The 247,503-nt window shown below is 41.1% G+C and overlaps 1 protein-coding gene and 1 long non-coding RNA gene across 3 annotated transcripts; one reads left to right on the top strand and one right to left on the bottom strand.

Moving 5' to 3' along the window:
* The first annotated feature begins 670 nt into the window (after positions 1 to 670).
* Positions 671 to 243,223, top strand: AK5 (adenylate kinase 5). 2 transcript variants are annotated; one of them, XM_059137808.1, is made up of 14 exons: positions 671 to 1,258; positions 5,912 to 6,098; positions 10,888 to 10,983; positions 18,002 to 18,171; positions 18,280 to 18,393; positions 60,255 to 60,446; positions 132,995 to 133,085; positions 141,604 to 141,680; positions 181,562 to 181,604; positions 186,883 to 186,927; positions 211,809 to 211,972; positions 213,040 to 213,156; positions 224,902 to 225,090; positions 242,439 to 243,223. In XM_059137808.1, exons 1-14 carry the CDS (start codon positions 1,199 to 1,201, stop codon positions 242,505 to 242,507), a joined length of 1,614 nt encoding a protein of 537 aa, XP_058993791.1. In that variant the 5' UTR covers positions 671 to 1,198; the 3' UTR covers positions 242,508 to 243,223. The 2 variants fall into 2 exon arrangements, with proteins under 2 accessions (XP_058993791.1, XP_058993790.1); XM_059137807.1 differs by having other exon boundaries at positions 672 to 1,258; positions 10,816 to 10,983.
* Positions 152,772 to 189,866, bottom strand: LOC131810170 (uncharacterized). Its single transcript, XR_009345459.1, has 3 exons — positions 189,655 to 189,866; positions 180,358 to 180,424; positions 152,772 to 154,260 (listed from the first exon to the last, which is right to left on the bottom strand). It is a non-coding gene; the product is annotated as an uncharacterized LOC131810170 (long non-coding RNA).
* Positions 243,224 to 247,503: the final 4,280 nt, after the last annotated feature.

Below are 247,503 nucleotides of genomic sequence, written 5' to 3' on the forward strand. Positions count from 1 at the left end.
AATGGCGTGTTTAACAGGAAGATTCTTTACATTCATGGCTGCCTTAGTGCACCATCCAGTCCCTGGGTTCCCTGACAGCCCACGGCCCACTGACTGCACACCCTTCCGATCCAATTAATGATCGCGCCCACGCCTCCTACCAAGCACATATCCAATTTAAGCGGTCTCCAGCTCTCCACCACCACCACCACCCACTTCTCTCCTCCCCCTTCCCATTCCTGTGGGGGTTAGTTAACTACTTGCCTACTTACTAATCCTTCTATTAACAAGATTTCAGCCTCCCTCCAAGGCCTTACACTGAAATCTATGAGGATTTGTGACTGACAGGGAAAAAATTAGAAAGCAGCTAGCAAAACTTTCCTGAAGGATAGACATACCCAAGATCTAAAAAATTATCTTAAAAGGACGGATTCCACCCTATGAATCCCCACTTCTTACCTCCAGCTCCCTTTGATGAAAGATCGGTAACCTTAGCCATGAATGACAAATTCTGTAAAAATTGGGTTTCTTCCCGGGAGCTCCATGGGGATGCAGGAGTAACTCTGTGGCTGGGGGAGGGGGCGGGTGCGGAGAGGAGGCTTGGGGGGCAGGTTCCTAGAGCCCTCGATTCTTCGTTTGGCCACCTGGTCCCAGGTTGCCGCGTCCCCCCAGCGGCGCGCGCAGGTCAGCGCCGCGCCCGGGCGGTGGTGTGACTCGAAGGGGTGTGCCTGCGAGCCCCCCGCGCGCGCCCGTCCCCACCCCCGCACCCTGTGCCCGCCCGCGCAGCGTGACTGGCCGCCGCCGCAGACCCGGCTCCAGGAGGCGCAGAGCGCGGCGCGCTGAGTGGGAGAGGCGAGCGGACTGCTGCCGAGCGGACTGCTGCCTGGCGGCCGCCGCGCTACCCTCCCTCCTCCGCTCCCTCCGCCCTTCTCTGGCGGCCGCGCTGCCTGGGAGCCCGGGAAGCCGCCGCTGCTCCGAGCCCGCAGCTCCGGCGCGGGGACCAGCGGCGAGGCGGGGGCGGCGGGAGCGCGGAGACCACAGGCCCCGGGGACAGGCGGAGGGGGTCACTGGCCTGGGCTGGCAGAGCTGAGCGTGGGAGTGTTTGCGCGTGAGATCTAGGGCTGCTCCGGTGCTCCGTGCGGACCCCGCCAGCCCCAGCCCAGGTCGCCGCAGCGCAGAAACCTCCCGGCCCGTGCCCCAAGGCACGCGCGGCACAGCCATGAACACCAACGATGCCAAGGAGTATCTGGCCCGGAGGGAAATCCCTCAGCTTTTCGAGGTAGGGGGCTAGGGCTGGTAGACGGCCGGGGGGATCTGGGGAAAGCATCTCCGGGTCTGGGGAGGCGGAGGCGGCGCCCCGTCTGCACCTTGCAGACACGGGGCACGGAAGTGAAGGGGCTTGCAGAAGCTCGCTTTCCCGCTTGCTCCGGGTAGTCGCCTTTCCAGCGGGTGGCCGGGGTCCTTGTCCGATGGCTGGGCTCAGGAGCCCGCACCTCGCAGATCAAGTTTCAGTCTTCCAGCAGGGCTCTGGAAGCAGGTTGCCCCCAGCGTACCCCTCGGATGTGCAGGGTGGGCTGCCGGAGGCGCTCGGCCCCGCTTTTTAGGGGCAAGGGCCAGGCCAGGTGGGTACGCTGGCGCTCAGGAGCGAGCAGGGACTCGAAACCGAGGGGTAGAGATCCCTAGCCCCTCCGTGCGCGGAGGGTCAGGACCCTGCAGAGAAGGGGAAGTGTGGACGGAAGTAGCGTTCTGCGGAGATAGCTTGGAGGAGAGGGATGAAGATGCAAAAACCAAATCCAAACCCGTCGAGTGCAGCACTATCTCCCGGGTGGCAGGCACCCAGCGCTGCTATGCGCTTTCGGTGAATGAACTCCTGAGCACGTTTTCCGTTGCCTGGGAAGGGATCGTTCTCCTTCCTCGCCTCCCGGACTGTAGCTTTCGCCTGCCTTCTCCATCCCACCTAGAGAATGCAAGTCAGAGAGAGAGCCGCGAGGCTGGCCTGACTCCTGTTGCTGTCTTCGGACCACATCACAGCCTCATCTCTACTAGATGTCCCAGGGGATAAGGAACACTTGGGAATGTGGGAGAGGAGGCTTGAGGGATGAACTAAAAGAACCTTGTTAGTTCTAAACCGCAGCCTACGTCTCGGAGCCTTTTGCTTCCTTGCCTTCTCTCTATATTTGAATTTTGGAAAATTCCTGAGTTCTTTGTGTTTTCGGTTAAAAACAAAAACAAAAAATGGAAGCGAGCCAAGCTTCATAGATGGAGCCCTGACAGATGAATTCCATTCACTGCAACACCCCACCCCCATTTCTAAAAGATGATAGATAGACTGTAGACTGAGCCAGTAAACCAAGGGTCATGAGTTGTTGGAGGTTTGGTCTGCTAAAAGGAATTTTAAAACACCATTTGGGAAAAGAATCTGTTGCCTGTTTTTCCAAGTTGCCTTTAATATGGGCCACCATAATTGCAGATCTTCATTTTTTTCTCACCTCTGTAAGCCACTGGTTTCAGGTTGGTCTGAAGCCAAGATTTCCAGGTAAACCACACACTGAGCACAAGCCTGGTTTGTGAAACCCAAATCTAGCAAGTGTGTTACTCGCGTTTGAAAAGAATGGGGAGGTGTTGCATAAGGACAGGTCTCGGGGGTGGGTAGGATTTTTCAAGAGTTTTCCTTTTTCTTTTTAATTTTCAAAAAATAAATATGGAGCAGAAGAGTTAAAAACACTAGGAAGGTTTTGTCGTAAATATTAATTCTGAGATAAATTTCATTTCTATACTTCTAAAAGAATAATTAGAAACATCCACAGGAATGCCACCTGATTGCAAATTGCTGTCTATATTCTTTGTAAATGTGGTACTGTTTTTCCTTCTTTGTAACCACAGAGATTTTTGACAGTTTGTTCATTAAAATCTACACTGTGTATGCAGATAGGTGATAGCTGGCATTTTTGTTCAGGTATTATGTTTTGTTTTTCTGCATATGAATGGGACATTTAAAAATAGTGTACACCCAGAAAGGGAAGTCTACTCCCTTAGGTGAAATGCAGTAATACAATGTATTTAAATGCAATCCTAGACAACTGGAAGATGGAAAAGACTTCTGGTGACCTCCAAAGACTGCATCCCACCAGTAAGAATCTATGCTTTATCCAGCACAAGACAGAAGTAAAACCTACCAGTTCTCCATGTAATAAACATAGACAGCAAAACCAAATGCTTTGTTTCCAAACTGGATTTTCTCCAGTAATAATGGTATGTGAAGTTTCTAACTATCCAGTTTATCAATTAGGTATCTATCAAACCAGAAACATTGCCTCAGCTGTAGACTTTAGACACCATTATAGACGAAGCAATTGATTATTAAATCTATATACTGTCAGACAACTAGATGTATTTAATTGACCTTTTCAGATTTTCTCCTGACTTGAAACATAACATGCACTAAATAGGATATCTATGGTAGGTTCAAGTTTGAAATGTGCTTCCATTTTTAGAGTAAATGTTTAAAATAAAAAACACTTTCCCCTGATACTGTCATGATTTTTAACTTTAGGGAACCTTAGGGTGTATGTATTGATCTTATATTACTGTACCTTAGAACAGAGATTTAGCAATTAATTTGAATTCTAGTAAAAGCAAAATTAGATTATTCAGGTTCTTAAAGGATTAACTCAGAATAATAATGTCTCTTGGTTTTCTTGGATCCCTGAGGGTGGCTGATTATTAGAGGGAAGGGTTAAAATTATCCATGAAGAAGTGGAACTGTTTCCCTCTAAAATCAGTACCCTTTGGGGAATCAGATTTCTTTAGGGAGGCTGGAGATGTATATTTTCCAGTTAAAAAAAAAATTCATTAAGTATGTTCACTCACTTCTGGCAAGAATAGGGATTTTTTAAAAAGAGAGAGACCATGAGTGCTTCATATTGTTGGATTATGTATGGGGCACAGATAATCTGGCATTTTCTTTTTACCCCATATCATATTTTTGCAAGACATAGAGAGTGGAATATGTAGGTTTTGGAATCAGAAACACTGAATTGGAATCTTTGGCTTACAAGTTTCCAGCTGGATAACCTTGATCAACTCATTAGCATCTCTGAGCCATGGTTTCCTAATCTATAAAATGGGGATAATAATATCACATAGGGCTAAGAGTGCATTGGGTGAGCTAAGGCATACAAAGAAACAGAGGAAGCACAGTTAACTATATTAACATAGAAATGTGAGGAGTTAAACACAATGTGTGTGTCCGTGTGTGTGTCAGCATGTGTCTGTGTATATATAACACAGGTCTTGACACACAAATGGAATGTGGATGCTCAGATTAGTTTTTTCCTCTCCCTCTGCAATTGAACTCCTCCCAGCACTCTGACAATTTGGTATTTGAGAGAACAAATGTACCTGGAAAGAGCTACATACCACCTTTGAGCAAATTGCACAAGAATAATTTGAAAATAAAATACTTTATTTAGCAAAGATGTCAGTCTTTCAAAGGATGTGTGTGTGTTGTACATTAATAACGTATATTGGTGATAATATTCCTCTATGCTTTTTCCATGAAATACTGTAAAGGAAAATATTTTGCACATCAGTCCAGTTTCCAGGAGTCATTATTTCCAAATTTGGCATTTTTAGAAACCACTACATGTGACATATTGGATACCAGGTTTTCCTCTGTAACCTCAGTGCATATTGTGGTGATCTATTATATATCAAATAGCATTTTTTTAAGTGTCAGACTATGTTTTGAATAAATTTTTGTTCCCAATTAGAAAGCAGACCAATGTGCCCCTACCACGTGCCAGGGACAATGTCAGGGGCTAGAGTCTGAAAAATAAAAAAGACCTACTCCATGTTGTTGAAGAGTTTATAGTTTAGAACATGAGACCAACACACAAATTGATGGTTTCAGTATAAATGACAGGTAAAACTTTTTTTTCTGGGTAATATGGAATGCCAGGAAGACGTCCACAAGCCAACCTGGGTGCTCAGAGGAGGCTTCCTGATCATAATAATATTAAAACCACCAACATCTATTGAGTATTTACTATGCTCCAGGCCCTCAATATGCCCTTTACAAATATTATATTTTTAATCCTTAAAAATTCTTGGAAGTAGGTAGAACTCCATTTCACCAATGAAGAAACTGAGGCTTGGAAGCTTTAAGAATGGGTAGGAATAAGACAAGTAATGACTGGAGCATTTTTACACACTGCACTTTATCTCACTGTGATAGGGTGCCTCCATTTTAAACAATGTTGTTGTCTGAATTGTGTAAAAGGCAGAGAATGCTGAGCTGAACATTAATGGTCAAGAATTTAGGGGTTATCTTGGGGCGCCTGGGTGGTTCAGTGGGTTCAGCCTCTGCCTTCCGCTCAGGTCATGGTCCCAGAGTCCTAGGATCGAACCCTACATTGGGCTCTCTGCTCAGTGGGGGGAGCCTGCTTCCCTCTCTCCCTCTGCCTGCTTCTCTGCCTACTTGTGATCTCTCTCTCTCTATCAAATAAATAAACAAGTAAATAATATCTTTTTTTTTTTTAAGATTTATTTATTTATTTATTTGACAGAGAGAAATCACAAGTAGATGGAGAGGCAGGCAGAGAGAGAGGAGGAAGCAGGCTCCCTGCCGAGCAGAGAGCCCGATGCGGGACTCGATCCCAGGACCCTGAGATCATGACCTGAGCCGAAGGCAGCAGCTTAACCCACTGAGCCACCCAGGCGCCCCAACAAGTAAATAATATCTTAACAAAAAAAGAATTTAGGGGTTATCTTAATTACTCAGCAGATCATGATTCCACCTCTAATTGTGTATTTTAAAAAAATAAATGCAAAGAACAAAAGCAACCCAGAGTTCAAAGATGAGTCATAGACCTATTTTAGCAAAGGTGGTTTCAACACCTATTTCATATGGGCGTATTTTGTTGTATTCCAGAGCCTTCTGAATGGACTGATGTGTTCTAAGCCAGAAGACCCCATAGAGTACTTGGAAAGTTGTTTACAGAAAGTCAAGGAGTTAGGCGGCTGTGACAAAGTGAAGTGGGATACGTTTGTCAGCCAGGAGAAGAAGACCTTACCTCCTCTCAACGGAGGACAATCACGGAGATCCTTTCTAAGAAATGGTAATGTATATGTAGAATAATGCATTATTATTATTATTATTATTATTACCGCAGTTCTTTTTATAAAACACACCATATAGACTGTAGAGGGTCATTTATTTTAATAGGTTTTTAAAAGCCTAGAGAGATATTTGGCTCTGGAACATGATTAATCTCTCTGCTCCAAATTCTGATCACCCTTGTGATGAGACAAAAGACCATGCCACTGTCCAACATTACCCGAAAGGCTTAATGAAGTTTTGTATTTCTGACTTCATTATTTTGCAAAATGAATAACATTAGCAAACTATGAATTTTTCTTAAAATTGCAGAGTTTCCCAAATAAATGGATAGACAAAATAGTTATTATGTAACAATTCAACATTTCTTAATTAGCTGGGAAGAGCTTGGCATAATATGTTTCCAAACTCAGAGTTCGTATTAATGCATCTGCCTAAGTGCATATTAAGTTTATACTAATTAATCCAACAAGTATTTATTAAGCAACTACTGAATGCATCATAATAGATGAGGCATTTGGATGCTATAAAAGAAGTAGAAGACATGAACTTGTCTAGCAATTTTAAGAATAGCTTGGAACTAAGAACTGGAGTTCACCCGAGGAAATTCGGGGTATATTCTGAGAACTTTCTGAAGTACATGCTTATCAAAATTAATGGTTCAACATCAGCCAACTCCCTTTTAGCCTCTGGTTGAAATTGAGAAGTATAATTGTCTGTGCAGAACAGAATCAGAGGAAACCAGGTTTATTCTTTCCCAGTGGCCAAGATCATTATATTTTCAAAATTTACACCACTTTCAAAAATTATATCATGAAATGTTTGCAGTATTTGTAATACAAGTATTACAAGCATTTGTAACAAATACAAGAGGGAAATAAACTCCAGTTTATTTATTTAGTCATGACCTGCTTAGATTTTATATGAATCAGTGTGTGTGGGCGGGGGGGGGGTAGTTATAGTGTGTTAATATTTAAGTGTGTGTGGGCGGGGGGGGTAGTTATAGTGTGTTAATTTTTAAGAAGCACAAACAGAAAGGGTAGGCAGAAACAACATTTTCTCAGAAGCATCTCCAGAGAGCAGGATACTTCCCTATCCGTGTCATAATCATCACTAGTTGGTAGAGGCCCGAAGGTGCAAGTGACCATTGTCTCTTGGGCATATCACTCAGTAAATTTCTGCTTTGGTGAACAAATGATGTTTTCATGGCCTTGAAAGTTTCACGTACCTTCCCAAAACAGCTAACTTACTTCCCTTGGTATTGTTATACTGTTAGAATCTGGCCCTTGTTTAATTCAGTGAGATAAGTATGGGGAACCATTTCTAAACCTTAAAGTACTAATAAACCTCAGGTATTACTGGATTTAGTCTAAAATATTTTTACATTTTTAAAATTTAAATTTAAGAGGTATGTCATCCCTTAGTCCAAAAGCTGCTCTTAGACTGGGTATCAAAAAAAGTGACTGTTTTGCAACAAAATAAAATCCGAATGCTTCTATTTCATACCGTTACTTGGCTTGATTATACATAGAAGCCAGGTAGGCCAAGTGTGTAATAGAAAACAGTGGAGACTGTGGTCAAGTAAGTGAGAACAGTCATTTCTAAAGACAGTCCTGCACAAATTTTGGAAAAATGTTGACTGAACAAAACACACCTATGGGGCTGTGTTAGGCCCACAAATCACCAGTTTGGAAGTCCTGTGTGAGCAGGATAAGCTAAAACAGGAATGGAGAATATAGGTTTAACTTTCATTAGAATTATAATTAGTATTAATTTTAAAATCTCCATATCTAATAATACCATACCAGAATTCTTTCTCTGAGATCTTTTAATCATCACATAGAACCTTTCAATGTACTATGATGACAAGAATGCCTTATTACATCCCTGTATCTAAGACACATGCTGAAAGACAGAAAATGGTTTCTAAATGGAATTTTCTGTAATAATAACATTTTATTTTATGAAATGCTTTGCATACTTGTGCTTTGTAAGTTTTAGCTATAATTTATGGAATATATTATTAAGTTAAAGGAAACTGATAACTTCTTCATAACTTAAAGCATCATTATTTCTAGAAATAAAGTGATTCATGCGTATTTTGCTGAAATATTGATATAGCTATGTTAATATATAATTATCATAAAAAATATCCTATGAATTAAAACATTTTAATCATTTAGGCAAATTGCTTTCATACATAAAGGTATGATAAAAAGCAAAGATAAATTATTGACTGAAGGGATTTTCTCAATGTAAGATAAGCATCCATTTTTTTCTTCCACCATATGTACACAATTGAATAAATAATTAGTTGTGAATAAGAGTTCTAATTCTGTAGCTCCAAATGACCAAAGAGCTTCTGTTGTGGAATGTCTCATTATCGTCTTATACTGAACATGTTTAGAAGCAAGCATAGCATATTTGCTTCAAAACCAGCACTTCCTTCTTTTCTTATTTCAATGAAGTCAGTCAGTGAGTCAGTTGAGCATTAAAATAACCATTTATTAGCACTACTATTGTCAGACATTCTTTTAAGACTGAGGATGTAGCCCCTGAGAAAGAACAAACATGGTACCTGCCCTCATGGAGTGACCCAGCGGGTATTATGTTAAGTGAAATAAGTCAGTTAGTGAAAGACAAATACTACAGGATTTCCTCACATGTGGAATTTTTGTTTGTTTTTTCACTCACGTGTGGAATTTAAAACAAAACAAACAAACAAAACCAGAATCTTAAATACAGAGAATAAACTGTTGGTTGCCAGAAGGGAGGTAGTTGGAGATACAGGTGAAATAATGGGGATTAAGAGGATACTTCTCTTGATGAGCACTGAGAAATGTATAGAATTGTTGAGTCATTGCATTGTAAACCGAAACTAATAAAACACTATGTTAATTATGCTTCAATTTTAAAAATAAAAAATAAAATAATAAAGTAAATTAAAAAGAAATGTTTTGTAAATACTATAGGAGTATAGATAGTGAACACTCTATACAGGTATGATGTATGTGTATTATATACATATATGGTATACTTACACACTATGTATATATATCATATGTATACAAATAATATACATACATGCATATATATATATGTAATATGTATATATATAAGTCCTATACATATGTATATAGTATGTACATAAAAATTATATAGACTATAATGTTGGGGTTGTTTTTTAAGAATTTTTAGAAGAGATGTTGATCAGGAATAATTGTTGAAATAAGAATAATGAAGTCGGTGATCATTTTGACTACAGAATAAAAAACATTGATGGTGAAAAAAATATACTTAAAATTAGAAGCAGAGTAGGTGATTTAGGAAATACCATATGCGATAAGATCAACCACATTAACAGGGGAATAGATCCAACCTAGGCTTGGGTTCAGGGTTATGCTTGGAGACAGAAAGCTGAGTGGGTGTTAGCTAGAGAAGGATGGGGGAGTTTGCATAGGTACCAGGGGATAGAGAACAGGAGTTCCTGACCTAGAGGAAGAGGCTATGATATAGACAGGAGTGAGACAAGCCCACTATTTCTGGAGCAGAAGAGAAAAAGCAGAAAGATGCTTTATGAAATGCAATGTGTTCCTTATTTATTTAGACTTGAAACCTGGTGATTGTCTTTGTAATATCACCTCCTTTCATGTCATGGATCCCAATTTTAACCATGTTCTTCATATCTAAGCACTCATGTCCATTTCCCATGCTACCCTTCTAAGTGAAGCCCTCATTTCTCACCTGTGCATTACTGTACCTGACTCCTAGCTGCTACTCTTTGTGCTGTGCATCTCCCTACTCAATCCCTTCTAACCACTACCAGATTAATCTTCCTAAAAAACATTTCATATTAAATTATGTCACTGCTTTACCCCCCCTACCCCCCAAAAAACTCTCCGCTGGCTTTCTACCAGATTAAAGCAAAGGCTCTTCACCCTGTGGCCACACTCAGCCTACCCATCTTCTGGGTATTGGGACTTCTCTGTGCCCCCCAGAATCCTGACACACAGGGTGAGGAAGGAAGGAACCATGAACTATAGGAATCCCGGCTGAGGCTTGAACAACGCGGGAGTTAACAGCTGCATAAGGTTGTGAAAGTTGTGAGATTGTATACTACACAGCTCTAGGGAGCACCATTTGCAGAGACCAGGATATATAGACTACCAAACAAGACTAGGCTCTACTCAGAAAGTTTCCTCTAAACAGGAGTTGGCAAACTATAACCCAAGAGCTAAGTCTGTCTCAGTCTGTCTGTCAGTCTGTCTCAGACTGACCTGAGTCTGTTTTTCTTTTCTTTTCTTTTTTTAAATTTCTTTTCAGCGTAACAGTAATCATTGTTTTTGCACCACACCCAGTGCTCCATGCAATCCGTGCCCTAATACCCACCACCTGGTTCCCCGAACCTCCCACCCCCCACTTTTATAAATAAGGTTTTATCATAACACAAGTTCATCCATTTGTTTATATGTTGTCTATGACTTCTTTCCTGCTACCATGGCCAAGTGGATTATGAGACTGTTCGATGTTCAAAATATTGCATATCTGGCCCTTTAAGAAAAAGTTTGCAGATCGCTTACAGGATGGGGTCTTCTTCCAGTTGAAAAAAATCAAACTAATTTAGTTTGAAAATTTTTCTCTACTCATGGGCTAAGTACAAAAAATGTTTTATTATGCATATTTTTTTCCCGTTTCAAAGTTCTCTTACTCTTTTGCAGTAATGCCTGAAAATTCAAACTTTCCATATCGGCGGTATGACCGGCTCCCTCCAATCCATCAATTCTCCATAGAAAGTGATACGGACCTCTCCGAGACTGCAGAGTTAATTGAGGAGTATGAGGTTTTTGATCCTACTAGACCTCGACCCAAAATCATTCTTGTCATAGGTATGAGGACAGAAAGCAAAATTCTTATTCTACTGCTGTCTTTGCTTATATATTTACATTTCAAAAATTATGTTAATTATGTGTATTTGCAAATACTAAGTTGGGTAATGACAAACAATAGAAACAAGAGCTCAAGAGAGAGTAGATAGAAATATTTTTAGCATAATTTTCAATAAAACAGAATTATTATAATTATAATTATATGATCTTTTATAGAATCTCATTACAATGTCCTAAAAATTCTCTATAATAAATTGAAAGTATTAATTTCCTCAAGATTTATTATCCTATGATTTTATCTGTTTAACTTTTAACATAGATAACTGAATGCACTTAAAAGTTTTCTAAACATGGTATGTTTTTATCTTTTTAACTCCACAAATTGAGTTTTTCTTCACTATTAACTTTAGAGGATAATAATAATAATTATATTATTATGTTGGTAAAGACTCATATAAATGAATCTTCCATATAGCAAACTGGCACCTAAAGAAAAATCTAAGTTTTGATGTTTCAGACAAGCAAATCTAGTAGAATAGTGTTTTACACAACACATAACATCTGAGTGTTAATCAAAATAATAATAACAGTTACTTTTTAACATTGCTTACAATGAATGAGTATGAAAATACTAGTCTGATGTCATTTCACAAGGAACGGATGTGGAAAATGTTGAAAGTCTTTTGCAAAACGCATTTCTGACCATTCTCACAAATTCTAACTTCCTCAAAATCTGTAAAAATCATGAGGAGACCTGTGAACCTGGAATATGTCATCATTGTCTCCTGTTCCAGTTTGACTCATCTTTCAGAGAGATGACCAAAAGCGAAAATCAAGGATGAATGTTCAAAGCTCTTCTTGTCAGTAATGTTAACAGGGGCAAAATGAATACGGCCCCCATGCAAGGAAGTACTATTTCCAGAAGATATAATGATGATAGCAACTAGGACAAAGCATGCAAATAAACACACCATGCTATAACAAGAATTTAAGTTCACCATACTAGAAGGAGTGATATTGGTCCATCTCTTAGTGTAATGAAAATGAAATTGCAAATATATTTAACCCTGAATTGTTTAAAACAGTAGTGTAGGAAGAAAGTGTAGAAACTGGCTTTCTAAAAGTCATTATTCTTATGATATATGGGAGGCACAACTATGCTATAAATCTCTCATTTTTTGAAAATGAAATGTTGTCTGTGTGTGCTTAAAAGTTGGACCTAGAAGATGAGGAAATGCTTGATTAAAACAGACCTACAAAAACAAACAAATAAATAAAAGAGCTATAGGTGAAGAATAATTGGAAATTATTTTGCCATTTTATGATGAAATATTCTTTCAATCTTATTTTTCTTGTTGCTGTTACTAAAATATTGGTAGTTATTAATAGGACAAACAAATGGAGGCTTGACTGCCCATGAAAAAGGTATAATACCAAAATGCTCTCATGTAAAACAACACATATATGAATTTTTTGTGCATTGTGAATTTTGTATGAAAATGACTAAAATATTCCAACAAACTAAGATCTCTGGAGAAGATGTAAATGCTTCAAATCTCCTCTGCTTCAAAGTACTCCACAGTTCTTTTTTACTCAGTAAAATCAGCTGGCTTCCCAAGAGTGTGATTCTGGTTTTAGACTTACACACTATAAAGTTTTATGTATCCCAGGAATGATGCAGAACCAATGAGTGTAAATACCTGTTAGATTTTAGAGGACTGAGTTATGAGAAGAAAGGAAAAACCGAACCTTAGGTTATCTGAGAAAATTGGGGCAATTTTATGAATTCTGAGGAATTATAATTGTACTTGAACCTTATAAATTTGTATTGTACCAGCCTAAAAAAGGAGTGGAGCAGGTACAGATACCCACGTGGATTTATATTCAAACAAACAAATTTCCTTTCTGGTGTTGCAGAATTTTTTTTAACGTTGGACATCTTGGCACAGACATGAATCTCTCTTACGTTAATTATAAAATTTAAGAGATAGATGGGTCCCAATATTTATAAGTATTAGCGATTAATAGAATAAAATTAAGCTCGCTCTGGTTTCAGAGAGAATGTGAAATTAATTTGTTAGTTAAGCCCATCTAATAAATAAATGCTATTCTCTTCAATTGTGCAAATCATATGTTTGTGTTGTCTGCTATTTGCTTCTGTTAGTTGATAAAAATTTTTTTTTCTTGAAGGTGCCATAACTTTCTTAGCATGCTTGCTTTCTTTGAATTCAGTGGGATTTATAATCTCTTAGTTTGATGGTTTATGAGATAAAGTGTGGAAATATAGTTTATGAAAGATAACTTTCATTCTTTAAGGATCAAATCAGCTTAAAAATTTTTAAGGTTTTATTTATTTGACAGACAGAGATCACAAGTAGGCAGAGAGGCAGGCAGAGAAAGAGGGGGAAACAGGCTCCCTGATCAGCAGAGAGCCTGATGTGGGGCTTGATCCCAAGACCCTGAGATCATGACCTGAGCCAAAGAGAGGGACTTAACCCACTGAACCACCCAGGTGCCCCAAATCAGCTTAAATTTGATGGAGTTATTCATATAATTTTTTATTTCAAGCCAATCCATGAACCACATCATAAGTTAATAGGCCTGAAACAGCTATTTAGAACCCACACTTTTTATCTGCAAAGGAGTTAATTTAATTTAGTAGTAGTTCATAATGTTAAATCTAATAGGGTAGGATTTAGAGTTTCTTGGAAAGAGAATGGTTAAAAATGCAAACAAATTCCTATCCTGAGTTTACTAAAGCAGTAAAAAAAGGTGAAAACCACATGTCATCAGGTGTATTATTTGGTGTTGGGGTTGAATGATGCGCATTGATCTTAGAATTCTGCGCCTTAAATTTTTTATTTTTCTTTTTTAATTTTTAAGGATTTATTTATTTATTTATTTGTTGAGAGAGAGCTAGAGAGACAGAAAGAGCAAGGACAGGGAAAGGGAGACTAGCAGACTCCTCTATGAGCAAGGAGCCTCAGGCGGGGCTCCATCCCAGGACCCTGAGATTATGACCTAAGCCGAAATCAAGAGTCAGATACTTAACCAACTGAGCCAGTGCACTTTAAGTTCACCCGTGCACTTAAAAATTTTAAAGAGGAGATAAGCCCTGGCCAACTAAGTCTACTCATCCCCAACTCTCCTTACAAAAAAACAAAGAAACACCTTTCTTTTTTACTTATTCCATTTACTTATTCCATTTTTACTTATTCCATATAATTATGAAATAATTATATATAATATGACTTCTACTTCCCCTGCCAAAGCTTGATATATTGAATTAGTAGGGAGACCATCAACTTACTTTTCTATTGAATTTTTATTTTCAGCATTGCTTAATAAATTGTAATTATTTTCAATGAAAAATTCCAAAACATTTTATTTCTTATTAGAGATTGACCTTTAGAAATATTTTTCTGCAGTCAATAATTTATGCTTAAATACTTGAAAATATTTCGGTTTAATAATTACGAAGAAGTAACAAGTCAGGGTGCTTGGGTGACTCAGGTGGTTAAGCCTCTGACTTCAGCTTGGATCATGATCTCAGTGCCCTAGGATCTAGCCTGGAGTCATTAGGCTCCGTGCTCCAAGGGGAGTGTACTTTTCCCTTTTCTCCTTCTGTCCCTCCTCCTGCCCCTGCTTATGTTCTCTCTCTCTCCCATATGAATAGAGTGTTTAAAGAAAAAAAAAGTGACAGATCAAAATCAGACTGGGCTGATTGTTATATGCTTTATTTAGATTGCTCAGACTTCAGATTTTAATTAGTCTAGGTTGTTTAGAAATATAAATTAAAATAATCCAATATGATTGGAAATAAAATCTGAGGCATATATTTTATAACTATTTCAGGACTTAAGCTTCTAAAGTGTAAATGGTAATTACCAACGATTAGTATTGAGTAAGATTGTAAAATGTGGATTACTTCATACTAATGTATCACAAAATCGAAATTCTCATGAGCTCTAGGAAATTCTCCTGCTTTCAGAACCTATTCTATTCTTCACCATGACCAAGTGGGATTTATTCCAGGGCTGCAAGGTTGGTTCAACATCCGCAAATCAGTCAATGTGATACAACACATCAATAAAAGAAAGAACAAGAACCATATGATACTCTCAATAGAGGCTGAAAAAGCATTTGACAAAGTACAGCATCCCTTCCTGATCAAAACTCTTCAAAGTGTAGGGATAGAGGGCACATACCTCAATATCATCAAAGCCATCTATGAAAAACCCACCGCAAATATCATTCTCAATGGAGAAAAACTGAAAGCTTTTCCGCTAAGGTCAGGAACACGGCAGGGATGTCCATTATCACCACTGCTATTCAACATAGTACTAGAAGTCCTAGCCTCAGCAATCAGACAACAAAAGGAAATTAAAGGCATCCAAATCGGCAAAGAAGAAGTCAAATTATCACTCTTCGCAGATGATATGATACTATATGTGGAAAACCCAAAAGACTCCACTCCAAAACTGCTAGAACTTATACAGGAATTCAGTAAAGTGTCAGGATATAAAATCAATGCACAGAAATCAGTTGCATTTCTCTACACCAACAGCAAGACAGAAGAAAGAGAAATTAAGGAGTCAATCCCATTTACAATTGCACCCAAAACCATAAGATACCTAGGAATAAACCTAACCAAAGAGACACAGAATCTATACTCAGAAAACTATAAAGTACTCATGAAAGAAATTGAGGAAGACACAAAGAAATGGAAAAATGTTCCATGCTCCTGGATTGGAAGAATAAATAGTGTGAAAATGTCTATGCTACCTAAAGCAATCTACACATTTAATGCAATTCCTATCAAAGTACCATCCATCTTTTTCAAAGAAATGGAACAAATAATTCTAAAATTTATATGGAACCAGAAAAGACCTCGAATAGCCAAAGGGATATTGAAAAAGAAAGCCAACGTTGGTGGCATCACAATTCCGGACTTCAAGCTCTATTACAAAGCTGTCATCATCAAGACAGCATGGTACTGGCACAAAAACAGACACATAGATCAATGGAACAGAATAGAGAACCCAGAAATAGACCCTCAAATCTATGGTCAACTAATCTTCGACAAAGCAGGAAAGAATGTCCAATGGAAAAAAGACAGCCTCTTCAATAAATGGTGCTGGGAAAATTGGACAGCCACATGCAGAGAAATGAAATTGGACCATTTCCTTACACCACACACAAAAATAGACTCAAAATGGATGAAGGACCTCAATGTGCGAAAGGAATCCATCAAAATCCTTGAGGAGAACACAGGCAGCAACCTCTTCGACCTCAGCCACAGCAACATCTTCCTAGGAACAACGCCAAAGGCAAGGGAAGCAAGGGCAAAAATGAACTATTGGGATTTCATCAAGATGAAAAGCTTTTGCACAGCAAAGGAAACAGTTAATAAAATCAAAAGACAACTGACAGAATGGGAGAAGATATTTGCAAACGACATATCAGATAAAGGACTAGTGTCCAGAATCTATAAAGAACTTAGCAAACTCAACACCCAAAGAATAAATAATCCAATCAAGAAATGGGCAGAGGACATGAACAGACATTTCTGCAAAGAAGATATCCAGATGGCCAACAGACACATGAAAAAGTGCTCCATATCACTCGGCATCAGGGAAATACAAATCAAAACCACAATGCGATATCATCTCACACCAGTCAGAATGGCTAAAATTAACAAGTCAGGAAATGACAGATGCTGGCGAGGATGTGGAGAAAGGGGAACCCTCCTACACTGTTGGTGGGAATGCAAGCTGGTGCAGCCACTCTGGAAAACAGCATGGAGGTTCCTCAAAATGTTGAAAATAGAACTGCCCTATGACCCAGTAATTGCACTATTGGGTATTTACCCTAAAGATACAAATGTAGTGATCCAAAGGGGCACATGCACCCGAATGTTTATAGCAGCAATGTCTACAATAGCCAAACTATGGAAAGAACCTAGATGTCCATCAACAGATGAATGGATCAAGAAGATGTGGTATATATACACAATGGAATACTATGCAGCCATCAAAAGAAATGAAATCTTGCCATTTGCGACAACATGGATGGAACTAGAGCGTATCATGCTTAGCGAAATAAGTCAAGCGGAGAAAGACAACTATCATATGATCTCCCTGATATGAGGAAGTGGTGATGCAACATGGGGGCTTAAGTGGGTAGGAGAAGAATAAATGAAACAAGATGGGATTGGGAGGGAGACAAACCATAAGTGACTCTTAATCTCACAAAACAAACTGAGGGTTGCTGGGGGGAGGGGGTTAGGGAGAAGGGGGTGGGATTATGGACAGTGGGGAGGGTATGTGCTTTGGTGAGTGCTGTGAAGTGTGTAAACCTGGTGATTCACAGACCTGTACCCCTGGGGATAAAAATATATGTTTATAAAAAATAAAAAATTAAAAAAAAAAAAGAACCTATTCTATTCACTCTGTATTCATTGCATAAGCCTTCTTTGGAATTTAAAGGAGATGAGGCAGGGAGACCCATGCATAGAGTTAAAAGAAAAAAAAAGATTTAGATAATTTGTCTCAATATTGATGTCCCTTTGGGTTTAAAAACAACTGTTACATTTCACCAAATTGCACATTAGCTCTTTGTTGGCATGGAACGCATTTCTGTTATTGTGATCATTATCTCTTGTGTCCCATAGATTTTTCTTTGATTACAGAGGGAAAAAAAAATAGGTTTGGCAAGGAATATGAAACTGTTTCTCACAACTGCATTGTTCAGTTTTCTAAAGTAGATATTTACTAAACTAGGTAAAGGAAAAAATGTCTCTTTCATCTAAGAAAGTTGATCATAGTTCTGTCCTTTCCTTGGTGAAGCCTACACTTGCTTTGCCTTTAGGTTAGCACTGAGAATGGTGGAAGAGTGGGGTTGACCACCCTGCTACCCCTGATCTAGACTCTGCATCTCAAGACAGAGGTATTAGCTGTATAAAAAGGAGTTTCTTCTTGTATCCGAAGATCACAATTCTGCCTGTTTTAAATGATAGGTGGTCCGGGAAGTGGAAAGGGTACTCAAAGTTTGAAGATCGCAGAACGTTACGGATTCCAATACATTTCGGTGGGAGAATTATTAAGAAAGAAGATCCACAGTACAAGCAGCAATAGGAAATGGAGTCTTATTGCCAAAATAATTACAACTGGAGAATTGGCCCCACAGGTACTGCTGTGTAATTTGCTTCTATTCTGCAAAGATTTTTATACCAGTGAGTGGTGAGTATAAGCTTCACTGTGTTTTTTTTTAATCTTTCTTTTTAATTTATAAAAGGAAACAACAATTACAGAGATAAAACAGAAATTGATGCAAATACCTGATGAAGAGGGCATTGTTATCGATGGCTTTCCAAGAGATGTTGCCCAGGCTCTGTCTTTTGAGGACCAAGTAAGAATGTCTCTATTTTAAATGATGTATTTTTGCTTAAAACTTTGAGATTTATATGTAAAAAAAAAAAAGATTTCTTGGGAGACTTGCTGTTATTCTGAAAGAATTCTGGTCTGAAAACAGGAAAGTACATCAGTATGGGTTGACAGAAGGTCATTTCCTTGGAATATATGCCTAGAAATTGGAGACCGTCCCTGCCAAAAAAGAAAAACTAATAATAGAATTTGTGATTTTTATTTAAAAAGTGCAAACCTCTATGGATTTTATTTCAAAATACTTTACCTAAGATTATGTCTTTAATCTTTAATTACTTAAACCAAGCCTGTTCCATACCGCCCTGCAGTATAAAACATCACGCTGTACTTCTATGGTTACCAAATCAGGAAACCCTCTTAAGTGAGGTGTAAAATACTAAACCACCTACCTATAACAAGGCAGGGTTCATGTTGCCAAAACTTACTCAAATTTCAGTAGACTATGCATGCTCAACACCTAATATGAATATTCTTAAGGGAAGTAAATCAATTAAAATATTTTGTATATCTACTTAATCTTTTAAAAGCAGGGTGACTGATTCTTCATGTAAAATTTTAATTACAAAAATAACATTGTGGTCATAAAAATTTTAAGTCTGGTGTAAAAAGTGAAAGTTTACTAATACCCTTATTCCATTCCACTGCCCTCCTCTCCTAAGAAAAACAAACATTGTTAAGCTGGGTATAGATCCTTCTAGGTCATTTTCTGTGCATTCAACACACACACAACCATGCGTGTGCATATGTGCCTGCTCATAGACAAATGCATTTTTGATTTTCATAGCTATCTCCAGATTGTCCTCCAAAAAAGACTTTTCCAAGTTATAGTCCAATCAATATTGAATGAAGTGTATTTCTCCAGAACCTTTCCAACTGGATAGAATTCATATTTAAGATGTTGCCAGCCTGATAAGTAAGAAATAGTATTTCATCTTTTAAATGTACATTTCTTGAATTACTACTAAGGATGCTCTCAGATACTTTATTGATAATTTGTAATTCTTATGAGTATTACCTGCTTTGCTTTGCCTATTTTTCTACGGACTTATTTATCATTTTCTTATTTTCTTATTTATCATTTTCTTATCATTTTCTTATCATTATCTTCACAAAGCCTCTCTGAATATTCAGGTGAACTGTTTGGGGACATTGGTTGTGCTGGAATGCCTTTCTCCCTCCTCAGGTTTCCCTCTCCCACAGTAGTCTAGAACCTCCCGTGCTTTCCTAGTTTGAGGACTTGGATTTAATTGTTCTGCCTTGACGAGAGAAAAACCAGAAAAATCCATTTTTGTTGCTGTTGCGTTACCTGATGTTGCTGTTGAAAATGGGTGCTATGGCAGCCGTTCCACGTGATTCTTGGCTAGTGGTGGAGCCCCGAGAGCCGAGGCAGGCATTCCCACTCAAACCCAGTCCGCCCTTGGAATGATAGGGATTTGGCGGGCACAAGCAGCATGAGCTTCTTGGGTTTTTTTCTCTATTCTCTTTCAAACTTTCTGTGAGTCTCTCTCTTCTCCCCTGAATAATAACTCAGGTAGATCTCATAGCTTTCCTGGTCACTTAAAAATATTAAACATACAGGGGTGGATGGGTGTTTCAGTCGGTTATGGTCCAACTCTTGATTTCAGCTCAGGTCATGATCTCAGGGTCATGGGTTTGAGCCCTGTGTCAGTCACCATGCTCAGTGGGGTGTCCGTTTGAGATTCTTTCCCGCTCCCTCTCCTTCTGCCTCTCTGCCCCTCCCATCCGAAAAAAAAAAAAAAAAGTGAATCTTTCAAATATTAACAGATAGTCTTACTTTCCGGTATTAAAAAAACCCAGTCCATAATTACATCTCAGTTTTTTTCACTTAAAAAAAAAAAGTGTCCATGGCGCCTGGGTGGCTCAGTTGGTTAAGCCACTGCCTTTGGCTCAGGTCATGATCCCAGAGTCCCAGGATCGAGTCCCGCATTGGGCTTACAGCTCCACAGAGAGACTGCTTCTCCCTCTGACCTTCTCCCCTCTCATGCTCTTTCTCACTCTTTCTCTGTAGTGGATAAATAACATCTTAAAAATTTTTTTTAAAAGTCCAATATAAAATTAAAACTTCAGTCTTCCACTCAGTTTAACATATGTCTTCTTGGACCTGGTTCAGCCTCAGAAAGACAAAGTGATGTCTCTGACTCCTGAAATTCTTCCTCATGTGGATTACGGTGAAGCAGGTAGTGGGGAAAAGGGCAGGAAACGCGTAGCTCTCTAGCAAATCTCTGGACACCTGACTGATCTCCACCTTCTTTTCCAAAGCCTAGACTACACGGGTGATGGGCCAGGGGTCATGATACTTGTTGGGGACATCTGTCAGCAAGTTCTGTTAAGATGGTCTGGTATCTCCGTAATACATCCAGCTCCGAGACTGGACTTTTCCAGCCTTTCGTCCGAGGCTGAAAAAGTCCAGTCTCGCATCTTTCTCCAGCTGACCTTGGAACACCCTATATAGAGGTTCTTGGCCACTGTAAGTAGAACAGTTGTGCTGAGTTGTGCCACCACTGCTGACCTACCAGAGTTCAGAGGTTGCAGAGGCAAAGCTGAAGTGTTTATGCATAGCAAAATGTTGGGGTCAGCCCTGATTACTCTGTACCCTATGTAGGCTCAAGCCCTTGTGCTATCTGTTTTTCTGGTACCATGTCTGACCCCAAATGTGTGAGGGTTTTCCCTCCCAGTTCTCCAATCCTCAGCACAAACAAGACATCTGATCATTGCATTCAACTTTGACACTAACTATCTGAGTTAGTCTGGACCCTTCCAGTGAAGGGCTCAATCCCACAAGACTGTCCCCACTTCAGAGGTCACTGACAAGTTCCGGGGACACTTGTATTTCTGTTCCATCACCTATAGATTCTGGGGTTCCCACAATGCTCTCATCGGTTTCGATAATTTGCTAGAATGACTCACAGAACTCAAGAAAATGCTTTACTTACATTGAGGGGATTATGATGAGGTACAACTCAGAAGCAGCCAAATGGAAGTGATGTGTAGGGCATGGTGTGGGGTTGGGCATGCAGAACTTCCATGTTCTCTCTGGGTGCAGCACCCTCCCACTACCTCAACATGTCTATCAACCCAGCAGCTTCATTGCTGAATTTTTCTAACCCAAGCTCTCTCTTCTTCCTGGAGACCAGGGAGTGTGGCTGGAAGTTCCCACCTTCTCACTGTTGGGTCACCAATCCTGGGTCTCCCAATAATGGGTCCATGGTCAAAGGAGCGAGACTGATACAAAGCGAAGGTCAAGCAAAGCTTTATTTCGCACCAAGCATCAAGAATCAAACCAACCGGGGGCGCCTGGGTGGCTCAGTGGGTTGGAGCCTCTGCCTTCGGCTCAGGTCGTGGTCCCAGGGTCCTGGGATCGAGCCCCACATCGGGCTCTCTGCTCAGCAGAGACCCTGCTTCCTCCTCTCTCTCTGCCTGCCTCTCTGCCTACTTGTGATCTCTGTCAAGTAAATAAATAAAAACTTAAAAAAAAAAAAAAAAAGAACCAAACCAACCATCAAACAGAACAGTCAGGGCCGCCCCTTACAGAGAGGGCGACCCCTCCCTGCCTCACAGACTAACTTTTATAGAGCAAAGGCCATATGGTTGAGCCTGGCCACGCACAGGTGGCCAATGAGATTTCAACACACAGAGAAAGCTGCACAGTCATGCTAGGTCACACAGGGGTGGCCAATTGAACTACAATTCACCCCATAGTAGACATTTGCACTAGCCTATCACCTTGGTGAGAATTGGCTCCCAAAAGGCAGGGACCACACTCCTTGGTAGCTAGGAGACAGTATGCACCCCCACTGATTGAATGCTTCCACCTGGCCTGACCCACCCTTGTATTTGGACTTTGTTACCTGGGATTGGTTTCCCAGACTTGCTTTTAAATAAGTTCCCCTGGGGGGAGGCGGGGCCGGGGATTTACATTTTATTGCATAAACAACAAAATGGCTGTTCAACCAAGGTAGGGCCGCTCTGACTAAATAGGCCCTTACACTCGTCTCATGTTTGGTCTCTCTGCCAGCAAACTCCCATCCGGATACTATTTTGGACCCTGCCAGAGTCACTTCAACAGCCTTGACTAAGGTGTGGTCAGAAGGTGTTCATTAGGGACAAGAGAAGACAGTCTTGTTATTCAGGAAATTCTAAAGGTTTTAGAAGCTCCATGCCAGGAATCAGGGACAACAGCTAAATATGTATTTTCATGAGACCACAACTCCTCAGGGTTTTTCTAGCTTTTTGTATGTGTCTCTGGACCCGTATATACACACGTGCAGAAATCTCCCCCGAGACTTCTTCACAGGTCCAGGGCCTGAGAGGAGATGGATTTCTGATATTGACCACATACTGGTGATGGTCTTTCTTCACACTTAGGTGTCTTATAGGACAAGGAAGTGTATATTTTCTGTTAGGGAATATAGTATCAATGTGAAGTCCGGACTGACCAGTCAGATTTTCTCCTTGAGGTCATTTGGCGAGTATGTTTCCTTCCACATTGTTGTTCTGCCATTTCCTGGGATGCTTTCATCACCTGTAGGGTCGAAGCAGGGCTGTCACCACATATGGTTTCCAGCAGGCACGCAAGGGGAAGAGAACATAAACATCTGATGGTCTGAAGTTCTGGATGTGGATAGTGGTGACTATCATTTCTGCTCACATAGCAATGTTGAGAATTTAGTTTTATTATGATTGTGAGGCAGGCTAGGAAGAATAATCCAGCTGGGTAGCCAGATGCCTGCCTACGGTTCTGTAATTACGGAAGGATAGGAGAACTAACTGGCAGCTTCTTCCGGTTTACCCCTTTGGCCATCCACATTTTGGCACGTTCCCTTCCTTCCAACGTAGAATGTACTCACTCACTCCTCAACGAGAGCACCCAGAGTCCCATCATCTAGATCAAAAGTCAAGAATTTCTACGTGAGGAGAGCCTGGGTGCCTCAGTCAGTTAAGTGTCTGCCTTAGGCTCAGGTCATGATCCCAGGGTCCTGGGATACAGCCCTGCTGTGGGCTCTCTGCTCAGCAGGAAGTCTCCTTTTCCCTCTACCCCTGGCCCTGTTTGTGCACTCATGCTCTCTCTCTTTATTTCCCTCTCTCTCAAATAAATAAAGTCTTAAAAAATTTAAAAAGAAATCTTTACTTGAAGTACAGTTCTCTCCAGTAAGTCCAGATTAGACTCTTCAGCCACCTACAAACTGAACATGGCATTGTCTTCCCTCCCTGCCACTAATAAATATTGGAGGAATAAGACTAGGAGAAGTAAAATAAAGCTCCTGTTCAGAAAAGGAAATTCTAGAGATACATGTTGTCATCACCAAATCATAGCAAGTAACAAATCCTTTCCCTAGCAGTAGAGTGATTTCAATTCCTTGTCTTCTGAAGCCTTTGGCCTTCTGAAAAGTTCTTCTTGTCCATTATCCTACATGGCCACATCAAAGTATTGTGTTGGAGACGATGCCTTCTTTGGGATCTATTGTTAATTTGAAAAACAAAAAACAAAAACAAGCTTCTTCTGATTATGCTTATGATTTCTTTGGTAAAACCACTTCCTCAGGGGTGTTTAGGTGTCTCAATCATTAAGCATCTGCCTTCAGCTCAGGTCATGACCCCAAGGTCCTGGGATCAGTCCCATATCTGGCTCCCTGCTCAGTGGGAAGCCAGTTTCTCCCTCTCCCGTTCTCCCTGCTTGTGTTCTCTCTCTCCTTGCCTCTCTCTCTGTCAAATAAATAAATAAAAATCTTTAAAAAAAAAAAAACCATTTCCTCAAAAATTTGGTAATTATCTGCTCTTTTTGCTTCTAGTTAGTTCTATGCACCAATAACTATACCTAAAGTTTTTTTCTAGATTTAGATATTAAGCCATGTTGGCTTTTTGTTTCCTCATTTTGGTGGTAGTTACTTTGAGGCCATATAAAACAACAGGCAGCATCCTTCATCCAGGTTTTGCCTCGGGGCTGGATTCCTTTTTTTGGAAAGCTGGGAGAGTGTTAGTTAACAGGAGTCCTTTGAGCACTAAGAGCCTTGTCTTCTGCTCTTTGGAGGTAAAGAAGCAGTTGGTTTTTTTCAAACTTGTAAGTCTTAAGTTCCTGGACACTTTCTTTTCTCTTTATCTGTTTGCAAATTGGTCAATTCTCTCTCAGGTTTATCTATCTCTTATTCTGTGTTGCTAAATAAAATAGAGAACAGTCAACACATATGATAATTCTAGCCCTTTCTGGTCATTACTTCTCTAGCCGTGGGCTCCATAGGAACGTGGTCTGCCTTACAAGTTATCACAAGTAAGAGTTCTACCGAATATTTGCAATGGCATATCAAGTGTCATTAGTCTTCCAGCCTAAAATTTCTTGCTCTTACAGCCCAAGCGAATTAATGCCATGTGGCATTGATCAAATACTATATCAAACACTTACATGACTAGTCTTTGTATTATTTAGAGTAAATCCAGGATGCTGTAATAAAAAGACACAATGACACAGTGACATAACACAGAAACTTATTTCTCTTGTATGTAACAGCTATGCCGTGAATGAGGGCAGAGAACCTTCAACCTATACAGTCATTCGGAGATTCGGTGGTTCTCAAACTTTTTGGGCAGTGCTTCTCAAACTTTTTGGTCACAAGACCCTTTAACACTTTTCAATATTATTAAAGATCTCAGAAAGCTTTCATTACAGGGGCTACATCTATTGATATTTTTCATATGAGAAATTAAGGCAGAAATTTAAAAATATTTATTCTGTCATTTTAAAATAACAGTGAATCCATGCAGGTTAACACAACTAACACATTTTTATGAGAAATAACCATATTTTCCAAAACAATACAAAATAAAGAAAGTGATAAGAGAAACATTACATTCTGCAAATCCCTTTAATTTCTAATTTAATATAAGACAGCTGGATTCTTATGTCTGCTTTTGCATTCTGACTTCTGTGATAGCACACTTCATGTAGCCCCTGGAAAACTCCATTGTGCATTTGTGAGAGAATGAAGGTGAAAAAGGCATGGAATTTGTTAGTATAAAAATAGCTTTGACTTGCAGCCTCCCAGAAAGGGTCTCAGCAATCTCCAAGGGTCTTAAGAGTTCACTCGGAGAACCCTGGGACATGTTTGACATTTATTAGTACAGTGAAAGCGACGTCAGTAATGCCGTGCCCTGTGGCCAGCTTCCAGCTGGTTGCCAGGGGACAAAGTCCAGAAGGCACATGCTCACCTCTTAAGGCCCAGACCCCGGGGGTTGCACATTAGTCTTCACAGGCCATTGAAGAGACCTGAAGTCACAGGACTACATCCTAACTTTAAGAACCATTGGACAATGGAGTCATGTGTTCAGGCATGGACCTAGCTACAGAACTGTTATTATGGAAGAAGGGAAAACAGGTTTTGAGAGACAACCAGTGGTTTCCACCACAAGCAGCATGCATTCTTTCCCACCCTTACTTCTCAGCCTAACAACTGAGCTCTCCCCGCCCTTGGCCTGCCATTGTAGGTGAAGGAGAGATGGAGAGGCTACTTACCACCAGACTTCAGCCCTGGTCTCCTCTTTGCATTTGGTCATAGGTCCTTACTATCTAAAAAATTTCTTCTCACCTTCTACCTGACTGTTGAAAAGAAATAACAGATTAGTGAGGGGAGAGGAATCAAGATAAGTGAAAATAGGAAGTCTAAGATCTTTTTACCACCAACCAAACGTACAGCATAGCCAAGAATTTGCTAGATAGTACAGAGTCCAAGGTAAAAACCTAAGCAAAGTGTTTTTTTTGAAGATTGTATAATTTCATAGTTCATAGGATGACAGGATGAACCTCCGTAGTAGATTTCTTTACTGAGGATTTATTACAAACAGTAAAGCTGAAACCATTAAGAATTCAAAGGTGCTATTATTGAAAATGAAGGAAAGCCTATGCTAAATCTATTTTCTTTTTAAATCTGAAAGTAGTTAACAATATATTCAACTATCTAGCTCCAGCTAATTTTCCAATTTTATGTTTCTACCTCTGCGTTCTGCATGCTGGGCTACTCCCTGTTTCTCACAATGACCCGCTCCTGCTATTTCCTCAGTGCTATTTATATCATCCCTTAAGCTGTTTTTTTTCACTGTGCGTTCTGTTTTTGAGCTCTCTTTGTGTTGATACAAATAGACTTAACTCATTCTTTTAACTCATTCTTTTAGCTGCTTCATAATCTTACTTTCTGTAAATGTATCATATTCGCAGGCGATCAAGTTGCCTTAAAATTTCTGTGGTTGCCAACAATGCTATGACCAACATCCTTGAACACATTTCCCTTCGCTTATGTCAAGAATTTCTAGATATTTCTAGAAATGGATTTTCTTTTCTTTTTTTTTAAAGATTTTTATTTATTTATTTGACAGAGAGAGAGAGAGAATAAGCAGGAAGAGTGAAGATTGAGGGAAAAATTGGCTCCCCACTGAACAAGGAGCCTTATGCAGGACTGGACGCCAGGACCCTGGGATTTGACCTGAGCTGAAGGCAGATGTTTAACAGACTGAGCCACCCAGGCGTCCCTAGAAATGAATTTTCTTTTCTTTCTTTTCTTTTCTTTTTTTTTTTTTTTTTTAAATTTTGTTTATTTATTTGACACAGAGAGAAAGAGAGAGATCACAAGTAGGCAGAGAGGCAGGCAGAGAGAGAGGGAAGCAGGCTCCCCGCTGAGCGGAGAGCCCAATGCCAGGCTTGATCTCAGGACCCTGAGATCATGACTTGAGCCGAAGGCAGAGGCTTAACCCACTGAGCCACCCATGTGCCCCTTAGAAATGGATTTTCTAATGTAGAAGGAATGCGTGTGTGTATGTGTGTATGTGTAATATTAAATCTATTCTAGATTTTTAAAAATATAATATTAAAAAGTGTTCCCGTAAATTTATGATCCCTTTTTTCCCCATTTGTCCACATCTCACCAATACTTAATTTCAAGTCTTTTTATTTTAGGTAATCTGATGGATTAAAAATGTACATGCTTTGGTATTGCTATTTTATTTTGCGTTTTCTTAACCCCTAATGAACTGAAATGTTTTTTAAATGTGTTTGTTGGCTAGCTGTATCTCCTTTTTTGAGAACTGCCAAAATATAACCTTGGCACCTTTTTTCTGATGGATTGTTGAGTTTTTATTATTGATTTGGACATTCTAGATACTAATCTTTTGCTGTGTATTTTGATTATATTTTTTTCCATTTATATTTTTTCCAAATAATGACAGAGAAACATACAGAATCATGTCCTATCTTTTGCCCTACAGAAGTTTTAAATTCTAATATGGTAAATTTATCAGCATTTTCTTGACTTTTACACTTAGACCTTAAGAAAACATTCCCTGCAGTGTCATAAAAATATTCCATATTTTTATATTTATTTTTAATTTTGCTTTGAAGGTTTAGGTATTTCTTCTCTCTGCATTAATTGTTATGCATAGTGTGAGGTAGAGATAGAATTTTATAGTCTCTTTATATTTTTTGACATCAATTATCATGGTTTCGTCTAAAGAACTCTTGTTATATCCTAATGCCTGAAAGACAGTCTCTTCCCCTTCTTTTTCTTTTCAGTTGGCTTGGCCTATAAATGTACTCTTCTTTATGAACTTTAGAATCAGTTTGTCAGAAACCTAAAAAAAAAAAAACTGTTGAGATTTCATTTTAATTTCAATATAGATCATATTATATATAGGTTAATTTTCAGAGAACTGACTTCTTCCCATCCATGAACACAGCCCTATCATTTCATTTACTCAGGTCTCGGTTTATGTTCTTCAGTAAGTTAAGTTTTATAGTATTCCGTAAAAAAAACTTGTATGCTTTTTGTTGGTTCTGTTCCTGGTTTGCTGCTGTTATAGATAAGCCCCTTCTTTCCTAACCAATTCTCAATTGATCTTTGTGGAATTTTTGTGTTGGTGAGTGTGTCTGTCTGTCTTTCCCCTCGGTAGGCGCTTGTTCTCTCCTCAGGGCAGAGCTATCTCATTCATGCTATAAACTCCCTTCCATTCTTCTTATTTTCCCATCATTCCCACTCTCATGGACCCCCCCTCCCACCTGCCCTGCTACCTTAACATATTTCTTTATTACACTGGGTTCTTGTAAGTGTATTTTTGTTCTGAAGTGGAAAACAGGTACTAGTGTCATGAATATCCAGAAAAGGAACGACTCAGGTGACTGCTTCAAAAGTGATCTTGAGTTCAATCTCTCAGACCCTCGCTGATATCAGTAGAGTTGATTATAATGTCAATGGGATACAGTAGGTTCTGATTCTCATTTATTGTGTGATTTTGACTGATTTACCAACTCTCTTGAGGCTTCAATATTTTTCTTTGGAGAATGAAGACGATAAGAACACACAGGGTTATTGTAAAGATTAAATACGATCGCGTATTTGTTCTTAGCACAATGTGTGGCTAATAGTGACCACTTAACAAAAAGATGTGGTTATTATGATTAGACATATTAAGGATAAGTTCTCCATAGATTTGTACAGCAGAAGAGCCCTCACGGACTCTCCCTTCTTGTTTGTCAGAGCTTTGAAGGAGAAAGGATCGTCCAGTTCCTTCTAGGGGAACTTTCACATTGATTGATGCAGCCCTCAGAGGCCCCCTGTAGGTGTTAAAGCAGCCTGTAACCACTCTGCTTTTATTTTATGTTCTGAGGTTCCTCACAAAACTCTGTTGAAAGAAATTTTTCTTGTGCTGAAAATGGCTAGAACCACTTCAGTAATCTGTCAGCTAGAGTCCAAGGACATTCTACACTGTGGGGCAGAAGCATTGGAAGCCCACTGATTTAATAGTGGTGTTCTCGCATCTTGGCATTCCATATTTCAGCAAAACCAGTGTTCCCTCCCCACCCCCATTCTGTGTACCCTCTTTTGATTTCACCCATTTTTCCTGCTGGTTTCTCCTTTCTTGGGAGTGGTCCCACAGAGATGCCTCCTTTCCTTTCCTAGTTAGCCTTATGCATCCATATCCATGGGATTTTCATGTGAGTAGTGTTTTGGTGCCTCTGGCTGCTTTGTTGGGGACCTGTACAGAATTCCTTTGATGATAATGCTGGTTGATTTCTTCCAAGTAATATGTATATATTGCTTCTGTGACCCAAATTTCCCAAAGACCTAGACATTTACTTTCTATTTTATTTATTGACTCCATTTGGTGTTCAGCTAGCCTGATTTTTCCATTGTTCCTATATTTCTTATTTTGTTTCTGGTGTAAGCAAGTATATTATTTCTAGAAACTTGCATTTGAATATACATATTTTATAATTGATTCGTATTGTGTTATCACTTTACTCCCCAACATTACCTGTTGTTATTCCACGTTACAGTTAAGGACTCTGAAGCTCTGATAAGTCAAGTAACTTGCCTAGCAGGCAGACAGAGCTGGGATTCCCAAGGAGGAGATACAGATGTTCTAGACCACTAGCTTTCTGGAAACTTGAGGTCACAAATACAGGCTGAATGTGGGCATCAGGCAATTTTTTAAATATGTGCTAAATTCTAAAATTAAGAGACTTCACATTAAAAAGCAGATTTCTACCTTGTCTTGCAATGGTAGCAAAGTAGGGGCTCCCAGTTTATGCTGATGTCATTAGACAGGGTAGATGATGTCTTGTTCACAGCCATCCCCCACTCCCACCCCAGCTGGTATCTCACTGTTCCAGCACCAATCTGGCCTTACAAGGCACTGGAGTCCGTGCCCTACAGTGTCCCTTGTCCTTCTCTTGTCTTAGCTGTGTCTGATTTTAATTATTGGTTTATCGCACACACACAAAAATACATCACAAAGCTACATACACCTTATTCTGTAGGTGAGGCAACTGTCTGACATAGTTCATCATCTTGAGCCATCCTTCTGGAGGGCCCACAGCCTATGAAAATAATCATGGGCAAGGGGATGAAATATGACTTGATTTGTGACACTCGAGAGACCATCTGGGGAGCAACTTCAATAATTACGTAACACAAATTCAGACCTGTTTAAACAGCAATTCGCCACGGTTTGTTTTCTGGGTTGTGTGATCTGTGGTTTTGAGTTGAGGTCCTGATACTTAGTAAGAGCAGGCACTAAGCATTCTTACTTGATTGTAGAGGAGTGGTAAAGCAGGGAAGGTTATGGAGAGAGGACTTCACAATGGACCCAAGATGATTCCTGTGATCCTGCCACACTTACTCATGTGCATTCTTCCAGGCTTCTTGAGTGAGGGATTTGTGCTTCCAAGGGTTGAGCCCATGAGTGCATACGACCCTTATGAATTCTGCCTGTCATGCACTGTTGGATCAGAGAGGGTGAAACTGGCTGGAGCAGGTGTATATAACTACGTGGAAAAAAAATTTTTTTTCTAGTTGTGATTTCCTCTAGGATTTATAATTTAGCCTCAACTTTGCCATCTAAAAGGAACCTAAAAATAGAGTTAAATTCTGAATTTGAATGAGTGAAATTGGATATATGAAACATTCTCAACTAGATAAATAGAGTTAAAAAAAAAGAAACCAACAAACCAAACACTTAGAGATAAAAGGAAAGCCATCCTCACAGGGCTTTCATCCTCCTTGCATAGTGAATTGATTTGACAGACATAATTTGATTTGCTGTTCCTAAGGGGGACAAATTTGATTTGCTCCTAAGGGGGAGTGATTTAATTTTAATCACACAAATTTTTTCTAAGCATTAGCACTTTTGTGCAAAATATTAAAGGAAATGTGGTCGTTTCCCCCTGGAACTAATAACCTAGAAGTTTGCTTCTGATTATTTAATAATTAGGTTTTGAAATTGAGAATATATTATTAGATGATTATTTTTTGTTTATTTTTATTTTGATGGGCTGTGACTATAAGACCAATCAAGGTTAAAAGGCTGCTGAGGTTTTTATAACTGCATTGTATAAAGAGAAATGACAATTTCCGGGTTTCTTAGGAAGATAATATTCAAAGTTCTCTTTGACTTCGCCTTGTAAATTAGGTACTGTTACTACATAAGACATCATCCAAAATTTATTTATTGGCTTAAAATGACAATACTTAAATTTCATATGTTTCTGTGGATCAGGAAATCAAGAACCACTCAAGATCTCTCATGACATGGTGTTTAAATGGTGGTCAGAGTTAGGCTTCTTTATTCAGACGTCTGGTGGTTGGTTTGGGAAGACTCAGACAGCTGGGGCTGGAACAGCTGAGTTCCTCAGGCCTCTCTTTCTTTCTCACCATGTGGAGGTCCCAGGTTGGCTGGACCTCACAGCAGCTCAGGGCTCCAAAAGCACGTTAACGCAAGAGAGCCAGAAGGAAGCCTGATAGCCTTTTCTAACTCAGCTTCAAAAGCCATACATCCCTTCTGTGCAAAACAGAAAAGAGAAGAGGGGAATAAGAATCCACGGATTTTTTTTTTTTTTTTCAAAACAGGGAGCGTGTCATTAAAAAACAAAACAAAACTTGACATATTTTAAACCACCATACCATGACACTTGGTAAAGAAAGACTGGCTCATTCTTCACTTTGTTCATATCTGTCTCTTCTCATTTCCTCTCCTCCTAGCCTTTTCATGCCGGGTCCTCCCGTCCACCTGCTTGCACTTCTAGAGACCTCACTCTTCCAAGCTTCCTTGTCCTTAGTGCCTCCACCACCAGTCTGTCTTGTGTCCTGTGGCCAGATTAATTTGTCCAAAAGACCACTGCCATTAATTCATTCTTTTGGTTGAAAGTTTTTAATTGCCAATTGTCTCCCTAGAGGGTTTGTATCAGGATCAGGTACATGCCTTGTTTAAAAATGCAGATTGTTTTGGTCCCTTCCCAGAATTACTGAATTAAAACTAATCAAAACTAATTCTTAAGCAAACTAAAGTGCACACTTCAACTTGGTATTTAACTGCACACAACAAAGGTTCTCAGCCATAGTGTGCTGCATCTTTATGGAGCAAGGGGGCTGTTGCCAACAATATCAAAGTACTAATATTGGAACCCATGCAGTTACTCCAATAACGTCATCTTCACTCGTCTTCACCCTTACTTTCTTGAGTGAGAGAGAAATTCCTCAGAATGGGAGCAGTTTCACATAAGAGGTTTTCTCAATATTAATGTCACAAGGCTCTCGTGTCCCCGTGCAGATTCCCTGTACAATCTCACCTGAGCCAGATTTGGTTTGTGTTCCCACCATCCCTTGAATACATTTCACCCTTGCTCCCTTGTTATTTGTTTCTCCTTGATAGTCATTTTTCACTGCTTGTCAAATCTTACCCCCTTCTGCACAATTTCCCTGAGGCTCTCCAAGCCTCGGAGATTTCTCTTTACTCTCAGCTTATTCAGCAAAATCAGTAACTGTCTTTAAGATTTATATGGCACTTATTATATAGTCCCTTAAATTGTTAACTGTTGGCTCATCAGCTTGCTGTGTTGGTCAGCTTCCAGCAAGAAAGAGGTATCGTGCTCAGATAGGCTACACGGAAGAGTGCTTGGTACAGGAAATACTGAACAGGTGTGCGTAGGACCTGAAGAAAGTGCAAAGGATAGTTCAATATCATGATGTTAGTAAAAGTGGGATCTGTTACCCTCCCTAGGCCTGTAGATTCCAAAAAGGAGCAGCAGTAGTTTGAATCCAGACAAAGAAACAGACATATGAATAAAGCCTCCTCATCGGAGCCTTGACCTTCATTGAGGAGAGGTAGCCAGCCTCTCATGAGCCCCACAGGATGAGAGCCAAGGGAGTAAATATCCAGACTTTCCCCTCCTCCCTTCATCTGATCTTCTGATGTTCTCCAGTCAGAACCAACTGGAAGCTGGAGGGCAAGGGACCTCATTGAATTGTTCCAGAAGAGCAATCACCCAGGACACAGCTTGGGGAGAGAGTGGTGGAAGGTGAGCTACAGGGGCCTAAAGAAGATACACAGCACAAATACAGATGTGTTAAAGTGGGGAGTCTTGCAACTACTTTGGTCTTTCTCACAGCCCTACAATGCACTATGTACAGTAGTTGTGCAGTAACTGTAACTCATTTTTTTTATGCCAGCATGCATTGGTTTCATTTCCCTGGAGTGCTTGATAAGGATGAGTGACAAAAGGCTTTCCCAATGTTAACATTTTGCATTTTTTGCACAGTGATTCACTCAAACATAAACTACTGTATTTTCTTAATTTCCAGGCCCAGTTCCCTTAATGTCTTTAATAGAAAAGGCCAGTTCCTTGAGAAAATGCAGATACACTTATAATTTGAGTCTCCTAAGTAATTACCAAAAATATAAATTCAAATTAAGCTAGCTGTCATTTATTTTGGAAGCCCAAGATACTATTCTCAGATCCTACCAATTTAGCCTCCCTGACGATAAGCACATTACATTCTGTGAAGAGTAAATATGTGCACAGGGGTGCCTTGTGTTATGTGAAAATAAAGTCAGGGATGCTGGATTTCTTTTCTTTTTTTTTTTAAGATTTTATTTATTTATTTGAGAGAGAGACAGTGAGAGAGAGCATGAGAGGGGAGAAAGTCAGAGGGAGAAGCAGACTGTCCAAGGAGCAGGGGCCCGATATGGGACTCGATCCCAGGACTCCAGGATCATGACCCGAGCTAAAGGCAGTTGCCTAACCAACTGAGCCACCCAGGTGCCCCAGAGAATAAACAGGATAATTATTTACACTGAAAAGGAATCCTACTTTTTCAGAAAGATTCAGCTGGGATTTCCATTATTTGGGTAGAAACAAACATACTTTATTTTTATGAAATAATGACATAGCCAGGTTGAAAATAAAGGGCAGAAAAAGATATACTATGCAAATATGGAACATAAGAAAGCTGGAGTTGATTGTTATTAGATAAAGTAGACTTCAGGACAACAAGTATTACCAAAGACCAAGAAGAACATTTCCTAGTGATAAGAATGTCAGTTCATCAGAACAACATAAAAAGTTTTAAATCTGTATATACCTAATAAATTTTCAAAATGTCTGAATCAAACAATTGACAGAAGCAAAGAAAGGAATAAACAAACCTATACTCCTAGTTGGAAGTCTTAATCCTTTCTCAATCTTTGAAATAAAAACTAGGCAAAATATCTGTTAAGGACCAACACCTGAAAAATAATAATCATATCTAGAACACAGTATCCAACAACTGCACAGTACACATTGTTTTCAAGTGCAAATCAGACTTTCACTAAGATAAACCATATATTAGGCCATACCACAAGTCTTAATAAATTGTAAAAGCTTGAAATCCTATAGAGTTTGTTCTTTGGCAACAATGACCAAAAAAGCATTTGACAACTGTCAATATCAATTCATTAAAAAACTCAGCAAATTGACAATATAAAGTGAATTCTTTTAATCTGATATGAAAACCTATGGCTAATATGATTCTTAATGATGAGACATTGAGTGCTTTCTGCCTAAGACTTGGAACTACAGAGGTGTCCATTCTTACCACTTCTATTGGAGACTATACTGGATGTTCTAATACAGTAAGATAAGAAACATCAATAAAAGGCAAACATATGGGAAGGAAGAAGTAAAACTGTCCTTGTGGGTAACATGATTGTTTACAAAAAAAATCCTAACTAATAAGTTCAAACTAATAAATCTAGCATAGTCATAGAATATAGGTCAATGTTCAAATCAAATTTAGTTCTATATATTAGCAACAAATTCCTATGTATTATGAAACCTATTTTAGTTCTATATATTAGCAACAAATTCTTATGTATTATGTATTATGAAAATATAGGGTAAGCTACCTCTGGTTTGTTGTTTAATTTTACTCCCCATGATAATTCCTTATTAAAATATAAAAATATTGACTTAGATGGGTAACATCTTTTTATATAGCATTCTTTGAGTACATAGTCATTGGTACTTGTCTAATATGAGGATGGGACAGAAGGTAAAATCCTTATGTTTACATTGGAAAAGTGGTACTGACTAATGTACTACTGTGTTTGGTACCTCTTGATTATTGCATTTAATCTGGTGTAGTCCTCACTTCTTTCTTTTTTTTCCCATGAGTCATGGCCAGAAAATAGCTTCCCATTCATGCTTGAAATAATGTCCTCCATAAGGACATAGATTCATAGAAGCACAAATTTTGAAGGGTACTTTCTCCTGAATATAATAACTGATGGTCTCTGCCTTTGGGGGTGGCTGAGTCATTACAGAGACAAACAAAACCAGGCAAAATCAGCATTTTCTCACTCAACTGACAGCAAAAGTACAGGTTCAGCTACATGAAAAATTTCTTGGGATTTGTTTTTAAAAACTACCTTTGAATCAAAAAAGTTTGGTAGCTACTGATCTCATTTTATAAATGAAAAAACTGAAGCCCAGAGAAGTTAAGTGAATGGCTAGATTTCACAAATCTAGTTAATGGGAGAGCAGGAGTAAGGAGCAAAAAGCCCTGAGCTAGAATAAGCAGGCCACACTTCTATGTCCAGTGCTCTTTCCACCCAACTGTGTTGTCTTCCTGAACACTAAAATAGGATGAGTCTAGTCCCAAAAGATTGGGATTGATCATCTAACCAAACCTTTCTGTAGTTAAAGCCAAAAGACGTTTTTAACAGTAGATAGCATATAAAAATGAATTTTTATTTTCCCAAATGGTTCATTTGAAAGAGAAACACATCCAGTTTAAAAGCTCTGTTACATTTACTTCAAAATCAGTCTTCATAGTCACCTCCTCATAACTATTCTCCAAGCATGTCTTAGAATTTTATAAATAATATACTATTTGGTTCTTCTCTACTGAGTAATAAATGTATTTGTATTTAAGAAAATAATTTTAGGGATGCCTGGGTGGCTCAGTTGTTTGAATGTCTGACTCTTGGGTTCAGCTCAGGTAGTGATCTCAGGGTCATGAAATTGAGCCCTACTTTGGGCTCCACACGAGGAGTGTGCTGGTTCCTCTCAATCTACCCTTCCCCCTGCTGGTGCACTTGCCCTCTCACTCCCACTTTCTCTCTCTCTGATAAATAAATAAATATAATCTTGAAAAAAGGAGAAAATAATTTTGGATTATATATAAGGAAACTCTTCTTTAAAGTACCAGTTGTTAAGCATTAGAATGAATTATTAGAGCCAACCATTGATTTTTTTCTTGTTTAGAAATTTTTAGTTGTTTTTTTTAAGGTTTTTTTTAAACTTTTTTTTTAATTGATTTGAGAGAGAACAAGAGAGTACATGAGTGGAGAGAAGGGCAGAGGGAGAAGCAGACTTCCTGTTGAGTGAGGAGCCTGATGCAGGGCTCCATCCCAGGACACCGAGATCACGACTTAAGGTGAAGTTAGATGCTTAGCTGAGTGAGCCACCCAGGTGCCCCAGGAATTCTTTAAGACTATTTTTGTGCACATTAAATACTCAGTATTTACCGAATGAACGAGTAAACAATGAATGAATAATAAAATAGATAATGTTTTAAAATCTCTGGGGGACCTTTCCATATCTATGATTCTTTGCTTTCTATTAAAATTTAATAATGAGCCTTCTGAAAATTCATTCAACTATGCTTTACTTGAACTACCAAATATTCTAATAAATATCTTTAGGCAGTGTGTATGTATGTATATACGTGTATGTATTTTAATATATACACAGTTAGAGATAGAAAAAAAGAAAGAAAGAAACACACACACACACACAGAGGAGAGAAATATTTGGAAAGTTTTTCCAGCTCAGATTTGTTTCTGCCCAAATCACTCATACATTTCAAAGCACTAAATTAATAACCTAAAAATATCCTGTTAGAATGATTATACTTCAGTGCTCTGGCTCCCTGTTCAAGCAGAAAGGTCAAGGTGAAGGCAGCTGCTCCTGTGGCTCAAGGAGACTCAAAAGTCGGGCTCCATGGCACCAGCACAATTTGAAAAGACCCAGTCTTGCAATAGCTATGTCTTCTAGAGCCTTGGAAAATTACCCATTTACTAATTACCCATTTGCCATTTAAAACATTGAGTAGGGGGCACCTGGGTGGCTCAGTGGGTTAAAGCCTCTGCTTTCGGCTTGGGTCACGATCCCAGGGTCCTTGGATGGAGCCCCGCATTGGGCTCTCTGCTCAGCCGGGAGCCTGTTTCCCTCTCTCTCTCTGCCTGCCTCTCTGTCTACTTGTGATCTCTCTCTCTCTGTCAAATAAATAAATAAATAAAATCTTTAAAAAATAAAAATAATAAAAAATAAAAAGTAAAACACTGAGTAGAACATTAAAAGTGGACATCAATGATTTTGGGAAATAACTTTATTGATTTTAGTAAAAAAAAAATACCTCTTCTGTGCACTGCTACTTAGCACTGAAAATCCATTTGAGTCTGAGTGTGTGTGTGTGTGTGTGTGTGTGTCTGTGTGTGTTATGGCTATCGAATGAAACTGACAATAAATTTTCCCCTATGGCTTATGGAGCCGCCTTGCTAATGCGTATAACCCAGTAGTGATGAAAAGACTTCAGTGTGCGCAAGGCATTCAAAGATAATGGCTCCCTAGCCTACTACGTTGAGAACTGATTTTGGAGCTGAGTCCAGAGCGCTGTGATCTTTAGCAATAATGATTCTCTGCATATCCCAGATGGAAAACCTCTCCAGGATGGGCCATATTTGTACTATACAGACTAAAGTTTTTAACACTTTGACTTTCCATTCAAGATGTTCTAGAACTGGGGCACCTGGGTGGCTCAGTGGGTTAAGCCTCTGCTTTTGGCTCAGGTTGTGATCCCAGAGTCCTGGGATCAAGCCTCGCTTCAGGTTTTCTGCTCAGTGGGGAGCCTGCTTCCCTCTCTCTCTCTGCCTGCCTCTCTGCCTACTTGTGATCTCTCTCTCTGTCAAATAAATAAATAAAATCTTTTTAAAAAATGTTCTAGAACCCTGAATCCACATATTACACCTTTATAGAAAAAACCACAAAACCTTTATCCTCGTCATAGAAGTGGGGTTATAGTTAAAGGAGGATGGGGTGGGTGGAGGTGCCTGCGAGACTATTCCTGATTGCCAGAAAGAGTCCTGGTTTCACATATTCTGCTGGTCACTTCATTAGGTAGTCTCTCGGCTTAGTTTGCTACCCTGGATGTGATGATAGCTATCAGACCATCAACTTCTAAAATGAACCTTGAGTTCATCCCATTGTTATATCAGAGCAGTTTGTAACAGGAGGCCAGATTGTGAGCTACTTTTTGAGGTACAAGATGCGATTATTACACTTCTGATGCTTGGTAGCACTCAACTAAGTGAATGAGTGGGTAATGGAAGAATAATTTGATTATATCAGTAGGGCTTTTCATAGACCCAGTTTTGCCTACCAGAACATAGACTTAGATAAAACTTTATTTCTTCCTCTCCCTAAGTGCTTTTTCTAGTAAAATAAGAGTCCTGGAAAGTTTCTAGGGAAAGAAAACATCCCATGTATTCATGGAATATTCACATGGGCCACAAGTTTCCAGAACTTCAGGCCCTCTTCTATGCCTCTGCTGTGTGGCTTCCATTTTGGAACTTTAATCCAATACAACGGAATTTCCATACATACTTTCACTGTGTTGAAATAACATTTTCTGTGCCTGTTTCCACTTTATATTGGGATATCCTTGTGGATAAGGAATGTGTCTTGTCCATTTTGTGTCTCTTTAATGAGTGTGGCAGTTGGCTTATAGTAGATGATTAATTAATCTATGTTGAACTGAAGTAGGTACCTGTAAATAACCCAGTATTGTTAGAACTCTATCAGAAAATTTTCAGAAAAGAAAGTAATGAAATGATAGTGATTTAGTTTAACCACTTGTAAGCATTATTAAAATAATTAATAATTACTTGTGAAAAGAATGAAAGGATCTTCCTTAGTGGTTCTCATACTTATAATGTTCAAGAAAATCTTGAGAACAAGGTGTTCTACAGATATGCTCTCAAATCCTAGCTGGAATTTGTTTGGATCTTACTTAGTTTCTCAGATGTTATCTGAAAATATGAGTTTATAGTATTTTTCTTCATTATCCATGTGACTGAGATAAGGTAGGCTTATATCTCTTCTGGGAGAGAAATAGTAATATTCAGTGAATAGAGTAGGATATCATCACTCCTACTCCAGCCACTAATAACATAATAGTCTTTTCTGAATTTCCTCAGAGACAGTCCTTGTGTTTGAATGCATACTAAGCAATCAATGTAGGTAAGTGTGAAACAGAATTGTATCAGGCATGTGTCTTCTTTTGAGGTGTTAGCTTCTTTCAGCCACACAAATCAAAATAGCTTACACCTAAGAAAATGATACCAGTTTTTCTTTTAGAATGACACTGAAGTTTTGAAAAAAGTATTTCCATCTAAACTTCAAATGGGAATCTCTCAAAATGGCATTTCGTGGTGAGTTATCAACCTATTTTCCATTCAGTAAGTCAGTGTATGGGGTATTAATAGAACTATCACGTAATCTTACCTATTTTATATTCCCATATAGCAGTTAACATTTAATATACCCTTGAATTTCATTTTCCTGCAGGAAATGCTTTAAAAAGATTTGGAAATGTGCTTCTTGCTATTAGAATTTATAAACCACTTTTCTAATACTTCTTTTGAATAGTGGCAGTGTCTCAGAGCATAAAATTCTGTTGTCTAAAATATGTAGGTCCGAGAGAAACTGCACTGTTCTTTTTTTTTTTTAAGATTTTATTTATTTATTTGACGCACAGAGAGAGAGAGAGAGAGAGATCACAAGTAGGCAGAGAGGCAGGCAGAGAGATGCGGAATGTTCTTGCTTTTTTAAGTCATATTTTATATTACTTGATGCAAATAGAAATATATCCTATATTTAGCTTCAGTAATTTTTTTTGGAAAACTGATTGCTAAGCAGCAGATCAAATAAGGATTTGGACCACATGATATTTAGGAGTTCATTCCCATCTTCTTTGAATTTAGAACATAGTAGACAGTATGTCAGGTTTGCGCCCACATATCAATGACAGGACTGCGTGGGTAACCAATTATTCCCATTGTCGATATTGAGGACTTAAATGTCAAATGTTTGTAAAGAAGCAAGGTTGAGAGAGGGGACAGTTTAGAAGTTGGCTTAATCTTAAACATTAGCAGTATGCTGAGATTTAACACTTCTTCAAGGTCTGTCCCCATGATTTTCTTGTCAAGGTCTGGAAACATCACCTAACCATTTGCTTCTTGACAGACACTGTTTTCTGTGGTCCCATCAGTCATGTGCCACATGCACTCCTAATGCAGAGACCACAGACTGACCACTATGAATCGGGCAGGCCTGGCTCATCCCCCAGGTGTATAAAGAGCTGATGTATTTTTTAACTCTGCCCATTTGCCTTCCTCCCTCACTCCTGTCCCATCTTGTTTTATTTCAGACTGCTTGCCTAATGCTGGCACTAATAGTTCCCCCCACTTTCTAAATGGTCATTAAGACTGAGCACCTCTATAAAGAGAACATTAAAAATAATGATCCTGTTCGGGAGCCTGGGTGCCTCAGTCGGTTAAGCGTCTGCCTTCGGCGCAGGTCATGATCCCAGGGTCCTGGAATCAAGCTCTGGGGTGAGCTCCCTGCTCAGTGGAAAGCCTGTGGCTCCCCCTGCTCTCTCTCTCTCTCTCTGACAAATAAATAAATAAAATCTTTTTTTTTTTTTTAAAGATTTTATATATTTATTTGACAGAGAGAAATCACAAGTAGATGGATAGGCAGGCAGAGAGAGAGAGAGGGAAGCAGGCTCCCTGCCGAGCAGAGAGCCCGATGCGGGACTCGATCCCAGGACCCTGAAATCATGACCTGAGCCGAAGGCAGCGGCTTAACCCACTGAGCCACCCAGGCGCCCCATAAATAAAATCTTTAAAAAGAAAAAGGATAATGATCACGTTTTACACTGTATTTACTTGACCTCTTTATTTGTAAGGGACACTTCATGGTAGACAGTGCAGCTCCATTAGCTCTTGCTTGCCTCCAGTCTAATATCTGCTTGCCCTCAGTCCGCCCTGCACTACCACTGGCATTCATTCTAAGGCATGAAATAAAATATAGTGCTCCCATGTTCATAAGATACAACCCCAACTGCTTAGCGTAAAAGTCAAAGCCAGCCCAGCTAGTCTCAGCCTACTTTTCCAGAACTTCAACTTTGCCTTGTCAAAGGCTCTGAATATATATTAGAAGAATGAATTAAACAGATGAAGAAGTAGATACCCACATAATAAAATCACTGGTGAGAAGAAGACATCTTGGAAAAAATAGTGCTGTAAATTTATATTCATTTCCATATTGTCAACCTGGTAGATATTAAATAAAATCTTAATCTTTTCCTCTTCATGAAGTTCCTTCATCTTGGTAGCCTAAGGTATCCCAATTGCTTTATCAAAATGAAGATTTGTACCATAAAAACCAAACCACAGAAAGGTTCTTTTTGTGAACTGTTGGTATCTTCCTAAACAATTCATGATATACTCTGTTCAGCAGGTGCAATTAATGTGATTTGTGGCAACTTGTGGAAAAAAATTTAGAGTAACCTAGATCACTACTTAATTAAAGTCATAGAAATGAATGCATTTGTATGAAATGAGCACAGGGTCATAGACAAGGGTAGAATATAGCTTTTCAACAAGAAATGCCCAAACTGTCAAAATAACATTTCACGTGCTAGTTGTCTCCTTACATTAGTTTCTTTCTTTTTTGATCTAATCATATTATCCACTCCAGATTTTTATTGACACTTTAAAGACCCTGGAACTTTAATAAACTCCCATTCGGAACACTCTTTTCTTTTTCTTTTTTAAGTTTTTTAAATTAACATATACTGTATTATTTGTTTCAGGGGTACAGGTCTGTGATTCATCAGTCTTATACAATTCACAGCACTCAACATAGCACATATCCTCCCCAGTGTCCATCACCCCAGCCACCCCATCCCTCCCACCCCACTCACCTCCAGCATCCCTCAGTTTGTTTCCTGAGACCAAGAGTCTCAGATTTCATCTTGTTTCATTTTTCTTTCCCTTCCTTTATGATCCTCTGTCTTGTTTCTCAAATTCCTCAAATCAATGAGATCATAGGATAATTGTCCCTCCCTGACTTATTTCGCATAGCATAATACCCTCTAGTTCCATCCACGTCATTGCAAATGGCAAGATTTCAGGGTTTTTTGATGGCTGCATAATATTTCTTTCTGTATCTATATCTCACATCTTCCTTATCCATTCATCTGGGTATGATGGGCATCTAGGCTCTCTCCCTAGTTTGGCTATTGTGGACACTGCTTCTATAAACATTCAGGTGCATGTGCCCCTTTGGATCACTACATTGGTATCTTTGGGGTAAATACCCAGTAGTACAATTGCTAGGCTGTAGAGTAGCTCTATTTTCAACTTTTTGAGGAGCCTCCATACTGTTTTCCAGAGTGGTTGCACCAACTTGCATTCCCACCAACAGTGTAGGAGGGTTCCCCTTTCTCCACATCCTCGCCAACACCTCTCATTTCCTGACGTGTTAATTTTAGCCATTCTGACTGGTGTGAGGTGGTATCACTGTGGTTTTGATTTGTATTTCCCTAATGCCAAGTGATGTTGAGCACTTTTTCATGTGTCTGTTGGCCATTTGGATGTCTTCTTTGCAGAAATGTCTGTTCATGTCTTCTGCCCATTTCTTGATTGGATTATTTGTTCTTTGGGTGTTGGGTTTGATAAATTCTTTATAAATTTTTGGATACTAGCCCTTTATCTGAGATATGTCATTTTGAGCACTCATATCTATATAGGGTTTCTTGTAAAGCAGAGGTTAAACCACAGCTTCCGGGGACCTGCCTGCAGAGAACCTGATTCAGTAGAAGAGAGTAGAACATGCTGATTTGCATTTCTCACAGGCTTCTAGGAGATTGCCACGCCAGGGCAGCCAGTGCAAATTTTGTTCTTTCAGTCCCAGGTCTGTGAAGTCTCCTTCACGTCACTATCGTAGTTTGCCTCAGTGAAACACATTTCACTCAATTCATGTAATTTTATGTGGTTGTTATAGTGTTGGGAAAGGGGATGGCATTTGTCTTGGAGGAAAAAAAACTTAGGGAGAGTATGTTAACTGACGTCAGGTATCATAAGAATTGTCTTATGGTAGCGGTCCTCCTCTTTATTCTCATATTGGCTTAAACATTGTGCTAATCATATTATGTTGCAATTGTCTCTTTGCTCGACTATCAGACTATGAGCTCCTCAAGGTCAGGGAAAATGTCTTACTCCTTTTTTTTTTTTTTTTTTTTTTTAAGATTTTACTTATTTATTTGACAGACAGAGATCAGAAGTAGGCAGAGAGGCAGGCGGAGAGAGAGAGAGGAGGAAGCAGACTCCCTGCTGAGCAGAGAGCCCCAAGCGGGCCTCAGTCCCAGGATCCTGAGATCATGACCTGAGCTAAAGGCAGAGGCTTTAACCCACTGAGCCACCCAGGCGCCCCATTACTCCTCTTTCTAATTGGGCCTAATACTTACACTGATCATTGGATGTATTAGAGATGAAAATGTTACTTGGGAAACAACAGACTATCCTCAGTCTGTTAGTCCTCCAGCATGATCTCTAAATCAAAAACATGCAGGGACAGCAATTGACAGCAAGAAAAAGATCTTTTATTATGAAATTTTGTCTCTAAACCCAGTGAGACCCAAGAGTACTTTCTGAACTCCACGGAGAATCCCTTTTATGTAGCCTAGTGCCTGGGACCAAAGCAGGCCAAGAGAACTCCTCCGACCCTAATCCCAAATCTCAGATCATCCCATCATTGTCACAGAAACACAAATCCAGAGAATGCTAATGGAGGAGAAGAGGACAGAATGTAGAGACAGCAAAGCATAAGCTGGGCTGGTGCTTAGAGCAGCCCAACACAGGCTTTCTGATAATTAAGTCCAGCAAATCTCTCTAGCTGCATAGAAAAAAGGGAGCAAAGAGAAAGGTGAACAGCAGAAAGAGAGGTCGGTTTTACTTCTCCAGCTTCTTGGAAATAAAAGGATCCTAGGTGAGAGAAACCACACCCCTACATAATACTACAGTACTAGTATTATATAGTACCTAGCACTGTGACTCAGTGAAAAGTCTTGATCTGACCAACTTTGGCCTTACTTTTTCTCTTCAAATATGAAGAGAGAGGAATGGGGGAAAATGGAAGAGGAAACTTGAACTTGCTTCTTTTTTTTTTTTTTAGGGATAAACATTTTCCAACTTTTTGTCCTTTTCTATAAACTCAAGGGTCTTAATGGCTCAGGTCATAGAGTTTATAACCATATAACCATGCAGAGCCCATGCATATTAATTGGGAAAAGAGAGTGGACAAAGCATATGACAGAGCTCATCTGTTGTTAGGATCCCAGTTCATCTCTTCCAGTGTCTAGAATCTTCCACTTGTAAATGTCAAACTTAATTGGAGAATTCCCCTTCAAGACATTGATTGCTTCCATCCTCCTGGGGAGGGAAAAATGCCTGCCTGTTTAGATTATCTTCTGTGTGGGAGGATGATGTTTAAAAGATTCTCATCTTGTGGACTGCATACTTCACATAAAATTTTGGTGTTGCTTTCCTCTTAAGCCATGTGCCTGTCCTTCTCTGTGAATTTGTTTTCTTGGAAAGACCACTCTTTGCTCTCCATCTTTCTCTAGTTATTCCTTCCTCATCTTCATGTCTTGGCTCAATTGTTATTTCTTCATAGGAGCCTTCCAAGACCTCCACGATAAGGTTGGATTTCCCTATTATATCTTCTCATAGTAACAACGGCTCAACTTCTATGTCATGGTACTTACCACAGTTACAGTTCTATATTTGTTCGTGAGGTTTTTTTTTTTTTTATTATTACAGTTTGACTTTGCCAATTGGCCATAAGCTCCACCAGGGCAAGAACATACATGATTGGCACTCATTGTTGGTCCTTGGTGCATAGCATAGAATCTAGCATGTAGTAGATACACAGAATATGAGTGTACTATTCTATGAGTTATCACGAACTTGTTCCAGTTGTTGTATATTCTTGTTAATACTTGGTATTGTTGGTCTTTTGTATTTTAGCCATTCTGGTGGATGTGTTGTTTCAATTTGTATTCCCTGGATTATTAATGATGTGGGCTTCTTTTCAGTTCATTTGTCATTTGGATATCCTCTTTTGTAAAAATGACAGTTCAAGTCTTTTACCCATTTTTCTATTGTTTCCTGTTTTTCTTCTTGATTTGTAAGAATACTTTTTTTAAAAAGATTTTATTTATTTATTTCTGAAAGAGAGAGAGAGGGAGGGAGGGAGCATGAGTCATGGGAGGAGGGGCAGAGGGAAAAACAGACTCCCCACTGAGCAGGAAGCTCATCCTGGGGCTCGATCCCAGAACTCTAGATCATGACCTAAGCTAAAAGCAGACACTTAACCGACTGAGTCACCCAAGCACCCTGATTTGTAAGAATACTTTTTGTATTTTCAAAACAAGCCCTTTCTTGATTGTATGTGTTGCAAATATCTTCTCCAACTGACATTTTCATTCTCTTAATAGTGTATTTAATAAAGAAGTGTTTTTTAATGTTAAAGGCATTCAATTATAAAACTCTTTTATGGTTAGGGAATTTTAGGTCCTATTTAAGAAATTCTTATCTACCCTAAGGACTAGAAGATATTTTCTTATATGTTATCTCCTAAAATCTTTTCCATTTTACTTTTCACATTTAGATCTGAACATCAGTTTGGAATGAGTTTTGCATACTATACCATATAGAGAGTCAAGTATTGTTTCTATATGAACATCCATCTGTTTTCTATATGAACATCCATTTTCATTTCCATCCAACTGTTCAAGTAGCATTCATTGAAAAGACTGTGTTGTCCCTGCTCCATTGCAGAGCCACCTTTGTCATAAATCATATGCCCATATATTTGGACAGTGGATCTTTTTCAGAGTTCTGTCTCTGTTTCAGTGGTTTACTTATCTTCCTTAAAACCCAGTACCTCACTGTCTTAATTACTGTGGATTTTTTTTATATCTAATCTCAAATTTATTTGGCTAAGAATAACACGTGAATATGGAATTAGATTAATTATAATAGAAACTTTTCTTTTGTGAGAGAGACTGCAGAGGGGACCAGAATCCATAAACATTGAATAAGGATATCTGTATTCAGTAAAACATAGTAAATATGGTCTTGCAGCAAAATATAAAAGACCCTTGAATTTGACTAAGAATGTTCACCAGGACTCAACCTATGCATACCTATGCATCAAGGAGGTTATTTAATGCCTATGCTACAATACGTTAAAGAGTGCAAGGATGCACTAAAAATAACAAAAGCTATACATCATGAAATATATATTAGCCAACAAATTAGTTTTATAAATTAGTTTACTGTGAATTTTTAATGAATTGAATTGCATTATCTGACAATAAATTTTATCAGTTTAACCTTTTCTTTAAGACTTTCTTGAAGATTGTCTTGGCTATTCTTGGCCCGTTACATTTACAAATAAATTTCAGTCTATTTTTAAATTCCCATGACATACAAAAATCGAACAAAGCTGCTGACATTTAGAGATTACATTAAATCTATATTTCACTTGGGAAGCATTGACATATTTTATGATGTTAAATGTTCCATTCATGATTATGACATATGCCTAATTTTATTTCTGCCAAGGTCTGTGTAGTAGTATTGTGTCATTTTTCATTAGATTTTTTTTTCCACTGGGTGATTCAATGATTTTTGTGTGTGTGTTAAGTAGCATTTTTATTTTTTCAATGAGGTGACATTTCAATTTTCACCATTTTTATATAAACACAGGTTAATAAAACACTACACAAAACAGTAAAATTTCATAGTATTTATAGTTGCATAGTTTTATGCTGACATGTTTGTAAGTATTGTATATATTAACAAATTTCACAACGCATCATTATTCTTAGAGTCATTAAGACACCTAGAAATCTTTAATGTATGACAGTAAATCACAACTTCTCAACAACAGCAACAAAAAATAGTAAAGATTTAGAAATAAGTGGAAGTCATTTCGGTGTTTTAGTTTAACATTTTAGATTTGAAACCACAGTATCCACACAGCACACAAGGACCCTGGTACCATATACTCAACTAAAGTGAGAGGCGAACCCTGAAACGCTAAGTAGGGGCAGGTATGGGTATCTTCAGCCACTGCTGATGGAAGAGTTTAAAATACAATGTAAAAGGGTTGAGAAAATGTCATGACTGGCATGTTGGAACTGAGTACTTGTATAGGATGGACTATCTGTCAGTAGGTCTCAAGAAACTGGGAGAAAAGTGTTTCTCTGGCTTCGGATTCATACTCTTGATACCTTTTCTCAGAAAACATCTCGTGTGCCTCATTGTCCAGATGATCAGGCGTATCTTCTAGAATTCCTTCCTGTAGGCCTCCTTATTCACTCAGGCTAGTGTGAAGACATCAGCAGGCAGACATTTCTTTCTGGAGGTTCTAGAGTAGGAAGTATTTCCTTGCTGCTCTAGCTCCCTGAGCCTCCCCACAGTCCTTGGCAAATACACTTTGGGTTTTATGGATTTTCTTGGAAAGCCAGCAGTAGCTGGTCAAGTCTTTCTTAAGTAGCAACACACTAAAGCTCAATTAAGTAGCATTTTTAATTCATTTTTCAATTGCTTGTTCCTAGTATATAAGAATAAAATTGATCTTTATATAACTGCTTTTATAGGCAGAGAGCATGCTAAATTTGCATATTTATTCTAATGGCTTTTAAATTCTTTTGGCTTTTTTTACATGGACAATCACATTGTCTCAAATGACTATTGTATTTCTTTCTTTCCAATCCTATCTTTTATTTCTTTTTCATGTTTTATAGTGCTGTCAAAAATCTCCATTACATTGTTGACTAGAAATGCTTATAATAGGCATCTTTATTTCAACATGGGGGAAGGTGTCAACATTTCTCAATTAAGTATGATGCTATAAATTTTGTGTATTTATTCTTTACCAAATTATGGATGTTCTGTTGAATTCCTAGTTTGATGAGTATTTATCGTGAATGAATGTTAAGTTTTACCAAATTTTTCCTCACATTTATTTATTTGTTAAGATGATCTTTTGATTTTTCTCTTCTATTCCATTCATTTGATAAATTACAGTGCTTGATTTTTGAAAGGCAAACTAATTTTTCATGCATGGAATAAACCCATATTGGTCATGAAACACATAATCTTTTTATATCTTGATGAATTCATTTGCTGATATTTTCCTTAGAATTTTTGCATCTATATTCATATATGAGATTGTCCTGTAATTTTTCTTTTTTTAATGTCCTTATTGGGCTCTGGATTCAAGTTTATGCTTGCCTAATAGAATGAATTGAGAAGTATTCTATCCTTTTATATTTAGTAGAAGGGTTTCTGTTAGCTTGGTGTCTGGTACAATTCACTAGTAAAGCCATCGGGATTTTGAGTTTTCTTGTACAATGGTTTTGAATATGGATTTAGTATCTGATTTTATGTTTATTCTTCCATCAGTGTAGGAAAGTTGTGTTTTTCTAGAAATCTGTTCATTTCATATAAATTTTCCAACTTGTTTTCATTAAGTTCTTAATATCCTTTATCATCTTAATCTCTGTAGGATATTTAAGAATTAATTCTCTCCTTCTTATTATCAATATTTATTTTTGCCTTCCCTCTTTTTGTTGATTAGTTTCACCTATGCCCTTAGTTATACTGTTTATTTTTTATTTTTTTCCCCATTTATCTTTATCTTTTTCTTCTTTCTGCTTTTTAGTCAATCTAAAAAGGCCTCATTTTTTTTTTTTACCATTTTGAGATGAATGCTTAGATCGCTAATTTCAAGGTCTTTTTCCCTCAACATGTTCATTTAAGGCAATAAAATATTCCCATGACTATGCATGTAGCTATAATCCCATAAGTTTTGAAATGTCATAATTTATTATCATTTAATTAAAGATATTTTCTGCTTACACTGTGGTTTCTTTGACCAAGGATTATGCTAAGGTGTATTGCTTAATTTCTACACACAGAACTTTTTAATTTCCATTTTTGTCATTTATGCAGAGCTTACTTCTACTGTAGTCATTGATGGTAATCTGAGTGAGAGTTTCAATCATTTGAAATTTATTTAAATTTCCTTCATGATTCAGAATATGGTCAACTTTTATAAATTTTCTGTGTGTATTTTAAAAACTTTATATTCAACTTCATGGTTGTATCTATCTATCTATAAAGTTGATTATGTTAAGATCTCCTTTCCCTTACTGATCTTTTTGTCATGGGTTCTATCAGTCACTTGGAAAGACATATTAAAATCTCCAACTATGATTGTGGATTTGTGACTTTCTTTTAATTCTATTTAAGTTCAGCTTTGTGTGCTGAGAGACTATATTATTGGGTCATGCAAATTGAGGTTATTATTTCTTCCTGAATAATTAACAGTTTATTGTAATGAAATGATACCCTTCAGCTCCAGTAAGACTTCTCTCCTTAAAGTCTATACTTTGACACTTGTTCAGGGTTGTTTTTTTTTATTTTTTTCACTTTTATTGAGGTATAATTGACAAACAAAAATTGTACAACTTGATGTTTTGATATATGTGAAACGATCACCACAATCTAGCTAACTAACTAACATATCTACCACCTCACATAGTTACCATTTTCTTTGTTTTTCTTTTTTGTGGTGAGAGCACTTAAAATCTATCCATTTAGCAAAGATTCAAGTATATAATACAGTACTGTTAACTGTAGGCACATTGCTATTCTCTAGATCTGTGGAACTTACTCACCTTGCATAACTGACACCTTGTATCCTTTGGCCAACATCTCCTCATTTACCTCTCTCCCCAGCCTCTGACAACCACCATTCTACTCTGCTTTCATGAGGCTGACTATTTTAGATTCTGCATGTAAGTGAGATCATGCAGTATTTGTCTTTCCGTATCTTGCCTATTACACTTAACATAATGTCCTCCAGATTCATCCACGTTGTTACAATGGCAGGATTTCCTACCTTTTTAATTATTAAATAATATTTAATACTTAAATATTTAATATTATATATTAAACAATATTTAATATTAAATTACTAAATAATATCCCACTGTACATATATTCCATATTTTCTCTTTCCATTCATCTGCTGACATTTAGGCTTTTTCCATATCTTGGCTATTGAGAACAATGCTGCAATGATTATGGGAGGGCAGATATCTCCCTGGGATATTTGTTTCCTTTCGCTATATACATAGAAGTGGTATTTGTGGATTAAGATGTAGTCTGTTTTTAACATTTTTGAGGACTGTCTATACTGTATTTCGTAGTGGCTGTACCAGTTTACGTTCCCACCACCAGGGCACGACGGTTCCCGTTTCTCCACATCTTGCCAATACTTGCTATCTTTTGTCTTTTTGACAGTAGCCATTCTCACAGGTGTAAGGTGATGTGTCTCTGTGCTTTTGATTTGCATTTCCCTGATGATTAGTGAGGCTAAACCCCTTTTTAGGTAATTATTGCCTATTTGTATATCTTCTTTTAAGAAATGTTTGTACATTTTGCCCATTATTTTGGTAGAAAATGGATTATTAGGTACATTTTGCCCATTATTTTGGTAGAAAATGGGTTATTAGGAATTTATTTTTTTAATTTTTCAACTGAGATGTAATTGACATATCATTAGTTCATTTCAGGTGTACAGCACAATGATTCCATGTCTGTGTATGTGAAATGATCACAATAGGTCCAGTTAATATCCATTACCACACATAGTTAAAAAAATTGTTTTTCTCGGGATGAGAACTTGCAATATCCACTCTCCTACCTATTTTCAGTTTTTTTTCCCCCTTTTCTCATCAAATATCAAACCAGGTTTGCTATTTGTATATTTTTACCACCTTTCTATGGTTAATGTTTCCGTAGTGTGTTTTTTCCCTCCTTTTACCTTCAGCCTTTCTGTATATTTCTATGTTAAATGTATAGTTATATCAAGCACCTCTGATGCCCTATCTTGTACTTTCATAGCCCACCTTTTACTTGGTCTTTGCTCCTGTGGTCAGCCTCACACCACTGTAATGCGTGCCCACTCCCCGAGGACGTTTGACTTCTGCTTGGGACTCATACATCCACAGTGTGAAAGTATGGGGAAGGTAATATGCCTGGGGGCAGCTCTTGAGCAGTAGGAGACAGCGGCTAGTGGACAGAGGCTCCTCACATGTGTCTCTCAGAAGACCCAGCAGCATGGAGGACCCAGTCCTCAGTCACAGTGACTAACTGGGTACTACACCTTCTCCTTGGCTTGCCCCCTCTTCTAAAGTCTCCCCCCAGTCCCCACCACCAGCTTTCCTGTTTATGGCTGCTATCATGCTATTAGACCATATGGCCTGAAAAGCCTAAAATATTCATTATCAGGCCATTTATAGAAAAAATTTGCTAACTCCTGTTCTAGGGATCACAACATGCATCATTAACTTAATGTCTCATAGAATTCAGTATTCCTGCCACTTCCTGAACCAGTTCTTAAAACAGTTGAACTTCATGTACCTGCCTCATGACTAATCTCTATTTTTAAAGACCACAAAATACTTGTAGTGTTCTTTTATATGGTTAATAGTCATTTACTTTTACCCACATATTTACCATTTTATTACTATTCATTCATTCCTCTGGGCCAGTTTTCTATCTTGATTTATTTTTCTTCCACCTAAAGAATACTTTTAAATGTTTCCATTAGTGTAGAGTTACTGAGGACAGATACTCTAAGTTTGTGTTTGAGAATATCTGTATTTACTCTTAATTTTTGAAAGATTTTATTACTGCAAACAGAAAAGTAGGTTGGCAGTTATTTTGTATTGGCCACTTTAAAGATAGCATTTTAAAAATAAAATAAAATTTGCATTTCTTTGAAAAAAAAAGATACTGTTTCATTGTTTCTTGGCTTTCATTGTCACTTTTGTGAAAATGCAGCTGTTTATTGTTGCTGTTCTGAAGGTAATCTTTCATTTCTTTTCTTCTGGCAGCTTTAAAGATTTTTTTGTTTTGCTTTGCTTTGGTCTTTTTGTCTGTCTAAACTTGTAACAGTTTTACTATGATATGCTTAGATCTGAGGTTTTCTGTTTATTCTTTTTGGCTTTTATATTGCTGTTTGAATCTGAAACTTGGAATCATTTGTGAGTTTAGAAAATTCTTAGCTGTTATATTGTTTAATACTGCTTCTTCATTTTCTCTTTTCTTCTAGAACTTTCTAAGCATTCTCTCTCATTTGTCTCTTGCTGTTTGATGTACTTTTCCTACCCCTACCCCTGTCTCCCCCTTGTTTCACTCTGGATATTTTATTCTGCTCTTTTAGTTCTCTAGTTCTCTTTGGAGATATGCCTAATTAAATGTTAAATACATTTAATCACCTAATACAATGGGAATTTGGGGGTGATTCTAAACGGATTTAGTCCTGGGAGGCTGGTTCACACACTGATGGTGCAGCGCTGTGGAGTCCAACCAAGAGGGGGCAGCAGTAGTAGTTTCTAGAGCTGCTTCTCCTGGGTGGGACCATATTCTAGTTTTTTATCACCCAACCTTGTAGTCTGTTTAAAGTTCTGCCCAGAAATTATTTCCATGCTAAATGACAGTGAAGTCTAATTATCTATCCTTCTTTTCCCTTTTATGATCTAACCTAGCTTCTGTGAAAATGGTGTGTGTTCAGTAAATGCTTAATGGATGAAAGAAATAATTCATTTTACATTTTCACTGTGGGCAGAATAGGGAAGCAAATTTAAGCCCAATATTAGAAAGAACTTCCTAGTTATTAGAGTCTTCCAATAACAAAAGGAGCTGTCTTATAAGTAGTAAGTACCCATCCCAAGAAATGCTCACAAGAACATTCAAGTTCAAATGTTCAACTTTAAAAATCACTTGTCAAGAGACTGTGGAGATAATTACAGGTTTGATATTAATTTGGGTCAGATAACTTCTCAAGTTTTTTCCAGTCTTTAGTTTCTGTTCCAATTTTTTCTTCTCTCTCTCTCTCTCTCTAGTACTTTGCTTCCTGATTTCTGACAGTGTCATTTGAATTATGAAATGTAGGCCTTTTGACACACCTTCATAAAGAATAGGCCAGTCAAAAGTCCTAACAGTTAGGAACAGGGAGTATTAAAACAAGCTCACTTGGCAGTCTGACACAGTGAGTATGTCTTTGCTTATCAAAGGCAGTTACAGGTTCATTTCAACGGAGTAATCATTCAGATAAGAAACTTTAAGTCAATGGACAGAGGAAGATTGGCATGTCTATGTAATGGCAGGAAAAAAAAGATTTAGTTGATTGATTAAGAGAAATAACATCAGCAGTTTAGAAGCTTACTTCCTTGCAGACAAAGGTGATATCTCAAATTTTCTTCTCGTTTATATATATATTCACTTGTTCATTGAATCAGCAAAGGTATTTTGAGAACCTAGGGTAAGAAAAGCTATGTCAAGGGTCCACTTTGCTCTGTGATACTTCTCAACATATCACCAGTGAATTTCATGAAAATTTTCTAGGGGCTTCACATCTTTTGGAATGCAGTGGTATCCACTTCTATCTTGAGGGAACAAACATAAATGATTCATATATTTTTTCCTTTAAAATGAAATACAGTTGGAGAAGATGAGGCCCTAATGACTGGGCATATGTGGGGGTTACTAGGACTCAAATGAGCACACGAATGGCTGTGGGCGCTCTGCTGAGCTGTCAGCCTGTTAGCCCCAGCTGCCACAGTCCTCACTAGTTCTACATTTTAATTGTTTTTTTTTCTATTTCTAATTATATCTTGTGTCATTTATACCAAAGAAAGATAGCAAGTTAATTGCAAGTAAATCCAGATTCACTTCAAAGTTATCTTTCTCAAACCTGAAGTTGCATTTCATTGATCAAAACTCTTAGATACTCCACATAAGTTTTCTGTAAACTTAAAGCTGTTTTTTTTAAAAAAGATTTTTTTTTTTTTTCTTGACAGGCAGAGATCACAAGTAGGCAGAGAGGCAGGCGGGTGGCAGGCGGGGGGCGGGGGCAGGAAGCAGGCTGCCTGCTGAGCAAAGAGCCTGATGTGGGGCTCGATCCCAGGACCCCAAGATCATGACCGAGTCAAAGGCAGAGGCTTAACCCACTGAGCCACCTAGGTGCCCCATAAAGCTGCTTTTTAAAAAAGCCTTTTAATTTAAAAAATGCAATCTTATTCAAAGTCTCAAAAGTCTTATGCAAATTTCAGTCTTATATAAATTTCTCCAACCAAGATTTCAAAAGCCAACAGTAAAAACCAAAATATAGTCATGATGATATACATGTCTATCCATTACTTCATTGTGTTATGTAAGGAGAAGCACTTACGTTGTAGCCTGAAGCAAAACACAAAATGTATTAAAGTGAACCATTTCATTTGTTTAAATGCCCAATGGAAGAATTTCAAAAGTCAAAAAGTTTTTATCTGCATTTAATACCTAGTAATTCAGGGTTTTCCTCCCATATTTTGATATACACTGTAACTAAACCAAGAGTAATATAATATTTTATTTGTCAGAAATTGTTTTCTTCCTAATATTATGTATTTATTTAGGGAAAGAGTGAGCAGGGGCTGGGGGCAGGCGGAGTTAGGGCAGAGGAGAGAGAGAAAAAAAAAATCTCAAGCAGTCCCCACACCCAGCACAGAGCCTGACATGGGGCTTGATCTCACAACCTTGATTTCATGACCTGAATTGAAGTCAAGTTGGATGCTTAAATATTTGAGCCACCCAGGCGCCCCCATAATATAATTTGTTTTAAACAAATTTTAAAGATGTAATTTATTATATTGTGGAAGGCTAAATATTGCCAAGAATTTTATTAGACATAAATTTTACAATATAATATTTGATAAAATAAAGGTTTTAACTTCAAATAATACCCTTATTATATATCACACAAAAATTACAAAGTGATTTTCTAAAGTATTAAGCTTTTCAGCTTTTTGGAAAAAAAGAGCTATTTTTTTGAAAAAGCTTCTCAAAAGCTATTTAGAAACTTTGGTTTTGGTTTTAAGTAGGAAATACTAGACTACAAAAATGGAGAGCTTTTCCTTTTTTTTTTTTCCCATTATTAACATGTAATGTATTATTTGTTTCAGAGGTACAGTTCTGTGATTCATCAGTCTTACACAATTCACAGCACTCACCATAGCACATACCTTCCCCAGTGTCCATCACCCAGCTACCCTGTCCCTTCCACCCCTGTTCCCTCTAGCAACCCTCAGTTTGTTACCTGAGATTGAGTCTCTCGTGGTTTGTCCCTCTCTGTTTCCATCTTGTTTCATTTTTCCTTCCCTTCCCCTATGATCCTCTGTCTTGTTTCTCAAATTCCTCATATCAGTGAGATTATATAATTGTCTTTCTCTGACTGTCTTTCACTCAGCATCATACCCTCTCGTTCCATCCACGTCATTGCAAATGATAAGATTTCATTCTTTTTGATGGCTGCATAATATTCCTGTGTGTGTGTGTGTGTGTGTGTGTGTGTGTGTAAAACACATCTTCTTCATCCATTCATCTGTTGATGGACATTTAGGGAGAGCTTTTCCTCTTATTTTGAGAAAACTGAGGCTCTGAAAAAATGAACCATTTGTTCAAAGACCAAAAATTAATAGATGGCAGATTCTAGATTCAAATTCAAGATGATCTGATTCTAAAATTCATTCTCTTACTCGCTAATGCTGATGTATGGCTCAGTGGCAGTAGGAACTGGGGTGAAGAGGAGTCTGAGTGACATTTCAAAGACAAAATCCATAGACAATGCTGATAGCTCAGAAAGATGAAAGATTTGATGAGTGAATGTTCTCTTCCAGCTGAGAAATTTAGGAAAATAGTGTTGCTACTATAAAATACCATAAAAGCATAAAAGTAGAAAAATTAATACATAAGCAAGATAGGAATTTCATTTAGGGAAAAAGTGTTGAGACTGATTATGGCTTTGGTAAGTCACAGGTGACATGAAGACTTACAGGTAGAGTTGTCATATTAAGCATTTGAAAATACAAGACTTAGATTTTGTTGAAAGTCAGTGCTAAAAATGTAGATTTAGGATCCATGAACTAAGGGCAGTTGTTGAAACCAGAAGAGGTTAAAAAGAATGAGAAGGGTATGAGAATCTGGAGACAAGACCTAAAAACAGTAACATGATCTAAGCTTCAAGGAAGGCTTCCACTTGTGGTCTGAAGAAGGAAAAAAAGGTGAGCCAAGAAAATAAACAAATAAGAAAAAGTTAAAGAACGACCAGGACAACTTAGAATCATGAAAACCAAGAAATAATAAACATGGGTCAAATTTATTGAGCACTTACTGTGGATCAAATCTGTGCTGTGAGTTTCACATACACGATCTTATTTAATCTTTATAGTAACTCAAGGAGGCAGGTCTGTATATCTTTATTAATAGATGAAGACATAGAGGCTTTACAAAATTAAGCCAATATGCCTGTCACTCAGCTGGCAAGTCCTAGGGCAAAAACTGGAATGTGTGTTCCCAGCCTCCAGGGTCCATTTTCCAATCAGTGGTCTCTAGAATATGGGAAAGTGTGGGAAGAAAATGTTAAAATTGTTAAAATTGCAATTATTGTATCTCTTCTTTTTAAAATTGCATTTTGTGTATGTTTTACAGCAAGCATCCTATATTAGTATGGTGCTATATGCATGTTTTCTAAATTAATTAATAAATATGTATTTGGAGCACCTGGGTGGCTCAGTGGGTTAAGCTTCTGCCTCTGGCTCAAGTCATGATCTCAGGGTCCTGGGAGCGAGCCCCTCATCGGGCTCTGTGCTCAGCAGGGAGCTTGCTTCCTCCTCTCTCCCTCTGACTCTCTGCCTACTTGTGATTTCTGTTTGTCAAATAAGTAAATAAAATCTTTTTTAAAAAGTATGTATTTATTGGAGTATATGCTCAAATAATTTACTAATGTAAGGATGCAAAAAATATTGGAATCATTTATTATTTTTTGAATCATTTCTTTAAACTGCCATACAAAACTACCTTTTTGTCTTGTCCCATCTTCATTAAGAAGCCACATTCACTTTCTATGGCCATGCAGTCTTTTAAATGCAATACTAGTTTTAATTGAGTTAAATGAGAACTGTTTATTTCATAGGTTCTTTTCAAATTATCCCTTGGTATTTTCAAAAATTTGTGAAAGCTTTTGGATTAATTCATTCTTTGTAATTGTGATAGGAACACAGGCCTCAGACAAGACTGATACCAGCTTTGACTTTTCTGACCATATGACCTCAAACACCTCATTTCTCAGAGCCAGGTGTGTTCATGCGTAAACCGGAGATAATACGTACCTTACAGGGTATTGCAAAGTTTAGCAATATCATACAAAAATAACTTAGCACTGGGCGTGGCACACAGTGGATACTTTAGATTCATATTTATTTATTTATTCATTTATTGGGGTGGGTCAAGGAAGGCCAGAGGGAGGGAGAAAGAGAATCTAGAGCAGACTCTGCACTGAGCCCAGAACCCCATTCAGGGCTCACTCTCAGGACTCTGAGATTATGACCTGAGCTGAAATCAAGAATCAAATGCTTAACCAACTGAGCCAGCCAGGTGCCCATACAAATGATACTTTTAAAAGAACAGCAAAAAGTAATAATAGAAGCAGTACTAATTTACTGTAGAGAATATCTATAGTTCAGTCATCATGTCCCCTCTAAAATCTGGTCACCTGTAACTCTGGCAGATTTTTGCCTATACTGTCCTTCATTTAACCTGAGTACTCGTTCGAACATAGGCAAGAAGTATTTTCCAGAAATACAGAGGCCACTGCAGGTTGGGAATGCCATTTATATGAGCTACAGGCATACTTTAGAGATATTGTGGGTTCAGGTCCAGACCATTGCTATAAAGCAGATACCACAATAACGCAAATCAGGTGAAAATTTTGGTTTCCTGGCACGTGTGAAAGTTATGTCTACACTATATACTATAGTCTATTAAGTGTGCAATGACATTATGCCCCCAAAATCTTAATTTTAAAACACTTTATTGCAGGGCTCCTGGGTGTCTTAGTCAGTTAAGTGACTGCCCTTAGCTCAGGTCATCATCCTGGGGTCCTGGGATGAAGCCCCACATTGGTCTCCTCTGATGGATCTGGGCAAAATCAGTTGAAAACTTCTTGGGAAGGATTCGCCATTCTAGACGCTATTAAGAACATCTGTGATTTGTGGAAAGACGTCAAAATATCAACATTAACAGGAGTTCAGGAATAGATTCCAACCCTCATGGATGACTTTGAGGGGTTCAGAACTTCCATGGAGGAAGTAGCTGCAGATGTGATGGAAATAGCAAGAGAACTAGAATTAGAAATTGAGCCTGAATATGTGACTGCATTTCTGCACCTCATGATCAGACTTTAAGGAGTTGATTCCTATGGATGAGCAAAACAGGTGGTTCCTTGCGATGGAATCCACTCCTGGTGGAGTTGTTGTTTGATAGCACATTACCCACAATAGAACATCTTTCCGAATTGGAGCCGATCTTCTCAAACCCTGCCCCTGCTTTACCAACTAAGTTGATGTAACAGTCTAGAGAATTTTTTTAAATTTTTTGACACAGAGAGAACACAAGCAGGCAGAGAGGTAGGCAGAGGGAGAGAGGGAAGCAGACTCCCCACCGAGCAAAGAGCCCGATGTGAGGCCTGATTCCAGGACCCTGAGATCACAACCCGAGGCACCCCTCTAACAGTCTAAATCCTCTGTCATTTCTACAGTCTTCACAGCATCAATTGACTTTGCCCAGATCCATCATAAGAATTACCACCTATGGCAGCTATCGCCTTGCAAAATTTATTTCTTAACTAATAAGACGTGGAAGTTGAAATTCCTATGTGGCCCATGGGCTGCAGGATCAATGTTGTGTTAATAGGCGATGAAAGCAACTGTTACTATCACTGTACATTTCCATCAGAGCTCTTAGGTAATCAGGTACATTGTTAGTGAGCAATAATACTTTGAAAGGCATCTTTTTTCTGAGCAATAGGTCTCAACAGTAGGCTTAAACTACTCAGTAAACAATGTTTTGAAATGATGTGCCACCAACCAGGCTTTGTTGTTCCATTTTTAGAGCATAAGCAGAGCAGATTTAGCATAATTCTTCAGGGCCCTGGAATTTTCAGTATGGTCAATGAGGCGGGCTTCTTAAAGTCACCAGGTGCATTAGCTCCAAACAACGGAGTCAGCCTGTCCTTTGATGCTTTGAAGCCAGGCATTGTCTTCTCTGTACCTGAGAAAGACCTAGATGGCATTCTCTTCCAGGATAAGACTATTTCATCTGTACTGAAAATCTGTTATTTCGTGTAAGCTCCCTGCATTAATTGTCTTAGCTAAGTAATTTGCTGGATAACTTGCTGCAGCTTCTCCCTCGGCACTTGGGTCTTCACCTTGCACATCTAAGTTACAAAGAAGGCTTCTTTCCTTAAACCCCTTGAACCCACCTCTGCTAGCTTCAGACTTTCCTTCCGCTGCTTCCTCATCTCTTAGCCTTCAAAGAATTGAAGAAAGTTTGTTAAGGCCTTGCTCTTGATTGGGTTTATGGCTTTGGCTTAAGAGAGTGTTGTAGCTGGTTTGATCTTCTGTCCATAACTTTCTCCATACAAGCAATAAGCCTGCTTCACTTTCACTTTCTAATCCTTTATGGATTCACTGGAGTAGCACTTTCCATTTCCTTCAAGAACTTCAAAGTATGCCTTTATAAGAGCAGTGGCTCCTCTTATTCTTGTTTAGAGCAGTAGCCCTAAAAATATATTGGCAAAGACATAGAGGGCCAAAGATGTGGCACCCTCAACAGAATTAAACGAGAAGAATGCCACTGCCCACACTTGCATTGGTTGGTGTGTTAAATGCTTGTCTACTTGTTTGATGCTCTTCACAGATCTGTACTCCCGACTTGGTGGTGTTCTTGGCTTGTGCTAATCAGAGGCTCAAAGAAAGATTACTGAAGCGCGCAGAGCAACAGGGGCGGCCTGATGACAATCTGAAAGCTACCCAAAGGAGACTAATGAACTTCAAGCAGAACGCTGCTCCGTTGGTCAAATACTTCCAGGAAAAGGGGCTCATCATGACAGTAAGTTAGCTACACTTTTACATGTCTGGTGTAAGAACAATCTTTCAGATTTCAAATTCACCTGTTCTTGTTTAGAAACCATCTTTACTTTAAAAAAAAGAAAAAGTGGCTTTTCTTGGGTTTTAGATCCAACGGGGAAAAAAAAATCAGTAATTTTTACCTGCTTTGCCTTGATTAAGTCATTATGATGAAAATACTTTCACTTTAGTTTAATTTTATAAAAAATGATAAATTTTAATCTTGGCTAGAATTCTATAGCCCCCAAAGATAAAAAGCATTTTTAAATAATTATTTGGATCATTTTAAGTAGTACTTGCCCAATTTCTCAACTCTTCTGTCTGTGGAAACCAAGTAAAGTTGATAGACTTAAAAACACATAGTTGACATAGTGTTCTATCAGATTTGCATTTGTAAGTTAGGTTTTACCACAGGGTACCATATAAGGAAATGAGATCCTAATAGCACAAAAAAATTTCCTAAGTGTCTGACTTGCTTAAAGCAGTAATACTGTCTGCAAATGAAGGCATTAATCACTCTGCTCTACTAACCCAATGCTGATATTAATGTTTTCATAATTAGTTTGTTTTGTGGTTAATGATACTCAATGTACCAATAAAAGATGGGACTGAATCATTACTTAATACAGTTCTGAGAATACAGGAAGTTAGAGGTGAAGAGGCAGCTAAATTATAATCCCATCACATCAGAAATTCAAGTATTAAAACAGAGGAGACAAAGGTATTGGTCATCTGAAGAAAACTTTTTATGGGAGAACAGCTAACATCAGAGCAGCTCCAATGATAACTGGATGACAGCAGAGCTCAGCACATCCCTCCCCCAGCCCTTGGGTTTTTCTCACCAGACCAAAGATTCTTGTCTGGTGAGGTTACAATGCCCAGTAAACAATCTGATGAAAATAATGCATGCCTTTCTTAATAAAATGCACATAAGATTTTTTTTTTAAACAAATTTTAAATAACTCTACTGAAGCTCATCCACAAGGCCCCTTTGACCTAGCAATTACTGGGTAAAAAATCTCTTCATTAGACTAAGATGCCCTTAGATCTGAGACAGTCAGGACACTTGAATAATAATCTCTTTGCAGCCTTTTTAGCACTCTAAAGAAATATTTATTCGAATGTGCTCTTTGAGTCAAAGTTGTCATGTCAGAGAATTGTAAATCTGATCTGAAAATTGTTCACAGTGCCAGAGTTCATTTTATGGTTTAAAAGAGACATTGAAAATAGGAAAAATTCAATAAAATCAGGGTGAATGTTTCTCTGATTATTTTTGTTGGGTTTGTTCCCTGTTTCTCTAGCAAATTACCAGTGCTGACTTCTGCATTGTGTTATTAGAAAAGAAATTTACCCTGCAGACCAAACCCCCAACTGCAAAGTGCAGAGCCAGAGTTTTAATTGATGTTTGCAAGGCTTAAAGGTATTACCAGAGCGTCTCTGATTACTCCCTGCCTGTCACGTTCGTCATCACAAGCAGAGCAGATTTCCCAAATGAATGCAGAGTGGGGATTGTTAATTTACTAATATTTTGCATGGAGGTGAAATGCCATTGCCAGTAATTGAGGGAGTCAATAACAATGTGGATGACAGCCTGTAACCTCACTGCTGAAACCAAATAAGCTTTAGGTTAAACACCTCTAATTATTGGGAGACTTGCCTTGGAAAGTGGTGAATGCAAACACAGGCTAGGCTCCGGGGAATAGGATTAGAAAATTTCCGTCCATCAAAGGAGCAAGTACTGCATCCTGAGTCACACCTCCTCCTTCAGAACACGGATCATAGTTCGGTTTTGGAATTAAAATATATTTGGTAATATTTCTGCCTTAAAGATGAGTTAAATAATAAAAAAAATCATCCTTATTCATCACAAACATATTAAGATTTTAATTTAAAAACTGGGCGTTAATAGATCAAACCCAAATATTTCCTTTTCTCTGTAGTTTTTTTCTGTTGCTTCTACCTGCCTATCTTCATTGATTCATTTATTCATTTAGTAAATATTTATTGAAAATCACTGGGTGCCAGGTGCTAGGGATGCAAAGCTAAATAAGCAAGAGGTAAGGACCTTTATTTTATTCTGTTACAGATTACAAATTCCTAGAACAGTACCTGCCTTGTACATAATGTGCTCCCAGTAAATGAACAAAGCTTACAGTCTGTGGGGAAAGAGATAGTAAACAATGAGTTATTCAATGTGATAACTGTTGCAAAGGAGAATGTACAAGGCATCCTCACATATGTCATGCACTGTGTTAGGAATTGAGGGGAACAGGCTCTTCCCACCCACAAGTAAGATTAATCATTCATGCTGGTTTGAGGTTCCTTTAAGACCACAGAGACCACATTCCTCTTTAATCTCGGTGCTTCTCTTCCCGAGTGCTCTGGAGTCTGAAACTCTCACTTGAAATCTCGTGCTCCAGTGCCATTTAATAAATTCATGATGTTCTAGAACGTGGTCTCCGACTATACATTGGAGATGATGTTACCTACCACATAATGTTGTATGGGTGAAATGAAAGAATGTGTGTACCACGGAAGAGACTGGCAATGCAGAGGCCATGTTGAGGGTACACTGTGCAGCCCCACTGCCTGGCTGATTCCAGCTCTGCCACCTACCCACTGCGTGAGCCCCTGCAGGCTACTTACCATCTCTTCTGCCTGATTTGTGAAATGGGTATAAACATTCATCCTGCCTCAGTGTAATTATAAAGAGTGATATCAGGTGTTTAGAACAGTGCCTGAAACGTTGTAAGTGATTAATATTGTTTCGTAAATTCTTGTGTTTCTTCCTCTCTCTTCCCTTCACCCTCCTCCTATCTTTTGGAACCTACAATTACCACTAACAATTCTGTGCTCTTTGAGGGCCCTCTGTTGCCTTTTCTCCCATAGATAGATTATTGAGGAAACCCAAAATGCAGAATCAGATTTTAAAAGCTTCATGCCGAATTCATTTTTTCATTTTTTCTTTGAAAGTATCTGTTTCCAGTTTTTAAATTGTCCCAGTGTTTGTTTAACTTCTATATTGTCTGTCTAATCAAGCCATATAATGGCCGTGTCTGAATAGTGCGATTAGATTGTACGAAACATCAAGTCATTTTTTTTCTTCTTTTTTTCTTCATCATTGACTCTACCTATTGGCAGATTTCACTCAAGAACAAACCCAGTGCGACTGAAGAGAAAACCTAATCAAAATAGTCAGGAAAATATGCTGTTATCTGAATACTGTATCTTATTGACATGGTTCCCATCACTTGGACCTTTTCATTTTTATTCTTTTATTATACTTACCCATATACAGCCATCTGTGCAAGAACTAATGCTATGAAATCACAAGGCTAGGATAGTACGGACATCACAGAATCTTCTCAGACAACTTTATATGGTTTTTAAACTTACTGTAGGGTCAGATGTAATTTCTCATCATATCTTTTACAGCTCTGTGCTCTTAATTAAGTTAGGTGCTATGAGTTCTCCAAGTTTGTGAAGAGTTTTGTTTAGAAGTTTGTTTGAGTATTACCGGGAGCAAGAAAGCTGCTTATTTAGTCTTACTGGGTAAGCTCTGTTTCATGACATTTTTAAGCACTGGGGCTTGATGAAACTATAGAGTTCTTGAAACATAATTTCCCTTCTATGGGTTTTTCGAAAGTCTCAATAATTATATATATGTGTAATGATAATTTTTTATCTTTATTTTCAAAGTTAAAGAAACTGTTTTAATCATCCTCACTGAGTTGGATGAAACTTACTGAAGGCATAGCATTAATTACCACTAATGGTAACTTGGGTACCAACTTGGGTACCTGGGCGACTCGGCATTAAGCATCTGCCTTTGGCTCAGGTCATGATTCCAGGGTCCTGGGATGGAGCCCCGCATCAGGCTCTCTGCTCTGCGAGAAGCCTGCTTCTCCCTCTCCCACCCCCCCCCACTTGTATTCCCTCTCTCACTGTCTCTCTCTATCAAATAAATAAATAAAATCTTAAAAAAAAAAAAAAAGACAAGTCAAGCTTAAGTAAGTTTGATGAACTATTAAAAAAATATACACAGTTTTGTTCATTGAAGGGCCTTCTAAAATGATTGAAAAATAATAAGTTAAGCTATAATGTTTATATTTTTATTTTCCAAAATGCACTGTGCTCTTGATCCAGCCAGAAAACCATGGCATTCACCAGGGAAATTGTTACACACTTGTGTGCATTGAATAAATGCTGCTTAATATAGAAAATAATCATTACCACTGTTTGAAAGACATATTTTTAGCGTGTGCACATACATGCACGCGCACGTGTGCGCACACACAGACACGCACACAAAATTAGGGATGACATGCTTACAAATAAAGTCTCTAGATAAATCTATTTGGCTTTAAGGAAAGCTCCCAACATTTGCCTTTTCTCATTTTGGATTAGGAAATACTTCATTGCTGACTGACTTTGGTGCTGGGGAAACCACTGGCAGAGAGAACACATCCTTGTCATAACCACAGTATTGTTAATTCACCAGATACTGTCCCTGAGCCCCCCAGGTCACCCCCCTATGCCCCATATCATTTCCTTCAAATTTGAGAATACCCATATTACATATTTCAGATTCACCACTGAAACTATGTAGTTCCCATCCCACCAGACACTTGTAGCTGAAGGCAAAATAAACAGGAACAGTAAAAGTTAATTTACATAGAACCGAATAATTATTTGTCAATTAACTTAGTTTCCTAGGAGTCGACACCACCATTTAAATCCAAGGACACTTATCTCTAAGCAGCCAGTGCATAGCCATTGGTTAATCATCACCATCTCTACTAGCATTGCTGCCAGGAGGTGGGGGGGGGGGGGAAGGTCAGGGTTGGGGGTGGGTGGAAAATAAATCTAAACAGCACAAACCCTGGGCAAATTCACCCACTCGCCTAAACACAAGAAAGCCAGTGAAGATGCTTCCTAACAGTTTCCCTGAACAAATCCATTCTCCTAAAATTACTCAGAGGAAGGTTCTGTGATTGCTTCTCAATACTTGAGGTTGATAAATTGGTAAATAGGTAACAGAGTAAAGTTCTGTTTCCTTTAATATTATCACTTATTGTATCCTGTTTAAATATTCATTGTCATGTAATGAAAAGGCCCATTAATTCCTTTTGGGTGGGTTTAGTAACTAAGGCAGAATACAGTCAAAGAGCAGTTTTCAAAGTTTAATAAGAAAGGCTATTGGGCGGGTGCCTGGGTGGCTCAGTGGGTTAATCCTCTGCTTTCAGCTCAGGTCATGATCTTGGGGTCCGGAGGTCGAGCCCCACATAGGACTTTCTGCATAGCAGGGGGTCTGCTTCCCCCTCTCTCTCTGCCTGCCTCTCTGCCTACTTGTGATCTCTCTCTCTGTTACATGAAGAAATAAAAAATCTTAAAAAAAAAAAAAAAAGTAAGTCTATTGGGTGACGGCGTATATACGTGTGCTGAGTATACAGCCCTCTGAATTGTTTTAAATTCAATTTAAAAAAAAAAAAAAAAAAAGCTAAGTAGACAGTGGCAAGAAACCTGATACTGTTAGAACCTCAGTAGGAAGATCCCAGAGGAAACATGGGAAATATCCATTTTGATTCGAAGGCAAGACAGCTTATAAGGAGTCACACTGACTAGGCAACAAGCTTTTATAGAATCCTACTGTGTGTAGAGGCAGCAAGACAGAGCTGCCCTAGAAAAACTATTGCTTCTTCTTTGAGGACAGTGGCATCTTTGTGGATTTTTTTGGAATGGATATTTGGATTTTTTAAAAATTAACATATAATGTATTAGTGGTTTCAGAGGTACATGTCTGTGATTCATCAGTCTTACATAATACCCAGTGCTCAGTACATCATGTGCCCTCCTTAAGGTCCATCACCTTGTTACCCCATCCCTCCCCTCTTGTCCCCTCCAGCAACCCTCACTTTGCTTCCTGAGATTAAGAGTTTCTTATGGTTTGTCTCCCTCTCTCGTTTCATCTTATTTTTACTCTCTTCCCCTATGATCTTTTCTTTTTTTCTTAAATACCACATATCAGTGAGACCATATGGTAATTGTATTTCTCTGATTGATATATTTCACTTAGTATAATACCCTCTAGTTCCATCTACGTTGTTGCAAATGGCAAGATTTCATTTTTGATGGCTGCATAATATTCCTGTCTGTCTGTCTGTGCGTACATATATATATACCACATATTCTTTATCCTTCCATCTGTCAGTGGACATCAGGGCTCTTTCCATAGTTTGGCTATTGTAGACTTGGCTGCTATAAACTTTGGGATTCAGGTGCCCCTTCGGACCACTACATTTGTATCTTTGTGGTAAAAACCCAGTAGTACAATTTCTGGATCATAGGGTAGCTCTATTTTTAGCTTTTTGAGTAACCCCCATGCTGTTTTCCAGAGTAGCTGCACCAGCTTGCATTCCCACCAACAGTGTAGGGGGGTTCCCCTTTCTCCACATCCTCGCCAACATCTGTCATTTCCTGAGTTGTTAATTTTAGCTATTCTGACTGGTGTGAGGTGGTATCTCATTGTGGTTTTGATTTGTATTTCCCTGATGCCAAGTGATGTTGAACACTTTTTCATGTGTCAGATTCTCCCTTTGTGATCCTGTAGCTATTTATCTTTCTTTCTCTCAGCTATCTTTGCAGAAATGTCTCTTCATGTCTTCTGCCCATTTCTTGATTGGATTACTTGTTCTTTAGGTGTTGAGTTTGGTAAGTTCTTTATAGATTTTGGATGCTAGCCCTTTATCTGATATGTCATTTCTGAATATCTTCTCCCATTCTATTGGTTGTCTTTGGTTTTGTCAACTGTTTCCATTGCTGTGTAAAAATTTTTTACCTTGATGAAATCCCAATAGTTCATTTTTGGCCTTTGGAGATGTGTCTAGCAAGAAGTTGCTGGAGCCAAGTTCAAAAAGGTTGCTGCCTGTGTTCTTGTCTAGGATTTTGATGGATTCCTGTGTCACATTGAGGTCTTTCATCCATTTTGAGTCTAATTTTGTGTATGGTGTAAGGAAATGGTCCAGTTTCATTGTTCTGCATGTGGCTATCCAATTTTCCCAACACAATTTGTTGAATGGTGAACCTTTTTCTATTGGACATTCTTTCCTGCTTGCTTTGTCAAAGATTAGTTGATCATAGAGTTGAGGGTCCGTTTCTGGGTTCTCTGTTCCGTTCCATTGAACTATGTGTCTGGTTTTGTGCTGGTACCATACTGTCTTGATGATGACAGCTTTGTAATAGAGCTTGAAGTCCAAAATTATGATGCTACCAGTTTTGATTTTTTTTCCAACATTCCTTTGGCTATTTGGGATATTTTCTGATTCCATGAAAATTTTAGGATTATTTGTTTCAGCTCTGTGAAAAAAGTTGACCATTGATGGTTTGAAAGGGATTGCATTGAATGTGTAGATTGCTGTAGGTAGCAGAGACATTTTAACAGTATTTGTTCTTCCAATCCATGAGCATGGAACATTTTTCCGTTTCTTTGTGTCTTTCTCAATTTCTTTTTTTTTTTTTAAAGATTGTATTTATTTATTTGACAGAGAGAGATGACAAACAGGCAGAGAGGCAGGCAGAGAGAGAGGAGGAAGCAGGCTCCCTGCTGAGCAGAGAGCGCAATGCGGGGTTCCATCCCAGGACCCTGAGATCATGACCTGAGCCAAAGGCAGCAGCTTAACCCACTGAGCCATCCAGGTGCCCCTCTTTCTCAATTTCTTTCATGAGTTCTATATAGTTTTCTGAGTGCAGATCCTTCCCTCTTTGGTTAGGTTTATTCCTAGGTGTCTTATGGTTTGGGGGTGCACTTGTAAATGGGATTGACTCCTTAATTTCTCTTTCTTCTGTCTCATTATTAGGGTATAAGAATGCAACTGATTTCTGTGCATTGATTTTATATCCTTCCATGTTGCTGAATTCCTGTATGAGTTCTAGCAGTTTTGAATTGGAGTCTTTTGTGTTTTCCACAGAGTATCATGTTATCTGCAAGGAGTGAGAGTTTGACTTCTTTGCTGATACAAATGCTTTTATTTATTTTTGTTGTCTGATTGCTAAGGCTAGGACTTCCAGTACTATGTTGAACAGCAGTGGTGATAGTAGACATCCCTGCTGTTTTCTGACCTTAGGGAAAAAGCTCTCAGTTTTTCCCCATTGAGAATGATATTAGCTGTGGGCTTTTCAAAGATGGCTTTTATGTTATTGAGGTATGTGCCTTCTATCCCTACAGTGTGAAGAGTTTTAATCAAGAAAGGATGCTGTACCTTGTCAAATGCTTTTTCTGCATCTAACAAGAATATCATATGGTTCTTGTCCTTTCTTTTATTTATGTAGTGTATCACATTGATTTGCAGATGTTGCACCAACCTTGCAGCCCAGGAATAAATCCTACTTGGTCATGGTGAATAATCTTTTTAATGTATTGTTGGATCCTATTTGCTAGTATTTTGGTGAGAATCTTTCCATCCATGTTCATCTGGGATATTGGTCCATAATTCTCCCTTTTGGTGGGGTCTTTGTCTGGTGTGGAGATCAAGGTAATGCTGGCCTCATAGCAAGAGTTTGGAAGTTTTCCTTCCATTTCTATTTCTTGAAATAGCTTCAGAAGAATAGGTATTAATTCTTATTTAAATGTTTGGTAGAATTCCCTTTGGAAGGCATCTGGCCCTGGGCTCTTGTTTGTTGGGAGATTTTTGATGACTGCTTGAGTATCCTTGCTGGTTATGGGTTTGTTCAGGTTTTCTCTTTCTTCCTGTCTCAGTACTGGTAGTTGATGCATCTCTAGGAATGCATCCATTTCTTCCAGACTGCCTGATTTGTTGGCATACAGTTTCTCATATATGTTCTTATAATATTTTATAATAGTATTTCTTTTGTGTTGGTTGTGATCTCTCCTCTTTCATTCACTATTTTATTAATTTGGGTCCTTTCTTTTTTCTTTTTGATAAGTCTCATGATTTTATTTATTTGGGTCCCTTCTCTTCTTTTTGATAAGTCTGGCCGGGGGTTCATTGGTCTTATTAATTCTTTCAAGGAACCAGCTCCTAGTTTCATTGATCTGTTCTACTGTTCTTTTGGTTTCTATTTCAATGATTTCTGTTCTCATCCTTATTATTTTTCTTCCTCTGCTGGTTTTAGGCATTATTTGCTGTTCTTTCTCCAGCTTCTTTAGGTGTAAGGTTAGGTTGTATATTTGAGACCTTTTTTATTTCTTCAGAAAGGCTTGTATTGCTAAGTACTTCCTCTTAGGATCGCTTTTGCTGCATCCCAAAGATTTGAAACAATTGTGTTTTCATTTTCACCTGTTTCCATGAATTTTTAAAAATTCTTCTCTAATTTCCTGGTTGACCCATTCAATCTTTAGTAGGATGCTTTAGGACCCTCCATGTATTTGAGTTCTTTCCAAATTTCCTCTTGTGTTTGCGCTCTAGTTTCAAAGAACTGTGATCTGAAGATAGGCAGGGAATGATCCCAGGCTTTTGGCACCAGCTGAGACCTGATTTGTGACCCAGTATATGATCTATTCTGGAGAATATTCTATGCGCACATGAGAAGAATGTATATTCTATTGTTTTGGGATGGAATGTTCTGAATATATCTGTGATGTCCATCTGGTCCAGTATGTCATTTAAAGCCTTTATTTCCTTGTTGATCTCCTGCTTAGATGATCTGTTCATTGCAGTGAGGAGGGTATTAAAGTCCCCTGATATTATTGTCTTATTATTGATGCAGTTTTTTTTTTTAATTTTGTTATTAATTGGCATATATAGTTGATTGCTCCCTTGTTAGGACCATAAATATTTCCAATTGTTAGACCTTCTTTTTGGATAGACTCTTTAAATATGATAGAGTGTCTTTCCTCATCTCTTATTACAGTCTTTGGTTTAAAATCTAATTTGTCTAATACAAGGATTGCCACTCCTGCTTTCTTTTGTTGTCCATTAGCATAGTAAATGGTTTTCCACCCCCCACTTTAAATCTGGGGGTGTCTTGCAGTCTAAACTGTGTCCTTTGCCAACAGCTTATCAAAGTGTCTTGCTTTTTTATCCAGTCTGATAGTCTGCCTCTTTTGATTGGGTCATTTAGACAATTTACATTCAGATTCAGAGTAACTACTGAAAGATATGAATTTAGTGTCATTGTGTTATCTGTAAAGTGACTGTTATTTTCTATTTTCTCTGTTCCTTTCTGGTTTATGTTACTTTTGGGCTCTCTTTTTGTTAGAGGATCCCTTTTAATATTTCTTGTAGGACTGGCTTGGGGATCACACATTCTTTTAAGTTTCTGCTTGTCCTGGAAGCTTTTTCTCACTCTTTCTATTTTGAATGACATCCTAGTTGGATAATAAAGTATTCTTGGCTGCATATTTTTCCTCATTTTGTACCCTGAATATATCATGCCAGTTTTTTCTGGCCTGCCAGGTCTCTGTGGATAGGTCTGCTGCCAATCTAATGTTTCTACCCTTGTAGGTTACAGATCTCTTGTCCTGAGCTGCTTTCAGGATGTTCTCTTTGTTTCTGAGATTTGCAAGTTTCACTATTATATGTTGAGGTGTTGACCTATTTTTATTGATTTTGAGGGAGAGTTTTCTGTGCCTCCTGGATTTTGATGCCCAATTCTTTCCCAAATTAGGGAAGTTCTCCACTATAATTTGCTCCAATATACTTCTGCCCCATCTCTCCCTCCTCTTCTTCTGGGATCCCAATTATTCTAATATTTTGTTGTTTATGGTGTCACTTATCTCTAAAATTCTCCCTTGTGATTCAGTAGCTATTATCTCTCTTTCTCTCAGCTGGTTTATTCTTCATTGTTTGGTTTTCTGTATCACTAATTCTCTCTTCTGCCTCATTTATCCTGGCAGTTAGAGCCTCTATTTTTAAAAATTAATTATTTTTATTAACATATAATGTATTATTTGCCCCAGGGGTACAGGTTTGTGAATCAACAGGCTTACACACTTAATAGCACTCACCATATCACATACCCTCCCCAATGTCCATAACCCAACCACCCTCTCTCCAACCCCCCTACCCCCAGCAACCCTTAGTTTGTTTTGTGAGATTAAGAGTCTCTTACGGTTTGTCTCCCTCCTGATCCCACCTTGTTTCATTTTTCCCTTCCCTACCCCTCCACTCTGCCTCTCGAATTCCTCATATCAGGGAGATCATATGATAACTGACTTTCTCTGATTGACTTATTTCGCTTAGCATAATACCCTCTAGTTCCATCCACATCATTGCAAATGGTAAGATTTCCTTTCTTTTGATGGCCACATAGTATTCTATTATATATATATACCACATCTTCTTTATCCATTCATCTGTTGATGGACATCTAGGTTCTTTCCATAGTTTGGCTATTGTGGACATTGTAGAGCCTCCATTTTTTTATCGCATCTCATTGGTAGCCTTTTTTATTTTGACTTGATTAGATTTTAGTTCTTTTATTTCTCCAGAAAGGGATTCTCTTGTGTCTTCTATGCTTTTTTCAAACCTAACTAGTACTTAATAATCATTATTCTGAACTCTAGCTCTGACATCTTACTTATGTCCATACTGATTAGGTCCCTGGCAGTCAGTACTGCCTCTTGTTCTCTTTTTTAAAGATACTATTTGTTTATTTGACAGACAGAGATCACAAGCAGGCAGAGAGAAAGGAAGGGAAGCAGGCTCCCAGCTGAACGGAGAACCCAATGCGGGGCTCAATCCCAGGACCCTAGGATCATGACCTGAGCTGAAGGCAGAGGCTTTAACTCGCTGAGCCACCCAGGCACCTCTTGTTCTCTTTTTTGAAGTGAGTTTTTCCGTCTCATCATTCTTGCAGAAAGTGGTCACTTTTCTATTTGCAGAGTTGCAGCTATTCTTTTATTAGAACTATGAATTGAGTTTGCAGGTGTTCAGAACGATTTGATAGCTATCTTGCTGAATTCCTGGGACCAGATGAAATTAGCATCTACTTCTCCTCCACTATGTGAGACTCCTCTAGAAGTACATGTTTAATTTACTTATTAACATAGATCTTTGTAATCCTGGTTTTAAAATAACCAGAGCTAAATTTAAAAATGAATCCAATTATTTTCATTTTTAAAAAATATTTATTTATTCATTTGAGAGAGAGGAGGAGAAGCCTGCTCAAGCCGGGGGAGGGGCAGAGGGAGAGCGAGAATCCCAAGCCCACTCTTCCCTGACATGGGACTCAGTCCCACCACCCTGAGATCATGACCTGAGCCGAAATCAGGAGTCAGACACCCAGCCAACTAAGCCACCCAGATGCCCTCTGATTACTTTCATTACTGTGGGCTCTCAAAAGTAAAATACATGCTATGATACCAGTTTCCTTCTCTGATCTTTTGTATAGAAAGGAAAGTAAAAGCACTGAGAGATAAAGCTATTTGCTCACAAAGAGCAACCCACAGGTAACAAAGCATCGTCCACTGTTCTGGGAGCAAATTGGGTTGCTTTGGAATCAGCCTCATAACAACATGAGGAATAGGCAGGTACCGAATCCAAAGCAGCTTCTGTCATTCCGTCTCCCTAACAAGCAAACATCAACTCACAACTTCTCCACATCTAAAGCTTGCTTAGTATCAGTGCTGTTCACACTCTACAAACAGAATAAACCAAATGACTCAGTGCAAGCCTCTCCTTTCAAAGTGGGAAATTGATGCTGACTATAGGACAAGTCCATTCTCAGCACCCGATGATAAAGAGCGCTTACACCAATAAAGGCAATATTCTCATTGTGATGCTTCAGGTGAGTGTTTAGAGGAAAAATGAGGATGAACTTAAAGAATGAACATGCTTCCTTCCCCAAACGAATGTAAATATTTTTGTGTTGACTGTATCATTTCAGACATCCATGAAATAGAGTCCAAAGAGCCCCAACGCATGACTTATAAATCATCTTATGTAGGGCCTGACATGATAACCATGAAGTAGTATTATCTCAGTAAATCGAGATAATACTCAAGTGAACACATCCAAAAGATTCACATGAAGAAAATTCCAATTCCGGGAACTATGGTAGATAAGTCTATCTAAGATTATTTTAGTTAAGGCTTGTGCTGTTTCTATGGGACTGGCTTTCATGACAGCTTGTTTTTATTTGTGATCTTTTTAAAGTAAAATGAAACTCAGAGATAGTTGATAGCTGAATGTCATGTCATACTAACAGTTTCCTACAAACTCTCATTTCAGCCTTACTTTCCTGACAGGAAAATATACAATACACACATATACATTTTCAGCTGGTCATGTTTCCAGGAGATGCTGTAGTCAGAAAAATACTTTTGACAATAGTGTCAGAGAATATTCCACACTTCTAGAATTAGGTCCAAATTTACTTCAATATGTTATACTGAGACCTATTGGGACATTGTAAGAAAATCATATTTTTGGTAAAGTTCTTAGACTAATTTTTTTTAATTAAAGACCAAACTAATTGGACTTCATCAGTATCTTTAAAGAGAGATAGCAGTGTAGTTAAATAAGTGACTACAGAGGATGAAGAAGGAGGAGGTGAGGGAAAAGGCACAAAAAAGAAAAGGAAGGACAGGCATGAGAAATTTGCCAGTCAGGAGAATACAAAAAATATATATACATATATTATGAACAGATGGCGTCTTAGAAACAATGGCTAATAATTTCTGAGTGCTAACTATGTGCTTCATAGTATTCAAAGTGTTTCACGTGTTTTAGGTCACCAGTCTTCACTAACTGTCCATGAGGCAGGCAGAGGCCCATCTTGTTTCATTGCCCTTCACAGATACTGTGCTTTCTACAACTTAAGGTTTGTGGCCACCCTGCATCAAACAAATTGATCAGTGCCAGTTTTCCAATAGCAGTTGCTTACTTTGTGTTTCTGCGTCACATTTTGGTGAATCTTGCAATATTGTAAATATTGTCTCTATTCTTCGTAATGGCGATCTGTGATCTTATGACTCACTGAAAGCTCAGATGATGGTTAACATTTTTTAGCAATGAAGTATTTGTAATTAAGGTATGCATATTGTTATTTAGACATAATGCTATTGCCCCCTTAATGGACAGCTGTTAGTGTAAACATAACATTAATACTCACTAGGAAACCAAAAAATCCATTGGGCTGACTTGATTGCAAGTCGGTTATTATTGTGGTGGTCTGGGAGCAAATCTGCAGTATCCCCGAGGTGTGCTTTTATTGTTGTCATGCCCGTTCTTAAGTGAGCACACTGAAGCACACGAAGGTGTAGCTGGCCCAGGATCCCACAAGAGTGGTGCGGCTTTAGCCCCGGCCTCAGACAGCCACCCCAGAGGAAGCATCTGTGGTTGCTGTATTGTCCTTTCATTCTATCATTCTAGATGGTAAAGAGGAAAGCCCACTACTGTTTTCTCCAGGCATTTATCATTTGATAAAAACCTCTCTTCAGCTGTAATCTCTTCATTTCTGTTTCTCCAAAAAGGATATGTAAGAAAATTAACTCTGTTGGTGTGTTCCATGGAGACGCTGTAAAACAAAACAAAACAAAAAGTAATTTTACTAGGTAACAGATGTAAAATAATTAAGGTAATTCATGAAAGTGATCCATCTGAGCACATATACAAAAAGGAAATTTTACCATGGAAGCCCAAGCCTTGTATTTTTGTTTATCACCATTACACATTATCTTCTTTGCTTGCTGAGTTTTACAAATCAAAGGTAAAGCCAAGGCTGCAGTTTAGCTACAGGCAAAACCCCATCCTTATCTACTTAGAGTCTTAACATTCATCTTATCCATTATGACCGTTCTTTTATAGTCATTCATTCAAACATTTTTATCGAGGGCCTATTGCGTGTCAGACGCAAGCACTTTCCCAAGTACAAGGACCCACATGCGCAAAGGTAGGGAATCCAAAGATGATGTGGAGATAAACCTGCCTTCTTGGAGTTAGTGTGCAGGCAGTGAGGTAAGCATAAATTGCCTGAGAACAGCACAGGAAGTGGTAAATGCTGCTCAGAGAGGTATAATAAGCCAGAAGGAGTCAGGGACAGGGGAGTGACTTCCTCCTGGAAAGATTAGGAGAAGCTTTACTGGACATATGGGCCCTTGAGGGATGGGTGAGAGTTGGAACCCAGAAATGGGATGGAAGGGCATTTTAAGCCGACGTCAGCAGACGCCAAGGCATGTATGGTATATAATGGAGTTGTGAGAATTAGAACGGGGACAATTGTGCTGGACCAAACTGAAGAAGGCAGTGCAGGCTAAGGAGGAAAGGGTATTCCGTGGGCAGGGCTGGCTTCAAAGACTTTGAGCGAGGGAAGGACCTACCAAGAAATGTAACCTGGTGGTTGTGTGCAAAACACGGAGTGGAGGAAGTGTCCGGAAGGGATCTGACAAGGGTAGACGCAGGGATGGTGACTGTATAAGGCACAAGGTTTTACTTCTTGGGGCAGGATTGACAACCATCTGGAGCTAACTACAAACATGGGAATAACTGAAAACGTGCTTGAAGAAATTAACCGACATCAGTCACTGGCATATGAAACGTAGCATAAATCGTACCGATGTAACTATTTAGATTTCCCATTTGGATAACGTTCGTGGCAGATTTGAAAGGAAATTGGACAGGAAACCAAAAGTTACATATCAAGGACTAGGTTTAGCTAAAGTACTATGAAGCAACGTTAAAATCCAAGCAGAGAGGCACCAGGGTCCGTTGAATCACCAATTAGTCTTTCCACAGATAGTTTCAACATAACTCACCAAGTGAGTAAGTTAACGTAATTAAGTGCAAAATTATGGATATATTTGGAGCCATTTATTTTCATGGCACACAGCCCTACACATCTTATAGATATGAAGACATAGTACCATTAAAACACTGCATGGTAACAGGTTATTATGAAAAATAAAAAGTTTAGGGGTGGGCATGCCTGGGTGGCACAGTTGATTAAGCATCTGACTCTTGGTTTCTGGCTTGGGTCAGGGCCTCGGGGTTGTGAGATCCAGCCCTGTGTTGGGCTCTTTGCTCAGTCTGCTTGACATTCTCTCTTCCTCTCCCTCTACCCCTCCCACTTATACACTCTCTATCTCTCAAATAAATAAGTCTTTTAAAAAAAGTTCAGGGGTACCTGGGTGGCCGAGTCAGTTAAGCATCTCACTATTGATTTTGACTCAGATTATGAGCTCAGGTTGATGAGATCAAGCTCCGCATGGGGCTCTGTGCTCAGTGAAGAGTCTGCTTAAGATTCTCTCCCTCTGCCTTTGCCACTCCCCCCACTAAAACGCCCTTTACCTCCTGTACACACACACACACACACATACACACACACACACACACACACACACACACACACACTCACTCACACACATTTTTTAAAGTTTATATCTGTTAGAGATATGTGTGACTACAAGAAATGGAGTGGCTGGATAGCTATGGCTTAAGCAAACAGGTTTATTTGATAATGTGTTATAATAAGTAGAGATGGCCGATCCAAGGCTAGTTCAGTGCCTTAATGGTGTCATCAAGGAACCACGCTTCCTCTATCTTTCTGTTCCACCCTCTGTAATGTATTTCCTCATTGTAACAAAATGGCTGCTGTTGCTCTAGTCACCAAATCCATATTCTCAATAGGACAAAGGGTTTAGTGCAAGGGCTGGACAGCCTCATCTGTTATACTTTATTAGGAAAGAAAAGCTTTCCAGTAAACCTCTCTCCCTCCTTCACTAACTTGTACTTAGGTGTCATGGCTCAGAATTGGGTCACATGCTTTCTGTTGCCTTCAATGGAAGCTAAGAAATGAATTATTTAACTCCCCAGCCTCTGATATAGAGGAGGGCAAAGGAAAAAGGAATTAAAACAAATACTGAATAAGCCAACGTAACAATAACTGCTGCAAGGTAAAAAATAATAATAAATAATTCCATTTTCTCTGTTTAAAAAGATATGGGACAGAGAAGAGTCAGAGTGTCAATGCACCAAATTAAAAAAAAAAAAAAAGATATGGGGAAATACATTCGCTAGTAATCTATTCAAAAGGATTAAAGTAGAAAGTGTCTGCGCTGAATATTAATGGCGGCTTTTCAGCAAGCTCTTTAAGCATCCCAGGCTCTCCATTCACTTCCTATCTAATTCTCACAACCGTCCGTAAAGTTTGGTGGGGGAAACAGGCTCAGAGAGGTTCAGGAACATACTATAAATGCTGGAGCCAGTAAATAAGGGACTTGAGGTTTGAAATAGGTTCTGTCTCACAGAATCTACTCAGTCAGTAACAAGAGACTGAGCCAGACCTGTATCTGAGCAAGGAGTTAACCACCCTCTCAAAACAGTCAGAAAACCTATTGAAGAGGCCATATGAATGTGAACCACAAAATACTCTTGACTTAGAAACTGAATTCTGAGAGAAATAAAGGAACTAACATAGTATATCAAATGCTATGCCAGCTGCTTTATCAATATTGACCTCTTTTAATCACTCAAGCCTGTCAGGTAAATATGAAAATTATGGGGTGCCTTACGTGTGCCAGGAGTTTTACCTAAGTTATCACTTTTCAGGTAAAGGCAGGAGTTTGCTTTCCTTTCACAGATAAATCCTCTACCACACAACCTGACTCTTGCCTCACCAATTCCGTGCCTCACGGCGGACACTGCCCTTTCTTCTCCCATCTGCCCTGCTTCACCCCTGGGACTCAGTGCGTGCTCTTGTGTGTTGTTTTCACTGTGACTGACTCCCTCATCTGTCATCCTGCCTGTCACCTCACCAGCGTCTGGATGGCTCATATCCAGGCACAGCCCTGAGCATGGGGCTGCATCTCATTTACCCAGCCCCGGCGGGTGCGGTGGAGATCAATACACAGACATGCCCTTATTCTGAAGGAGCCCACGAGGAAAGGGGAGGAGAGGAGATAGAAGAGTGACCTCAGTGTACTGGAACCAATTCCCTCTGCTTTCTCCGTGGTAAACCTGTGGGGCTGAATGAACATAAAACTCTCCGGGACACAATCTGTGGAGGTTACTCCATGCATTCAAAAAAAGTAATCAAGCATTTGAGGTTACTGAAAGAGAAGTCATAATCATTCCCAACTTCAGGACTGGAAATTGGAAAAAGTGGACAGAAAAGACTGAATCAGGAGGCTGACCAGCCAAGGAAGGAGTGGAGAAATAAAAGGAATTTTATCATAACCATCTTAATATCTTGCTGAGTCCCACCTCCTTGATTTAAGGATTTAATTGAGCACAGACTAAAAATAAACTTAAGAATACATTTTTAGGCAATTATTTTGAAATTTATAGCTAATATGAGATACTTAATGAAGACATTGATTTCTGGCTTTCTAACCTCCAATAGGAGGTAATAAAACAACCCTAAACTTAAAGAGAAGGTCTGTAGAGAAGAAATCTGGATGTGTATAAATTGTAGTGTGACTTAGACTATTTTCAGTAACCAGCTTAGTGGGGACTGTGTAGTCAGAACAGTCCCAGATACACAGAGAATACTTAAAAATATTTAATTAGTGGTGCCTGGGTGGCTCAGTCAGTTAAGCATCTGACTCTTGATGTCAGCTCAGGTCTTTATCTCAGGGTTGTGAGTTCAAGCTCAGTGTTGCGCTCCACATTGGGTGTGGAGCCTACTTGAAAACAGATATTTTTTTTTCAAATATATATATATATATATATGCAATCAATTAAGGATTACATCCTTATGTATTAAGGATGAAATCCTATATATATATATTGGATTTCATCCTTAATCACTGCAATTAATGCATTGATTAAGGAGTTAGACTGAATAACTAATAGTTAGACTGAATAACTAATAAGTTGAGTGTGAATAAGATGTGGTTAAACTTCATTCATTTGGGTTGGATAGGTACTTTCAAGTAGTGTTTTAAACTCAGACTTTCAAAAACTCATGCCTTCCCCTGTGTCTGGCCTTGAACCATTGCTGATTCGCAGGTTATTTGAAGGTGTCAGCAACCATGAGAGATTTCTCAGAAAATACCACAAAGTGTGCTTCAGTTTCTACAATTGCTGTCAAATAAGGAGCAAGGAAGAAAAAGAGAAACAATAGATTTTTTTTTTAAAGCAGCTTGTTTCTTTCATGAAAATTTCATCTGAAAATATCAAGATTGTCATGCAGTGTGAGCTATGTTTTCTTCTCTATTCTGAAACTTTTGCTTAAAAATCTGAATACAGACACCACTGTCACTTGACATAGCCTTGATATGTTTATTTTTAGCTCTTCTATCAAGGCTTTAGAGTTCTTATGTTCATGACAAACTAATTTTGACAGAAGTCCAAAAAGATGACTTGGTTCTTACAGTTGAATTCAGCAGTAATTGCAGTGAAACCTTGTCTGTCTCAAGATCTTAAAGCCTCGGGTGAAACCATCTTGGCTGTGTAGGCAATGGTAGATGACTGCAGCTTACTTGTGGGTGCCTGTTCACAGCAATTCAGTCTGAATTCATAAAATGCTGGGATTTGGTACTAACAATATCAGTTCGTTAATTTCCTAGAATTGCATGCATAGGCAATTCCATTACGGCACTGCTTTTCTCCATGTTCTGTCAAATGATAGTTCTACTTTAAATTTGGAAGAGAAGAGAAGAAACACTGGAAACTTCAGCTGGCTCACATTGTCTTCTATTACATGTGTTGGTCACAGACAATATTCTGTTCAGCAAGAGGCTGTTGCCCAAGCTTTCCCCACCCCCAAGTATAATTAATGTACAGTGTTATATTAGCTTCAAGTATACAATATAGTGATTCAACAATTCTATACATGACTCAGCACTCATCATGATAAGTGCACTCTTAATCCTCTGTATCTATTTCACTCACCCACCCACCTCTCCTGTAACTCATTTGTTCTCTAGAGTTCAGAGTCTGGTTTGTTTGTCTCTTTTTCCTTTGATTATTTTTACAAATTTCATATGTGAGTGAAATTATGTGGCATTTATCTCTCTGACTGACTTATTTGACTTACATTATGCCTGCTAGACCCAACCATGTTGTTGCAAATGGCAAGACTTCATTCTTTTTTATGGTTAAATAATATTCCATATGTATATACCCTTCTTCTTTATCTAATCATTTATTGATGGACTCTTGGGCTGCTTCCATATCTTGGTTATTGTAAATAATGCTGCAATAAACATAGGGTGCATGTATTTTTTCAAGTTAGTGTTTTCATTTTCTTTAGGAAAATACCCAATAGTGGTACTACTGGATCATATGATAGTTCTATTTTTTAATTTTTTGAGGAATCTCCCTATTGTTTTCCACAGTGGCTGCACCAGTTTTTATTCCCACCAACAGTGCAAGAGGGTTCCCTTTTCTCCACATCATCACCAACTCTTGTTATATCTCATATTTTTGATTCGAGCCATTCGTACAAGTGTGAGATAATAGCTCATTGTTGTTTTGATTAGCACTTGCCTGATGAGTACTGATGTTGAGCATCTTTTCATGTGTCTGCTGGCCCTCTATATATACTCTTCGGAAAAACCTCTTTTCACATTGTCTGTCCATTTTTTAATCGGATAATTTGGTTTTTTGGCATTGAGTTGTATAAGTTTTTTGTATATTTTGGATATTTACCCCTATTGGATATATTGTTTGTAAATATCTTCTTCTGTTCAGTAGGTTGTCTTTTTGTTTTGCTAATGATTTTCTTCACTATGAAAAAGCCTTTTATTTTGGTGTAGTTCCAGTAGTTTAACTTTGCTTTTGTTTCTCTTGCCAGAAGAGACTTACCTAGAAAACTGTTGCTATAGCTGTTGTGAAAATGCAAAACATTTTGTTGTCATATTTGTTGTAAAAAAATTACTGCTTTTGTTTTCTTCTAGAAATTTTATGGTTTAGGTTTGATATTTAGGTCTTTAATATATTTTGAATTTATTTTTGTGTACAGCATAGGAAAGTGGTCTGGTTTCATTCTTTGGCATGTACCTGTCTAGTTTTCCCAATAGCATTTGTTGAAGACACCTTTCCCATTGGATATTCTTGCCTCCTTTGTCATGAATTAATTGACCTAATTACCGTGGGTTTATTTCTGGGATCTCTATTCTGTTCCATTGCTCTATGTGTCTCTTTTTGTACCAATACCATACTGTTTTGATTAACTACAGCTTTGTAGTATATCTTGAAATCTGGGATTGTAATACCTCTAGTTTCATTCTTCTTTTTCAAGATTTCTTTGGCTATTTGGAGTCTTTTATGGTTCCATAAAATTTTAGAATTATATTTTCTAGTTCTGCTGTTGGTAGTTTGAAAGGGGCCGCATTAAATCTGTAGATTGCTTTGGGTAGAATGGATACTTTAATTATATTGATTGCTCCAGCACATGAGCATGGAATAACTTTCCATTTGTTTGTGTTGTCTTCAGTCTCTTTCATCAGCATTTTATCGTTTTCAAAGTATAAGTCTTTTACCTCCTTGGTAAAGTTTATCCCCAGGTATTTTATTCTTTTTGGTGCAATTGTAAATGTAGTTGTTTTCTTAATTTCTCTTTCTGCTACTTCATCATTAGTGTATAGAAATACCATGGATTTCTGTATGTTAATTTTGTATCTTGCAAATTTACTATAATTTATTTATCAGTTCTCATAGGTTTTTGGTGGAGTCTTTATGATTTTCTATATATAGCATCATGTCATCTGCAAATAGTGAAACTTTTCCTTTTCCTTACCAATGTTAATGCCTTTTACTTCTTTTCCTAGTCTGGTTGCTGCAGCTAGGATTTCTAATACTATATTGAGTAAAAGTGGACATCCTTGTCTTGTTTCTGATCTTAGAGGAAAAGCTCACTTTTTACCCCATTGAGGTTGATGTTAGCTGTGGGTTTTTCATATATGTTAAAGTATGTTCCTTCTAAACTTCCTTTGTTGAGGACTTTTATCATGAATGGATGTTGTACTTTGTCAAATGCTTTTTCTGCATCTATTGAGATGATCGTATCATTTTTATCCCCTCTCTTATTAATTTCATGTATCACATTGATTGATTTGTGAATACTGAACCACCCTTGCAACCCAGAAATAAATCCCACTTGATTGTGGTGAATTTTTTTTAATGTATTATGGGATTAAGTTCTGTAATACTTTGTTGAGAATTTTTGCTTTGATATTCGTCAGAGATAATGGCCTATAGTTTTGTGGGGTTTTTTTTTTTTTTTTTTGGAGTGTTTTTGTCTAGTTTTGGTGTCAGGGTAATGCTGGCCTCATAAAATGAATTTGGAGACTTTCCTTCTCTTCTATTTTTTGAAATAGTTTGAGAAGAATAGGTATTAACTCTTCATTAAATGTTTAGTAGAATTCATCTGTGAAGCCATCTCTTCCTCAATTTTTGTGTGTTGAGAATTTTTTCACTGCAGCTAATTGGTCTGTTCAAATTTTCTGTTCCTTCCAGATTCAGTTTTGGAGGATTATATGTTTCTAAGAATTTATCCATTTTGTCTAGATTTTCCAATTTGTTGGCACATAGTTTTTTATAATATATATTTTTTAAGATTTTTATTTATTTGTTTGCCAGAGGCAGAGGGAGAGAGAGCGAGTGAGCACAGGCAAAGAGGCAGGCAGAGGCAGAGGGAGAAGCAGGCTTCCTGCCTAGTGAGGAGCCCGATGTGGGACTCGATCCCAGGACCCTGGGATCATGATCCGAGCCGAAGGCAGCTGCTTAACCAACTGAGCCACCCAGGCGTCCTTATAATATTTTCTTATAATCCTTTGTAATTGCTTTTTGTCGGTTGTTATTTTTCCTCTTTCATTTTTGATTTTGTTCATTTGAGTCCTCTCCATCTTTTCTTCTTCTTCTTCTTCTTTTTTAATGAGTCTGGCTAAAGGTTTACCAATTTTATTCATCTTCTCAAAGAACCAGCGCCTGGTTTCAGTGATCTGTTCTATCGGGTGTTTGTTTTTCGGGGGTTGTTTTGTTTTGGGTTTTTCTGTAGTTTCTGTTTCATTTATTTCTGTTCTACTCTTTATTATTTCCTTCCTTCTACTGGCTTTGGGTTTTGTTTATACTTTTTCTGGTTCCTTTAAGTGTAAGTTTAGGTTGTATCTTTGAGATTTTTCTTGACTTTTTTTTTTTAATTTATTTTAATGTAGGCTCCATGCCCAATGTGGGGTTTGAACTCATGACCTAAGATCAAGAGTGGCCCTCTCTATCAGCTGAACCAGCCAGGCACCCCTTTTTCTTGCTTCTTGAATTAGACCTGTATTGCTATAAACTTTACTCTTAGAATAGCTTTTTCTGCATCCCAAAGATTTTGGACTGTTGTGTTTTCATTTTCATTTGTCTCCATGCATTTTTTATTTCTTCTTTACTTTCTTGGTTGACCCATTCATTGTTTAGTAGCATGTTATTTAACCTCCATGTATCTGTGTTCTTTCCAGATTTTTTCTTGTGGTTGACTTCTGGTTTCATAGCGTTGTGGTCAGAAAAGATGTACGAGATGACTTCCATCTTTTTTAATTTGTTGAAATGCTTTGTTTTCCTTTTAATTGTTAGATCTCTATGTTTAAATTTTAAAACTTACATTGAACATCAGATTTTTGTTCTCTTTCTACACTCTCAGAAGGCAACTCAGTATTCTTCAAAGAACGCAAATTTCAGAAATAATGTGCATCTTACTGAAGCAAAATCTCCACAAAAGAAAGTATTTTTACTGATATCTTTACCACCGTATCCCAAACTCTCAAAACATTGTCTGGTGCATAGTAGATGTTCAATAAATATTTGCTGAATGAAACACAGACCTAAGCCAACACCTTAGTCATGTCCTGGATTTGGAGACATAAAGAGAAAAAGTTACATGGCCAGACACTTTTATCAAAGGAGAAAAACAGAGCCATTGTTTAAAAGCTAAGTGGTCAGAAGCAAACTGATGATGGTCCTGGGCCATTAATTAGCTCTGGACCTTGCACAAGTTATTGAAACTCTCAGGGCTGAGCTATGACATTTGAAAACTAAATCTCCTAATACTTACCTCCTAGGTAGGCTGTGGATATTGAATGAGAAAAGGTAAGTAAAACATTCAATACAATACTCAGAACAGAGAACATACAACTCAGACTGTTGTTATTATCATTTTGATGATGTTGTTATAATTACCAGAATTATTATTAGTCCTAATGCAACCACTTGTGCTATGCTACTTTCTCATCTTGATTCTTTCATTATATTGGATGTATGACAAGAGACAAACCCTTATATTCCTGTGGCATGCTTAACGTCTCAGGAATGTGGCTACAGCATTTCTATGAAATGATGAACAGAAAATTGAACACAACTTAATAGTCCGAATGAAGCCTTGCCAAACCTCACCAGCTATAAAAGCCCTTCAGAAGCTATTTTATAGGCTCTTGGTGTTGATTTTTCTCTCTTCTCTTTTCTTCTTCCAATTTTGCTTTCACTATCTTCATTGATTTCTACCCCCTTTCTATCCTCCCCGAGGATAGTCTCAGTAGACACCAGGAACACTGGGTAGGACTGCTACTTTCATAATGTTGTTCATGGCTAGGTCACTCAGTCTCTCCATGCTAGAGAAAAGGTGCAAGGGGCTCAATGATAAATATGATATTAAGCAAAACATAGTGTGGTGGGCTAGGTCAAAGGCTGGCTTTGAAGTCACAAAGACCAGGGTTTGAATCCTGGCAAGTTTTGTCTCTCCAAGCCAAAGTATCTTCATCTATAAAATGGTGATGGAGTTAATGGACTTGTAAGATTAATTAAAGATTGGAAATAATATGAATAAAGCCCTTCTATTGCACGGCTGGTTAAATAAATAGTCATTAATGTAATCCATAGTCCATGTCCCAAAACACTTAGAAACAAATCTAATGAAAATATGTGCTAAGTAATAATAATGAGTCATAGCTTGTATTTCTTGAGCACTTCATTGTGCTGAATAACATCATGCAAATATTTGGAAAATGATGTATGCCCAGTGATGAATTCTCTTATATCACGTGCTCAATCGTGTCTAAGGTATACCCATTCAAAGTGATGGATTCCATGGGAAAGCTAAAATCCACTTCTTGAAATCTACTCATTACTTTTCAAAATGACTAAACCAGGAGACACCACCAACAGCTACTTATCTTAATGGAGACATTTTTTTTTTTCCAGAAGAAATGTCAACCACAAATCTGTCTTGGCAGATGCATGCTATGTTATTTTCTATCATTTTACTTCTCAACGTTGGCAAGCAGAGCTGCCTGAAGGATGAGCCGCTTTTTAAGTTTCTATCAAGAGGAAGAGAAATGGAGTCTGTTTACTTCTGTTTTTAATTCTTTTTCTGTAAAAATCTTAGGCTGCCTTTTTCAAACAAGTAATATTTATGGAGAGTTTGTGTGTTTGTATCTGTGTGTGTGTGTGTGTTTGCATGCACGCCTATGCGTGGGTGAGTGTTGGGGTTGAGGGATGCAAAAGACTACAAGAAAAAAAATAAAAGTCATCCATTATTCTGCAACCCAGAAATAACCACTGTTAACATTTTGGGTCTTTTCCATGCAGTGTATTTCTATGATATTTTGACAGCGTGCTAGCTGAATTCATATTGTAGTCTGCTTTAAAGTTTTTTCTAACTCAAAATTATATCTTAAGCATGTTTGCAAGACATCTTTTGGGCAGTTTACCCTCTCAAAGCCTCCTAGTAATGACCTAGTATTTCTACTTCAGAGAATTGACATGAAGCTCAAATTAGAAAAGATGTGTGCATCTTTTATAAGTTACTTCTGGAGCCCACAGATGAAATTATTATTTGTTCTCATCTACTGAGTAGTCAAAAGGCCCATATTTATTAAACATCTACAGAGCACCCTGTAGATCACCGTGAGGAGCCAGAAAAGACCCAAGACAACTCTGACCTCTGAGATTTTATATTCTGTTCCCAGAGAAGAAGCAAAAACATGTTGAAAACCTTAGAGAAAAGCAGAGTGAAACTCTTCTTTTTACTAAAGTGGAACTTTGCCTTAAATATTTAAAAAACGTTCTCAGATCTTGAATTCCTTCTATCCTTGGCTCTTTCAATATTAAAATGAGTCATGCTTCAGATAATTATTTTTTCTTACCTCAGACATAATTATAATTTTACTCATAATAATGTAATTTGCCAGTTGAATAGTAAATTTCCAACCCCCCCTTAAAAAAAAGAGGAGATAAAAAGCCTATTTTTATAAACTCCGATAATTTATAATGATTGGTTTAAATTAATATCAGTATTTTTATGGAAGAAAAATAGACTTAAGGGGGGGAAAGTTGGAAAAAATAAAAAGAATCATAAAACCAGAGAACTCCTACTAAAGGTTCTGTTAATTTATGGTATAGAAAAAATTGAAACTGTTTCTTTTGCCACAAACAGATAAGGGATATTTTTGCATGATTCTCATGTTACCATGGAAAATTCATATATGTTTGGTTATGTCTGAAAGGTAGAATTAAATGATTTTTTACTTTTTTCTTCTCTTTTTCTACAAATTTTCCTACTATAATGTGTACTCTGCTGATAATCTAAAAAAAGAACAAAAATGATTAAAAACTGCATATGCTTGATGATTAAACATAACAGTAAGTGAGCCAGTTCAAATAAATAAGAAGTGGGAGAATTCAGCTGAAATAAACACAACAGCAATGCGATACTGACAGGAAACCGATGAAATATTTTCCATAGGAAAAGTACATACTAAGCTTACTTGAACTCGGTGTAAAACCCTCCCCAGATAATCCACTAGCTTTGCTTCACGTTATTTATTTGGTTTCACAGTATGTCAAACAACTGTCAAATATAGTGGCAGTGTTTTTTCTCCCTCTGTGAAGTCTGCGGGGAATTAATGGATCAAAAGTCGTCCAAACTAAATAACTTTCAGAACCAGGAATTGAATTAACAGACCAAGGGGTGGATCTTGGGTTAGCTAAGGTTCAGGGAGAAACTGGTAATGGGACCAAGTAGAGTGTAGCAAGAGCTAGAGGAAGATGCAAGAACAGCGTTGGAAAATGGTTAAGTGAAGCTGTCAGCACAGGGAGAAAGAAGTGGATTTTCTTCAGGCTCAGCCCCCTAGAAGGCACTAGGTTGTTTGTACTGATCAGAAGTATTAGTAGAAACTATGTATTGTCACAGTAAATAGATTGTAATTGGATAATACCGCCTGAAGAGCAATAGTCTTTTAAAAAATAAAAGATTTTATTTATTTGACAGAGAGAGAGAGAGATCACAAGTAGGCAAGAGGCAGGCAGAGAGAGAGGGGGAAGCAGTCTCCCCGCTGAGCAGAGAGCCTGATGCGGGACTCGATCCCAGGACCCTGAGATCATGACCTGAGCTGAAGGCAGAGGCTTTAACTCACTGAGCCACCCAGGCACCCCATGAAGAGCAATAGTCTTAAGTAAAAACAACATCTCAAGGCTGGTCGAGGAAGATGAGGCAAGGAGGGGGGAAACAAAGTGGCCAAAGATGTGGTTAAAGGAGAATTGGGTGTCGCGGGTGCTAAATTGATAGTGCTCTGGGGGGAGGAGTCAAATGCCCAAAGCTGGTTCAGTGAGAGGTCAGGCAAGATGAGGACTGGAAAAAGCCTCTTTGTTTTAATAGTTGAAAGGTAGTGCATGAAGGGTATCGTCTGCTGCTGGTTAGGTGGATTGAGAGAGAGAGACACCAGATTGGAGTAGGCAGAGGAGTTAGTGGGAGGTGAGAAAATGGAGCTGGGTGGGCAGGTGTCGACAACTCAAGACATTTGACTGTGAAGGAAAGAAAAAAAAAGAAAAAGCAGTAGGTGAGGAGAGAGTTTTTGGTTTGTTTGTGTATTGCTTGCTTTTGGTTTTGTGTCACTGTTTTTGTTTCACGGAGGGGAGACAAACGTGCTTCGGTGCCGATAGAAGGGACACAGCTGAGAGAAGGCAGGCTCTGAATGTATGCATGTCAACAGCCTAATCAAAAAGTCTAGAATAGATCGAAACCAGCAATTCAACTAATTTCTACAAATGGATGTTAAACCCTTAGAGGGCAGAGATTAAAAATGAATAAAAGCTTCTTTTGGGAGCTACCTTTTGACAGAAATTCCATAGAAAGGGTATTCAAGGCAAGAGACAGGAGGCCGTGTAATTAATATCTGTCAAAACAAAGTCTGGAAGAAAAACGAGGAGAAAAACAAGAAAGACCAATGCAAGCCACAAGCCAAGATAAACTCTTCCAGCTCGGTCTCCTTAACGTTCCCCCAACGTGCCGTTCCAGCTCAGCCTCAAGCGTTTCTCGTCCTGCTGACTGCCTTTCCTCCTCCCTTCTCCCTCTCAGGTCCTCTCCTCTTGTCCCTCCTGAGTTCACCTCTTTTCCCAGACCTTCCCAGCCTGGATCAGTCTCTTCTGTTTCCGAATTCCCTTACTCCTGAAACTTAACACCGGTGCCACACATTTTCACTCTTAACTGTTTCCCGGGAGACAGTGCGGTTTTAGGGGAAGGAGCCAACTTGGGTTTCAAAGTGACCTGGGTCCCATCAAGCTTCTGTCAAATTCCTGTAGGACCTGAGCAAGTCCTATAACTAGTCTGTCCCTCTCTAGTTGGGGAGACCTATCTCTGAAGGTTACCATCAAAAGTAAATGAATTAGTGTGTGTAAAGAAACTGAAGGAGAGTTCAGGCTGTTGATCCAGACCCTGTGTTCTGGACCTCTGAGTTCTGCTGTAGCATCCGGGCAGATTTATTAATCTATCCGTGGAGCAGTTTCCTCCTCCATTGAAAGGAGTTCCTAACTAGTACCTACTTCTCAGGCAAAGTGTTAAAACAGCACCAGGCATGTAGTAAGTACTGTGTAAATGTTTGCTGTTCCTGTTATTTTCCTTGCAGCCGTGTACTGTTAGAGTAAAAAGTAGTTTACCTACCTGTGATGAATGCTACTCACCCTCTAGCAATTCAACAGTATTTCTCATTTTCAGGTAATTCTACTTGAGCAAACACAATGTTTTAATTTTTGCAAACATTTTTGGGGTTGTTTTGCTTTTTTTCATTATGTGTTCTTAAAAATGGATGGTATCGTGTATGTATTAAAGTAGTTCAATGCTTTAAAATTCCAAAATGCTAAAAGCTCTGGATCCAATTCCAGCATGTGGTGGGTGGGACAGGAGTTTCCCCACAGCCAATAAACAATGCTCCAACACCAGCTGGGTATCCTATAATTCAACTCAATTCTGGCACCATCTCCCCAGAGATAGCATCAGGCTCCACAGGTTAAAGGCTCAGCCCCACAAGGCTGTTCTCTAAATCTTCCACTTCAGGGGTTAGTCCAAAACCCACCTGTGCTTCTGACCCGCTGGCTCAAATTGGAGGTTTCAATGTCCTCCACCTTCAGTCTGATTAATATGCTATAAAGGACCACAGAACTCAGAGAAACATTTACCCACCAGACTACTGGCTTATTATGAAAGGATGTAACTCAGGAACAGCAAGATGGAAGAAATTCAAGAACAAGTTATGGGCAAAAGATGCAGAGCCTCCATGCCTTCTCTGAGAGCACCTCTCTCCCCAAATCTCCATGTATTCACCAACACAGAAGCTTTCCAAACCCTCTCCCTTCGGATTTTGATGAAGGCTTCATAGGCCAGGCACAATTGATTAAATCATTGGCTATCGATGATTAAACTTAATATCCAGCCCCTTCCCTGGAGACTGAGGGTGGGATTGAAAGTTCCAGACCTCTGGTCATTTGGTTGGTTCCTCTGATGGTCAGCCCTTATCCTGAGGTCCAGGAGTCACCTCATTTACATAGCATATCCTTCTCATCACTTAGGAAAGCCCAAGAGTTTCAGGAGCTTTGTCCCAGAGACAAATGACAACCACATATAGATTTCTTCTCCTCCCCCTCCCCCTTGCCCCCTCCCCCCCCATCTTCCTCTCTCCTCCTCCTCCTCCTCCTCCTCCCCTTCTTCTTCTTCTTCTTCTTCTTCTTCTTCTTCTTCTTCTTCTTCTTCTTCTTCCTCCTCCTCCTCCTCCTCCTCCTCCTCTTCTTCTTCTTCCTCTTCTCCTTCTCCTCCTCCTCCTCCTTCTCCTTCTCCTTCTTCTTCTTCTTCTTGTAAGGTCCATGAGTGGACCTGTGGGGTTGAACTCATGTGTGGGGTTGAACTCACAATCCTGAGATCAAGATCTGAGCTGAGATCAACAGTCAGATGCGTAACCAACTAAGAAATCCAGGAGACCCCACATAGGTACTTCTTATCATAAATTACAATATCTCAGATGCCATTAATTGCCCCTGCTTATAAAATGGAATATCACAACTCATGAGTTGCTAAAAGACCACTATGGCATCAATCTGATTCCTCTTCTTAGCTTGTGCTTCCTTATCCTATACATTTAAAAAAGGGATAATAAATGATTAAAATAATAAAACTATAAATTATGAAAATTACAAGCTTTCTTAAAAGTACCCTAACAGAAAATTTGCTCTAGGCAGGACATGAATAGCCAATGCACAGGAAAAAATGACAAGCAAACAGACACATTATAAAACCTTTTTACTTCACTAGTCATCAGAAAAATCAAATCAATAATAAGCCTCTATTTTTAGGTGTCAGATTAGAAGAGATTACTTAAAGTGTAGTATTCAGTATTGGCTGGTACGTAAATTGTTGCCACCTTGAAAAACAATTTGGCAGTATGTATTGAAAGCTTTGGCAATATGTATGCTTTTTTTTTTTTTTTTTTTTTTTTTTTTTTTTTTAAAGATTTTATTTATTTATTTGACAGAGAGAAATTACAAGTAAGCAGAGAGGCAGGCAGAGAGAGGAGGAAGCAGGCTCCCTGCTGAGCAGAGAGCCCGATGCGGGACTCGATCCCAGGACCCTGAGATCATGACCTGAGCCGAAGGCAGCGGCTTAACCCACTGAGCCACCCAGGCGCCCAATATGTATGCTTTTTGACACAATAATTTTACTCCTAGAAATCTGTCCTGGTGAAATGAGCATAGATAAGGATAAGTGCTTATGAATAAGAATATTCATCAAAGATATATTCATTTTTTTGGTGATCTCATCCACCTTAGTGTCATAAATACTCTCTACACTGCTTACTCCCAAATTTATATCTCCAAATTCAACCTCTTCCTTGAACTCTGGTCTCCAATATCCAGCTGCCCACTTGAAATCTCCATTTGGGTGTCTAATAGACATCTCAGACTTAATATGTACGACCTGAACTCCTGCTTCCTGAGCCTTCTCCATGAACAAATCCCCAGCCTTCCTCTACTTCAGCCTTCTACATTTCAGCTGGTGCCACCTCTATCCTTCAATAGTAATTCTAATCAAAAACTCAAGTCAAAAACTTGGTGATCTCTGACTCTTGCCGAGTCTTGTACCACACATCCAGCCTGTCAACAAATCTTATTGGCTCTTCCTTCAAAATATATCAAAAGCCCACCTCTCCTCAGAATTCTGCCGCCCTAAAGTAAGCCACATCATGTCTCTGCTGGATTATAAAAATAGCTTCCTACCTGGCCTCCCTGTTTCCAGACTTGTGCCCTGCAGACAAGTCACACAGCAACACAAGGAAACTTTTGTTTATTTTTTGGAAAAGAGAGAGACAGAGTTGGAGAGAGAGAGAGTGAGTGAGCAATGGGAGGGGCAAAGGGAGAGAGAGAAGCAGACTTTCTACAGAGAGTAGATCCCTGCCCCAGGGCTCGATCTCATGACCCTGAGATCGTGACTTGAGCTTAAATCGAAAGTCTGAGCTGGGGGAGCCTGGGTGGCTCAGTAGGTTAAAGCCTCTGCCTTCGGCTCAGGTCATGGTCCCGGGGTCCTGGGATCGAGCCCCATATTGGGCTCTCTGCTCGGCGGGGAGCCTTTCCTCCTCTGTGCCTGCCTCTCTGCCTACTTGAGATCTCTGTCTGTCAGATAAATAGATAAAATTAAAAAAAAAAAAAAAAAAAAAGTCTGAGCTGAACCAACTGAGCCACACAGGCACCTGCAAGGAAATATTTTAAAAAGTTAATCAGATTTTATTGTTCCCTGTTCAAGTCCTTCAGTAGTATCTCATCTCAGAGTAGAAACCAGAGTCACCTTGCCCCACAAGGCCTTGTGTCTGCTGTGGTGTTCTGTTATGTCTCTGCCTTTATCCTTCCTTTCCTCTTTGTTTATTCCACTTCTAGCACTGCCCTCCCTGCTGTCCTCAGAGACCTTCAAGCACAGCTCTGACCACAGGGCCTTGCTTTGGCCATTCCTGGGATGCCCCTCCCTGATATCCACATGCTTTGCTGCTTAACCCCTTCAAGTCTTTGCTGAGATGTCATCTTCTCATTGAGGTCTTACTAGACCCACTATTCAGAATTGCAGCTCCCTTCTACCACACTCTCTTCCCCTTTTACCTGCATTAATTTTCTCCAGGAACTTTTACATGTATTACCTTTTTCTATACCATTTAATTTATTCTATTTGTTGTTTTTTCCTCCCATTAGATAGTAAGCTCCATGAAGGCAGGGATGAATTTTTGTGTGTGTCTGTTTTATTCACTGCTATATCTCAATGCCTGGAATTGTACATGGTACATGGTAAGTGTTCAGCAAATATTTGTTGAATGAATTAACCAACTCACAAGAGCAAAAAGAAGAAATAAAGTCCTACAATAGGAAAACTATTAACTATATCATGGTACTTTTAAACAGCGAAATGTTTATAAATGTTGAGTTATGTTTTAATAACTATACACATGGGGCGCCTGCGTGGCTCAGTGGGTTAAGCCGCTGCCTTTGGCTCAGGTCATGATCTCAAGGTTCTGGGATCAAGTCCCGCATCGGGTTCTCTGCTTAGCAGGGTGCCTCCTTCCCTCTCTCTCTCTCTGCCTGCCTCTCTGCCTTTTGTGATCTCTGCCTGTAAAATAAATAAATAAATAAAATCTTTAAAAAAATAACTATACACATGTGCAAAATTAAAAACTATCATAACATTTTTCAGTCTTGAAGGAAATAGAACAAAATCTTTTTAAGATTTTATTTATTTATGATTTATTTATTGTTTGAGAGAAACACACATACACACACAGCAGGGCAGAGGGAGAGGGAAAAGCAGACTCCCTGCTGAGCAGGAGCCTGACGTGGCCTCGGTCAGGCCCCTGGGATCATGATCCAAAATGAAGGCAGATGCTTAACCAACTGAGCCACATAGGCACCCCAAAATATAGCAAAGTCTTAATTCTGGTTATTTCTAGGTGATAATATTACAAGATATTTTTTATCTTTTATATCACTCTCTTTTATTGCCAAATATTGGATATAAATGTTACTTTTATGAAGTTTTTTTCAAAAACCATATGATGAAATTATGATAATTATCTTCACAGTTACCGTTTATCAAAAGAGTCAGAGGCTGTATATACAGGTGCTGAGTCTTTTCCGTCTATTTGGAAGGAGACAACATACAGTTTTGGAGTCAGACAGGTTCAAATCCTGCTTAGTTTCTGTAAGCCTCCACTTCTTCCTCCAGGAACTAGACTGACATTACCTCCAGAGAACTTTTCTGCAGATGAAATCTATATAAAACATTTGGCCCAGTACCTTGCACAGTGTAAATCTTCAATAATTTGAAGATTCTACTACTGTTTTTGTTTTGGTTGTCATTATCTCTCATCTGTTTAACAATCTCTAACTGTAATATGGATAAGATAATTTACATGAGTAGAGTGCAGGAATTTGCTTAAGTTCACATAATGAGTGGCAGAGCCAAAATTCCCACTAGAAGGCCCAAGCTCTTTCAACCCCACCGTTCAACCTCCACCCTACAAAGGAAGATTACCAACTTTTATTTTTACTGTGAGTACCAAAAAGTATGGTATCAAGTTATCTGTACTCAGCTGCTTTGTTTTGACACTCTGCTTTGAATGAATGTGTGAACATAAACAATAGGTCTTAGAGTTAAATTATTAGGGAAGAATGTGTGGCTTTAGCTTGTGGACAATTTTCAATTTAAAATCTCTCTACTATTCAGTAAGGTCAAGTCATAATGACAAGGAGCTGTCACTGGACTGAAAAAGCTGGTAAATTATTCAGTGATTTAAAATTGGCCTTTAGCTTATATATTCCCTAAGCAGAACATTTGGTGTTTTTTAAAAATTTCTTGAAAAATTATAATGAATGCATATTAACCTTTACCCATTATTGTTAAATGTCAATGATCTGTCTGTGAGTAGCATCTTTAGAAATGCCAAGATTCGGAGGTTACTTTCTATTGGTCTTTGGTTCCAAAATTAATTATTCTCAAGAGAGAAAATAGACATATAGTATAGAAGGTTCTTTTTTCTTCTGATTGAATTGGGATAATAGCTTAATTGTTGTACAGAGTTTAAATATATGTAATCCTAATTTAACAGTTCAGCTCCATTTAATAACTAAAAGTGTCCTACATGACTCCATGAACCTATACTATTTCCTGTTCAGACCAGGATACCAAATGTTTCTTTTTTTAAAGTAATCTCTACCCAACATGGGGCTTAAACTCACAGCCCCAGGTCAAGAGTCACATACTCCAACTGAGCCAGCCAGGCACCCTTGTTTGCTTCATTGAAATGGTGCCCGTTTCCAACCTCATTCAAAGGCGTGTTTGTTACAGATGAGAAAGATGAGGCTCAGAGAAGTTAAATAACCTTTCTAAAATCACGTCATACATGATAAAACCAGATTTCAAACCAAGATCTAGTTTCAAAAGGTGTTTGCTCTCTAGCACACAGCCTCAGATTTATTCAAAAGAATATACATTTTGGCCAGATTTGCTTTTTAAAAAGCAATCTAAATTTTGGAGGCAAGATTTTATTGGCAAATTGCTTTTTCCAATGAAAACAGATGCTACTTTTATTTTCTCTAATTTTCTTCTTCAAATAAGTAATACATAAATGTCTTTTATAATGTTATAGGCTCTTCCAAATTATTCAAGTTAATGCAGCCTGCTGTTGTCATCTTAGTCTGTTACCACACATAAAACTGTTGTATCTCCTCTATCAATTAGACATGAGAATTATATTAATTTTGTCCTCTTTCCTCTGTATCATCTGAGGACAAGATGGGACCATACTGCCTTTTTAATAATATGCATATATGAAAATAGTAAATGTGAATTGTTTAAAATAAGAATCTATCATATTAAAATTACTCGTTTTACAAGAAAATAGTATCTTAGGGCGCCTGGGTGGCTCAGTGGGTTAAAGCCGCTGCCTTTGGCTCAGGTCATGGTCTCAGGGTCCTGGGATCGAGTCCCGCATCCGGCTCTCTGCTCAGCGGGGAGCCTGCTTCCCTCTCTCTCTCTCTCTCTCTGCCTGCCTCTCCATCTACTTGTGATCTCTCTCTGTCAAATAAATAAAATCTTAAAAAAAAAAAAAAAAGAAAATAGTATTTTAGTTCAGAAGTAATCATTACCTTTAAAAAATATTTGACATTTAAGTTGCAGTGAGGTAAATTCATCATAAATTATTAAAGGAAAATAGACAAGTTTTGAAGTTTGGAGGACAGCCATGCTTTTCTAAAAACAAAAGTTAAAACAGCCTTTAGCGCTTCTGCCAGCTCATCCCATTTCCAGTGTGGGATTTACTATTGCTGTGAGATAGCAGTTCTATCTGCTGAAAAGACCATATAATTTCCCCATATTACTTTTCTTCCCAAAACAGCATCCCAGTCTGTTGAGGGAAACTTTTCTCAGCAGCGTGTTTCGGTCCTCACAGACTGAGGCTGACATGCCGGGCGGGAGCAGGTCACAGTGAGTCTGGGACTGGATTCAGGCAGATGCCTTCGGGGCTCTGCTCCCGCTCCGCTGGTTCTCACCTGCTCACGTCTGTCCCAAGCATCGAGTACACAGCTTTTGTTTCCACACTTCACCTCCAGTCCTGTGGAGAAGTCCAGCAGTGAGCTTGGCCGCTTGATACTTTTTTCCCAGAAGTCATTGAGAGTGATGAAGCCCCAGATCTCAAAGCTGAAAGGAAGCAAATTCTACCTTCCAGCCTCTAACAAATCATCCCCCACAGGGCTTTCTCAAACTGTCAGGCAGCCTCACAGCCCTACAGGCTCTCTCAAAGTAAACTTTCATACCAAGCAGAAGAAATTGCAAACAGACCAGGGAGAATTTGGATGACAATTTACTTTCCACCTTCACATCCGATAACCATAAATAACCTAGTAAGTCTTAATGAATGGGATTTAGAAACTTGAAAGATGGATCAAGATTGTCAGAAAGGACAATGGAATGGGATAAAAATACTGAATGGCATTCTTCCTCTTGGTTATTTTCCCACTTAGTATAGTGTTGTGTACGGATGCCATGGACTATGGACAGAAAGGAGCATTTGACCTCAACTGCGCAAGGTGTGAGATACCAGACCCCAGGTCTGGGCCTCTTCACGTTAGCATGGTGGGACCAACCGGGGCTCCTGGACCCCCTCTTCCAGTTGGGCTTTGCTTCAGAGCAGCCTAGGGCCGTCCTGACCACTGAAATTCTTCTGGGATCATTCTGGCTATCACTATCCTGAAGTTAACAATGACTGCCGTGCTTTGTTCTACAACTCCGTTCTACTGTCTTCCTTTACTGGTTCTGTTTTTTATTTTTATTTTTTCTTTTAATCATCTACAAGTGGCCAGAGGTCACTTTTCATTGCATGTTAATTTCCATCCCATGCTGAAGACGAGAGGGTGCGGGCACAGAGAGATTATAAACATCCGCACAGTCTTTCCATCCACATGTTTTCACACAATTGAGTGAGTGGCTTCTCTCTTGCCATCAGAATACTGCTTGGGCTCTGATTCATAATAATGCGCTTTTATTCGTAACTATAGTTCTCATGAACCAGAGCCCTTCTTGGCAGTGTTGAGAACCTTCCAAGAACATATTTACATGAATGACTTTAATGGAACAGTCCTGGCTTGACCAGGAGCTCTTTGTTCTGTATAGATAGGCAAGATGGGGTAGGGGCCCAACCTTATAATAAGCCCTGAACCTAGAAACCTCCAGAAGAAAAGAATATTTTATAGCCCTGGAGTGGTGTTTGGAAAGGGGATTTCAAAGGAGGTCACAAAAGCAGTAAATTTGAGAGTCAGTTCAACAGCACTTTAAGGCCTCTTAGTAAGTCCCTTTCTGTCTGGGGTCCCCTGATCGGGGTTATTTTTATTCTCACTATTGCCTATCCCTTAACCATTTAAGCCTCTATTCTAAAGTTTGGTTGAAAAGAAGAAGGGCTTCTCTGGACACTCGTGCCTGGGCAAGCTTGCCCAGAGGGGCGTGCTGGCCTGCAGCTTCTGCTTCTTACGGGCAATAAACCTGTGATTTCAGCTTTCAAAAAAAAAAAAAAAAGAAGAAGGGCTTCTACCGCAGGCAATCCTCTGATGGTAGCTCTGTCCCACCCACATGATATCAGAGCAGCTTACCTTCCTTTGGGGTCAGTTTGCTTTTCCATAAAATAGAGGTAATAACTCCTCCACAGGCTTATAAAGAAGATTTTACTTTATTTTTAAAAAATTAAATATTTTATTTCTTTGTTTGACAGAGAGAGAGAGAGATCACAAGTAGGCAGAGAGAGAAGGGAAAGCAGGCTCTCTGCCAAGTAGAGAGCCCAATGTGGGGCTCCATCCCAGGACCCTGAGATCATGACCAGAGCTGAAAGCAGAGACTTAACCCACAGAGCCACCCAGGTGCCCCTTATTAAGAAGATTTTAAAAGATATGAAATTTAAGAAACTTTGCATTTAATAAATGTTTGATACATGAAAATCCCCATGATTTCACTGTTCCATGGTTAGTGTACAAACTAGAGAGTGATGGAGAGAAAGGGGGCAAAATTTTTAGTTATCAGTTCTGATACATATTAACACTCGTTGGGGATATCTGTCCTGGAAGAAGGAAGAGGGACCAAAGTGACAGAATTGGGTGATTGGATTAGTCATCTCCAGGCTGCTTGACCCTCTCAGAAAGGACCTAGGGAAGGGACACACACACTGCTCCAAGAAAGCATGCCCTTATCTGAACCTTTGGGTCTCTCACATCTGCTTTTGATTTCTTTTATTGTTCCTGTTCCTAATCCTTCCTGATGCAGCATGCACTATTAGCATTCGCTTATCTTTGATAAATCACAAATAATAACCCACTCACTTCATACATTTTTAGTAACTGACACTTACCAGATCTTGAATTCTACCAGTAGATTTTTTAAAAATATGTTTCGTTCGAAATTGTGCAGTGAATTTTAGAAAAGTGCTTTCAAAGATTCTAAGAACAAAAATGGCAAAACGCAGAGAGAAATGCATGCCATTTCCTCTTTCATAGTAGTGGTGGTGAAAATGCTGGGACTTAGCCTGATCGATCATGATAATTCTCCTCTTAGGAGCACTTAAACACCAAAATGTAACTGAAATTAAAATAAAAACTTAAAAATAAACACCCAAATTTAGACATCAAAGGACTTTCTACACCTTTTCTCCCATCTTCTTTTTGGAAGAAAATTATAAAGAAATTTCAGTGCTCTGGGGAATAAAAACAAAAGAGAATCATTCACAAAATTGGGCTTGTGATAAAATCTCTACATTTAATATTCTAAAACAGAAGTATGACATTTTTAATACATTTAACTTACTAATGTCAAAAGGCCAATATTTTGGAATGAGTTTCTGAACCCCAGTCTCTCTTTGATTAAAAAAAAAATCTACCAAATCACTCTGGATATAAAAGGAATCAGATTTATTCACGCAAGAAGAGTGAAAGGAGATTTGGGAAGGCTCTTTGCCACAAGAATGCCCCTTACATAAAAATCTTTAGCCACAATTGTTAAGCATGCTTTGTAGGTAAAAAGTAAATTATTAAATATGGTGTGTGTGTACCTATAAGATGAAAGAAACTTGTATATGATTGCCCAATTTTTGTTCTTAGAATTTTAGCATGAGTACCTACCAAGTGAAAATGCCACATAAATACCACTTTTTATTTATTTTTTATTATGTTCAGTTAGCCACTGTATATAATAATTATACATAATTGTATATAATTAGTCCTTGATGCAGTGTTCAACAATTCAATAGTTAAGTATAACACCCAGTGCTCATCATAGCACGTGCCCTTCTCAATACCCATCACCCTGTTACCTCCTCCCTCCACTTCCCTCCCCTCTGAAAGCCCCACATTGTTTCTAGGTGTCCATGGTCTCTCATGGTTCATCTGCCTCTCTGATTTCTCCCCCTTTGGATTTCCCTCCCTTTTCCTATGGTCCTCTGTGCTATTGCTTATGTTCCACATATGAGTGGAGCCATATGATAATTGTCTTTCTCTGTGTGACTTACTTCACTTGGCATTTTAAGGTTGCCATGTATTCCACTGCAGGGTTCTATCTAATTTGCTGCCATTTTTTAAATTCTTTGAAGTTTAGGTTTCTAAGTTTTTAGAAGATATAACAAGATATAAAAATATAAGATATATAAGGTATATCTTATATATATGTGAGATATATATAAGATATATGAGATATATATAAGATATCTTATATAAAGATATATAAGATATTATAAAGATATAACAAGCTCTTTTGTTTATTCATGTCCACACCTTTAATTATGCTTTCAGAATTGGTTCCGAGAAGTAAAATTTCTGGTTCTTCTTTGAGAAGACTTCTGTCTTATTGGTCAATTTGATATCAACCTAACATATAGTGACAAGTAATATTTGTTGAGTTGAAGAGTGAATAAATGAGTGAATATATGGTTGTTATTCAAGATTTGTGTACTCTCTGAAGTAAATTGTTAATGTTTTTGGTGAAATAAATATATTCTTTTTTTAAAAAATATTTTATTTATCTATTTATTAAATTAATAAATTAATTTATTAAATTAATAAAGTTATTTATTTATTTGACAGAGAGAGAGAGATCACAAGCGGGCAGAGAGACAGGCAGAGAATGGAGAGGAAGCAGGCTCCCTGCTGAGCAAAGAGCCTGATGTGGGGCTTGATCCCAGGACCCTGAGATATGACCTGAGCCAAAGGCAGAGGCTCAATCCACTGAGCCACCCAGGCCCCCTAAATATATTCTTTATTTTATTTTATTTAAGATTTTATTTATTTGACACAGAGAGAGAAAAATCACAAGTAGGCAGAGCAGCAGGCAGAGAGAGAGGGGAAAGCAGGCTCCCCACTGAGATGAGAGCTGATGTGGGGCTCGATCCCAGGACCCTGAGCTCATGACCTGAGCCAAAGGCAGAGGCTCTAATCCACTGAGCCACCCAGGCACCCCATATTCTTTATTTTAAAAGTAACCTCTAGGGCACCTGGATGACTCAGTTGTTGAGGGTAGTGAAGTCGAGTTCTGAACTGGTCTCTGTGCTCATCATGGAATCTGTTTCAGATTCTCTCTCCCTCTCCATCTGCCCCTCCCGCTTGTGATTGCACTCTGTCTCTCTCTCTCTCTGTCTGTCTCTCTCTCTCTCAAATAAATAAAATATTTTTTAAAGGTTGCCCAAGAAAAAGTATGTCTGAGCCCATAAAATACATATACTGAATAAATGTGTCATTCCTGAGATTTCCATTGAGAACAGTCATTTTCCAACCGAATGAATTCTAACTTGGTGTCTGTAAACACCTGAAATTAGGTTGGTATCTCAATTTCTTTACCAAAGCATGAACCTAAAATACGGAATTTATTTTTAGCCTGTTTGCCTACCATTCTCAGTACTGTTTCACAATAATTCAAAGTGAACATGCAAATCTCTTTTAAAACCCAGACCACTCCAGTAAAGCTGTGGGAGCTTTTCCCTGAGCAGTTCCCAACTTTGTTTTCCTAGCCAAACAAAATGGCTTTTGGCTTGCTTTTACTCTTTCTCTTTCACTTTGCTTGATAATAAGGCAACCAATTAATTCTCCAAGTAGTTACCATGAAATCCTCCCTAATAAAAATTTCCAATTGGGTTAAAGTTCTTGTCACATTGAGGCAACATGAGTGTGTATTTTTAAGAACCGAGAGAAGGAAGCCAAAAGGTCAGTCTTAGCAATGCCCCCTCCATGTACACCTTATTCCTGAGACCCATTTTCTATAATAGCAGGTTTGTTTTAAGGAGTTTATATATAACAGACACCTAAAAGTTGTCTTTGAAAAAGCAGTTATACATTATGTTCAGTGAATTTATCTGATTCCTCAATTTTATAATATTAGTATGTGCATTCTTCTCAAACTCATAAAATTAATCCCTCTTCCTCCTGACATGGACCTTCTACGACATCAGCAACAAGACCACTACTTATTTATATTACTTTATAATTTATATATATATACTTTATATATTAATTATATACTACTTACTTACTTATATGTGCTTATTGTGTACCAGGCAGTGAGCCAAGGGACTCATGTTTATTATCTCATTTAGTCCTCCCAATAACACTGTACTTTGAGGTATTATTCGCCTCACTTTATAGATGAGGAAACCAAGGCTATAAAAACTTGAAAGCACTTCGCTGAGGTCATGCAGCTAAATAGTGAGGGCCATGTGCTTCAAGCCAAGTCAGACCGTGTGTTCATGCTGCAATGGAACACAGCAGGCGAGATCATTAGCGTCAAGCAGGAAGGCCCACATATTTCATGTGGCCTGTGAACCTTGGTCAGTAGTCAACCTACATGCTGTGCCAAGGCGGGGTAGCAGTTTGAGCTCTATGAGGAAGAATGTTTGCTTTTTTTTTTTTTTTTTTTAAGATTTTATGTATTTGTGAGAGAGAGAGAGCAAGGAGAGGAGTAGAGGAAGAGGAGCAAGTGGATTGCACACTGAGCACAGAGCCCAGTGTGGGGCTCGATCTCAGGACCCCAAGATCATGACCTGAGCTGGAACAAAGAGTTGGACGCTTAACAGACTGAACCACCCAGGCGCCCCCAGAAAGTGTGTTTTGGTGGACTACTAATGTCTGTGTAAATGCCAAAAAAGAGGTGACAGCTTGCGTGCTGGGGATCTACTATGCAAGACCTAAAAGAAATAATCATGGAAACAAGTGGAAATAGGAGCTAACAGTGTTAGAGCTGTCCTTCCCTAGAGCGTTGGTGCTGTGGGCCGCGTCTACATTCTCCTCATGTTTTGTTCAATATGAGAAGAAATTATTTTTCCTACAATCCCTGTGGGTCCCCAGTATTTTCATAGACTGAATTTCAGCTCTTCAGGGCTGTTTCCTAGGTTCCTATCTGGGGTATCGCACAGCAGATCAGCCTTAGGGCTGGGAAACTGGATCCCACGGGGCCGCCTTACTGCTGCACTTGCCGCTTTTTCCCTCTGTGCACGCAACAGAATGCAGCTATTTAGAAAGGCCACAGGAATGGAACAGATCCAAAGTGTTGGTTCCATAAAGAGACCGTGTCATGGAAGAAAAGGACCATGGTTTGAAATTTGCAAGTCTGAGATTGACTCTCAGTCTGCCGCTCGCTGTTGTGTGTGACCTAATGACTTTGCTTCTGCACCCTGATTTCTCACCTTTGGAAACGGATAAATCATATTAATACCTGTTTCACTAGTTTGCTGTGATGCTCAAATGAGAGAATGTAGGCGCAATTGTATTGTAAGCTCCCAAGAGCTCTGCGTTTTAGTTGTTGGAGGCATGTGTAATAGCTAATGGCCTATTTTATTAAATGTTTCACAGTTTTTTATAAAAACAAACCAGCCATCAGTGAAGGTCATGCTTCAGTGTTGACTACATTCGCTGCAGCCTCAGACTTCTGTTGCCGCATGGGAGAGAGCAGGGACAGGAGTAGAGGAAGAGGGCACCCCTGGTTTATGTCTTGAGCCACCAGTTACTGAGCAATAATTAGGCAACATGACCATGATTTGATTTAGAGTCTCCAGCCACATGGTTCAGGCTCCATCCTTCTCTCTTCATACTCAGTGCAAATCAGGAGGGAGGGCAAATGTGTAGTTGGAGGCAGGCTTCGATGGGGCTCATTTATGTGACTGGGGACGGGAGCCTACCATGGTTATGGCTGAGGCAAAACCACGATAAAAGGTGGAAACTTCATTGCATTGAATGTCAGAAAAAAATCTTGTCTTTTTTAATTTTTTTTAATCTTTTTTTTTTTAAGATTTTTATTTATTTGTCAGAGAGAGAGAGGAGGAGAGAGCGAGCACAGGCAGACAGAATGGCAGGCAGAGGCAGAGGGAGAAGCAGGCTCCCCGCCAAGCAAGGAGCCCAACGTGGGACTCGATCCCAGGACGCTGGGATCATGACCTGAGCCGAAGGCAGCTGCTTAACCAACTGAGCCACCCAGGCGTCCCCCTGTCTTTTTTAAAAAAATTATTATTACTCACTTGATCAGTGTTTTCCTGTGGGTTTCTCTTTGAACTTTTTTTTCCTCTTTGGTTTTCAGGAAGAACCATTGATATTTTAGTGCTGCAGTTACTAGAAAGGTGATACAATGCCAACCAAAGTAAAAGGGATCCGGATAAAATGAGCAATACACAGAAGTTTCACTTTCATTAAGTGACACACTCAATAGTGTTGCTCTGGAGTAAAGCTGAAATAAACAACTGCATCCCTCTACTTGAGTGTGCAGGGTAATGTGACCATCAGTTGCTCCAAAAGTATTAAGGATGTTCTCTCCTCATCTTTTATGGGCTCAATTCCTCCTTTCAGACTTTGTGTTGTCATTCTTGGCTTCTTTCTTCATCCACTTCTCTTCTCATACTCTCTATGGGAGCTCCAAATCAATAAATCAGACTCTCTTAGAGTTGGATCGTTTCTACTCGAGTGTCCCATAGACAACAGAACACAACCTGTCCGAGACTGAATTCACAGTTTCTGCCCTTTCCTCACCCTCACTAAAGATGCCTTACCTCACTAAATGTCCGCACCATCCCTAAGGAGCTCAGTGTCAAAAACCTTGGTCACTCTTGACCACCCTCTCTCACATAACCCCATGTCCAGTCAGTGCTCAAGTCTTCCTAACTTGCAGAGATCTCCTCAGGTTGGTCTTTCCTGTCGCTCCAATTTCATTTAGCATAGCCTCCCCGCCATTTCATCTTGCTGGCATTGCTACAATAACTCACTGCTTTCCCTTTTTCCAGCCCAATTCCTTCCAGACAACACCTGCATCTTTCCTGGGTGATATGTGTGATCACGTCACTCAAATGCTTAAAGTCCTGCATTGCTTCTCTATTACCTCTTGAAAACATGAGATTTCTTAGCATAAATATAGAGCCATTCTACCATATTTCTTTCTGACACTACTGAAATACTAATGGTTCTAAGTGAGGGACACATACACAGAGTGATTTCATAGCTTCGTGCTTTTGTAAAACTGTTACTTTGCATACCTGTTACATCTGGAGAATTCCTTCTCAGGCTCTAAGACTTAACTTAAATGTCACAATCTCTATGAAATCTTCCTCCTTTGCATTCCTATAGCAACTTGTAAATACCTCCATGATAGCACTCATCATGCTGTTTTATGATGCACTTTTTCTAAAAATCATGAAATGGTTTTATTCAACACAACCAAAGAAATAATCAGAGAATTTCTTTTTTTTTTTTTTTTTAACTAACATGTAATGTATTATTTGTTTCAGGGTACAGGTCTGTGATTCATCAGTTATACACAATTCATAGCACTCACCATACCATATACCCTCCCCAATGTCCATCACCCCGCCACCCCATCCCTCCCACCCCCCTCACCTCCAGCATCCCTCAGTTTGTTTCTTGAGATTAAGTTTCTTATGGTTTGTCTCCCTCTCTGGTTTCATCTTGTTTCATTTTCCCCTCTCTTCCCTTATGATCCTCTGTCTTGTTTCTCAAAGTCCTCACATCAGTGAGATCTTATGATACTTGTCCCTCTCTGATTGACTTATTTCACTTAGCATAATACCCTTCAGTTCCACCCATGTCATTGCAAATGGCAAGATTTGGGGTTTTTAATGACTGCATAGTAAGAATCAGAGCATTCTAAGACAGGTCAATAGAAATCACCCAAACGAGGGCACCTGACTGACTCAGTCAGAAAAGCATGTGACTCTTGATTTGGGGGTTGTGAATTTGAGCCTTAGATGGGGTGTAGAGATTGCATATAAACAAATAAACTTTTTTAAAAAATTGCCCAAACTAAAACACGGCGGGGGGTCGGGAGGGATAAAATAAAAACAAAAACAAAAACAAAACTGAGCATACTAAATGACCTAACATACATGTTATTTGAATCCTGGAATGGGAAGAGAGAAGAAATGGCAGAAGAATTTAAGTTTAGTTTAAATTTAAGAAACAATTTTCCAAAAATTAATGATGGACACCAAACCTCAGATACAAGAAGCTTAGAAAATAGCAAAGGCTAAGTGCGAAAGCAAACAAAACACCTAAGCATATAATAACCAAGCTTTTACAAACAAGAGACAAAGAGAAAATCTTGAAGACAGAGGAAAAAAGACACATTATATACAGAGAAACAAAGATAAGAATCACAGCACGCTTCTTGTCAGAAGACTTGCAAGCCAGAAGACAATAAAGTGCTGACATGAAAAAAGAGTCAACAAAGAACCCTGTTCCCAGAGAAAGTACCTTTCAAAATGAAGAAATTAACACTTCCTCAGACAAATAAAAACCAAAGAATTCGTTGCCAGCAGACATACAATTCAAGAAATGTCAAAGGAAAACTCTTTTTTTCTTATTTGTAATTGCTCAAAAAGAAAACTAAGGCACAATCAACAGGCATGTGTGTTGTGTTTATAGCATATGTAAAAGTAAAATGTATGACAATGTAAAGTGTAAAATTAAAATTTGTACATTTTATTTGTACAAACTATTTAAATTTGTACAAATAAAATGTACAACCCCTGAAACAAATAATATGTTATATGTTAATTTTTAAAACAAAGTAAATAATAATAAATTGTTTAAAAATTTAAAAAAAGACACACAAATGTATAATGCATGAGCACAAAAGATGAGAAGTAGTATTTGGGAACATACTCTTGTAAAGTCCTTACCCCACATGTGAAGTAGTGTAATTGTTTGACAACGGAAGCTGATTAATTAAAGACGTATATTAAAGCAAGGCTAGGTTGATAAAGAAACTGGGAAGCAGTCCTCATTGGAACTGCAGAGAGGGTAGCGAAAAAGTCTACAAATCTGAGGAAGCTCTCCAGGGAAGACGCTGGAGCTGTTAAGGCAACAAGGACTAGGGTTGATACAACTGAAGTGTCAGAAGTACTTAGAATCCCTAGGCTGAGGCGAGTTTAGATGCCTTACGACAACAAACTGCTATAGATTTGAACAGAGAAGAGATACAATAAACAATGTTTGAGGTGCATTCTCATTCTAGCTCTTCTGTGTAGAATGGACATACCTTCACAATTTTGTCTGGCCAAAAACACAGCACACATAGGAGAGAATATACCACGCTCCTACTTTGTAAAAACCATGTTGCTTCATTTTACTCCCCAGTCCAGCCACCAGGTCACCATTACCCCCCACCCAGTCTTGTGGTCTGAACTTACCATATGCCCCTTGAACTTCGCGGGTCTAGAATGATCCAGTATGAGAAGGACTAGTGAGGAAATAGGAAGGAATAATGTATTGCAGAGATTCCCTAGCTCGGGGGAGCCCTGGCAGAAAGCTTCAGATGGCTGTTTCCCTCACAGATAAGGCCCCCCCTGCAATGGATGCAGTTGACATAGTCACCCCCCCCCCTTTCTGGACACTTGTACATTGCAGTTGCCAAGGGCATTCATCATCATTAGTATCACAGGCCCCAAAAGGCAGAGGCTCCAGGTTTCTTGCTTCCTTTCTCTGCTGACAACAGGTGACAGCAGAATTATTTGTCCTTTGTATTTAGGAGCCTTAAAGATTAGCACCAGAGACCTCAAGGGCTGACACTCTGCATAGACTCAAAGGGCCTCCCCCCAGCCCCGAGTGTACCATTTAGGTCTTTTATTCCTAGGGACCCAAATAATCTTTGTGGTGGCGGTAGGAGAACCTACAAACATAGTATACTTGAGGGTGGAGGAGTGTGTTCTATGTCATGAATTTACTGTTTCATTAGTTCCCTTTTAAATTCTATAACTAGGATATTTGGGCTTACGCAGGGCATATCTGTCTGAAAGTGCAAAGTGAATGGACAAGGTGTCCATGTTGAAATTTGAAAACAATAAATACAGTAGAAACAAGAAATACAGTCAACTTTGTTAGTCCTGTTTGACCTCCGTGTTTCCATTGCATGGTGTTTCTCCGATTTAAGTCGTACATGTCTTGAACCTAAAAAAACATAAATAACTGATCTTGTCCGTGCTTAAAGAATGCATTTCACACAGGCCTTGAAAGCCAACGGAGTCTCAAACATACTTGACTATTCCCTGTGGGAAGACCAGGTTTTCTCTCTGTTTCTGTAGCATGTCAACAGCTTGCAGGGTTCCAAGGAGCTAATAATTATTGATGACAGCACCCTGAAGTTTCCTGCTGAGCTCACGGAGTAAAGAGCCTTTGAGACTGTGGAAAAGGCACACACTGAACAAGCCAACTGAAACGTGATGGCTGCAAGGATACTGCGCCTCTTGGCACCCTCCCCCTCAGGGCTGGGATGGCCAAGGGCACTGCCCAGTACATCACACCACAGCCCTTGAAGTGGGAAGGGGAGTTCAGAAAGGGACACGAACCAAGCCTCGCATGCTCAGTGCTTCACTTAGTGATAATAATAGCTCACTTTTCAAAGCACTTGTGGGGCACGGATACCATGCCAAGCACATTCTCTCCCAAGCCACCACGTCACTATCAGCACTACTGCCATCCCTGTTTTTGCAGACTAAAAAGGAGGTTTGGAGAAGGTATGTTAACAACATAAGGTCACACAGCCAGTTAAGCAGAAGAGCCAGGGCTGGAGATCAGTGACTGACTCTGGAGGCCGTGTTCCCAACCCGTTGCACTCTGCCACCTCCCACATGTGCCTATCTGGAGGATGTTCCCTTGGCTCTTCACATCTTTACTATGGACAACACAAGGTGGTAAGCCCTGATGGAAAAGTGTAAGCGAACTTCCTCACTTGAGGTGAGGAGCGAGCATTTACCGAACACCTCCACTGTACCAGGCACCATGCTTAGTACAAACATCTTTACCCAAAGATGTATTTATTTATTCAAAAGAGAGAGAGAGAGAGAGGCAGGTAGAGGGGCGGGGGAAGCAGGCTCCCTGCAGAGCAGAGAGCCCAATGTGGGGTTCAATCCTGGATCCCTGAGATCATGACCTGAGCCAAAAGGAGAGGCTTTAACCCACTGAGCCACCCAGGAGCCCCATGAACATGGTTAAGACCACCCTCAAGGGATGCCTGGCTGGCTCAGTCAGTTAAACATCTGCCTTAGGCTCAGGTCAGGGTCCTGATATTAAGCCCTGCATCAGGCTCTGTGCTCAGCAGAGAGTCTGCTTCTTACTCTCCCTCTGCTCCTCCTCCCACTCATGCTGTCTTTATCTCTCTCTCTCAAATCAATAAATAAAACCTTTAAAAATTTTTTAAAGACACCATCAAGGAAAGCAGCCACCGTTGGCGTGGATGAGCAGGTAACAGTACTGAGCACCATGTGCTGTCAAGGTAGAGGTGTGCAGCAGACACAAGCCCATAGAAGGTGATCAGGGAAAGTCTCCAGGAGGAGATGGTCTTGAATCGAGTTATGAACGAAAAGCAGGAAATAGATGAGCAAGGCGTGGAGAATCCCCAGCCAGAGAGTGCATGGAGGTAAAAGCAGGGCATGGCTAGGAAACTAGGGATTTATTATGTCTGGAGTTAGACAGAGGGAGGGACGTGGAAGAGATGAGGCTTAACAACCCTAACTCCACTTTTCAACTTAATACTGTTAATGCTTTAAGGTTCTCTTAGAACATGAATAAAGGAAGTTCTCTGTGTCTTAAGCAAGATTCAGTTTAGTCCAGATTCTAGTCATCCATTCATTCCTTTGATGAGTATTTAACTCTGGCCAACTTTGGATAAGACGCCGTGGCTGGCACCAAAGCTTGCAAAGAGCGACCCACGGACTCTTTCAGAGAGGTCACATACAGGAGGCTGAGACAGATCACACATAGGCAGTTACTAAATATGTCTCTGTAGAGAAACTGATGAACCCCATCTCTGACCTCTGACAGGACTCTTGGCAAAATGGCCTCTTTCCTAAATATGCCTGGTTGACCAAAAAGACTTCTAAGAGAAGCGTTCGGCCTGGAAGAGGGTACAATACAAACAACAGAAAACAATGAACCTGAAATAGACGGACGTGAGAGAAAATATTGATGCCATTATAGTTGTATCTTCTGGGAAATAGAAGAAAATCGTGTCCACATAGAACAGGAACAGGATGCACAAAACAGCATTAATTATTTAACAGAAAATCATGGTATAATATTATTGGCAGATCATAACAAAAAGAGGTGGAAGGTGGTGCAAGTGATAAATTCTAAAATTGAGAACTCAAAAAATAGCAATATATGTCATTTATAATCACAATAGGTTTATAAAACAAATCAATAAATTAATAAATAAAAATCAATCAATAAATATATTTATTAATATAAATATAAATATAAATAAATTATAATCACAATAAATTTCTTTCCAGAAGAAACAGCTAACATAAAAATGTATTCTGCCTGCAAGAGAAAGGAGACTGTTATTTCTTCTTCTTCTTCTCTTTTTTTAGGATGTTATTTTTCATTAAGCCTTTCAATAACATACTCTTTTTCTTTCCAACTCTGGGGATGTATTGCTTTGATTTAATTATTTTCAAATTTAAAAAAAGACTTGGAATAGTCATAACCTTGCTTAATGTAATAGCTGTGCTCCTGGCCATATGCTTAGATTAATTTTTATAAATCAATCAATATTAATTATCTCTGAGCCCTTTTAGTAAGCCCAATAATTATTCTAAGCTCTGTGGAGGAATAGAAAGAATTGCAAGACAGTCCATTCCTTCCATGAGTCTATGGTTTATTTGGGAAAACAGTGTTATAAGGCAGCGTATTCCAAATACTAATAAGAGTAACGACCTGGGATGTCTTAAGACTTCAGAGAGGAGATGATGTGATGTGGGCTCCAGTTCACAGAGAAAAGAGATAAAATTGCACCTTGAGAAGAAGTACATGGCTAAGCGGAGGGGTGGAGGAGACTTTCCCACAGAGATAGCAGGAAGCACAAAGGAGCGAAGGTAAGCAGCTCGGACGTGATTAAAAGATGGCCAGTGTATTAATTTGCTACGGCTGCCATAACAAAATACCAGAGACAGAGACAGAGCTTAAACACAAATGTATTTTCTCAGATTCTGGAGCCCAGAAGTCCAAGATGTCAGCAGGTTTGGTTTCTCTTGGCTTACAGCTTGCCAACTTTTTGCTTTGCTCTCACGTAGTCTTCCCTCTGTCTTGTCTGTGTTTTAACCTCCTTTCTTATAAGGACATCAGTCAGTTTGGATGAGAGCCTACACTAATGACCTTATTTTTACTTAGCCACCTCCTTAAAGGCCATGTCTCCCCACAGAGCCACATTCTAAGGTATTGGGGGTTAGGAATTGAACCGATGAATTGCGGGGACACAATTCAGCCCATACCAAGGAGTAAACCAGCTTGATAACAGCACAGGATTTACGTTGAAAAAATAAAACAACAACAACAACAACAAAAAAAAAACGGGGGTAGAGTGGAAATCGTTGTAAAATCATTGTCGAGAAGCCATGGCAGCATGGACTTTAGTTCATAGGAAATAATAAGTCCCTGAGTATTTTTTTTTTCTCCAAATATTTTACTTATTTATTTGACACAGAGAAAAAGAGATCAGAAGAAGGCAGAGTAGCTGGCAGAGAGTGAGAAGGGGAAGCAGGCTCCCTGGTGAGCAGACAGCCCGATGTGGGGCTCCATCCCAGGACTCTGAGATCATGACCTGAGCCGAAGGCAGAATCTTAACCCACTGAGCCACCCAGGTACCCAGTCCCTGAATATTTTTGACTAAGATGTAGACAAGATCAGCCTGATGGAAACAGTATGTGGGATGTTGTGATCGGGAGACCAGGCCAGGGAGTGGTGAAGAGTCAAGCGGTTACTGCAATATTCCAGCCAAGAGAGAATAATTCTAATGTAACAATGGCAATGGTGATGCAGAGGAAGGATATTAGAACATTACAGATGGGAAAACTTCAGATTCACAGTATTTTCACCACCAAGGACTTAAAAATTATTTTATCCTAATGGTCGTTGGAAATTTCTAGAATGTCATTACAGCCCATCAGAAACTTTGGTTAGCACAAGCTAATTACTGTTACTTTATTGAGTTGACAAGGGCAAGCACTCACATTCTAGCTGGTTTTCAGAGCGTTCTTGTGAATAAAAGTACAATTTCCATTAGATTTTCTGAAATACACAATGCTTCGAAGAGACTTACAGATGCTTATCACTGCTTTCTGAAACCCCAGGGAGACTCCCAAGTTGGAAACCACTAAGTGGACCCAGAAAGTCTCCATTTATAGGTGAAGAATCTTAAACAGACACAACCCAAATCACACTTGAAGTTATTAGCAGAAGGGAGCCAGAATGAGCTTCCTGCGTCTTGTTCAAAATTAGTTATGTTCTGCTGAGAACTAACAGGACCTACTGTCTGACTAGTATCACTTTTAGGGAAAAACTAAGTCACTTAAAAAGCAAATAATGATCCCCTCATTTATCTTTTGCTTAAGACTGAATTTTCCATTATTAAAGAGTTGCTGAAAGAAAGATAAGCCATTATTTCTGGGTTAAAATTGACTGGTTAAAAACACCACCTGGATACTTTTTCTAACATTGATTTCTCAGGTACTTAATGGCTTATTATCCTACCATTTTAAACAAGAGCAAGCTTACTGTTTCTTGATATAGTCTGACATAATGGCACATTAATAATCACATTTTTTAAAGTTCCATTGTCTAATACACAAATAAATGGGGTCTTAACCCGAGGTTTGACTTCTACTCATTGTATTCCATGACATTTTTTCTTCTTCCATAACTCTGCAAACAGAATATCACGAGTGTGGGGCATGTTAATTGCTTATTCAGACCAACCTCAAAAGTCTCCGTAGTGACATCCATATTTTATGGTATAAGTCAAGCTGCTAGATTAGCAGATGGTTGTCGTTAAAGGGAAAGAAAAGTAAAACAGCAGGCACAGGTCTGCCCCTGTTGTTGTTACATTTAGGGAGCGAATTAATCTTCGTATTCTCTTTTGGATTTCCACTCTAGTCATGTGTGCTCCCTCTCTCTCTGTCGGTAAGCTGTTGCCAGCATTCGGGTAGAGTCTTTGCTGCCGAATCTTTAACATCTCAGTAACCCAAGATCTGTGTAAAATATTCTAGATCTTATCTTCCGTTGTTCACATTAAACATTCCTCATGTATGGGAAACGAGGATAATTTAGAATGAAATGTGGGAGAAATACTTCTAAAATCTTGTCAGCTGCATAAAACCCGACACTTAAGAGAACTATTACGCAGTATGGAAAACAAAGTGTGGGAAGGATGAGATCTATTTTTTTACAAAAGAAGATTGATGACAACCTTGAACTTCCTGCACTTGGCCACAAGGAGAATGTAAAGTGGGGAGGCCTCTTTGGCAGGGCAGCTCTGAGAGCCGCTATTCCAGAGGGCTGGCTGAGTCACAAACCACAGATTAGGGAGGCAAAGATGGGATGTCAGGGACTGTGGGGAAACGTAGAAGAGACCAGCTGGAAGGCTGGATGGAAGGTACGCTTGCTCACAGAGTGAGAACGTCTGGAAGATAGGAGGCTTGGTAATAACCAAACCGCGTAAACAAGGATCTATACAGCTTATCCCACTGATTATAGTAACTGACTTCTTTGACTAACCCAAAGCCTGAATCACAAAGGACTGTATTTGGGGGCCCTGAGATGTATTCAAACTAGAGAGCCTAAGGCTGATTTTCTCCTGTTTCCAGAGGGAGACTAAGGAATTTCTTTGATGAGAAACCCTGTTGGTGAAAGTCAAGACCACATCTTGAGAGAAGAAAATGTGGAGATGAGGAAGGAATAGTAGCATTCAGTTCTAAAACATGTAGAAAATTCTTGTTCGAAATGCTAGGAGAGAAAGCGGATGAATCTATGGCTACCACAGAAAGTTTCTGGGCCTCGCTGATGGGAAAGAAGAAAGGAGAAAAAGAGCATCAGAGGGTGCCTTGCACAGCGCACGGCAGAAGTGCCAAATTACGTAAGTACAGGAGAGTGTCAGCACCAGGTCCTGAGAAGGGAGAAGACTGCAGGGAAAAAGGATAGACGAAATGAATACAGTTTTAGCTCTTACAAGAAACTGAGCATGTGATTACTAAGGAATTTGAGGAATTGGGGAGGTAAAATAACTGCGAGTTACTACTGTTTTAACAAATTGTTATGACTTCACAACCACGGTTTTCTAAAATTCTTTTTTAAAAGTGTGGCTTGGCAAGGCAAGTGGACCTCAAACATGGGTCTTTGTGAATTCAGGAGGGAGAAGACGGCCACAGCTGGATACTTGAGGTCCGATTTAACCTCTGATTCTGTGGTTTGGGGAAGGGTCACCAGCAGTGAAGGATAATTAGCCGTTTGGTGGGACACGCAGAATATCAAGCTTATTCTGTTTTTGTCTGACTATCATACCCACTTAGAGTTATGCTTAGTTTCCTTTAAAAAGCTACGTTGATGTAGCATAATCTCAAATACTGTGAGATGCCTATACCAACCGCTCATCTGTAATTATTCATAATTGCAGTAGTGGTTATGGTGTATAAAACACATACATGACGTTTTGCCCAAAACAGGTATTTCATTATATGAAAATTATATTTCAGAAAAAAGGAAAATTATATTTTGCCAAACTACTGTCCTGGATGGGCTCCTCACCAGCATCAGAAAATGGCTGGTAAAACTGTAATAGTGGACACTCCGGCGAGAGTGTAGAAACCCACTTCAGCTCAGTGTGTGAAGCCAACAGCCTGGGCTCCTGCACAGAAAGACAAACCTGGACCCCATGTAACGCGTAAAGGGAAAAAAAAAAGTCAATGGGAGGAAGCACAGAGCCAGGGAGATGATCGAAATCACCAATCCATCCAAAAAAGAAAGCTTGTATTTCAGTTTTGAAAAAACACAGGAAATAAAGATAAATCCAAAAAGGGCTTTTTAAAGTTAAGATTTTTGTTCTATTTACTTTACATCCATTATATAGCACGACTTCCTAGCGTTAAAGGTGAGGAAGTTCTAAAGAAACTAAGATAATAGATGAGTGAAATCTTAATAGGAACACTTTAAAAGTATGCATTCAATCACTCTAGGCAAATAATAGACTATTTTTATTTATGTATGTTAGAGAAGCTCTAGAAATTTGAGGTTAGTCATTATTGATGTATTTACTTGAAAGCCATGTTATTAAAATGTTTACCAGAATGATGTCTTGGGTTGGATCTGTAACAGCAGAGACTCTGAGCGGTCCTTGAGGGAGTGCTCTCCCAAGACACCTGTCATCGAGTGAGGGGACAGAAGAGAGCAGGGAAAGAAAGCAGAAACAAATAAATGGTTCCAAGAGCAGTCCAGCGCCAGCCTGACTTCACCAGCAGCCCTGGAGGGTGAATTGCATAGAGATGGCCCAGGGGAGCAGCTCTCAACAAACAACAGTCCTGGAGTGTTCTGCTAGCCCCCAACCCTCACACAACAGGGGATGGGCATACCAACCTGGCACATATGTATTTTCTCTTTCAGTCCCTTCTTCACGGAAAAACATCCTCAGGCTATTGACATTGCAATGTCTGTGCATAGCAGGTGTTCAGTTAATAGCTGGTGGTTGAATAAACAAATGGAGAAATGCTACAGAAAAGATATTGACGGGCATCTGGGTGGCTCAGTCTTTAAGCGTCTGCCTTTGGCTCAGGTCATGATCTCAGGTCCTGGGATTGAGGCCCACATCAGGTTCCCTGCTCAGGTGGGAAGCCTGCTTCTCCCTCTCCCTCTCCCTCTCCCCGTGCTTGTATTCCCCCTCTGTGTGTCTTTCTCTGTCAAATAAATAAAAAAAAATGCTGAAGAACAAGATCATAAGAAAGCAATAATTATAATAATAACATCTAGCATGTATAAAACATTTGCCATGTGCAGACACTATGTGTGAATTGTTTTTGTCAGGTAGGAATTTTTATTACCCTATTTTACACCTACAGAAACAAAATGGATGTGTTTTCCAGGGCCACAATGCTGGTGTGATAATAGAGCCCACGTTCTTAACCTCATTCTACTAAATGCTCAGAAACAAGGAGAGTGAAATAAATAAAATAAATACTGAAAACCACGGAGCCTGGGTCATCTGTAGCTTCCTAGAGTATTTTTCCCCCTTTAAAAAAAATGGAATTAATAACTTCATCTCCCTCCCTCCAAAAGGCCAGGAATGTTGACTCCAAGATAATCCTTGAACAAAAATCAAAAATTCTAGGGGTGCCTGGGTGGCTCAGCGGGTTAAGCGACTGCCTTCGGCTCAGGTCATGATCTCTGGGTCCTCAGATCGAGTCCCGCGTCGGGGGGGTCCCTGCTCAGCAGGGAGCCTGCTTTCCCCTCTCTCTCTGCCTGCCTCTCTGCCTTCTTGTGATCTCTCTCTGTCAAATAAATAAATAAAATCTTTTTAAAAAAATCAGAAATTCTAGAATCCTTGGGTCATGCAGAGTAGTAGAAATATCCACATGATCCGCAGTCTTCTGGTCTCTGCTATATGATAGATTAACCCTTGAGTGTGCACATACATAATTATGCGCTTTAAATTGGTTGTTCATATGGAGACCTGGCTGTAGTTGAAAATTTGCTACGAATCTTATTGGAAGGCATGAGATTAAAATAGATGGTAATTGTTTTTCAGCATTCCTCCAGGGCACAAGTTTTTGAACTCAAAATCTCACAAATCTTTTGGGAAAAAGTCTTTTTAATGCATTTGGGGCCTAATCAGTTGTTTTGCTCCTCAGTGTGATTACTGGTTTGCTCTGTGCAGGACATGAGATGAGGGACTTAAAGTTAAGACACGTCCCTCTGAAATTCCCTGGATATATTGGAGAAAAAACTGTACAAGAACACACTTTAAATGAATACTAATATTATTTAAAATGAGATAAGTCTCTGGCTACTTATAAATCTTTAAAAATTATGCCTCGAATTTTAAAGAGAGCCTCTATTGATGTGTCCTTCATGCTCACTCACGAGATTAGGCTGAACTCCCTCGGCTGTCCCCCAGCTGCGTTCGTGGTGTCTGAGGATATGCAGAACCAGAATCAACAGATTCATAACAGAGGTTCTGCCTCCCCTGACAAGACAGCTAAGTAGGTCATGATTTTATGCCAAAAGGAAATGGCCTTTTGGTGGCCAAAGGACTGTTTCTTCCTCCTCTGCGGAAACCTGTTATGGTGATCTAGGATTAGCGTCATCACTCTCAGCTCTTGTGCCAAGTTCATCACTGTGCCTGCCATCCCCTAACCTGCCCTTCAGCCACGAAACAGTGGTGGGATTTCTTCTCAAGTATTTTAAAATTCAGGAAGGCATTTTATGGTACTATAGCTGTCAGCAGCTTCCAGGGTAAACACGGAACTCTAGCCTACTTCTTAGGGCCTGATTTTTGTAATCCCTTAAACTTCTTTCTAAGGCAGAGCCGTCGAGATAACTCAGATCACTCATAATGTTTATCCAGTCATTCGTGAGGCACTTCCTCTCAGTGAGTGACTGCATTCGTACAAAAGAGGTGGAGGGAAAGTCAGAGTGCGGCAAGATCGGGGGATTCGTTGCTCTTGTGCTTTTCTTTCCGTTCTATCGATTTATGAGGGTGTTCATAAAATAATTTAAACCAGGGGGGGATTTTTTTAAAAAGCAGAAGCGATGGTAAGACCTACAAAGTTGTCAGGAAGATAGGTAAATCATTCTGGACTTAAAAGAATGTATCCCACTGTAAATGTTTCCAGAAAATGTGATTCTGCCAGACTACCATTCACCATGCCTCCATACAGTAAAAGCAGACGCTTTTGGGGATCTGTGTGCCAAGCTCTACAGCAATAATGGGTCATTGTACTTAACCTTTTGGTGATCCAAAACCACAAGGCAGAGAGAGGCATGATGGTTATCACCGTGTTTTGGACGAGGAAAAAAGCTTGGCAGGTCAGTAACTTCTCCAACGTTACACAATGAATAATGGTAGCACTAGAATGTGAATCCAGACGGCTAGCTGAAAAGTCTCACTCTGCACCCTATCATTTCCCTTGTTATCTGTGGTCAAAGTGAAACAATGAATTATTATTAATTATTTAGAAATTTAATTCTCTAACCAGACACCCCCCCAAAAAAATAGTGTAGGTCTGTGTGTTTTCTGGTTCATAAACTATTGTCAGATAAAGAAGAGTATATTTATTAGATCTGATGGGGCAGCCATAAACCCATTTATGAGTCCTAAATAGTTGGGGCTCAAGTGCCCTCTCTCCTATGACACTTTCTTTAATCCCTAATTTCACCCTTGTTATATATCCTTCTTAATCTTCCTTCCCTCTCTGAGACCAATTAATTCTCCTTTCTCCTCTAATCTCCCAGTGCACATTTCTGTATAGGTTTGTGACAGCCCTTACTCTCTTTGAATGTTAGAGTTCAAGTGAATGCCCCCTCACTGGACAGTGAACTCTTTAAGATCCCTATTTACTGAACACTGAACCTCCAGGGCATGGCAGATAGTAGGTGCACAGTGTTTTTTGTGGTTTTTTTTTTAATGAATGAATTACAAAAATTACCACAAATTCAATAACGTCACTTTTTCACTTACCTTCAATGGAGAGGACATTCATAGGAGCTGAAAATGGAATCCTTTCTATTCTACTATATGATCTAAGGAGCCAAACGTCTTTACATTCTATACCTACAGCAAACGTTGGGTACTCAACAAATATTTGTTGAGTAGATGAAAACTAACCATGAGAACTTTCCAATGAGCTTGCAAGGGGCCCTGTGGGATTTGATACATTTTCCAAATGTCCTACAAAGTCACATTGTCATTAAGTATAAGTTGACTTAACTGCTTTTGCTTTTGTGTAATCAAAACTGCCTCATTCTGTGAGCCTGGAGGTTGCATTTGAAATTGGTATTAACTGTGTTTTTCTTAGGCTCAGCTTTGTGTCCTGAAACTCCTAACGGATTCTCATTGGCTTTGGTCTCCATTGATATGTCCCATGTGTACCAAGTGGAAAGTTGTCTATAAAATTTTGGAGGAGCCCATTATGTTGCAAATACTATGCACTTTTTATACCTTACATAAGGTTACCAATCCCAACCCCCTTTAGGAGGAACCGCCTCATGTCTATGATGGTAGAGATAAAAATAAAAAGAGACGTAGACTCCAGCTTGAGGCAACATGGAAACTGATCAGCTTTTCAGATGCTGTGCTCACTTTGTCTTTGAATGAAGTCAACCTTTATAGAACAGAATTTCTCATAGCTAGTGTCTTTGGGAAACTAAGAAGGGTTTCCTCTCGGGTCTCAGACAAAAAAACAAACAACAACAAAAAAAAGAAAAATGGGGGAGAAGGTAGAGCTAGCATGGGATGAGATACAGCCATATTCTGTAGCTGTACCCTTGACTCGCTCATCTTCCTCCCCGTAGATTCCACATCAACTACTACCTGAAGGATCTGTCAATGCCATGCTACTCAACAGCATCCGCCCAGTGCTACCCAGGAATCAAATGTGTTGAGTGCACAGTTGGTTGAGTGCTATGTGGCCGATAGAACTCTTTTTCTAGATGAATCTACTTCAAAATTAAAATCTAGATATTGATATGGATGACATGTAACCTCTTTCTCTAAGATCGCTTCCAGTCAGAGGTTAATCATTTTAGCAAAGAAACAAGAGTAACTGTACTTTCAGTTAAGTCAGATAAATGCACATAAGGTCTTAGCATCAGAAGCCTTTATAGGGATGTTTTATCCATTGGCATATTAATTTCTCTCTTCTGTCCATGGACCTAATATAAATCTTATTACAAATCTGATTTCCATTCTCATAATTTTCTTTTTCTCTCTTGCCTCATTTATTTTTTTCTGAAAACTTGGAGCAAAACTGCTTAATTATCCAAAGGGCCCAACGGCTATCAAGTTGTTTAACAATCCTCCATTTGTTTCCACTCTTTAATTACTTTTTACTATCAAGACTGTCACAGCCATCTTGCTAATAAGTTAATTATTCCGAAACAAAGACCAGTTTGGTTTTTTGGGAACTTGGTACACATAGTATTATCACAAAGTACTAGATTTGGGGTTAGTGAGTAAAAGAAAAAATGAGAATGGTTGTTTAAATGGCTCTGCATATGGAAATGACCTTAAAGCTGAAAACAGAGAGGAAAAAAGAAATACGTGTGGGATAACCAAAAACACAGGGTTTGTGCTTCTCAGAGCCAAAATAGCTTAGTTATTAAGAGCACAGTCATTGTAGTAAGACAGACCTGAGCTCATACCTAAGCTCTGATCTTCACCATTTGTATGACCTTAAGTAAGTACTTACCTTCGCCAGCAAACTAGTTCCTGGGGAGAGTGATCTCTAAGGTTGTTCTGGAGGTTAATTGAGATGTTTGCAAAGTGCTTTGCCCGTTGCACCTACTCTATTGAGCATAGAGTAGGTGCTCAATAAATGCTAAGTACTGTCATGCTCAAAAGCTCAGCTGTCACGTCCCTATGCACACAGTCCAGCACACACCTTCTGCATGCACATGTCCAGGGATTTCTGGTAGAGGAAACAGCTACCAGATCCAAAAACCCCAAGAGGACCTCCAAATAATTTCAGGGAACAAGAAGGTACATCACCCAACCCTTCTCAGAAGGCATATCCCAAGTCCTTAAAGCAGGTGTCACCCTGGTCTTCAAAGAAACGATGCCTTTCATCCCTTTCCACTGCTCTCGCCTCTCCTTGGCATATCCTTCCCTTCCCGTCTTCCTTTTGCCTAGTCTCACTTGTTCACTTGACTCCTGGCTCAGGCTCCTCAACTCCCACACTGCCCAGTCGCCCAGCTCCATTTCCCAGGGCACCCCACGGTCGCCCCCTCACAGCCCCTCCCACACGGAACTGTCATTGATTATTTCCTTATCATATTCTCAACATAGACCTTGATCTCCATGAGGGCAGAAACTTTAATTATTTCCCCCAAATCACACCAACCTCATGTTCACATCTCCAACAAGGGGAAACATTAACAAGATCCTTCTAAGAGCTATTTTATGATCCACAATGACTGTTGACTATTCCCGTAAAACGTGTGTCCATAAATGTTAAGTGCAGTCCCAAAGAAATCCTTAAAGAGAAAGACAGCCTCTCAGTACTGGTAACACAGCATGTGTGTATGAACTACAAAGGAATTTGATTTAAGATTTTAACTTCTTTCCCACTTGTAGGTGATATGTTTCATCATAATGTCCTGCCCTCGTATCGCAAGATACATTTCCCTCCGCTTTTCATGGTCTAAGCTGATCTCTTCCATCCCACTTGGCCTGTGCCTGAGTCACCCTCACAATTACGAACTGATAATATTTGGCCATGGAAGTTAAAGTCAACACCACTGGAGAGAAAATTTGAAAATAAATAAATAAATAAAAGAATGAAGCATCTCAACTAAGAACAAAGGAAATAGAGAAAAATAAGTAAATATAAGGAACCAGAATGAGTCTGATCTTCGCTGGGCCTAAATTAGCCCCAGTCGCACATCTGGTGCTCAGGCAGCACAGCGGTGTTTTCGGGTTCCCAGGGTGCCACTTTAGGGCTCGGCTGCAGGAGACACTTGAGCGCTACAGAGAATGGAGCCTGTAATTAGAAAAGGTACCAACTGTCACACGCGGCTGAAATTTGACTTCTGAGAACTCCTAACCACCTTCTTTAGTTCGGAAGCTTTCTTGGCAGAGGTTTAAATCTCTATCTCACCAACTTGTAGTTTGATAAAACCTCAGACTGCTGGAACGCCTCGAGGAAGAGAGATAGAAGAGCAAATAGAAAGGGGAAATGGGTATTTTAACTTGTTGGATTTTCTGGGTAATTCAGTTTGACAAGTGTTCGCTGTCTAACTGCTGGGCTCAGAGCCTTGCAAGGTGCAGCAGAGAAAAACTAGCAGCTGTGCTGTGAGTCTTGTCTACGATGAGTGTGTCTTGTCTATTTTCCACTGTATTCTTTTCATCTTTTTTAAATCAAGCATTTCTCAATGTATTTTAGCCCTTATTGGTGCCTTAATAATTACAGAAAGGCTAACATGACCTATTCTCCCCTCCACGCATCTTCAGTGACCAGCACATTCCTGGCACAGTGAGTCTTGATGGAATTGAATTATATCACATGTGCAGGTTAAGAGATTGGACAGGATCCGTGTTCATTCCAAGACATGTCCTAAAACTTTGCTTATTTGACAAAAATCCATTCTAACAACCTATTTCCCGGGCTACTGATCTGTTCCTTAAGTTTTGAGGGAAAGACAATGTTTAATAGTATCATCTTAATAAAGTATTAACTTATATTGGCGTGTACTAAATAGGGGTTTGTTTCTTCTAGTTCCATGAAGTGTGTATACCTTTTCTGTGCTTTCTGCAGCAACTTAATTGTATTTTACTTTTCTTCTAGCTTGAGCTATCCTTGACATATAACATTGTGTAAGTTTCAGGTGTCTAATGTGATGATTTGATACATGTATGTGTTGTGACTTGATTCCCACAATAAGGTTAGTTAACACACCCATCATTTCACATAATGACAACGCGTGAATGTGTGTATGACGAGTACCTTTAAGATCTACTCTCTTAGCAACTTTCACATATATAATACAGTATTGTTAACTGTGGTCACCGGGCTGAATATTAGATCCCCAGAAGGTATTCATCTACTAACTGGAAGCTTGTGCCTTTTGTCTGACATCTCCCCATTTCCCCGGCAGCCACCATTTTCCTTCTCTGTTCCTGTAAGTTTGTCTTTTTTTTTTAGATGTCACATGCAGCTACCTAATTTTTAAAGTGTCCCATCACAGTGCCCACAGGTCAATGAGCAGGACCTTGCCATTTGTTATCCATTCATGATTTGGAATTGGTCCGTCTGCTCTGGGTTCTATCTGAGCCTGCAAAATTTAATAACTAGTGACTGCACCCCCATGCCCTTCAGCTCAAAAATTGTTCCAGACCCAGTTCCCACCACTGACTTGGATCCTTGACCCAAGGATCCTCCTCTCTGATCGGCAACCTTCTGCATGACCAAAGGCCTGGCCTCTCCTGTCTTATTATGGGGGATGTGGACTTGTCCACCACCCCTGATAAGACAGCAAGAACAGGAAGCTTTAGGAAAGCCATCCAGAAAGCTGCCTCTTGGTCAGAGGCAGAGCTGAAGCCGTGGCTGGGCCACGGAGGGGAGTGGCTGAACTAGGCCAGTCCCTAGGCAAGGGTTGATGGGTCCCTGGAGCAGAAGCAGAAGCCGCTTCTCCGACACACCAGACCAGACACAGACCCATAGCAGAAATCTGCTCTCCAGTCCCAAAAAGGATCTTAGAAGGAGGGAAGACTGAGTTGGGATGAAGAGAGACACAGAATCCACACTAGGTAACTTAGGGCAGGGCTATTTGCAGAAAGACATTTTAGAAGGCTTCTAGGGAGGTCACAGCTGGAGTCAAGAGTAGACAAGGAGGGCTGTGGAGCAACAGCTAGTTTCCCTGTGAAATTGGTAGCTTGGAGCTAAAGGCCCCTGGGGAGAGCTCTTTTAGGAGCTAGACTGTCATCTGCCTCTTGTGATCAGCTTTGTCTCTCCTTGCTCCTTCAGTGCTCCTGGCCAGTCTACAGAGAGGGAGGTCCTTCTGCCAACAGCTCCCAGCCACCTGGTGGGGTACACCCATCATTCAGACAAATGAAAGCACCAAGTATGGTCTAAAATAGGGAATAGGACCAACAATGTTTGAGTATATTACTTCTGGACCTGGCTTGGCTTGACTTCTGCAGATTCTTAGAGTTCTGTCCTAGGAGTCTTCCTAAAAGCCTTGATTTCTTCTGCAAGTCCCCAGCTAGGATTAAGTCTGCCTGTGGAGCTGGGAGCTGATCCTCACAGCCTTGCTGTGTGGTGGCACTCACAGTTTGGTATAGACAGATGAGAATTCAGATCCTGGCTCTACAGCCTGCATGACCTTGGACAAGTTATATTTAATCTCTCTGGGACCTAGTTCTTGATTCTGGAGATAATGATACCCCTTTTAGGTAACTAAGTGCTGGACATTAAGGAGGGCACATGACGTAATGAACACTGGGTATTATATGAGACCGATGAATCACTGATCTCTCCCTCTGAAAACTAATAATATACTGTGTTAATTAATTGAATTTATATTTTAAAATGATATTCCTTTTATAATAATATTATAGGGACTGAATGATAAACACGTATAAAAAAGTTCCAACGGTGAGTGGCATATAGTAGGTGCTCAAAAAATTGAAACTGTGCCTGGTACTTTGTTGATTGGTTGTTGAGCATTGATGCAGATTCTAAAAAAATGATCGCTCAGCCAGTGTAATAAGAATAATCAAAATTCTTAGCCTCTTTTTCCAAGTCTCTACAGCAGGATCAGTCAGTCATTATTACCTTAAGCTTTCAAGGTCAGGAAGAAATTTGTCTTAAAACACATCCTAGATATTGCAACAGTTTTCTCTGGAACCTCTTTATTTTGTTAACTTACTCCCGGCAAAACTTTCCAGATGCTGTCTATGATCTGAATATCCAGTGATATAAGGATTCTATACAAAAAGCTGAGAAGAGTCTTTTACTCAGATATCCACAGCTTTCCAGTGTTCTGTACTCATCACTTTGCATACCAATCATGTCTGTTTTTAGATCTATCTTTTCACGTTTCCCCCTTATTTCATTCTGTTAAGAAATATGTCCTACACATCCCGGTTGAGCAGAGCCATACCACAGGGATTCTGCTCATCAAAATGGGATTGATTTGGCTTTCTCAGACAGAATCTTGTCCCTACCCACCCCTCCCACCCCCAGCAAATCCATGTAAGTGCTTTCCTTTCAGATTTTGTGATTAATTATGAAGCTTTAGCCACACAGTTCTGCAGAGTAATATAAACTGTCATTACTCCATCACTGATAACTACAAATTTCGCTCCAATTGCCACAGGTCTTTAAATTATTACTATTTTAAGGCAATAGCCAATTTTTGTTGGAGAAAAACAAAGTCACTGTGAAGAGGATGCCAGCCCATCAATCAGACAGAGGGAAGTCTCTACACATCTAAGAAAGAACATCTGAAGGGCCAGCTATCTGCATGTTGAGGGATCTCCAGCAGCAGATGACAAAAGCCATTGGTGGAGAATGTGCTTAATTGAAGTCCCTTGCATGAAACCAAGGAGGGGTAAATAATTCAAGACGCCAGCCCGATGCTCCTAGAATGACACTTACGGGGTATACAAAACCGAGACAATATGAATAGCAGGACCCATTTACTTCTTCCCCAAACTTAACCAGGGAAACAGTGGGAGTTAGACCTACACTTCATGAAAGGTGCAATCTGGAAAGAGAAATTGAAATGGTATTCTCCCTTCGAGTCCCTTTAGAGACATTTTGTAAACCTAACATTCCTACCTAGCAGAGCAAGGAATGCAGAAAGCCTTGTCTCCATGGAGAAGATTTGGACAGGCTGCTGCAGCCTGAAAAGCAGAGCCCAAAGGAAACAAAACCAAAGCCTCCCGTCTGCCATTAAAATCCTCATGGGGTGCTGCCTCCCCTCCCCCTATTATAATTTCCTTTCCTAACACAGGTATATTTTGTATGGTTTTGAAAGATGTTCCAACATTTGTTATTCAAATGGAAACATGCGTTGGGAGTGAACTGGTCAGTTTGATAAGCATTTCATTTTGAAGCTGCCAGTTGACCTCCCCAGGCCTCTGACATTAAATGACCTGAAACAGATTATGCAGACCATGTCCTCAGTGAGCCTTTTCCCTCAGAATAAGAAAAGAGTTTTGTTAAGATTGCCAGACAGAGGGGCACCTGGGTGGCTCAGTTGGTGAAGCATCGGCCTTGGGCTCAGGTAGTGATCTCATGATCTCTGGGTCCTGGGATTGAGCACTATGGTGGGGCTCTCTACTCAGTGGGGAGCCTGCTTCCCCCTCTCCTTCTGCCCCTTCCCCCACTTATGTGCACACACACTCCCTCTCTCTCAAATAAATAAATAAAATCTTAAAAAAAAAAAAAAAAAAAAGATTGCCAGACAGATAACAGTCACCGAACAGATCAAGTTGCCCATCTAATCACCGTCTGTCCCAGGAGGCTTGTCTCTGACCTGTGAGATGTAAATGAACTTTCATTCCTAGAGCTTCCATCTCCCTCTGGCCACCGTGCCCCTACAGCATCACCATTTCTGCTTCGCGTTGCATTTTGAAATTAGCAGCCCAGGTACTAGCAGTTCAAAACCTTTTTCCTTAAAAAGGAAAAAAGAGGAAGAAAGAAAGAGAGAGAGAGACGGAGAAAGAAAGAAAGAAATAAAGAAAGAAAGAGAAAAAGAAATCATCACAACCTGTGTTTCAAAACACGACATGAGTTTCGAGTTTGCAAACCCGAAAGCTGAGGCTGTCTCGGTGAAGCTGACTGGATAGTTCTCTGGTGTGAGGGGGCTGAACCGTGCACCGTAGGATTTATTCCTCAGTCTTTATGGCCAGCAATGTCTCCCCTGCCTGTTGCGACAACCAAAAATGTCTCCCAACGTTGCCTAATGTTAGGGTGGGGGAGGAAGACGGGGACAGAATTTCTTCCGGTTGAGAACCATTGGTGTATATGATCTGTGCAAAAGCAAGAAAATAAAATGATGATTAAAGAGTCAGTTCTCCTCTTACCATACACACAACCTCTCCAACACTGAATGTTACCATTTTGTAAAACTCTTAGCCACTAAAGTGGCAATTGTTCTGTTATTACCTAATCACAGTGCTCTCCAAGGTCTGTGTGCCACATTATCTGCTAAGAGCATGGAGAGACGAGCCCCAGGCTATCCTGGAGTTGTACAAGTGGGATATTGTCCGGGTTCTCTGCAGTGATCCTGATGCAGAAGTAAACGGGCCTCAGCAGCATTTGCTCAATCCAGGGCTAAATTGGGCTATGTGGGTGTCATTTTCCCTTCTAATAGGTCACGTTCATCATCTAAACGCTTAGGAATTGAAATCTACCCAGCATGTAGTAGTTACTCAGCTAACACCTGTTGAATATTTCTCTGAATGGTGTTTCACCTATTGCAGTTTGCCTTTTGGCTTGGACAATCAGGTACTTTTGTCTGTGCTAGAACTAAACATAGCTTTGTTCAAGTCAGTCAGAAGATAGAATATCTCCTGGAAATTCTCAAAGTCTCTTGTATTCATTATTCCATAATCCCCAAGCTTTAAAAAAAAAAAAAAAAAGTGTGTGTGTGTGTGTGTGTGTGTGTGTGTGTGTCTCTAAAGTACAGAAGCAATCAAAGATCTGTAAGATACACTCCCTCAAACTCAGGTCGTCACAAAGAGAGAAAAAAGAAGCACTGCACTTTACGCTAGGCTCTGTGCTGTGTGTTAAATACACACCATCTCCTTAGGCTTTGCAGCAATCCCGCTGTGTGGGTGTTAAGAACAGGAGAAATAAGTTGCTCAAAGCCAGACAGCTGCTACAAGGGGAAGCAGAAATTCAAACCAAGCTCCAGAGGAGTTTTAAGCTGTCTGAGCCCAGTCCAAAGCCTCCCCTGACTCGCTTGTGTGCCAGGCCTCAGGAGCTTATTGAACGGAGAGCCCTGCCCACCACTGTATGGCCAGCATTGCTGACAGCCCAGCCTCCACTTCAGCATAGAAGGTGGGGCTTCATCATCCCCACCATGGTGGCGGTCTCTACAGAGACGGCACCCAGCCCCAACCAGACCAGACCTACAGAGGCTCTGGCCTAGCACTTTAGATTCAGATGTTGTGCGGCTCCCCATGGGGGTGCAGAGGAGTGGGGGGCCAGGAAGGCTTCGCAGTGCCTGCCCCAGTGGCTAGCCAGCACAACCAAGAATTAGAGGGTGCTTAACTCCTCAGAGGCAAAACTTGGACCTGTGAAAGGCAGGAAACCAGGAGCACCTGGGTGGCTCAGTCAGTTAAGGGACTGCCTTCAGCTCAGATCATGATCCCAGGGTCTGCTCAGCAGGGAGTCTGCTTCTACCCCCCACCCCCACACACACATTTTCCCCTCCCCCACTCCTTCCTCTCCCTCTGCCCCTGCCCCCTCCCTCCCCCTCCAGCACCCTCTCTCCCCCAACACATGCTCTCTCGCTCTCTCTCAAAAAATAAAAAGAAAGACAGGAAAAGAAAAGGAAACAACATATAAATACATCTCCTGTCCCCCCCTCCTGTCAGACTCTTCTGAGATGTAGAGGGTCCATTTAGCCTTTCTAGAGACCAAGCACCAGCTCTACTTCCTTGTGAAGCTACGGCCAGTCCAGGAATGTACTACCTTACATTTGCTTTCCTTTTTCCTTTGCCTTCTCTTTTTTCCTCACACTTACTGCCCTGGGATTACACACACACACACACACACTCCAGTAAAGTGTTAACCTATGTTTTGCCTTACGTTCTGTTTTCTAGAGATCCCAAGCTAAAATATAAACTTATGCCCTTTTATTTATAAAATAACAGTGCTGCCACTCATAGCTCAAAAGTCCAAGAAAAAAATAAAAACAAAATCCCTCTTTAATACGTTACTCCTTACTGATGACAGCTAAGAAATATTTTGAAAGAAATAACATGCATGCATATAAGGAACAGTGCATCAAGATGGCACTCAATGTGTCTTCATTGTCTCCTTCTATCTGCTCTAACCACCAGCTGCTTCTCTTATCTTGCTTTGAGATAAAAAGGATGTGTTAACACTCATTTGAGCAGAAGGCTATATTTGTCCTACTGTGATGGTATCTGTAGGATGGAAAGTGTCAGTCATCCTGAAATCAAGTCCTAGCTCTGCTTACTAGCTGTTTGACTTAAGAAAGTCATAATATCTCTAACTAGATATTTCCTCAGAAATATCTAGAAGGAAAACCATCTGCGTCACCTTTCTCATGGGCTGGTGTGACCTGGTGAGAGCACTTTGAAACGCCATTCAGCTGTGTTTTAACTGTAAGAGGAGATAAGGAAATTACTTTCTAATTTAGGCTTCCAAAATTTCCCTTGCTAAGAATGATGATATGCTTCAGTAAAAAAATATAAAGGAGTAAATCACTTAAATCTTTGTAAACATCTTCAAGACAATAGTTAAGATTAAAAGCTAAAGAATTGAGACTTCTGACCAAGGTGGAATAAAAGAGACTGGGTTTTCCCTCCCATGTGAAACAGACAAAAGAAAAAGAAAAAAATATTTAAAAAAATTTTTTGAAGATACCTTTTATCAATCACTGAAGTGATTCCTTGAGAGAAAGGAAAGAAATGCAGTGTGCCTGAGGATTGCACTTACTGCTGGCGAGTTTCCCAGGGACAGAGCAGGAAGAAGGAAGCCTTGTGGAAACTGCGCAGACAGAGCGGTGAGTCCAAGAGACCAAGGTGACTGGAGGTCAGAGGACAGAGTACCAGAGATGTGAGCAACGCCGAGAAAGCACTCCGGAGATCTGCCGAGGGTTCCCTTCCCGTATCCAGCCAGGTGTTAAGCAGTGCATGCCTATGAGTGAACTACTGAAACTGAGAGAAAACCACCCAAAAGGATTAGCTGGTGCTACATCAGGCTTGGAATAGTGCCTTTTTCTGCCAAGTGGACTGGAGAACCTCTTAATTCACAAGGTACTAGGTAGAGTACTTGGGAGAATCTTGCCCGAACAGAGGGGAATAATTGGCTGTGCACTAAATGCTGTTCTGGTCCTGCCCAGTAAATCTTTTTTTTTTTTTTTCCCCAAATTTTTATTTAAATGCCAGTTAGTTAAAATACAATGCAGCACTAGTTTCAGGTGTAGAATTTAGCAATCCATCACTCATATACATCACCTGGTGCTCTTCACAAGCGCTCTCCTTAATCTCCGTCACCTGTTTCATCCCTCCCTCAGCCACCACCCACCACCCACCTCCACTCTGGTAACCTTCAGTTTGTTCTCTATAGTTGAGTCTGTTTCTTCGTTTGCCTTCCTTTCTTCCCCCTCAATGTTCATTTGTTTTGTGTTCCTTAAATTCCACAGATGTGTGAAATCATATGGTACTTGTCTTCCTCTGTCTGACTTAGTTCACTTAGCCTAATGCACTCTGGCCTCAGCCACATTGTTGCACATTGCAATACTTCATCCTTTTCTTGGCTGAATAATACATACACACAGAAATATATTATATATTATATATATATATATATATATATATATATATATATATATATCACATCTTTTTTTCTAAGATTTTATTTATTTATTTGAGAGCACAAACAGGGAGAGGAGTAGAGGCAGACTCCCCACTGAGCAGGAAGCCCAGTGCAGGGCTTGATCCCAAGACCCTGGGATGGTGACATGAACTGAAGGCAGACTCTTAACTGACTGAGCCCCCCAGGCACCCCAATACCACATCTTCCTTATCCATTCATCTGTCGATGGACATTTGGGCCTTTCTCTAATCTGGCTATTGTTGATAATGCTGCCATAAACACTGGAGTGCATGTACCCCTTCAAATCAGTATATTCGTATCCTTCAGGCGAATACCTAGTAGTGCAATTGCTGGGTCATATGGTAGCTCTATTTTTAACTTTTTGAGGAATGCCCATACCATTCTCCAGAGTGGCTGTACCAGTTTGCATTCCCAGGAACAGTATAAGAGGGTTTCCCTTTCTCCACATCCTCACCAATACCTGTTGTTTCCTGTGGTGTTGATTTTAGCCATCCTGACTGGTGTGACGAGGTATCTCATTGCAGTTTTGATTTCTACTTCTCTGATGGTGAGTGATGATGAGCATATTTTAGTGTGTCTGTTAGCCATCTGGATGGCTTTGGATAGTCTTTGGGAAAATGTCTATTCATGTCTTCTGCCCATTTCTTAACTGGATTATTTGTTTCTTGGGTATTGAGTTTGATAAGTTCTTTATACATTTTGGATACTAATCCTTTATCAGATATGTCATTTGCAAATATATCTTGTCATTCTGTAGGTTGCCTTTTAGTTTTGTTGATTGCTTCCTTTGCTGTGCAGAAGCTTTTTATTTGGATGAAGTCCCAATAGTTTAATTTGGCTTTTTTTTTTTCCCTTTGCCTCCGGAGACATATCTAGTAAGAAGTTGCTACAGTTGATGTCAAAGAGGTTACTGCCTGTGTTGTCCTCCAGTATTTTGATGGTTTCCTGTTTCACATTTATGTCTTTTATCCATTTTGAATTTATTTTTGTATATGGTATAAGAAAGTGGTCCAGTTTCATTCTTTTGCATGTCCGCTATCCAGTTTCCCAACACCATTTTTGAAGACGCTGTTTTTGTTCCATTAGATATCCTTTCCTACTTTGCTGAAGATTAATTGCCTGTCTAGTCATGGGTTCACTTCTGGGTTTCCTCTTCTGTTTCATTGATCTACATGTCTGTTTTTGTGCCACTCCCATACTGTCTTGATCAGAACAGCTTTGTAATACAGCTTGGAGGCCAGCATTGTGATGCCTCCAGCATTGCTTCGTTTTTTCAAGCTTGCTTTGTCTATTCAGGGTCTTTTGTGATTCCATACAAATTTTAGGCTTGTTCTAGCTGTGAAAATGCTGATATTTTGATAGGCATTGCATTAAATGTGTAGATTGCTTTAGGTAATATGGACATTTTAACAATATTTGTTCTTCCAATCCACGAGCATGGAATGTTTTTCCATTTCTTTGGGTCTTTAATTGCTTTCCTCAGTGTTTTACAGTTTTCAGAGTACAGATCTTTTACCTCTTTGGTTAGGTTTATTCCCAGGTATCTCATGGCTCTTGATGCATTGTAAATGGGGTCAGTTCCTTGATTCTCTTTCTGCGGCTTCATTATTGGTGTATACAAATGCAACAGACTTCTGCACGTTGCTGTTGTATCCTGCAACTTTACTGAATTTGTATATCAGCAATTTTTTGGTCAGCCCAACAAGTCTTAAAACCAAAATCTGAAAGGATCAAGTTGTTTCTAAGTAACTAAACCGCATTCCAGAACAAAGCTCAAGAATATTTATAGGAATACAAAAATATCTAACACCCAACACAGTCAAAACGACGATGCGTGGAATCCAATAAAAACTACCAAACATGCAAAGAAACACCAGATGTTAGAACTAGCCACGGATGTTAAAAGTTATAATTGTAGGGGCGCCTGGGTGGCTCAGTGGGTTAAGCCCCTGTCTTCTGCTCAGGTCCTGATGTCAGGGTCCTGGGATGGAGCCCAGCATCGGTCTCTCTGCTCAGCAGGGAGTCTGCTTCCCCCTGTCTCTGCCTGCCTCTCTGCCTATTTGTGATCTCCCTCTGTCAAATAAATAAATAAAATCTTTTTTAAAAGTTATAATTGTATTTCAGATATTCAAAACCTTAGAGATATAGATTTTTTTTAAAGATGCAAGTCAAGCATCTAGAGATGAAAACTATCATGTCCGAGCTGAAAGATACCCAGGATGAGATTAACAGTGTATCCATATAGTAAAATACTATTCAGCAATGAAAAGGGCCAAATGACGGATGTGATATTGATGAATCTCAGAATAACTGGACTGAGTGAACGAATGCAGACAAAAAAGATTGCATGCTGTGTAAATCCTTTTACATGAAATTCTAGAGGATGCAAAATAATCTATAGTTAGAGAAATGTAGGATCAATGATTACCAGGTAGGGGGGCAAGAGGAAGGAATTCACTTCCAAAGGACACAAGGACACTTTTCAGGGTGATAGTTATGTTTGCTGTTTTTATTTTTATGGTGATTTCACAGGTATACAGACATAGATGTCAAAACTTACCAATTTGTACGCTTTAAATACTTATAGTATGTTGATTATAATTCAGCAAAGCTTTAGTTTTTAAAGACTAAAGAGATATGCATGTATTTAAAAAGACACTGCCCAACTCGGGACATAGAGGACTCATAAATAAAACCACATTTTTAAATATTTAAATTTTTGTAAATTTTAAAGAATGGTTTAATGTTTATATCTGTAATTTTTATTACATCTAAGTCTGTAGTGTCTACGGACTGCATCTATTGTATAGTATCTATAGCATCTAGAATAGTAACTAAAACTTGGTTTAAGGGCTATTTCGTTCTTTAGCAGTACACTGGAAAATGTCCCCCTTTCTTTTCCCCCATATTTTCATGGTTCTTTTCATTAAAAATAAAAACCCTAAGAGCTAGGAAGCACAAGGTCAATTTCAATTATCATTTTTTCCAACACTTACTTTACATATTAAGAAAACTCTACACATTTTTCTTAAGCATAAGTGAGTGACTGTACACTTGTTCCCAATACCCTTCTCCGTCTCGGTCTCGGCCGAAAAACTCTCTGAGCGTCTGCTTATGACTCAAGGGCTTTAATTCAGTTCCTGTTGACCTGCTTCATTAGAGACACAGTGTTGTGATGCCTGCCCATTCTATTTGGGAATGAACTAATTGATGTCTTCTCTTGTTCCCAACTTGTCTGTCCCGACTGTGCCCAGTTTGATGCTGACCGAGACGAGGATGAGGTGTTCTATGACATCAGCATGGCAGTTGACAGCAAGTTATTTCCAAACAAAGAAGCTGCGGCAGGTAAGTCACTGTGTCCTTCAGGCCACCGTATGGCCTGACCACCTGCCAAGTGTCTGGAGCTTTGTAGTAATATCGGAGCACAGCAATCTGCTGTGAGGCTTTAAGGATGACGCTATCCTCAGAGCTTTATACTTTCTGGTTTAAAAATAAAGGTACAAAACAAAATAGAAAAGAAGGACTCTCCATCTGGCCCTTATAGTTAATGGGTTTTTATTTTATTTATTTTTTTTTAATTTGACAGACAGGTATCACAAGTAGGCAGAGAGGCAGGCAGAGAGAGAGAAGAGGAAGCAGGCTCCCTGCTGAGCAGAGAGCTCAATGTGAGGCTCGATCCCAGGACTCTGGGATCATGACCCCAGCTGAAGGCAGAGGCTTTAACCCACTGAGCCACCCAGGCACCACATAGTTAATGTTTTTCCTCCAGTCACTGCACATGTAAATTAGTCCCAGTGTAACATAGGACGTCTGTTACTAAAATTGAAAAAACCGAATCTAGCCCATTCTTTGTGCAACAATTAAAAGTTACAGTTCCTCCAGGACTCCTTAAATGTACTAGTGTCTGCCATGCCCCCTTGGGAAAAGCCTCCCCTGTCGGAGAGCAACTCCTATCCCAGCCCACAGCTCCCGTGTTGGCTCTGTGCCTTCTCTTCCTAAGCGCTCACACCTAGAAGTTGGACGTTGTAACAGTGCGGGGCGATCACACTCCCTCCTGTAGGCAGTACTCACCGTTCTGTCCTTGACCCTTTTCTCACTCTCTTTGACTATCTGACTCTGTTCAACTCATTGTTCCTCATGATCTCAACTACCAGCTGCATGCATTTGACTCTCACACCTTCATCCCTGTCCTGACCTTTCTTCTCAGTAATGGCGTCAGTGGGTAAGGACCAAAAGAGTTCTGGGCTGTAAGGAAAAAGATTAAACACTTAAAATGTTCAACCATATTTGATTTGAAGCACCCTAAGAGTAGCTTCAAAGAAAGGCAGAATAAAGAGAAAGGCAAGGATGTAGTCTTTCTGGGCAGCCCCACCGAGAACAGATAATAATGTACACTCACCTGCCTGGTTGTCCAGTGATAGTTACAATAAGATGGCCTACAGCTGGGTAAGAAGGAATACTGAGAAGCTTGTATGATCATATAAACCAGAGTCCTGCTGCTCTGGAAGATGCTATAACACCTGGGCTTTGTAGGTCAATCCTTTATTTAGAATATTTACTTAGACATCTACCAACAAATATCTAATTGTTAGGTGTCCTCAGTTTGCCCACACAGTGGAGTAGAGGTGCTGATTTAAGCTAGCCCTTGTATTTTTTTCTAATTTTTTAAAATGTTAATTCCAGTATAGTTAACATATACAGTGTGATATTAGTATCAGTGTACAATAAAGGGGTTCAGTAATTCCATACGTGACTCAGTGCTCACCATGGTAAGTATATTCTTAATCCCCTTCACCTCTTTCCTCATCCCCCGCCCACCTCCTGTCGAGTCACCTTCAGTTTGTTCTCTGCGGTTAAGGGTCTGTTTCTTGATTTGTCTCTCTTTCTTTCCTTTGTTCATTTGTTTTCTTTCTTAAATTCCACATGTGAGTGAAATCATATGGTATTTGTCTTTCTCTAAGCGACGCATTTCAGTCAGCATTACACCCTCTAGATCCATCCATGTTGCTGCAAATGGCAAGATTTCATTCCCTTTTTATGGCTGTATATATTCCATTGTACATATATCCCACATCTTTTTTTATTTTAAACAGACTTTTTTTTTTGAAGATCCCATTCATTTATTTGACAGAGAGAGAGACACAGCGAGAGAACAAACACAAGCAGGGGGAGTAAGAGAGGGAGAAGCAAGCTTCCCGCCAAGCAGGGAGCCGAAGTGGGGCTGGATCCAGGATCCTGGGATCATGACCTGAGCCGAAGGCAGACGCTCAACGACTGAGCCACCCAGGCGCCCAGTGTTTTTGTATTCTTTGGGTACTCAGTAGACTAATTACTGGATGATAGGGTAGCTCTATTTTCAATGCTTTGAGGAACCTCCATGCTGTTTTCCACAGCGGCTACGGCCCTTTGCATTCCCACCGACAGTGGGAGGGTTCCTTTTTTTCCATATCCTTAAAGCTGCCTTCTTTAGAACACTTGACCCTCTACTTCGTGGCTCTCTAATGGCATTTCTCCAAGGCGGCCTTATCCTGTAGCCACGCAGCAGCGCTAGCCTCGGTGCTCGTGGGCAAACTGCATGCGGGCAGGTGCGGTATCCTCAGTGTGCTCCGCACCTGCCCCATAGCGGAGGTTTCCGGGGACCTCGTCTTTCTTCTCTATACCTCCAGACTTTTGAACAGCTTAGTCGGCTCACAGTCTCAGCTCCCACGAGCTCCCCTCCACGCCTCAGAAGCCTGAAAGCGGAGTCCTGCCCCAGCCTTAAAATAAGCCTGGTCTATCTATAACAGCCCTTGGTTGAGGAAGGGGGTGGGGGGAACTGTGGTAAACCAGAAACACGCGGTGCTGCCCCTACAGGAGGCAGCCTCTTGGAAGCCCCATGCTATGGTTGCCATTAAGGAACGGGCCAATGGTTGCTGGATCTTTCTCTGTTTCAACAGAAAACAGAGCCTGCATCTGTAGGTGAAATCCTCAGGCTTGTAAATGCTGCTGACTCACCCAGTCAAACAAGCCAGGTTGGTGGCCCCTGCTCTGTGAATTGCCAGCACCCAGGTTTTGTCCCTCAACTTTTCCCTTCTATCTGGTCCCTTTCTGCAGAATCTCAGCCACCCCACAGCTCCCACATCACCTCATGGCTTTCCATTCCTCTTTTAAATTTTTTAAATAAAAACTGAGCATGGGGGCGTCTGTGGGTGGCTCAGTGGGTTAAGCCTCTACCTTCGGCTCAGGTCATGATCTCAGGGTCCTGAGAGCCTGCTTCCTCCTCTCTCTCTGCCTGCCTCTCTGCCTACTTGTGATCTCTGTCAAATAAATAAATAAGTAATCTTTAAGAAAAATTTGATCGTGATGATCTGGCATGCATATACATAATGAAATGACTCCTACAGTTAAGCTAAGTAGTATATCTTCTCTTCATCTAGTCACCATTTTTCTGTATTTAATGAGAGCACCAGAAATATATTCTCTTAGCAAATTTCTGGTACTTTTTTTTTTTTGGGGGGGGGGGGTTATTTATTTATTTGACAGAGAAAGAGGGAATACAAGCAGGGGGAGTGGGCAGAGGGAGAAGAGGCTTCCTGCCAAGCAGGGAGCCCAACGCGGGGCTTGATCCCAGGACCCTGGGATAATGACCTGAGCTGAAGGCAGCTGCTTAATGACTGAGCCACCCAAGTGCCCCAAATTTCCAGTGCTTAAGACAATGTTATTAACTATAGTCATCAGGCTATACATTACATCCCTAAGATTTACTCATCCCACGTAATGCAACTTTGTATCCTTTGGCCAACATCTTCTGGTTTCCCCCACCCCCATGCCTTGATAACCATTGCTCTACTCTCTGCTTCAGTGAATTTGTTTTTAGACCCCACCCTATCAGTGAGGTCATGCAGTTTATCTCTCTTAAGGGAGCCAGGCAAAAATGTCCCTATCCTCACGGCCCATGCCAGTCGTTATTCCTCCGGAACACCTTGGGAGTACAGTCCCTGTTCTTTATCCCCACTGCACTTGTCAGGGCTTTGCCAGCCTTTGACCTCATCCCTGGTCTCTTACCTCATACCTAGCCTCTCCCATTCATTCGGAATCCTGTTGCTGTCATGGGCTCCTCGTCCAATGCAGCTCTGACTACCCTGCCTCCCCAACAAAACGAAACAAAGCAAAACCTTCAATGACTTCCCTGCAGGCTGAGCCCCAGTGTCCTTAGCATGACAGAAATACCCTTAGCTTTGCTGCAGTGGTCCTTCTCCTGCCCCAGCATCGCCTCCCCCTACCCCCGAAACCCCAACCGGCTTCCTCCAGCTCCAAGAATGTCTCAGGCACTTTCTTGTCTCTGGCCATTTGCACGAGTTACTTGGTTTCCCTGCCCCTGCGTGCATCCTCTCTACTCTCTCACGCCCAGACCCTCCTTCAGCCGGCGAGATCCTATTTTGTATCTTAGTTTAAACGTGATTTTCCTAAGGAGGCTTTCTTAGCCTCCCTCCCAGACTAGATTAGACGCTAGCATAGTTTCCTTACTTTCCTTCAGGGTGTTTATCACACTTGTGATCATATAATCCGGTATAGGACTGTTTGTTAAAAATCTATTTCCTTTATTAGAGTGCAAGACTTTATGAAGATGGAGTGTGTGTGTGTGTGTGTGTGTGTGTGTGTGTGTTTGATACGCAGTGTGAATCTCATTGGAAACACCACAGAAGCTCCTTTTCACCCAGCTGGTCACCTCAGCTGAGCCACTTGTCTGAGTATGTGGACTCATAACCTCTCCTCCTCTCTTCCGGTCTCTTTGACCTCTCTCTTTTCCTTCCTCCCCCTCCCCTGTCATGGAGTAACTGGAAAATCACTCCTGCCAGCTTGCCCCAAACAGTTCCAACTCCAGATCCCTTGAGGAGCTCACCTTCTAGTCCCAAATACCTTCCAGATATTTTTTCAAAGAAATGCAATGCTCTTCAAAGGAATTCTAATGCAAAATTCAGTAACAATTTCCATGCCTGTTGGAATAAGAGCGGGGCTCTGCGTGCCTGACGCCTGAGGCACATAGAATTTCAGGTTTGTGGAATGAATGGAGAAGATCAAGAACTGCAAAAGCAGAATGTCTATGTCCTTTTATTCTTTTTTCAGTCACCCAGTATGTATGTATGTATCAAATGCATAGAATTTCTAAGTTTTGTTCTTAAATTTAGAGTTCTAAATTAAATTTAGATGAAATACAACGCCACCTAAAGTTGCTTGCAGTGGAGCCGAAGAGACAGGACAAGGGAGAGCCTGCCTTGGGGCCGGTGGGTGGGGGGCACCAATGATGTGTTAGAGGGGCTTTATCTACAGGTCCCCTTCGCTGCCCAAGAAGCTCTGCCTTGCAGGAGTGCCCCTTGATTTGGGACTCAAAGTGGGAGGAGCACCTTCCTTAAACTTCATATTAAAGATCCATGAGAAGGAGAAAAGTCTGACATTGTCCCAGAAGGCAATATGGTTAGCTTTCCAGTACCTCTGAGGCCAATTTGTATCATCTTCCCACTTAAATTTAGGGAGACAACCTGAAAATAATCTTTCCGAAGATGATCCTACATCTGAAATGGGTGACGCTGTGTGCTCCCTGCGGGATTCTATTTCAGCTCTGTATCTACAGAAAGAATATTTTGAAATCTGAAAGAAGTCGAGAAATTCAAAATAGAGGGAAGTGAAAGCTGTACTATCACTTTCACAAAATGCCCTAATTTTGCTGTCCCTTTTGAGTTACGAGATCATTGCAGGTGTTTTATGCATTAAATGGTTCAATGAAAGAAGGCGAAAATGTGTACATATATCTACATTTACCTCCTTCTTCTGTATGTCAAACCTTAGACTATTATTAAAGGTCCCATTTTCAGCAAACCCAGCAACCAATGCTAAAAGAACATGAAAGCTATTCAGTCACTATCTGAGCTGATAATGACAGCCATTGTCTAGTGCTTCCTATGATTTATTAGTACTGTTGCCAGGAGCAACAATGTGTCAAGAAATTCCATCCCTTAATGATACAATAAAATTTCTGCTAAAAGCGTTTTGTTAGGAAAGCCAATCTCTTCTCTGTAAGCACAAGTTCTTTTTAAAAAAGGATTTTTTTCCCCCCTTAAACAAAGATTTCATTCAACCATCGCTGGAGATAGTTTTCTAACATTCTTGTTCCAGTTTAAATATTAACGTGTAATTATCTGTTAACCGGGTTGTTTAAGAGCTCTTCAAAATTTGTACTTTTTTAAAACAACTGAAAGAACAGTTTCTAATTAAATAAAATAAGTAGGACACGGGAACTAAAAGAGGCTGTACGTTTAATAAGCCTTTGTGTTCTGATCACATTGCTCGTTCCGCATGAATCACTCCAAATACCCCTGAGACGAGGGTATCGTTTGACTCCAAGTACCTATCACTACTCCTATGAGTCCACAGTGGGTAATATCCAAATTATTGATATAGACAGTGATGCTGTCTATATCAGCCACCCAGAAAGGAGCATCAGTTGTCCCAGACTGGAGTGGCACTCCTTGATTCCACTTCTGGTTCTCCCATGTTCACAGCCACCTGGTGACATGCTTCATTACCACCCATCCACTGTTACTCATTTTCTGAGAATGTGGAAGAGACGGCAGGCTCCACCACGTCCCGTCCCAGACCGTGTTGAGCGATCATATTCGTAAAGCTGTTTGGATTGTCCCTGCCGAAACTTCGGAGTAGGCAGGATACATTGGGAGCTATGACTTCTGTCTTTGATCTCACTTTCTGTAGGACCTAGCCCAAGTTATTTGACTTCTGCAAAGCTCATCTTCTTCTTTTCTAAAATGAGAGGGTGGTATTCTATGAAATACTGGTCCTAAGACTTCCATGATCCTATAATGGAAAAATGCACGTTTACTTCTGACATCTTGAATACCCCACAGTATATAAGTGCAAACTGATCCAAAATGGGCATCAAGACAATCAAATATTTTCGCTCTCAGATACACCTTATAAAATATCTTATTTAAAAGAGCAAAAGCACAAAGAAAAATTACATACAATGGCATTACTTTGTAAAATTATACATAAAATTTAAGTTCCCATATGACCCCTCTAGTCTCACTTTGTTAATAGCGTGTGGTGCGTTGTCTTGCCCACTCCTTTCTGGCAACCACCTTATTAGCAATGGACTTGGCAAGGGCTGTTCTCACAGCAGATGTGATGTGATGGAATCACCCACAGCTGTGCTCTGCACACCTATGGCAACTCCACAGTTACTTACTTTTCCAAAATTCTTAATGGGTCAAGTATCTTTGTTCTGAAAAATCTTTTTTTTTTTTAAAGAAAAAAAAAAGATTTTATTTATTTATTTGAGAGAGAGAGTGAGAGAGAGCATGAGAAGGGAGAAAGTCAGAGGGAGGAGCAGACTCCCCGCTGAGGTGGGAGCCCGATGCAGGACTCGATCCCTGGGACACCTGAGCAGAAGGCAGTGGCTTAGCCAACTGAGTCACCCAGGCACCCCTCTACTCTGAAAAATCTAATTGTCCTTTTAAGAAAGGGTAAAGATACACAAAAACAAGGTTGTTACTGCTTAGACAGTATGACAATGGGCAAGTCCTTAGTTGATTTGATAAACTGTGGGGGTAATCAGGAGTGGAAAAAAAAAAAATAACAGGAGAGATGAGAAAAGACTGTGTGGGGACAAACCTTGAAACTCTCTTTGGAAGAAAGGATGAAAGCGGCCTCTCTGGGAGAGCTCTCTATCTGAAAAGCCATGTGAGATGCTTGATGTTTTGAATGTTCATTAAACATCAGTCAATGTGTCTTCTGACCAAGAACTATTTGCAAGGACAGGTCTACAGTGAAATGTGGAGTGGTTTGTTTCTTCACAAGGACACACAGCATTTTATGGGCAGCACTGAATTCTGTCTTTCTGGCTAGTTAGGTGATATGTATTTCCTGGGGGGGGAAGAGTCATTAAAGAGGGTGATAAATCAGTTGCGCTTCAGGAGCCCCATTATGAAAATTACCAGTTTGAGTTTGAGCCGTGAGGATTAGTGGGTAAGCAAATTAATGTAACCTGTAGTATCTAGGATGGGGGAAACACCCTATTAATAACTTCAGTTAACATGACGTTTCTCATCGTCAGAGACTAAGGTGACCCAAAGCCTGGAGGAAAAACCTGTCAGGTTTTCATGGAAGGAGCAAACTCAGCCCCACTTATTTCTGGAACTTCCTTGCTCTTCTCCCACTCCACAATTTGCTCATGGTGTTCTCTCTATCTCCTTTACTGCTACACACCCCTAATCCACTCCTGCTGGACCATCCTTACTCACCCTCAAAATTCAGGCTCATAGATTTACTCCTTGTGATTAGTTCTTACTTCCATCAGCACCTCTACTTCTAGTTGGAATTAGAAGCTCTTTTTTTTTTAAAGGTTTTGTTTAATTATTTGACAGATAAAGATCACAAGTAGCCAGAGAGACAGGCAGAGAGAGAGAGAGAGAGAGAGCAGGGAAGCAGGCTCTCTGCTGACCAGAGAGTCTGATGCGGGGCTCGATTCCAGGATCCTGAGATCATGACCTAAGCTGAAGGCAGAGGCTTAAGCCACTGAGCCACCCAGGTGCCCCAACTTAGAAGCTCTTTATTTTGGTTTCTGGACCTTACTGTTGACAAATCAGTCTCCTCCACAAGACTGTCTTCTCCTTAAGGCAGGAAACAGTGTCTAGAATATCTATATTTTCTATCTAGGAGCCCAAACATGGTGCCCAACAGAGGAGAAGAGTCTAAAAATGTTTGTGAATTTAATGTAACCATAAGAAGATATGGAAACCTAGTGGGAGATAGTTTTCTATAGAAATATGCACAGACAGCCTTCATCAGGTCATCTTTTCTTTGATCTTAGGTTCGAGTGACCTTGATCCTTCAATGATGTTGGACACTGGAGAGACCATTGATACAGGCTCTGACTATGAAGATCAGGTAACTAAAGTCTAAAAATATCTCTCTATTGAAATGTTTTTAATTTTAAACTTTGTGTTTTATGAAAATTAGAATTATAAATCATTTTTGAGGTGTTTACAGGTAACAGCATGTTCCATGATAAATCATACTAACCTACAGCTTCAGCCTCCTACTCCTTCCCCATAGTTTCAAAACAGCAATTCATTAAGGAAAGGTTTGTGGTTTGAGTTACATGAGAAGGAAGTGAGGTTATGTGAGGTTCTCTAATGCAAGAATTTGCCTGTCTCTCTCAATCCCTTTCCAATCAGGAACTAACAGTATTTGCTGAGTACTAGCTACAGGCTCTGGATTCTGCTTTTCTATTTCTAACCTTTGAAAAAGGACTAATGACCAACAACAACACAGCCAAGAAGTCAAATATGTTTTCTATTTTAATAAAACCAGAGAAATTTATCTGGGTCATTTCCCTCTCAGCAGAAGAACTCTCCCTCCTGCTGTATTTTAATAATCCAAAATAGTTGGAAAATGATCTAACTCTCTAATTAGGCTTTTTGTTTAAAAAGAGGGTAATGTCTGAAACTTCCTTCTACTGCTCATCAGTGCTCCTCTGTGATGGCTGAAAGTTGAGTGAACATGAGGGTTTCCCCCCCCATCTACAATGTATATATGCCACGAATATAGCAGATAGATCTAACCAATATCCAAATGTAATGGCTGGCTATGCATTCATATTCATATTCAGAAGCTATTTTCAAGGGACATCTTGGTGGCTCAGTCAGTTAAGCATCTGCCTTCAGCTCAGGTCATGATCTTGGGTCCTGGGATGGTCCCATGTAGGGTTATGTGCTCAGTTTGAGGAGTCTGCTTCTCCCTCTCCCTCTGCCTCTCTACCCCGCTGGTGCTCTCTCACATGCACACGCTCTCACTCACTCTCTCTCTCTCTCAAATAAGTAATAAAATCTTTTTTTAAAAAAAGGAAAGAAGCCATTTTCATGAGCTTTAAGTTCTTTCTTTTATATTAAATAGCAAAGAGAAAATATTGACAAGTGATATAATAGTACTGTGTATTTCTATTTTTAGCATTTATTAACCCTTAATACATACCGAACATTGTGCCAAGTTCCTTAGTTTTATTCTCTCACTAATCCCTTACAACAGCTCTAGGAAATAGGAATTATTATCTTTATTTTATAGATAAGAAAATAAAGACTCAAAGAATAATTTGCCCACAGTTAAAAATAGTTTCACAGTGGGGAAGTGAACTTAGGGCACATTTCCTCACATCTGTGCCATACTGCCTCCTAACAGCCTCCAAGGACAGGCCACTCAGTGATAGATTTTAGGAGCCTTTTCAGTTGCTCATTCCCAAGACCCTAGCAGAGGCAAATTCCAAACATCACTACTGAAGGGCAGCTCATGATCCAAAATTACAGGCTGCATAAAGACATGAACCATTACCAGATAACCAGCTGATTCAAAAAATGGAAGGTTTCACACCCCAAGAACTAGAGCAAACAAGAAAGTCTGAAAGAAATTCCAATATAGAAATACTTAAACTATTCAAGAAGATAAAAGGAAGATAAACCATGAAACAAGTACAGAAAAGAATGGGAAGGAAGAGGCAAGAAGGAAAATGAAAGAAATAGAAATTCTAGGCACAAAAAGTACTGTCATTGAAATAAAAATTCCATTAACAGGTGGAATAGCAGACTAGACACAGCTGAAGAAACTAAATGACAGAACTGAGGAAATCGCCTTAGAATAAACCAGAAAGCTAAACAGTTGTCAAATATAAGAAACAATTCAGGAGTCACTGAGGATAGATTGATTGGGCCAACATATTCGAGAAAGAGCTCCAGGAGGAAATAGAGGAGGGATGGAGCAGAGGCTCCCTTTTATTTATTCTTTGATTTATTTTTTTATTTTAACAGATAATAGTTGAGAATTATGCGGAGATGAGAAACAACACAAGTCCCCAGGTTAAAGGAGCACATCCGGTTCTGAGCAGGATAAAAACAACGAAAACCAAACTCTTCCCTATTCTTTTTTTCATTTAGTCATTTAACAAATACTAATTGATCCCCGACGGTATGCCAGATACTGTGTAGGTACTTGAAATGTGTAATTGTAAAAAATAGGCAAGAACCGCTTACATTCTAGTGGAGAAGACAGATACTAAACCATCAACATGATAAATAAGTAAATTCTCTCGAGGTCAGAAGTGGTGAGTCCAACGAGAAAAGGAAAAGTAGAATAAGGTAAGAGGATTAGGAGTGCTGGGGTTGGGATAGTATTAAATAGGATGGCCTCATTGAAGAGGGACAACCTGGCAGGGACTTGGCATATAATGTGAAACTTAGAACACTGAAGATAAAAATAAAATATCAAAAGTCAAAAGGCATTACCTATAAAGGAACAGCAATTTTGGTGACAGTAGAGTAAAAAAAGTCAAGAGCTTGCATGTCTCAAGCACCCGTTATAAGCCAAACACTGTGTGTTATGGTTTATGTACATTACTGCTAATCCTTCCAAAAACTCAAGAAGGTAGCTCCATGTATCCCCAGTTTATAGCAGAGGACACAGAAGCTCACGGAAGTTAAGACGCCTCCCAAGACAGCCCAGCCTGTGAGCTGGGGAGTGAGGAGACAGACTTTGATCAGCTTGGCACCAAAATCTAGTTTCTCCTTTTACCATTCACAGTAAAGCCTCTATCCGGGTTGCTGATGATCTATTGCCAGTTCCAGTCGGCACTTCTCAGTTATCTTTCTGGACCTCTGCTGCATTTTATTCCCCAAACTTTTACCATAAAGTGCTGTGTGGTAAATACCTTAGGCTGTGTGAGCCGTAGGTCCCAGTAGGGATTGTTGAGCAAAGGCAAGCCATAACCCTGTGGAAACAGAGGCGTACGGCTGGGTGCCAGTAACGCTTTATGTATTGATACTGAAAGTTGAAACCCACATCGCTCTCATGGGATTTATCTCAACTATTTAAAAACATAAAACCCATTTTAAACCGAAAGGCTGTACCCAAACGGGCAGTGTGGTGGGTGTGACCTGCAGGCCGTCGTTTGCTGACCCCAGTTGTAAACCATCCTCCCAGCCTCCCGTCCCTGACACTCTCCTTTCCCTTAGACTCTCGCCTCTCTAAATTATTTATTCTGCGCTAAATACTGCACATTCATTACCTCATTCTATCCTCAATTATAGGAATTAGATATTATTATAATAGTGTTATAGTTTATGAAAATATTGTCATTCATTCTATTATTATCATATCATTTTATATTATATAAAATATAATTATTTTATTTATAATATAAATTTTATTGATTTATATTATTATATTTGTGGTATAAATTTTATTTATATATTTCATATAATATATAAAAATATAATTATTTTATATTTTTATATGATTATTTTATCATTATAATTATATAGTTATTATGTTGTCATATAATAATATATTATTATTATAGTCCTTTCCAATAAGGAAACTGAGATACAGAGAAATTAAGCAGTTTATTCAAAGCTACACAGCTGGCAAGAGGTAAAGACAGAATTCAGACACAGCCATCTGACTCCAGAGCCAGGACCAGCACAGACAGGCCGGGGTCTGCTGTAGTAACAAATAAAACTCCAAATCTGAGCACTTGCCTTCCAGAGGCTCCTCTATATGAAGCCTCTGGAAGGCAAGGGATCATGGATCTTTTGGAAGATGGACCTGCTCTTAATTACATGAATTTGGTAGGCAGCCGCAGTCCCTGGCCCTTCCCACATACAGCAAGGCTGGCAAAAGGAGCTTGCTTAGACATCCAGGAATGCAGGGATGAATTTGGTGAGCACTGAGTCAGCCTCAGCCACGTATCTCTTGCCCTGTTCTGTGTTCACTCTCTCGGCGCTCCTCCTACTTGTCAATCTACTAGTTCTTGGTGTCCTTGCTGAACTGCTCTCTGCTGGTCCCTTCTTTAAATGTGAATGTTTCCCGGCATCTGTGGCCCCTTTAGTCCTCACTGAACATGTTCTCCTTTAAAAAGCTCAACCACAGCCACGATCTACTCCACTCAGGGCACCCAGGTGAGTTCCCATTGCGTATGTCTGCCTGCTAAACAGCACTGCTTGGATTTCCCATGTGCCTCTCAAACTCAACACATCCAGACCCAAAATCCCCATCCTCCCCCACAAAATCTGCTTGTCCTTCTGTTTTCCCTATTTCTGTTAATGATACCTTCAGCCTGCCAGCTGCTCAAGCCAGAGACAGGATGTCTTCATAGTCTCCTTCCTTTCTCCCCCACCCTACATCAGTTTGGTCAAGAAGCCAGTCAGTTCTCCTGTACAGAAATCGGTCCTTTCACTCTGGTGCCACTGCCACAGCCCTGGTTGGTTCCCTTAGCCTTCCTCCCTGGGATCACAGAGATAGTCTCCTAACCAGTCTCCCTGCCCCAGCCTCCTCACCCCTCATAATGGTATTGTTGAAAAACAAAGCCAGTCATGGGATCCTGCTTCTTAAACACTTTTTGCGCTCCAGCTACATTAAGGCATCTTCAATTCCCCCAAGTGGATTGTGATTTACACGGTCCCTTTTCTCCGTGTGGAAGCTTCCCCAACCATATCATGCCTATCCCAGATAACCACACTCATGCACCATCAAGGCCATGCTTCTTCTCAAGGAAGCCTTTCTCTTGTTACATGTTCAGTTCACCTTCTCAGGGAGCCCAGGACACCCTATGTTGTAATATTCTCTGGCATTGAAGGGATTGTGTTCTCTTCTAGTTGTCCTCTATGCCTGCCACACAGCCTGACATGCAGCATATCCCCAATAACAGTCCACTTTTAAAAGCCCATAAAATGTCTTCAGTTCTTCTTCTGAATATGTAATTTTTGATAACTTGTTAACTCATGCTAATAACTCTTCTGAGCCTGGGTTTCCTCTTCTAGAAAATGGTGGTGATAACCTCACTTGGAAGTACTGTTGGGAGAGGAACACAGGGTAGGGGACCTTGTACAGAACAAATGCTCCATAAATGTAAACCCTTCTTTCCCCTCCCCCAAACCCAGGTTGGACTGAACTTTTCAGACATCACTGCCTTTCTGTGTTTGACAAAGGCCCCTATGTCCTTAGCTAAAGGAATGCTAATTGAGCACTTCTGCTTTTCATTCTGGCATGTAGGAACATAATCATAATCCGTGTTTCCTAACACATAAAAAGCTGAATAGACTGAAAACTCAACAGTTCTTAGATCTCTCAGAGACTCGTGAGGTCACAAGGCAAACCACTGTACCAGAAATTGGAGAGACAGACAGGCAGAGTCAAAAAAATAATAATAATAATAATCAAAAGAGTAGAAACCCATAAGCAAGAACCTCACCAGGACCAATGCCAGTGTAGGAAAACCTAACTGTAATTGACAAATTATGGGAGGCTCAGTGTGGGCAGGTATAAAAGTTAAAAACCCCAGGGGGAGCCAATCATAGGGGTCCCCACACTTTCGTGAGTTTTATCTCCAGGAGCTCTATCAGGTCCTCAGCGTGAATAGCAAAGAAAAATCATTTAGTGCTTCTGGCAAGGGGGAAAGGGGGGAAAGGAACCATTTTGAAATACATCAGAGCCCTCTGTTCTTAATAAGTCCTGCTCCCAGAAGAAACTATTTTATTAGAACCTAACTTGCTGGGATTTTATCAGAACCTACCCTACCTGGGAGAACAAAAATACCTAACTCTGGCCCCCACACCCTAACTATCCTGTCCCACCTAAAAGGGGGGAAAACCTAAGATACACTGGTGAAGTTCATAGTCCAGGAGCTCACCAAAAGACTAAGACCTAATCATAGGTCTCTCTGTATTTCACAGAATGTTTCCTTTGCCCCCTCACCTTACCACTACATTACTAAAAGTTTATATATTTCAGTTTCTTTTATGTAGTACATCATGTCCACCTTTCAACAAAAAATTACAAGGCATACTAGAAGACAGAAACACATTTGAAAAGCATGAGAACAAGAGTAATAAATGGCAGGTTACTGGACTTGTCAGAACAGGATTTTTTCTAAAAAGTATGATGAATCATGTTGAGGGCTTAAGTGGAAAAAGCAGACAACATACAAGAATGAATAATATGCAAGGTAATGTAAGCAGAGAGATGGAAATCCTAAGAAATGCCAAAAAGAAATGCCAGAGATCAAAAACACTATAACAGAAATGAAAAATGCCTTTGATAGGCTCATTAGTAAGCTGGACGTGGCTAAGGAAGAAAATCTGAACTTGAGGATATGACAATAAAAACTTCCAAAACCAAAAGGTACAGAGATAGAAGACAGAAAACAAAAACAAACAAACAAAAACCCAGAACATTCAAGAACCATGAGACAATTACAAAAGATGAAATATATAAATATATTCAAACTGCAAAAAAAAAAAAAAAGATAAAGAAAAGTCTTGAAAAAAGCATGAGAAAAAATACACCTTACTTATAGAGAAGCAAAGATAAGAAAGACATTCAACTTCTCAGAAAATATGCAAGAAAGAAAGAGAGTAGAGTAAAATACTTAGTGTATAAAGGGAAAAAAATGTTTAAACCTGGAATTCTGTATCCTACAAAATTATGTTTCAAAAGTGAAAGAGCAAAACACTTCCTCAAACAAAATTTGAGGGAGTTTGTTGCCAATAGACCTGCCTTGCAAGAAATATTAAAAGAAATTCTCTAAAGGGAAAGGAAGTGATTTAGATTAGGAATTGGCATCTACATAATAAAGAAAGGAAAAATATTAGAGAATGAATAAATGAAGGTAAAATGAAAACTTTTATTTTTTTTAATTCTCAGTTGATCTAACAGATAATAGTTTGTTCAAAATAATAATAGCAATGATGTGTTCAATTATGCATGCTTATGTGTAAGTGAAATGAATACAGCAATGATACAAGGCATGGCAGGAAGAATTAAGAATATTTTGTTATTATAAGCCATTCTCACTGTCCACTTATTTGAAAGTTGACTTGGGTTCTTTTAAATGTATATTGCAAACTCTAGGGCAGCCACTAAAAAGTTTAAAAAGAAGAATAATTGATATTCTAAGAAAGGAGAGAAAATAGAATCATTTAAAATCTCAATTAAATGATTTAAAGCTCAGTTAAAACAATGAAGGCAGAAAAGGATTGGAAGCCAAAAATAGAAACAAAGAAAATGGGCAATAAATAGAAAACAGTAACAAATGTGGAGATATTAATCCAACTGTATCAACAAACACTTTAAATGTCAGTGATCATGGGACATCTGGCTGTCTCAGTCAGAAGAGCATGCAACTCTTTATCTTGGGATCAGGAGCTCAAGCCCCACGTTGGGTGTAAAGATTACTAAAAAAAAATAAATGAACAAATAAACAGAAATGTCAGCAATATAAAAATACTAAGTAAAAGACAGGGATTTTCAGAGTGGTTCAAAAAAATGAGACCCAAATACATGTTGTCTCCAAGAAACCTACTTAAGTATAAAGACACTTGTAAAGTAATGTAAACAGATGGAGAAAAATACACCATGCTATCCCTAACCAAAACAAAACAAGAGAAGCTATATGAATTTCAGACAGAGCAAACTTAAGACCAAATAAATTTATCAGGGATAAAGAAGAGAGGCATCAGTATTCAAGAAGACGTAACAATCCTTAATGAATATGCTCTGAACAACCAAGTGGGTCCAGGCTCACTGTTTATCCAAGTCCTTGATCCCACTGCTTCCACCTCTCTAGGACCTTGATACATTAACTGATATGGCTCCATCTTTCTCAAGGCTCTCATCCTCAAAGTATCTTTCTTTTTCTCTATCTAACAACCCAACATTTCTACTTTGAAGAAAGGAGCAGTCAGCAGCACCAAGTGTCATGGGAAGCCCAAGTGGGAGACTATCTTTTTTCTCCATTTTCCCTCAAAACCAAACTGTAAAAACAAAGTCAGTTCCTCTGCTCCATGACTTTACCTCCCAATCTACCCTGGAAACCAGCTTCTGCCTACCCTGTTTCTCTAAGAGACTATCAAAAATCATCTCATTACTGCCAAGTCAGTAAGTCATTTACAATGTATAGAATCCAAAACACTGATGACACTTTCTACTTTCTTAAAACTTTCAGATCCCTTGGCTTATGCCACTTCTATGGCCTCTTTTTTTTTTTTTTTTTTTTTGTCTTCTTCCCTCATTATGGTCTGTGATATGAGAGGAGCCTGGAGAGTGGTCTTTGTAGAGCAGCTATGTGTTTTGACTTGATTCTAAGATCCGTGGGAAGCCTTGAAGAGTTGTTTTGTTTTGTTTATGGCAGGAGTATACGGGGGAGTCTATGTAACATAATTACATTTCTTTTTTTTTTTTTTAATTGCTCTTGGGGCGCCTGGGTGGCTCAGTTGGGAAGAGTCTGCTTTTGGCCTGGGTCATGATCTCAGGGTAATGGCATCAAGCCCCACATTGGGCTCCCTGCTCAGTGGGGAGCCTGCTTCTCCCTCTGCCTGTCACTCCCCCTACTTGTATGCATTCTCAATCTCTCTCTGTCTCTCTCTGTAAAATGAATAAATAAATAATCTTCTAAAAAAAATTTTAAAAAGATTGCTCTTGCTGCAATGTGAAGAACACATTGAAGGAAGGCAAGCGTGGCTCTAGGGCGGATTCAGCGGTCCTGAAAAGAGACGACAGGTAGTGCCTTGCACCAAAATGGTGGAAGAGACAGACAGAAAGGGATTTATTTGAGAGGTACTTGTGAGGCAAAATTAACAGAACTTCCTATTAAAATGGATATGGGAGCCAACAGGGAATGAACCTTGGAAAAAAATGCTTGGTTTCTAACTTGTACAGCTGGGTAGATGGTAGTGGCATTCACTGAGAAAGAACACTAAGAAAACACCAGTTCTGAAAGGAAAGAGCATGAGTGTAATTTTAGACATGTGAGTTCAAAATGCCTTAATGTATCCAAGTAGAGAATTCAAGTGAACAATTGAATATACAAATCTGGTGCTCAGAGGAAAGATCTGGGCTGGAAATAGATTATTTGTGAGCTTCTGAATATAGGTAGAATGTGAAGCTGCATATGGAGAGGGTACTTAAAGAGAACAGACGAGAAGAGAAGAGGGTGTACCACTGAGCAATGAGGACATTTAAGGACCAGGTAGAGAGGAAGATGGGGCAGGAAAAAGATGTCAAAGGAGCTGTTAGAGAGACAGGAGGAAAGTCAGAGGAATGCAGTGTTCCAAAAACCAAACAAAACAGTATTTCAAGAAGCAGAGAGGGTCAAATGTTGATGAGACGATCAAGAGGGAGAATGGAAAATGGCCATTGTATATAGAAACATGGAGGAAACTGTTGACCTTACAAAGCACTGTTGGGGAAGTTGTTCTTTGTTAGTTTGTAATAGAAGTCAACTGAACATGTTTAAAAGCTCACAGGAAGGATCCACTCGTTAGGGAGAAGGAAAATATACAAGACAGAAGGTTCCTCTGAATGCAGGAGGATTGGGTTCTGAGGTCAGGTGTGTAATGTGGGAAGTTAATATGTTCCTGTCAGATGTCTTGCAGAGGCAGAGCCATCTGTTGAGAGACGCTGAGATTTGAAGCAAGTAGAGGTTTGCCTTGTAGAATCCAGTGGAGAGAGAACTAAGGAAACACAGCAGACCTGGCAAGCAGTCAGGGACTCCATTTGACATTTGTGCCTAGAAATTTATCTTGACTGATCTATCCTTCTCCCCTTTTTTTTTTCTTTCCATTCATTTAGGAAATGCTTATTGGGTACCATATTGGTGCTAGACACTCTTCTAGACACTAATGATACAGAGTGCTGTGGAACTCCCTTGGGGCACAGAGAGTTGGAGTTGTACCCAATATGTACTGCAAGCAGAGAGAGCACAGCATCAGCCCTGGTGGGCCCAGGACAAGAAGGAAAGTGGGCAGAAGACAGTCAGGGGGCAAAGTCCAGAAGAACTGGCAGTACCTTTGACTTCTTTAAAAATATAACACTATGGGGCGCCTGGGTGGCTCAGTGGTTAAGCCGCTGCCTTCGGCTCAGGTCATGATCTCAGGGTCCTGGGATCGAGTCCCGCATCGGGCTCTCTGCTCAGCAGGGAGCCTGCTTCCTCCTCTCTCTCTCTCTCTCTCTCTGCCTGCCTCTCTGCCTACTTGTGGTTTCTCTCTGTCAAATAAATAAATAAATAAATCTTTAAAAAAAAAAAAAAAAAATATAACACTATGTCACAAATATGAGCTAACTCTTTATTAAAAAGGATATTTTATCCTGCAATCCTGGCAATCCTGCAAGGATTTCAAATCCTCCTCCTTCTTCCTTGAGCTCTTCTCTAATAATAAAAGTAAACATTCATTTCTTGCCTGCCCCACTGAACAGCAGGAGCACTTGAGGCTTATACCCCTCCGTCCTAGCACTTGATTATATTTAATCTCGTATTTCATTATAGACTGTCTCCTGTCAGTCCTTGATGGTCTCCTAGGCACAACCGTTATGAAAAAGAACACAGACCTTGGAGGCAGTCAGACCTGGTTTAGAGCCAATGTTGCATGTATGGAGGTCCAAGTTACTTAATCTCTTCAAGCCTGAGTGTCTTCACCTATAAAGATGGACGTAATTCCTTACAGGCTATTTAGATTAAACAAGGGGCACCTGGGTGGCTTAGTTGGTCGAAGGTTCAACTCTTGATTTCCACTCAGGTCATGATCTCTGGGTCATGGATCGAGCCCTGGCCTCATTTTCTGTTTGAGATTCTTTCCCTTTCCCTCTACCTCCCCTTCTACTACTCTCCCCACTCACTCTCTCTCTAAAATAATACATAAAATCTTTAAAAGAATAGGTTAAGTGAGAATCTACGGAAGGATGCCTGGCACCGTAAACCATCCTTTTCTTTCTTTCCTTCTCAGAAAGGAGGACCCTATGATGTAATTGTTCTGTGCCTACTCTCCTGTGACAGGGACACCGTCAGAATCAAAATAGACTTTTTAATAATAATAAATAATAATAATAATAATAATAATGTAAAATAGACACACAAACCCTGTTATCTGTTCTGGCTGGGGAATGTGGCATTATGATTTTACTCATTTTGTGTGTGTGTGTGTGTGTGTGTGTGTATACACTGAATTAACAAAGTGATATTTACCTTCTAAATCAAGAACAACTTCATTGAGCCAAAGCATGTGTTGGTTTGTATTTGTAAGGCTGGTTCAAACACTGGTATTCCCAAACCAGTATAGTTGAGTAACAAGGCAGTTTTCATAATTTGGGCACTTATTAACTTGTAGCCGCCATGCTGAGTCCTGTTCTAATGTGCAGATCAAGCTTTTGTGGCAAGTCCTACAAAGGCCCAGCTGAAGCTAGAAAAAAAGAATGGCCAGTTTTCCCTCTCAGCTCTGCAGTAAGTACTTGTTTCTTGGTAGCAAAAACTGTTGGTGGCCCACTGAAATAATAAAGGAGAGACACTGGAGAGGAACCAAGATCAGAAAGTTGTAAATCTAGCTTTTCCCAAGCACCAACACAGAAATACCTGCTGTGGGTTGCAGCCGCCAGCTCTCCTTGGCTGTCTTCATGGGCCATGGGGAGTTGGAGCTAATTGATTCTGGAAGAAGAAAGACTAATCCTGTTTGTAAATGTCATAAGTTAATCAGAATATATTTCCACTATTCTTGACCCCTGACAGAGTCAGAGATGTCCTTCGTATTTTCAGTGTAGACATTAAATATTCAACAGCAATATTATATCGCATAGGTTGCCAATTTGGGCTGGAGTTCAATAGATTTCCACACTCTGAAAATGTAAAGTAAATGCCTCATCACTATGCACGTCTAGCGTGCCCCTCACAGGACTATGCGACAAATCTTTGCAGAAGGTAATAAGAACTGATAGAATTCCTCATTTCAAGGCAGTAGAATATGCTCCCGAGGTAAAAACATATGAAAGGCTGATCGGTAGAGACCGATTGCTTTCCTCTTTTCAAAAACCCTATTATTCTTGTCAGACAGGTTTGGTCATTAATCTCACAAACTCCTGTGACATCCTATTAGCTGGAGTAATCTTGAATACCTTGTCATTTTGAAGGCACAATGAAAATATTTGTGCTAACACAATAGTATCCCTGCCTAATAAAGGGATGGAAATAAGAACTGTGTATGATCTGTCACCTGATGTGCCTTGGAGCCTCAAAAACAGGAAACTGTCATTAGTGGGAAACCAAACAAGCTTCTCGGATTACGGCGTAATTACAGAAGTAGGGGTGGGGAGAGAGAACCCGACCTGAAAAGCAGAGGTTTGCACAGACTTCAATGCAAGTGGCAGGGACCCATGGGATGAGGGTACCCTTTGGTCTTTGGAGTCGGTTACCAAGCAGCAGTATTCATCACCCACTTACTGATGATCTTCCTCTTTCTATGGGGTGTTGGATCACAGTGTATATCCGTATATCAGTTTTCCTAGGGAATCCCTCTTTTGATTTGGGATGGCGGCTGTGGCTCCAGCACGTGAAGACCCCAAGCTTGGAGTCTGAATGGGTCTGAGTTCTGGTTCTGCCACTTCATGGCTTGGTGATGTTGGCACATCGGCTTACTACTCTGAGCCTCAGTTTGCAAATCTATAAAATGAAGACAATAATGTGAAGATAAAAGAGCTGATTTCTATCAAGGCATTCTATCAAATGGAAAACACTGTAGATGCAGTTTTGCAGACGTGATTATTAACTGTACATTTCTCATGTCCTCTTTTGAATGTAGAGAGAAAACACATGAGGGAACAATATTACCACTTAGTTTTTAAAGGACCCCAAGAAAAGACTAAAATAGTAAAAACAAAGAATGTGTTTGGGATTCCAATAACATTCTAGAAGTTTGGGGCAGACTTCCCTAACTTTGAACAGCCCTTGTTGCTATTTTCAGCATAGCTCTTGTCACCTGGATTATGGCTTTCTGTGTACGTGTCTTTCTCCTCTAGTAGATGAAACCCTCGGACACAGACAATGTAGACAATGTCTACTTTATTAAATTCAGTTCTTTGCATAATGCCTGATACAATATAGGAGGGTAATCAGACATACTTTCTCTATGAGGAGAATGAAGAATTTCATAGGGCATAGGAGTGTTCTTTAAAAACGTAACCCCGTTAGGAGTGAAACATATTAAGTTCCTGTCAGTCATGGACCCTGAAGTGGGAAGGAATGCCTCATCGTCAGCCAGAGGGGGTGCTCTCCGTTACAACCAGGGGTGCACAGTAGTTAAAACCATAGGCTGAGGAGTCGGACTGCCTGGGTTGGAGTTCTATTTCTGCTAGTTACTCATCGTGCAGCCTTGAATTTCTTTGTGCTAGAGTTTCCTCGCTTTCAAAATAGCGGTTTGGAGAGGGCTAGATAAGATAAAATAACAGTGCATGCAGAACAATAATAATACCTAAAACTAGTAAGTACCTGCTCTAAATCTGTCATAATGCTAAGCATTATTCGAGTATCCTAACAACGCCACTTCCGGCCCCCAAGTTTCAGTTGAGACAGAGGTATTAAGTGACTTGGCCCAGGTCACCCAGCTAGAGAGTGGCAGAGGGGTCACACCTAGCTCCGAGTCCATTGCTGAAACCCATGCTCCTGACCTCCTCAGCCTCCTTGCTGAGAATGTTGTTTGCCAGCCTTGCATCAGTGTGGGGTTTTCAGGGTAGGAACCTGGAGGAGGAGGAGTAATAATAATATAATAATAATAGCTAATAGTTTTGTTATTATTTCCATTTTACAGGTATAGAACTGAAGCCCAAAGAGGTTAAGTAACATGTCAAAAATTCAACCAGGCTGTCAGACATCACTGAGACTAAGTCTTAACCACCACACTATGGTTCTACTTTAGAACAGAGACTTTGGGAAGCCAGGAAACCTTATCACTTCCAAAGGAAGACAGGGTGTTGAGGTGAAAAAGAGACAAAAACATTTGAAACATAGTTCTCTTTTTGATGACTTTGTTAGAACTTCCTCCATCACTGGCAGTGGGAATGGGCCCAGAGACAGAGAGATGTGATGGACTTTTGAGGCACATGCCATGTGCTCGTAGGTATGGGGCTTTTTGTGTGCTTGTCTTGTCTTTGATTTTACAAGCTTGATGACTCAGGAAGACCCACATTGATTCTAAGCTGTAAATGCAGCAACACCCCTTTTAAAATCACTTTGCTTTTTAATTAATCTTGTTTGGGGGACACCAGCAGAGAAAACCAATCTAAAACTTCCAGGTTTTTTGTTTGTTTGTTTGTTTTTTACTATATATTCATAACCTTGAAGAAAATTCAGAGTCAACAGCTTTTATTAAGTAGCTGCCCTGTGCCAAGAGCTCTCATGATCGGTTTAATCCTTGCCTCAACCCTGGGAGGAAAGTGTCATTATCCCCAAGGTCACAAGACTAATAATGTCTTCATTCCAAGTTCATCTCTTCCCAGTAAGTCACGCTGCTGCCTCAGAATCTATAAGAATGACCCCAGCAACCATCTCCCTGCAAAAAACAAACAAACAAACAAAAAATTAGCTTGTATTTTATCCCAGTATTTGCAATCACAGGAGTCAGTCTCTTCACAGGCTTATAAAATGAGCACAATGTATATATAAGCAGATGTCTAAGCTTGTAAGAAATGTCAAGTCTGTGATTGCTTCTCTTTCATTTCCTTGTCATTTACTTAAATTTAATAAATTCTTATTTATAAAAGCAAAACTAAATGCTCTGAAAATTTTAGAAAATTACAATAAGTATAAAGAAGAAAGTTAACATTAACATTTGATTAATAGGAATGCAGATATACAATAAAGTCCATAATCAATTTTTTTATTTAATAATAGAGAATTTCCCATGTCATCAAATAATTTATGTAAGCATGTCCTTAATGATGGTATAAAATATAATTTTATAGGTATACTATGTTTATTTTCATCATTCCCTTACTCCAGCATATTTATTTTTCTCTTTTCACTGTTAGAAATAATGTTGTCCTGGCATGTCATTGCACATAGACCTTGCCCCTATCTCTGATTATCACCTAGGAAAGATTCCCAGTAATGAGATTATTAGCCCACAGGGTATAAAAGGTAGAATTATGATATTTCTACTTCTTTCTAATCAGATATATTTCAGTGATAAAGCAAGAATTCTTGAAGAGACAAAAGGATTCTAAAAAGGAAGATTTTTCAGATATGGCTGTTCATCTAAGTTATTTGAAATAAGAGCTGTCAAATTGGGTCCAATTTAGTTCTACATGACTCCGGATACAGAACATGCATTAGATGCTAAAAATATCTGCAGTCCATTGATCAATAAGGTCTGTAATGCCAGTCACCCCAGGGGGCCAGACTAGTTTAAGGCTCTAGGATGTGCAGCAGAATCCCTTGTCGTTCTTTTCCTTGGAAACAAGTAAAATCCACAGACAGTCCTTTTTTTTCAGCAAGCAGTTACCAAATATCCTTGGGCCCAGCTGTGCGCTGGTGTTTCCACGCTTTCTTCCTTTCTCTAGAAACATCCAAGAGTTCTTGCTGTTTCCCAAACGCCCAGGCTCCCTTAAATACTTACATCTAGTTTCCAGAACATCTCCATTAATTTCCTTATGTTTCATTTGACCTCCCCATTATCTGTAGAGGAAAACGTGTTTTTACAGGAACAAAAGAAATTTGTAGAAGCAAAACTAGGAAAGAAAAGTAAATTGATTCTTCTATATCAGGTAGACTAGGAGCCATAGAGAATGATACAGCAAACAAATACCATTTATCCACTTCCCAGCTTAAGAAATAAAATGTTGCAAATAATTGAAGCCCTCTGTGCACCGCCTCTCCAATCCTCTGGCCCTCCCCAGAGATTACCACTATTCTGCATTCAGTGTTTATCAGTCCACCGTCTTTATATTTCTACTCCATGTGCAGCTATGAGCCTACAATGTAGGTTCTGGGAAAGCAGGTGCTTTGTTCACTGTTCCACTCCACCAGACCTAGAATAGCATCTGGCACATGGTAGGTAGTCAATGAGTATATGCAATATAGATGATGCATTCCTAAGCAGTGTAGTTTTTCATGTTTTTAACCCTTAATAAATTGTCCGATATCATACATATCCTTCTTAGTCCACACCGATAATGCAGCCCAGATTCATTCATGTTTACTGCCATATAGCATCCAAGAGAAGACTATAACGCAATTTCATAATCTGTTCTTCTAAGAATCAACATTTAGGTTCCTTCCGATCTTTCACATTGTAAATTTGGTACGCTGAACATCTGGGAACTACCTCCTTTTCCATTATGTAGGGCTTCTCTATAACAAATAATGGAGAAAGTGGACAGGGTCTGGCCCTTGGCTCTGCTGAATCTCTTCGTCTTCTAAATCTCTACTAGGGTGAATGGGAGTCGAGAAACCAGTTCAGCCCTCTGGCCCTCAGCTTCTTCACAAGTGAATTGAAAGCAGCTGGCCAGCCACTCTTTCAGTGGGTTTGGGCATCTTCAACTTAATTACACATTTCCAAATTATTCTCACTGAACTGATGCTAAATATTTAAATGTAATCATTATCTACCAAAAGTAATTGGATTTATGCAGTTTTATCACTTCATGCAATTCTATCAGTAAAAACATGTATAAGTACACTCATACTATATTTGAAATATGTGTCAACTCTAAATGAGAAACATTCAGAACACTTTTAGCAACAACGGTACAGTAGTTAGGTAGGGACTAGAGTCCACCTCCATGTAACACTTCGGTGTTTCTCTAAATCAGTTTGCTTCCACCGCCCTATCCTTGTAGGTAGTGGAAGTTCCATACTCAGTTAGAGTATGGGGAGCCCCTTCTTCCTCTCCTCTGGGTCTTACTAGAGTCTAGGAAGCTTTACTCAGTCCAAAAACTTTGAGGAAGAGGCTTTTTGTCTTCAGTTATTTATGGTCACCATGAGGTTCGTATAGTTTGAGCCTTTGTGACCCACTCAAAAGTGGGCTGCTCCACTCACAGCATCCTTGCTGCTGGGACCGGCTGGACCACAGGGACAGTTGAGAACCCAGCCATCCACCCACCAAACTCTCCCACAGGCTTTGGCATTTCCTAGTACTAATGGCATGAGAGTGAAGCTCGAGTCTCATCCTTCCACACACTATCAACCCCCTCTTTGTGCTGGGGTAGTCTCACTTCTTGTTTGGGGAAGGCAGTATTGGTCTACTCTCTTCTCTTCGAATCTCACCCTAATCACATCATCTCTTGGGCAGCATTCCTCCATCTTTCCACACACACATTCTGTGTGTGTGTGTGTGTGTGTGTGTGTGTGTAAAATGAACCAACAGCACAAAATAAGATGTGGTTACTTTTTCATCACATATCTGGCTAGCTTTATTTCTAGAGATTTTAATCATTTTTATTTTTATCAGCTTTTATTTATTCTGAAGGTGATTGCATTCAAATAATATATTTACATTCTGAAGACCAGACAGTAGCTATCTTGTTGACTTTATGTTTTCCAAGGGGACTTAATAGATTTGCTAAAACAAGAAATTAATATTCATCACCAAAAAAAAAAAAAATATATATATATATATATATAGTCAGGCAAAGTCAAGTTGAATGGGTAGCAGCTGTACCTGCAGCTCTTCACTGGGACAATTTTTAACTGATTCAGTCTGGCACACAAGTAATTGGACAACATTAATTTTGCACATTTGCTTGAGTATGTCTAGGCTACCATTTAAATGGAGATATACTTTCTCAAGTTTTTGTTTGTTTTCTTTTGTGGAGTTTAATTTACAAACTACAATCTTTACCAAGAGTTAAGCTCTCAAGTTTCATCTTCTCTCTGAATAAAGATCTTGAACAAGTTAGTTAATCATGTCCTTTCTTTGGCTCTTTGGTAAGAAGCTTTTCCCATGGCCCAAGCACAGATGACCAGCTCCCTCTTGCTGAGCGCACAGTATGAGTCAGGCATTAAGTTAATTCCTTCACATACGGTATCCATACCAAAGCCCCATCTGGCCGGGATTATTAAACCCATTTCATAGATAAGGAAACTGAGACTGAGCGTTACATGACTTGGCCAAGATAAAACACCTAGTGTGTTGCTGAAGTAGGACTTAAACCCAGTCTCTTTGATCCAAAACCAGGGCTCTAAATCTGGAAGTTGTTGCCCTTGCTGGGCATTAGAATCGCCTGGTGAGTTAGTAAACCTGCCCCACCGCCCAAAGTTCTGATTTTCTTGGTCTGGGAGAGAAATGTGGGCAAAACTATGTTTTAAAAACTCTCCCAGTGATTCTTATGTGCAGATGGCCTGAGGGCCACTGCCCCCTGCTACAAAGCCTGGAAGAGATCAGGCCCAAAACTAGGAGAGCAGATCAAAGGCACCAGCAGCAGTGGTTTCCAAGACGTAAGAAAATAGGATCCTTTCAAGTTCGTTTAAACGTGAAGATGTGCCAATTCATGAAGGTGACCGGAAGTCAGAGTGAGTATAATGGACGTGCCTGGGATTTTTGCCAGTTCCAGACGGTTATTCGGCTCAGACTTTGCCCATGGTGGCAGGATTTTTCTGGTGGAGAAACGCTCCCGGGAGGACCCTAACCCAACAAATAATTCGTCAGCCGTTGAGGAAGGCAGTGTGAGATCCCACAGTTTTTAGAGAACAGTAAAGAGAAGTTCTCGCCTCTGATCTTGCAGGCGATGGGGAGTCAGCCCCATCCCCCCTCCAGCAGTCCCCTCTGAGCAGGGAGAGGTCTCATTCAGCATTTGCTCGAATGGAGACTTGTAAGGAGGTTAAAAAATTGTTCTGGTGCCGGAGAGAAGGGAGTCACCTCGGCCGGGCTGCATTCCTCCATCTCCAGACTTGAGCTGGGGCTTAGAGAGGGAGGAGCAATTGGCCGAACAGGGAGTGTGTGTCAGAAACAGAGAACACAGACATGAAGGAGCACAGGCAGAGGCCACAGTTCCAAGTGGGAGGACCAACTGTCCTGGCTTGCCTGCAACTGTTCTGATTTTAAAGCCCAAAGACCCACATGCTGGAAGCCCCTTGGCTCTGGGCAAACAGGGATGGATGCTTGGAAACCCTAGTCCCAAAGAACCATGAGGAATGGGGAAGGAGATGTGTACAGCGCATCAGTGAAGCCAAAAGCCTGGTTTTCTGCCTGCCCTGAGCAGCATTTTCTGAATACCAATAAACTCTGTGTGTGCTTGTTTGAGCCACTTTCCAGTGTCTTAGGTCCAAGTCTTCCTCTCTGTGTATTCCTTTCTTTTCCTGGAGCACATCCTGGAGTAACTTCCTAAAAATGAATTGATGGAAAGTAAAAATTTTTAAGGCTCCCATTACCGAACAGTGTTATTCTTTCCTCATTTTCTGATAGGTTACCCAAGTGTTTACCTGAGAGGGCAATCAATTTTCCTCAAAATGTGGAAAGCACTGGTCTAGAACATATTGTCTTCTACTTAGCCATACTGTAGTCTGCTGTTATTCTGATTTTCCATCCTCTATTATTATGACATGTGTCCTCCCCTCAATTGTCACCTCCCTGGAAATTTTTAAAGATCCTCTATTTATACCTTGTTTTCTGAAGTTTCCCTGTGATGTACCTTGGTGGGAATCTTGGTTTCCTTCCCTGGGCCGGGCATTTGGTGTGACCTTCCAATATGGAGACTCGGGCCCTTCAACCATGGGACATTTCCTAGGGTTTTTTTTTCCTTTGCTCATTTTCTACCCTCTGCTATTTCTATTCCTGACTTTTAGATTCAGCTGTTAGACTTCCTAAATTGATCTTTTCATTCTTTTCTCCCATTTTCTGCCTCTTAGCTTTTCTATTTTCTGCTTTCTGGGAAATTCCTTAACTTTACCTTCCAACTGTTCTACTGATTGAGTTTGGCTATCATGTTTCTAATTTTCAAGAGTCTTTTCTTTTTCTCTAACTGTTCATTTCTCACACCATAAATTTTTTTTTTACTTTTATGGTTGTAATATCATCTCAGACCATTCTTTTTTTTTTTAAGATTTTATTTATTTCACAGAGAGAGGTTACAAGTAGGCAGAGAGGCGGGCAGAGAGAGAAGGGAAGGCAGGCGCCCTGCTGAGCACAGCAGGGCTCAATCCCAGGACCCTGAGATCATGACCTGAGCTAAAGGCAGAGGCTTAAGACACTGAGCCACCCAGGTGCCCCATCTTAGAGCATTCTATAACATTTAGATTGGTTTCTAAATTTTCTTTGTTTCTTAAATTATTTCCATTTCCTTCAGATGTATTTGTTTGTACCTCTTTCTTTCATATTTAAAGTTCCTGCCCAAGTTTTGAGACCCATGGCCATCTATTTCTATTAAAAATGAGGCAGGCTGAGACGTCTAGGTGGCTCAGTCATTTGAGCATCTGACTTTTGATTTTGGCTCAGGTCATGATCTCAGGGTCATGTGATTGAGCCCAGTGTGTGACTCTGTGCTGGGGGGGGTGTACTTAAGATTCTCTCTCTCCCTCTGTCCTTTCCCTGTCCGAGCACGAGCACTCTCTCTCTCTCTCTCTCTCTAAAATAAAGAAATCAATTAAAAAAAAAAAAAAGATCAAGGCAGGCCAGCATGATTAGGCAGTGTATTCATTTCCAGTTGCTGCTCTACAAAATTACTACAAACATATGACTTAAAACAGCACAAACTTATCATCTTACAGTTCTGTAGGTTTGAAGTCCTAAAGTCAAGCTATCAGCAGGGCTACCTTCTTCTAGAGGCTCTAGGGAGAATCTCTTTCCTTGCCTTTTCTAGCTTCTAGAAGCTGCCCACATTCCTTAGCTTGTGAACCCTTCATCCGTCTTCAAGGCCTGCAGCTAGCCACTTCCAGCCAATCCTTTCCCCTGTGTCCTCCCTCTCCCTGACGACTGCATTTTTTTCGTGCCTCCCATTCTGACTCTGACCTCCTACCTCTTTAAAAATCCTTACGATTGGGATGCCTGGGTGGCTCAGTGGGTTAAAGCCTCTGCCTTCGGCTCAGGTCATGATCCTGGGATCCTGGGATCGAGCCCTGCATCAGGCTCTCTGCTCAGCTGGGAGCCTGCTTCTCCCTCTCTCTCTGCCTGCCTCTCTGCCTACTTGTGATCTCTGTCAAATAAATAAATAAAATCTTTGAAAAAAAGAATCCTTACGATTACATCGCCCCACCTGATCATCACGAAAATCTGCCCATCCTCAGACCTCTGACATAACTAGCTCTGCAAACTTCCTCTTGCCATAGGTAACATGCTCACAGGTTCTGAGAACTAGGATGTGGATTTATTTGGGGCAGGGTTTTGGAGCATTATTCTGCCTATTATAGGCAGGGACTGAGCATTTCCTTGTCTAGTGTGTTCTGCTCCAATGCCAGAATATAGAAATTTTGCTATCATTTTCCAAACAAGTAACTTCTGGTGTCTTGCCAGGGAACAGGATCCTGGCTGTTAGTTTACTCACTGAGAGTGGACTTAGTAGTGCATGTTCCGTCTCATTTTCAGCCTCTGGCCTTCTTTCTAGGCCCCAGGACTCAGGTCCTTTGTCTGGAACATGTATTCTATCTCCTTTCTTGAAAGTACCCAAGTAATCTTATTAAAATGACTCTAATTTTATCACTCTCCTTAAAAACCTCTTAATGCTTCTCACTGTTCTCAAGATTAACTTCAAACTCTTTTCATGGATTACAAGTCCATACGTGGTTAGGCTTCTGCTTGCTTCTCTAGCCTGTAAAATTTCTCCAAGTAACCCGTACTCACCTATCCTGGCAAGATTGGGAGTCAGCCATTGCCTGTTGACTTCACTGAGTGCCCCACCAGCACCTCAGTAGCCTGGAAGAGCCACGGAGACAGACACCAAAACTGTCTCCATTCATTCATTTGACCCAACGGTTCTCAAACTTTAAAGAAAATGAGAATCATCTGGAGCATCAGTAAAACACAGTTCCTGTGCCCCACCATTGCAGTTCGCCATTTAGTGGGTCTGAGGTGAAGTCTGAGAATTGGCATTTCTTACAAATGTCCAGGCGATCTAATGCTTCTGGTCCAGGGACCACATCTCCAGAATTACAGATTTAAAGACTACCTATGGGACGTTGTCTTGTTCACCTCTACATCCCCATAAGCTAGCACAGTACTTGGCATATAGCAGGGCCTTAGTAAATGGTTACTATTGTTATTCTCATTATTGATGCAAGCAGTTGGAAAAGGAAATTTATCTTGAGTTTCTTGAACTAGGGAATAATTAATTAAATATCTGTGCCTTCTGAACCATGAAAATACATTTTATACTCTTTTAAAGAAATAGAACTTACAATCTTTCATCTGGTACAGCACAGGTACCAAGAGGAAACACTGACGTTCAGAGAAATCTGCAAAGGCTCTAAATCTTACATTCGTACAATAAGCAGAGTGATCACTTTAGGCATAAGGTACATCTCATACCTCAGAAATATGACAGAGTTCTAGACCTTGCCCAAGGATACAATTTCATTAGTAAAAGAGTCATTAAGACAAAAATAGAGAACATTTTCAAATATAGTGACTGTGTCCAATGCATGCTAATAAACCGATTAACACCTTATAGGATTAAAAAAAAAGAAAAGACCTTATAAAATGAGTCACTACACACACAAAATAAGTAAAGGTGTAGAGAAGAGATTATGTCATTGCTAACTACATTGCAAAAGAGGAGCTTTCAAAATAATAGTAAATGTCACAAGAAATAAAGCAAGTGGAAGGAAGAATGGATATTTACATAAATGGACCCACTCAGCACTTCAACAGGGATTTGTTGCCAAACTCGGAGTAAGATTAAAATTTGTTTGCTCACATGCATTGGTCCCAGTAAAAAGGAAAGAAACATAACATTCTATGTTATTTGGAAATTAAATTACCCATCTTAAAATTGCTCTGCATTTCAGCTTGGTTTAAAATGATCCAGAGAGGTCATCAGAATGTTCTAGGAGCATTATTTGAAGAATAGAAAGTTTTCTTAATAGGAGGACAAACAGTAGTCTTTAGAAAAGCATTTCTTACTCTCTACTTTCTAAGAACATTTTCTGTCTTTCCAAGGCCCACACGATCTTATGTTATTCATAAGGACAAGAGAGCAGATGGTCTGTATTACCCACATCATAAACTTTACCATTACAACTTTTGCACAAGAAAACAAGAGCAAACCAAGGAACCCTTTCACTGCCTTGGTCTGGCCCATTGTAGGTGCTTACCAAATATATATTGAATAACTGGATGGGTACATGGACAGGCAGATAGACAGTCAAATGAATAGATGAGTTGTATATGAGTCCTGAATTTTCTGTTTAAAAAAATTTTTACTTGAGCAATACAGGTTCATTTTAAAGAAGTTATTAAATATAGATTTTAAAAAGAAGAGGACCTATAGCCATACATTCAAATTTAAGCTATTTAACATGTTAATACTTTAATTTTTATTATGAATTTTTGTATATACACATATCCATTTTTATAAAAATAGGGACCACAGTATGCTTACTATTTCGTTACCTATTAACATAATTGTGTGCTGTGAATTTCTTTCAATATTAATAAATATGCTGTGCTCCCTCACCATTTTTAAATAGCTGCAGAAAAAAAGCACAATAATTTGGGAATTTTGTAGTTTTGGTTAGTCTCAATTTCAAAATCATACTCAATAAATACAGTGGCATTTTTCTCTATGCCTTAAAATAATGAAACTGGGTTTGTTGAAAATATTCTTCAGATAGGCTAGGAAGATCATTACTGATTAACCCGAACTCTGTTTTAATGGAGAAAAGTAATTTGTATCAATTCTGGGCAAACCAGAAACTCTGCAATGCTTAAAGTTATCTTAAAATTTATTCTCTTGATTAGTTTAATCATGTCCCTGCTGTCGTTTAGTAGCAAATTTAGTAGCAAATTTTTTTTTTTAATGGCATACAAAGAAATTTTTTTAAAGATTTTATTTATTTATTTGACGGACAGAGACCACAAGTAGGCAGAGAGGCAGATAGAGAGGGGGAAGCAGGCTGCCTGTTGAGCAGAGAGCCTGATGTGGAGCTCAATCCCAGGACCCTGAGATCATGACCTGAGCCAAAGGCAGAGGCTTAACCCACTGAGCCACCCAGGCGCCCCATAATTCCAATTTTAATGGGATTATGATAAATATGGATTTGTGGGGTGTGTATTAGTGAAACATTTCTAATATGTTATAGGAGAATATTGAAGGGAGGAACCTTCACTCCTGACGTTCGAGGGGGGCTCAATAATTAGCACCCTCCTTTCTATCTGACTTCTAAATAATTGAGAAGTCCTCAAACAATCCCTTTTCTCCTCTGGAGAGCAAGGGAACAGAGCTCAACACAGTGAGTCTGATAATAAATGAGGCTCATATTTGTTAAATGCTTTTGGAGTTCTACCTGTCATCTCATCTGAGGCAGGAAAATGTCAATATGTCAATTCAACAAGTACATATTGAACATCTGTGTACTAAATGTCAGGCATGATGCCAGATTCTGGGGTGACAGAACTCCATTAGGATTCACTTAGTGCTGGCCTTCAAAGACCTCAGTCTCTTGGGAAAGACAAACATGTTACCAAAACATATCCTCACTAAGTGCCTTAGTGAAGATACTTGTGGTTGCAAGTCACAGAGACCTGTTGAAGCTAGCTTCCACAAAAACGGACCTCTCACAAATCCAAGGAAGAATGTACCTGGCCATTAGAAAAATGCAGAACTAGGTGCTAAAAGACCATTAAGAATTTCCCTTCATTCTACATCTCTACCCCTCTACGCATCTTCTACTGGCCTCATTTACATGGTGGTAATGTGTTCACCGACTGGTCCAGCTAAAAGAAAGGACAGTATCTCTCAGTGTAAATTCCCAGGAAAGGGTGTTGATTGGCAAGCTTAGTGTAGGTGCACTCCTGATCCAGTCACCTTTGGCCACAGTTATAGTTTAGGGGCAGGATGGGTGCTGGGTAGTGAATCTAACAGATAACTTCCTATGTTGAGAAATGATAGGAGTGTTATGGGTTAATAAGGAGGGAGGCACCTGCTCTGTCTTATGTGTGTAAAGCGCTGTGGAAGATGAAAAGATGAATGAAGTACACAACCACCTCGGAAGTTTAAGGCATAACAGATTCCCCACTGAGCAAGGAGCTTGACACGGGGCTTGATCCCAGGACCCTGAGATTATGACCTGAGCTGAAGGCAGACACTTAACCGATTGAGTCACCCAGGTGCCCCTCCACCTCTAACATAGGACAGAGTAGGGTACGGTGTGCATTATCACAGAGATTCAGTATGATCTATGAGCACGTTGCCAAGGGAGATCCATTCTAGCAGGAGGAAAGAGAAGGACTCGAGTCCAACCTTAAAATGGATCTTTTAGTAAGAGGAGTTTAGGTAGCTAAGCAGGTCGCTCTAAGGAAGGATTATAGGCTGAATATAGAGGTTGGAAAAGGCAGTGCACATGAGGGACAGCATGGGGGGCTTTTAAAGAGAGTAAAGCTGGAACAGCGGGCTGGCCCTGGTCAGGAAGGGCTTTTTCAGCACTGCCGTGATGGAAATTCCTTGTCATCCTTGGAGCAGGAAGACACCATCAGATCGGTATTCTAGAAATATTCTGGGGACTGAGTGGAAATATGGACTCAGTGGGGAGACTGTTTGCAGGGAGGCTCTTAGGAGGATATTTTAATAATTCAGGCAAAGAGAGATGTGGACTGGGGTCAGAGCAGAAGCAAAGGGAATGAGAGGTTGAGGGAGGGCGGATCTGCAGGACCTTTCACCCAATTCCAGGACTCAGTTCTGAAGCCTGAGTCTCGGAGCTCTTGGCCAAGGAGTGGGGGTACTCCTGGAAAGGGGGAGCTGCCTCTCCCATTCTCTCCTCTGCCCCTCTCTGTGCCTCCCCGCCTGCCCCACACACTGTGATTGATGTTTGAATGTTGACCGGCTGGCAAGTCTGAATTCTGATGCAATGTCTAAATCCTCCCTCCCTGTGACATATTTTTCTCATTCATGAAAGCTAAGTGCTGCCACGCCAGGGTCCTGTGGAGAGAGAATACTGATAACAGGCCAGGAAAAAAAGCAGCAGCTCTAGATTACCTTTTTTTAAAAGCTCACTGCAACTTCAGTAGATGAAAAATGTGTATCTGCAATTCATTGAAGGCAATGAGTAGTCGGTTCTTGAGTTGCCGTGGCAACTGCTCAATTAAGTGAAAAAAAATGAAAAAATAAATGTACTGTAGTTGCTCTTGAGCCTAACATTCTTTGAAGAAAAAAAAAAAAGGAAAAAAAAAGAAAGTAATATGTTTGGTGAGTTATTTTCCCCAAGGCTTTCCTAAGACTGCCTTTTCTGCTTTGCCTTTCTAGCAGCACGCCCTGTCCGCCCCTCCATGCTAAGCTAAATGCTAGGCTTACTGTCATCCGTGGTTAGCAACGCGGGCCTTCAGCTTTCACCTCGGAAGGTTCTGTGCTAACATCTGCTTACATATGGCTTCCACCAAAGGCCCCTTGGTTAAATTTCTGTTTCAAGGTGGTAGAGTAGAGCCTGTATTGGGAGAGTATGTGGGAACAGTGGGTGGGTTCCAACACCAGATCCGACCCCAACCTTATCTTATAACCTTAAATAAGAGATGTGACTTTTCTGAAAACATGAAGAATTACCCCTGCCTCGATAGACTAAGAAACAATGGGTATCATAATTGTAACACCTTACGCTTGCACACTGATAATGCTGTGAAGGAAATACTTTCAGTGGTCTCGTTTTCTCTTGGCCACCACTCTCTGGGGTGGCCTTTGTTCTTCCCACTTTGGACAGACTGACCTTTACAAAAACACTGAGCTGATCTTGTCACTCTCCATCTTACAGCTCTCTATGCTTCTCCTCCCGTTGCTCTTGGGATAAGACCCGAATTCTCACTAGAGCTCCCCAGGGCCTCGCAAGGTGTCTCAGTGTGCCATCCCCCTGCTGCCTTCACCCAGCCTTGCTCTTCTGCCTTTAGCTTCTCCTCCTCTGGGTCTTTGCATCAGTGGAGGGCTCCTCCTGAGACAGCCTTCTCTCTCGCCACCACCATTGCCTCTCTCGCCCAGTTGGCCAACCATGATCCACAGCAGAGCTCCTATTTTTTTTTATGATTTTTTGTAAAGATTTTATTTATTTATTTGACAGAGAGATCACAAGTAGGCAGAGAGGCAGGCAGAGAGAGAGGAAGGGAAGCAAACTCCCAGATGAGCAGAGAGCCCAATGTGGGGCTCGATCCCAGGACCCTGGGATCATGACCTGAGCTGAAGGCAGAGGCTTTAACCCCCTGAGCCACCCAGGTACCCCCACATGAGAGCTCCTATTAAATTTTCCTAGAAACTTGTATTTTATATACATCCATATTTAATATACATTTACTTATATGATCATCTAACTAATATCAATGTCTCTAAATAAACACAAATCTCCTGAGCCCAGGGACTATGTCTAATTCTTGAATTTTAGTACATATACAGGAAAGACATGAAGATCCATTGGAGAAAAAGGTTTATTCCGGCCTTTAGAACATTTCCATTGTCCTTTAAAGTTTTATGTCTTGCAACTTCGGGGAAAGAGACCACTGTGAGCTCAAAAAATGGGTCTGAGGAGACCAGTCGTGCCCCTGTCCCCAGGTCAAGTGGCTTCATATCAAAAAGCACAGCCTGTATTCATACCCTGCCCTTTCTCTTCAGACCTCATCCACTCCTCAGAGCATTAGCATCGTGAAGTAGGAAGGCAGTGGTGGGTCCTGTAATAGGAATCAGGGAAGGAGCAAAAAGGAAGGGCTTGCATGCTGGGGCTGTGTCACAGTGGGGCTAGAAGACCAGGCCAAGGCCAAGCTGGCACAGCAAGTGCCAGGCTTAGAAGAAGAGTGCATGTGTTGGGGCGCCTGGGTGGCTCAGTGGGTTAAGCCTCTGCCTTCAGCTCAGGTCATGATCCCAGGGTCTTTGGATGGAGCCCCGCATTGGGGCAAGGAACTTGCTTCCTTCTCTCCCTCTGCCTGCCTCTCTGCCTACTTGTGATCTCTCTCTCTCTCTCCCTGTCAAATAAATAAATAAAATCTTTAAAAAAGAAGAAGAGGAAGAGCGCTTGTGGGCTTGGAGGAGGAGCTTGGGTAGGGGGTGCGGGAACTCCGATGGAAACCATGCAAGTAGCATTTGCAAGAACCATAAAACTTTCAATTGCACTCTCCCCCATAACTCTCACTCTCTTTTTTTTTTCCCTATTCTGAATATTTAATGGAGAAAAAAATGACCTAGCTTCCCCTCAAGGCAGGCAACTACTAGCCCATGGAGGATCTTTGTGCAAATTAGAAAAAGAGCCTCCTCCAGGCACCCATATCCCTAGGGACACACAGGTTACTGGTGAGTAGGTTCAGTTCCTACTCAGCTCCCCAGCCAAGACACAACAGAGCACAACTGCAGACCTGTATGTGGAAACCATGCCTCAGAGGCAGGCCGCCTCCAGATTCCAGCAACAGCGAGAGGGCTGCCTTCTCTCAGCAGCAGGAGTGCAGCCCTCCATTTTGAGTGTCCCAGCTTTGAAGAGTTAACTTCTCATCTAGGTTCATCTTTCCTGAGCTGCTTTTATTTCTGCTTTGGCAGTCATTTCTTTCTTCTGTGTGGCATTTTGTACAAGAGACTTTGAGAAGTAGAAAAGAGCAGGCTGGTTTCCTTGGTTTCTGCATCTGTGTGTTTTCTGGTAGTGGGTTGAATGTGTGATTTTCCAATATGATGTCATCGTGCCTTTTAAATTCTCCCAAAGTACTCTTTGCCAAAGGCTCTTCAAAAGGTAGTAAAGTATGTCTCTTTTACCTCCTGTGGAACTTGGTATGAAGAGTTTAAAACAAAGAGGAGATGAAAAGGCTGGCCTCCGAGTCAACATATTGCAGGAGGCACACAGCGAGGTCACTCTAGAAAACAGCCCGTTGGCCATCTTCTGCATTGTCTTGGCAAAATTATAGCAGACAGCCAACAGAAAGGGCAAAGTCACTGGAGGAAAAGGATTTTCAAATATCGTTTCAAAATAAGAGGTGCTGCGTATCAGTGAACCATTGCTGTGAAACAGCCATGGACTTAGTGGCTTAAACCCACATCCATTTATTATTTCTCTTGAGACAATGGGGCTGGCTAAGCAGGTCCACTGATGGAAGCCGGGCTCACTCACACATCCCTTTTATGGTTTACCTTGGCTAGGCTCTGGTCCCAGTTACTTACCCAAACCAATCTAGATGTCGCTGTGAAGGTATATTGTAGATAAGGTTAACATCTACAACAAGTTGTCCTCCGTAAAAGAGATTATCTTTTTTTAATTGAGATATAGTTGACACATAACACTATATTCATTTTACGTGTACAAGATAATGATTTGATATATGTATATATTGCAGAATGATGACCACAATAAGCCTAGTTAATATCCATCACCACACACCATTACAAATTTTGTGTGTATGTGAAAACTCATAAAATCTTCTCTCTTAAGCATCTGGCAAAGAAACAGGTCAGTATTGTTGACTGTGGTCACCATGTTGTACACCACATCCCCAGCACTTGTTTTTCTTAGAACTTTTGCCAGCAACACTTGAGCACCTACTGCATACAGGAGAAAAGAGGGCAACACGCACTTGAAGCACAGGGCTGGAAATTTGATTTAACTGTTTTTGTAGGGGCTGTATACATAGCAAAAATATGTTCAATACAAAATAATTACTTAACAAATATCTTAGTTTCTATTTGGTAATTCAAAAACCATTTTTGAATTTGCAGGGGAGAAGAAACACCTTGTGGCCACAAACACAATCCAATCCCCAAAACTCTTCATGATTTTGAATTTTCTTATGTAATGGCACATTTAAGGTGATGCTCGGGTTTTGGAATCAGACAGACCTGAATTCAAATCGCAGCTCACACAGTTTTTAGCCCCAACACTCAGGCAGATTTTCACAGTCCCTAAAACAGAGCTTCAAATACGTATAAGGAAGATGATAGCAGCTCCTTCACTAGGCTGCTAGTGAACAAACTAAATGAGATCGTGCCCAATAAATGCAGTTGTTATTATTACAACCAATATAATAAAATGATAGAAATATTATTTCAGGGCACTGAAATAATATTTTATTTATTTAATTTTTTAAATAAAAATAATTTTTATTTATAATAATAATATATAATATATATTATATAATAATATGTTATATTATAATATGAATATAATAATATATAATATATTATTTTATATATTATTATATATAATAATTTATAATATATTATTTTATATATTATTATATATAATAATTTATAAAAATAATATTTAATATTTCAGTGACTTTTAGAAGGCACTGAAATGCCTTTTTTTTTAAATTGTCTCAACTGCCTGCTTACTTCACCTATTCGTACTTTTCCCTGAAAAAAAGCAACTGTGACAGTGCTGAGCCTTATCGCATCAACTTGCTGGGGTGTGGAGAGACTTCCATTCTGCAACTGGGTGAGTCTGAAGGCTCATCTGTGAACTGTCAGACTTGCACACCTCACAGTCTGTCCCCAGAGACTGTCAGTGCAAGTAAGTATCAGCACACAGGCTAACATTAAGCAAACAACCACAACCAATTAAATCAGTAATAATGACGATAAAGTGATCATAATTTATAATGAAAAACAAGAACAGCAGCAAGAAAGCCTCCTCCCCCAAAGCTGTTAAGATGGCCAGTGGTGGATGCCTGGGTGGCTCAGTGGGTTAAGCCTCTGCCTTCAGCTCAGGTCATGATCTCAGGGTCCTAGGATCGAGTCCCACGTTGGGCTCGGCAGGGAGCCTGCTTCCTCCTCTCTCTCTCTCTGCCCACCTCTCTACCTGCTTGTGGTCTCTGTCTGTCAAATAAATAAATAAAATCTTTAAAAAAAAAAAGATGGCCAGTGGTAGCACGTGCCACCCTCTATGGGAACACTGAACATTTCTGGGCCTTGTACAGCAGCCAGATTATTGGGATATGAATTGGAGTCCTCCAAGAGCTCTAAAAACACACTGATTTTAGGTTTGTATTCCACATACTCTTAACCTTTAACAACTCATTTATTGGAATACTGACTGGTAAGTGCCTTCAAGTACGGGCAAAAAATAAAATTCTATACACTTGAGCAATTTTTTACCCAAGAAAGGATTTTGCAATCCCAGATAAGTTCAACAGGATTCGATGAGGTTGCTTGCACCTGCTAGTTACCTAACTAAAATTGGTTTAAACAATGTACAATGTTGCTTTCTCCCTTAACCACATTCTAGAGGTAGATGGTTCCAGAGTCGGACCAGCCATAGTTACACAGGACCAGACTGTTTCCCCGTTCCCATCTGCCCCCCTCAGTGTGTGAGCAATGCCTCCCTTCAAGCTCTCCAGGTGGCAAGGGCAGCTCCAAACATCTCATTCTTACATGACCATTTGCAAAAATAGAATCATGAGTGAGCCTGATCCCCATGCTTGTTCCTTGGGAGGAAATCTGTCCACCGAAGCCCAGAGGACATTGCCTTTCACATCCTGTTGGCCCATTTCGGTCACAGTCATAGGCCCATAAGGCAGAGGAAAGCAAGGATCTGGCACCTTCAGTGGCCAAGGAAGGAGGTGGCTCTGCCTACAAGAAAATGGACTGTTGAGTAGGCATCTAAGAGCATCTGCCAAAGAGGGGTGGGGGGAGAGGGCGGTGGCGGGGGTGGGGGGGCTGGCCCTGGAAGTGTCTGGAACCACCTGTTCCACCTCCACCAACAGGAGCTCTGTTCTTCCTGGTTTTAGATATTAGGCTTCCATATGAGATTCTGTTTGAATTAAAACTTCCATGGATAACAATCACTGACAACCTTTTGTTTCAGCACACGCTCAAATACCTAATAGACTCGGTGAGCCGAAACTGTTGGCTCACCGTTACCTTCCCAGGATCTCGAACCATTCCTAGCATACAGGATGAGTTGTGTTAATTCCCTATTGCTGCTCTAACAAAATACCGGAAACTTGGTGGGTAAAGAGAACACACGTTGATTATTTTACAATTCTAGAGGTCAGAAACCCGAAGTAGATTTCACTCAGTGTCCCAACAAGATCTCATTCCCCATCAACTCAGGTCCGCACATTGTTTCTAGTGGGAAGAACGCCTTTTTTGACCTTCCTCTTTGGTCCAGCCAGGATGTCGTTGTTAGTTCCTCCTTGCTGTATGGCCCCCCAGCCACCATCTAACCCTGTCTCACTCCCCACATGGCCTTACCCTCTAGAACCTCAGGGTGATGGATGTGGACATTCAAGTTGGAGAATCAGGAAAGCGAAAGACATAGGACAAGGTTGGAGATGGACTCTGGATTATAGGGTTGGTCCTTGGGAAGCTGTATGTTGCATCTCTCCATAGTGATAATCAGGAAGTGCTTCAGACTGCAGAGAAGGCATTGGGGGTGCTCAGATGATGAGTGAAGAACTCAGGGCAGAGGGATGGGGGGGTCAGAGTGTCTTTTCAGTCCTCTACTCACTCACTTCACCCCACCTGCCTCCCCCCAGTCTTACATCCTTTTTTTTTTTTTTTTAAGATTTTTATTTGTTTATTTGACAGAGATCACAAGCAGGCAGAGAGGCAGGCAGAGAGAGAGGAGGAAGCAGGCTCCCTGCTGAGCTGGATCCTGGGATCATGCCCTGAGCCCAAAGCAGAGGCTTTAACCCACTGAGCCACCCAGGTGCCCCATACATCCTTTTTCAAGAAAGATGGTGGGAGGGAGGGACAAAGGATGACTCCCCTGGTCAATGTTTTTCTCCCTGGAAAACACAGGAACACACATATAGCAGGTGTTGTTCTAATAATTAACCTGATTTTCCTTTTTGCTGAGAGTAACTCGTAAGAAGAGAATATTCTCATAGCACCTAACAGAGTGTTAGAGACAAGCCAGTGCACTCTGTAGTTCCCAATGGTCGAAGCTACGCTTTGCCTTTTTATCTCCATTTTATAAGGAATCAGAAAACAAAGAGATAAAGGCCAAATAAGTCTCCTCAGTAAGACTCTAGTCAGACGTAACTTATGGCCAACATTAACTTTAAATGAGAGGAAATCAGAATGGGAGCTTGGCTCCTTCCTTTACACCAGCAGCCTGACCAAGCCCTGCTTAACAACGGTGCTGCAACTGGCCAAGGAAGACAAGATCCAAGTTGTCTCCCAAGATCTTCTAGCAGTGAGGTGAAAACAGGAAGTTGTAAGGAAGACTTTTTCTTTAAAATTTTTATTAGAGACACCAACATTTCAATTTTACACAAAAGAAGAAAGATGCCATTCCTCCTAGAGAACAAGATCTGTAAACCACTATTTAAAGTAGTTCATGTAGAGAACCTGCAATTTAATAAGACTGGGAAAAGGTTAGCCCAGCATCCCCTATATTTTTTTTATCCCTGTTTACTCAATTATACAAGTGCTTCCACAGCAAGCAGACCTCTAATTGTGTATACTTGAGTGAAAGAGAAATGAGACTTGCCGTGAAATAAATTCTTGGGTGTAACTAAATTACACACCATTTCCCATACTTTTTTTTTCCCCAAATTGCACATTACTTTAAATGAAAACATGCTTCCGAAAAGAACTGTAAACACTCCAAACCTTTCTAAAGGGCCAGTCTCCCTTCTTCCCACTGATAAGATGCAGTTACATTTCTGTTTGCCAATATCCCCCTGTCAAAGATCCGAGGAATTTCGAAAACTTCATTCACAGCTTCTCAATGAACTTGACAGTTTCACTTTCAAATCCCGTGGTAAGCACCATCCGGCTTCAGCTCCTCTTTTCGCAAATGACTCCCACTTCTTTCCTACTCATGTGCCACCAGGAGCGTTCACTACCCCCACGCGTCTCGGAGCCCCTCTTTAGACTCTGTGCTCCTGCGCTGGGTACACAGACAGGTCATTGCAGTCCTTCCCAGCAGCAGGAGAAGCATCAGAACCCAGGCTTGGGAACCAGGAAAACCCCCTCGCCAGGGCATCCTTCGTGGTCACACAAGCTTGCGGAGCCTTAATTTCCTCATGGGAACAATGGGAAATACCAGACTTGCCCAGGTACCTCCTAGTGTTTTTAGGATCGAATGAGAGTATACACATTAAAAACACTCTAAATACTAGCAAATAGCAAGTCCAGTAACTGTTTTTAAAATTGTTCACACGAGGTGTTCACTATTTTTGCTTTTAAACAAGAAAGATTCCAAAATTTTCATTTTCAGGTTACCAAATGGGGAGGTAGCCTGAGAATGTTTGGGTTGCTCCCTTTTGGATTATTATTTCTTCCTGTTAAGATTCTGCTTCTCAATGAAGAGGACCCCTTCTGAGAACTGCGGAACATTTCCTGCCTCACACCCATCCCTTCCTGCTGTTGCTTCTTAGAACCAGTGAAGGAGGCATTAGATTAGTTCAAAAACAGACCTAGGAAAATCCTTGTATGCTAGCATTTTATTGTCCGTGATTCTTCCAGAATTTGGGTCATCTGCTTAGTACTAGTTGAGGTAAGAAAAAATTAGAGAAGACTGCTCCTCACATTCGTTTCAGAAACAAAAGAACCTTTTTGAGATCCATTTTTTTGAATCTTGACATTGATATCTGTGCTCAGTGTCAGAGAAAGAAAATAGTCTTTTCTTTGCAGTATTTGTGAATTTTAGGGCAAGAAATTCATCTTAGCTGTGAATTCTGTTGTTAAATAAAGCCTCTTTCTCACAATCCCATTTGAAGCTATACACAGTTTTATACCATGAAACACACACACACACACACACACACACACACACACACACTGTTTAATACAAACAAGAACTAGGAGGACACCCCCAAAATGACCTACTACTTCTCCTTCCTTCCCAGGGGAGCTTTCCTTTCACGGTCCCCAAAAGGATTTTCTTTAAAGATTTTATTTATTTGAGAGAGAGAGAGAAAGAGAGAGCTCGCCCATGAAGTGGGGGGTTGGGGGGGGCACAGGGAAAAGCAGACTCCCGCTGCACAGGGATCCCAATGCAGGGCTCAAACCCAGGATCCAAAGACCATGACCCAAGCCGAAGTCAGATGCTTAACTTACTGAGGCACCCAGGTGCCACCCCCCACCAAGGATTTTTAAACATCAAAGCTATCTACCTAAGGACAGACGGTAAGAATATCTGACAACCTGACCTCACCTCTGAAACCAGTGAGAGGATGCTGAGAAGGAAACACCGGTTGGTTTCAGGGCCCGGAGGGCGGCAAGAGGGGGCTCAGGCACACCCATCCCACGGACCACAGAACTGCAGTTACACCATGCCTCAGACACAGCGTTGCGGCGAGGATCCAGTGTGCTTCTTTCCGCAGAAACACTTCCAGATCTGGAAGGCACAAGTTCAATGTCCACTTCGAGCGTAACCTGATCTGCTTGTGACAATACCACACTAGACTGGTCCAGCAACCAGGAGCACACACCGTGCTGCGGTCAGTGCAAGCTGCAGGGTGTCCTTTCTTAGGATTGAGGAACTTATCTGGGAGGCAATGTTGCCCTATTTTGATTTCTCCCCCCAAATTTCAATTATTCAAGGAATTGGGAATGACGGACGTCCACACCGCAAGGTGGTGATGACAGGTGCACTGACTGGATGGGGAAACACATGCACACGCCAGCTAGCTACACCTCCTGCCGACCATACTAGAACCTAGCCTTGCAAAGTTCCCTGCCTACACATCCGCTCAGGCAAATAAAGCTGAATGCAACCCGCTTTTGCTTTCCTCATGGCTCTTGTTTGACTGGAGAATGAGACATCTAGACCAAAAAAAAAAAAAAATCCATAGCCCAAACCCAGTTTTCCATGAAACAATGAATCCTGTCCTGAGGTTTTAGCCATGACACTCCAACAAGATTCTTGATTTCTCCTCCTCAGGTACCAGTGTGCTCTCATAAATTTAGCACAAGGAGGGGTGGAGACCTGAACTTGGTTTTGTGTGTTGGTGGTTTGGCTGCAGCATGTCCCATCTTTGCCAGCATTTATCACGTCATTGTAAGGCTGTGTCTTAGCTCCATATGTGTGAGTCATAATGGACACTTACATGAAATCTGAGCCAATATTAGTACTATTTCTGTCAGTTGGTTCCAACTTGGTATTCTGCGTTTTGCCCCCTAAACCTCGTTTAAGACAGCAGAGAGCACCTCTGTCTCCTGGCACCCACAAAGCCCAACCTCACCATTCAGACTTACAGGTGACAGAAGGCCTACTAGATGGAGAACGACGCGATGAAAGGCTGTGTGTGCCCCGAGGACGCACCCACAGGCCCTCAGGCTGGAGCCTGGGAGTACATAGGCTGTGCTTTCTCAAGGGGTGCCTCACTGAAGAGGCAGCTCCCAGCTCCCAGCTCCCAGCTCCCTGCTCAGAAACGCCTTATCAGGTATTTCTCACATAAGCTTGTAGAGCATTTTGCTTCTTACAGAATTGACATTCTGAATGAGTGCCTTTCACGCAGAACACACTTGGACTAGGAAAGAAAGAGACAACACATAGGGCCTTCAGACTCTGTATGGCTTCTTCTTCACCAAAAGAGAACCAGAAGAGCTGGCCTTTCCTTAGTTGCTTTGGTGTGTGTGTGTGTCTGTGTGTGTGTATGTGCGCGCGTGCACGTACGCACCTGTTTAAGATGCCAGACTGAGTTTATTTACAAAAGATTCACATAGGAATCATGAGGTTTATAGAACATCATGTGAAAATAACACCCTCCAATCAAACAGCCCATTTACCTGGGCTTTCATGACCGTGAATGCCGTGGGCATGTAAATAAAGCTGGGGCTCATTTGAAGCGTTTGGGCAAACAGATTAGAAGGCTATGAAAAAGAGCAATGGATTAAAAACAGGTCAGACACAGGAAGCCAAACAGAGGTGAGACAGGCCCCTTTAAAACACGGTACATGGTTTTATGAATCAGATGAACCTTGATCAGTCTCCTAAAACATGACAGCTAGGTGGAAGAAAGATCTGAGGCAGTTTAGCCTGTAAGATGAGTGAAAGTCTGATCATTCAACAATGATATTAAAAATCGAGGGGGAGGACTCCCTCACATGACCTGGATATGTTTGATAGCTGTTTGACAAGCAACAAGCAGAGTTTGATCTAACAATTCTTCACCAGCAGAGGCTACTGAGCCACTTTCTACGTAGGCGCATCTTGGGCAAACATCAAACTGCTTTGAACAGGTCCCTGTCTCAGGAGGGCTTCCCTAGAAGCAAAACCTGAAATGAGGATTCTTTAAAAGGAAGTTATTAGGGACTGCTCTTCAAAGAGGGAGAGAGATGCAGGAGAGGGCAGGGGTAGGAGCTGAGCAAGGATGGGATTAGCTTCAGCCTGATCTCCAGGGAACCTTATACCAGAGTCAACCCCGGCTGAGGGCGGGGCCGGACTTCTGTGAGCCCTTAGCAACACCTGAGGGATGGGTGCACTAGCCAGTTCAGAACAGGACACTAAGAGATTCACGGCGATAGCTAAGCTGATGGGACTAAATCTTTAGGAGCCATGCTGTGTGGTAGGTGATGTGGTTCTCATCCTGACCCTGGCTTCACTAAAGACATGCTGCAGGGGTGCCTGGGTGGCTCAGTTGTTAAGCATCAGTCTTTGGCTCAAGTCATAGTCCCAGGGTCCTGGGATTGAGCCCTGCATTGGGCTCCCTGCTAAGTGGGAAGCTTGCTTCTCCCTCTCCCTCTCCCACTCCCCCTGCCTGTGTTCCCTCTCTCATTGTCTCTGTCAAATAAATAAAACCTTTATTTAAAAAAAAAAGACAAGCTGCTATGGCCATGGGCCCCTCACATGACCTCTGTAACCATCAATTTCCTCATCTATACAATGGGAGAGGGGATGGCAGGGTTGGGTCAGATGATCTCTATGACTCCCAGCTCCGAAATGCAATTATTTCAACAACAGAAGTGGGGGTAGGCTCACTGAGGAATAATTGACATTTTCCCTATTCACGGAAGGAAGCTAATTAATGTAAATGTGTCCCTGAATGACCACTCCATTAAAAACTCTTCTCTCACCTGGAATCGTTCTGGATCCACAGGCAAATCTAAGAAGACAAGCAGTAAAGTTGCCCTGAAGGCGTATGTTCTTTTTTTTTTTTTTTTTTTTTTAAAGATTTTATTTATTTATTTGACAGAGAGCGATCCCAAGTAGGCAAAGACGCAGGCAGGGAGAGAGAGAGGAGGAAGCAGGCTCCCCGCTGAGCAGAGAGCCCGATGCGGGACTCGATCCCAGGATCCCGAGATCATGACCCGAGCCGAAGGCAGCGGCTTAACCCACTGAGCCACCCAGGCGCCCCTGAAGGCGTATGTTCTAAGAAGGGCTGGCAAGGCTCCCTTTGCAAACAAGTACTCTCAGAGCAGTTACCTCAAGGGAGCATTAATGCAACCAGGCAACCTCATTTAACTGACTCCCACATCAAAGCGAATTAGAAGCAAGAGGCTGGATGGAATGAAGTGTGAGCCGCAGGCCGTCCCTGCAAAATGGCACCACCTCTATGAAGGGCAGTTGGGCAAAATCTATCTGTTATAAATACATTTGCTCTTTGACCACACAGTCCCTTCTCTGGGAATTCATCCAGCAGGCATATGTGTATGAAATGACCTTTACATGAGCTTATTCGCTGTGCTACTTTTTCCAAAATAATCCAAGATCGGAAACTACTCGGTGGTCCATCAATAAAGGGCGAGTTAAAAACAACAACTGTGGTAGCTTCCATACCATAGAACGCCGTACGACCGAGAATATTCTGGATGAGCACGGAAAGTTCTCCCGGGTACATCAATAACTGAAAAAGCAAGGGGAAGAACAATATCATTCTGGATCAGTGTGTATATTATGAACATATATGCAATGTGTAATAGAAGTTCACTCCTTTCTGTGTACAAAATGGAGGTCACAAGATGATATAATTTTTTTTTTTTTTAGATTTTGTTTATTTATGTCCGAGAGAGAGAGATCATAAGTAGGCAGAGAGGCAAGAGGGAGTGAGGAGGAGGGCTCCCCGCTGAGCAGAGAACCTGACTCGGGGCTTGATCCCAGGACCCTGAGATCATGACCTGAGCCGAAAGCAGAGGCTCAACCCACTGAGCCACCCAGGCGCCCCAAGATGTTATAATTATATTCAAATGCATCCATAGGTATCTGGAAGTTGTTTTTTGTGTATCTGGAAAAAGATGGAAATAAAAAACTTCTATGAGTGGTTACCTATACAGAATTAGGGAGTGGGAATATGGGATGGATGGAGACATAAGTAAAAATCAGAATTCTTATCAAATGTCTTTTTATAAGTTTTCATCCTACATTTTTTCCCCAACTACCACAGGTTCTTCTGTAAAGAAAATGCAGCTGCTGCTTGGTTAAAAAAATAAAATAATTTAAAAGCAGGCATCAATCAAAGCTAGTCCTTCCAATTTCCCTTATTTCATGCTTCAGTTTTCAGGGATTGGCCAGTGGTTAACTATATGATTTACAATGCTGGAAAACACTTCCTATCTGGCACTCCAGAGAAAGCATGCCACGTCCAATGTTACACCACAGAGTTTTTTGTAAAACCACCATGACTACACCCACTAGTGAGCTTTGGGTACTGAAGAGTGTTCTCTTCTTCAAATCGGCTTTTCTGATCACAGATAAGTCATGCACCAGGAAAGTGAGGTGTGACACTAAACTGAGCAGTACAAAAAGAACAGCATGAACCCAGGGTTCAGTCTGGGCTTTGTCCCTCATTGCTATGTGATCGTGGGCAACTTGCTTCTCAAACTCTTAATTTCTTCATCTATAAAAGGCAGATAGGAATAGTGCATCCTTCATAGAGTTGTTTGGGAGGTTAGGTATGTTAATGCATGTTGGCAAGAAATTTAGCATAATACCTATTACTACTGTCATCTAATATTTTGGGTTTTTTTTTTTTTTTTATGTACAGGGTGATGACCATTTAAATGTATTTGGGGAGGACACCATGGGAGGTGAGTTTCCTTTACTGATCAGACCAGAGTTGTGTTCTAGTAGCTTTGAGTGTATCTTCTTGATTAAACACCAACCGAGAGATAATGAACTACAAACAGCATGTGGCTTTCCTTAGCCAGGCTCCATGATTCAGACTGGAACTCTTTGGATCTTTCCTCCCTTGGTCTATGCAAAGAAACCAAGGGAGACCCCTTCCTTAGAGATGCATTTCCTGACTACTCAGAGAACATGACCCTCGACATGCTCAGCGAAAATAAGATGTTCTGGTAAAATATGTGTGGGAAACACTGAATGTTCAATCCCCTTTGGAAGAGGCACGCATAATGGCATAGCAAGACTCCCACACATCCTGCCATAAAGACAGCTGGCTAACTTTGACATTCTTTAGATTTATTGGAATTCCAAAGTCTTTTTCCTGTACAGTAGTTACTGATCTGCAGTGTGCTGTTGGGATGCAACCCAAGAAACACCCAAAATATCTTGCTTTGTAACAGTTCTTGTGTCAGAAGTCTAGCAACAACTAAAAAGTCCAGCCTTAACTAGTGACACATAGAACTGAAAATAGATAAAATGATGTGAACTTGAGATTGTCCAAAAGAGATAATGTTCCCGATTGCCCTGGGTCATGTACCTTCTAACATTTCCACTTGGTTATAAATGTTGCTGTTAATTATGGTTCATGAAAATATGTTTGTATTGACTGTGAGCACATACAAGTAAGGGAGCTGGCTTTCCAAATAACCCTAGCTCTAATTCTATGCTGATCCATGAGCATGAGCCCTTTGATGATAATGGCTATAGCAGTATGTGAAAATCTCAGTTACCAAATGACATCATGGTGATTCATGGGGAAAGGCACATACACGTGAGCCAAGTACAAATAATCAACCTAGTCCCAACTGGATAAGGATTGACAGATTGCCAACCAGAGCTTCCCTTTTTCCTGATTATAAGATTAACATGCATTCATTGTGGAAATTTTTTTAAGGTCGAAAATAAGAGCGGTCTAAAATCTTATGACCTCTAAATAATCATGGTTAACATTCTATATATTTTATTCCATTGTGTTTGTTATATACTTATTTTTACATAGTTGAGAATACATGTGTATATGCAAATGTCATTCTTTTTGTGTATATCATAAGCATATTCTCATGTCATTACAAACTATAATGTTACCTTGTGATGACTACATTGTATAAATGGTTCACCATAGGTACAACTATACCTAATAATAACCACAGACACTTTCCTGGATTGCAAATAGATGAAAAGTTGGTCCACTTTATATAGAATTGTTGAATCACTATATTGTACACCTGAAACTAATATAACCCTGTATGTTAACTATATGGGAATTTTTTTTTTTAAATCATTGCTCAGCTTCAAAAAAGGAAGCTGGAAGTCTAGAGAACATGAGATGACCATCTGGTCCACTAGTTAAAAGCACCAATGTATGTGTGCCTTTAATAGAAAGCTCCAGATAACATAGGATTTTTCCAGTTGCTGTAGGCTATTCTGTAAAGAGACTGCAGTATCTCTTTGATTAGAAAGAACAAAATTTTCATCCCTCAGTTTGAAAACCAAATGTTTCCAAAAACCCCAAATTCACATCTTTCCTCTGATTTTAGCTTCCCTGTTCCTTTCCCCTCTTGCTCCCAATCCAATTCTTCTTGTCCCATTCTGTCTCTGGAATTGGGTCTTTCCCTCAGCTAATAGTGGATTCCAGCAAAAAGGTGGCTTTGTGTATAAATGAAGCATCCCAATTCTACTGAAAAGCAAGTTTGATAACTGTCAGAGGAGCGATCTAGCTTTCAAAAGTACTTATCATCTACATAAAACGTGAAGTGGAAGTCAGAGTCCTATCAGTTCATTTTAAGTGTAAAAATTGCAGTTTTGTCACCAAGATGGGAAATAAAAACCTTGTACTATCTCTCCGTCATTTCATCCATCATTTTAGTCCACTCACCCCCATAGGATGAGCAAAAACAGATGCTTCCAGAACAGGAAAAGAGCTCCACCTACACTGGGAGCTCAGGGCTGGCTCCACCCAGCCTGCCCCTCCCTCCTGGGTCTCCCCACCAAGGGGGCTGCTCCAGGAACTACCACAGCCCAGGGTCTGAAATGCACAGCTCAGGGGCCCGGGGCTCCAATAAAAGCACCAATACCTTTGAACTTTAGAATCTTTACTTTAAAACTTCATGCAGGGGAGCCTGGGTGGCTCAGTGGGTTAAAGCCTCTGCCTTCAGCTCACGTCATGATCCCAGGATCCTGGGATCAAGCCCTGCATCAGGCTCTCTGCTCAGTGGGGAGCCTGCTTTCTCCTCTCTCTACCTGCCTCTCTGCCTACTTGCGATCTCCGTCTGTCAAATAAATGAAATCTTAAAAAAAAAAAAAAACAAAAAAAAAACTTCATGCATATTTTTCATGAAGTGAAAAATCACAATATCCTACATCCTAATATATTACTGTCTACTCGGCGTATATTATAGTTTGCAAAGCATCTCCCTTAGCATAGGGGGTAACAAGAACCATAAAGTGTTCAAAATTGTCATCAGTTTCTCCATCTGCAGTCGCATCTGTCCACTGAGGACAGATCTAGTTTGTTTGTCCAGCATGGCGCTCTAAAAGCTTCTAAAAGCTTAACTCTAGAGGTCAGCTCTTGTCAGCCACAATTCACAACACTCCACGCCCACCCACCTCGCTGGTTTAGAATCTTTGCCCACCTTCACCTAAGCACATCAAAGAAAGTCTTCTCGAGTTCTTTTTGGAATCGGCCGGCCACCCCCAATCCCACCCCTGCGGGTATGAAATTAAGCAGCTCAGACATGAGCCAGTCCCAGGATCAACTTGAACATGGTGACATCCTCTGAGTCCACTAGAGCCTGCCCTTAGGCTTTTCACCATCATTTGCTCACGATGGCCTCTAGGTTGGAGCCGCACTTCCCTTAGTGGCTTGTGTAGACTCCTTCTATGAACTTCAGTGCATCATGAACTAACCTCCTTCTTCTGTGCTGTTGGCCTGCCCCCAAAGTCTCTGACCCTGTCCTGGCACAGCTGAGTAGGCAGCCCGATCTCCATATCTAAAGCCCGCAGCCTTAAAGCCAGGGAGAATTCAAGTGCTCACTAAATTTTTTTTTTTTTTTTGAGGTTTGAGGATCCCCTGCTTCCAAGCTCAAACAGTTGACACTTTCACAGAGCCATTCCCAATTCAAGTTTTCAAGTAACCTCACTCTTACTCTTAGAATTTGGGTTTACTTTAGGTATCTTAAACATGCAGGGTGCCTGGGTGACTCAGGCAGTTAAACGTCCGACTCTTGATTTGGCCCAGGTCATGATGTCAGGGTTGTGAGAGGGAGCCCAGTGCTGGGCTCTGCACTGGATATGGAGCCTGCTTGAGGTTCTCTCTCTCCCTCTGCCCCTCCCCCTCCTCAAAAAAAAAAACCTCTTTTAAACACGCAACAATAAATTTGCGTCATAAATTTGGCCAAGTGGGGTGCCTGGGTGGCTTAGTTGGTTGGACGACTGCCTTTGGCTCAGGTCATGATCCTGGAGTCCCGGGATCGAGTCCCACATCGGGCTCCCAGCTCCATGGGGAGTCTGCTTCTCCCTCTGACCGTCTCACTCATGTTCTCTCTCACTGTCTCTCTCTCAAATAAATAAATAAAATCTTTAAAAATAAATAAATAAATAAATAAATAAATAAATTTGGCCAAGAGAGAAATGGGACCGTTTCCTACTGTGGTCCATTCATTTACGGGAACCACAAAATCATAGGTATTTGAACCAAAAGAGACGTTAGAGATCGCTACTTGACTTACAACACCTTTACTTTATGAATGGAGAAACTGAAGTCCAAGGAGAGGAAGTCAATAGACTAAGGCTAGTCAGTTGAGATCTGAAGCAAAAGTACAGCTTTACCTACCCATCCTTCATGGTCACCTACTACACCACATGACAGCTGAAACTCTTTTAGGGATCTACACACTCTGGAGGATATTGCACTTTGCCAAAAGTTCCTAACATCCCCTACATACAAAAATATGTATTCAAAAGTTGTACGTGTGCCCTGATGTTTCTAGCAGCATGATCAACAATAGCCAAATTATGGAAAGAACCCAAATGTCCAGTGACTGATGACTGAATGGGGGGTAAATATATATATACATATAATGGAAGATGACTCAGCCATAAAAAGAATGAAATCTTCCCATTTGCAATGACATAGATGAAGCTGGAGAGTGTAATGCTAAGTGAAATATGACTTCACTCATATGTGGAATTTTAAAAAATAATAATTTTTTAAAAAATTTTTAAATTTTTAAATTTTTAAATTTTTTTAAATTTTTAAATTTAAAAAAATTTTTTTTAATTTTTTAAAAATTTAAAAAGCAGAACAAACAAACGTAGGTAGGATAAAATAGAGAGGCAAACCAAAAAACAGACTCTTGACTACAGAGAACAAACTGATGGCTACTGGAGGGGAAGTGGGTGGGGGGGTGAAATGGGGAATGGAGATTAAGGAGGGCACTTGCTGTGATGGGCACTGGATGTTGTATGAAAGTGATGAATCACCAGTTTCTACACTTGAAATGAATATTACACCGTATGTTATCTAACAGGAATTTAAATAAAAACTTGAAAAAAATAAATAAAGTAGTGGTTCCCAAAACTCAGTCCTCACTCTCCTCATCTTTGTGGTTTTTGCTTCATCTCTGTATGTATATGACCTGTACTAGGAATTATTCACTTAATATTTTTCTCTAAATTGGCTCACAGTTATTACTTAAATATACTTGTTTTAGAAGGAATTTTATATCACTACCTTAAATGGAAAATAGAATTATTTTCTGTAAATAGGAACTATAGTTAAGATATTGTCTTCTAGATATCCATTTGTACTTTAAGCCTTCTTTATTAAACGAGATCAGCAGATATTAAGAAAAGAATATAAAATAATGTAAAACTGAGATACTTACGAATATTTTAAATAATTTTAAAAATTATCTTTCTTTGTAATTCATGCTATTTAATGGCCTATCAGTTTTGCCACCTAAAATTGATAGTTTGCGTTAAAGTGAAATAGGTTACCTAGGTCTGGGAATAAGGCTGAAATAGTCACTGGTGCCTATTAACTATGACCTATTAACACATTTACTCAACTTGGGCTTCTTACCAAATAAATCTACAAGATTTGGTTTTTACACAACATGAGTAATACCAGGGTTTCAAAAACAGTTTTTCTTGCCAATAACTTAAATTATTCTTACTTTAAAGGTTTCATGGAAGATTTGAGAAAGCGCAAAATTATTTTCATGATTGGTGAGTAACCACCCTCAAGTTTTCTAATGCAACTGCTACTAATACACAACTTGATAGAGAAAAAAGACTGTTCTTTTCTCACTGTGCTTTGAAGTCTTGCTCCTTTTTTGGTTAGGATAATACCCCTAAGGCTGCTGGGTTGTTGCTTTTGTTTATGCAGTTTTATATTGTTTTGGGCATTGTATCTTTATAGAGTAGACAAATTAGGACTCGAAGGAATGTCAGACTCCGGAGTTTAGCCCTACAATAATAAAATACATTATAATCCCATGGGTATGAAGATGTCCTACATCAAAATATAACACACACCTTTTCTGTTTGAACAATGAGTCAATGCTCCCCAAACCTCACTGCAATCACATATTCAAACATATTTCAATAACCATACCCTGCATTCCTTTTAGCTAATGATAAAAACAATCTCACTTATCTTATGCCTCGTACAATGGAAGCTACTGATAAGTTAAGTCATGGGACAAAATTCACTTGGGGTTCACCTGCTTTTTCTAAGTGCCTACTGTGTTCCAGTTTATCTCATTTAATCTTTCTCTAGTCCTATAGGTTGGTGGTTTATCTTTATGACATATCTGTTAACACAGGTAAGGAAACTGAGACTCAGGAAGGTAAAGGAGTTGGTCCGAGGTCACATAGCTAATGAGCGTGAGAGGCGTATGTCCATTTTTCCCCATGGAGATCAATGGGGCTATTTGAGCAACAGTTATAATTACACAGAAAAGCACAAACTATTGTCAGAGCACCTCCCAAAACTTGATACTTCTCCCTCTAATGATTCAAGTCTGTAGAAAAGTTAATACACCTACCTTTGCACTTTTCAAAAAATGTCTATTCATATTCAGAAATAATGAAAAGGTCCACACCTCCTCAGTGAGTGGGAAAAAGAATGGTTATCAGCACCCAAGAAATAAAATTGGATAAACTTAGAATCTTGCACTCTGAAGTCGGGATGTTGCCTTGGAAATCTCTCACTAAATTTCCCTCCTTGTTAGATGAAGAAACTGAGTCCCAGAGAACTTAAGAGGTTTGATCAAGGTCATTTCCACAACTGGTGACAGAGGGGAGACCAGGGCTATAGCTCCCCATTCCAGACCTCTCCCCACTCCACCACTCAGTTGTTGGGTTGTTTCCCTGGACTGTCTCCTACATTGAGTCACCCACCCCATACTTACTGAGTATTGGACCTGTACTGGGCAATGAGCAGGAATCACAGAGTTTCCTTTCTAGATGGAAAGGAGAACTCATGGAATTATTACCACATAGGAAGGAAACAAAGAGCTGAAGTAGAACAACATTGGTCAAGTATCTGGGGTAGATGTGGGTAATCAGAGTGATCAGGCAAAGGTTTCCCCACAGAGGTGACGTTTAGGCAGGAAACTAAAGGAGGAGATGGAGCAACGGGAGAAATTCACTGAGGTGAGAGGAGGAAGAATTCCAGCCAAAAAGAATGATGTGTCTTGAGCAGTGAGAGTTCTGGAGCCCAACCTGGGTACTGTCCCCTGACCTGCTTGCCTCTCATTGACCCTAACCTTGGAAACTGGAGGAACTCTTGTCACACTTTTTATATTCTTTGCAGAAAGTAAAAGTACATCATTTCTGCTCCTTAACTGAAGAGACACTGAAGAGAAACAGCAACGAAATTTCCCCTTTCCACATAAAATTTAATCATTCTTCTTGGCATCAAGGCCATACGCAATGACTTATACATTCTGTTCAGCTTTTATCTTAGGGGCCAAATTAGGAAAAGGAAACACTCTTTAAACGTGATATTCAGTATCTAAGGAATGAGCTTTTATTATCACATCGAAATCTTTGTTTTTAATTAGGTGGTCCAAAACAAAGCTTCTAAAAATAGTATAGCATATTTTGTGGTTATTATTTTCTCTAGCAATAATATCATTTCAGATTTGCCCAGTTTAGCACTCATGATTAAATTCTGAAATGTATTTTCAAGCATCACTTCTATCTGTCCGCATGTAACTAAAGCCCTTGGCTCACCTGTTACTAAGACCTGTGCCCTTCACAGAGTCAAACAGCACAATATAAAATCTTTGACATCAGACACAGCTTGAGACCCCCCAGGGGTCCACAGACTACACTCCAAGAACTGTTGTTCTGAATAAAGGTTTTTCTTATATTAACCAAACTCTCCTGTATTTTAACTTACTGGCCAGTTACTATTCTTGTAAAGATTTCCGCCTACTGTTTGGGCAGGAAAAGGAACAAACCGAATGTGATATGAGGAAAAATGATTGTTGTTGTATTTATTGGACTCTGCTTGAAAATTAAGGCCTTAGTGCTATATACTGCCTTGACAGATGGCAGAATGTATTTGGGGGCTATATTGCAGGTCAATTGGAAGCTCATAAAAATACTCAGGATGTCATAGACACACCCATAGCGGTTTTGATGAGCCCTAATATACAAGAGTCCATCGATTTCAGTGCAACAGGTGTGGTGCTGCCTATATGAGAAGATAGTTGAACTTTTAACATTTCATACTACTGTCTGGACATCTATCAAGACACATGGCATTTTAGTATTAGCCAGAAACTAGGTTGTCATCCTCGCTGTTAGTCTGAAGATAAAAAACAATATTCCTAAAACACTGTCCCCCTGCTTTAAAGACCTTCAAAGCCTCCTCCCCACTGGCCTCTAGGTGCCTTCCCATTTCCTACTCCAACCCCCATGAGTCTGTGGCTCCAGCCATACCTGCCTTATCTTTATCTCTTGAACTTCCCTCGCTTTTGCCAGTCCTGTCGCTTGAAATGTCTCCTCCCCTCGCTGACGATACCCCAAGGTCAGGCTTAGGTTTTAGCTCCCTGTGACGTCTTCTCTAGTGGCCAGCCTTCTGCCTGTGTGCTCTTCCATTGCTCATTTAGATACCCCACAATGACTTAGGAAACAAGTATTTGTTGGCATAATGAGTTCTTTAGGAGGCAGTGTGGTCAGTTTCCATAACAACCAAAGTAGCAGTTGGAATTCTTGGACTGGAACTGACAGGCAGGTTGATGCTGCTAGTAGCCGTTGCTGGCAGGGCAGTTCTCAGGTTAATTATGAGCCTAATCAGACACTCCTGACTCCATTGTAGCTGCTCCCCCTCCCTGAGAACAGCAATACCAGCTTACTATTCTCCCCAAAGCTGGTGCATTTCTTGCTCATTTCCAAAGTAGTTTGAGTCACGGTTAATAGCACTGACCACCGTCTGAGTGAAAAACTTGTTCAGGGAAGGTGTACTGTCTGGGCCAAAACGAAAGGAGGCAACGACTGATCTAGTTAGCCCTTTGAAAGTGGTGTGAAGGGGTGCCTGGGTGGCTCAGTGGGTTAAGCCTCTGCCTTTGGCTCAGGTCATGATCTCAGGGTCCTGGGATCGAGCCCCGCATCGGGCTCTCTGCTCAGCAGGGAGCCTGCTTTCCTCCCTCTCTCTCTGCCTGCCTCTCTGCCTACCTGTGATCTCTGTCTATCAAATAAATAAGTAAAATCTTTAAAAAAAAAAAAAAAGAAGAAAGAAAGTGGTGTGAATATTACCTCTTTGTTCATGAAGAAGGCAGCTCTGTCACTCTTTCTCGAGAAATACTTTCCACAGGACAGGTGTGAGATCTCATGGGATCAGGCCAGTGATCAAAAGGATTGGAAAAGGTTCTCTGGACTTTGATAGTTCACACACAAGACGTAAGAACTGTGCTGCTGTACAAGACTAGGGCTCAGTCATGGCTGAAAATGGAAAAGTATTTGGATAGCGTAAAAATGTCCTTTAAAGGACCTCATTATGTCCCACTAACAGGCTCCTACAGTTTTCACAACCTCTTCTGGTACATTTCTTTCCTTTCTCTCTCTCTCTCTCACTGTATTTTTTTAATCTCTTGATCATTATCTTGCTCTTATCCAATCTATTTTGGCTTCTTTTTCTCTTCTGTGCTTTTCGTAGCCTGCCTGTGCCCAAAGTGTGACATAACCTGAATTTCCATTAATTCCTTTCCAAAGCTTTGGCTTCAATTTAGAAAATCATCTGACTTTATAGATGAGGTGTGATACTAATGGCGTTATGCTCAAGACATCATTCTGGGCCTATTGCATTCAGGATGTCAGGGCCACAGATGGCTTTGTGTACCTTAGCAGGAGTACTGATAAACAACTTCTAAGTAGTAAGCTTTGGGAGGCACTTTTACAGTATTTTGTGTTATTCTGTGTATTTTTAACCCAGTGTAAACTAGTCCTATTTATTTACTTAGGGAAAATTGTAGAAATGAGAATTCTTACTTAAAAACTCAATTTTTTTTTAAGATTTTATTTATTTGAGAGAGGAAGAGAGAGAGCACAAGCAGGGGAAGCAGCAGAGGAGAGGGAGAAGCAGACTTCCTGCTGAACAGGGAGCCTGATTTGTGGCTCAAAACCAGGCCCCCAGGATCATGACCCGAGCCCAAGGCAGACATTTAACTGACTGAACCACCCAGGCGCCCCTAAAATTCAATATTTTAATGCCTGCCATTATTTCACCATAGCCCTAATGTCATTTCATTGTTGCTCTTTTGTCAAAGAACTATGAATTAACCTAATATTTAGGGAATATTAACTTGGGGCCCAGATTAAAATTTTTCATGACATCGATGCACATATTTGGTTAAATAAAAAACAAAAGGCAAAGTTTGTTTTCATTTGAGGTAGCGGTATTAGAAGCCAACATCCACTGAGCACTGAACACACACTAGACACTGTATAATGTTATCTTATTTAATGCTTGATTCCACCCTATGGGGAAGGTACCATCCCCAGCCTAACTTTTCAGGTAAGATGTTAGAGAGTTAAATAATTTGCTAGGTGGCACCTGCGTGGCTCAGTCATTAAGCATCTGCCTTGGGCTCAGCTCATGATCTCAGGGTCCTGGGATGAGCCCCGCATTGGGCTCCCTGCTCAGCAGGAAGCCTGCTTCTCCCTCTCCTACCTCCCCCCTTGTGTTCCCTCTCTCGCTGTCTCTCCCTCTGTCAAATAAATAAAATCTTTTTAAAAAAATCCTTGAAAATAAGTAAATAAATAACTTGCTGAGAAGTGACGGATCTGGGGCTTGAAAGCTTGGATTTTATCACTGGCAACAGATGCTGCCGATTATTGTCCTTGAAGCGACGGGCTTCCTTTATTTCTTTTCAAGAAAATGTCTGCTAGAGACTCAAGTCTGAAAATCCATAGTTTATCTGTTAGTCCATCCGTGAGAAGGTAAAAATGGTGTTCAGTTAGGAAAAGCAACTAGCTAAGCAATTCAAACAATCACATCGTGTTTTTCCCCAAGAAAACCATTAACCTAGATGTGCTAAAGCACTTTGTGCATACTTCACACGAAATACTAAAATGACATATACTTAAGGACTGAGACTGAATAAAACTAATCTTTTATACTGCTTCATCAAGGCCATTCTTAACACTGGCATTTTCTTTTTGTTTTACTGAGAGTTCACTAGATGATACATCTAGTTCAATTGGAGGCAGCTGTCTTGATTCACACTGGTTTTATAACAATTGCTTCTGTACTATTAGTGAAAGGCAATAGTCTCTAAGTGTTGTAATGAAAATAGGGGACCTCCCCCAAAATACAAAAACACAGGACACCTGGGGGACACAGTCCGTTGAGTTATTCCACTCTTGGTTTCAACTCAGGTTACGATCTTGGGGTCATGAGATTGAACCCCACTTTGGGGCTGCTTGAGATTCTCTCTCTCCCTCTCCCACCGTCCCTCCCCTCACTTTTCCTCTCTCTCTCTCTCTCTGTCTCTCTCAAATAAATAATAATTTTTAAAAAGTACAAAAACACTGGGGCGCCTGGGTGGCTCAGTGCATTAAGCCTCTGCCTTCAGCTCAGGTCATGATCTCAGGGTCCTGGGATCGAGCCCCGCATCAAGCTCTCTGCTCAGTGGGGAGCCTGCTTCCTCCCTCTCTCTGCCTGTCTCTCTGCCTACTTGTGATCTCTCTCTGTCAAATAAATAAATAAAATATTTTTTAAAAATACAGAAACACTAATTCAAAGGTATATGCGCACCCCTGTGGTTATTGCAGCAGTATGTACCGTAGCCAGATCATGAAAGCAGCCCAAGTGTCTGTCGGTAGGTGAATGGATAAAGAGGTGGTACACACACACACACTCCATTAGAGTATGACTCAGCCATAAAAAAGAATGAAATCTTTCCATTTGCCATGACATGGATGGAACGAGTGAGAATTATGCTAAGCAAAATAAGTCAGTCAGAGAAAGACAAATACCATACGGTTTCACTCTTAATGTGAAATTTAAGAAACAAAAGAATCATGGGGGAAAAAAGGGAGAGGCAAGCCAAGAAACAGACTTTTTTTTTTTTTTAAGATTTTTATTTATCTATTTGATAGACAGAGATCACAAGGAGGCAGAGAGGCAGGGGGAAGCAGAGAGCTGAGCAGAGAGCCCGATGTGGGGCTCGATCCTAGGACCCTGAGATCATGACCTGAGCCGAAGGCAGAGGCCTAAACCACTGAGCAACCCAGGCGCCCCAAGAAACAGACTTTTAACCATGGAAAGCAAACTGATGGTTTGTTGGGTGGGAGATGGGTGAAACAGGTGATGGAGATTCGAGAGAGCACTTGTGTGATGAGCTTGGGGTGTTGAATGGAAGCGTTCAGTCACTATATTGCACACCTGAAACTAATATAATGCTTTATGGTAACTACTGGGATTAAATTTGAAAGAAAAAATAGAGCACCCCACCCTACCCCCAGCATCTGTGACCACACTTTGAGAACCAAGTATGATCAATTAAGGTATGGGGTCTGTTAAGCAGGTGTATGAAACCCTGTACTTGGCATTTGGGAAATCTTGGAGGATGAAGTAGTCCCTTGTGCTTTCTTTCGGCTTGTCCGTCCAAAAACAAATAACCTCACAAATGTGAGCAAGGGGTCAGGGGTAAAGCGGTGCAACTACTGAAAACCCCTTTCCCAGGGCTGCTGTGGGCCTGGAAAAGTTCTGAATGTTCCTGTGTAGCCAGTGGTGTGAGGGATGCCTGAAAGGAAAGCCTGGGTGCTAGTCAGAGGTGGGCCAAGACGAATGCTTCAGGAGGACTCACAGGAGACTCCAAAGCAGGGGCCAGCTGCAGGTGGAGGGGACAGGTGTCCGGGATCAGTAGCACCGGAGGAACCAGGACTGGAGGAAGGGTGTAGAGAACCCTTCAGGTGAGAGAACAGCCCTGACATGGAGACTGACCTTTGAGCTTGAATTAGTCCCATCAGGCAGCTGTACCAAACTACCGTAGCCTGAGTGCCTTGTAAACAACAGAAACTCATTTCTCACAGCCTTGGAGGCTGGGAAGTCTAAGATCAAGACACTGACAGATTTGACGTCTGGTGAAGGTCGACATCCTGATTCGTAGACAGCTTCTTTTCCCTGTAACCTCACGTCGTGGAGGGGAGGGAGTGCTTTAAGACCTCTTTTTAGGGCGCCTGGGTGGCTCAGTGGGTTGAGCCTCTGCCTTCGGCTCAGGTCATGATCCCGGAGTCCTGGGATCGAGTCCCACATCGGGCTCTCTGCTCAGCAGGGAGCCTGCTTCCTCCTCTCTCTCTCTGCCTGTCTCTCTGCCTACATGTAATCTCTCTCTGTCAAATAAATAAATAAAATCTTTAAAAAAAAAAAAAAAAAAAAAAAAAAAAAAAAAAAAGACCTCTTTTTAAAAGGCACTGATCCTATTCATAGGGCACTCCACCCTCCTGCCCTGATCACCTTCCAAAGCCCCAATCCAGGTACCATCACACCATAACATATGGGTTTGAAGGGGACACCGGCATTCAGTCATAGCCGAAAAATGGACTATCATGGTTATCAGAAATTATTGGATGAGACTATGAAAACTCAGACTAGACTTCATTGAGTTTCTACTATAAAATGAAAACAGGAAGCCCATCAGCTAGACTGGGTTCACAGAAAGAAGTATGTTTCCATCTGACTGCCAAACCTGTGGTCTGTCCTAACTGAACATCATCTCTGTCCCAGACATAGACGCATGATTGCCACAGCCCTTTCTCCACGAAGGCACGAAGTTATTAAGGGCCCTTTTGGCCCTCTTCTGGCCTGACGTCTGTATTTTCAAACTTCAGCCTTTCAGGATGGAAGAGTAAAAGAAGAGAGACATTGGGCCCTTTCCAAGAGAGCCTCAAATGCACTTACAAACCAATGGGGTGGCTTTCTAATGTTGGAGAAATGCAGGCCTTGTGTACTGACCACCAACCTACTTAATTACACAAAACTTTTTCCTGCAAAAAGGCTCTAAGTAATGTTGAATAGAACAAAACACTTTCTTCATTGAATCAGACCAAATTAATAAACCTATATCCAGGGCTCACTATGCTTAGAGAACTATGAGGTTCATTTAGTACAACACGAAACAGTCCTTGGAACACTGCATGACATGGCAGAAGTACAGGGGTTTTTTCCATGTTTTTTTAAGTTATTTTCTCAAGAAAGGAATGTTGCTGAGTCCATTGAGTCATCCAGAAGGGCAAACTATTGCTAAAAAGAAACGCACGCAGGTGAATGACTTTAACCAAGTGAAGGGTTTGGGGAGCTCACATCATCATACTCATTGTACCCACTTCTTGAAATATTTTTGGAAACACCATTAACTTACCAACAGAATCACCTGTTCGCTCATCCAAGGCCGCATCTCCAGGCCTGACTCACTGAAAGCTTCTTTTGCTTGTTCTGAGACCCACTAAGAATGATCAATGCCACAGACTCTAGAAGGACCCAGCACTGAATGTGAAAGAACACCCCAAATCTTATGTTTATATCTAACCTCTGTGTGCCCTTGGGCCAATCCCTTAGCCTCTCTGAATTTCTTTTAAAATGGCAAAATAAGGATGCCTGGGTGGCTCAGGCATTAAGTGTCTGCCTTTGGCTAGGGTCATGGTCCCAGGGTCCTGGGATAGAGCCCTACATCAGCCTCCCTGCTTGGTGCGAAGCCTGCTTCTCCCTCTCCAACTCCCCCTGCTTAAGTTTCCTCTCTTCCCATGTATCTCTCTGTCAAGTAAATAAATATTCAAAAATAATAATAATAATACAATTAAAATAAAATGGCAAAATAATATTTGTTTTCTGTCTACCCCAAATTTGAGCCACTAATGAATTGACACATTGCTAACTGTTCTCTCAATTGGAAGCATGTACAACAGAGACGTTGCCCCAAAAAAGTAAAGCTTGAAAGCTATTGAATAACTCCAAGTCCTCATCTTCTACCTCTAAATATTTATTTTAATTACCTAATAATAATATTAAAACTAACATATACTGGTGACTTACTACATTCTAGATACTGGGGTGCCTTTTTACATGCTCTCATATTTATTTCTCACACCAGTCATCAGTACTCATGTTCTTTCCCATTTTATAGATGAAGAGGTAGAGACTCAGAAGATTAGGGAAATTTCCCAAAGCTACACTGTTTAATAAGTGACAGAGTTGGAACTCATACCCCACGTTCCCAGACTTCAATGCCCATGCTCAAACACTATTATAGATATGTAGTAAGGAGAGCTTATGGGAGTAGAGTGGGTGGAGGAGTTTGCTATAATTATGTGAATAAATGTCCCAATTTTCTATTTGACTTTGTTCCTATATAGCTAACTATTGATGTCTGAAAGCAAAGACAAAATAATAAGACATCAAACGAATATCAGTGAAACAGACCTCTGAGTGCCTCAGCCATGTTCTGCCAATTATTTGCAATTCCGTAATAACTTCAAAACAGGGAACAATTTGAAGCCATAAAAGTATCTAAACTGCTCTGAACACCGCCCCCCCCCAAAAGCACATTGATTTTGGAATACACACTGCATCTTTTTACTAAGAAGGCATATCGTGGGTATATTTTTTGTGAGCATAACCAAAAGTATTTCAAAGAACCAGGGGCAACAATGAGCAAGTGTTTGAGAATGTGATTCTGGGTACATCTGAAGGAACCTGGTGCTTCTGAGATTTTCTTTGTGGGTTGAATAGAGCACCTTGACCACATACTGATTTCAAACAATGGCTTAGTTTAGAGGTGGAGGGAAAAAATAGCCTCAGCCAGGGGATATACAGACTTTACATGGCCTGTGTAACTCTCTAATGGTAAAAATATTTTCTCACTGCTATATTAAATTCTCTCATTAACTGTATATTCCTTTGGGTGACTTTCATTAATTCATTTGATATATTTACTGAGTTTCTGCCATCTAAGAGCCAAGTGACAGACTTAATCATATGAAGATGAGAGATCTCAAGGAGCTCGTATTGTAGGGAGGGAGCCAACAACCCCCTCAACGCGGCACGTGTCATGGCAGCGGCACAACGGATGGGAGCAAGACTGAAGCGAGTCGTGGGTGTGGAGAAGGAAGTCAGCTGAGTCCCGAGAAAGAAAAGGAATTGGCCAAGGGCTAAGTGGGAAGGAAGTTGGTGTGAGTCCATGGCAAGGAGAGGGAGCACGTGCACGAGCGCCTCAGAGGTGTGGGGTTGGCACGTGGTGAGAGGCAGAGCTGGAGACAGACCCAGGGTCCAGGGCAGGAAAGGCTGAGAACACTGGGCTAATGAATACAGACCTCAGCCTGTAGCCACAGCGAGCTGCCAAGCTTTCACTCCGTCACACGCCACCAGATCTGGATTTCAGAAAGCACATTCTGGAAGCAGTGAAAGGGAGCCTAGGCTGCAGCAGCGGGGGCCCAGCCGCAAGGTCAGTTGGGGGTCCTGCAGGGGAGGAACAAGGAGGCTGTGGAAGTGGAAGAGAGGAAACCGATCCAAAAGATTTCGGGAAGTAGAATCCATAGGACATAAAGATCCGTTGTGTTCGGGTGAATGAGAGGACTGAGCATGACTCCGAAGTAGCTAGTTTGGATGACCAGATAAACTGAGGTGTCGTTCAAGGAGATAGGACATGTGGAGAAGAAATGACTTTTGAGAGAGAGAGAGATGAAGAATTTAGTTATAAACATTTTAAAATCGACATGCTGGGCTCCTGGGTGGCTCAGTGGGTTAAGCGTCTGCCTTCGGCTCAGGTCATGATCCTGGCATCCAGGGATCGAGTCCCACATCGGACTCCCAGCTCAGCAGGGAGTCTGCTTCTCCCTCTGACCCTTACCCCTCTCACGCTCTCTCCCTTTCTCTCTCTCTCTCTCTCTCTCTCAGTCTCACTCCAATAAATAAATAAATAAATAAATATTCTCAAAAGATTGAGATGCTTATGCTAACAGGTCCATTTGACAGAGGTCTTTTATTTTTTTTTTTAATCTAGTACCCATAATAACAAGTCCTGGCTGTAGTCACAGATGTGGAATTCACCAGGATACAACAGCAGTGAAACACGCATGTGCGAGGGATCACCCCAGGTTGCTTTGGGACCGTGAGGCTGCAGGGAAGTTGAGACCTGAAGTTGAGGAAACACCCATGTCAGAGCCCAGGGAAGAGAAGACAGAGAGGGAAGCGGAATATCAAGAGCAAATGGCGTTCTAGAAGGCCAAGGAGGAGAGAGTCTCCGTGTGGGCCAGGGCAAACAGAATGTAATGAGACTTGTCGGCTGAGTCTGGCCACTGCAGAATTACCGGTGCCTTTGGTGAGAGCAGTTTCGGTGGAAGAGAGAGGAGTAAAGCCAGCTTGGTGAGGGGCGCCTGGGAGTAAGGAAATGAGGATGCGTATAGACTAACCTGCAAGAGATTTGGCTCTGAGAGAAAGGAGGTCAAAAGTGGATGTGAGAGAATGGAGCGTATTTATATAAAAAGAGAGGTAGTGATGGAGAGCCTGTGTGGCTCAGTCAGTTAATCGTCTGACTCTTGATTTTGGCTCAAGTTGTGATATCTGGGTTGTGGGATCAAGCCCTGTATTGGGCTCCCTGTTCTGCGGGAAGCCTGCTTCTCCCACCTCCACGCCCCCTGCTTGTGTTTCCCCTCTCGCTGTCTCTCTCTCTCTCTTTCGGTCAAATAAATAAACAAAATCTTTAAAAATAATAATAATGAGAGAGAGAGAGAGAGAGAGAGAGAGGAGGTACAGAATCTAGTTAAGAGCACAACCTACTTGAGTTCACACACTTGCTCCCCTCTGTCCTAGCCAGCTTACCTTGGGCAACGTCCTTACATGCACTCTTCCTCAGTTTTCTCACCTGCAAAGTGAAAGTAATCATTTTATCTGGGTCATAGTGTTGATGTGAAGATGACATGAGTTAACACATGTCACAGTGCTCCTAGTAAGTGTTCAACAAGTATTAGCTATCATTACAACTATCATATGGTGAGTGAGGGGAGATAGCCAATGAGAAAGAGGATCCCATGGGGCGCCTGGGTGGCTCAGTGGGTTAAGCCTCTGCCTTCAGCTCAGGTCATGATCTTGGGGTCCTGGGATCGAGCCCCGCATCGGGCTCTCTGCTCAGCAGGGAGCCTGCTTCCCCCTCTCTCTCTGCCTGCCTCTCTGCCTACTTGTGATCTCTCTCTCTCTGTCAAATGAATAAATAAAATATATTTTTTTTAAAAAAGGAGGATCCCAAGAAAGGGGAGGCTAGGAAGGGATCGGAAGTGAATTAGACAGAGGTAAGGACACCTACAGGATGGGGGAGCCATGACAATTTAAGAGTTTGGGTAAGTTCATCTGTTTCTAGTGTCATTTGTTAAAAGTAAGCACTCCATAAGGGACTGACCAGTTAAGTGGTGTTTTACCTGGAGCATCTGGGGTTGGCTGGGATCAGGGAAGTGGAAGTGAGAAAGTATCCCTTAGACCCTGGGCTTACACCTGCCCTTTGACAGCATTTCCTCTTGTGGACACGTTACTGCAGTTGTTCACAACGCAACACAGATGTTACTGTAGGAAGCCATATTGAGCCTGGAGGAATAAAGCAGAATAACAAACCAGAGATTAAGGCGAAGATAACTGTTTTGTCCTTCTCAAAAGTAACATTCCCAAAGTATTTTCCTCTTGTTTTGCTCTAGACTCTTGAACTAAAAGTCTCAGAGCATTTTTTTAGTTGTAAATGAACCATATTTCAACCAACCATCAGGTGGTCAAGGCCATGAAAGACTTTCTCCTCTTGTAACTGAGTGCAGCTATTTTGTGTTAATAGGACATAGTCCTGTGACCCAGTTGATTTATTTTTTTCATATTGTCTGGGGCACTGACTCTGAAGGCAGTGTTCCACGCAGCTCCACTCTGCTTTGAGGAATGGCTTCCACCAGAAACTGTATCACCATGTCAGTGCCACACAACTGCCCATCCACACCAGCCAAATGACCCCAGTTTAAAATGGAAGGAACTTATTTGGTCCAATTACATATTTTCCTGCATGGACCAACTCCTATAGTAAAGTGTGGGAAGCTGGCATGGACAGAGAAGCAAGAAGAACACAGTCTTCTTTTTCTTGGAAATCCTCCACTTGGTCTGGGTGGAGCTATTGAGGCAGGCTCTGAGATGGTCCCTCATTCCAACATTTGTTGAGAAAGGGAGAGAATGTTAAGCAGTGAGAAAATTGGCTGAACCCAATCACCAGTCTCCTAGAATCTACTCCTGGCGACTCCTTATTCCACTGACTGCTTGCTTAAAGGCAGTGATGGCCATTGATTGGAGAATGGTTTTTACTAAATCTCCTAGAAGACAAAGACTATGCCCTTTCTTTTTCTTTTTCCCCTTTCTTTCTGCTGCAACCATCAGAATGCCTGGCACTCAGTAGGCATTCAATACATATCTTTAGAAAGAATGAATGAATTGATTAAAATGGAAAAGAAACTATAAAGACTTCATTGTCAGAAGTAAATATTTTAAGTTGTCTTCTACCAATAACCTTCTCAGAGACATAATGACAATAGCAGACATTTCAAGTAAAATTACAGGGCTTGGCCTTTTTTTTTTTTTTTAAGATTTTATTTATTTATTTATGCATCTGACAGAATGAAAAAGAGAGAGCACAAGCAGGGGGAGTGGCGGGCAGAGGGAGAGGGAGAAGCAGGCTTCCTGATAAACAAGGAACACAGTGTGGGACTCTATCCCAGGTCCCGGGGATCATGACCTGAGCCAAAGGTAGACACTTAACCAAATGAGCCACCCAGGTACCCCATAGGGCTCGGCCATTTTTAAGAACCAACCATAACTAAGAAACTCTTCTTCTGGTTGTGTCCTGGGAGATCAATGTGGAGTGTTTGTAACGTCTTTCTGGTCCCTCCCACAGAAACAAAATTCAAAAATTCATGCCTTTGGTAAATTTTGCCAAGTAAAGTAGCATGTGGCTCCTCTATCAGAATCAAGTTCAAGTCCACCACTATGAACTGGCATAGAGGCCAGGAAGCAAAATACAAAACAAATAGCCAATCATTGACCTTGATGGCACTGATTCCAAGTATTACCATCATTCAAAGAAGGGAATGTAGACTAGAGTTGATTTAACGTTAAACTGTCCTTGAAGATAGGAGAACAAGAAAAGGAAGAGATTTATTTTTTTTTAATGTCCCCATCCTTCAAGGAGCTAATAATGTATTTGATGAGGCAAGAGTTGATGTTTATGAAAACTTTAGACCTAATATAGGACAGTGTAGAGTTAACGGACAAAGGAACTATTTAGTGAGTTTAGCAGGGTTGGGAAGGCAAAAAAAAGCGCAATGATTCAATGATTGGGAGCCCCTTCCTGGGGAGGCTGAGAACCAAGAATGGATGGGATCCCCTAAGCTTGAGAGGGAGCTGAAGAGAGGCGGCTTCCAAGAAGGGAGATTTTAAGTAGGGAACAAATTACAGTAATAGGAATTGTCCCAGGAAGAAGAAGATGGACCAAATCATAGAAGCACTGGATACTGAGAAATAATGTGATGCTGACCAAGGATGAGTCCAGGGCTGGTGAATAGGTAAGGAAGCAGCTAAGGGAAAAACTACCCTTCAGGAGTTTGCTCTACTGTTATTATTTCCCACTCCCTCATTTCTCTTTGGACTCATGCAGCCAAAATCTCTCCTAAAACAGATTGCCAGATTTTTTTTAATTTAAAAACTTCTTCTCTTTTTATAAAAATAATACATCTCCAGGGCAACGGGTGGCTCAATCGGTTAAGAGCCTGCCTTCAGCTCAGGTCACTATCCTAGAATCAAGCCTCCTGTCGGGCTCCTTGCTCAGCAGGAAGTCTGCTTCTCCCTCTTCCTCTGCTCCTCCCCTGCCTCGTGCTCTCTCTCTCTCTCTCGCTCGCTCACTCTCTCTCAAAATAAATAAATAAAATCTTTAAAGTGGGGTGCTTGGGTGGCTCAGTGGGTTAAAGCCTCTGCCTTCGGCTCAGGTCGTGATCCCAGGGTCTTAGGATCAAGCCCCACACTGGGAAAAATCTCTGCTTAGCGGGGGGCCTGCTTCCCCCTCTCTCTCTGCCTGCCTGTCTGCCTACTTGTGATCTCTGTCTGTCAAATCAATAAATAAAATCTTAAAAAAAAAAATCTTCATCCTAGAAAATATGTATCAACCACAACAAATCACCTAAAATCCCAAAGCTTAGAGATGAATACTTAAGATTTTGATTTTAGCCCTCTTCATTTTTTCTATGTATATATTTTTAAATTTACATTTTTCATCAAAATGAAGTTATGCAACCTTAAATCCTACTTTTTATACCTAACAAAATATCTTGTGGGCCTTTCCAAGATCCTGCATATACTATGCCATCGTTTGAGGCTTTGTTGCAATTGAACTGAAACAGAAAAACAGAAAATCACTCAAATCATGAGTGTTTAGCTTGATAAATTTTCCCTAAGTGTCACATTCATCGTACCAACATGCAGATCAAGATATTGAACACGACCAACATTCCAGAAGGTTCCTTGTGCTCCCCTCCTGTTCACTGTCCTTTGCAAGAAATACCATACATACTTCTAACTTTATATAAATGGAATCATACTGTATGTATGTTTGTATCTGTCTTCATTCAATACATCACTTCAGTGACCACACATTATTTCTTTGAATTGCTGTAATTTATTCAGTTTATTCTTATTGTCATGCATTTTTCACCAAATGTTTGCTTTCATTAAAAATTCTTTAATGAATATCTATATACAAAACAGTGATTTTTTTCCTTACAATAAATCCACTGACTAAAAAAATTTAAGACTTTTGACTTATATACCAGATTGCCCTTCTGAAAGACTGTACCAATTTTATATTCCCATCATAGCATATAAGACTTCCAATTTCCGTGGTGTGGCCCAAAATTGAACACAAAACCCCAGATGTAATCCAACTACCATCCACCACAAATGTCTCTACCGGTCTTAAATATCCTCACTTCCTTTTACAGCACATAAATAGACTGCAAGTACAAATATCCTCTACGTTCTCTGACAAAGACAAAAATACAGAATGCTGGAAATGACCTTGGAATTCATCTAATCCAACAAGCTTATTTTCAGATGAGAATACAGAAGCCCAAAGAGGAGAAATGTCAGTGCAGACAGATTCCCAGTTAAAACCAAACCAGAAGACCATGTATAGGAAAAAAGCTGCAAAGAAATAAAACAGGGGTGCCTGGGTGGCTTAGATGGTTAAGCATCTGCCTTCTGCTCAGGTCACGATCCCAGAGGCCTGGAATTGAGCCGCATGTCGGGCTCCCATCTCATAGGGAGTCTGTTTCTTCCTCCCCACTCTGCCTGCTTCTCCTTCTGCTAGTGTTCTCTCTCTCTCTCTCTAATAAATATGAAATCCTGAATGAAAGAAAGAAGGAAAGAAAGAGAGAAGAAAAGAAAGAAAGAAAACAAAATGTATTTCCAGCAGTGACCTTTGGGAAGTAGGATTACAGGAGATTTTTCTTTTTACTTTTCTGAATTATTTAAATCTTCAATAAGGAGCATATATTTCTTTGACAGTAGAGAAAAACTATTTTCTTTCTTTTTTTTTAAAGATTTTATTTATTTGTTTCACAGAGAGAGAGAGCGAGCGCAAGCAGAGTGAGCAGCAGGCAGTGGGAGAGGGAGAGAAGCAGACCTCCCACCGAGCAGGGAGTCTGCGCCAGGCTCAATCCCAGGACCCTGGGATCACAACCTGAGCCAAAGGCAGACACCCAGGCAACTGAGCCACCCAGGCACTGCTAGAGTATTTTCTTTAAGAGAAGGAAAACATAGAAAAGAGAGGCTAAGTTTGTAAATGGCCTACTATATTCGTTTAATGCATGCCTAAGATCATAGTGTAGTGGGCCACAAAATAGGAAAAAAGATGGCTCGATAAAACTTTAAGATGAATTTGGAAGAGTTAGAATATTCTAGAATAATAAATTCTCAGAATTTAGAGACCTAGATAGGAAGAGCCTGACTGGGGGTGCCTGGGTAGCTCAGTCAGTTAAATGTTCATCCCTTGATTTCAGCTCAGGTCATGATCTCAGGGCAGGCAGACGAGCCTGCTTAAGATTCTCTCCCTCACCCTCTACCCTACCCCCTCCCTCTCAAAAAAGGTGGGGGCGGAGGGTGCTGACTGTAGCAACTTTTGGAAGGCTCTAGTCTGTAAACTTGATGAGTCAGGTCTGGAACGGGCCCTGGAGACCTCTGGGTGTAGAAGAAAAAAGACAGGTTTTTTAGTAGTATTTATACTACAATTTGGAAATCCTGCCTCTGCCTCTGTTTAGAGATAGAGTTAGGTTGGAGATGGGGCACGGAGTGGGGGCTGAGGTGGGGATGGGGTGAGACAGAGATGGGATTGGGGCAGGGATGGGGATGCGATGGGTTTGGGTTGGGCTTGGAGATGGATATGGGACAGAGATGGGCTTAGATGGGGATGTGGTTGGGATGCAGATGCGATTTGGGTGGAAATGCATTTAGGATGGAGAGTGGTTTGTACTAAGAGCTGTAGTCGTTCACAGCATCGTGTGGTGGAAATGTTTAGGAATCCCTGCCTTGGCGCATGCCATTTCCTCTCACCCAGGACCTGAACCTTCCTTGTCTTGTCTCTACCTAAGAGTTAAAGTCATGGAACCAATGCTGGTATGTTGTCTTAATGAGACATTTCACACATCTTTCTGCGTGTATGATAGATTCTGTGAATGACAGAATCATTGACTGTTTATAACAGAGATAAAATCATGTCCCTAAAGTCTCCAGGTTAGTTGCGGGGGGGGGGGGGGGGCGGTGGATGGCACTGATAGGGTTACTGGTTTTAACAAACACAAATACAAGACAGCTAGTTAAATTCGAATTTTAGATAAACAGTGATGGGGTGTAGTGTAAGCATGTCTGATATAATAACTCACTGGATGATAGCTGGCAACCCTATGAATTTAGAGACCTAGATAGGTCTCTAAAAGACAGGTTTTTTAGTAGTATTTGGAAATCCTGCCTCTGCCTCTGTTTAGAGATAGAGTTAGGTTGGAGATGGGGCATGGAGTGGGGGCTGAGGTGAAAGTCTCATCATGAAAGTCTGGGTCTTGCTTGACTGAAGGTTGTGCAGGTCTACCTCATTTCCAGAATGGCCATACATGTGAGAGGCTGTAGAGCTTAGGTACCAAGGCACAGGTGTGGTCTTGGACACAGATTTTTCCCTTAACACTTACTTCGGGACGCCTGGGTTGCTCAGTCAGTTAAGCGTCTGCCTTCTGCTCAGGTCAAGATCCCAGGGTCCTGGGGTTGGTCTCACATCGGGCTCTCTGCTCAGCGGGGAGCCTGCTTCTCCCTCTGCCTGCCACTCCCCCCTGTTTGTGCTCGCTTTCTCTCTCTGATCGATAAATAAATAAACCTTTAACAACAACAAACAAACAAAAAACAGTTCAAATAGTTATTGTAAGGATTAAATGACTCTAAGAGTCATAAACACTCACATAAACATAAACACAGAGAGAGAGAAAAAAAACACTAATTTAATCCAGACTCTTCAATTCACAGAGAGGAAGCCAGCATCCAAAGAGGCAAAATCTCCCAAGGTCTCCCACGATCACGCAACTAGTTCAATGCAGGAATGGCCTAGACCAAAGTCGGCTAACTCCCAATGTCACATACAGGGCTACCTCCCACTCCCTGAAGCTCTCAGATTGTTTACCATCCATTTATTCATTCACTCTGATCTAACAGCTACCGAGCGCCCACTATACACCAGACACTGATACATAAGACGTAGCACCTGTCATCAAGAAGTTCATGGTCACGTGTGAAGCTTTTCCATATACCCTGCAGCTGACCTTGTCACTGGCATATTTTATCCTATTCACCAAATAACCTGAAGCAGCAGTGCATTTCAGAACTCACAGAGAAGTTGTCTTTGAGGATAAAGATCTATTTTTCTTAATTGTTTCCGGTCAGACAGAGTCAGTTCTCAGCAACAGCCTGCTGAAACTCAACGTGGTGACACAGCTCATCCCAGATACAGAAAGTTGAAAGTGACTCATAGCCCTGCAGTGGCTGGGGATCATTCCTAGGGCACAGTCAGTTCATGATCCGATGGAATAATACTTTTTCTCTGAAAGGAATCGTTCGGTCACAAAAATCTAAACCTAACCTTGGAACACATTTTCATTTAGGAAGAAAGTAGTATCTGAAGAGGTAGGAATCGTATAGCTCTTTAAACAGCTCTGATGACTATATAAAAATAAGATAGTCTGCTATGCAAAAGATATTTGATACCTTCACAAGCTGTAACTGTGAAGATGATCCATCTTCAAAGATGCTAAAATAATATCACGATATAAAAGTGCCGTCCCCTAATTTGTAATTACGGAGGTTGACGCTCAAAGAGGATATGTGACTGGGTCAGTGTCCTTTAACTAGATAGAGATATGAGATATAAACCCAGAACTTGAGTCATTTGGTCCAATATTCTTTGACATGGAAGGAAAGAGAGTTGTCACTTTCGTGGGCCACAGGTCTCCTGGACACTGGCCTTACGGAACCGTCGCCTGTGACGGCGTGCCAGGTTCTGTGGGGATACCACCAAAAACGAAGCAATCCGCCCTCTTTGCGAGCTTTAGCCTAGCAAAGGAAGGAAGAGAATGTGGGCCAAGTCCATGTCCTGGAAGCCAGCGGAGGAGAAAATTCCAATGTTTATCAATGGTATTAAATGCTACTAAAGGGACAAAAATAATAAAGACCCAAAGAAGGTCATTTTAAATTATATGACAGTTACACAATCACTCTTGAACTCTAAAAGATCGACTTCCAAGAGTGGTGAGAGCAGGATGTGGCTTGCAAGAGGACAGGGAGTCCATGAAAGAGAGGGAAGAGCAGACAGGCAGGTTTAGGATCCTGAACAAAAATAGGAAAGAAAATGGAAATAACTAGAGGTTGCAGACAATGGTAGAAATATTTCCCTTTGGATTGGAAAGACGCCAGCCTCTTGTTACGCTGAAGAGAGATAAGATGGTGTCAACTGAGAGAAGGTCATTTCATGTGGACTAGAAAGAGGAGCAAGTTTTTGGAGCAGGAAGAAAGAGAAGATCCTTTCAGCATCCATCAAAAATAATTTATTATTGGGAAAGACAGGTGAAATAGGTCATGGGGACCAAGGAGTGCCCTTGTCACGACGAGCACTGGGTGATGTGTGGAAGTGTTGAGTCACTGTCGTGTACACCTGAAACTAACATAACCCTGTATGTTAACTATCCTGAAGTTAAAACAATAAAATAAAAATAATTCATTCTTTTAGCCATGATTAGGAGGTGTCTCTTCAGACACTGGGTTTGGGCACCCAAGTGAGCAAAGCATACCCATAGCCTGTGCTTGTGAACCATCAAGTCCAATACGGAACACAGACCTTAAGTCGTTGGTAGACCCATAGAAGGAGGGATTCCTGCTGGGGCGAGGAGTCCCTCCCAGTGTTTATGGACCCGGCTTCTAGGCTTAGCTTTTTGCTGTGATGCTGGATTCAGTGTCCACAGAGGACATTGTAACCTGCTTTGTGCCGTTCCTATTTGAAATATTTAAAGATAAAAGCGGGATAGAAACGTGCATACTTGCATTTGTTTGAATTTGGGGTTCAGCTCATTCTTCTCCTGACATGATTTGTTGGATCTTTTCTCTCTGAGCCCAGAACGTGCTGCCCCACCCCCTAAGTTTGCCATCCCACTCTGGTGCCGAGCAACGTGCAATAGCTGCTTTGGAGGCAGGCGCTCTCTTGCGGGGCTGGCCAGTGAGGCCAGGAGTTGGCTCCTAAGAGGGGCTTGACTGATGGATCCAGGAGCTGCTCCTGGGAGGGAAGGGCTCCTGGAAATAAAGAGCACACTGCGGCAGGGGGCCCAGATGGGCACGTGGAGGTGATGCCGCTTCATTTCAGCTCCACCTCAAAGAACAGGGACCCCTGAGTTAACAGCTCTCCTTCTGCAGGCCTCCTCCTGTGTAGCACTGTCGGAACCTGGGGGGGCTGGGAGTCGGGGGAGATACCTACTCAGCTGTGACATGAGAGCTCCCGGTACTTCGGTTGCACCATAGAGCATGTCAGTCTTTCCATGGGAAAAAATATAAATTATATTGGAGGTTAAGAAGTAAAGTTTCTCGACATATTTTTTTTCTTTTGACGTGTTGACGACCCCTTCAAAACAGGCTCTCATATCGCACCAGGCGATATGAATGAGATTAGGCGATATTGCGTCTAGGGTCGCTCAGGGCTTAGAGCCTTGAGTAATGATCCACCAGAAGTCAGTGAGATGACAGGAAGTGCTGTCATCTTGTCACCAGAGAGCACAGCCCACTTGTTCTGATACGTGGCACCTCAGAAGATTTCTTTCCGTTATAACTAATTATCCAGGAGGGATATCAAGGCCCCATTGTTTTTTATTTAAACAGTCAGAAGGGGGACGCCTGGGTGGCTCAGTGGGCTAAAGCCTCTGCCTTCGGTTCAGGTCATGATCTCAGGGTCCTGGGATTGAGCCCCGCATCAGGCTCTCTGCTCAGCAGGGAGCCTGCTTCCCTCTCTCTCTCTCTATCTCTCTGCCTGGCTCTCTGCCTGCTTGTGGTCTCTTTCTGTCAAATAAATAAATAAAATCTTTTTAAAATTTTAAAAAAATAAAAATTCGTAAGGCCTTAAAGACGTGCAAGTGACATTATATGAAAATCCGTATTTCTGCTTGCAGTTTTTATGCCTTCACCGCAGTGATAAAAATCACTTTGTTCTCCAGTTTGGAGCCATGGGAAGAATCAAGGCATTGTGTAGATTACTTAAAATTCCACTGTGCCTGCACCATTTGGCCAAAGAATGCTGAGAATTTGCAGCTGTTGCTCCACAAAAGGTTCCTAACTGGGGCAGGGGCTGCCGTTGAACATACAGCTGTTGTTAATTTGAGCTGAAGATTTTTAATTGCCTTTGTGTCAAAATTTATTAAATAACATTTCAGAGGAACAAAAACTGTAATAGTCGCATTAGTGGAGTGCTGAAAGAAGAAAGTCATTGGAACGAGGCATTTCTGCCTTGTAAGCCGAGTCTGAAAATACCTTTTCCACATGACTGCTTCCAGCCATCCCAAGAAAAGGGTTTCTAGGTACATCTGGCCACAGAAGCCCTGGAGGCTTCTGCAGGGGCTCAGCCCACCCTTGTTCTTACTCTTTTATCTGGAAGCACTTCTTGCCTGAGTGGCCTTCTCTTGCTCCCGTACTGTCCCTCCGTTTCTGTTATTGTGGGAGATGAGTCCTAGTACTCAGGGCAAGCCTGACACTGGCTGGGGACCGGCTGCTCCTCCTGAGTGGTCTGCATCCTTCTTGGGAGCCTCTGTAATTGCTGTTGTCCTGTTATCTCTGGCCCATCCATGACAATCCTGTGAGGCGACTGAGCCCTCCCCACTTAGCTGACAGCAGCCGCGTCGGTGAGCGGTAGACAGGCACCTTTCTTTCATTATTTGCCAAGGCAGAGGAGACAGCTAAGTTTCCCTCAGGAGGGAAGCTGCTAAGTGTCCTGAGAAAGGGGTTTTGAATATGAAGAGAGACGAACCAGAGAAATGGCAGAATAAGTCATAAATCCTCACTACCATGCTGACGTCCCTGCCATGTTCTCATTTTAATGTTCAGAATTCCCTCTAACAGGGAAAACTTCAGTTTGTCAGGCACTTAGGAAACACCTACTGTAGGGGTGCCTGGGTGGCTCAGCGGTTAAGCCTCTGCCTTCAGCTCAGGTCACAATCTCAGGGTCCTGGGATCAAGCCCCACATCTGGCTCTCTGTTCAGTGGGAGCCTGCTTCCCTCTCTCTCTCTCTCTGACTGCTTCTGTGCCTACTTGTGATCTCTGTCTGTCAAATAAATAAATAAAATATTTTTTTTAAAAAAAAGGAAACACCTACTGTGTGCCAGGTGCGATACTGGCAGACAGGCTGAGGGCATCGACGTGCTGTCGGAAACACTCACTCTCACAGAGGGGGACTTCCTGGTGGAAGGGGCAAGCATTTGGTGGAGGCCGAAGAGATGATGAGGATCTCAGTAGTTAGAGGAGGAAGGAACCTGGGAGAGCAAAAGCATGGTGGCTTGGAAAAGTTACATCTTGTTGCAAGGACAGGACGTAGCTGGACATGACAGTGTTGGGCAGAGATAAGACACACACAAAAAAAGAAGGGCTGGAGAGGCTAAACTAGATTCTGGAAGGTTGAAATGCCCCTCTAAGGAGTTTGGATCTTATCCTGTGGGGACTGGAAAGTCACTGAATGCTCTGGAGCTGGAAAGTGTCAGTGCTTTTCAGGCAAATCATCCTGAGAGCAGGTCTGCTGGACTCCAGAGCCTCACCCATTCCCCCGTGCAGAGGTGGAATGACTCTTGAGGACCTGCTCACCCTACAGGCCAGCCTGGCTATCAGGGAAGAGAAGAGGAAATGCCTCTGAGAGCCAGAGTCCAGGCTTCAAGTCCTTGACTTGCTACCTACTAGCCAGGCGACTATGGCAGTTGAGTTAATTCTCTGTGCCTCTGCTTCCCCATCTGTAAAAAGGGGGCAACGGTGCCTGACTCTTAAAATTATTTTAAATTAATACATAAAATGTTTAGAACATTGAGTGGTACAGTAAGCTCCTGATAAAGGTTAGCTATTATTTTCAGGTGTAAAATCTTACAACTTAGCACTGGTTGAACTTGGGGCGGGGGAAGGCAAGAGAGTCAAGGGTGTAATGGCTCATCCAAGAAATACGGCTCATACTCAGAAGTAATAATAATATTCAGAAAACAGCAGGGAAAAAATCATATTGAGGGACATTCTACAAAATAAATAAAATCTTCGCAAGGGTGGAGGCCACATGAAAAAACTCGTTCTATGTGGAAGGAGACCAGAAGGACCTGACAACTAAAAGCAATGCATGATTCTGAACTTGACCCATTGGCTTCAAAGGACATGGCTGGGATAAATCCATGGAAATCTGAAGATGTAGTTCTGTAGCAGCACATGCTTGGCTCCTGGTCTGGAGGCAATGAAACTGAAGTGTTCTGTAGTGATGAGGGATCAGGTTGGCCACTTACTCTCAAATATTCCAGAAACTTCTTTATTGTCTACTGATAACTCTGCTCTGTGCTTGGGATTGTTTAATAATGAAAACAATGTATTTTAAAAATTAATAGCTAGCCTTTGTTGGGCACTCACTGTGTACCCAGCACCGTGGTCGGTGCTTTAAACATGAGTATATTCGGTTCCCCAGGAAACTTCTTTCTTCTCTACCCGTGTCCCTCCCCAGTGCCCTGGAGCAGCATGAACTCTGCCCACTACAGTAGTTACCTACTAACTGCTTGTTGGGGTGTATAACGCTTACCCAGCCCCCACCCTGGACAGCCCCCACCCTGGACAGCCCACTCTTCGGGGGCAGGGAATGTACCCTCTTCTCCATGGTATCCACACCTCCCAACACAGCTCCCTGTAAAGCATAAATACCCCATACGAGCTTGGATGGATAAAGTCCATGGGCTTGTTCACCATGGTGACTTGGGATGGGTGTCTGATACAGGACTCCTTTTCTAGGTGGCCCAGGCTCTGGCAAAGGCACACAGTGTGGAAAGCTGGTGGAAAAATATGGATTTACACATCTCTCGACTGGTGACCTCCTGCGTAATGAGCTGTCATCAGAATCTGAAAGAAGCAAACTGATCAGAGACATCATGGAACGTGGCGACCTGGTGCCCTCAGTAAGCAACAGTTGCCTTCCCTGGCAGGGGGTCGGGGGGTGGGGGGATATTTTGGAGTATTGCAGTTAGTCTAAGCCCCCAAAGACCATAGCTACATGATGTCAAAGTCCAGAGGCAGTTGGAGGGTCCACAGCAGAGACCCGTCTGCCAGACCATGTCCCAGCCCAGGTTCCTTCCATTCTGTTGCTCTGCCAGTTCCTTGAGTGTCTGCCTATCTCATATTCCCCCAGGAACTGGTCCCCACATAGTGTTAAAACTTTCAAACCACAGGTGAGCATGCTGCAACAGAGCCTATAATTAGAGTCCCCTGGAAAATAGAAAATAATATTTTGGTCTTGTCTGGAAAGTATGGTAGCATTATCTTGCAATCTGGTATCTTCCTTAGACAGTTTAAGAAGCGAATATCCCTTTTATGCTTCTTTTTTCCTTTCAAGTCACCATCCACCTCTGAGCCGCTGGATTGCCATGGGTAGCAAAAAAATATTCATCACTGCCCTGTGAGGGCCCTGCTAGGCTCTGTAATTAGGGCTTGTACAGTGCAGACCATATTAGCTACCAAAGCTTTATGCTTCCTCTTCAAATAGCGACAGTCCCTAGCAATTCTCTGAAGTCAGTGGATATCAAATTTTATAAAATATTTACTGGAAAAAATCAACAGAGAAACACATTTTATACCATGTTTTGCCTAGTTTTAAACTGCCATTATGCCTAATTTATGGAGTGTTACCATAAGAAATACAGCCACTATATTTCATCTATTCTAAGATGCTATTTTAAGACATCCCAGTAAAATACTAATAAACTATTCCATATATAACTCTACCAGCATGAAAAAAAAACGCTATTAAACTGTGACTGATTGTAAGATACGTACTAATTTCATAGACAATAAAATGTGGGGGGAAAGTGAAACTAAGGATGAATGAGATATGATATATTTCTGTCGGCTGTTAATCTTATATGAACCTTTCTCCCTCCCCAAATGGGATGACTAGTGGAGATGGGTGGTAATGCTAGTGTTGTTCTGTGGAAGAGCTCAGATCCTGACCACTGTCTCTCTGCTCCAGGGCATCATTCTGGAGCTCCTGAAGGAGGCCATGTTGGCCAGCCTCAGCGACACCAAGGGCTTCCTGATTGACGGCTATCCCCAAGAAGTGAAGCAAGGGGAAGAGTTCGGACGTAGGGTGAGCCGTTGTTATGGGGATCTTTCCAGAAGGAAAATAAAGGACATCATTGAGGTTGGGGGATAAACTCAAAAGTCTATCTCTCTCCTAATTACATTAAGCGAACTTTCAGTTGCAAATGCAAAACTCAACACAAACTGACCAAAAAGAGGAGAGTGGGGTAGGTGATGGTAGTGGATTTATTGGCTCAAGTAACTAAAATGTCCAGAAGTGGTTCACACTTGGTTGGAACCATGTATTTAAATTTGTTCATCTATTGTGTTGTGCCTTTCTCCATCTCTTGGATTCCGGGCTTATATTTCACCATCCAAGTGATCTCAGAGAGAGTGTTTTTCTTTTCCAATGGGTGTAGCTGATGAACCAAGGTTGTGTTTCATTATCCTGGGTTAGGTCATGACCCAATTGCTGAACCAATCACTGTGGCCAAGGGGAAGATGGGAGGGCATATAATGGAATATCTAGGAATACCTTGATTCATTGGGTAAGACCAGGCTGGGGACGAGAAAGGGAGGAGGGAGCACCATACCTGATGCATGCAGACTGAGGAAGGGAAGGGAAATTACCCAAGAAAGAATAGGGATGGCCTTAGAAGCCATCAAGGGAAATGATGCTAGACAGGCAGAGTCAAGTGAAGTGTATGCACTGCTCTAGCCTCCCACCATCCAGCTTCCCAAGTCCCTCATCTCCTAGTGAAGCAGGTGGGGCAGGACCACTCACAGGGAAACAGTAGTAAGTAAAAGCCATCATAACTATCCTTTATTTAACCTACTCTTGCCTCACTCTGGTGCTGCTACACAGTGTACTTCCATTTGCCTCTAAAGTCCAAGCTAGCAGGAAACATTTGTCCCCAGTTATTAAACAAAGATTCCAGCGCTCACAAGTATTAATATTTATATAGATACCCCTTTAGACTAGTTTCAGACATTTTCATATTTCATTTCATATATTTTTAATAACCTTTTTTAGGTAGATAAATGAAGTACTTTCTTCATGTTAAAGGTGATGAATTCAGCCCAAAGATACTTGCCCACAGTCATAGGGCTGGTAGGATGAAGAATTGGGGTCCCGTCTCCATCCATCTCTAACACTACAGTGTGGATAACAGTGAATCATGCTTCTGTGTCCCCTGGAGATTAGTCTGACCTTCTGAGCCCATTTGATTGAACTTCCCTAGATAGTATCTGAATATTTAAAGGCCAGTTGCTCACCTTCCCCTACATTTCCTGCTAGCAACCAGAGTCAGAGAAAAAATGCACCAGCCTAGTTGGCAGGAGTGGGATGAGTTCACCAGCACTGGCTGTCAGCTCGGGAGCCTCTGGCAACGAGGAGCGAGTAGCAGAGCCTGTGACTAGTGGTTCCAGGCTGTTCCCAGTGGGGGGCGCTCACATCCACTATTCTGCTGAGCTTTCCCCCACAAAACAAACCCCTTGAAGAATTCAAACTTCAATATACATCAACCACTTCTTTTCAAACAGTATTCGAAATGTTGTTATTCGAAAGATTGTTACCCTTTCTTTAAAAAAAGGTTTTATTTGGGGCGTCTGGGTGGCTCAGTCGTTAAGTGTCTGCCCTCAGCTAAGGTCGTGGTCCCAGTGTCCTGGGATCCAGGCCCACATTGGGCTGCTTCCTCTGAGGGAAGCCTGCTTCTCCCTCTCTCACTCCCCCTGCTTGTGTTCCCTCTTGCTGTGCCTGTCTCTGACAAATAAATAAATAAAATCTTTAAATAATAAAATAAAAAATATTTTATTTATTTATCTGACAGAGAGAGACACAGCGAGAGGGAGCACAAGCAGGGGGAGTGGAAAAGGGAGAAGCAGACTCCCCACCAAGCAGGGAGCCCGATGTGGGGCTCCATCCCAGGACCCTGGGATCATGACCCCAGCCAAAGGCAGACACTTAACGACTGAGCCACCCAGGTGCCCTATGTTATCCTTTCTTTAAATATCATGCTAAAATACACATAACATAAAAGTTAACATTGTAACCACTTTTAAGTGTACAGTTCAATAGTGTTAAGTGTATTTGCATTGTTGTGCAACCACTCTCAAGAAGTCTTGGAAAACAGAAATTCTACACCCATTAAACAACAACTCCCTGTCTCTCTCCCCTCAGCCCCTACAGCCACCATTCTACTTTCTGCCTCTAAGAATCTGACTATTTTAGGGACCTCTTCTAGGTGGAATCAGCCTAATTTGTTCTTTTGTGGCTGGCCTATTTCACTTAGCATCATGTCCTCAAGGCTCATCCAAGTTGTAGCGCATGTTACAATTTCCTTCCTTTTTATAGTTGAGCAATATTTTGGTTATCCATTCACCCATGAACAGTGACTTGGGTTGGCTATCATAAATAAGGCTATGAACATGGACCTACAAATCTCTTCTTCAGGACTCTGCTTTCAACTCCTTTGGGTATATATACAGAAGTGTAATCACTGGACCGTCTGGTAATTCTATCACACACCACCTACCTCAGCCGCTGCGCCATTTTACATTCCCACCAGCAGAGCATGGGGGTTCCAGCTTCTCTACAACCTCACCAAGCCCTGTTATTTTCTGGGGGGTTGCCTAGTCCCTACCTTAACGGGCATGAGGTGATTTCTTACTATGGTTTTGGTTTGCATCTTCTTTTTTTTTTTTTAAGATTTTATTTATATATTTGACAGACAGCGATCACAAGTAGGCAGAGAGGCAGGCAGGAAGACAGGAGGAAGCAGACTCCCTGCTGAGCAGAGAGCCCGATTCGGGGCTCGATCCCAGGACCCTGGGATCATGACTTGAGCCGAAGGCAGAGGCTTTAACCCACTGAGCCACCCAGGCATCCCTTGGTTTGCATCATCTTAAAGATGAATTATGTTGACCATCTGTTCTTGTTCTTGTTGGCCATTTATATATCTTCTTCGGAGAAATGTCTAGTCACATTCCTTGCCCATTTTTTAATCAGGTTGTTTGGTTTCTTGTTATTGAGTTGTAGGAGTTATTTATATATTCTGGATATTAACCCCTTATCAGATATATGATTTGTTAATATTTTCTCCCACTCTGTATGCTTCCTTTTGTTCTATTGATTGTGTCTGTTGATGCACAGGGGTGTTTTTTTTAAGCTTTTATTTTTTTGGCAATCTCCACACCCACGTTGGGGCTTGAATTCACAACCCCAAGATCGAGAGTTGTGTGTTCCACTGACTGAGCCCGACAGGCACCCTGATACACGGATGTGTTTATTTTGATATAGTCTAATTTATCTGTTTTTGCTTTTATTCCCTGAGTTTTAATGTCATGTCCAAGAAACCACAGCCAAATCCAATGTCGTGAAGATTTTCTCCTGTTTTCTTTAAGAATTTTATAACTTTAGTTCTTACCTTTCGGTCACTAATTCATTTTGACCAATTTTTGAATATGCTGCATAGTAAAGGTTCAATTTCATTCTTTTGTATGTGGATATCTGGTCTTCCCAACGCTATTTGTTGGAAAGACTGGTTTTTTTTTTCCCAGCTGAATGGTCTTGACATCTTTGTCAAAAATCATTTGACTATCTATGTAAGAGTTTATTTCTGGGCCGTCTATTGTGTTCCATTAGTCTATATGTCTGTCTTTATGCCAGTCCCACATTGTTCATATCACTGTGACTTTGAAATAAGTTTTTGGTTTTTTTTTTAAAGATTTTGTTTATTTGATAGAGAGAGAGAGCACAAGTAGGGAGACAGACAAGCAGGCGGGGGGCGGGGAGCAGGCTCCCTGCTGCGCAGAGACCCCCCCCTCGATGCAGGATTTGATTCCAGGACCCTGAGATCATGACCAGCAGCTTAACCCACTGAACCACCCAGGCGCCCTGTAATAAGTTTTTAAACCAGGAAGTGTGAGACCTCTAACTTTGTTCTTTTTCCAAGATTGTTTTGCCTATTCAGGAAACCTTGAGATTCCATATGAATTTTAGGATGGGTATTTCTACTTCTGTAAAAAACAAAAACAACAGCAAAAACAAAACAAACAAAAAAACTCCAGTGCCATTGGGACTTTGATAAGGGTTGTTTTAAATCTGTAGATCGCTTTGGGTGATATTGACATCTTAACCATACTGAGTCTTCTATAGATTGTTTTACATTGTAGCTTCTCCTAGTATTTCAGCCAAGCTGTAGATAAGGCTCCTGGGGATTCAGGCTGAATAATTGAGGAACAGGGAAATTTTTTCTACACGACTCCAGAAGCAGGGCCTTGGCAAGGCTGGAGGACGGAGAGAGGATAGAAAGGAGTTGTTGGGGGATGCCTGGGTGGCTCAGTGGGTTAAGCGGCTGCTTTCAGCTCGGGTCATGATCCCAGCGTCCTGGGATCGAGTCCCACATCGGGCTCCCTGCTTCTCCCTCTGCCTCTGCCTGCCTCTCTGTCTGCCTGTGCTCACTCTCGTTCCTCTCTCTCTGACAAATAAATAAATAAAATCTTAAAAAAAAAAAAAAAAAAAAGGAGTTGTTGGGTCAGGCCTTGACTCTGCAGAGTTCGGCGGCTGTAGAAGCACATCATTCAAATACAGTGGGAGACACCCTGTACCTGCCACAGGCCACGGTGTTCACTGAGGTTCAGGCTTCACGGTGGCAGCACACCTCTAGGTGATTTCACACTTATTTTGTCTGTGACCTTAAGGTCCGAAGAGCCCCGGGAGGGCCTCCAAGAGAGTCAGGACGGTCATGCACTTACTTGGAGTGCTGGGGGGAAATGTCTTTGAAAAGTCTACTTTGCTAAATTGTTCTTTTGAAGCCCCCAAATGGTCCACTGTGGTAAGGAAGATGCATGGGAAAGACGGGCATCCCCTTTTTTGGTCAACAGCCGTGTGCAAACAGTAACAGAGTTAGAATCCGTATTCTCCTTTGAGGGTTTTTAGAACTAGATCTGCAAGCAAGTCCCCAATTTTAGGCCTGTGGGTTCCAAACTGTTTTGAGCAGTGACATTCACGTACAGCCCCTTTAAAGCTCATGTCACTCATGTGGTCCAGAATCCAAAAAGCTGAATATTGTCCCTGTCGTATACTAGTGTGACGCTGGGCAAGTGCCTCAACTTCAGGCTCTTCCTCTATAAATCGGAGGTAATAATACACCTGCCAAAACCGAATTTGAGGATTTTGTGAACACTGAATGACAGAACATACATAAATGTGTTTTCTAAACTTTATAAGGCTATAAAATATTATCTAAATTAGGGTCACTTTTTTTTTTTTTTTTTTTTGAGAGAAAGAGAGAGAGCACTCACGTGCTGGGGATGGGGCAGAGGGAGAGGAAAGAGAGAATCAGAAGTAGACTCCAAGGTCAGCACAGAGCATGGCACGGGGCTTGATCCCATGACCCTGAGATCATGACCTGAGTGGAAATCAAGAGTCAGACTTACCCAACTGAGCTACCCAGGTGCCCCAGAGTCATACTTCACACAAATCTGTAAATCCCTACTCCGTCAAACCTTTCCCCTTCACGTAGCATGAGGTAAATGTTTTACATGGCTGGTGGTTTTGTCCCTGGCCTTTGGTATGGATGAATTCAAAAACCTATATGATCTCCCCCCAACTAAAACAGAACCCCCCCTTACCGTGGGCACCATTCAGATGGGCATTAGAATTGGCCACGGGGTGCTGGGGTGGTTCAGTTGGTTAAGTCTGGGCTCAGGTCATGATCTCAGTGTCCTGGGATAGAGCCCTGCTCCCAGCTCAGTGGGGAGTCTGCTTCTCCCTCTCCCTCTGCCCCTCCCCTGCTTGTGCTCGCTCTCTTTCTTTCAAATAAATAAATTAAATCTTTTTTTTTTTTTAATGTGGCAGAGAAGAAACCTAACTGGAACTCAGAGTGAGGAAGAGTCATTAGTGGTGAGCAGGCAGTTCCAACCAAAGCTAAAAATCACGATGTCATCTCAAAAAATACGGGAGTGCCCAGTTTCATTAATGAATTGATGACCTACAGCGAGAGGTCTACATAAACAGTTTTTTACACACTGCTGGGAGGAGTTTGTAGAGGTCAAGCATGGCATTGACTTGCCCTTGGGTACAGTGACCTTGAAAAATGCTAATGTCCCTTACTTAGGCTGCATGCACGGGAACACACCCAACCTTACAAAGTTGCTACTTGCTTGAAGCCTGACCAGAAGGACAAAGATGGTACAAATACACAGAATGAGCCGCTCTCTGGTCATTTATGTCTCTGCCGGGACCACATCGTTTGTAGAGTCCCGTCCAAATGACAGGCAGGGAATTAATTCGAAATTTGGCAAAGACAAATACAGACATCTCATTTTCTCCGGAGCTTTAGAGCAATCAGCCAGGCTGGGAGCAGAGTGAGCGTTTCTCCTATGCTAATCAGACCCACAACTGTTTGAAGCCCATACATGCCTGGGAACGGTTTTAACCAGCCTTGCTCTGTCGCAGACCATCTGTTGCCCCAAATCCCCAGTTCGGTCAGGCTGACGTCCTTGCACACCTGTAGTTGAGTCGTCGAGATGCAGCGTCGGTAAGGATTTGCCTGCCTGCTGTTCCTGACATCAGAAGACCAAACCCAGGCTGGTGCTCACTGCTCCAGCGTGTGCCTGTGTGCGATTTCTCTATTACTGTCCTATCTTCTATTCCCAGAGCTGGTTCTGGCCCCGCTGAATTCATGATCTGTGCCTTCAGTATCCAACATGGTCTAGGGGGAGGAGGGAGGAGGCTCAGTGTGACAGTGTGACAGTGTGTATGTGTGTGTGTGTGTGTGTGTGTGCGCGCGCACGTGCGCACACAGGTATGTCAGCATGTGGGTGACCGGGGCAGAAGGAATACGAAGTCAGAGCTGGGGTTTCTGACCATCATCTCCCTTCTCCTGGGAGAAACCCTGGGCACAGTGACTGGGTCTTAACAGGCCCGTATTCAAAGCTCTGCTGTACAACTCACTGGCAAGTCATTTAACTGTACATATCTCAGTTTCCTCTTCCATAAAATGTAAATGGACAATGGCTACAGCCGAGCCTCTTCGGAAGATTGGCTGGGTCCTTGAAGAGTCCTTGACACATTTATAAGCCTACATACGGTGCTCCATAAATTGTTAAGTCTTTTCCAAAATTATGGATTTTTTTCTGGCTACAGAAAGAAAAACTGTATGGCTATGAGACAGTACAGAAGAGTATAAAACAAAGACGCACTAATCACCCAGAGGCAACACCTATTAACATTGTGACGTATGTGACGTATGTCTGAGTTCTACCCATTTGTATACAGAGAGTGTCATACGGAATGTGTAACTAACAGAGGAATAGCTGTTTTTTTTTTTTTTGAATACCCAAGATATGCCTGGAACTGAACTAGATGCTTTACATATGTCAATTTATTAATCTTTATAATCCAATTCAGCAGCTACTATTGTTTCCGCTTTGTAGAGTTATTATCTTCTGGAGGAGGGGTGAAGTGCTCTCCTGCATTAACCTGTGCCCAACAACAACCAAACTAAACAGATATTAACAGAAATAAAAATGCGTGTGCTTGCTCTTGGCTTTTCCCTCCCAGGAGCCTCTTAGCTGAAATTGTGCCCTTAGCGTGAATGTGCTCATGACATTTTCCTGGGTGTGTGAATGAGGACATTAGTACCCCTCTGTCTGACTACTCTTAACTACCTCACAATACTTCCATCCTCAGAATAAATGATTCTCATTTTCAGAATGAGCTCTTAGCCAAAAAAAAAAAAAAAAATGGAAATAAAGGTGGGGGTCTATGAATCTGGCCGAAGGACTTTCCCGTTGGTGTGTTCTAATTGCTTGGAATTGTGAGGCACCTTGGGGACCACCTGAGATTCCCCACGTGCAATTTTCTGCCCTCTTCATCTGACTTCCAGTTCACTGTAGAACTTTGAGCTGTGTAATGACAGTAAGGTAGCAGTGGGATGATATTATTATTATCAGGGTTGTGTGTTCAAGAATGCTGGAATGACCCAGATACCCCTCTTCTAGGGAGCTCCCCCAAGGGGAGGGACCTCTGGGGTGAGAGCAAATGGGAAATAGGCCTGCCACTTTATTTTTAACCAGTGGCCCTTACCTCCCAGTGGAGCAAAACCAGGAAGTATGCTGGGGTGTGAGATTAAGGCAAAAAGCATGAGTAGGGCCTCTGACTCTTTCTAAACCCAAATCTGACCAACGGGGGCTTTTATAATTCAAAGGGATGAATATATCTCTAGGCTCACGTTTATGTAGAGCTTAAAATGGGCCAGGCACTTGACATCTATTAATTCATTTCATCCCGGCAATTCTCCTACTGAGGTGGAAACTATTATTATCCTCATTTTAAAGCGAGGAAAATGAGGCACCCAGAGAGAACAAGACAGCTATTTTTCTCAACAAAAGAGAGTTTCTGGGTGTCCTTCCCCTGCCCACTGATAAATATGGCCTAAACCAGTGTCCCGACTTAATCAGAAGAAAACGAAAGAGCCAGGGGTCAGAGGAGAGCAGGGTAAACCCCTCCTCCCGCTCCACCTGCTGGAATCACTAAGGCAAAGCCATCATCACAAGGCCGCTGAAGCTGACATGCTCATCCTGGTGGCAGCTCTCAGCTGGGATGGGTGTTCATGCCAGCTTGATCCAAAGAGGCAGTTAGAGCCAGCTTCTGCAAAATGAAATGGTCTCTGACACCACCCACTTCCTTTCCCGCTGTCTTGCCCTCCTCTCCTGGCCCCGTGTGGCCCACCAGGCGTCTGGCCTGAGCCCCATTCTGAAGGATAAGTCCACGAGGGTGAAGTCACCGGCTTTGGAGCCGCACACAGCTGGCTCAGGAATGTGGCTTTGGACAAGTTAACCTCCCTGAGGAGATGATTTCCTCTTACTTGGAAAAGAGATAATACTTCCCAGCAGGGGTTTCCAGGGTTAAAAGGACGGCTGGAGGTAGCGGCCTTAACTACAGCAATGTTGTTTACTTGCAGGATGCCACCCGCCCCTTAAGGACACTTGTGCTGTAATAGGGATCCCTGAATACCCAAGGCTGTGAAGAACCCCCCTCTGCTGAGGCAGAATTCCAGGGGTACCAGCAGGGTGACGCTGGGAGCAGGGAGTTGTCCCCAAGTGTCTGTGATTCATTCAGACAAGGATGGAGTGACCCTCCGCCCACATGATGTTCAAGGCAAACCGCAGGCTAATGAAAAAGAGGCAGAGATGGGACCCAGAGAGCTGCTCCAGAGGACTGTCTAAAGATAGGTGTAGATCCAGGTGCTTTGGAAAATGAGTAAATGATTAAATAGTATTTTATTCAACCATGCAGAAAACTTAGGTACTGACACCACTAGTGGTCCAGGCCACTTCCAAATGGAATGACTGGCATTGGTGGTTCAGTGGTAGAATTCTCGCCTGCCAAATGGAATGACTGCTCCATAGCGTCTTATGTAGGAAGGGGGCATGCGAGGAAGGTCAGGTCAAACCCGTTTGTCTTGAAGGGGCTTTTCAAATTATTATTTTGTGGAGAATTGGCCTGGAGATTTTCTTAGAGTGCAGGACTGATTCAGCAGGTCAGGGAGGGTGCCCAAAACTGCCTTTCTCACTCGCTTCGGAATGACGGCTGTGTCTGCTCCGTGGACCACCCACGCAGCATCCTGTGGAAGACCAAACTGCCTCTCAGTTCTGTATTCACCTTGATGCAGAAATCAGTTACCGCCAGCTCCTGCTCCGATACCCATTATCTCTGTTTGCACCTGCATGTGCCCCTGAATTATCTTTCCTGCCTTCAAGAGTGGCCTCGAAACTCCCGCAATTAGAAAAATCACCTCGTCTTCTCATACAGACCCAACCAGAAACTGTTCCAGAGAGCCCCAGGCGAACTGAACCCTGGGCTGCCGCCCAAGCCCGCCCTCTGCTGGTGACACGAGTCACTGTCTTCTAAACCCAGCCTTTCCTGCTGCTCAAATGCTCATTTTGTTTTCACATTAATACAGGCAGAAAAGTTGCATGACATTTTCCAGAGGTTTATTTCACTCTTCTAGATTTGGAGAATTTTCCCGCCCTGTTCCTTCAAGTACATCCTGTCGAGGGGGTAGATAAATGTTCAGCCAACACTTACTAGCACCTTACTGTTCTGAGGTGCCTAAAAGTCCTCCCCGCCCCTCCCCATTTTGTTCCCATCCCTCCCAGGCACTTTGCACAGTGGGGTAGCAAGCCTTCCTTTACTCACAGCCTGACCACTGCAAGATGACCAGAGGGAGCAAGGTTCTTGGTGGTTGTGGTAGGGGAGGAAATACAGACACAGAGACATCAGGAGCCAAAGAACATTTCACGGAAGGACAGGGAGATTGGGAGACTCGCACTGCTGATCATAGCATCATCATTCATTCACTGAAACATTTCTTAATCACCTACCTACTACCTACAAGCACTCCTAACCTTGCAAAGAGACTATAGTCTAATAGGAGAATTAAGCCTAATAGCTAACACTTATTGAGTTATCATATGCCAAACAGCATCCTTACATTATTTTATTTAATTTTACTTAATCTTTACAGCAGTCTGTGATCATCTTCATTGTACAAATGAGAAAACGAGGGACACCTGACTGTCTCAGTCGGTAAAGCGTGTGACTCAATCTCAGGGTCGTGAGCTCAAGCCCCACGTTGGGCATGAAAGTTTAGAAAGAGAGAGAGAGAGAGAGGAAGAAAGAAAGAAAGAAAGAAAGAAAGAAAGAAAGAAAGAAAGAAAGAAAGAAAGAAAGAAAGAGAAAGAAAGAAAGAAAGATTAAGGAAGGTAGGGAGGGAGGAAGGAAGGAAAAGAAAATTGGGGTGCAGAGAAGTTGAGTGATACTTTCAGATATTGATGGAGACAGATAGCTTAAAATTATAATTTGCTACTTTCTCTAATAGGGTTCTGGGGTTTGATGAGCCTGGCTGACTGGTTCTCCTTTCAGGTCCTTTGTACAGTTGACTTTATACAGTCAGATAGTGGCTAAGGCTGGTGTACATATCTGGAGCCAGGGTTGGGATGTCAAAATTGGTCAGGAGCTGGCCAGGCACCTCCGTTTGCAAGGCCTCCCTGAGTGGCTAGCTTGGGCTTCCTCATATCTTAGCAGTCAGAGTAGCTGACATCTTAGATGACAGCTGACCGGGCCCAAACTGCAAAATTTCTCATGATCTTGCTTCTAAGACCCTACAGCATCATTTCCATTATATTCTATTGGTCCAAGTGGTTACAGGTCAGCTCAGACTCCAGGAGGTAGAGCTCTGGGCTCTGTGTCTCAGCAGGGGAAGAGCTTTGAGTACACCGAGGCAAGGAATTGTTGAAGACCACCTTAGAGAAAGTCACCACACCTTAAACAGCCTGACTCCAACCTTTGTACCTTCAGTCTTTATGTTCCACGGACCCCGCATCAGACAGACACAGGCACACCATGCTCCTAGTGGGAACAAAGAAGGAAGTGATTGGCTCTGCCTCAGTGGGCCAGGGAAGTCTTCCCAGAGGAAACACCCATACTCATACACACGCACATACACACACACACATATGTCCCCTTAGAACAGAGGACAGATTGTGACTGCCTTAGGTAACATACTGCATGATCTCTATGTGTTGAGGTGACAATGGCCGAGGGCCAGAGGCAGCTCTGAGACAGCATGTGGAAAGCCACCAATCCAGGAAACAGGAGCCATGAAGTCCAGGCTCAACTCTGCCACAGTGTAGTTTGGGGACCTTGAGAGGAACCAGAAGGCCAGGAGAAGAAAGAGCTAGAGGTCTTTCCAGAACATCACCGAGTGGAATTTCTGACCATGTTGTGCTCCCCCACCCCCAGATCGGAGACCCGCACTTGGTGATCTGTATGGACTGCTCGGCAGACACCATGACCAACCGCCTTCTCCAGAGGAGCCAGAGCAGTCCTTGCGCGCAAGACACCAGCACCATCGCCAAGCGCCTTGAAGCCTACTACCGAGCGTCCATCCCTGTGATCGCCTACTATGAGACGAAAACACAGCTACACAAGGTGAAACGTTTCACTTCCCTTCCTCAAAATGAGCCAATAATCTTTTCTTTCTTTCTTTCTTTCTTTTTAAGAGAAAAGAGGGGAAAGGGGAAATTTCTGTCCAGGGATCTAGGAATTAGAGCTGCAAACAGCTGCAAAGTTTCACCTTTGTATAAATCAAAATTAAAGAGCTGTCATCACACAAACCATAACAAATTGGTCATAGAGTTTTCACAGATGCCCTTATAGCTGCTGAACACAACTCCTTTTTCCAAAATAGAGGGAGGGCGGGTGGGAGGAAGGGCAGGGATGAGGCGTAGGTTCTGCCTTCTGGACCGCAGCTGAATAGGGTGACCCAAAAGGTCTCTTCTAGGTTTAAAATTCAATGACTTAGAATTTCTAGATTTTTACACAGCTCATAATTGGCACTTGGATTTCAAGCAGCCTACGGGGCCAGGAGAGCAGGGAGTTTGGCGCAACAGTGAAGACACTGGGGGGAAATGGGTCACACCAACCTAACAATCGGAAGGGGTAATCCTTGGTGAATTACCATTCATTTCAACCCCTCCATCCACTCATCTGATAAACACGTATGAAGCCCCTCCTGTCGGCCATCCATTGCCCTACTGGTTTAGATACAGAGCATGGATGCAGTTCCTCCTCCTCGAGCTTCAGGTTTCAGTAGGAGAGATAGACAAGCCTCTGATCACGGTATGGGGTCAGAGTGAGCACAGAGTGAGTTCCAGCGGCCCTTTAACCAGTCTAGGGGGAAAGGAAAAGCATCAAGGAAGGTCGCTGGTGGACAACTAAGCTGAGCTTCAAAGAGGGAGTGATGGAAGGGGCACAGGGCACCCCACACAGAAGGAGCCCCAAGGGAAAAAGCTCAGGAGGAAGCAGGAACTCAGCTTGGCTAGGACATAGTGTGCCAAGAAAAAGAGAAAGAAGAGATGGGGCTGGAGAGGGAAGAATGGACCAGATCAAGATGAACCTGAGTCAGAGGCAAGTAACTGTCCTGGGGTGGGGTGGGAAGCAGCAGACACAGTCAGGAGGTAAGACAGAATGCTCAGTCCATCGAGCTGGCAGCGAATCGATCTGAGAAGACAAGGCTGAGAGACGACTCCAGGGAGGCAGGGTGCCAAAGCACAGTAGAGAGCGCGAACCCCTACTTTCTATAGGTCAGAGGAAGTCAGAGGAGGCCTCCATCAATAAATAACCAACTTGTCTCTGAGGCAGCTACGTCATCCATTCCTTGGCAGAAACCAATGGTAATGAGTTCTCATCTTCTACACCTGTTAATGGTCCATTTTGCAGAATCCTAAGAACTTAGCCCTGGGAATAGAAGTCTGAAAGGTGTCCCTTGATGTAATGCAGGGATGTCAAATATGGGGCATGAAAGCCCCCATCCCCAACTTCCCTCTCCGCGACTGCTGATCCATTGATCCCCGGGGCCCTGGGAGTCCTTGTAAGCCCAGCTCTCCAGGCAGCTCCTAGCAGCTCACAGGACTAGATCTGCAAGAGGAAACCCATGAGCTGTGCTTTGTGTAACGTCCGACTGCCCCATAAAACAAACACACTCAACACAAGCAAAAAAAAAAAAAAAAAAAGTACATTATGTAAGAACGGGGTCTTAAGAATTGAGGGTTGCAGAAGACTTTGTAAGATTAGTGATTTCCATCCTTCGCGCAGTCTGGAACACACAAGAAAATTGTCCAGATAGAAGAGAATTTCTTCCATTTTTGATTTGTAGAGGTGAAAAAAAAAAAAAAAAAAAAACCTAAGTCATTCAGAGTTTAACCACTTGCAGAGTCAGAAAAGCCCTTTATCTACCTCTGGTATCATTCCAGCCTGAGTTCTACACACTGACAGGTGATGGGTACATGGATACAGGACCGAGTTCTGGAATCCTCCTGAGAAATATCTAATTTAATGGAAAATGAAGTTTCCGGTTCCATTTGACTCATCGCGTCTACTTCCCCTGCATCTTGAGGATGCTGGCAGCCAGGTCTGTGGTGAGGTCACATTTAGGATCCGCTTAACAAATATTTAAGATTGCTCCAGCCCTGACTTCAGAGCAGTGTAGCTCCAGCCTGCGGGACTCCCAGGGGACCTCTAGAGGCGCTGCCTCTGCCCAAAGCTGGATGAACGCGCTCTGTCCCCGGCATGGCCTAGGGACAGCAGGGACCCTCAGAGTACTGGGTACAAGGAGGTGAGACTTGTTTGCAGGTGCCCTGTGGGGGTTGCCGTGGCTGGGCCCCAGAAGCGGGGACTGGAGGAGAAGCAGGGGCCGGTGACAGGCAGGCATGTTTTCCATTGGGGAAGGGGAAAGCCTCTGTCCCTTTGTGCTCCCCAGCTTTGGAGCTCCTGCCCCATCTTCTTGCAACAGCTTTACCTCCCCCTGGGTTCTGAGTGACAATTTGCGGCTCGTGCTTGGGATGCTCTTTGGAGGGTCAGCATCTCCTCCCCGTCCGACTGGTGTATGGAGCCCCAGGCAGAGCTGTGTACCATCCAGGAGGGTCCCTGGATCATTTCAGGGGTTTTCTTAAAACTAGGTACGAGTGGCGAAGGCACTCCAAGATGCAGACAAAACAAACCAGTAGCTCAGTGAGATTTACTTAGGAACGAGAGCCCCATCGTGGTCCCGCCAAGAAGCAGATGGCCCTCCACCAGCACCTCCTTCGGGCCTCCGGTTTGCCCGGGTGCGCCGGGGGTGAATCCATTGGCTAACACCCCTGCCTGGTGACAGGCAGCCCTCTGGCCTGCAGCTAGCCCAAAAAAGGGCCGTGAAACTTCAAACAAAGGTAACAAAGAAGCAGAAGGGAACTGATACAACCACTGCCTCACTCTTTAAGCCCTTATGATGCCATCATTATACAAAACAGAACTTCTTAGAACATACACCGCCGGATAGAGGCATCTGTGAGACAAATGGATGCCCGGACTTCCCAGCTCTCTCCTTTCCCTCATAAAGGCAGCTTTACTCAGCATCTGAGAAAGAGCTAGGACAGAACTTTTCTTCATTCCACTCTCTTCATCCCTCATGCTCTGGGCAGACATCAGTCATCAACTGTGGTGCGGCTTTCCTACCCAGTCTGGACAGCTGCCTCAGAGACTTTCCCGCAGGGGCAGGAACAGGGCCACACCCAGCTCTCTAGAACCTACCCCTAAAAGGAAGCTTTTTTCCATTTCAGTGAGAGAACTCATTATTTAAAAAACAAAAACCAAAAAAACTGAAATGTAGCATTTCAGGGTAAAAAGCATTGTACTTGGCCAAAGACCCCAACAGAGAAAATTCCGTCTTGGGTACCAGGAAGCCTGAGGCATGGTGCTGTGGAGCTCTGTGAATCTGGATGAGTGATTTCACTGCCTAACCTCACCCTTCTTCAGCCTAATAAGATGGATGGACAGAATAGGACCTCCTGGAATCCTCTAGACCTCTCACTATGATTCCTAGGAATTCAGAAAATAAATAAATACATGTTTATTATATGTTAATGTTATGTTAATATAATATTAATATTAATTAATTAATATATGTGGTATAATTTTCTAATCATAAAAGTAACATGGACTTATTTTAGTAAATATAGAAAGCTAGGCTCTGGGGCGCCTGGGTGGCTCAGTGGGTTAAGCCGCTGCCTTCGGCTCAGGTCATGATCTCAGGGTCCTGGGATCAAGTCCCGCATCGGGCTCTCTGCTCAGCAGGGAGCCTGCTTCCTTCTCTCTCTTTCTCTCTGCCTGCCTCTCAGTGTACTTGTGATTTCTCTCTGTCAAATAAATAAATAAAATCTTTAAAAAAAAAAAAAAAAAAAAAAAGCTAGGCTCTTACGAAGCCTTATCACAACTCAGAGATACACATTCTGGAGTATTTCCTCCACATCCTGTTGCTGTAAAAAGAATTTTTTTTTTAATTTATTTGACAGACAGAGATCACAAGTCGGCAGAGAGGCAGGCAGAGAGAGAGGAAGGAAAGCAGTCTCCTCTGCTGAGCAGGGAGCCCGATGCGGGGCTCAATCCCAGGACCCTGGGATCATAACCTGAGCCGAAAGCAGAGGCTTTAACCCACTGAGCCATCCAGGCGTCCTCTGTTGCTGTAAATTTTTAAAACATGACTGTAACCATCAGTATATTGATTAACTAGGCCTCCTTTGTGGTAGATAATAGGCACCAACTTCAGCTGGCCTAACCCAAAACACAAAACTTAATTATAAGGTGATACAACCCACAGCTGAAACCCAGCAGGCCCAGGCAGGCTGTGGGACCAGGTCCCTCTGGCTTTGCACACATGCCTTCTCTCACTCATCCAGATTTTTCTTTCTCTGGCCCAGAAGCTAGAATACGGCCATCCTGCAAATTCCACATCCACGTGTTACCGCAACAGTTCCAAATTCCAGACAGAAATGTTCTGACTGGCCTTGCTTTGCTCAGGGTCCCTCCCTAGTCCTGTCAACTCTGGCCAGGCAGGTGGGGGCACATGGGACTTTTTCATTTGCTCATGGATATTTTGTTGAGTGTGTACTACACGTCAGATACTGTTCTTGGTCCTGGGAACACAGCAATAAATGAGAGACTGAAAGAGGAAAATGTTAGACAAGAAAGTAAAGTAATTGCTAATAGGATAATCTCTATGAGTAAAACAAAACAGTGAGCTGCTGGTGGGGGCTGTATTTTAGGTGGGTGTTTGGAAAGTCTCTGAAGGGGCATTTGAATTAAAACCCGGCCCATATACACATGGCTTCCTGGAAATTGGGTAGGTAGAATTCCCAGAAGAGAAGGGCTTGTTAGGAGTAGGGAAAAACCCCTGAAATAGCTACCTCGAGTGGCATAAACAGAATTGTATGAGTTAATACTTCAGGCTGCTTTTTTTGACAAGTATAAAAGTAACAACTACTTTTTAAAAAGACACAAACTAGATAATTCAGGAGTATAGAGATAAGAATCTTCCACCCAAACCACTCATGAACATTTGGGTCTATTTTCCAACATTTGTTTTTCTCCACCTGTTACATACTTTTTGCTCATGGTGTAATCAGCCCAGAAACACCCCAGGCCATAGATGAAAGGGGCTTGATAACAGATGGTTAACTGTCCCTGGGTTATTTATTAGTCTTAATCAATTAAAAAAGGCGGGGGACAATGACTCCGTAAACACGCATTTCACAGAGGCAGGAAATCAAGTTCCTTGGCAACTCTCTCTGACAAGTCAAGGTTTTTGCTCGCCCATTCTGCTGCTGCTGTGTCCCATCTTCGTAAATAGTTTAGCCATTTTTAGTAAGTCCTGAAATAGAGCAACATCCATTGTTGTTCTGGAGAGTCATCCAACCTGGCAGGGACTTTTTGTGACCTGAGGGAGAAAGAATGAGAAAGGCAGCGGCTGGTACTGCCCGCAAGGGAGGGGACACGGAAGGCATGGGAAGGTCAAACTTCATTCTCCACAACCCTTGGTGGACTGGATTCCAAAGTTCGGAATCTAACACAAGTGAAGGAAAGCCCAGATTACCTTTATCCCTTGAATTCTCCATAGTTGAGTCCTTAATTACGATTCTTCTTTCAGTTGACTAAATGAACTCTTTAGTTCATTTTTTTCTGTGAATATCTGAGAATGTTGCTATAGTGGCTTTACACACCAGTGACAGCTTCACTGGATATAACATTTGGGTCATAATATTTTTCTTTCTTTTTAAAAAGATTTTATTTATTTATTTGAGAGAGAGAGAGAGAGCACAAGCAGAGGGAGCAGCAGAGGGAGAGGGAGAAGCAGGCTCCCCTCTGAACAGGGAGTCAGACATGGGGCTCAATCCCAGGATCCTGGGATCATGACCTGAGCCACCAAGGGGCCCAGTCAGAAAGTGTTTCAAACAGCATTCAGAAAACATCACGCCATTGTTTTTCACGCATTGTATTGTGGAGGGAAGGGCAGACACAGATTTGGAAGTCAACTTTTTTCCAGCTGCTATCTTTAAATATATTGGGGCTTGGGGTTTTGTTTGTTTGTTTTTAATTTTTCCATGTCATTCAAAACTTGTGTCCAGATTTCAGTCTGCCTTCACTGCCTTGTACTGGCATAGGCACATTTTTCTTTTAAACTTGAGGATTTTCTGTAATAATCCTTTGATTATTTTTGATGTACTTCTATTCCTTGTTTCTCCTCAAAATTCCTCAAAAAACCCTAAAGTTCTTAGATCTCTGTTCCTTCTCTACTAGGTCAATCCCAAAGAAATGCAAATGTGACCCCATGTGTAATTTCAAGTTTCCTATAGCCACATTTTTAAAAAGTCAAAAGAAAACAGGTGACCCTGATTTTATGAAGTCTTTGCAACCCTTGTGTCTTTCACGGACAGCACGTCTCAGTTCAAAATAGGCACATTCTGGGCCTCAAGAGCAACCTGGGGCCATGTCTTCCACCTTGGAGAGCAAAATTCTGTATCTATAACCCGCCCCGTAACTGTCATTTCTGTTCTCTTGACTTTCTAGGAAAAAATCCCAAATGTACCTTTCCGGTTCAATTTTCCACACTATCGTTCCTGCTCCTGAGCTACTGACATTGATCTTAGTGCTCAGGTGCCTTTTCCGTTGGCCCCAGCTCAGGTTTTTTGTCTCACGCTGTTGCCTTCTCACCACATCCGTTCTCACGTCATGACTGTCTGCTCTTACATCACAACAATCACATCTTCTTACGTTTGGTCTCCACTGGCCACGGTATGCAGCCGTTGCCCCTCCTGTGTGTTTGTGAACACACATGTCTTCACGGTGTCTTCCCCCAGCTTCGTATTTGTCACGAGTTATTATTCTGACTTCTCTACACGTCTGCGGCCACCAGGAGAAAGTACATTCTGGAGCGGGAAGCATGATGTCTGTCTTGTTCATGGCTTTATCCCCGGGCACAATGCCTGGCATGAGAAAAAAGAAAGTCCTCAATAAATATTTATTGTTGAGTGTTCGAAACATCATATTTAAAAATTTTCTAGTTCCTCTAGGATATATTATCAGAGCTCTTCTTTCCTTCTGAATTTCTGCAAATGCATGCCTTTTGCCTGTTTCTAGATTGGTTTTTCCCCAGAAACCTGTTTGACTTAAATTTACTCATCCTCTGTTGTAGGATGACAAACAGGCTCCAAAACTTAGTGGCATAAATCAACAGCTGTCACTTGCTTCAGGGGTTTGAAAGAAGCTAGAACTTTCTACCAGAGCACCTATTCGTGGCCTCTCTAGAATGGCTGGCACTTGTCACAGCTCGGTTCCTGGGTTCCCAAGGTGGGGCCCCAGCGGGAGCCTCCAGTGAGTGAGGGTTCCAAAACACCAAGGCAGGAGCTCTGAGGCATCTTCTGGCCAAGCCTGGGCTTGGCGTCACTCCTACCGCATTCTACTCGTTACAAGATTGTCCCTAAGGCTAGCCCAGGTTCAAGGGGAAAAGGGTTCTATTTCGTCTCTCGATGAATGAGGAGCAAGGTTATGTTCAGGAGAGTATGTAGGGTGGGAGATGTTGTTTCAACTCTCTTTGGAAACAATAATCTGCTACGTTCTTAAATTTGGGGGTGGAGTGGAAGGGAATCTCCTGACCCACAAGACATGTAGGCGATCCTTCATGTCACTTGATGTGTGCTCGAGGACCAATGGCACTCAGGACTGGTCCTCTTGGGTCTTGTGCTGGAAGGCAGGCTGAGGTACATCTGGGAGGCTCACACCTAACATGGGATTTTGGGGCTGAGACGTGCTGAGCAGGGACCACCAGCAGACCAAGATGCACTTGACCTGTGTGCCTCTTTCTGCTTCCCCTCCTACGCCAGACCAGTCCTTCTAGTTTGGGATGTGTTTCCCATTCTCTCCTTAGTCATTCTTTTGGTAACACAGTCTTAAATGAGATTTAGAGAAGAGTGTCCTGGTGGGGCTTAAGGAGAACAGCTCTTGCCTTTTGAAGTTGTGACCCCCACAGCAGAAGGATAGACGCCTGCTTTTCTGGTCATTTTCTAAGTCAGGAGCAGATTACGGAATCTAATTCCACTGACAGTAAGTACAATTCATGTTTTCAGAACTCCTGTGACCATTTACCTTTTTCTGGGTCTCCATGGGCATTTTATATATATATATTTTTAAGATTTTATTTATTTATTTGTCAGAGAGAAAGAGGGAGAGAGAGCAAGCACAGGCAGACAGAGAGGCAGGCAGAGGCAGAGGGAGAAGCAGGCTCCCCCCACCCCCCGAGCAAGGAGCCTGATGCGGGACTCGATCCCAGGACACCGGGATCATGACCTGAGCCGAAGGCAGCTGCTCAACCAACTGAGCCACCCAGGCGTCCCTCCATGGGCATTTTAGTGGGAAACTGGGAGAGGCTTGCCAGATCCCATGTCCCAGGAGGTTGGGGGAGGGGCGTCTCTTCAGATTCTGTGAAGATCAACCAGACTAAGGAGAAAAAAGCATTAGTCGGTGATTCAGTGGCCCCAGGTGTGTTAAAATTGTCAAGTGTTCACATTGGTGGCCAGGATTAGATTTACTTCAAAGGATTTTTTTAATTACCAAAGTAATGAGCGCTTCCTATAATAAGCAAAGAGAAGTGTCTAAGTATGTATATATATAATGTATGTACAGATGCATATATTTATAAATAAGACAACTAGCAAAGCTCCCTCCAACCTTCCTTCCCTCAGATAGCCAGGGTGAGCAGTTTCCTGTGTATCTTTCCACCTCCCCTCCCTCTCCCTCCTCTTCCTCCTCCTTTCCTTGTCTCTCACAGTCTCCTGTCTCACTCTCTCACCCTGACCATCCACACTGTATAGACCATCACCTCCCCCCACGCCGGCCAGGGTGGAAGGTTCTGATTTCATGAAAATCCTTCTGTCCTGTACACGTTTCTCTGCAACACCTGGCAGCCAGTACACATCACAGCGATGTTTTCCTGCTACTAGCTATGAGGCACTCTGTAAGGCGAAACATTCTATAGTTTCTCTGGCTGGTTTGTTTCTGGTGTGTTTTGTCCCCTACTAAACAAGTGGGCAGTAAACGAGTTATTTAGGCTTTTGTTTCTTCTAAGAGAGATTGTTTTCAGCAGAGGCTTTTTTTAACCCATTCGCCTCCACTTCCCTTTCTCCCCCTGGCACCGAAGGGTTTTTTGAGTCCAGGAAAGCTCTGGGATTTCCCACTTCCCAGCTGCTTGGCCTCTCCTCTCCAGGCCCCGCAGCGTAGCTGGCGTCTCAGTTCCGGGAGCAGAGCCTACCCGGGTTCGGGCTGGACCTGCCCAGGGTTGAATGCCAGTTAACGACAAGGATTTGGAGACCGCGCTCCCTCCTGCCCACCCCGTGTAAAGAAAGGTGCACGCATGGGGCAGGTGACTTCCAGGAGCCCTAATGTTCTGTTTTCCGTCTTGACAAATGAGGCATAAATCTTGCATCTGTCTCTGAGAGACAAGAAACTAACTCATTCTTTGTGACTCTGCTTGAACAGTCTCCTCCGCACCCGCCTCCCTCCCTGATTGTCTGGCCCACGCCTGATCCCCGCGAAGAGCCTTGGATTCTGAGCAGAATTCTTGGCTCCCGGTGTCCTGTGGAAATGAGCTGTGCTCACGGCATGGTGGCATCCTCCCAGAACAGCAGGTGGAAGAGACCGCCAGACCCTGTCCTCTTTTACACACTTTCTTGATTTCCTTCTCTGTGGTTGCTCCTACCACGGGGCAGGTTTTACCTTCGCCCGGCTCAGCCCGGTCCCTTCGCTGGGCTTCGCTTGGACCCACAACGTCTCCAGGGGCCATTGCCAGGGATTCTCCCTGCAGAGAACTGGTGCGGTTTCCTCTAAGGTTCTTGACACATTCAGCAGACATTCACGGGGCGTCTGTAAGGCCCAAGGCATGGTGCTCCATGCCAGGGATTCCAAGAGAAAAAGAGACCCAGGAAAGGCAGCACCACAGCAAGGCAGTGAATACAGCAACAAGTTTTACAGAATGTTCTGGGTCTTTGGGAGAACAGGGCCTGGAAAGGTAGGTAAAGTCTTCAGAGAAAAAGAGGATATTTGGGCAGGTCCTAAGGAGAATACAAGTTCTGACAGGCAGAGGGGAAGGGGACAAAGGCCCTGCACATGAAAGCGCCCAGTAGTGTTAGCAGGAGACTGCGATGCCAAGCAGATGAACAGCAGTATGGGGACACTAGACCAGAAAGCAAGGTTTACGCAAGACTTGAAGGACCTGAATCCATTCCTTCACTCAACAAATTTGCTAGTGCTGCCTGGTCCAGAAATAGAACGTGGGCCACATACAAAGGATTTAACAATTTCCTAGTAGTCGCATTAATAAGAAAAAAGCAGAAAGAAATGAAATGAATTTAATGACATACTTTATTGACCCCAATACATCCCAAGTATTAGCTTTTCAACACCTTGTCAATCAATATATACAAATTACGTGATATGTTAAGATATTTTGTAATGTGTTTTCAGTATCTGGTACATAAGCATAACTCAACTCAGATGCTAAATCTGATTTCTGGAGAAACCAGAAAATCTGAAGAAATTCTTCAAAAATCGTAGATTGTATTTGTAGTTCATCAGATTTATGGTTAAGAAGGTAGGTTTTACACACTCAAGTTGTTCCATTATATTTTTGAATTTTCCAATAACTGAGTCAGGTACCACTTAAGTTAGATTGATCTTTTTTTTCCCCCCCAAAGATTTTATTTATAAAATTTATATGACAGAGAGAGGGAGAGCACAAGCAGGGAGAGCAACAGAGGGAAAGGGAGAAGCAGGCTCCCTGAGGAGCAGGAAGCCCCAGGTAGGGCTTGATCCCAGGACCCTGGCCTGAGCTGAAGTCAGTAACTTAACTGACTGAGCCACCCAGGCACGCCTAAAAGTTAGATTGATTTTAATTACATAACATGAAAGTTTCAGTTCCTCAGTGCTAGCCAGGTGTTCAGGAGGCCCCTCAGACTCCCGCATTGGATAACACAGTTCTAGACTATCCTAGAGAGTCTGACCTAAAAAAATGCTGGTATTTGGGATGCCTGGGTGGCTCAGTTGGTTAAGCAGCTGCCTTCGGCTCAGGTCATGATCCCAGCGTCCTGGGATCGAGTCCCACATCGGGCTCCTTGCTCAGAGGGGAGCCTGCCTCTCCCTCTGCCTCTGCCTGCCATTCTGTCTGCCTGTGCTCGCTCTCTCCGCTTCTCTCTCTGTGATAAATAAATAAAATCTTAAAAAAAAAAAAATTGCTGGCATTTTAAATAGGAAAATGACCGATCAGGTAGGTCTTAGAATTTTTTTTTTTTTGATGTCTACGAAAAAGAGCAGTCATTCAAAGTTAAACTGCGGGCAAAATTCGAAGGAAGAGGAAAAGAAGGAAAGATTTTCAATGTAACTTTTTAAATGGACAAACCATGCCGGGACTTTGGGAAGTCCTATGTGCGGAGAAGCCGTTCATACGCAGACTATAAAGTTCTTAAATTGTTACTACTGCTTGTCTTTAAAGCTCTCTAGAGCAAAGGCATCCGAAACCCTCCTTCCTAAGGCCTTGAGGAGGCTTGCTCTGTGGTCTGACCGGATATGCGAAATGGAGGGCTCCCCAGAAGCATCGTTTACATAACCCTAACTTTCCAATACTGCAGCAGCCTCGGGGCCCCAGACAGCGTGCAGGTGCTGCATATTAAGGGCTTGCCCTTGCCAAGCGTCGTCTGGCAGTGCGGGGTCCTCGGGTGGGGGGCTCCGTCTGGCTGGGGGGAGGAGGAGATTAAAAGAGGAAGAAGGCGGCGCACACGGCAATCATAAACCACTCAGTGGCAGCTTGGAAACATTTGTCCCAGAAGCCCCATGGCGCCAGGATGTGAAAAACAAAACTAAAACTCAAGCAATGTTTGTAACAGCCTGGGAAATTTCAGGAGAAACGCAACTAGATCCGCGCAGTGTTTGAACCAGCCCACTGTTCTATGGTTTGCAAATTCACAGAACTAGAGGGAATAGACAAAATGTGCATTTCCTCAGGCAATGTAACTGCTTTACTAACTTAGCAATATGTTCTGCGGACTGCTGGGAAATAGTATCACTGACTGCTCTCTTTTGAGAAGTCAGGTGATAACTCCAGAGATTCGTCTGTATTTCCTGTTCACTTGGTCTTAGCTTCTTCTACAGAGGAAAAAAATTACAAATACATGCATATATATATATATATATATATATATATATTCTTCCCCCCCATCCTATACTGATCACTTACTGCAGGCTTTTATATCAAGTCTCAGATCCAAAAAGATAGGCTCTTAAAGTCAAAAGCAAATCCACTTACCTAGGTTTCAATTACATTAAATACTTTAAAACCTCATACATGCTGACTTTGCGGAGTCAGAAATGGAGGTCTTGCGGGGAAAGGGACGTTGTGAAGCTTACTTTAACTCTTCACGGGGAAAAAAGAGCTGCTAGAAAATACTATAGCATAAGCATTGATTATGGAGCAAAACCTTCGGGGGATGTCTTATCTTCAAGTGTGCACAATTGCTGAGGAAGCCCCCTTCACACAAAATAGTCAGGACCCAGAATTCTTATCTGTTCACTAGGATGTTCAACACGAGCAGCTTGATAGCTGGTTTCAATGTGTGAAAGTTGTAAGCACTGAGGATAGCTCCTGTAAAACTTAAAATGCACCCAGTAAATTGGCTCTTTCCCATTTCCTTTGAGTTAGAGTAATATATGAAAATATGAAAGTCACTTAACCGTTCCCTTAAAATATTCTCCATGTGGGAATTCGCTGAGGAGGGGGACCAGAGACCTGCCCCATCTGCCACTAATATGGTCATGGACAGTGTAAACAATGAGCCCCGCGTTTAGGGACTCTAAACCTTGTCACCCACCACCACCCCCTACGGGGGAACCTGAGAGGGGGCAGGGTTCGATAAGCAAGGGCGGCTCCGGAGGACAGGGACAGAGGCAGGTTTGCTGAAAAGGGATGTTTAGGAGGGCAGGCATTCATTCCAAGGCGCATTTTGTACATTCAGGTTAAAGGTCGTAAGGCATTACGGGGCAGTCAAAAGGAAAAGGAATGAAGTATGGATACCCACTAGAACACAGGTGAAACTTGACAACATGGTGCTTAGTGAAAAAAGTCACAAAAAAACATTTACTGTGTGAGTCCTTTTATAGAAAATGTCTGGGAACAGGCAAATCTCATCCTGAGCTATTTTTCCAGCCTCCTCTTCTCCTTCCCCCAAACCAAGCAGCATTTGCTCCGTCCTCAACACACGGTCCCGTTCCTGAAGAATCCACGTGCTTCCAGATCCCTATCCCTTTGCACATGTCAGTCTCTCCACAGAGAAGGCGCTCATTCTTCATCCTCTTCAGATGCAGATCTACTCCTGTAGACCCAGCTTGACTGGCAACACCCAACCGTCCTGATGCCCACCGGTGGGCACCTCACCACCATGAAAATGTGAACCACGATTTGGAATAGCCTAGAGTATCAGAGCTGGAACCAAACCTGGAGGTTACCATGTCTGACATCAGTCGCTTTAGGAATAGAGGAGGAAACTGAGGCATCAAGAGGATGAACAGCTGGTCTGAGTCCTGAAGCTCACAAGAGATAGCACCATGTTATCATCGCTCCTGATACAGCGTCCTTTGCCCTACACTTCAGCCCTCTTGCGATTTTTTGACTAGGCAAATATTTACCAATGATTTTTATGTACCTGTGATTGTATCAACTCATACTTCAGGTAACAGAATCTGTCGGCCTCTTTATGGTCAACAGAGGCTCACCATTCCAGCTTCACTCTTTGCTGCCTCAACCGAATTCAACCATGCAGCCAGTTTGAATGGGTGACTACAGTATCATGTCGTCGACAAGTGCAAGGACTTTGGAGTCAGAGACCTGTTATTTTTGTTTTTTTTTTTTTTAAAGATTTTATTTATTTGAGAGAGAATGAGTGAGAGCGAGCATGAGAGAGGAGAAGGTCAGAGGGAGAAGCAGACTCCCCAAGGAGCTGGGAGCCCAATGCGGGACTCGATCCCGGAAGTCCAGGATCATGACCTGAGCCAAAGGCAGTTGCTCAACCAACTGAGCCACCCAGGCGCCCCGAGACCTGGGTTTTGACCAGGTCCCTGCCACTTACTTAGCTGTATGACCTTGGGAAGTTTAATTCACCTTTCAGAGCCTCAGTTTTGTCATGTGTGAAATGGGGATGACAGTATCTGTCCTCCAAGATCATTGTCAGAATGACCTGATGGTTGAAAAGCATTTATGGTGGGGAGCAGGGAATGGAATGAGGGAGCAAGTGAGGAGGGGAGGGGCTGAGGAAGGGAGAGAGGGAATGGGAGGGCCAGAGAGGGGATGATGGAGGGCTAGAGAGAGGATGAGAGAGAGAGAGAAGGGAGCTAGCAAGCAAGGGCAGAAGTGGAAAAACATTTTATTAAAAATAAATTTATTTCTTAATTAAAAATAAATAAAAGCACTTACGCTTCGTCATTGGTAAAGTTTATCATTTTAGATGATGGTGATGACAACTTCCCTCAGGAAACATCCCTGCCCTCCCAACACCCTGGGAGGCGCTCCTTATCCACAAGCTCCTAGACTTCCCTCAACACAGTGGCGATTCCTGGTCATTCTTGGTCTCTGCCCTTGAGCTGGCAGCCCCGTCAGAGCAGGATCCTTTTGTCTTGTTCGACCCGGCTTCTCCAGCACAAAATGTATCGTTAGCACCCAGGAAATGTTTGTTGGTTGAAAGGAAAAGGAAGGAGAGTAAAGCAAGAGGCAAGAGGCGGTGAGGGACACAAACATCCCAGGTGGAAAGCTCTTACTCTCCTGTAAGGATCGGGGATGACACATTTATTGGGGGATGAGTGCTCAATTTTTTTTTTAATTTTTATGTTTTCATTTTTGTGAGATACATCATACACAGTATTGCAAGAGCAGTGCATATGGTCTGAAGAATTATGAAATGACACCGTGTAATCACATGGGTCCAGAAGCAGGAGGGAATGGCAGCTCCCCTGGTCGCCCTAGGTCACCTCTTCCTTCTTCTCTCCAAGAAGTGGTCACTTTCCTGATGTTTATGATAATCATCCTCCAGCTTCTCTCTCTGATTTACCACTCACAAACGGATCTCTAACCAACCCAGTTTCGCGTTGTGTGTTCTTGAATCTGATGTAACTAGAATCGTACTGTATGCATATTCTGAGACTTGCTTCTTTCTCTCGCTGCAACTTGGGGAGATGAACCCCTGCTGCTGACTGTAGCCGTCGTGTTTCTTCCACTGTCCTGTTCCGTCATGTGACTCTGCCCCATTTGTACATCTACTGCTGAGGGACTTCTGCAGTCCTTCCAGTTTGGGGCTATTGCAAACAACCGTCTATAAACATTGTTGTTATCTATTTTCTGGGATATCTAAATGTGGTGGCGGTTTTTTGGTGGGTGGCGGGGAGGGGGTGGGGGGAGTTGAGAATTTATTTTACCTTCAGGATCTGTGAAGTCCCCAGTGTTGTGAAATCGAAAGCACTTTGCACAAAGAAGGTAGACAGGAGTGGAAGAAATCAGGGTTTGTCCGAGTGTGGTCCGAGATGACCCACAGCAAAATCATGTGGGGAATGTGGTAAATATGCAGATTAGGCCCAGCCCAACCCTAGCAAATGAAAACGTGTGGAGATGAAGCCTGAAATAGTAGCACCCTGGCAGGCTCGCTGCCCAGCCCCCGAGTCGGAGGTGGGGTCACCAGGCCTCCTCGTCGAGTGGCTGTCCCAGGTGTGGCAGGACACCCTTCAGCGGCTGGGACAGTGTTGGGAAATTCTGAGTGAGGAAGGGGTAGTAGTGTCTTCATGCCCCGGAAATCAGCTCCCTCCCAGTCTCCCTGCCTGGGCCCCTCGCTGGGGTGTGTCAACAACGCCCAAGGGGCCCGGCTGAGGGCCCAGCTTTCGCTTTCTTCTCTGCAGTCCCGCTCCATGCCCCAATCCCGTCTTGCTCCAAATGCTCTCCAACACTCAGAAGTCATAACTCCTGTTTCCACAGCCTCAACAATCCCGTACCTCAATAAGGCCCTTTGTTTTGTTTTAAATAGATTGAGTCTTAAATCACAGCCAAACTGAACGTCAAGTACAGAATTCTCAGATACCCTTGTCCCCAGACACAACACAACCTCCCCCACCATCAACATCCTACACAAGCATCCCACGTCACTATCAATGAACATACACCAACACATCATTCTCACCGGACGCCTGGGTTACGTCAGGGTCCACTCTTGGTGTTCACGCTCAATGGGTTTTGACAAATATATGATGATATGTATACACCATTAAGTTGCACCATCATAGAACTCCTTATTCCTCCCCTTCTTTCCTCTCTCACCACAACTCAGTCTGCTTATGGTCTCCACAGTTTTGCCTTTTTCATAAGGTCATATGGTAGGTGGCCTTCTTAGAGAGGCTTCTTTGACTTAGAAATACAAGTTTCCCCCAAGTCTTTTTATGGCTTGTTGACTCATCTGAGGGCTAAACATCCCACTGTCTGGATACCACCGTTCATCCACTCCCCTAATGAAAGGTTAGCTTCTATGAATAAATCTTCTATAAACATCCATGTGCAAGTTTTTGTGTGGACATGAATTTTCAGATCTTTTGGGTAAATAACAACATGCACAATTCCTGGGTTCTATGGTGAAGAATGTTTAATTTTATAAGAAATTGCCGAAGTGTCTTCCACAGTGGCTGTACCGTCTCGCATTCCCATCAGCAAAAGAATGAGCATTCCTGTCGCACCACACTGTCACCAGCCTCTGGTGGGTTTTGGATTTTGGCTATTCTAATAGGTGCGTAGTGGTAGCTCCCTGATATTTTAATTTGGACAAACCTAGTTTTTAAACAACTCCTCACTTTTCCTTTGTGGTTCTGGGCTCTATTTTAAAATTTTGCACAGCAAGTTATGAGCAGGTAATTATTATTAGCAATGGTCTTATCTACAAATATATATTTTTTAAGATTTTATTTATTTATTTGACAGAGATCACAAGTAGGCAGAGAGGCAGGCAGAGAGAGAGAGGAAAGCAGGTTCCCTGCTGAGCAGGGAGCCTGATGTGGGGCTCGATCCCAGGACCCTGGGATCATGACCTGAGCTGAAGGCAGAGGCTTTAACCCACTAAGCCACCCAGGCGCCCTCTGCAATTATTTCTTAAGACTAACTTTTTAGAGGCACCTGGGTGGCTCAGTCGGTTAAATGTCCAAGGTTTGATTTCGGCTCAGGTCATGATCTCAGGGTCCTGAGGCCGAGCCCTGCGTCAGGATCCTTGCTCAGCAGGGAGTCGGTTTCAGATTCTCTCCCTCTCACGTCCCTCTCCCTATGCTCTTGTGCTCTCTAATTAAGATCTTTAGAAAAACTAAAAAGGGAAACTAACTTTCTCTTTTCCTTTTCCTTTTAAATATAGGTAAATGCAGAGGGGACACCAGAAGAAGTTTTTCTTCAACTCTGCACAGCTATTGACTCTATTTTCTGAAGGCAAAAAAGCATGTACATTAAGGAGAGTGGAAACAGAAAAAAAAAATTAAAAGGTTCATCCCTTAACACAGTATGTTTCAAGTTTAACCTTTCGTGCCCCCGCCCCAACCCTAACATTGCTGTTTGCTTCCCAACTTGACCTGAGAGGTGTCTGGGAATCATGCATGATGTATTCCGTATGATCCACGTGCGATCTTCCTCACTCACACAGCTGTCCGCCCCCCCAGCACGCACACTTCTCTGTCATCTCGGCCACACCTCAGAGCTGCTAGCAGTGCCAGTGTGTGTCAGTGGTGCCCTCAGGACTCGCCGGAGTCTGACCATTTGGTTTCTGTCAGTCAAGCCGGGGGTTAGCGTCCCTCACTCCCCAGCACATTTTCCTTCCTCATCCTGAGACAGACATGTTGTTGCCTGACGAAGGGTCTCCATTTGAGGGACAGTCCTGGGCGACTCCTCTGTGGCTATTTCCTCAAGTGTCATCCACTAGTAGTAGCTCAGAGCCAGAGAGACTGGGTTGACAACTCTAATTGTTTGATAGTAAGTTTGATTAAATTTGGTAGAAATAATACAATGTGAAATTGTATAGCTTTTCCAAGACCGTAAAACCCAGACTAGTCACCAGTAACATGCGTCCTTTCATTTTTTGGAAATTGGCTACTTGGAAGGCTGTCAGAATGGCTAAGAAAACAAACCTGGTAAACTGTCTAACCTAATCTCATTCACCTAATGTCAGCTTATAGATCTGACTTCACAGGATCACCCACTTATTGTTACTGCCAAGCAAGTAAGGAACGAAGTAACAGTAACCAAACGGATGTGGGTGGGAGAGGCTGTCAGTACATGATGTGTAACTGATCCCACGGCTACATTCATTTCATGTAGGCCTTTAACAGGGCTGTGCAAACCTTATCATATCCATATGTAAAATTGTGTTTTCCTTGCTTCAAACCAGTGAAGTTTGGGTTCTCCTTTGTGCAATTAGTTGCCAAATCAGAGCTTCTTATATATTCTACTGAAATATTTGCATCTTCCATTCAGTCACTACAAAAGACCATAGTTTCAGTTTGCATGACTTTTTTTCCCCCCCTTCAGTGGTTGTGCTGATAAGGATCCAATTCTGGGACAGAATTGTATTTTTAAAGTCATTTTTTTTTAAATGGATATGTACAAATAAAATAAATGGAACACACAAAACTCTTTTTCTATTTATTTGTAACACATCATTCTGGAAAGCACTTGAAGCCTTATTTCAAACAGAGAAGCAAACACAGTAATAGTTGAGATTTAGGATATGCTCATATGGTTTTAATCTTGGCCATAGATCGTTCTGAGCTATAACAGAGAGAATTCTCAGTGTACTCATGATACATGGTAATTTTTGTATTTCCTTTTGCTGTAGCAGTCATTCTTAAACAGAAATGTCAGTGTTTGCTAAAGAAGAAATTAAACTTCTTTGGTTACAATTATGCCTCTATTACCAAAAAGGGGCATGTTCCTACAACTCACACAGTTGTCAAATCCTTCATTACTACCCCTAGTTGTCACACTCTCTATAGGGGAGCACAAGGAACATTTCAGCAAATGAGAGAGAGAGGAGGAAAATTATCGGTTATGCCAAAAACACAAAATGACTCCGTAGGGATTAACATTCTTTAAACACATACCACGTACTGGCAAACACAGTCCATGCCTGCAACAGCTCTGACAACTTGAGTCAGGGAAATGAGACAGCCGGGCAGCAGACAGGGCCAGCCATGACTTTTATGGCTATAGCTGGCTGCCGACTTGGGAAATTAAAAAACAAACAAAAACCCAAACTAGCAGGGGTGAATGACTTTGCCCCTGAAGAGTATCTAGAGATGCAACAGACTGCTAAAACATTCTACCTACGTGGATGGCTTCACTACTTTGAAGTCACAGGATTTTAAAGCAGGAAAGGATCTCAAAGGGGTCTGTCTAGCAAAATACCTTGTGTGTATGTAAATAAGACATTAGAACACGACCTCACTCCTTTACAGTGGTCTACAGTCAAGGCCTCACCTGCTCCAGCCCCCTACCCTGTATCACCCCATCAACTGTACTCTCCTCTTGCTCACTGGGCTCAAGCTACACTGGCCCTCTTAATGTTGCCTGAACAAGCCAAGCTCTCTGCTCCATCAGGATCCTTGTCGCTAATCCTTCCGCCTCTTCCACCAGGTTATCCACAGGCTAATTCCCTCACTCTGTCCAGGTCTCTGCTCAAATTTACACTTGTCGTCAAGACATTCTTTGATTACTCCATCTAAAATGACAGACGGGTCCCCATTCTTCCATCATTTTTCTCCAAGGGTTCTTTTTCTTCACAGCATTTTATCTCTGCTTAACTTTGCTTAACATTTTATTTGTACTTTTTTACTGTTATTCTTCTGCATTAGACTATAAAGCTCTATAAGGGCAAAGCTTTATATCCTCAGTCCCACACGGAGCAATTATTCCTGAAAGCTAACATTTAAATCCTCTGAACCTCAGTGATTTCACCTATATGGTAGAGATCGTAATAACAAGCACCCTTACTGAGGGGTTGTGAGGGTTACACAAGTTACTAATACATCGAAATCATTCACTAGCTCCTAGTGTTCAGTAAAAGGTGGTTTTTAGTCAACATCATTGAATCCCTCATTTACAACTGAGACTGGGACCCAGAATTTCCACTCGAGTGCCCTTTCATTCTAAGAACATGGCAGAGAATCAAGACATAGGGCCTAACTGGGGACCCAGTTAGGGCATCACTTTCTCAGGTTTGAACCACATCCTCCAGCTAAGCTAGGATGAAGTTCTTCAGTCTTCTCAGAGCCCTGGAAAGATCCTCGGAGGCAGGCCCTCTAAGGGCCCCACACAGGCACTCACAGACACACTCAGACATAAGTGGTCTTTCCTACCTTCCTAGAGAAAAAATGTAACTCATGGAAACACTAATCAGACTACCAATAAATATTTACTGAAAATAGGCCAGATAGGCCATAGGGATATAGACAGACATAGATGGTCTCTGTTCTCATGGAGCTAAATGTGATACCACTCTTCAAAGTTTAATCGGCTACATGAAAAGTTAAAAAAAAAATAAGTCATGGGAGGGGGAGTCATATCAACAGAAGTATATTTTCAAAGTTAAGAAATAAAAACACTTTATAACCTAAAAAGGGCAACCTTCATAATCTTTACGGGAAAAAAAAATAACCTACTTGTTATTTGGAGACTTCCAGTTCTATCCAGTGCACCTAGAACAATGGCTTTCAAACTCTTGTTACCCACATTAAGAAATTCAGTTTATGTAGCATGCCACAGTTACAACTAAAAAAGGAATTTCACAAAACAGTATTTATTCTTACTACTTGTGATATACTATTTTCTTAAAAAAAAAAAAGTTCTTCACATCTCAGTATATAATTGTGTTCTGTAATATAATTCAAACAAAAGGGGGAAGGGGAGACAACTGGATAAGGCATACTGTTAGGTTAAGTGAGAGGCACCAAACATGCATGGAAACAGATTGTCTCAGACAGGAGACTTTGCCTAAAGCCTCATGACCACGTGTTTGCTGTCAAGTTAGAATATGTAAATTCTATGTATGTGTGGTTTTCTAATTCACCATGGCCGACGATTTCAGTGCTTTCTCCCCATCCACAGACCTCCTGCTCTATTCCATTCCACGAACCTGGACCTGTGCTCAGGTCTGTAACTCTAGGAACCGCCCTACACCAGAAAAAAAGACTGAAAAGTAACCCCTGCACATTTCCACCTGTGACACCTGACACAGACGGAATATTCTTGCTCCAGAAACTAGGTGGTGACTTTGGAGCAATCCGTCTAAGTTAAACTTTATGAACTATATGACCATGGGCAAGTTATTTAACCTCTCTGGCTAGATCTCCTCATATGAAAACAGGATAATCGACACACTTTTCTCCTAAGGTAGTGAGAATTAAATCTGCTACCATATGCTTGCTTGGCACATAGTAAGCACTGAAATATTACTGCTATTACTATTAGTGCACACCACACCAATCTAAACCTCCTCTGCCTAAACGTTAGAGCAGTGGTTTTGGTGTTCTTCAAAATTACTTCAGTTCTTAGCAAATAACTTGAACATATCTCAGGAAATAAATATGACCTACTGAATACCACTTAAAATGTTGTCTCTTAAAGCCAATACTTCCTTATAGGAGATGGAAGGACTACTTGAAAAGACAGCCTTGCCCACTCCTGCAGTCAGCAAAGCAAAAGGATAACATGTTACTACTACTATACCCTTTAAAGCATTTTGAAGCCAGGAGGACTATATGCTTGGAACTGGAAAATGCAAAATAAACATATCTTTACTCAAGTAGATAATAATCCTCTTTGCCATTCAAAGTTCTCAAATCTTGAAAAAAATAAATCCACATTTAAGTGGATTTATTTAGTGTACTGTTTACATCAGAATTGTATCAGACACAGCCCTCTTCCAAAGCATACTTTATACTTTATGGGACTTTTTGAATGGACCTGAATGGTTCTCCAAAACCAGTTGTTAACTATTTCTATAAAACACGGAAGTTACCATCAAGTGCTGCTGTCTTGCTACAAGTTGAAGGTAGAACTCCTGGCATATTCACTTAACATTTAGTATCAAAATGCCCAAATGTTAATGATTCTCTCTTCTCCCAACTAATAATTCCAAGGTGAGAGGTTAAGCTAAGTCCATTTCCTGTTCTTTCTGATGCAATATATTTTACCAACATCATCAATAATCTTTAATCAATATATTACTTTAAAACCCTCCTATTTCAGGGCACCTAGGTAGCTCAGTCGTTAAGCATCTGCCTCTGGCTCAGGTTATGATCCCAGGGTCTTAGGAAGAGGCCCCCCATAGGGCTCCTTGTTCAGAAGGAAGCCTGCTTCTCCCTTTCCCACTCCCCCTGCTTGTGTTCCCTCTCTTGCTGTCTCTCTCTGTCCAATAAATAAAATCTTTTAAA

The sequence above is a fragment of the Mustela lutreola genome, chromosome 10, assembly GCF_030435805.1.
Source record: "Mustela lutreola isolate mMusLut2 chromosome 10, mMusLut2.pri, whole genome shotgun sequence".
Lineage (NCBI taxonomy): Eukaryota > Metazoa > Chordata > Mammalia > Carnivora > Mustelidae > Mustela > Mustela lutreola.

Bases quoted from the DNA above. Each gene is read 5' to 3' on its own strand.
- AK5 (XM_059137807.1), top strand. From the start codon at position 1,199: ATGAACACCAACGATGCCAAGGAGTATCTGGCCCGGAGGGAAATCCCT. The intron at 10,984-18,001 runs GTATGAGGACAG...TTTAAATGATAG, and splicing joins CAAAATCATTCTTGTCATAG to GTGGTCCGGGAAGTGGAAAG. The intron at 211,973-213,039 runs GTAAGCAACAGT...TCTCTGCTCCAG, and splicing joins GTGGCGACCTGGTGCCCTCA to GGCATCATTCTGGAGCTCCT.